Source organism: Pelodiscus sinensis, chromosome 16 (assembly GCF_049634645.1).
Source record: "Pelodiscus sinensis isolate JC-2024 chromosome 16, ASM4963464v1, whole genome shotgun sequence".
Classification (NCBI taxonomy): Eukaryota; Metazoa; Chordata; order Testudines; family Trionychidae; genus Pelodiscus; species Pelodiscus sinensis.
The window spans coordinates 37,255,362-37,539,271 of record NC_134726.1 but is presented as its reverse complement, the minus strand read 5'-3'; the positions used below and the strand labels follow the sequence as shown (position 1 = coordinate 37,539,271).

At 50.5% G+C, this 283,910-nt stretch overlaps 1 protein-coding gene across 1 annotated transcript; it reads left to right on the top strand.

Annotated features, from left to right (window-relative positions):
• Positions 1-88,349: 88,349 nt before the first annotated feature.
• HS3ST6 (heparan sulfate-glucosamine 3-sulfotransferase 6) lies at positions 88,350-217,619 on the top strand. Its single transcript, XM_075899829.1, has 2 exons — positions 88,350-89,241; positions 214,791-217,619. The coding sequence occupies exons 1-2, from the start codon at positions 88,886-88,888 to the stop codon at positions 215,407-215,409; spliced, it is 975 nt and encodes a 324-aa protein (XP_075755944.1). The 5' UTR covers positions 88,350-88,885; the 3' UTR covers positions 215,410-217,619.
• Positions 217,620-283,910: the final 66,291 nt, after the last annotated feature.

The window sequence follows — 283,910 nt, the reverse complement described above, 5'->3', positions numbered from 1 at the left end:
AGATGCTTGCTGCTGGAATACAAAGGGCCAGATCCTGTCCTGGTGCAAACCAGCAAAGCTCCCTTAGAGCTGAGACGTGCCAGTTTGCACCCGCTGAAAAGCTGAGAGACTCCACGCGGGGCTTCTGTCCGGTCAGAGAACGGGCCTTGTTCCTGATCCAGTCTGGCGATGCGAAGGTTCCTCTTTCCCTAGCAGGGCTTACGGGGAGGGGAACCTACGGCCTGAGGGCTAGATGCAGTCCCCAGCTTGCCTGGATCTGGCCCCTTGCGGCTCAGGGCTCCCCCCCAGCATTGGGGAGTCCACACGAGCACTTCAGTCCCCCCCCACAACCTCCCATGGGGTGGGATCACTCTCTACTAGCCTAGCCCCCCCCAGGCTCTGGTGTGTGAGGAGAATGTGGGGAGTGTCTTTCTGCGTCTCCGTCGGGGCCCACGGCAGCGGGGGCTTGTTTTCATTTTGCTTCTCACGTGTGTGCGGCTCCCGACTGGTTTTTCTGTGGGTCAGCGGCCCCCGACCCAGAAAAGGTTCCCCGGCCCCGACGGTGCCTGAAAAATGTATGTGCAGGGGTGGCGGGCGTCTGTCATGCTCTGGGAGCGGCAGCTTTGAGGAGACGGCTTCCAGCGTGCTCCTCCGCGACCCAGCTTGAGTTGTTTCTGGGGCTGGATCCACGGCCCCTGCAATCTCTGCCCTCGAAGCGCTGACCCCCTGCTTCATGCCTGCCCTTCGGTCAAATGTTTTTTCTGACATCCCTCCCCTCCCCCTTCCTCAACTGAGATTTGGGAGGAAGATCTTCATGGCTGGGCCTTATGTGTGTGACCAGATAGGAGATAGACAGCGCTGAAATCTCCCCTGGTGGCTTTCCCCCTCCGCGGCTGTCTGAACGGGAGATGCCACCTGCGGTGGGGTGGGCCAGGAGTTTTTGAAGAGCTCATGAGGCAGATAGAAACCATCTGGCTGGCAAGCAGCTGAGCTGCCCTAAGGATTCCCCAGCAGCTGATGTGTGGCGAGTGGGTTGGTATCGTTCACCCCTTCTGGGGGCTCAAACTGGGATGCTCCAGGTCTTGAAGTCCCCCGACAGCTGCTACACCTCGGTCAGAGTTACTGACACTGGGCTCAGCAGCTACTACAGCAGCGATGGGCAAGCTAGGCGAGGGAGTTCCTCACTTCCCGCGCCCTCGCTTCCCGCGCCCTCGCTCTCCGTGTGTGTCACTGACCCACTCCGGCAGAAACCCTGCACGCAGGCAACAGTAAACCAAATATCTCGCAGGCCTCCCGTCGAACCCCCATGGCCTTCATGTGGCTTGAGGGCTGCGTGTTTTCCATCACTGTACTAGAGCTATAGACTCAGTCAAGGTACCACGTGTGGAAGCTCGGCTTGGAGGCTCGCCTAGCTTCTCCTGTTATCCCCACAGATTTCTCTGTCCCTTCTGCACTCTAGGGGCACCCCTGTTACCCAATTCCTAGGGCTTAGGGTGTGTGTGTGTAACTTCCCATGGAGTTGCAGAATCTTTTACTACTGAAGAAGCCTTACACTCTAAGGGTACCTCCTACACTTGCTCCCTAGTTCAAGCTAAGGATGCAAATGTAGCCCATCAAAATTGCTAATGAAGCAGGGATTTAAATATCCCGCCCTTCATTAGCATAATCTCGCCCGCGCATTACTCCACTCAACAGCTGATTCGAACCAGGAAGTGCGCTCCGGGATGCATTCGTTCGAATCCAACCCCTTGGTTCGAGCGAATGTGACTCCTCAAAAAAACCACTTCCGGGTTCGAATCCGCAGTTGAGCGGAGTAACGCGCGGGCAATATTATGCTAATGAAGGGCGGGATATTTAAATCCCCGCTTCACTAGAAATTTCGGTCAGCTACATTTGCATCCCTAGCTCGGACTAGGGAGCAAGTGTAGATGTACCCTCATGTCCTTTCTCGTTCTCTGTTAGCAATTCCCAAGCAAGCAAATCACGCACGCTAAGCACACCGGGCCCTGCTCCCCAAGCCTGATCAAGGCAGGTGGACTTCCCCTGTTGGCCAGGCAAGACCCGTCTCGTCTGGATCCTGGTTGCTGTGCCGAGGTGTCTTGGCAGCTCTGATCTTAGGCTGGGTCTTGGAGGTGAATTCTTCCAGGTCTTTCCTTCTTCTTCCTATTTCTTCTGTTCCTTCCTTCCTTTCCTGCTGGCCTCCTCATTGGACCCCAGTGTATGCAGTGAAACTTGAGTCCCGCTTAGTTGTATCTTATCCAATTCTGTTCCTCCCGTTTTACTAACCAATTGCAGCACACGGTCACAGAGTTACTAAGCGATCCTTTGGAACAGGCTGTCCAAGCTACCACGGACAAGTACTAGGCAGCGTCCTTATGTTTCGCCACTAGGAATGAGTTTGGACCCCAGGTTCAAGCAGCCCCCAAGAGCTGAGAGTGCTGGCCAGAGAGAGTTTCCACGACCACCCCACGTGCATCAAGTCCACTTTCCTGCAGCACCCCGCAAATGCCCCGAGCTCCTCATTTTTGGCCCCACCCCAGAGCCCAGGGGAGCCCACGAAATCCACTAGCAGGCTCTGGTGTGCGCGGGGAATGTGGGAGTGCCTTTCTGCTTTTCAGTTGGGGTCGGGTCTTTTTAGTTAGACGGGTACCTTCCACCGCAGCAGTGGGGCACCTTTTCTGGGGCCAGGGGCCGCTGACCCACAGAGAAATCTGTCGGGGGTCGCACACACGTGATGCTGGGTGGAGAGCCCGACCCCCACCATTTTAGAATCTTCTCTTCCTGTTTGGAAGGAGATTGCTCCAAATGAGAATCTTGCTCCGGTTGCAATAGGCTGTTTTCCTTGAGCAGGGGCCGTGTGGATATAAGTACATAAGAACAGCCAGACTGGGTCAGACCAAAGGTCCATCCAGTCCAGTGTCCTGTCAGCTGACAGTGGCCAATGCCAGGTGCCCCAGAGGGAGTGAACCAAACAGGTACTGATCAAGCGATCTCTCTCCTGCCAGCCATCTCCACCCTCTGACAAACAGAGGCTGGAGACACCATTCCTTACCCATCCTGGCTAATAGCCATTAATGGACCTAACCTCCATGAATGTATCTAGTTCTCTTTTAAACCCTGTTATAGTCCTAGCCTTCACAACCTCCTCAGGCAAGGAGTTCCACAGGTTGACTGTGCGCTGTGTGAAGAAGAACTTCCTTTTATTTGTTTTAAACCTGCTGCCCATTAATTTCATTTGCTGGCCCCTACAACTTCTATTATGGGAACAAGTAAATAACTTTTCCCTATTCACTTTCTCCACAGCACTCGTGATTTTTATATACCTCTCTCTATAAAATATATATGGTCACTAATGCATGGTGAGCTGATGAGAGCGCTGGACGGGGGTAGACGTGTGATTCGTCAGGTCACTCCCAGTGCCGGGGTGCTTTGAGTGCACCTGACCTCTAATTTGGACCTTCTGTGCGAGGCACAAGGTCGAAGGTCACAGCTCAGACTTGTCTAAAGTTTCTTCGGGTTTAACCGTCCTGCTCGGAGCGGCCGCAGGACGGGCTGACTTTGAAAACTAGGGGTGATAGGCCTCCCCCTCCAGCTGTCCACGCTCGGTGCGGCAGTTCCGTCCTCGAGAGATGAGGTCTCACGAGCTAGCTGGCCACGCCGGGGTGAAACCAAGACCCTGGCAGGGATTCTGCAATCTCAGCTCTGCCCCTGTGACCTGACCTGCTCCGAGTGACAGATCCTGAGTCACCCGGATTTACATCAACTAAAAGTCTGGCTCCGAGGGTTTTCTGCCAGTGGTTGTCTAAGGAGAGACCATTTCAGTTAAACTGCTGGGCAGCAACAGTCCCTCTAGCTCAGGGGTCGGCCACAGAGCCGCACGGCATCCCCATTCAGCAGAGAGCTGTATGAGCATGTCCATTGGCATGACTGAAAATATGCAGCTTGATAGTATTGATAATCGGCATGCGGATTACTCAAGCATCAATGCAACTCTGCACTCCCCGATTGGAGTCCGTGGGACTTCTGCTGCTGTGTCTTTTTGCACGTTTTTGTCATTCCTGGTCAAATCCAGCGTCATGCTTGCCTTCAGACTGTCTTCTGTCAATCGTGTGGTGGGGGCTGCGCTGTGGGGGTGCAGGAGTCTGGGTTGGGGTGTGTGTGGGGCTCAGGGCAGGGGGGTCAGGTGTAACGTGGGCACAGGGTTGGAGTGTGTGAAGGTAGGAAGGATAAAGCAACAGCTGGAAGTAGGGAGGTGGGGTGGTTCTTCTAGTGGCCTAACTGATAAGGCATCAGCCTCCAGAGCCTGTGGTTGTGGGTTTGAGTCCCCCTGCCCCGCACCCTGTTGCTAAATCAGGCCTTCACAAGTAGGTCCATCAGTCAGACATGAGGTCCTGCTGTCACCCATTGGTGGGTGTGTCCTGCACACCTCTCCCTGCCTGATGGACAGGGGAGGTGAGTCCATTACAGCCCTTAAGGTGCAGGCCTGCTGACAGAGGTGTGGGGGAGAAAAGGGGCTGTTGCCTCTGGACCCGGTGATTCAAAGGGGTCCAGGGCTCCCTGTTGCACTAGTGCAGCACTGGTGGTGGGCATGGGCCCTTGAAATCACTGCAGGTGTGCTAGAGCCATAGAGCCACACACTGTGCCTCTCTGAGGGACGGGGAGACTGTGGAGCTGGGCCCCCACCCAGGGGTGGCGGGGGAAGGCCCAGCTGGGGAAGGCAAATCCTCAGCTCCGCCCCCTCTGCCTGAGGCCCTGCCCCTGGAGCCAAGCTCTGCCCACCCCAGCCCCAATCCTTCCTGGCCACTGGCCACATGGAGGCCTGGGTCCCATCCTTCCCTGGTGGCTGGGGAAGCCAGGCTGCCACACTATGGCCCCAGGCACTCAGGCGTGTAGGCAGCTTTGGGAAGGCTGTGCTTCCCCTTGCCTACATTACCGACCATCCCTGCCACCACCCCACCTTACCCCACCTTGCCAGGGGCCCCACAGAGGCCATCGGCTCCCTAGATGGCCACCGTCATGATGGCCTAGGGCCGGACACGCCCGTGCAAATCCAGGGAGAAGACACAGAGGGCGGTGGATTTATACCAGAGGGCGGTGGATTTATACCAGGGAAGCTGATTCAAATCCATCCTCACTGCCTCCCCCGTCACCCCCTCAGCCTGCCGGCTCCCCTCCAAAGGGAGCACAATATGGCTGCCCCCCCCACCCCCCTGCAGCCCGAGAGCCTCATCCCACTGCGAGGGGCCTGGCTGCAGTGGGGCGGTGATGTGGGAAGGAGGAGAAGCCAGGGAGAAGCAGGATTCCTCAGCGGCATTCCTGCCCACTCAGCCGGTTCCCCTCCAGGGCAGCCAGCCTGGGCTGGGGAGGGAGCCTCAACGCTCTTCAGCAAGGTGCGGCCTGCACGTGCCGTGAGGCCTGAAAGGCTCCTCTGCCCTTCCCTGCGATGGCGTGCCTAGCCCGGGAGCAGCACACGCCCTGCTCAGGCTCCGGCTGCGTGTGACTTGCTCGTTGACCATGGGCACATAGAAACAGGCGGAGGCTAAAAGGGATCTCCTCAGCTCGCCTGTGTTGGGTTTTCCCGCTCTCTGAGCTCTGTACGAAACGGCCCCGCTAGAACTAAAACTACTCCTGGTGTGGCTAAAATATACCTCCCCCCACCCCGGTTCCTTTCATCGTGGCAGCTCTTTCCTCGGTTTTCTGGGGAGCGGAGTTTCATGCCTCTGCCTTTTCCTGCCATGTATCCTCCCTGCCTGCTCATTTCAGAAAACAGGTTCGCTGCACTTTATGTAATCGAATTCTCGGGCTTTTAGCATCGTCGCTGTGTTTCAAAAGAATTGCTTTAATTACATCATGGGCCGTGACAACTCAGGGAGGGTTGTCGCTGTGTTTTGTTTGGTTTTTTTTTGGGTCAATGGCATAAAATAAGATTAGATTTAGAAAAAAACCTTTTGATTTTACTGACCTGCGGAAAAGAAGCGTAATTAGATGAAAGCCCTCTTCCCATCAGAACCCCTGTGCTCAGTGCTGAGAGCTCACCTGTCAATAAAGCAAACCCAGCCACATCTGCAGCACATTACAGGCGTATTTTGCTGCGGCCGCTGATAACTTCATCTGTCTTTATTCCTGACGGCATCCTTCCCTGCAGAATTCATGCCCCTACTGGGAGTGGGTAGGTGACCCGTTTCATCGAGTGTGCTTCATCCATGCGAATCTCTCCATGCCAGGAGGTGTTGACTTTTGTTTTCAGTGTGTGGCGGGTGTTAATTAGAGAGAGAGAATGACTGGAAACATTCACAGCTAGTCTGAGCTTGCTGGAAAAATGTTTAGCCCAAGGAAAATTTAAAACAGTTGCTGAGATCTGACTTTTTAAGTAATTAGTGGGGGTTGATGTGTTAATCAGTTCTGCTTACACACTCACTTGGGATCTTGTGCTTCCCGGTGTGACTGTCTTCTAGTAATATTCTTCATTTTGTTACAGAAAACATATACTCCCCCCCTTGCTTTCTCCATTTGAAGCAACTGATTTTGTTGTATTACACCAGATTTTATTTTACTTGACTTGAGTGGCTCCAGCATCGGCCGATGAAAATGTTCACACTCCCCTTTCTTTTTTGTGATCTTTCCTCCAGGCTCTTTATTGGCTCACGGGGGTGTGTGTGTGTGTGTGTGTGGGGGGGGGGGGGGATCAGGAATCAGCTCCAGTGGCCTGTAGCCACGTTTACTCTGATTCTAGCTGTTGATGACTTGCTCTTGTACAAAGTTCAACACCCAGCAAGGAATGCTGAGAGTCCCAGTAGGACCTATTTCTCCATCAAGCAGGGATCTGTCTGTCCAGGGCCAATTCCCAGTTTTCTTGCCTGTCCGAGGAGTTTTGCATGGGCTCAGCTGGTCATTGAGTGCTGGAATCAAGGACACATTCCGAAGGCCGCCGTCGATGGGAATACATTGGGGATGGATTGATGATGATTTCAGCCCCCTTTCTGTTTGGGAATTATTCACAAGTGAATCCTGATTTTCTGCCAATGAGGTTGTTAATCTGCTTAGTGTTGGGAATGGGACTAGGGCCAAGAAGGCCTTTTTGCATCCTTTTCTGATAACCCCTGCAATATGGCAGCCCACCTGTCTGTCCTTTTTTCCTTCCCACCATCCATTTCTGCAGAACTAATCACCTGTGCTACTGGAGAGTGTGTAACTGACAGCAGGCAGATTTGAACCTGGGACCTCTGAGTTGAATGTACGAGCCTCTACAGCAGGGCTACTCAACTTTGGAAGCCCTGGGGGCCACAATGATATTCTCAGCACATGCCGAGGACTGCAGTGTAAGTGTGGTTGCATAGACATGCAACTATATATGCAAATAGCTTCTTTCACACGGACGGGCAAGACTACACAACACACAGGCCTGTTTAAGTCAGTTCTGCAGATAGCAATGAAATGCAATATTTACCTGATTTCCACCCATATGACAGCACTTTTAATGAGCAACGACAGTCCAGGAATTGAACTACTAAAACAAATCTCAACAGAAGACCATTATACTGCCTACTTTTTTGTTTTGGCTCCCACCAATGGGCTGTGTGTTGAGCCCCACGTAAACCCAAACCGCACTGCAGGCCACACACACATAGGCTGTGGGTTGCATATAGCCCAAGGGCCGCATTTTGAGTAGCCCTGCTCTATAGCTTGAGCTATAAAGCCGGCTGGCTCTCAGCTTAGCCTGTAGAGCTCCCTTGTTCTTATCTCTCGCTGTAAGTGGTCTATGTGCTGCTCCATGGGACAGTGAACCACACCCACTAGGTGTGTGGGTGACAACTGCCCATATATATAACTAGGCAAAAACCCCCACAGTATTTGAAGAGCAAGTAGCAAAAGACCCCAAAACAGCATCTTTTTTTAAAGTAGAAGAGCAAAGACAGGAAAGGCCGCCAAACAATCTATGGGGCCACTCAACAAGCTGCGGAAGGCCATTGTGCAGAAGCTCAATGAATTCTTCCCATGAGTCTTCACTGAAGCCGATGTGAGGCACATCTGAGCCATTCTTTCTAGGTGACCAATCTGAAGCACTGTCCCCATTGGAGGAGTCTCGAGAGGAAATTTTGGAACAAATCAGTAAATCAAACAGTACTAAGTCACCAGGACCAGGAAGTATCCGTTCAAGAGTTCCAAAGGAAGTAAAAAAGGAAATCACACAACTGCTCGGCACGGTAAATGTAACCTGCAACTTAAATCAGTCTCTGTACCAGGTGAGTGGAGGGTAGCTAATGTAACTGATTGTTTTTAAACAATCCTGACAATTAGAGGTAATGAAGTTTGGCTGACTGGCCTGTAAGTCTGTAAATCAGGACCGGTGTGGAGAAAGTGAATAAGGAAGGATGGTTCAGCCCTGCACCCAACACAAGAACCAGGGATCACCTGATGAAATTAACAGGCAGCAGGTTTACAACAAATACAACAAAGAACTTACATAAGAGCATAAGAACGGCCGTACTGGGTCAGACCAAAGGTCCATCTAGCCCAGTATCCTGTCTGCCGACAGTGGCCAGCACCAGGTGCCCCAGAGAGGGTGGACCGAAGACAATGATCAAGCGATTTGTCTCCTGCCATCCCTCTCCAGCCTCTGACAAACAGAGGCCAAGGACACCATTTTATCCCCTGGCTAATAGCCTTTTATGGACCTAACCTCCATGAAATTATCTAGCTTCTCTTTATCACACTACACACCGTCGGACTGCAGAACTCCTCCCCAGGGGATTTTACAAAGGCTAGAAATAGAAGTGGGTTCAAAAGAAAATTAGATAAGTTCATGGAGGACAGAGCCATCAACAGGGGAGCTAGCTGGAGGAAAGCTTTTACAAGCCAAGATATTCAGCGATACGTCCCCATACTCTAGGGCTACGTCTACACTGGCATCCCTTCCGGAAAAGGGATGCTAATGTAGCACGTTGGAATAGGCAAATCCGCGGGGGATTTAAATATCCCCTGCGGCATTTGCATTAACATGGCTGCCGCTTTTTTCCGGCTTGAGGAAAAGCCGGAGAAAAGCGCCAGTCTAGACGTTATTCTCCGGAAAATAAAGCCTTTTCCGGAGGATTTCTTATTCCTACTTTCAAGTAGGAATAAAAGATCCTCCAGAAAAGGGTTTATTTACCGGAGAATCACGTCTAGACTGGCGCTTTTCTCTGGCTTTTCCCCAAGCCGGAAAAAAGCGGCAGCCATGTTAATGCAAATGCCGCGGGGGATATTTAAATCCCCCGCGGATTTGCCTATTCCAACGTGCTACATTAGCATCCCTTTTCCGAAAGGGGTGCCAGTGTAGACACAGCCTAGGTGTCCGGGAACGTCTGACTACCAGATGCTGGGATTAGATGGTGTGGCACAGTGGGGGGCTGTCTGCTCTGTATCCCGGGGTCCCCCTGCGCTGTGATGTGCGATTCCCACTGACTCACCCACACGTGGTGCTGTAGTGCGGGTACCTTGCTGGTTGCTGTGCTTGGGTTGTGGGCTGTGAATGACCCCTATGGGCCTCTGCTTGTGAGCACTGCCCAGCAGGAGGGCTGCCTAAGTCAGTAGACAAAGACCCAACTCGTCAGGGAACTAGGGAAGTGAGTGTTCAGGGGAAGGGGCAGTCTGGGGCTGAACCATGAGGGAGACAGACTGAGGTTGCTGGGGCTGGGGCGAGGGGTGATGGTCCCCTAACCCAAGGGGTCTGAACCACCCTGGCCCTGAATCCTGTAAACACTCCAGGTCTATGCTGTGCTGAATCCTGGAGGAGCAATAAAACCTCGCTATTCTCCTGCTGGCGGAATCTGTTCTTGCTGCTATGGGGGTGCAGGATTGGGGGAACCTGACTGCGTCGTCACAGATGGCAGGGATGGATCCGTCAACAATTGCCGTCTTCTGTTCATTCCCTGTGAAGCCAATAGCACTGGCTGCCGTGGGAAGTCAGGGGACCACTACTGGGTGAGATGGACCTTTGGCCATTCCTACGTTCTTCTATAAACGGAAGCTTGCGGAGGTCGGAGAACGCCAAATCCGCAGCAGCGCTTCCCTTGCTGCAGTAACAGAGCTGCCAGCTGCGCCTGCACCCCGCCGAAAACAGATACAAATGTCACAAGTTCCCAGGTGACTTCCAGTGAGACCCAGAGGACATCTCCACCGCTGACCTGGGGTCAGGTTGGCACTTGTGGTAGACGTACCTGGGCTAGCTTTGAGCTCCCTAGTGTCTGGTAAAAGAAGAGTCTTCCCTGCAAACCCCGTGAGTCCAGGAAGTCGGGAAGCACCAGTTGCTGCCAAGTCCCTGGGCTTCCTTACGCTCTTAGATGAGGAGGTGTCTTGGGAAAACCCATAAAAGGACTCCCACGCAATTTTCTGGGCTTTTTCCAAAGGAACTAGCTATTTGGATGACAGTACCACAGCATGGTCACCTCCCCCGGTGAACACCCCTGCGGGCGAATTGTCAGGTTGTGACTTATTTATGGCACCCATCGAAATCACACTAAAGCTATTACCAAAAGGCACTTTTGTTGTGTGACCAAGGCTTGGAGGTTGGCTCTACTAGCTACACCACTGAGCCTAACCATCTGGCCTGTGTGGCTTGGATTTGCCTAAGATTCATTGCCATTCAGGGGAGTACTATTTTGCCCAAGACGGAGAGCATCTGCCGTTACTGTCCTTAGGGGCGGGGACTCAGATGGAACATACTCCCTGCTTACCTTACTAAAGCCTGGTGCGCTCTCGCCTCATTGGAGCGGTCTCCTCCAGCAACCTGTCCTGACTTGAAAAGCTCTGTGTCCTTTGTGCGGCCGCGGAGGTACTTTCCTTTGCATTGAACTTCATAGGAGCCCTCTTTTTAAGTCCTACGCTTCACTGTCGGCAAGAATGATTTGTGGCTTGTAAAACCACCCTGATTAACTCTGGTTCAGCCTCCCGGTTTCATGTCTTATCCTGTTTCATCGCCCACAAAAGACGTTGACAGTCTCTCTGCAACTTCAAAGCGAATGCTTTTCGCGTGAGCGCGAAGGGAGGCAAATATTTGCAGAGAACCAGGATGGTATTAGCCTCTTGTGAGGTTCCCTGCCAAGCGAGGATTGATGTCGGCCTCCAAAGGCTGCTTTTCCCTATTGTTTTATCTTCCGTGATTGATACTGTATGCCCCCCGGTGTTCTATCTTTGCCGGCTGGCACAGGGCTAGCCTGGCCCCGCTGGCTTCGTGTCTTACACGTCTAGCCCTTATGCAATCCAGTATAGGAAGTGTGACTCTTGGCAGGGTCCCCTGCTCTTATTGAAGCCACATGCCCATTTTTTTTCTGAATTAAGCTCATCTGGTTGGCATTAGGACCGGTGGCATGTTTTTCTTCTCTGCTAGTATCTATCCACTGTCATTTCTTTTTATGCTTCCTGGCACACACGCTAGGAAGACACAATTCTGCTGTTATCGCACATTTTCATGGAGTTGGGTTTTTCTTGCAGGCCTGGTCTTTTATTGGGATTATGAGCAAGGCTGCTTCATGCTGGCCTAACAAAGTCTCACTCGGATGGAGCATCTTCTGTCCTGAAGGGGTCTTTGCAGATGGAGGGGCCGCGTCTTTCGCCTGGGTGAATCAGTCTGTCTATTGACTCGGGGCCACTGGCTTGAACTGCTCTGAAGGGGGTACTGACAGGGCCCTCTAGCAGTGGGACACCCCTCGAGGGACATGCTCTCTGGAGGGCAAGCCTCTCTGGGCTTCAGCACCTCCTAGATTTGACCTTGGAGCATTCAGCATCCTCCTTTCACAGTGTGAGCTCCCTGCAGTGCACCCTCCTGGTCCTTCAAAGAGGAGACCCTCCAGGTCCTCCAGTGCCCTCCTGGTCCTTCAAAGAGGAGACCCCCCAGGTCCTTCAAAGAGGAGACCCTCCAGGTCCTTCAAAGAGGAGACCCTCCAGGTCCTCCAGTGCCCTCCTGGTCCTTCAAAGAGGAGACCCTCCAGGTCCTCCAGTGCCCTCCTGGTCCTTCAAAGAGGAGACCCTCCAGGTCCTCCAGTGCCCTCCTGGTCCTTCAAAGAGGAGACCCTCCAGGTCCTCCAGTGCCCTCCTGGTCCTTCAAAGAGGAGACCCTCCCGGTCCTCCAGTGCCCTCCTGGTCCTTCAAAGAGGAGACCCTCCCGGTCCTCCAGTGCCCTCCTGGTCCTTCAAAGAGGAGACCCTCCCGGTCCTCCAGTGCCCTCCTGGTCCTTCAAAGAGGAGACCCTCCCGGTCTTACAGTGCCCTCCTGGTCCTTCAAAGAGGAGACCCCCCAGGTCCTTCAAAGAGGAGACCCTCCAGGTCCTCCAGTGCCCTCCTGGTCCTTCAGAGAGGAGACCCTCCAGGTCCTCCAGTGCCCTCCTGGTCCTTCAAAGAGGAGACCCTCCCGGTCCTCCAGTGCCCTCCTGGTCCTTCAAAGAGGAGACCCTCCCGGTCTTACAGTGCCCTCCTGGTCCTTCAAAGAGGAGACCCTCCCGGTCCTCCAGTGCCCTACTGGTCCTTCAAAGAGGAGGCCCTCCCGGTCCTCCAGTGCCCTCCTGGTCCTTCAAAGAGGAGACCCTCCCGGTCCTACAGTGCCCTCCTGGTCCTTCAAAGAGGAGACCCTCCCGGTCCTCCAGTGCCCTACTGGTCCTTCAAAGAGGAGGCCCTCCCAGTCCTCCAGTGCCCTCCTGGTCCTTCAAAGAGGAGACCCTCCAGGTCCTCCAGCGCCCTACTGGTCCTTCAAAGAGGAGACCCTCCCGGTCCTCCAGTGCCCTCCTGGTCCTTCAAAGAGGAGACCCTCCCGGTCCTCCAGTGCCCTCCTGGTCCTTCAAAGAGGAGACCCTCCCGGTCCTCCAGTGCCCTACTGGTCCTTCAAAGAGGAGGCCCTCCAGGTCCTCCAGTGCCCTCCTGGTCCTTCAAAGAGGAGGCCCTGCACACCCAGCTCTGCAGTCCGGTGTGACTCTCGGCAGCGTAAGACAGAAGGGCTCAGTAGCCATCCGGAAAAGAGGGCAGAACCATTCTTGTTAGCACAGCGAGGAGGAAGATTCAGCACAGTCCGTCTTGGGAAGAGGCTCTGGGCTCTGCACCCACACCCCAAACTAGGAGACTGACCCGCTTCCCGCCGCCCACCCTCCGGCGTGCCCAGTGCCCCTCCTCCATCCTTTGTCGCTCTCCCGTGCAAACTGGTCATGTGGCCTCCACCTCTCTCTCTGTTCTCCCGCTCCGTCCAGCTGGCTTTTTGCAAAGGGTGGGCCTCAGCCAGGGCCGGCCCACAACATTTTGGCACCTGAGGCAGGGAGCTCACATGGCGCCCCCATGTCCCCTTTTCTCCTGCCTGCCTGTTATGTCTCTTGTGCCCTCCTTCCTCCAGCACAGCACTCCCCCATCTCTGGGCATCTGGAGCAGAGAGAATACAGATGCACCAGCAGCAGACACAATTTTCTACACTTTGGGTCCTAGTGGCGCCCCTCCCCCGCCACAGTCTGGCACCTGAGGCGGCTGCCTCAGTTTGCCTCATGGTAAGGCCAGCCTTGGCCCCAGCCAGGAGTTACCAGGATACAGGATGTCTGGCTGTTATCTGGGCTCCAGGAGCTAGATGGCATTCAGGCCCACCTTCTAAGGTCCCTGGAATAATCACACACCTAGGTCCTCGTGGAACACCATGGGGAAACTGAGGCACACATGGTGTTCTTATAACTTTAAGAAATTTCCCTCCTCATCGCATCCCCATGCTCCTCAGTGGAGCGATGCCATTTCTTTTACCTGCCAGGGTTCAACACTAGCGTGATCAGGGATTGGGCTCGTCAGCAGGGTCAGTTTTTATAAGCAGAACTAGGATTTTAATAATAAAGGCAGGGGGGTTAATCCTGCTAGCATTTACACCAGCTTTCTGCCCGTGGAATGCTTCTGGCTTATGTGGAGTCACTCCTGATGCGCACCAAATAAGGCCTGGCTGGAAAATTTGGAGGAAATACGTTAGAAAAATCCTTCCTGCGGTTAAGAGCATGAACTGACCCTCTTTGGTGAGACCCAGGCAAGGCCAGCTTTATAACGGTGGGGAGTGAGAACACGAATGGCCCCTGAAGACGTTAAGATGTTCATGGACTCGCAGCCCGGCTACCGATAGAAACAACCTGTGAAGCTGGCAATAGCCTGCAATGGGGGGTATGGACTCTGCACTGGGTCTGAAGGGGTTAACCTGGCCCAGCTGGCTGAGGAGGCCCCGCCCCTACAGCCCTACTGAGCATGCTCCAGCCCGAGGCTGGCTATAAAAGCCTCTGGAGTGGTTCAGTTAGGGCTGACTGCCACAAGGGAAGGAGGTGCTGAGGGAGCGCCAGGGGAGGAAAGTGCAGCCGGACCAAGCAGCAGCAGCTGGACTGAGGAGGGCTGCAGGGGAAGCCCCTGGAGCAGAGGGACAGAGGACTTCCTACGGGATACTGGTAGGAAGTAACCCAGGGTGAAGAATTGCTCCCCGGGGACTTGGCATGTTGCAGTGGGATCCCCTGCTGAGCTAGCAGTGACCCACTCCACTGCTGATTGGGCCATGGGCTGGCACCGGGGGGGCCCTGGTCCCCCTACCTCCTCCTCACCTACCCCATGCGGGGAGCTTTGACCATGGTATTGACTCTGTGGCCGATAGGCCGTACTACTCCGAACACGGGAATTGTATTGACTCTTTGGCCACTAGGCCATGCTACCCCGACCACAGGGGAATTGTAGTGACTCGGTCACTAGGCCATACTACCCTCACCCCAGGGGAAATTGTATATTGACGCTGTGGCCATTAGGACATACTACCTTGAACGCAGGGAGAAGTATATTGTCTCTGTGGCCACTAGGCCTCATTGCTCTGAGGGGGGGGGGCGTTACTGTAGATGTGGGCTGTTAGGCTCCTGAGAGAAAGGAGCAGAGAACTGGACTCTGGCTGTTAGGCCACACTACCCTGGGAGAGAGTTCGAGGGGCTGCAGAGGGCCTGTTGCCAGGGGACGGGCAGGGCACCCCCAACATGGCCTTATTGGCAGCCACAGTTTCCTGCTATGTATGATCCAGTGCTCTGTACGCATTAGTGATAGACTCACCCCCTCTTCCCCTTTTCCTTGGATAGGCCATTCGACAGGATAATGGCGCTCACACTGAGGAGATATTCCCCCTTATCCTTAATTTCCCTCCCTCGGTGTCCTTCTGTTACCCCCAGCCTCCTAGGGACACCCGTCTCAAGCCCCCTAAACACCAGGATTTGATCCTGCACCCCTTGGCGTCGGGGGGAAAAGGCCCATTGGCTGGGGTGAGGTAAGACTGGCTACTAGTCGCCCTGGGCGGGTGTTTTCACCCCGCACGTGCTTCTCTCTCTCTCCCCGTCGGAGGAGCCCTCTTTGATGCCAACGGTTGGAATGAGGCGGAAGGGCTCATGGTTGAGAGCCCCAGTGCGACGCGGTGGGTTTGGATTGCTAACGGAGCCAGCCCGCCCCACGGCATTCTGCTCCAGTGCCCCACCAGGCGCGCAGTTCTTTCCTTCGGGGACAGCTTTAGGTGCGAGGTTAGGACAACTGTGTGAAAGGGGAATGGCAACGGATTACAGGCTTCCCAGGGTGGGAAGGGTTACTGTGGTTTCTGTTGAGTTCTGTAGCTGAGAGAGGACCATTGGGAGCATTTAGTCTGACTTTCTGCGTAAGGAAGTCACTCAGGGCTGGCAGCCTCGCTGAGCCCCTGGGCAAGGTGGGAGGGGTGGGGCGGGGCCTCGGACAGAAGGGGCGGGGCCTCGGACAGAAGGGGAGGGGCCTCGGGCAGCCAGCCTTCAGTGCTGCCAGGACCGCAGTGTGCCCCTGGCCCAGTGCTTAGCCCTGCTCTGTGCCCAGTGACAGGACAACAGAGAGACGGTCTGGGGAGGTAGAGGGGATGACGGGGTGGATAAAAGGGGATAATTCTAGCCCTTGATTCCCGCAGAGACCCAGAGATAGAAGCTATTTATCGTCCAAAGGGGATGCGGCTAAATCAAAAGGCACACGTTCTTCTCCCGGAGTAAGGGTGTCCACCAGGGAACTGTTGTCTGCATCCGCCATCCCTGTCCATTTCCTCGTGTAGACAAGCCCGAACCTGATAAAGAGCCTTCCTTGTGGTCACTTCTCCCGTTCGTAACCAGTTGGCTCCACACCCTCCCTCTCACGACCCCCTGGCTCCACCTCGCAGCCTATTCACAGGCACGTGGTCCGCATCCCCGGGACCCTGCTGACCATTGCCTACAGCCCATGGTCCTTGCTTCTGGGGAACAAATGCTATCCGGAAAGCACCACATACATGTTTAGCTTCTTTCAATGCAAGGTATCAGCTGAAAATGAGGAGGAGGAACCAGTCTGCACTGCTCAGGAATAGTTGCTCGAAAGCATTCTCTTCACCCGCTCTTTCGGCACCCCCTTTGGGACCAGGTGCTGGGCGTGTGAAAGCCAGCGGATTACTGCTCGCGAGGCAGGTGGAGCTAGCTGGCTGGCATTATTACATTTGCCCCAGTGACCACAGCGGGGGGAGGGGAGGGAGTGAATTTGGTTCATAGACGTCTCTTGATATTCCGAAAGACAAGCTCCTGGTTGGCTTTCTTCCTCCCCAGGGAGGGACCAGGCTGAGCTCCGGAAAGAGGATTGGCTGCTGGGGGCATGGTAGAATCACAGCCTTGCTTCCCAGGGAGATCAGAAGGCACCCTCTTGGCCCATGAGGTCACCGTGTCCATTTCCCTCCTCCACTGACCTCACCAGTGCTCTGCCCATCCAAACAAGGGAGATCTGACTCCTTCCATGGGGAGATTATTCCACAGTTGATCCCACTTTTAAGGAGAGTTCCCTCCATTTTTTTCCCCATCGATAGGCGGAATAAATTTGTCATGTGCACCAAGGCACGTGCAGATGTGCACCACTAATAGAAATACATGCTGCTACCTGTGGAAGGCTGCGGGCGCTCTGCTAATCAGCCGGGCAGCATGTGAAAACACTCCTGGATGGCCATCCAAGCATTCAGTTTACAGGGAATGCCGCCTCCAACCCCCTCACTATTGAGTCTACATTTTTCTTCCTCGGTTTCATCCCATTATTCCTTGGATCCCATCCTCGGTGTTCGGCTCCATTAAATACCCACCCCCTTCTAGCTCAGGTGATTGCACTAGAATCACATAGGACTGTCCTGGACTGGTATTTAACAAACCAATTTAAGCCCATCCTTAAATTAAGACCATTCAACCCTATCCATGGCTGGATTCCCTGGAGTGGAAAGAAGGGGAAAAATGGCTTTTTCCCCCATCACATTTGCAAACATTAACATTTACACAGTCGCTCCTCTTTCTTAAAACACAGTCAGGCTGATAGAAAAACCATCCGACGTCAAATTTCGAGATCCAACTTGTCGATGCGGGATGAAAAGAGCCCAGACACAAATCTTTGCTTTGAACATGATGACGTGCTGGTATATATTTGTCTGAATGCAAAACATATTAGACCACAAACGCCAAGGGCTGGCGCTGCTTATCATCTCGTTTAGATTTAATATAATTCGATTAAAAGGAGCAGTAAATATAGCTCGTTTTTAATTTAGACAGAGGAGGTAGCATGGCTCTGGCTTTTCATTTCGGGAGTGGAAAAGCTGCAGGCAACCTGCCAAGAATCCAGGTTCCCCTGATCTTACCCTAGATGTGCTGCTTGCAGGCTATTATGCGTCAAGATGTTCAGTGCATTGAGTCACGATATGCTTGTCTTAAAAATTAAGCAGGTCGTGTGTTAGGGTGGCTTAGTGGAAGGTTCCGCAAACATATTTTTGATCTGAGACCATTGTTAGATTGGAATGTCAAATGGGGCTTGGAATGATCCAGGACTGACTAAATGGATATAGCGGACTAGAAGATTTTCTTGGCGTTGCTTGGGGCCTCCAATACATTTTTGTTTTTCTTCATTTAAATCCTGGCTCTAGGGTGGGGCTGAGGAGGAGGGTTTCGGGACACAGGCTGCTCTAGAGAGGGAGGACAACCCCAGCCCTCTCTCACCGCAGCACTTTGGGGCCGGCTGTGAAACAGCTCTCCATGGTCGCTGCAGCTCTAGTGGGCACGCCAGGGTAGGGGTGCATGTCCCCCAGCTGGGAGGCAGACAAACAGACACACAAGCAGACAGACACACTCTCTGAGACTGTCTAGACTGCAAGCTTCTTTCGGGAGAAGTTTTTTCTGGAAGAGATCTTCCGGAAAAACTTTTGTCGAAAGAGAGCATCCATGCAGCAAAAGGGCAACAAAAAAGCGACGTGCTTTTTCGAAAGATAGCGTCCAATCAATGTGGACGCTATCTTGCATTTCAGTTGTGATTAGTATGGATGGCGTGGCCACCAGGGCACCTGTGTTATTTCCTGGAGGCCTCTTTTGAAAGAACTCCCTCTTCTGCGTCCACACATGCCTTTCTCCGAAAAAGCTTTTTTTGGAAAAAGGCTGCTTCCTCGTAGAAAGAGGTTTGCCACTGTCAGAAAACCCCCTCCATTCTTTCGACTTTCTGTCAAAATTATGCAATAGCAGTGTAGACGTAAGTGTAGTTTTTCCCCCAAAAATGTCCGTTTTTCCGGGAAAAAATGCTGCCGTGTAGACATACCCATAAATGTAGAGTAGACAACTGTCCTTTTCTTCCCACCTCCCCCTGCTGGTCCAATGGAGTTTTAGCTGTCCTGGTCCCCATCTCTGCCCCCTTCCTGCCCCCTATGGTCATTCTACAGTATAACTCCCTCCTGCCAGACCTGGGCCTTTCCATTTTATGAGAAACAATCGCATTCCGAGCACATCCAACTGTCCTGGCACAATCAAACCCTGACCTTGCTTTATGTTTGGAGAAGAGGAAGCTGCCTACTGAACTTGGTGGTTCTAGCTCTTACAGTTTAGGAGGTGTTCTTGAACAAATGGACTCACAGACGGACGGACAGACCGACAGATGCACATTTCTAAAATAAATAGTAAGATTTAAGGAGGAACAGATCAGACGATGAGAGAACCTGGATGTATCTGTAGCTCGAAGACTCTACTACATTATAAAGACATTCAATTTTTTTTAAAGTTGGCATATTTTAGGTATCTGATACAGATCTCTATATTGATACAGCGAGATATATAATTTTCTCTTTGTCATACTGAAGTGGTTTTGGGTTCTTTAAAGGTGTTTAAGCACCTAATTCCCATTGAAACCAAAGGGAATGAGGTGACTTTAGTGTTTTATTGTCTCAGGGTATGTCTACACTTACACCCTCTTTCGATAGAGGGATGCAAATGAAACCAGGATTTAAATATCCTGCGCTTCATTTGCATATACATGTTATGGTGCTATTTTAAAATAATAGATGCTGTTAAGACGCGGTTATTTCAAGAGAAAACCCTTCTCTCGAAAATAACTGGTAAACCTCATTGTATGAGGAATAAGGGTTATTTTGAGAGAAGGGTTTTCTCTCGAAATAACCGCGTCTTAACAGTGTCTGTTATTTTGAAATAGCGCCATAACGCGAATATGCAAATGAAGTGCGGGATATTTAAATCCCGGCTTCATTTGCAATTTCGAATGTCTTCATTTGCATCCCTCTATCGAAAGAGGGTACAAGTGTAGACATATCGTCAGTTGGGTTCACAAGTCATATGGCTACTTATCTAGCCGCTAATTGAAGCCTATCTTTTCTTTATCCTCCACACACACCTAGTGCATAGGGCATCTGTGAGGTCCTGCCATTGATTTTGGTTTTGTGCTAGTCTGTTCAGGCTTCCGAATGTCATGTTGATGGACTTAGCTTCTTTCTCTATGTTCTTCATAAGGCTTTTCTAGGTTGCCCCCTTTTTCTCTTTCCAGGGGGAGTCCATATGGTCATTTGCTGTGGAAGTTGTGTTGGTGACTTTCTGAAAGCATGTCCTAAATATGCCCTTTGTTGTCCTCTTACCATGGTTTGGTTTGCATTACTTAGAATGTCAGATGTTGCCAGAAACTCCTTCTAATGTATTTTGAAGATTTTTCTGCAGGCATTTACTTTGGAATGGGTTGATCTTCTTATCCATTTGTCTTGTAGATGTCTGACTCTGGTATATGAAGGGGGGGGGCATGTTCTAGCATGGTGTCACCATCAGTGCACATAGAATCATAGAACTGGAAGGACCCTCGAGAGGTCAAGTCCAGTCCCCTGCCCTCATGGCAGGACCAAGCACTGTCTAGATCCTCCCTGACAGGTGTCTGTCTAACCTCTTCTTAAATATCTCCAGTGATGGAGATTCCACAACCCCCCTAGTCAATTTATTCCAGTGTTTAACCACCCTGACAGGAAGTTTTTCCTAATGGCCAACCTAAACCTCCCTTGCTGCAGTTGAAGCCCATTGCTTTTTGTCCTATCCTCAGAGGCCAAGGAGAACAATTTTTCTCCCTCCTCCTTGTAACACCCTTTTAGATGCTTGAAAACTGCTACCCTGTTCCCTCTTAGTCCTCTTTTCTAAACTAAACAAGCCCAGTTCTTTCAGTCTAGAAAACATGAGCTATGAGGGAAGACCTTTAATCACTTTTGTTCTTCTTTGGACCTTCTCCAATTTCTCCACATCTTTCTTGAAATGTGGTACCCAGAACTGGACACAATACTCCAAATGAGGCCTAATCAGAGCAGAGTGGAAGAATGACTTCTCATGTCTTGTGCACAACATTCCTGTTAATGCCTCCCAGAATCATGTTTGCTTTAGTGTTTCTCCTTCATCTCACTCCCTCACTAGATGAAATTACTTCTAGTGTTTCTTCGCCATTTTGATAGCCATATATTTTCTCTTCCCCTTATTGATGAACAAGGAAACTTGTTCTTCTGTATCTGCCAAAAGGTCATTCCTTCCTTCCATTACACAATGGCTACATCTAGACTACATCCCTTTTTCGTAAAAGGGATGTAAATTAGACGTATCACAATTGCTAATGAAGCGGGGATTTAAATCTCCCCCGCTTCATTAGCATAAAAATGGCTGCCACTTTTTTTCCCCCCACACGGAGCTTTGTCGGAAAAAAGCTCCAGTCTAGACGCTGATCTTGCGGAAAATAAAGCCTTTTCCGAAAGATCCCTTATCCCTTATTTCATAGAGGGATAAGGGATCTTTTGGAAAAGGCTTTCTTTTCCGCAAGATCAGCGTCTAGACTGGAGCTTTTCTCCGGCAAAGCTCCGTGTTTGTGTGTGTGGGGGGGAAGTGGCAGCCATTTTTATGCTAATGAAGCGGGGGAGATTTAAATCCCCGCTTCATTAGCAATTGTGATACGTCTAATTTACATCCCTTTTATGAAAAAGGATGTAGCCTAGACGTAGCCAATGTGTTGAATGAAGTAGGACAACGCCATTGGCGAAACAAAAGTCATCCAATTGTGCTTCATCACGTATCCAGAAAATGCCTTTGTTGCTGTCTAGTTATTTTCCTCACTACATAGTCAATGACAAGTGCAGACAATAGTGGAGACACATTACACGTTGAACCTCTCTAGTCCGACACTCTTTAGTCTGACAACAGCCATGATCCAGCATGATTTTAGTTAACCTGGGGTCCATTTACCATGGGTGTGACCAAGTTTCTCGCAGTCCCATAAAGTTTGACACCCACCAGCCCTGGTCTCAGTGGGCTGTTCTTTAGCTCTAATTGACCCTGAAATGTCTCCTAAGACCAGCAGGCAGTGGAAGGGTTGGTCTTGCTGCTAGACAATATTGACCTCCCGTGATCCAGCAAATTCTCTGGTTCGGCACCGGTCAGGTCCTGAGGATGACAGAGTGGTTCAACCTGTATGCCATTGCTATCCTCCATTTGTTATTGCAAACCATTGACTGACACCGCCATCTTCTCTGACAGCCCATTCATCATTTCTTGTCGTTCAGGTGGGCTTGATGTCTTTAAAACATCCTGGAAATGTTCTACTAGCTTTCCCTTTGTTCTTCTTTACCAAGCATCTTGCCATTTGCATCTTTAATGGGGCCTCTGGTACAGCTAAAGTTTCCTGTTTCCTTGTCTTACACAAGGTTGTAAGTTCACGTCTTTGGCAAGCATCTTCAGGCTTTGGATATACTCTAGCAACATATGCCCTTTTATCTCTTCTAGCACTCCTTTTTACTGCTGTCTAGAGCTCTGTATTCTGCTCGCCACCGTGCTTATCTCTTCACATGTCGTAGCATTCAGGAGATTTTGCTTTATACTTTTTTCCACTGCTGCCCAAGTAGCATCTCTAAGCCAGTCCTTGCGTTTGGGTATTTTTATTAGGGCTGTCGTTGCACTTTATAAAGAGCTCTCTTTGATGTTTCCCCAAAAAGTATCCATGTCGGTTTTCTTCCGTTAATTTCTTTAGAGCTTGGAACCTGTTCTTCAGTTCAAGCCAAAAAGCGCGTATTGTAGTTGGGTCTTCTAACGGTGTGCTATTGACGTGCAGCCTTCTTTAACCATGTGCATCTTCTTTCACCCGCTCTTCAACCTCATGATACCGAGGTTATGTTGGCTGCTTGCCTTCTGCTTCATTGTACATCTGCTGTTGAGCGGCAAAATAGTCATGAAATGTAGACATGATCTAGCTAGTTCTTTGTAGTACCAGCTGGGGAGTTCTAGGGATTTCTTTGAGGAAACACTGGCTGCCTTGCATGGGGTTGTTCATACAGCCAATTTCTAGTAATGGTTCACCCTTTTAGCTCATGTCCAAACTTCTGCCTTTCCCATGGCTTTATGCAACCCGTCATTGTTACTTACAACCTTTGCATTGCAATCCTGCAGAGTCACTATGATGTCATGGGCCAGGATGATGTGCGTGGGGTGTTAGGGTTTGGACTAACTGATTGGATGGCCATAAGGAACCATTTCAATCTGTGTTCTGTGATTGGGTCCTTTGAACAGGTTCTCACCAGAATAAAAACCAAACTGAAAACAACAATTTCACCTGAGGATTCTTATATTACACCCAGATAAGAACGGCCACACTAGGTCAGACCAAAGGGCCATCCAGCTGAGTGTCCTGTCTGCTGACAGTGGCCAATGCCAGGTGCCCTAGAGGGAATGAACAGAACAGGGATTCATCAAGCGAGCCATCCCTTGTTGCCCATTCCCAGCCTCTGACAGACTGGAGACCCCATTACTGCTCAACCCGGCTAACAGACATTTCCTCCATGAATTTATCTAGTTCTTTTTTGAACCTTGTTAAAGTCCTGGCCTTCACAACATCCTCTGGCGAGGAGTTCCACAGGTCGATTGTGCGTTGTGTGAAAACATGCTCCCTTTTGTTTGTTTTTTAAACTTGCTGCCTATTCATTTCATGTAGTGGCCCCTAGTGCTGGTGGACCTATGGTTGCCATAGACTCCTGGCTCACCATGAAACTTGGCACGTCAGGATGGTTATTGCCATGGGAAGTGCTTCTTCTGTCTTAGAGATGTGGGAAGAACCGGGGCTGCATCAGTGAACTCTGCAGGCCCTGTGTTGGTCCCCTCCCTCCAATCCGACTGCTTCTTTTATAACTTGGGGAGTGATTTTTGGAAAGGAAAGAGGCAGAGCGCCCTGAGTCAGCAGGAGCTGACTCAAACAGATACTGCCATGTGACGGGCCAGGACCACTAACCTCACTTGTTGTCGAGCGCTGCATCTCATAACTCTGCTCTATGGTGGAGAAATTCAATGACCAACTCTTTTTCTGTTAATGTATCTTGAACGTAAGCAATGTGGGTTTTTTTATGCATTCTCCTGTGCGTAAGGCCATTATAGATCATGAAGCCGTAACTCCTGCAAGAAGACAGCCCTGTGGGTAATGAAACGATGAAATACACCCCTCTCTGTGCATTAGGCCGAGTGGAATGTTTTTTATCATCCTCCTGACATTACTGCATAGTTTCGAGGGTACTTAATTAAAACGATCCCCCTTGAACTGGCGGCTATTAAAATGCAATATTGAAGATTGTGCTTTCTTCCTGTCTACCCTCCGCAGCGGGAAAAGCCAGGGATACTCGGGCAGGCCGGCTCCTTGCAGAAACCAGCACACCCAGGGTGTGTTCTAGGCTCGGGCAGTTGGTTGGCTTTGCCTATGGGGCTACACTCGCTGACTTAGTCATTCAGCAGCTGCTGGTCGTAATGCCGGGGACAGGTTGCAACGCAAATTCTAATGTCAACCCCACGGCCGTGGGAACCAGATGGCTCAGGCTGATGACACGGTGCGCTGGTCTGATGCCGCCAGTCAGCGGGCGGCTCCCCTACCTCGCCTTTCGGGATCTAGAAGATGCTCCCTTTCCCCCACCGCTCCCGTTGGAGTTGACCAAAGCTTTCCCCAAGCACCAGGACCCAGCTGGTGAGATGTGGAGCCGTTCTCATGGGGGGGTTTCTGTTCCTGTGATGGTGAGTGGCCCAATGGTGAGGTCTTTACAGTCTTAACTCTCACTGAAGGGTGGTTTGGCCCGTAGAAGGGCTGAGAAAATAACCCAGCATTGGGCTCTATGCCCACCGGTTCAGATTTTTAAAGGTAGGTGGGGTCAGGCCCACCAACGTGGGAGGAGGGGCAGTTGCTCTCAGGCAACCGTAAAGGGATTGCTTCCACAGTGCCCCAGGCCCTTTAAATCGCCGCCGGAGTGCCTCAAGACATGCTCCGGGCAGCTCTGAGGGCTGCCTGGGGAGGGGATTGCTGTGTGCTCCGGGCAGCTCTGAGGGCTGGCTGGGGAGGGGATCGCTGTGTGCTCCGGGCAGCTCTGAGGGCTGGCTGCTCCCAGCCCCTTCCGCCCATGGCTGCCCCCACCTTTCCCGGGGGCCTGGCAAGTTTGTCAGCCCCCCCGGTGGGTGTTGCTCTGCTCAGTTTTGCAAACTCTACGTGACTTAGCCGGCTAAGTTCTATTTTCCAACCCGACATGGCAGCCTGCGCGCCTTTTTGAAAATGGGACTGCTCCTCGCTGGATGAACGCAAGAACAGCCAGACTAGGCCAGAGCAAAGGTCCATCTAGCCCAGTGTCCTGTCTGCCCACGGTGGCCAAGGCCAGGTGCCCCAGAGGGAGTGAACAGAACAGGGAATCATCGGGTGTTCCCTCCCCTGTCGCCCATTCCCAGCATCTGACAGAGGCTAGGGACACCATCCCTGCCCATCCTGGCTAATAGCCATTGATGGACCTAACCTCCATTAATATATCTAGCTCTTTCTTGAACCCTGTTAAAGTCCCAGTCTTCACAACCTCCTCCAGCAAGGAGTTCCACAGGTTGACTGCGCTTCATGAAGGAAAAACTTCCTTTGGTTTGTTTTCAACCTGCTGCCTATTCATTTCATTTAGGGCCTCCATGACTTCATCTGTTGAAGCGGGTGCATCTCATTGCCCTCTATTGTCCCCGTGAGGAAATGGAGGCAGAAGGGAAGGGATTTGTGGCGGCGCGGGGTGCAATACCTCTCCTGACTTCCCCATCCTGTGCTTTTAGCCTCAGACCCAGCGTCCCCCATGTGAAAGCTTTGCCAGGGGGCAGAGCGCAGCTCTTGTTCTGGGTGACTTTGCCGTTTCCCAGGCTGCTCGTGCTGCGTGTGCTTGGAGGCACATAGGGTCTGTGCATGCGCGCGCGTGTGTGTGTGTGAGACCTCGGATCTGTTTTTACAAGTCGCAATCCATTTGCTTGTGCTGGAGCAGTTCCAGAACTGTCAGAAAAACGCTACGGTTGGAATAGCATCTGTGGCTGGCTTGCCTGATGAGACACAGGAACAGCTGAGCGGGTCCCTCTGCCTGCACAGGTGGGTGCTGACTCGCAAGCCTCCAGAAAGCCACACGGACAGGGAGGGGAGGGAAACACCAGGCGCCAGACTAGGGCAGGTGAAACAGCTCAAGAAAAACCAGTTAAGAACATCAGAACGGCCAGACGGGCTCAGACCAAAGGCCCATCTAGCCCAGGGACCTGTCTGCCGACAGTGGCCGATGCCAGGTGCCCCCGAACAGGGAATCCTCCTGTGATCCCTCCCTATCGCCCATTGTGGGCCGGCAGAGTCCAGGCCAGGGGGTCTCCAACCTTTTCAAGCATGAGATCACTTTTTGAATGTAAGTGCAATCCAAGATCCCCCTCAAATATAAACACCTTTGCCCCGCCTCCTTCTCCGAGGCCCCGCCCCTGCTCACTCCATCCTCCCTCTCTTGCCCATCCTCTCTTGCCTTCATCAGGCTGGGGCAGAGGGTTGGGGCGCAGGCTCTGGTCTTGGATTAAGGGATCTGGAGGGTGAGAGGGGCTCTGAGCTGCTCTTGGAGCAGGCAGGTGGGATGTAGGGAGGGGGTTCTAGGTGCAGAGTCTAGGGGTTCATGACTGGGGTAGGAGTTTGGATGTGGGCTCCAGCCAGGCACGGCTGTTGGCTCCTGGGTGGGGGCGCTGTGGGGCTCACCCCTGGCCCTGGCAACTGGTGTGTTCCCTAAAGCAGCCAGCAAACTCCACCTTAAGTCCTCTCTACCCCCTCTCTGCTCTGTGGAGAAAGGACACGGAGTGGGAGGGGGCACCTTGATATCAGCCCCTCTCCTCTCCCCTGCACCCCCCCCCGCACAGAAAGTAGGAGGCTCCCCAGGGAAGGGGCAGCTCCAAGACAAAGACCAGGAGATGAGCAGCAGCTGATGTAACCGCACTTGGTCGCTTCCCAGCCAAACCAGTCAGGACCCCCTGTCAGAGGCTCCAAGATCTACCAGTAGGTCCCAATGCACTGGTTGGTGACCACTGGTCCAGGCAGTGTTAGGAAGGCAATGCTTTCCCTTGCCGATCCTACCCACCACCCATGCTGTGCTGCCTTTCAGACGCCTACCGTCACTTCTTTCCAGGCCGGCTGAGAACTGAGCCAAAGGCACAAGAGAGGCAGGTGCGACAATCTTCTAAGGAACCCTCGTGAGGGCTAAAGCCGCATAGGCTGGTCCTGGCCCGGAGGTGTTGCTGGTGGGAGACTAGGACTTCTTCGGAATGGGCCAAGATGGCAGGAGTCAGGCGACGCTATTGAGACGAAAGGTGACTGTGGTTACTGGATATGTTCCCGAGGAGCCGGGTGGACAAGGCAGCTCCGGCGCTTGGGATTTTTGAAACAAGCCTAGGTGAAATGCCAGGCGATCTATTGGGAGGGGCCGTCCTCCCTTGGACTCGACGGGACTTGCTGGGCCTTCCCAGCTCTCATGCCTCTGATCACTTCCTGCATCTTTCTTTTCCTGCTCCCTTTTGGAATCCGTCAACCCCATTTTCCTCCGTCTCTGCCCTAACGCTGCTGGCGCAGTGTAGTTGTAGCTGATTCCCTCCAGGGTATTCCTTTACCTATGTGGTCTCTCTGCCCGTACCACTTCATCATGGGCAGGTTTTGTAAGAGGCACAGGAACACCTCGCCAGAGTCTTAGGGCCACTCAGTTGAAAGGAGACAGCTGCATAAATCAAAACGATCTGGAGAAATGGTCTGAGGTAAATAGGATGAAGTTTAATAAGGACAAAGGCAAAGTGCTTCACTTAGGAAGCAACAATCCGTGTCTCATATACAGAAATGGGAAGCGACTGTCTAGGAAGGAGTACGGCAGAAAGGGATCTAGGGGTCAGAGTGGACCACAAAGTAAATGAGTCAACAGTGGGACACTGTTGCAAAAAAACCAAACATGATTCTGGGCTGCATTACCGGGAGTGTTGTGAGCAAGACTCGAAGTCATTCTTCTGCTCTACTCTGCGCTGATTAGGCCTCCGTTGGAGTCTTCAGTCCAGTTCAGGGCATCACAGTTCAAGAAAGATGTGGAGAAATTGGAGAAGGTTCAGAGGAGAACGAGAATGATTAAAGGTTTAGAGAACATAAGCTATGAGGGAAGCCTGAAAGAATTGGGCTTGTTTAGTTTGGAAAAGAGCAGACTAAGAGGGGACATGATAGCGGTTTACAGGTATCTAAAAGGGTGTCACAGGGAGGAGGGGGGGAAATTGTTCTCCTTGGCCTCTGAGGACAGACAAGAAGCAATGGGCTTACACTGCAGCAAGGCAGGTTTAGGCTGGACGTTAGAAGGAACTTCCTAGCTGTCAGGATAGTTAAACACTGGAATAAATTGCCTGAGGAGGTTGTGGACATCACTGCAGATATTTAACAGCAGGTTAGACAGACACCTGTCAGGGATGATCTAGGCCAGTGGTTCCCAAATCTTTTGGCATCACGCTCCCTTTTTGATTTTTGAAAAACCCTCACGCCCCCCTCAAAAAAATAGCTGCAAAACTTGTTGAGCAAAAACAACAACAAAAAAGGAACAGAGCAGGGCAGCAAAACTTGATGGGGGGCAAAGCTAGGTCGCCTCACGCCCCCTCCGGAGTTTCTTCATGCCCCCCCATTTTGGGAACCTATGATCTAGATGGTGCTTGGTCCTGCCGTGAGGGCAGGGGCCTGGACTTGATCTCTCAAGGTCCCTTCCAGTTCTAGTATTCTTGGATTCTGTAAACATCCGAGGTGTGTGTGTTTTTCATGTGTGTGTGTGTGTGTGTGTGTGTGTGTGTGTGTGGTTTTTTTTTTTTGGGGGGGGGGGAGCTTTGAAGTAAATAAAAGCTCCATGGCCAAAGAAGGGAGAATGGTTTATCTTAATTAAAAAACCAAACCACGATTCCACCTTAAGTGTCCAGCCCTGAGCGGCATCATTCCATACATTTACCTGTGTCTCTAAAACAGGGGTGGAGGTAGTTTGGGTCAGGGGCCGCTGACCCACAGAAAAATCTGTTGGGGGGGGGGGGCCGCACACGCAACCCAAAACAAACCCTGCATTGACTTGGCCTCGGACTGAACAGGAGACAGACCCTCCTTACATTCCCCTTGCACACCAGAGCCCCGTGGGGCCTCGGCTAGTAGATTTTGAGTGCTCCTGCCTCATGGGGACATGGCGGGGTGCTGGAGTTCCTGCATGAGCTCCCTAATGCTGGGGGAGCCCTGAGCCTTGGGGGCCAGATCCAGGCAAGCTGGGGGCCGCAGGTTCCCCACCCCTGTTCTCAAAGAATGAACGAGAGATGTCCCCTAAATGCTAATACATGTCAATGTGGAATAAAGAGAGTTGCCACGTGTCCAGTATTGACCCGGTATTTTTGCCTCCTGTCTGGTTAAAAAAATATCAGAAAATACCAGATACCTAAAATGTCCAGTATTTTTTTATTTTTCCCCCCTGCCGGGAGACGAAAATACCAACCACCTGGCAACCCTACCACACTCAGCAACTGGGCCCAGGCCCTGGGCCCCTCTGGGGCCTCCCCTCCATCTCCGCTCCCCCCTCCTCCCCACTTACCTGGTTCCACAGGAGACCTCTCTTCCCACACAGAGTAAGAAAACAAGATGGCCACCAGGGAAAAACCCCCCAAAGTCCTTAAAGGGGCCATGCTGGCTTTTTTTTTGTATTTTTTTTGTATTTTTTTGCTCAGCAACTTTCTCCCCATTTTTTCTCAATCGTGGTGTTTGGTTTTTTTCCGCAGCGGGGCGGGGTGTTCAGTATTTTTGATTAAACCATCTGGCTACCCTAGGAATAACCGCTACAGGGGTGGCAGTTGTAGAGCACAGCCCCTAGGCCGGGCCGTAAAGCCTGGGGAATAATGCCCAGTCAGTCTGACCCCAAAGGGTAGAGAGGCGTTCTTAAAACCTTACTAAATTCTCCATCGCGTGGGAGTGCTGATTCCTCCCCAGAGCTACAATTCCAAACAGGTCTCTGCAGGCAAACCTTGTTCTGTCAACCAGCTCTCACCTGCTCATAACGAGACGGGCAGTCACGGAGGATGCCACGCCTTGGGGTGACAGAGGGTGGGTTCTGTATAGTGGGTCTTTTGATCAAAAATAAGGCTTGTTGTGGAATGTGGAATGAGGGTGTGAGGGTGCGTGGGCAATGTTCCCTCTCATCCTTTCCAGCCGGCTGCAGATTTTTTTCCCCCCATTCATGTGCGGAATAAATGTTTACGCGCACTGAGGCATGCGCACCGCCAGTGGAAACAAAACACCTTCCTGGGGATGCTCCGCTAATCAGCTGGGCAGAATCTGCGTCTCTCCTGCGTGGCCGCCCAAGTGGCCCCCGGAGTGCTGGGGGGAGCCGCTCAGTACCCCGAGGCCTGAATGCGTCAGCTCTCTGCCTTCTGCATTAGTTGTTTCTTGGCCAGGGGCAGAGCCGTCCCGCCCATAGGATGAAGGGGGGGGGGCGCCCCAAACGCTCTGCTTTTGGGAGCCCTGGAGCGGCTGCCCTACGGGCGGGAGGGACTGCATGATGACGGGGGGTTGGCCTGGCAGTGGCAGCAGGGGGCGCGTCCCACCCCACGCCCTCCCCTCACCACATGAACCGTGGGAGCTGGAGCAGCCGGGCAGCGGCCCCCAGTGTGAAGCCCTCGCCTGGCCCGGCTGCTCAGTGGTGGTGGGAAGCAGAGCGCCCACCGCAGGAGTCTGGGAGGGCAGCACAGCCAGACGGCGTGCAGCTCCCACTACCCACATGGTGAGTGGGGGGAGGGGGGAATCCCTACTATGGCCGTGCCAGGCCCTTGTAATCCCCCAGGCCACGTTGCTTGGGAGAGGGAGCAAGGGTGGGGCCTGTGGTGGGGGGAGGGGTTGCCGTGGGCCTCACGCCAGGGTCACAGGCGGGGTTGCCGTGCCCCCTATGGAACAGCCCCGACCACTGGTGGGCTGCAGCGCATGGGCGAATGGCCTATGAAGGGCTCCCGTGGGGGGGCTGCTCTTTCCCACCCCTCAGTTGCATTCCGGAAGTAGCCCGAGGTCCCACCAGAAATCCCGGCAGTGCTAGGCCCACATCAAGGGGCAGCTCCTCCCCTGGAGGGTGTACGGCTCACGGGACCAGGCATAGGGTGCGGGAGAGGTAGTGTTGCTTTCCCTACCTTACAGACAGACACAGAGCCCAGACAGTAAGTGACTTGCTCCGAGCCAGGCAGGGAGCCGCCGGCAGGCCTGGGAGCGGAACCAAGACTCTGTTCCAGTCCAGGGCACTAACCACTAGGCCACTCTGCTTCGCCAGGTTGGCACATGAGGCCACGGATTTGTCAGAGGCGGAGCAGGGTGACCTTTAACTAGAATCAGCAGCCGCCGCCAAAGAAAAGGCTCTGTGAAACTGGCAGAGTACGTCTAAATTACATGGCTCCGTCGACGGAGCCATGTAGATTTGTTTGTTCGGCAAAGGGAAACGAAGCCGTGATTTAAATGATCGCGGCTTCGTTTAAATTTAATTGGCTGCCGCGCTGAGTCAACAAACAGCTGATCAGCTGTTTGTCGGCTCAGCACGCTAGTCTGGATGCTCCCCGGCCGACATGAAAGCCCTTTATCGCCCTCCCCGGTAAACCTCATCCTATGAGGCGTAACGGGGAGGTCGACAAAGGCTTTCAGGTCGGCGCGGGAGTGTCCAGACTGGTGCGCTGAGCCGACAAACAGCTGATCAACTGTTTGTTGGTTCAGCGCGGCGGCCATTTAAATTTAAACGAAGCCGCGATTATTTAAATCACGGCTTCGTTTCCCTTTGCCGATCAGCCTAATCTACATGGCTCCGTCGATGGAGCCATGTGGTTTAGACACACCCTAGACGTTGAATCTCACAGTGTGGCGCTAGCTAACTAACTCATGGCTCGAGAGCAAAGAAGGCTGCAAGGTTCAGTCATTCACGGGGGTTGCATGCGCCACGTTCCGCTCTGCATTGCTCCGTGGCGTGGAAGACGTGGCTCCATTTGAAACTGACCTCTGGCCGTTCCCCTGCCCTGACTGCACATTTTGCTGAGATCTGGCTGGATTTGAACCCGTGCACACATGCTGCAATCGCACCGCGAGATCAAAGTCACGTGGAAATCACACGTGTCGCTCAAAACAGCCCAGGCTGCGTCTCCCTGGGCTGCTCCTGATTCCTGCATCGACACACCCTGGTCCATGTGCGGACTGACCACAGTGAATTGAGCCCGTTTGGAAACTGAGCAGGGCTGCTCTCGGGGGGCCCAATTGTGAGTGGGTGCGCACAGTTGCGGGAGTTAGACAGGCCTTTGCAAGCCTTGTGTGGCTGGCAAACGGGCCCCGTCGTTGTGATTCTTGCTGCAGCTCCAGTGGGCAAAGCCGGGGGACCTGTTTGAGGCAGGTCCAGGTTCATCTGCCCCCTGCACTCCCAAGCCGGAGTGAGGAGTGCAGCAAACTGGGCAATTTCCTCGTGCTCCCTGATGAAGGGGAACAGCCAGCAATGCTCCTGTACAAATCAGGCAGGGAGAAGCTTCAGTTCCTCTCGCCCTCTCTATAGGCTCCTGCTGGGGTGTGGTACTCAGGGTTGGGGGCAGTTTTGGATAGGCAGACATGCCCGCAGCCAGCCTTTTTCACCTGCCCGGTGATTCTGTCTCTTTTCTGTATATAGTTTTAATGAGACACAATCCCATTCCAGGCACATCCTATTGTCCTGGCACAACCAAACCCTGACTTGGCATTGGGTGGTCCTAGCTCTTCCCATTGAGGAGGAGTTCACAGACAGACAGACATACCAACTCTCAAATACATAGTAGATTTCTCGGAAATATTTGGATAACCCCGCAGACTCATTTTTATTCGAATCGTAAGTAAAGCAGCGGCAGCACCGTGCAAGCTTCCCCCTCGTGCCATCCCTCCAGCAACGGTCTTCAACCTTAACCCGCCGGAGGACGCAACCTCCAGCCGAGGGAAAGGGGAAACTGAGTCTCCACAGAGCATTCACCATGGGCCTGTTTGAAACTGCCACCAAGTACCAGTTGTAGGCTCCACCCAAAGACCAGTGAAGTGACTGGAAAGGCTTTGCAGTATACTATGTGTGAAAGCTACACGTTGAGAAGTTTGGGGTGGCTTGGGGCTACTTTAATGTAGTATTTCCTCCATGGCTTATGCTCTGGGGAAAAGCCCTTTTGCTATGTAGCTGGGCAAGGATCATCTCTATGGAGGGAGATGTTTACAGGATTGGAGGTCAAGTTGAATGTTTCGTGGTTTTGTGGCGTATGTTTGTAGACGGACTTCCCAGGAGAGACTCAAATTTTTTCTATTAACATTTTTTGGCAGACGTAGATTTGACAGAGGAGACCATAACAAAAATGCTATAACTCACAGATACGTGCTGAAGGGAAGGGTTGAGTGTGGCTTCGGTTACTACTGCTTGGAGGAATGAATTACCAAAAATATCTGAAGTATTCATTCTATGTCTCCATCCAGGGCCAGTACAGCTAGGAGGACTTAGCTAAAGAGTGGTTTTGGTGTAGCTGATACTCGTTCCATTGCAGAAGACTGTTGCAAAGCCTTGGCCCTCCTAGGGGTGTCACATAAGCCCTCCAAACCAAACTTAAATCGAGCTCCTGTGTCCTTCTGTCGGCCCTCTGCACAGGGATGAATTTCACCCTAGCTGAAAAAGGATTTGAGCTTTCCCCAGACTCTGTGATAGGCGTTTGACAGAGATTCCTCCACTCCTGGATTTATGCACAATCCAAGTAAGCTACAGTGTAGGACCTATGATTATGAGAGGCTTCTAAATAGAAAAAAATTACAGGTTGAACCTCTCTATTCCGGCACCCTCAGGACCTGATCGATTCTGAATGAGAGAATTTTCTGGACCATGGGAGGTCAATATTGTCTAGTAGCATTACCAACCCTTCCACTGCTTCCTGGGCTGTTAAGAGGAAAGTTAGGGGTCCATTAGAGCTAAAGAACAGCACAGAACAAGGAGAGCCAGGACTGGTGTCTGTAAACTAATGTTACGGGACTATAGGAAACTTGGCCACATCCATGAAAAGTGGACATCTGGCTAACTTAAAACATGCCGGACCGTGGATCTTTCTGCACGAGAGAGTTCTGGATTAGAGAGGTTCAGCCTGTACTAGTTTTTAGGTGCATCGTCCCTTATGAATTAGAAATTGACAACTTTATTTTGCCTATTTTCATTGTCCTTTCTGTTAGAATAATATACATTTTGGGGGTAATGCTATGGGGCCGCTGAACCTTGACCTAGATCAGGGCCAAATCATGTCTTAATCTAGCCCCAGATTCCTCCTTTTTCTTGCCACATAAAAACCACAAGAGGCCAAAGCCATTTGCTAGCCAACATCCCTCCAGCAAGCTAGGCCCAACTCATGGTTAGGTCTTGTCCATGCCACAGAGGAGGCTCTCGCTTTTCATTCTTGTCTCCCACCAAGGCTGCTTGGGAAGCACCCGGAGCTTAGCTGGACTTGTGCTAACACCAAGTTGAACTGTGCTTGACTTGAAGCGACGTTGCGGGGGAATTAAACAGAACAGCAACCAGGTGCAACTGCTCCTCACAACCTTCCTTTAGTAAGAGTCTAGTGCATAACTAGTGGATAAAGCAAGGGCCCATCTACACTAGGAAACTATTTCAAAATAACTCAATTTGAAATGACTCCAGATGTAACAACATTGAACTAGCATGTCCCTGCTATGGAGAAGCCTTGAAATGAGTCCCAGGCAGGCTCCGTTAGTGTGGATACGCCTCCTCAACATAGAGGCACAGGAAGCACTGGGGTGTAATTACTTTGAATGACTCTGGGGAGGAGCTCTTTCAAAATAGCAACGGAGCATCCCCACTGCCTCTATTTTGAAATACAGGCGACCCGGCGCTTGTGACTTAATTGGTTGCTGGAGAACCGTTGTAAGTCGAACCCTTATTTCCCATAGGTGCAGTGTTATAAATGGTGGTTCCGTTCCTGGAAATCCATTTCATACCCTAAAAATACCAAAATTGACTTCGGAAATGGAGGAAACCTAAATAAAACACTAATATATGCCTTTACAAACGTATTGACTTAAAAATAGTCCAAATAATGCACAAAAATAGCTAAAAAGTAAAGACCGATGTGGCGGAGATGTGCGCAGGTCAAGCAACAGTTGCAGACTGGCGAGTCTGACCGACCTTGTGTGTTTCCTGTTTTGGGATGACGTGTGGAGTCTGCATTGTATGCCGTTGTAAATGCGAGCTGCGGACGTGAATGGGGGGGGGGAGTTTAGGAGCTATCTCACATGGAAAAAAATGGTTGTAAATGCGGGGGGTCATAAGTCGGGTGGACGTAAGTCAGAGGTTGCCTGTAACTATTTTGAAATAAATGTTGTTCCCTTATGAAAGCTGGGGTACAGATTTTGAAATCACCAGCCTGTTATTTCGAAATAATGGGCTTGGTCATGTGGACGCCCCGCTCATTATTTCGAAGCAAGGTGGGGGGGTTATTTTGAAATAACTCCCTAGTGTAGACCAGGGCTGAGGGTCCCATCAGAGAAGCAGACTGTGAGTAGCCAGAGCAAAGGGAAGAAATTGGAGTTGCTTCCATGGGTTCCGGCAAGGATGGGAAGACTCTGGCATGAATTTTCTTCCTCTTAAACCCTTTGCTTTGATAGTGCCCTTCAGATCTGTCTTTCAGAGCCAAGAGATCTGATAAACAAAGCGACTCTCTGCGTTTGGATATGCATGTGACAGTCATTAGCGTATTTTGCTGTATGTTCTGATCAATGTCCTCAGCATGACTCCCAACATTAACATAATCCATGTGTTTCCAAAGCAGCCTCTTCTGACTGCTAGAACTGTGATATTTGTTTGATCTTGTGTGGACTGTCATTAAGCTTCTGCAGGCCGAATCTCTCTAGTCCGGCACGGTGGAGACCTGACCAGTGCCAAACCAGAGAATTTGCTGGACCATGGGAGGTCAATATTGTCTAGCAGCATGACCACCACTTCCACTGCTTGCTGGGCTCTTAGAAGACATTTCGGGGTCAATTAGAGTAAAGAACAGCACAGAACACTGGTGGCTGTGAACAAAATTTATGGGACTGCGGGAAACTTGGGCATACCCATGATAAGTGGCCATCCGGCGAACTCAAATCATGCCAGACCATGGATGTTGCCAGATCAGAGAGGCTCAACCTGTACTCGCTTCCAAAGGGGCTGGAAACTGTTCCACAGAACTATTTCTAAATCTATTCCTTGATTTCCCCATAGTCAAATCTTCCCGGCTTTCCCACCCCAGAGACATATGAGTGCAGAGCTCCAGATGACAGGAAAGATTTAATGGCTGCAACCTATAAAAATGTCTGTAAAATTAGCAGTTAATTAACGGTAACCAGTCACTATAATGGATGTCAGTTCCTACTCATGCAAGCAAAAGGAAAGATGCTGTCAATGGAAAAGTGGGAACCAAATATGCTGTCACATTTGTATTTGCTTTCAGCCAGAAAGTGTCTGTCTTGCAATAACAAACTTTGTGCTAAGCTCATAAAAGCCTTTATAGAAGAAAGGTTGCCATGGGGGAGGAATAGTGATCCTTTGTATAACACCTTCCTCCTGAGGATCTCAGAGCACTGTACAAACACTTGAATTAAGCCCCATGGCTATCTCTTACTTACACCTCTTCATTTTTCAGACAGAAGCAACTTGCTCAAGGTAGCACAGTGAGTCAGTGGCGGAGCTGGGAATAGATGCTGGTTTTCCTGACATTAATTCTGTGTTCTTGCCACAGTCTCAGCCCTCTCCCTTTCCCATGGGCTAGATGGCAAGTTTTTGCTCAGTGTGCAGCTACATTGCTCCCAGAGGTACCCTGGATGCGCATTGTGATTCAAAGACCATTGATGCTAACCGGGGTGAAAGTAACTTAAATTTCTTACAGGTAACGTTGTATTGCCCCTCTCTGGGGGAGGGGCTGGGATCAGGGCAGGGGACTGGGTGAATGGGTGTGATATGACTTGTAAAAAATACTTGTAAAAAATGCAAGTGTGAGATGGAGTGCAGGGGGCTCAGAGCAGGGGGGTGGGGTGCAGGAGTGGGGATGTGAGGAAGGGCTCAGGGCAGAGGTTTTGGAAGGTGCAGGAATCAGGGCAGGGGGCGACGGTGTGGGGTGGGGCTCATGGCAAGTGTTTGGGGGATGGGGAGGGAGTGTGGGGGGTCAAGCGCATCCTTTAGGGAGAGCAGGGGGTGGAAGAAGCCCCACCCATTCCTACCGACGCTGCTTGTTGCTTGCTCTCCCCCTTCCTTCTCTGTGAGGGAGTCGCTCAGGGCCGTGTCCCCTCCTCACATCAGCGGGGGGGAGAGGGGTGCCAGGACGCTGCAAGCTTTCCTCCCTGACCGCGACAGAAGGGGAACAGCAAGCCCCAAGCAATAGGAATGGGGGAGGCTTCAGCTCCTCCACCTATCCTAACGGGAGCCCTGGGGAGGGGCCAGGTCTGGGGCAGTCCCAAGCTGGGGTGGGGTCATGCCCCAGTCAGCCCCTTCCACCTGCTTTCCGCTTAGCGGGGCAGCCTACAGGAGAAGCTGGGAGCTCACCGCCCATCATCCTGTAGCTGAGCGCCCCGGCCAGCTCTTCCTGGCTTGCACCTCTGGCGCATCCTCCTTTCCACATGGACGCAGCACTGGGGCACTGCACCGGCGCAGATCCATATAGCAAGCTGGTATAACCCTCCTCCACACGCACAGGCTCTCATGTAGCCCAGGAGGGCCAGGACTAACTTGGGTAAAGTTAACGGGAGTTTCATTCCATTCCACCGGCTCTGGCTTGGCCTCGCTCACAATCTCGGCCTGTCCCGCTGCCCAGATGCCCGTTATTTGCTGATAATTTGCAAGGCTCCTCTTTTGCGTCGGGCCTGTCCTTCTCCTCTTGTTACAGACGCGCCCTTGAGCGACTCCCATAAAAACTGGAAGCTGAACAAGGGGACCTGACTGGAGTGCGGCAAAAGCATTGGCCTTGGAATCCGAGGAATTTAGAGCGAAAACCCCGGACAAATTAAGGACAGATGGATCGCAGAAACCCTAAACCAAAACAATCCAATTCCTCCTCCCCTTGGGTGCCCTCCTCTGAAATGGGACCCCTTTCCAGATGGTTGTGCCCACTCAAAAAATTCTGTGCCTGCCCCATCCAAAAGCAGCTCTTCCCTTGGAAACAGCGGGTGCTCGAAAGCCAGAAGGAATGATTTTACAGCAGGCCTCCATTTTCCAGAGGTAGAGAGGTCACTTGACTTCTGGATTTGGCAGGGGGGCAGCTGCGGCTGGAAGCCCCTCTCTCCTTCTGGGACCAACAATTCCAGGTTTTCCACATCCTCCTTGAAAGGGTTCCCAGAAGAGCCACAGGAATGGCGAACAGATTAGGAAACCTGCCTGACTGTGACAGACAGCGGTTCCTGGAGTCTGTGTAGCTTAGCAACCGGAATTGGACGGCCCAGTATAGCGCGAGCTCTCCTTATGTTCACCACCTCATTGACACCAAAAGCGAAGTGTGGGACTGGGAGGGAGGGAAGAGCGGAGGGCCTGGCACTGCAGGGGTTAAACAAAGCCTTTTGGCCCAACTAGCCCCGCCCTATTTTACCTGCAGCCAATGGCAGGCTTGGAGGGAGGATAAAAGGAAGGAGCCAGGCTCAGTTAGGGGATGACCAGCAAGGAGACAGGAATGCGGTTCTGCTGCCTGCAGGACCGGAACTAAATCCCATCCACTTGGCCAGCCCCAGGAGCACGTACGCCTCCAGCCCCACCCCCTGGGGCTCCAGACTTAGAGGTCGACGGTTCAAGCCCTGCCCCCCTGGGACAGCCACCACCAGCTTGGTGATGGATGGACCAGGAACCTGTGGAACAAAGGAAGGATAAGGGGGGCCCAGAATGTGGGGAGGTTGGGGGGCTCGCACAGTGGTGCAGAACCAAAGCCCGTCCACTTGGCCAGCTCCTGGAGCCCGTACGTCTCCAGCGCCACCCCCTGGGAAACCCTGACCATGGGGGGAATCTGGCCTCTTGGGGCCACGCCCTAAACTCAAGGACTGTACTAATGCCGTGGGCCGCAATTCTAGACCAGGGACACCAGGCCGCCCCTGTTCTGCCGGCTAAGTGGGGAAGATCCGACAAGAATTCACCCACCTCATCGCCCCTCCTTCAAAACGACAGGAAATGACCTACGCAGTGGGACCGGAGCCATGGATTGCACCAGCCCTGGAAACGTGATTCCGTTAGTCACCTGAGGAATGGGAAGTTTCCTTCCCCCAGGCATAGCCCGGAATGAACGGGAGCTGACCTCAGGAGTCATTGAGTCCAGCCCTCGGCCCAAAGCAGGACCAACCCAACTCAATCAGCCCAGCCAGGGCTCCGTCACACCGGGACTTAAAAACCTCTAGGGATGGAGATTCCACCCCCTCCCTTGGGAACCCAGCCCAGCGCTTCCCCACCCGCCTACGGAAATCACTGTATATCCAACCTAGACCTTCCCCACTGCAACTTGAGCCCATTGCTCCTCGTTCTGCCATCTGCCCCCACTGAGAACAGCCTCTCGACATCTTCTATGGACCACCCCCTGCAGGGAGTTGCAGGCTGCTCTCAAATCCCCCCTCGCTTTTCTCTTCTGCAGACTAAACAAGCCCAAATCCCTCAGCCTCTCTTCCCAAGTCACGTGCTCCAGCCCCCTCAGCATTTTGGTTGCCCTCCGCTGGATGTTCTCCATTGTGTCCACATCCTTTCTGTAACGGGAGCCCAGAACTGGACGCCATACTGCAGAGGTGGCCTCCTCAGAGCCGAATAAAGGGAATAATCACTTCTCTGGATCTGCTGGCAACGCTCCTCCTAATGCTGTTTAAAAAGGAACGCCCTGCTCCCGGGGTCAAAGCTCGTCGTGTGCTAACAAATCTGCCACCCTATAAGGGCTTTGCAGGAGCTGTGTTCGAGGGCTCTCGGTGCTCAGCTCCAATATTATTGTGTGTGTGTGTGGCGATAGCGTTTAGCATCCCCCCGGAGCTCCGAGCCTCCTTGCAGAAGGGGCTGGTCAAAACCATGGTACGAGACAGCCCTAGAGACACCTCCAAGGGACAGCAGCCTCCCCAGGATACCTTATGGGCTGTAGCACCACCCAGAATCACCACAACAGTGTGCTGGGTTCCTCTTCCCAGTGCTATCCCTGGGCTGGTGTTCTCAGACGGCAGCTCTTGGCTGTCTCCCACCCGGAGTGTGTTGGCAGAATTCTGCGCCCGCGCGATAGGGGGTTGTAGGGCCCCTTAAGGTGGCGTAGAAGGTGTGAAGAGCTGGGAATTTTAATCACCTTGTTATGCGTGCGAGTTCGTCAGTCCCGTAGTAACTTTGTGCGTGTGCCTCAGTTTCCCTTGAGGGGGATGGAAACGTTGGCTGTGCTAGCTCTTCCCCCGTGCACAATGGCCGATGCCCTTTGTAACCAGAGCTGGGGAACGGGTGTGACCAGGGGCCACCTTTTGGCAAGGAGGCAGGAGAAAGGCAGGCTCTGTCTCTGGCCTGGGGGGGTGGGACCGGGCTGCTGGGTGTGGGGCAGTGTGAACTGGCTTGGAGTGCAGGACAAGAGCCAGGCCCTCGCTTGGGGGACCCTCTCCTAGAGATGGATTGTACCGACCGCTCCTGGTTCCTGTGCCTAAGTCTGTGCTACGCTGTGTCCCTGTGGACTAATAAACCTTCTGTCCTACCTGCTGCCTGTGAGTCACGTCTGACTGTGTAGGGGTGGGGATGTGCCCAGGGCCCAAAGGCTCCCCCACTCTTTGGTGATGGAGCAAAGACAAGGGGGAGACCAGAAGAAATTAAATGCCTTGCATGAGATAGCACAGGGAGTCTGTAGCTGATCCCAGAAATGAACCCTGATCTCTTGACCCCCTTAGCCATATGCTCATCCCCTCTCTCCAACCACTGCCATTGGCTGCAAGGGGCGAGCCGGGGTCTTCATGCACGTGAACCTGGTCAACTCGGAATTGTTCTTTGGAGCGGAAAGAACAGCCCTGAAAGTGTTTTCACGGGTCAGCTCTCCTCGTCACCATATTCCTTCACTTCCAGAGCTTGCCTCAACTCACTGCTCAGCCTTCCTGGGAACCCATTTCCTTCCGGTTAGCATGCAGTTCTCCAAAGGAGTCCCTGGAACCAGGATCGGGGTTTGGTCCAGACCATGAATTTGTGTTCCCTGTAGCTTCATTAAAGAGCCCAGGAGACGTCTTCATTTCCCAAGATCCTTCTCTCTGTAAAGCTGACAGACCCTGGGTGTCGGCTGGAGGGATTGAACATGCGACCCGGGGGGCTAACGCCGCATGCTTCTACAACATGAGCTAAAAGTCAGCCGGCTCTTAACCAAAGCTGCAGAGTCGCCTTTACTTTCCTCTGTCAGTGGTCTCAGTGCCTCGTGGTCCATATCCACCAACTCTTATCTACTTGTCCCCCTCTCGTGGTCTTTGAGTGGCCACATCCAGAAGCCAAGGAAAATTACAATAGCTAGGCAAGTTCTGAACGCTCCTCATAAGAACGGCCATACTGGGTCAGACCAAAGGTCCATGCAGCCCAGTACCCTGTCTGCCAACAGTGGCCAATACCAGGTGCCTCAGAGGGAGTGAATCGAACAGGTAATGATCAAGTGATCTCTCTCCTGCATCCATCTCCACCCTCTGACAAACAGAGGCTAGAGACCCCATTCCTTACCCATCCTGGCTAATAGCCATTTATGGACTTAACCTCCATGAATTTATCTAGTTCTCTTGTAAACCCTGGTATAGTCCTAGCCTTCACAACCTCCTCAGGCAAGGAGTTCCACAGATTGACTATGCGCTGTGTGAAGAAGAACTTCCTTTTATTTGTTTTAAACCTGCTGCCCATTAATTTCATTTGGTGGCCCCTAGTTCTTATATTATGGGAACAAGTAAATAACTTTTCCTTATTCACTTTCTCCACACCAGTCATGATTTTATAGACCTCTATCCTATCCCCCCTTAATCTCCTCTTTTCCAAGCTGAAAAGTCCCAGTCTCTTTAATCTCTCCTCATATGGGTCCAGTTCCAAACCGCTCATCATTTTAGTTGCCCTTCTCTGAACCTTTTCTAATGCCAGTATATCTTTTTTGAGATGAGGAGACCACATCTGTACGCAGTATTCCAGAAGTGGGCATACCGTGGATTTATATAAGGGCAATAAGATATTCTCCATCTTCTTCTCTATCCCTTTTTGAATGATTCCTAACATCCTGTTTGCTTTTTTGACTGCCGCTCAGGACTGGCCAGGAATTCTGACTCACTTATATCGACTATTGGACTTTGATGTAGTCACAATTACATCTACGTTGGGACAGATCCTCAACTGGTGTAAATTGGCATCACTTCATTGGCACCACAACTGGTTACTCTAGCAGAGGATCTAATTCACAGTGGGTTTGTCTCCACAGCAGAGTTATTTCGGAATATCTAACATTATTCTGAAATAACATAGTCCGCGTCTACACAGTTATGTAGTCAGAGTTAAGTCCGAGTAAGCAGTCTGACTCCTGTAACCCTAATTTTATGAGGATTAAGGGAGGTTGGAGGAGGAGTGCTCTTCTCAGACTTCCTGCTGTGTAGACAGCAATGAAAGCCGAAATAAGCGATGCAATTGACATAGCTCAAGTTGCGTCAGTTATTTCAGCTTTGGCCCTGCTGTGTAGACGTGCCCATAGTCTGTGATTCGGATCAAACTGAAATCTGTTCAGACTGTGCATGGCTCTGAGCCTTCCACCTCAAACTTCTTTCAGGCCCCCTGTTACCGTTTTTCCTTAACCCACCCCGAGTTTGGGTGGGGAGCCGTCCCATGATTGCGGTTTTCCCCCAACTAAAGGGGCTATTTCCAACTTCCGTATATATAAATTGCATTTGAACTCGTTTACCTCCTCTGTCCCGGGAAGGGGACTTGGGATCTCCCTCGCTCCGAGTCCCGACCCAGAGCCCTAAGACAGGGACACTTGTCCCTGCTCCAGTGAAGGGGGTCAGAACCCCTAAACCTTCCACTCACGGGGTCCATGATCCTGCCCTGGGCCACTTCTTCCCGGGTGTTATCATACTCCCCAGTGTGGGGATAGACTTACGGTCTGCCGACTCCTCCGGGGTGCTGAGGGCCACTCGCACTCACCACTGGCTGCCCCCCTTTGCTCCAGCCCTTGGCCCTTTTGAAAGGGCCGCGGTTCGGCGTCCCTCGTTGGCCCTGCCTCCCCGCGCGCCCTCCCGCCCTTCCGTGATTCCTGAGTGACGTCACTCGTGACGTCCTCCCTGTGCGCTGACCCGGCCTGACGCCCTGATGCAGCGGCGGCCCCGGACGCAAACGGCGCGGCTTCGGACTCCTCGGGGGCCGGTCTGTCGCTGCCCGCCTGCCCGGCGTCCGCCTTAGTGTGGGGCGGCATGGCAGAGCCGGCTGCCCCATCACACCCCCATGCCTTAGTGCTGGTTCCGGCATCTAAACTATTCCTGATGCAAAGTGTTGGGGCGATGTGGACCAAGGAACTGTTGTTGCTCCTAATGGGTAACCCAAGGCACAATTGTTCCTCTGGGTAAAATCAACCAGCAAGAAGGCAGCGGCTCGGCTGGAGAAACTAAAATCCACACAGGCCACTTTCGGATCTGCGTTGGCTTTGGTCGGCGCTGGCTGACAGAAGAAATCCTTTCAAGTCACAAATTATTACAGGAAGGAAAACAACGGGCTGCTCTCCCGAAAAATGGGTGTCTGAAGAAGAAGCAGGAAATATGATATTTTCTCTGAAGGTGCTGTGGATAATTGATGTTGTGTAGGGCTAATTGTATTATGGTATGCTTGATACATTTCCATATGCCGCACAACGCTCAATGGCATCCAGATGAAGGGAGCAGCCATCCGGCCTGCGAACGAGGACGCGGATTAGCGGTGCGCAGGGAAGCGTGTGTGTGTGTGTAGCTCTGCGGCAGATGCAAACAATAAGACCAACGGATCTTGATTTCATCTGTCAAGTAATTGGACTGGAAGTCTGTGCATGCTAATGATTCCACATCAAGCAGCGTGGCGTTCAGATGTGACCCATTTCATTTTGTGCGGGGAGGAGGGGGGTATGAAATCTGCAGTGGCCATGATGAATATCCCCCAGATGTTATCCCACAGGGTACGAAAGACCCACATGGATGGGATTAATAACTCTGGAGAGATCTGAGGTTAAACATGACCAAGAGGCATTCACGTGAGTCCTGTTACGGTTTGATTCCACGGGGCGAGGTGCTGAGCTTGCATTGTTCGCCTCGCACAGACCCCAAATGTCAAATCAAGGGAGACAACTTCAAGGGTATAGAGCCAAACCAAAAGGTGGCCGGGGAGAGCAGAGGACGCATGTTCTGCTCTGTATTTACACAGGATCTGGGGAGGGCTTGCAGGCTAAATTTCCACGCAGAATTGAACAAGGCTGCTTTTCAGCAACCCACTCCGCGCTGAGTGACGTTTGTCAACCACTTCCTGGGCAGCAGGAGAGGCTGTGTCATGAAGAGGCAGGGAGTTTTGATCATCTGTGAGGAAGGGGGAGTGGAGAGGAGTGTCTCATATTTAAGGCACCACACTTGGATTTACAAATCCTGGGTTCTTCTCCCAGTTCCGTCTCTGACTTCCTGGCTCACCCTGAACAATTCCCTGCCTGGGCTTCAGTATTCACTCAGGATACTCTCCTCGCTTTCTTCTCATCCTTCGCCTTGTCTCTTTAGACAGGCAGCGTGTGCCGAAGGCACAGGCTGGGGATGCGGGAGAGCTGGGTTCTAGTCCCAGCTGAGTCACTGGCTCCCTGCGTGACCTTGGGCAAGTCACTTCCTCACTCTGTGCCTGTGTTTCCCAGCCTATATAACAGGAAAAGTGCGTAGCCATCTACTGATGACACTACAGGTTGAACTCTCTAGTCTGGCACCCTTGGGACCTGACCGGTGGTGGGCCATGGGAAGTCAATATTGTCTAGCAGCAAGACCAACACTTCCCCTGCTTGCTGGGCTGTTAGAAGACATTTCGGGGTCAATTAGAGCTAAAGAACAGCCCAGAACACAGAGAGCCAGGACTGGTGGCTGGAAACAAACTTTATGGGACCATGGGAAACATGGCCACACCCATGATACCCGGACATCCAGCCAACTCAAATCATGCCGGACCACGGATGTTGCTGGACCAGAGAGTGCCTGACTAGAGCGGTTCAACCTGTAGTATGGTTCTTGTTATTTGCCCGTGAGCCCGTGGGAGCAGGATCTGTCTCTCACTCTGCATTTGTACAGTGCCTAACACCATGGGGCCGTAATCCCTAAACACGGCTTTTCGGTGCCGCTGTCATACAAATAATGATCACGTGTTCCAACTCTCCCAATCCACGACTGACGATTGGGAGGCCCCGTGTAAGGACCAGCATGGAGCAGCGGGAGGTCTGACTGCCCAGCGACAAGGTGGATGCAGCTTCTTTTCCCTGCTGGCGGAGTGACTGAATGGCGTCCGGCCAGGAACCATCCTGAATGCTTTTCAGGTTTGATTTCACTGCTCTGGAATGTCTCTGAACTGGCTGGAAAGTGAAGAGTCCGTTAATCTCCTGGAATGGTGTTTACCTACCCCCGCCTCGCAGGGCTCGTTATCGGAACGGTGCCCAAATGTTCCCCCCGATCCATCATTTCCACAGACACCGCTTGCTAGAGAAACCAGGCTGACCCGGTGCACCCCCTGCCTGCAAACGCAGACGGAGACGCTCTAGCTGGTAACGGATGGGGCCAAATTCCAAGCGGGCGGATCTAGGTCAGGAGCGGGGAACCTGGTTTGGGCTGGGGGCCGCTGACCCCCAGGAAAATCCGTTGGGGGCCGCACACAAGTGAAAAAGCAGCCAAACCCTCCCTAACGTGGCCCTCGGGGGGGAGGGGGGGAACCCGAGTCTCAGGCCCAGGTAAGCTGGGGGCTGCATCTGGCCCCCTGGCCTTAGGTGCCCCATTCCTGCTCTAGGCAGCGGTTGTAGCCCTCTCTGAATACCGCAGCAAAGAGAAGCATTGCTCGTCCCGAGAGAAGGTTCCAAACAGGAGAAAAATGGCCACGCAGACCCGCCTAATTGACCCAAACCAGGGGGAGGTGTGATATGGCGTCGGAGGGGCCCAAGCGAGCTGAAAAGAAGAGGGACGTCATTCCAGGGGGTAGTGGAGCCAAGGGCTCCACCGGCGTTTCGTTTGCTTCAGAGGAAAGTCTGCTCACAACAGCCAGAGGACAGCAGAAAAAGTTGCCCGCTGAGCAAAGTTGGTATTTACCAGCTCAGGTTTGTCTGTCTCCCTGGAGCTTGGCTTTCCTTTGGGGACTCTCAGTGGCCACGTTTTTTGCACGGCCCCCAACTCATTTTTCTGTGGGTCAGTGGTCCCGGATCCAAAAAGGTTCCTCGTCCCCACTTGAAGTTTTACCACTGGGTATCTGAGAGGAATGGTGCAGGTTTTGTAGCCATCACTGCACCATTAACATTTGGCTCCCATTTTCCAAGCTCGTTGCAACCACAGCAGCTTAAAAAAACAAACAAATAAACAAAAAAACCCTTATATTCTGGAGAACACCGCCCTGTGGGTGTTGGTACAAAATTCAGGATCAATGTTCATATGTTGCAACTGCTTTTCCCTATGTGAGTCCATGTCTACACTAAACAGAAGATTGCTGCTGCTGCAATCAGTCTTCCGGAGTTTGATTTAGTGAGTCTAGTTAAGACTTGCTAAATCAAACTCAGAGGGCACCCCTGCTGGTGGCTGGTACTCCTGCTTCTGTGAGGAGTAAGGGAAGCCAACGGGAGTGTTGGCTCCCATTGGCCTTCTGCTGTGGGGACGGTATGGAAATGCGAAACAAGGTACATCAACTCCAGCTACATAATTAACATAGCTGGAGTCGTGTATCTTGCTTCACCATTCCCTATGGGTGTGTCTAGACTACAGGGCTCTGTTGATGGAGCCATGTAGATGAGGCAGGACGACAAAGGAAAATGAAGCGGTGATTTAAATAATCGCTGCTTCATTTAAATCAAAATGGCTGCCACGCTGTGCCGATCAGCTGTTTGTCGGCACAGCATGGCAGTCTAGATGGGGATCTGCCAACCCCAGAACTGTTTGTCGGCAGATCCTATGCCTCGTGAAACGAGGTTTACAGAATCAGTCGGCAAAGGCTTCCCCAGCCAACAGATCCGCATCTAGACTGCTGCGCTGTGCCGGATCAGCTGGTCATCGGCACAGTGTGGCGGCCATGTTTATTTTAATGAAGCAGGGATTATTTAAATCCCCGCTTCATTGACTATGCCAGGTAAACTGGTTTACATGGCTCTGTTGACGGAGCCATGTAGTCTAGACATACCCTTAAAGACAAACCAAAATATATAGGATCATGAGCTTTCGCGAGTCAAAACCCCCCACTTCATCAGATAAATTGGAGTGGAAATAACAGAAACCAAGGGAGAGATATAATAGCAGAAGTAGTACCTATCAATTGTAGGACCCGGGTTAGTAAGGCTAATTAAGTGGGCTGGATGTGTCCCATTCATAGCTTTTGTTGCGAAAACACGGCTATTAAAGGCAGGAGAAATTGGCTCTGTAATGCGCCAACCAGTTAATGTCTTTTTTTCAAGCCCAGGGTAACGGTGTCACACTTACAGATGAATTTCAGCTCTGTAGACTCTCTCTACTGTAATTTGGTGTGGCTTTGCCAGCCTAAAATCAGTGGTGGTTTGGAGGTAGGATCCTTTTGAACGGATGAGGGTTCGGAGAGGTTTGCAGGACAGAATCTGACGTGGGCCCGTTTCTAAAACAAGGCGTTGGCTTTTTCCGCTAGACCAGGTTATGAAAAGTGCAACGTATTAACCTCGCTTCTTCGGAAGGGGTTGGGGCCATGTGGCACACTAAGACTACATACTGTGTAAAATATCTTTTTGATAGGAACCAGATGCCTGTTGTTGCTCCGTGAGCAGCTCTTCGCCTCTGAGAAGGTTTTGTCTCTACGCTGGAGAGATTGGGATTGGGTTGCACGTGGTAATGAGGCACAATGCTAATGCTGAAGAAGGGAGAACCGAGCAAGTGCCTACAATCACCCGAGCACCTGCACTTTATGGGTGTGAAAGGTATTGCAGCCTCGAGGCTACCGGAACTAAAATATACTCAGCACCCTCTTTTGTTTGAAACCCTTCCAGACCTCCCTCTTGATGAGTTCCGCATGTGCGGCACATACAATGAGAGATTAGCAACATCTTTCCTAGCTTTTCTGGCCTCGTCATAATAACCTGCAGAGTATAAGTGAGAAGACTTCACCGATGTACAGCATGAGTGTTTCAAAGAACAGCTTTCCAGCCTCCCTCCAGCCAAGTAGGGGGGGCAGTGCTTTTATTCTCCTACAATGTGACATATGGCCTACAACAGCCTTCAGTTCTAGCGATTGTAGTCTACGGTGTCCATTTAACTCTCGGGATTAAACCTGTGTCACCCATGAGGTTTTTTTCATATGCATATGGCTTGTAGGAGCAGGTCCGCACTTCACTAAAGCCATTTGAGCTCACATCCTGTCAGGCGGACCAATATTGCCTCACTGTTTCTTTGTACTCGCCTGTCGGTCTGACTGTAGCCCTCTGTCTCCTCTTTGGGGCAGAGACTGTCTTTCTCCATGAGTTTTTAAGAGTGCTTCTGGGCTGCTATCACATATATAGTAGCCCAGTGTCTGAGAGTCTGTAACACCGAAATGCTGGCTGTTCCCTCTGGGGGGCGCTGTTGCCTGAAATGCTGGCTGTTCCCTCTGGAGGGCGCTGTTGCCTGAAATGCTGGCTGTTCCCTCTGGGTGGCGCTGTTGCCTGAAATGCTGGCTGTTCCCTCTGGGGGGCGCTGTTGCCTGAAACGCTGGCGGTTCCCTCTGGGTGGCGCTGTTGCCTGAAATGCTGGCTGTTCCCTCTGGGGGACGCTGTTGCCTGAAATGCTGGCTGTTCCCTCTGGGCGGCCTGTGCTACATGGGGAGTGCGGGGCCCAAACGGCTACTCGCTCCCCCGTGGCGGCCCGGCTGAGCAGTGCAGAAGTCAGCCGAGTGCCATTGCGGGAGGGGAAGGGGGGCAGGGTGGTGACATGCGGCATGACAGCGGCTCCAGGCCCCACCCCCTGGCTGTGAACGTCACCGCCCCGCCCCCCTTCGCCTCCTGCCGTGGTGCTCGGCTGACTTCTGCGCTACTCAGCCGGGCCGCCGTGTGGGAGCAAGTGGTGCAAGCGACCATTTGGACTCTACGCTCCCCATGCAGCACGGTGACGCTGCTAGACATTACTGACCTCCCGTCGTTTGGCAAATTCTCTGGTTCAGCACCGGTCAGGAATCCGAACTAGCGAGGTTCAACTTGTGGTGCTGTTGAGTTTGCCCTTTGTTAGTATTTGTCGACAAGTAATTTGGCAGTAAGGATCAGGTTGAGTTTAATTCACTTTTGGTGTTCATTGATGTTTGCAAAGGTAGCAAAGAATTTCACACATTCCTTAGAGCCCCTACGCTATGGATAAACATTGTTACTGTTCATGGGGAATTCTATTTACAGTAGAACCAGTTATAGCTGACTGATTAGCCATGGCATTAAAATGACCAGTCAAATTTGCTTTCTCCTTGTAAGATGGAGATTTTGCTTCTCTGCATGTGGAAAGTTCATGGTGTTGTGGATCCAAATGCAGCAACTGTGCCAAAACACAAGGGGTGTGTATATAGGTATAAGGATTTAAGAGTTAATCCTTATAAAAGGATTTCATTGTATACAGGGCCTTATAACAGGGTCAGCCCTCTGCCAAATGGTAGGAGATTTGCAAATCGCTTTCCCACTTGAGTTAAAATCAGTGGCATAGCACCAGGATGCTTTCAAACTGTAGCTTATTTGTTTATATGATACATCCCGGTCCTGGAAGTGAGGTGGTCACCAATGGCATGCTCTCAATTTACAGGAAACTTTTTAGGCTTTGGATACTTGATTTTTGGCTGGAAATCCAATATTTTCTGCAGAAAGCAGACACGTTCCCGGGAAAATGCCATGTACTGAAAAGCCCAATTTTCCATTGAAAAAGCAGTTTCGACAGAACATTTTGTAGCAGGCCCAGTTCGAACATATACCGAGAGAGAGCCCCCGCCCCAGAGAGCTTACACGTGAGAGATACAAGACAAACATAGGATGCTGGGGAAGCAGAAGCAGAAAGAGGTGAAATGACTTACCCAAGGAGCAAAGCCAGGAAAGAATCCAGCTCAACCAAGTCTACGTTTAGTGCCTGATACTCTAATGCCACCCTTCATGGTACAGGGAATCCACGCCTTATGATGGCCTGAGTTGCGACCCCCGCACTTATGACCATTTTCGTAAGCATGGAAAGGGCCAGCCCCCCCGATTTACGTCTTCAGTCTGCATTTACAACAGTGCACGGTGCCTATTGTAAATGTGGGTTCAAGTTATGATGCCCCCGACTTGCGACGCTTCCCCAGGAACCGATTGCGTCACAAGTCAGGGGCCGTCTGTAACTACAGATCTTTTTCCTTTTGAGTAAATGACATAATATTGATCTTGACAATAGGACCCACCAGAGCTAATTATCCAAAGGAAGCTGTAAGAGAAGACAGTTTCCCACTTGTTAAATAATCCGGCTTTTCCAGAACTTCCTCCCTGTCTGCACCAAATGTGTTAAACCCGAGAATTTGCTGTTAAATAACAACGGTGCAGATTACATCCCCAGATGCCCACTAGCTGAATGCAGCGCTGTGTTTCCCCAAAATCACACCGAGGGGACAGAAGAAGACTCAGGTTCTTTCTTTCTATGCCTCCCACAGATTTTCATTCCTGTCAGATTTTATTAGTTGCAATAGCTCTGGGCATTCAACTCTCCTAAGTCTAATTCTAGACTACCTGTGAAATTGCTTTACCATTAATTTCAACAGCTGTAATTTGAGAGGTCACATGAAGCATTTGACTGTTCAGGAGGATTAGGGTATTATCTCATTATGTTCATTATATGTTCATTAGCTGTTCTTAATGACTGAACTTTTTGCACGCTGTAGGTTTTCACAGAATTCAGATTGGACTAGACAAGAGGAACAGATTTCTCTCTCCTCCCCCACTAATATGGCGTAAAATTTCTCAGCCGTACTTATTCTATCCTCACAACTAAAGGGTGTCACGAGGAGGAGGGAGAAAAATGGTTCTCCTTGGTCTCAGGGCTTAAATTGCAGCAAGGGAGGTTTAGGTTGGACGTTAGGAAAAACTTCCTGCCTGTCGGGGTGGTTAAACACTGGAATAAATTGCCCAGGGAAGTTGTGGAATCTCCATCGCTGGAGAGATTTAAGAGCAGGTTAGACAGACATCTATCAGGGATGATGTAGACCAGGGCTACTCAACACACAGCCTGCGGGCCACATGCAAGCCATGGCCTGTTTGTTTGTGACCTGCGGTGTGGTTTGGGTTTACACAGGGCTTAACACGCGGCCCACAGGTGGGATCCGATGAACATGGCCTCCACTGGAAACACGCTCCACAACAGAGTCAATATAATGCTCTTCTGTTGACATGCATTTTAGTAGTTAAATTCCTGGACTGTCATTGCTCATTAAAAGTGCTGTCATATGGGTAGAAATCGGGTAAATATTGCATTTGATTAATATTAGCAGAACTGACTTAAAGGGGGCCTGAGTGTTGTGTAGTCTTGCCTTAATCTTTGTATTCATGCTCGTCAAGGTGAAAGAAGCTATTTGCATATATTTGAATATAAATTTGCATGGATAAGCAACCACACTTAAGTTACAGCCCTCGGCATGTGCTGTGAGTATCATGGTGGCTTTTGGGGCTTCCAAAGTTGAGTAGGCCTGATCCAGATGGTGCTTGGTCCTGCCGTGAAGGCAGGGTACTCTTGAGGGCCCTTCCGGGTCTAGGGTTCTAGGATTACTGACCCCATTGTGATGGAGAGATTTACCGATTTGTCCAACTTCACGGAAGGTTCAGGTTCGGTTTAGGTCATCACAAAACCACCCTCCTCCTCCTCACAGCAGGAGGCGCTCACTCATTTACGCCTCCTTTCTCATAAAAACGGGACGTATTATTGGTACATGGCCCAAAAGTGTGTTAGCTCTGCCTGTAAGCAGCACCCTGGCAAGCAGAGGCCTCCTGTTCGGGGCGTGGTGCGGCACCTCGGAAAAAGATTTGCAATTCCCTTTGGAAATAGCGAGGAAACGAATGGCGGTTTGATCCTCACAGCCTGGTTCCCAGCTGACAAACTGGGCAATCCCGTCTGCTCATGGAACGGGTCTCTGAGCCCCACATGCATGGGCACAACCTCACGAGGTGGCTCTTCCTTCCCACGGAAGGCACATTGCGGGAAGTGTTCCCCCTCCACTCAGTGCATGCCCAGAAGGGATGACTATGAAGGTCCTGATCAGCTGGGTCCTTGGTTGGGCGGTCTTTTGCCATATTTTCTATTTTTCCTACACAGCGGAATAGCTTGCTTTTGGGCCCTTAACAACGTCCCTTTGAAAAAATGCTAACTCTCTTCAGTTGTTCTTCCCCTCAATCTTGCTTCCCATGGGACCTTACTACCAGCTCTCTGAGCTTACCAAAATCTGCCTTCCTGAAATCCATTGTCTCTAATTTGCTGTTCTCCCTTCTACCATATGTTAGAATCATGAACTCTATGATTTCATGATCACTTTCACCCAAGCTGCCTTCCACTTTCAAATTCTCAACCAGTTCCTCCCTATTTGTTAAAATCAAATCTAGAACAGCTTCCCCCCGGTAGCTTTTTCAACCTTCTGAACTAAAAAGTTGTCTTCAATGCAGTCCAAGAACTTATTGGATAATCTGTGCCCCTGTTCCTCTGTCATACCCCATGTACCGTGCTGGGTGGTACAGAACTCCCCAGGTCCCTCTTAGGACATTCCAGGTGATTAATCAAATTGCTGCTGTTGTGTGATGGCCTTTCACCCCTTTAGGTTGCACCTCTATAAACTAGGACTCTGGTCCAGCAACATCTGTGGGCCAGCAGGACCATGGATGTTCCAGGATCAGAGTGTCCTGGAACACTGCAGGGGAAGGGTGGGCAGGAAGCTGGCCTGATACGGGGGTAGGAGGGGAGCTGGGCTGCCCAGGGGGCTGAGAAGCTGCCATGCTGCCAGGGAGAGGGAGGAAGCCGGGAAGCTCAGGGCTCGGCTCAGCTCAGCTGGGCAGGGGGTGAGAGACGGCGCATCGCTCAGCTGGGTTGTGGGTGGGTGGGGGGACGGTGCTGGGAAGGCTGGCCCATCTGGGCTGCCCGGGGGAGCCGATGGGGTGGCAGGGCGGGGGGGGGGGGGGCCCAGCAGCAGTAGTGACCTCCCCAGGTCCAGCAAATTCCCTCATTGGGGACCAATCAGATCCCGAGGATGCCGGACTAGGGAGGTCCAACCTGTATTTGGTATCGACAGTTTCATTTCTCCCATTGCCAGGAACGAAACCCACCAGGCAGCTCCTTCTAACACAACCACTGATGGCGTCGGCCCTGGAGTTTTGGAGCTATTCTGACTTTGGCGATTCAGAGCCAGGTGCCTTCCTTGTTTGAATTGCACGTCATGGGCCAGGTCCTCTGTGGGTACAAAGCTGTAATGCACCGGCCGGTCCACTTACAACAGCTCAGAACCTGGGTGTTCATGAAACCCTTTCCTAGTTGGAACCTGATTCGAAATTTGCAGAGCTCAGCCCCCCCGCCCACGTTCACCTATTTTGTACCACTGCCGCTCCCCGGCTGCTTTGGATTTCCTCTCTCGCAAGAGAGGCGAAGCCAGGACTGTTCTCTCTCTATTTTCGTCAGCCTCCGAGTTTACGGCCTTTTGTCAGAATGATTAACCAAAGAGGTAAGCCGAGAGCAAAGTCAGTAACCTACGCTCTAAAATGCTCCGTGCTGCAGTTGATTTATTGGGAGCCCCTGGCCATGAAGTATTCGTTAAAATAATGTACTGCCATTCCAGGCTGTTTAGAAAGCCATTATTTTTGGGTACATGAATGGCTTACAGACACATAGGACTTTTTAAAGTCACCTCCTGAACCTGGATGTCATTCTGATTCAGAACGGGTTTCCGCTTTCAGATTGGGTGTTTCAAACTCCGGAGCTTTTCCCTGTGCGGATGCGTCAAGCAGATTGCATCCTCCAAGGAGGTAAATCCTATTGAGTTTAAGGCCTCTGCCCTGAGTTACACCAGCTAGAGATCTGGCTCTGGGCCATCTATTGTGTTTTGGTGAATCTTGGATACCTGAGGACAGACCTGTGGTCCTGGGAGGTCTTCTGCTTATATTTGTTTTATCTGGGGTAGCTTTTTCTCTGGATTCCTTCTGGGTGACCTCATGTCTGATAGGTGATAGGTGGCAGCAGAAAAGCCGAAAATAGATAAATATTCCACAGGATAGAGTCCAAGATGGGCCTGGCACTGACAGTGAAGGGAGGTATCTGTTTCCCCCGTCCCCCGTTTGAAGGTAGCTAGACAGTGGATCAGACATAACGTCACAGGGCAGCCGACATACTCCGAGGGCCCCTGGGTAAGGTGAGGGGAGCTCTGTGTTTCCAGAAGGGGTAGGACTAGGGTAGCCAGTCCTCCTGACCACCCAGAGCACAGCACCTCTCCCTAGCCCTCAGAGCTGCGTGGAGTGTGCAGTAGGATGCTCCGGTAGCCATGTAAAAGGCCCGAAGCTCTGGCCACCACCACTGCTGCTGTAGCACTGGCAGCTGGTAGCCCTGTGCCCTTTTGAATCACCGTGCTCTGCCCTCCCCCATTAGTGGACCTGAAACGTCAGTCATGTCAGAACCACTTGTGGAGATGGCTCTAAGCATAAGGAGACATACGGCCACGTCTTCACTTGCCATGCCGGAGATCGATCTTCTGGCACTTGATTTAGCGGGTCTAGTTAAGACTCGCTAAATCAAATGCCGAGGGCAGCTCTGGTTGGCATCAGTACTCCTCAGGAAGCTGATGGGAATGTTTGCTCCCGTTGGCCTCCCTCTGTGAAGATGGCACCAAGCCTGGCTTAAGGTAAGTCGACTCCAGCTACGTATTTACCTAGCTGGAGTTGTGTCCCTTAACCCGACCTTCCAAGCCTAGTGTAGATCTGGTCTAAGCAATTGCTTAAGGCCCCAAGCAGTCCAAGGGGTCACCTAATAATTATTAGTATGTGTTGAGCGGCGGAATATTCCTGCTTTGAGTCCACAATGGGCTTACACGGGCACCGACCACTTGATTGTCTTTGTCTCAGATTGAATAAGCACGGGCCGCTGCTCAGCCGGTGCTCTCCATGGAAGGGTATCCTGCCCATTGAGTCCAATCTGGAGCCAGAAAAAACAGAGCATTCCAACACCACCGAACTTCTGGGAGCTGGCTATCAAGAGTGCTTTGTGGGCCTTCTTCTAACCTGAACTGGTTCACAGACCCACCAGAAGATGAGGGCTTGGCTGCACCCTGGTCTTAAATGGCTGAGTAGGTAGACAAGGCCTTCTCTCTGTACTGCTTAGTCTCTCTGGATTTTGGGTCTGGCACTAGAGCAGAGTTCAGACTAAGAGCCTGTCTGCACTATGGTTTGGATCAGTGAGTAAAGATCAATCCAGCGGGGATCGATTTATCGTGTCTAGTATAGACACGATAAATCGATTGCCGAACTCTCTCCCGTTGACTCCAGTACCTCACCAAAATGCGAAGAGTTACTGGAGTCATCAGCTGTCTACTTACCATGGTAAGCAGACCTAAATCCATCGACTTCAGCTATAGCGTTCATGTATCTGACGTTGCTCAATTTAGGTCAATGGCCCACGGTAATGCTGACAAGACCTAAGGGGTGGAGGAGATGGAGAAGGGACAGAACTGTGGTTCCACTCCTGGGTACTCTTGCCAGATTACACTGGAAGGGGAAGCAAACGGCTTTGCATGGGATAGAAGCTCTGTTTCAGGAAGGATTTTGAGATTTCAAAATTTGGCTTCATTCTGAGTTGGGGCAAAGCCTGAAAATTCGGAGATTCTCCTCAATGGAAATTTAAAAAAAAAATTTGAGATTGTTTGAAACATTTCATCTTCATTTTGACTTTAAAAAAAATCTCAATATGACATTATAATGTAAAATAATCCACAAGACCTGAAAAAATCAAAATGTGTGATTCCAACAACATCGAGATGGGATGGTTTGACAGTATTGGAACTTCAAAAAAGGTGAAATTCCCAGTAAAACTGACAGTTTCTCAAAGCATGCGGATTTCAATGGAACTGGATATTTTGACCAAATGGGATTCCATTAAAGTTTCTTTGACCAGCTCTAAAAGTAACTTCCCCTTATTTCAAGGCTGCTGTGTACATAAGTGAACAGACAGGGTGCTATCAGGTGATGCTCAAGAATGTGTGGTGTAGTTCCTGGGTTTTGTAGCAGCTCTTAACAAAACCCTTTTAAGAATGGCAGTAACTCATAGCAAAAGCAAGAACTTTATTACCTCTGTCAGGTTACACGTATGTAACTCATGCAGAAGTTCTCTGTAGGTGGACCAGTCAATACAGTTTGGCTCTGTCCCATTGCAGTGAAAAGTCAAAACCAAATCAAAACAAAAATATGAGAGAGAGAGAGAGAGAGAGAGAGAGAGAGAGGGGGGGGGGGGTTTGCTGTATAGCTGGAAAATATTAATACTGCACAAAGTTAGCAAAAAACCCATACAAACAAAGCCCCCCCCACAAAAATAATGTCTTTTTCTATGTAAATAACATCCCAATATTTTTTTAAAAAACCTAAAGCATGAGTAAAAAAGGTCACAAAAGTTTTTTAGCTCTCATTTTAAAAATAAAATTCAAAATAAGCCTAAAGCAAGCACAGCTGGTACAGCCTCAAGTGACATAAACCCATAATTAATTCAAAAACCATAACCTATATAACAAAATATATCAGTTGATTATTTTTTATATAATTGGTATAACAGCATGTGTGTGTGTGTGTGTGTGTGTGTCTGTGTCTGTGTCTGTCTGTCTATGTAAGCATATGCTGACTGCTTTGCTGTTGCATTCTCAATAAATGTGACATATTGCCTTTTCCCCCATGTGCAATACACATATATAGAGGTGTATGGATCTGTTACAGCCTTTGATTTATGAGGCCTAATTTTTTAGCCCAGGTACTGGATCCAGAGTTCCTGGGTTCACTCCCTGTAGAATATGACTCTCCCAGGGGCATCATTACTTGTATATGATAAACCACAGTGCAGGTTTAAAAGGAAGTTTTTCTTCATGCAGTGCACAGTCAACCTGTGGAACTCCTTGCCAGAGGATGTGGTGAAGACTAGGGCTTTAACAGGATTCAAAAAAGAGCTAGAGAGATTCATGGAGGTGAGGTCCATCAATGGCGATTAGCCAGGATGGGTAGGAACAGTGTCTCTAGTCTCTGTGTGTCTGGAAATGGATAATAGGAGAGGGATCATGTGATGTTTACTTGTTGTGTTCACTCCCTCTGAGGCATCTGGTATGGGCCACTGTGGGCAGACAGGATACTGGGCTAGATGGACTTTTTGTCTGACCCAGTATTGCTGTTCTGATGTTCTTATGTAACTGGATTACAGAGACCCTGATCCTGTTGGCCCAACACTCCTGGTCGTTCTGTACATATATGAGATTTTTCAAGTGAGCAACAGCTGCAGGACTTAGCACATGGCCTGCTTGTAGCAAAAAAACACACGAAACCTTTATGCAAGAAGATTGGCCAACTAGCAGTCAAAGGCTCCTGACGTGCCCGCACTTAAAGACTGAGATTTAAAAAAAATATGATAATTGATCATCCTCCCCTCACCCCACACCGCAGCTCTGGAGCAGACTTTCAAAACCCAAACCCAAATGAATCACAAGTTACCAGTTTGTTAAACCACGTCTCTGCCCAGTCATCTGCTGCTGTTTTCTTGTAACTCAACCCTGGCCAAACCCTCTGGCAGGTTTTGAGTTCTATAATTGCAAAGGGTTTTCCCCCCTCCTTTCAATGTTGTCAATAAAAACCCAAACAACATTTGAAATCTGCCCACAGGCTTCAAACAGCTCTCTCGTGCCCTGTTTTAGTGGGGAGCGAACATTGCAAGCCAGCGAGCTCTCTTGGAATAACGGAGTGAATGCTGGAATTACTGCCGCAAGATGAATTTATTGTGACGTTGACACTGTCCTTATATGAGTGTCGTAAAGCATGTACAACCCCTAATTAAGGGCTGGTCCAACACTTGACTTTCTCAGCTAATTTTATTTTAAAGGAAGGCTTCTACGTATCTCCCTCTTGCCTTGTCATCTTCACTATTATCTCTGCAAGCTGGAATGGACGATGGCTTTGACCATCCATGTTTTTTTTACTGCACATGTTCTTCGAATAATCGGTCTGATCTTGCACGAGATCAGGCAAGTGCAATGGCAATGAATGCAGGGTTGGGTACTGACAGAGCCCCTGGTCAGCCTGCAAGGCAATGCAACTCCAAAGCTGTGTTCCTAACCTAAGCTACACAATGCCAGCTCTCTGAATAGCATCGCGGGAATCAACATACCTTAGACCGCATTTCTGCGGCATCCCCACCCCCAAGCAGTCCCATCTTGTGCTGGTCCGGGATGCTGTGCCTCTATAGAGCCGCAGCATGGGTGGCTCGTGCCAACTCTGGACTGCCACAGCTCTGCATTTAAATGTAATAAAACCCCGGCGGCTCTTACTACATTTAAAAAGCAGAGGCACAGCGATCCAGTGAGCCAAGACTGCTCAGTTCTGGCGGCTCTGTGGAGTGGCCCTTATCAACTCATTGTGTAGTCGATACAAGTTGTATCGACTACACAATTAGCCAAATAACCGCCCTTTAACATCCCAAGTCCTTACTAGACCTCCTCAGCCGAACTCTGGGAGATCAACCCCCGGAGCGTTGATCTTGGAAGACAAGCCGGTGAATCCAAACTCCCCCAGCTTCAGGGACACCGTGCTTTTGGGCGCCGGTTGAGTTCATTTCTGGATCTCTGCCTGTAAAGAGGGATCTGCTTGTGACCTGGCCATGAACTAAGCCAGAAGTCGAAGCTAGTAAGTCCAAGGGCTGGACCGATGCCTCAGTGTCTATCCAACACAAAACTGGACGGTGCTGTCTCCAACCTGAAGAGTGGTACGGGGAAGGGAGGGAAGCATTGGAGAGAAGTAGGGAAGATTCACCTGCATTAAATAGTGCCAGGCTGTTAAAAGCCTTTGTTGAGATGCTCCCAAGCTCATTAGAGATACATCTATTTGGCATGTAATTAACTCTAAATGAGATCCACAATGAACGTGTAATTATGGCCCCACTGAGTTATTACGCTTGTAAATGGGAGTGAAGCAGTTGACAAGATACCCACAGCCAATCAATCGGCTACTCGCCATACACAGCGGCCTAACCAGCATGTCAGTGGTGTGAAATAATTACAGGCAATCCCAGGATGCCGGAAGGGCTGATAACCTGAAGTGGATGGAAGGGTAGATAGCTCATATGAGGAAGCTTAAATTCTGTGAAGAGCAGGGAGTAGAATGGCCTCTTAGGCAGCCCATCCAAACTTATGTCGTTATTGCAGGGTGTTACGAGGAGGAGGGGAAATTGTTCTCCTTGGCCTCTGAGGATAGGACAAGAAGCAATGGGCTTCAACTGCAGCAAGGGGGGTTAGGTTGGACATTAGGAAAAACTTCCTACCTGTCAGGGTGGTGAAACACTGGAATAAGTTGCCTAGGGAGGTTGTGGAATCCCCATCTCTGGAGATATCTAAGAGCAGGTTGGACAGACATCTATCAGGGATGGTCTAGATGGCGCTAGGTCCTGCTGTGAGGGCAGGGGACTGGAGTCGATGATCTCTCGAGGTCCCTTCCAGTCCTAGTGTTCTAGGATTCTATGATTCTAAGACTTGGAGGAAATCAAAGGGGGTGGGATGGTTTAGTGCCTATCACCCAGATTTAGTGCCATCATCTGACCAGCCATCCAATCTGCTCCTCACGCCGGCTCAAGCAAAACTTCTTTAGCTGCCCTTCCAAGAGGAGGAGGCGCGTATCAGACTAGACCCCTCTGTGCTGAGCTAACGAGACGCTGCCCGGAGCAATGGCAGAGAAGAAAGAGGATGTGCTTAGTAATGGGATTAATGAACACCTCGGACCCCTGCCAGTTCTATGAGTATTGGTGTGATGGTAGAACCTGTGGGCCACAACCAACAGCAAAGCCCCATTGAGTTGTGTGCCGGAGCTACACCTTGTAGGGGACAGTCTCTGTTCTAACGCGTGTAGGACGTCGGTGGGAAGTACACACCCAGGGTACGTCTAGACTACAGGCTTCTGTCGACAGAAGTTTTGTCGACAGATACTGTCGACAAAACTTCTGTCGACAAAGCGCGTCCAGACTACATTGAGTTCTGTCGACAAAGCAAGCTGCTTTTGTCGACATGGTAGTCTGGACGCAAAGGACAGTTTCCATTCAATAACACCTTCTGTCGACAGAAACTCTGTCGACAGAAGGCGTTATTCCTCGTAAAATGAGGTTTACATACGTCGACAAAACTGCTGAGTTCTGTCGACGTTATGTCGACAGAACTCAGTGGTAGTGTGGACACAGGTATAGTTTTGTTGACAAAAGTCCACTTTTGTCGACAAAACTCTGTAGTCTAGACACACCCCCAGAGACATTGACAGATCTTGGCCTTACAAACCAAACAGGTAAGTAAGGAGGTAGGGGGAGGGGGAACAATGTTACAATCCCTCCTTGAGGCACAGAGAGGTCAAGTGAGCCACCCAAGAGGTCCGTGGCAGAACCCGCCTTTGAACCCCCATCTCCTGACTGCTCAGCCAGCGCATTAAGCAAAGAGACCATCCTTGCTGCTGAGAGATCCCTTTCTCGGGGCTGCAGTACAGTGAAATGGAAACAGCCCCAAGATGGGGAAACAATTTTCAAATCGTCTTGTCCAACTCAACTGGTTTCCCGGCATTATGTCAGACGGGAAAGGCCCGCTCCCCACCTGCCAAGGGATGGCAAAGCGCAGCGCTCCAGCGAGAAACACACAGCACTGGGCCTCTAAACCTAACCTGGTATTTTCAAGTTTCTAGATCAACCGTTCTTCATGTCTGCTGAAGATTGGCCAAGCTGCAAATAGCTTCCTCTCCAGCCAGGGAGATTTAGGGTATGTTAGGAAAAACGTTCCTACAATGTTGGGATTGGTCCTGCCTTGGGCAGGGGGCTGGACCTGATGACCTCAGTTCTCTTCCAACCCTAGGATTCTATGATACTCAAGGTTAGTTAAGCCCCGGAAAAAGCATCAAAAAGAGGCGGGTGCTCCCTGTCAGTAGGGGTGCTGGGTGCGCTGCTGCTACCCCTGGCTCGGAGTAGTAATCACCCCCTAAAGACATGGTTCCTGCCATCAGCCTCTTTCCCAACGGTAAAGATTGCTCCAGCGGCACCGCCCATTGCCGGAGGTGTTTCACAACAAGATGGACAAACATCTCTGAGGGACGGTCTAGGTTGACTTGGTCCTGCCTCAGCACAGGGAGCTGGATAGATGACTTCTCGAGGTCCCTTCCAGTCCGACATCTCTATGATGCTGATGATCAACTTAGGCTTGAAGAAGGATCTTAACTGGTTAACGCATTACAAAGGCAATTTCCCCTCTCTTAATAGCCACATTTCCACATCAACTGCTGTGAACGAGGCACTTCCACTCTGACTTGATTAGCCTCATTTACATAAGTACCTGCTTTCTTTTGTTGTCCTCAGACAGGTTGAACCACTCTAGCCCAGCACCTTCGGGGCCAACCCAGTGCCCAACCAGAGAATTTGCCGGATCATGAGAGGTCAATAGTGTCTAGCAGCATGACCCACACTTCCACTGCTTGATGGGTTCTTAGAAGAAATTCAGAGGTCAATTAGAGCTAAAGAACAGCCCAGAACACTGAGAGCCAGGACTGGTGGCTGTAAACACATTTTATGGGCTTGGCCACACCCATGAGAAGTGGACATCGAGCTAATTAAAATCATGCCAGACCACGGATGTTGCCAGACCAGAGAGGTTCAACCTGTATATAGACCCCCTGCCTCTGTAAACTCCACTCTAATTCATCTGAGGAAGTGGTTTTTACCCACGAAAGCTGGTGCCCTAATAAATCGGTTAGTCTCTAAGGTACCACAGGACTCCTCGTTGTTTTTACACCTATCTTGTGCTCATTTCACATTTTTTAAGTTATCTCCCTCCCCTGCATGCTACATCCAATGAGACATGATCTCGGCTGCCTCTTTTTAGCCTAACGCAGTAGCTCAGGGCACGGGCCGATTGTGGGATCGTAGAAATGTTGGGCTGGAAAGGGCCTCAAGAAATCAAGTCCAGACCCCGGGGCTCAGGCAGGACCAAGTAAACTGAGCCCATCCCCGACAGGTGTTTGCCATTAACCTCCTTGTCCTATTCTACTCTCACATGCAACTTCTTGTCAAGCGCTGGCCCCATCCACCCGCCCACTGCGGGAGCTTTCCAGAGACATCAGCCAAAAAATCCCATTCCGCTCTCTGTCAGTAGGCAGACTCGCTCCTGGTCTATTAGTTTTGCGGTACAGTAATATTTCACCCAGCAAGACAGTCTGGCTGCCGCTTATTAGACAGGCTTCTTCAGGAAAGGGCTTTTTCTCGGCTCAAAACCAACTCGCGTCCCCTCTGGGATCAGCTTGTGGGGAGCTGAGCCTTTCTGTGGCTTGCTGGAAGCGTACGTCCCCGAGTCTTGTGGATCTGATTCCGTTCCGGTGTTAAAAAGGCATCGCCCCATTCCGGCCAGTGGGCCCCACTTCCTTGCCGCCTGCCTCAGTTAGTGGAAAACGCTGCGGCTCTGCTTTTGTGGAATTTAACCCCCCTGGTGAAAATGGCCACATGTGAGGTAGAGGAACAGTGGAACCCAGCGCCGCAGGGGGGTGAGTTTAGAATCAGGCCCACACTGCACTGCCTGTCAGATGTGAAATAGCAGGATTTCCTTGAGCTGTACCATCCACTCCCCCTTTCATCCTTGAGCTAGACAGGGTACATTCTGGCTGCGTCTAGGTCAGCATGATTTTCCGGAAATGCTTTTAACGGAAAACTTTTCCGTTAAAAGCATTTTTGGAACAGAGCGTCTAGATTGGCACAGAAGCTTTTCCACAAAAGCACTTTTTGCAGAAAAGCGTCCGTGCCAATCTAGACGCGCTTTTCCACAAAAAAGCCCCGATCGCCATTTTCGCCATCGGGGCTTTTTTTGCGGAAAACAAATCTCAGCTGTCTACACTGGCCCTTTTGCGCCAAAGCTTTGCGCAAAAGGGACTTTTGCCCGAACGGGAGCAGAATAGTATTTCCGCAAGAAGCACTGATTTCAGACAGTAGGAAGTCAGTGCTTTTGAGGAAATTCAAGCGGCCGGCGTGGACAGCTGGCAAGTTTTTCCGGAAAAGCGGCTGATTTTCCAGAAAAACTGGCCAGTCTAGACACAGCCTCTGTGTCTGGGGGTCTCGTGTCCCCCCCTTCGCTCAACCTGTGCACAACCCCCAGTGCGATGGTTGCTGCTCTCCAACCCAAGCACAGCTGCATTGTGGTGGGACTTTATGAGGACTTCAGAGGACAAGCCCTCCCCAATTACAAAACATGCTCCTTTCTTCTGGGCGGATGGGTTGTCTTGCCCACGTCCGGCGTAAGTTTTGTTGCACCACGACACACGTCTTCCCAGAATAAGCACACCTCTCCGTTCCAGGAAGGCCTCTTTGAACAGGGCGACAGAGGAGAAGAGGGAGGGGGGATTTGAGAGCAGTCTGCAACTCAGGGCCACATTATGACTTGTGTGGGCCCCGGGCACTTTTGCCTTCCTCCATAAAAAAAATAGTAAAAATTATTTTTGATATAACTTTAAATACTTCAACATTTTTTTTCTGTTTTAGGGAAAATTGAATAGATTTTCGTGGGCCCTAAAAGTTTCATTTTTTTCTGATGTGAGAAGAAAATGTAAACATTTTCTTCGACCCTAAAAGTTCATTTTTTTCCTTCCAATTTTAAAAGACATTAAAACATTTTGGTGGGCCCCTAAAAGTATCGTGGGCCCTAGGCACTGTGCCTACTGGATAAGTCAGCCCTGCTTCAGCTCCCTGAAGGGGGGTTCCAGAGAGGATGGAGAGAGGCTGTTCTCAGTGGGAGCAGAATGAGGAGCAATGGTCCCAGATTGCAGTGGGGGAGGTCTAGGTTGGATATTAGGACAAACGATTTCCCGAGGAGGGTGGGGAAGCACTGGGATGGTTCCCTAGGGAGGGGGTGGAATCTCCATCCCTAGAGGTTTTGAAGTCCTGGCTTGACAAAGCCCTGGCTGGGATGATTGAGTTGGGGTTGGTCCTGCCTTGGACAGGGGGCCGGACTCGATGACCTTCTGAAAGTCTCTTCCAACCCTACGATTCTATGATTCTACGGCTGGGCATGAGGGCAAATTCCAAGTACCGCTCTTTTGGGCTGGTGCTTGCCGCAGCCGACACGCTGCCGGTTGTGGGCTCCCCTGACGGCTCCATCCTGCTTATGTTTTCCTAGGGGAGGAAAATCCGCTGGCTCAGCAATGACCCCGTTTTAGTGGGGGGAAAACTAGGCCTGGAACGGAGCCAAGTGAGGTTCCCCAAGGGCAGTAGGGAATGTTCAAACACTTCGGAAGCTGGTGCTGACGTTCCAGGCAACTCAGTGCTGAGGAGGGAGTTTCTGGGGCCAAACAGCTCTGCATCTTTGAATCAGAGGCGGATTTCCGACTGACAATACACTGGACACTTTGAAAATCCATTGTGTCCTGGCGGTTTGGTCCCGGTATGGGGATTATTCCTCTAAAAGGCAGCATGCCAGGGCTGGCTCTTTCTGCAGCTCCTCTGGGACCGGAGCCAGACAAGCCTGGGGTTCCTACAAGCTGATGATAGTTTTAAGCAGGGTGGAGTAGAGAGGGTGGGGAAATAAGTCTGGTGAGTGCCCCCCTCTTTCCCCTCTGGGCTGTGGCCCCAGTTAGAGGAGAGTTTCCAGCCCAGGCAGCCATAAGAAGAGAAGTGGGGACAAGAGCATCTTTGGTTTGTGCAGCTGTCTCTTGGGATTGGTTTGGGGCTATCCCGGTTTGGTCCCAGTATGTCCTGGATGGTCCCAGTCCACCCCGCGGCATGTGACTCGGCCGGAGGGCCAAGTTTGCCGAAGGGGCTTTTGGAATTGAGAGAGAGCAGGCACATGCACTCGACCAAAAGGGGACACTCATGGGAGGTGAGTGCTACGCCGTTACAGGGAGTTCACACAAACACATACACACACAGCCAATTCCTAGCCAGTCAAATTTCAGTGGCTCCGTTTAACCACTAGGGTGCTTCTATACTGCACCTGCAGCTCGAAATAAGCTATGCCATTTGAGCTACGCAAATGGCGTAGCTTATTTTGAGTTAATTTCAAAATGGAGTGCTCTTCCAAAACGTCCCTGACTCCGCGTGGAACGAGGTTTACAGGGACATCAGAATAGCGAGCCCATCGCATTTCGAAATAATGGGCTTGCTCAAAAGACGCAGAATAGCGATCTCAGGATCCCAGAAGTATTCTGAACTAGTGCCGCAGTGTAGACCAGTGTTTCTTAAACTTTTTAAGACTGAGGAACACCAACAATATTTTTTTTTTATGTGAAACACAAAGGTAGGGGGAAAGTTATTGAGAAAAAAAAAGGAGTTGGGGGAACTTGTTGAGGAAAAAAAAGGTCGCCTGCCCCTTTAAGGGTGGCCATTTTGAACTCTGTTCTCCATGGCACACCTCCAACTGCCTCTCACAGTTTAAGAAACACTGGTGTCGACATATCGCTAGAGAAGAGCCACATGAGCTGCTTGCTATGGAGTTCTCTTCTGAATGGTTGGACTTGTAGTTCATATTCCCTGTGCTCTCATGAATTGAGAGAGACAGAGCCTCAGCCACGCCCCACGGCTAGCGCTGGTAACCCAGCCTGTCCTGTCTTGGAAAATGGATTCCATGCAACGAGCCAGTCACTGATCTCAGGCACCCCAGTGAAAGTCTGGATTTTCCCATCAGAGCCACTCTGAATAATATAATATGGAAATATACCCTCTCATAGAACTGGAAGGGACCTTGAGAGGTCATCAAGTCCAGTCCCCTACCCTCACAGCAGGACCAAGTACCATCCCTGACAGATAGCAGATCCCTAAATGGCCCCTTCAACGATTGAACTCACATCCCTGGGTTTAGCAGGCCAATGCTTAAACCACTGAGTTATCCCACTCCACTCTGGATTACACTGGTGAGCAGGATTTGGCTCCAAGCAACCTCACTCTGAGCACCCAAGTGCCTCCATTTCAATCCTTACTTTCCCCTCCGGTGACATGAGCGTGGTGCTCCCTTGCCGGTCCTGTTGACATTGATTTCCTTCCAAACTAAAGACATTGAAATGCTAGGGAGAGTTGGCGTGCTGAAAGAAGAGATTGCACAGCATGATCAGTCTTCAGCAAAGTTAGTATTTATGTACCCAGCGTTTTGGGTCTTTGGCCCACGTTGCATGGTTCTTTCGGGCCTTCGTACATCAAGACACACAGCTGGTCTTGAGCAGGACTCCTTTGCTGTTTAGCTCATGGCTGCAAAGGCCAAAGCTGGCGTGAGGAAGCACTCGTGTCAGCCGATAGAAATCAGCAGCGTGGCACTAAAACGAGGGAAATTAACACTGCGCGGTTCACCTGGTTTCATAGTGGCTCAGTATTTTCTTTGGAGACGGTAATCGCTATGTTTATTTGCAATATGTTAGTGAGCCACCAGATGTTGCTGCGTGGCATTCCAGATGAAGAGTGATCCCTGGTAAACAGACAAAGTTGGGATTCAAGCTCTGTGGAAGTGCGTTTGGTTGGTAGCTGTTTTGTTGAACAAATGCTGTCTGTTGAAGATGGACTGTGAGTCCATATCTCACGACAGAGACATGTCATAATTTCTAGCACATACCAAATAGCGCAGCAGTAAAATACAACAGCACAGACTGTGGCACTTATGTCCTGCAATCCACACGTACTGAGAATTACACACTTATTTACATTTCTGAGGTTTTAAATCTTGTCTGGGTTTCAGTTCTGTGCACAACAGGACTGTCTGAAGAGCAGTGGCATCACTGTTGTTACAGGCAATTTGCTGCATTCCGGTTTTGTGAGAGGCATAAAGAAAAACCTCATTGGGGTGATGTTGGCTTTGTGTCATTTTAAGAAATTATATTCTCCTGGCTTAACATTCCTCCTGTCGTTTCAGATGGATAACGTACAGGTTCTCTGGTGGGCCTGAACACTGCTGGAAATCCTTTGGGAGTTTAGGAGGAAGTACATGTTGAACCTCTCTAGTCTGGCACCCTTGGGACCTGACCGGTCTCAAACTAGAGACCACAGGAGGTCAATATTGTCTAGCAGCATGACCGACACGTCCACTGCTTGCTGGGCTTTTAGAAGATATTTCGGGGTCAATTAGAGCTAAAGAACAGCCCAGAACACTGAGAGCCAGGACTGGGGGCTATAAACAAACTTTAGAGGACCACAGGAAACTTGGCCACATTTGTGAAAAGTGGCCATCCAGCTCACTCAAATCATTCTGGACATCGGCTGTTTCTGGACCAGAGAGTTCCAGACTAGAGAGGTTCATCTCCCCACATGTTTATTCTAGTCAAACCCGTCCCCCTGGGAACAGGAGGACACAGACGGAACAGGAGGACACGGACACCGCAGCCAGCGGGAGGCCAATAACAAGCTGATTCTCATTAACGTGGTAGCCGCGCCTGTCCATAAAACTCTTTGGAACTTTCCATCCATCCTAAATGGTCCTTTCCACTCGCTGTTGCCCCGGCAGCCAGCGGTCACCCAATTAGAAAGACAGACAGTTCAGTCTTCCGGCTCTGTCCTCATAAAACCCCCCGTGTTTGTGTAGATCAAAGGCAGAAAGGCCCCTGCCATAAACAAGCTGAGCTCAGACAAAAAGCTACAGTTTCCCGATGATATTTTCCCCCTCTCGAGCTATAAAAAAAAAAAAAAAAAAAAGCCTCTTCTGGTCTGAGTGCAGCAGGGAGATCATTAAGTACCAGTTCCTCTGCTGCAGCAGAGAATGCGCATGCCCACAAGGTTGCAAACTCTTGTCATTGGTATCTCCGGTTTGCACGCGCTCGTAACTTCTCCGGAGGGCTGTGCTTTTCCAGGCATGGCCTTTGCCTCCAGGCACTTTGCTTTTTCAAAGTTTGAGCCAATTCCCTTAATCCTTTTTTTTTTAATTCCAGGAGACTCAACAGCAAAGTGAACTGAGTATTGTAAAAAACCCAAGAACCCCTTCTAGCCACAGGGTCCTGGCCTACATAGCTGACACCGGAGAGCTGAAATGTGGGCTGGACCGTAGCCCTCGGCGGGGAAGGGAGGTTCTCCACAATGCTTTGGGTGACCGGGGCTGTGATGTGTTCCAGGCCTGAAAGTTCTCACCCCCAAGCTATCTGCAGGAGGGGAAAGGAGGAGTGTAGCCGTTACATAGACAACCTGCAAACATCTCAGCCCAGATCCGCAAAGGGTGTAAGTGGGATATTAATGGGCTAGATCGGGGGTGGGGCGGGAAGAGGTTAGACTCAAAACACCTTTCAGGATCTGGTCCCTCCTGCTTCTGTGCAGCTGTGGACTTTAGCTCTTCCCTGGGGATCAGCAAGTAACTTTTTTTCCCTCTCTACTACGGTGGACGATGCTCCTTTTATACCTTGCATGTGGCTTAAATCCCTCCACTTCATTCGGTCTAATAAGAGACCAGTGACCTTGGCTTCTGAGGTTAGCTCTTTCACTTTCATCTGCAGCGGTTGCGCTGGCGTCATTCGTCACGGCAAAGAATGTAGACGGTTATTTGATATGTAACGAGGTGCAGCCGAGACTTGGGAAAGTCAAGCAAGGACATGGGGCAAGTGGACCGGTTGTTTCTAGAAGTATAAATGCAAGAGCATATTTTTCATGAGTCATGAGGGAGGGAGGGAGAGAGGGAGTGTGTGTGTGTGTGTGTGTGTGTGTGTGTAAACACTCCCTTTTCCCTCCACCCAAAAGGGGAGGCTTTAAATAAGTCTCTGACAATAATTGGCCCAAGGTAGCCCCGTCTCAGCTGATCACAATCTGTCTGAGATAACCCCTTGCCAGCTGATCCCAATTGACTTGCAATAGCCCACTTCTGTTTAACAGGGGAGTGGGCCTTTCCCCCTTCTAGGGCTGCCTTTTTCCACTCTCGTACAGCCCTCCGGTGCCCTTAAACATTTGGTGGAGGAAGCAATAAATCCCTGATCCTAAAGGTTAGCGAAGGAGGCCAAACCATTAGCAAACTGAAACCCAGAGATTGTGGGATAATTCTCCGTGTCGAGTATAACTAGCAGTCCTGGGGCACCTTAAAGGCAAACAGATTTATTTGGGCATCAGCTTTTGTGGGCAAAGACCCACATCACTATGTCAAGTATATCTACAGGTTGAACTTCTCTAGTTCAGCACTCTCTGGTCCCGAAACATCCGTGGTCCGGCATGATATGATATAGCCGGATTTCCGCTTCTCCTGAGTGTGGCCAAGTTTCCCGCAGTCCTATAAAGTTTGTTTCCAGCCACCAGTCCTGGCTCTCAGTTTCGGGCTGTTCTTTAGCTTTAATTGGCCCCAAAATGTCTTCTAAGAGCCCAGGAAGCAGGGGAAGGGTTGGTGATGCTGCCAGACAATATTGACCTCCTGTGGTGTGGCAAATTCTCTGGTTCAGAACCAGTCAGGTCCGGGTGCCGGACTAGAGAGGTTCAGCCTGTATTTTGTCTCTAGCAGCTGCATTTGGCCAGGCGTGATTAAGGAGAAGGCCTGCGATAGCTACTAGTCAATGGAGTCAGAGATGGGCCAAATGCCACCTGAATTTTTCTGCTCTTCAGGGACCTTGTGGAGGCTGAAAGTCGAATGCCCGGCTCAGCGGCAGCGAGAAGCCGTTGTCAGTCACTTGCTTGGCCCTCTGGCACTTCTCCTCTCGGGATCAGGTTGCCCGGCACTGCTGGGTGAGAGAGGTTTTTCCTACCACCTATGTTGCTGGGGTTACTCCGAGGGCAAGCTGAGCCGAGAGGCAAGTTTCTCGTTGTGGCTGTCAAGGGAGTTGCTCCTGGGCTCCTGACCCTGGCTCCGATTCCTGGCTCCGCACTGCTCTGACCTCTCACGGCCCAGTCATGACAGCTCACTCCCTGGAACTCCTCCTGGGCTTCACTAGGGCGCCTGGACTGAGGAGGACCCAGAAGGGAAGCCGGGGGACCGGCCTTGTGAAGTCTTTGCTGTGGTGTTTCTCCCTACACTGCCCATATGATAACATGCACCGTCCTACCATGGCTGCCGGGCAATATGTGGAATTGCTGGCTACTATACGCCCTGTGGTCCTGGGTTTTGTCCCTTCACCGCTTCCCAGGCAGGAGCCCTTCCCCATCTCTAGTGTCTGGTGGTGCAGGGCGGATAGAACATGGGACCCTTCTCTTTGCATCCCGACCCGTAGAATCCTAGCACTGGAAGGAACCTCAAGAAGTCATTGAGTCCAGTCCCCTGCCCCCACGGCAGGACCCAGCACTGTCTAGACCATCCCTGCCAGGTGTTTGTCCAACCTGCTCTTCCATATCTCCAGTGACGGAGATTCCACAACCTCCCTAGGTAATTTATTCCAGTGTTTAACCACCCTGACAGGTAAAGTTTTTCCTAATGGCCAACCTAAACCTCTCTGGCTGCAGTGTAAGCCCATGGCTTCTTGTCCTGTCCTCAGAGGCCAAGGAGAACAATTTTTCTCCCTCTCTCCATGCGTGGTCCACCCTGTACCTTGGCCACCTCCATTTCCCCATTGCACCAGCAGCGACTGGTGTTGGTAACACCTCAGCATAGGTTGGAATAATGACAGTCATGCCCAGGGGCAATTAGTACATCCAGCTGCCCCTCGGCTCTGTGGTGGGGATGCCAGGACCTCTGCCTCGAGGATTGGGGGACTGGCCACAGCAAGCCAGAGTTTCATCTTGCTTACATCAGTTTAAGTCCACTCTCTGGCTTCAGGAGTGTGTTTCCTGATTTGCACCAGCGTAGCTGGGATCAGAGTTGGGCCCTGTAATAGGGCTAGGCCCTAAGACCAAAAGGGCCATAGAGAAGTCCTCCAGGTGGCTAGAGTGGCTGGGGAGGAACCAGCCAATCAGGAGCCAGGAGGGACTACAAGAGGCGCAGCAGGACTAGCAGCAGCTCAGTTGTAGCCCAGACCTGGAAGGGAGAAGGTCTGGGTTGGCTGGCAGAACCAGGGACAGCGTCCAGCGGAGAGCTATTGAGAGACTGATGGGTTTGAAGGTAAAGCCCTTAGCTAAGGGCCAAGGAGTTGTCTCCAGGAGGGGACGCCCTGGAGGCACCGCTCTCGTTCAGAGCGAGGCAACAGACCGAGGGAACCGCATCGAACTGAGACGCTCTACAGAGGGCACCAGGATGGGCCTAAAGAAAATCCTGCCTCACACCTCCCCCATTTGCTCACGCCCCCCCAGAGCCTCATCCCCAGATCGCCTTGGGCAGAACCATTTTAGTCACAGGCCCTGGAGTACCTATAGGAAAAAAATAATGGGTGTGTGCTCCCCCCCCCGCCCCCGCCAGAGCTGTTTGGAAGCTCTGAGGAGGGGTAGGGAGGAAGGTGGAGAGCAGCTGGCAGGAGGAGAGTGGGGGTGGTAAGAGGCCCAGAAGCTCAGGGAAGGGCAGAGTGGGGGCGGGAAGAGGCCGAGCGAGGATGGGAGCTGGGGGGGAGGGGCAGAGGGTTGGGGGTAAGAGGCCGAGCGAGGATGGGAGCTTGAGGGGAGGGGCAGAGTGGGGGCAGGGCCCGCTTCTCCCCCTTCCCACCTCTTAATGCCCCACCCCTCCTCCATCTCTCCCCCTAAGAATCTGCCCCTGCTCCATCTCTTTCCCCAGGCCTGCCCCCTGCTCCACCTCTTCCTCAAATCCCCCACCCCTACTGTGACAACAGTGGGACACTTGCAAAAAAAAGCAAACGTGACTCCGGGCTGTATTCGCAGGAGTGCTTGAGCAAGACACGAGAAGTGATTCTTCCGCTCTGCTCTGTGCTGGTTGCGCCTCAGTTGGAGTCTTGTGTCCAGTTCTGGGCACCACATTTCAAGAACGATGTGGAGAAATGGGAGAAGGTGCAGAGAAGAGCAGCAAGTATGATGAAAGGTCTAGAGAACAGGAGCCAGGAGGGAAAACTGAAGGAATTGGGCTTGTTTAGTTTAGAAAAGAGAAGATGGAGAGCGGTTTTCAAATATCTAAAAGGGTGTTACAAAGAGAAGGGAGAAAAATTGTTCCCCTTGGCCTCTGAGGACAGGACAAGAAGCAATGGGCTGAAATTGCAGCAAGGGAGGTTTAGGTTGGACATTAGGAAAAACTTCCTACCTGTCAGGGTGGTAAAACACTGGGATACATTGCCCAGGGAGGTTGTGGAATCTCCACCACTGGAGATATTTAAGAGCAGGTTGGACATCTATCAGGGATGGCTGGATGGTGCTTGGTCCTGCCGTGCGGGCAGGGGACTGGACTTGATGACCTCTCAAGGTCCCTTCCACTTCTAGGGTTCTCTATTACTCCCCCCCCCTCCAGAATCTGCCCCTTCTCCATATCTTCCCCCCGCACCTGCCCCTGTTCCATCTCTTCCCCCAGACATCAAGGCTTGTCAAATGCACCCATGAAGCCCGGACCGCCCGGGTAAAAACCAGATGGGTGGGAACCCTGATTTCATGACTCAGTATGGGCTATAGTGAGCTCTGGACGGCTGTTCGTTCAGCACCAGTTTGCCCGTGGCTGTGAATGGGACTATCAAAGTCCAAAGCAAAACCCACTGTTGGCTGCGGTGGGGCCAGGAATTTGCCCCAGGATTGGTAGGGATGGGGACACTGCAAAGCTGGGCTGTAGGTCTGAGCTTCCCCGCTCTCTAGGAAGATTGGGATCCACATATTTTCCCCTCCAGAGCCACATCTAGCATGCGGGTAGTCCAATATATTCCAGGTTTTAGATTTTGAGGGGAAATTTTCTTGGTTAGTCACTTCCTTGGGTTTAAAACATCCGTTCAAAATGGAATCAAAGGAGCTCAAGCCGCTAATAATATAAGTGAAACAAACAGCATTTGCATCTCATCAGTTGGGGACAGAGAACCTGGATTGTTTTACCATTGGCAGCGCCTGCATGTGATTTCTGTCAACCGCTTGCCACTTATCCGGACACGTGCACACGCTGAAATGCTTTCAGATGCGTGGTCCGGAGCAGGCAATGTGCTCAAGGGGCGAGTGAGTCATTGAGAAAGCGGAGTCCGGACTGGCCTGCCTCAGAGCTGCCCCGTTTGAGATTCCAGCTGTGGAATTCCGAACGCCAGCTGGGATTCCAGATGTTTTCCCCACCACTTCCCCCACATGCCTTGTCTCTGCCAATGCACCTCGCTTTGGACCTGTGCCAGCCCTAGGCCTTGTCCCAAAAGCCCTTCCAGTCTGTTCCTGGCTTGCAACACCCCTACCGGTCCAGTCCCAGTGCCCCCTGCCCAGCCAAGCCTGCGTCTTTTCTGGGCTTCCCCGGCCTGCAGATTTCCAGCTGGGCTGGATTGTTTGATTATTGCAATCAATAGATCCGCTATGGGACTGGGGCCGAGAATTCACTAAACTGGCACATCACTGTTTGAACCCGGCTTTCCTGCCATCAGGTCCTGGGTCCCTGGTGCGTTCTTTCCTATTTCTGGTGACCAGCAGCGAAATCCACGCTCACATTTTCAATTGGCCAAGAAAGCGATCGGCCCCACATGAAAAGACGTATTGAAAAGGCCCGGCTCATATCCAGGAAGCACGGCTCAAAGTCCCCGGGGCTGCTGATAGGCGAACAGGCATCTGTCGATAGACGGTGGCCGTAACCAGCAGTCTGTTGAGTGACTGTGGCAAGGGGCCTTTCAACGCTGGTAAGAAACTCACTAAAACCATCACTCCCCGACCGACTGTGTTAGTAGGGCAGGAGATGAAGAAGTGCTAACAGAAGGGAGAGACGGCAGTCGGCCCTGGAAAGAATATTGTCTCAATGGTGGATGGCCCGGGTTTGAGCAAGAGCAGGTAAGCAATGCCCAGGAGCCATCCACGCAATGACCTCCCGCCTGTCACTTCACCACTTCCTCCGTGCCTCGGTTTCCCCCATGTCTAGCTTGTCTTTAGCCTGCAACTCTTCAGAACAAGGACTCTCCCTTATTCCGATTTTTGTAAGCCTCATTCTACGAGGAATAACGCCTATTCCAAAATAGCTATTTCAGAATAGGGGCTGTGTAGATGCTCCACAGCTGCTACTTCGAAATAGCCCCTCACCAGGGCCATTCTAAATTATTCCTTCTGGGGCTCTAAATCGAGATAGCACGTCTACATTAGGGAAGCCTGCCTTGGACTCATTCTGAGGCTTCCCTGCAGTGTAGATGTGCTATTTTGAAATAAGCTATTTCGGGATAACTATTCCAGAATAGCTTATTCCAAAATAACTGTGCAGTGTAGACATAACCAAAGAAAGCATAAGATGGGCTATTAGTTGGTGTCTATTACCCCCAACTAAATCACAATAGGGAACAAGATGTTAGTTCTTTATGTGCCTTCTACAATGTGTAGGAGAAAAACGCCACACTCACAAGGGACTTCAGGTTAAGTAATATGAGCTGGAGGTCCTATCCTGCTGGTATTACAACAGCCTTTGGATTTCTAAACATTTGAGAGGACAGTTTCCTAACTCAAAAGGCATAGCAGCCAACACGGAGGAATTCTTTATTAGGCCTTTTCCTAGCACAGAAAGAGGAACTGATCACAGAACTAAAAATAACGATCGTTTAGGGACTAATAATCATGACTTGATCATGTTTATAATGTGTGAGCAGAATAATGTCCAGACCAGTAAATAAATATATACTTAGTTCCTTAATAAGGCCATTTCCACAAAGCTTCAAATTATTATGAGCTAAGTCAGTGAGGAGGAAGAATTTAATCAGAAAAAATGTGAATGATCATTGGGAATCCTTTCAGAACACTTTACTAGATGCCCCAAAAGTTCAAAAAAGGAGGTGAAGGCAGTGCCGTGTGGTGTATGTTTAAAAAAACAAATAGAAGAAAGGAGAAATGGAGGGTAAGGCCTTTACGTCTGTGAATCTATGAAATCAGAAGTTGGGAATTGCAGAAAACTGATAAGGGAAGCCAAGAGACACTAGAAGTCAATGGCCAGCAGAGCTAAGAACAATAGTTTACTTTAACTGTACTAGCAACAAAAAGAATCCTTGCCCTGTTACTACATGGAAATTGAAGAATTATCAATAACAATGCAGAAAAGGCAGACCAGTTCAATCGTATTGCTGTCCTCTGTGTCAATATTAGGGCCCCAAAGCAAAATCGCCAGTGCCATGCTCTGGGACAAGGATAGAGAAGTCAAAAATACCAGACATTGTTCCTCAGCTGAAAGGGAGACATGCAACACATTGTGAGACAAGCACGTGCTGTGGAAGACAGGTTGTGCCTGGCATGATGAGCTGGACCAAAGTACTGCCCGCCTCAAATGTTCATGCCCTGTGGGCATCCAAAATCAGGAGACTGGCCTAAAAATCATGAGCTGTTTTTAAAATGAGACCGCGCATGCGGGCGTTGTGTTCTGCCTGGTTTCTGAGCCGGCAAAGTCCGTGCCCTGGTCACGTGGTCAAGCTTTTCTCTGCGACGTTGAGGGTTACACGCTTCCTTCCTTTTGGAGAGGCATGCTGGGATCCTCCCCCGATGAGTGCCTTCGGCGGGTCTTATGTGAAAACTCAACTAACCTGAGCCCCATGGTACAACTCAGATCTGGCCACGCTGGACCAGGCCCCATCGCCGGAGCTCCGTGCCGACGCCCATTTAGAGCATCTTTGATTGAAAGGAGCAGATAAAGGAATCGGACACTCTGCATCCGGGGGTCTCCGGAGGGAATCTCTTTCCCACACTGTGCCAATGCTTCACACCTATTTTACTGCTCACCTAAGTGGATGGTTTTTAAAGCTGTTTGGCAGAGAGCAGCGGGGAGGAACGGCTTTGATCCTAGGGGGCTGCTGTCCCATGGGGCTGTGCCTGCCTGCTCCGTGAAGAAGTGATGACAGTTTTACCAGGGAGGTGAATGCTGATTACTCCCGTGCGTCACCTCGTCAAATCTCCCCGTGGGAAGGTCGGGTGTGAGTGCGGCTGAGAGGATCCAGTGGGCGTCCATCTCCTCTCAAGACGGAGGCTTCAGTGTGTGGTTTTAAGTAAAGCAGAATTTGGACCCAGCATTTTGGCATCCGCTGGGCATTTATCATGGAGCGCGGCATAAGCCAGGCAGGAAAGATGCCGGCTTTGACTAGCATTTCAGTGTTTGTTCTAATAGGTACAATCAGCCCTGGTCGTCAGAGTCTGCAAGAGTTACGTGTGACATTCAGGGATTTCCCTACACCCCCCCATGAGGGTGTACACTCCCCCTGAATTTCGCCAACACTCCCCCAGTTTTGTGAACGATGGTGCCATACAGCCCTCTGTCACCCTCACGGTGTCACCCCTCGTTGGCCCTAACATCCCCCCTTGTAAATTCGAACCCCCCCCCATTTCAATTCCTGGGGAGGCTACATGCCCTGTCGGTTTCAAGGTGAATCTGTCAAAGTGCTCCAAATCTGCATGCTGATGCCGCTTGTCTCGCCGTTTCCTTGTATGGATGCAGCGCAGCATTCGCGATTCACGTTTGGGATCACAGCGCTCACCGCCGGGTTGTTTGTTTCTCCTGGTGGTGCACTGTGACAGGGCGAGGCAGCCCCGCACTGAACCTACAGGGCCTAGCCAGGGTTACCTGGCTGCAGAGGCCCCTCCCCCACAGCCCTACCGAGCATGCCCGGGCTGCAGCGGGGCTATAAAAGCCTGGGGAAGGACTCAGTCTGGAGAAACGGCCGGAGGAGAAGGACCGGGGCAGGGAGCTCCCACTCAGCCGGGGACGCCAGGAGAGGTCGAAAGGGACGCGGAGGCGAGTTGGGGTAACCCCGGGACTACCTACTGAGGGGACGCTGGCACGGAGCTCGCAGCAAGCTGGGCAAGTATAGGGGAAGGCACCCCCAGGGACTGGGTAGGAAGTGGCCCAGGGCAGGAGCGGGAGCCGCCTCTCCCGCCCAGAGAACCTCGGTGCATTTCGGCCGGACTGCCCCGCCAAGGGAGTGACCCGTTACCTGGGCGCTCACAGGGCCCTGGGCTGGGACCCGGTGGAGTAGGGTGGGCCCGGGTCCCCCTACCCGGGGGTGTGCCCCGCTACAACCCTGGACTGCGTTGTGGACTGCGTTGTGGACTCAGGCCGGAGGGCCTTGGCCTTGTTTAAAGGGCCAGCTATAAACTGCATCGGGCCAGGGGCCTTGGACTTATGAGGGCAGGCGGGTGCGGCCCGCCACATGCACCTTTGCACATGCCTGGGTGCACGTCAAATGTTATTCCGCACATGGATGGGAAGGATTAGAGGGAACATTGGCCCCACCCCTATCACACACCTTCCCTGAGTTCCCACCCCCTGCTCGTTCCTCTCTGCCCCCTCCCCCACTGGTAAACACCCCTTATGGCTGCTTTCAGAAGTGCTTCTATCGCGTCAATGGTTGGTCTGCGCACACGGCTCTAAACCCGATGCCAGTGCCAGCTAATTGAAAACTCCTCTCTCTGAGGGCAGAGGGTTTTGTTTTGGGAACGAGAAAGTTCTTGGTTCCACGTCTCTTGTTTTACCATGGCTGTTCGCCTCCAGGGGAGAGTTTCCAATCGAACAATGGGCATGAAGATTGATCTCCTAAGCCCGTACAGGTGTGCACCGTTACGCTCATCTGGCCACGTTTGCTGGGCGTTGCTCCCAGCCACCTGCCTGCAGCGGGGCAAAGCAGAGGTTGAATGGAGCCACACTCAGGAGGGAGAATGTAATCCGGGCAAGCGAGCAAACTTTGAGAGTGGGGAAGGCTGACAAGGGAGGGAGGAATCCCCGTGGAGCCTGCAAGTGGAAGACACCAAATTTGCCACCCCTCTAGCTCAGTAAATCCAAGGCCATCTGAGGAAACCATTTGGGTTGTAGGGGCATCGCTGTGTGGATGTCGACCTCCTCTCCTCCTTTCTGAGGACGTCGATGGCAGCTTTTACTTGCTTTCTGAGGGCCTGGTCAAAGCAGGGACCTGGAATGGAGAACAGCTGGTTGAAGCTCCGTCTGGAAAATGAGGAGGCAACGTGAAGGACTAATATTTATGGCTACTCCCTCTATTGACTGGACTACACCCACTCCTTGGGAGAGGGGCTCGGTCTTGGGGTACTTTGGGGCATCAGATTGCTCTTGGATTCTCAGGTCACGGTGACCTCTGGTAGCAGGGTTTCCAGACAGTGTTCCCAGTCAGCTGAGTGCTTGTGTGCCCCCCCAGGAGAAATTCCAATGCTACCCAGTGCTTTTTTTGTAAGAAAAAAGGTGTCGGTACTCCAGGCTCAGATTTGTTGAGCAAAACAAAAAACGCCGCAAAAAGTTGTTGAGAAGAAAAAAAAAAGAAAACTTTTTGAACAAAAAAAAAGGGGGGGGAGAGGAGGAACAAAATGCGGTTGCGGCCCCTTTTAAGAGCCGAAACACCACGCTGGGAGTTGGGAATAAACCACGTCGTGTCCAGAGCAGGCTTCCATCAGGAGGCGAGTGGTGCCAGGAAAACAGGTGCCGGTACACGTGGCGGGAAATGCTATTCCTTTGCTGGGTGCTGGAAAAATAGGTGACGGGTTGTACCATCACAAAAAAAGCACTGATGCTTCCCATCTGATTAGCAGAGCACCCACAGCTAGGTTTACTGTCTATTGATGGTGCACATTTGCACCTCCCTTGGTGCACATCAAATTATTCCGCACTTGGATGAAAAAGAGTAGAGGGAACATTAGTCTGCAGTCACTCTTGTGAGAGGTTCCCAGGCTGATTCCCTATGTACTGGGAGCTGGGCTGACACAAGCAGTGTTTCACACTCACTAGTGTTCAGTGATAAATGTACACTGTTAATCATCTGGTTGGCATTCGAACCATGTGACCTAGAGGCAAAAGGCTCCAACCACTAAGCCCTACTGCCTGGAGTTTTCCAGTCCCCTTGGCCAGCTTGACTTGGGTGACAATTCTGCAGTCACCTTGCTTGACCTGGAACATAAAAAAGAAATCTGCTCCAGCGCTTCCAAAAGACACCAGTCCCTTTGCTTCCTGCAGCTCCTGTCTCGTGTTTGCTAGCAAGGGCATCGAGCGCTGGTGGCAGGCGGAGGTTAGGGCACTTTCTAAGGCCACGGATCCTCTAAGAGATGCCCTGTCATGGCCAGCTCTCCCCAGCCCCTGGAAGTCTGGAGTGAAGTTGTTCTTTCCGGGAATCTGTGTGTGAGCCTGGCAAGTGCTGTCTTAATTGTTACGTCCTGTTTCCCTGCCTGGAGTCGTTAGCATCATGAATTGGGAGCTTGATCCGCTCTCCCTGTAGCTTCTAAGTGCTCTTGTTAAAAACCTACCCCCTCATTTCATAAGGAATCGCAGCTGATTGTCTTGAGCCTCCAACTCCCACGAGGGGGTGCTATTTCCCCCTCTTGTCCAGCCGTGGGAGGCCATCAGCGTTGCAAAGGCTGGCTGCATTCGAGTGCTCTGGTGTGGCCAGAGGGTCTGGCGTGGAAAATCCAGCTCTCCGGGCAGTGTTCCCTGCAGTTCTCACTCCCAGAGAGTGGTACGCACCCACCCTGCTTTGTCAACCATTTGAAAGAGCAGGTCCCTGCCCGGAATGGCTTGCAGAGTCGTACAGCAAAGCCCCAACCAGGGAGCCACCAGGTTAAGTTTGGAGACGCCAGGACGTTTTTTAAACTCAGATGGGGGCAACTTCTGGGACCATGGGAATGAAGGATAGAAAAGGACACATGGACCAAATTCAACCTGTGAGCAGATATGACGCCGTTCAGTCCCTGGTCCAAAGTAGCATAAATTCATGCAACTGCCAGTGAAATCCTCGTTGTATGCCCTAGGCTCTCACCGATACGCCTTCTGATGCCACTGCCGTCCCCTTATAACAAGACTCTGTTTGGCCTATTAGGTCACACAGGGCATGTCGACACTACAGAGAAGATCGACCCTCTGGAGGTTGATTTTCGTACGTTCGATTTTGTGCGTCTAATGTAGACCCCTCAATCCCACACTGAAGGCAGCTCCTGCTGGCATCTGGTACTCCTCCTTCTGCGAGGGGTAAGGGTACGTCCACACAAACATTCTTTCAAAATAACTAGAGTTATCTACACAGCTGGTAGTGATTTCGAAATAATGTTGAAATACTGTAAAAGCTGGAGGACTTCTTACTCTGATTCCTGTAACCCTCATTGTAGGAGGAGCAAGGGAGATTGGAGGAAGGGGGCTCTGCTTTGAAAGAAGTGCTATGTAGACACGCCCAATTTTGAAATAAGCGACGCAATTGACGTAGCTCAATTTGCGTAGTTTATTTTCCATGGACGTAGCTCAATGTGCATCGCTTATTTCGAGTTACGCCCCGCTGTGTAGACACACCCTAGGGGAAGCCGCCGAAAGCTTGTGCGCCCGTTGGCCTCCCGCTGTGTGGACAGCGTTTTAAGATGTGTCAACTCCAGCTACGCAATTAACATAGCTGTAGTGGCGTATCTTAGGTTGACTTTCCACTCTAGTGTAAACCAGGGCCAAAGAGTCTGTCTTCCACCGCTGGTTCATTAAAGCGCGTGCAATGCACTGAGATCCAAAGCGCTGAACAAGTGCAATGTCGTCTTCTTGGTTCTGATGAGGAGGCTGTGAAAGGTCACCTCTGTGCGACTCTGTTTCTTCTCAAGCCCCTCAAACCATCCCCTCCAGTTCTGCTTAGAACAGTGTTTCTTAAACTGTGTTCCGAAGAATACCGGTGTGCCGCAAGGCAGTTAGAGGTGTGCTGTGGAGAGCAACAGAGTTCACCCTTAAAGGCGCAGGTGACCTTTTCCCTTTCTTTTTTTTTTTTGCTCAACAAAAAATTCCTTGGTGTTCCTCATAAAAAAAAATAAATTATTGTTTGGTGTTCCTTGGTCTTAAAAAGTTTAACAAACTCTGGTTTGTAAGTTGCAGCATCTGGTAATGGCCCATGGACTCCCCTAGCTTTGACTTGGCTTTCAGAGCTGACTTTTCCAGTGCGGGTTTTGGGTGCTTCAGGGGACAGAATCCACTGAGCATGAATAAGGTGGGTTCCACCGGAACAAACTATCGTCTTACCCCTTCTTTGCCTGAGTGCGATTCCTTATCAGCTCCATCTTGTGCTGGCCTGTCAGTCCCTGCGTTTTGCTGGCACTCCGGAGATGGCTAATTTTAGCTTAAAAAGGCCTTTTTCCCCCAACTGGAAACAACTGACGAGTCAGCGTTTCAGAGACGGACGGATAGAAAGACCTGGGCGATTTTTCAATTAAGTAGCTGGGTTGTTCCATAAAGCAAGACCAGACTCTGTATTCTGCTGCAGAGGGAACAGGGTGGGAAGATGTACTTAATATCGGTCTGTGGCATGTTTTTATTTCAATGCCAGTGATAAAATGTTCCCGTGCGAAGAAAGGAAAAAATGCTTAATGCACTGGGATATTTCCCCATTCTAAAGAAAAACTGGGGCCCGTACTAACCCTAAAACTCCCAGATAGCAGTCCAAATTAGAATGAGAATTTTTGAAAGAGCCTACGTCCCATTTTAGGAGCTAGATTTTTTTTAAGGTATTTGGATCGCACGAGGAGAAGGTCAATCACATGGCAGCAGCTCTGTGGTTATCTGTGCACTTACGGTTGTCCCTATGCTACCCGTGTTGGTCATTTGGAACTCAGCAGCTGCAGTGAGGATGTAACTTGGATTTTCTTACTGTACAAGCCAAAGCCTCCACCACCAGTGCTAAAGGAAAATCTCCATGAGCTGCTAGGAGTATAGGACCTATGACACACAGGCCAGCAGAGGGCAGTAATACTGAAACTAGTCACTGGATGCCTAGTCCTATTCTAGCCGTAAGTTAAAACTCCTTCTCCGGTGTGTATTGATTCCGTCTCACTGGCAAGTCACATAAATAAATTGTTGGCGTGTTTCCATTGGGATATATTTTCCTTCCCGTTGTCACTGCCCTATGAAGGCTTGAGTAACTGTACATGCAAGAGAGGAGAGCTATGCAGAAATGTATGTGTGTGGGGAGGGCTTTCTGCGCCACTATCAATGCAGAGACGTTCCCCGTCTTGATGGGACTGAGATCCCACTGAAAAAGAATGAGCAGGAGCATAAAACTCCTTATACCAGGAACATTTTTGACATGACATGACTTGACAAAAATACCACTGCACATTATACATTCCAGGCTGATCCATCCAGGTGTTCAGTGGCCCGTGACTCAGCGGGAGTTAAAGGTACCAAGCAATGCAGAGGATCAGGTCCATGGAAGAGGGAAAACTTTAAGCAGCTTCTGCGAGGCTCAAATAATGTCTCTATGTGGGGGTCTTTCTCGCTGCATGATAGCTGCCATGGCAGACAAGAGAGGGTTCTGGTGGAGGGGACAGTGGCATGGAGATCAGGAGTCCTAGAGGTGGGGGGGTGTCTTTTCTTGCTCTGCCACTGATCTCCAGCGTGGCCTTGGGCAAGTCACTCGGCCTCACCATGTGACTCAGTTTCCCCATCTGGAAAACAGGGATGTTTGATACATGGATTGTAAAGCACATTATGACCATCTCATCCTAAGGGCTAAGTCTTGCTATTTGTGGTTTCCGTCAAGACACAGGCTCCTACTCTGCTGTTTCAGGAGGCATCTTTCAAAAGATGCAGTCCCAGAACAATTTGGGTCAAATCCTGTCTGCCTTACTCTCAAGAGTAGTTCCAGTAACCTCAGCATAGCATATCCACTGAGTACCAGTCAACTCAAACCAAGCAAAGAAGAGCAGGATGGATACGTAGAGCCCTGCAGAGCTGGGGATATATGGTTTTATATCAACGCAGCATGTTTGCAGATCCTGGATCAGATGTGGATACAAATTTTGTATCCACGCAGGGCTCTGTGAATAGGACCTAATCTTCTCGAAATGCGTAGTCTGTAGATATTGTGCTAAAACCACTATTATAGGACTGGGGCAATCTATGCTCTGACACAGACTTCCTGTGTGACCCTGGACAAATCACTTAACCTCCCTGATCCTTAGTTTCCCTATCGGTAGATGGGATGATAATATTGCTTCGTCTGTTTTGTCTATTTAGATTGTAAATTTTTAAAGGCAGGACTGTCTCTGGGTATTTGTAAAGCGTTTAGCACAAATGCTCCCTTCCCCCGTTGCCGACAGACTGCTGAAATAGAAATAATAATATAATACAGGTATGGTAATACGAATGCAGTGAATTTCCCATGAGAAAACAGCAGACAGGTTGTTTTGGTTTCCTCTGAGGTTTGCAAAGATGTATTTTTAGTATGACCCATTTGAAGTATGCATTTGATTTTGAAAAAAGGTCCAAAATTGTAAATAGCTTCCTTTTAACTTGTTTTGCAAACCCAAAGGTAAGAGAACACATCTTTGAATTGTTTCACCCAATTGAATATAGACATCGTCAATTTTTAATTATATTGTATTTTCTCAGTGTTGATTGCTAACTGCATGGCGTTTGGCTATCATCACAGTCATGATTGTTTATTTACAGCATATTTTCCTCTGTGATTAAAAACTCTGCAGTAAAGCTTTGTTGCAAATCCCTTTGTGTGATATAGGCGATTTAAAACAATAATTAGAGTGCCATCAAATGAAAACATATTTAGTTACTCTGTTATAGGCTGTCAAACATTTTATACCTTCCAGCTTTATTTGTTTTCAATCTCTGTTTGATCTTTATTTTCATTTCTGTCGGGTGGGGGAACAAGTCAGACACAAACTTGTCAATGTCTTCTTTTTATTGCTGGGTGGGGGTGGGGGGTTCAATGGAAATGAGGAAGTTTACTGCACAATTAGCAGAATGATTTTTGGGGTAACCTCCCTCCCGAGTTGGAAACATATCCGTGGCACCCACAGGGGCTGCTGGTCTTTAAGGCTGATGTGGTATTTTCATCATAAGGTTGCACTTTGGTGCTTGGCACAAGCCAGGGGCGTGGTATGTCCGTGTCGCACACCTCGATGGCTTACGTACAGACCCTATGGTCATCACTGGGAGCTGAACCAGATTTTTTCAGCACCAAAATCACAAACTGTTACTGGAGTCGGCCGAATTCTCATCCGGTCCAACGCAGCTTCGTTGCTTTGACTTTAATGGAGCAATGTTGATTTATACCAGCTGAGGCAAGGTCTGCACCTAACACTGTACGTAAATAGAATCATATAATTCTAGGGCTGGAAGAGACCTCAGGAGGTCACCGAGTCCAGGCCCCTGCCCAAAGCAGGACCAACCCCAACTCAATCATCCTTTGTCACGCCAGGACTTAAACATCTGTAGGGGTGGAGATTCCATCCCCTCCCTCGGGAACCCAGCCCAGCGCTTCCCCACCCGCCTAGGGAAATGGTTTGTCCTAATCTCCAACCTAGACCTCCCCCACTGCAACTTGAGCCCATTGCTCCTTGTTCTCTCATCTACCACCACTGAGAACAGCCTCTCGCCAGCCTCTTAGCACCCCCCTGCAGGAAGCTGAAGGCTGCTCTCAAATCCCCCTTCGCTCTTCTCTTCTGCAGACTAAATAAGCCCAAATCCCTCAGCCTCTCCTCAAAGTGCTCCAGCCCCCGAGTCATTTTGGTTGCCCTCCGCTGGACTCTCTCCAATGTGTCCACAGCCTTTCTGTGATGGGGGCTCCAGAATTTGATGCCATACTCCAGAGGTGGCCTCACCAGTGCCAAATAAAGGGGAAGAATCACTTGCCTAGCTCTATTGGCAATGCTCCTCCTAATGCAAACAGTAGATGCCACTAAAGAGAGAGGTGATCAGAACAGTGGTTCCCAAACTTTTGGGCATCACGCCCCCTTTTTGATTTCTGAGAAACCCTCACGCCCCCCCCCCCCGTCAAAAAAATAGCAGAAAAATGTGGGGTGGGATTGATGGGGGGGGGAGTGTGGGGCTGGGTCACCTCGCACCCCCCCCCCTGGAATTTCTTCACGCCCCCAGTTTGGGAAGTCATAAGCCAATGCAAGACTGGCTGTAGGACTGACTTCCTGTAGGACTGGCCAGACACGTTCCCCTCTGGGTGAACTGGGAGTGGCCATGCCGTGCAAAAGGAACCGCAGTCGGCTCTCCGGGCCATCGCGTGGCCTTATCCAGATTTGAGAGGGGCTGTGCCATCCCCCACCATGTAAACCAATGTCTTGCTGCTGAGAGCCATCCAGGTTGGGTGCTGCATATAGCCACCGGCATGCTGGGCATCCTCTGGTCACACTGGGGTTCTCACCAGCCTTGGTTACTATGGCAGGGTAACCCAACACACTCCCCGTCCAAAAATCCGTGTCCAATAGTGTCCAGCCACTCGTGAACAGTCCAGAGATATTAGGCCCATTGTCTCCTGATGGGAACAATACACAGCTGGCCACCTTTAATGGAGTTCCCATGACAATTTAACGTAAACACACTGGATTGAATTAAAACAATGAAATAAGTAAGGAAGAGAGGCTTATAAGTGACTACAAGTAAAGTAATAAGGCATAAAAGTCCAAACACTGTTTCTTTCTTAGGATATGTCTACACTGCAAGGCTATTTCGGGTTACTGGAGGTATCCCAAAATAGCTATCCTGTGTCTACACAAGCCGCCTGTTATTTTTAAATATTTTTCGAAATAACGGGCATGCTATTTTGCCATCCCGGTAAACCTCGTTGCCCGAGGAATAAGAGATGGCTGGAAATAGCACTGCATTTTGACATTTGGCGCCATGTAGACATGCCACATTTCAAAATAAGCTATTTCGAAATAAGATACGTAATTTGCATAGCGCAACTTGTGCATCTCATTTCAAGTTTAGGGTGCAGTTTGGACGCACCCTTAGGTGCCAGGAAGGAGATGACCAGGGAGAAAGAGCCCTTGGGGTGTTTGCCCCTCACTTTTACAGTTCCGCCTCCACCCCTAGCACGTCCTATCCAGCTGAGAAGGAGATAAGGAGTGCGGAGGGGAAAGATGCTTCATGTGTTTTTCTTTCCCCTGTGTGTGCTGAGATGCAAATTTCCTTTGTCTCCTTTCTTTTCTCTCTTGCTGAGGACTCTGTTTACAGCTTCCATGCAGCTGAAATAACCCTGCACGCCTTGCATTAAGACACGCGTCACCAGTGGGGCCTTCATTTGTGCGACACGAGTCGGAACTGATGTCTTTAACATTAGCTGGGGGTGGTGGTTTCATAACTTGACACTCCATGTCCATGCGTCTATTTCACCACGTCATTGACCAGCAAGTTATTAGTTTGCAGATGATATCGCACCAGGTCTATTTTGTAGAAAGATTATTTTACTAGTCTGTGGGGTGTGAATACAGGGGTGACTATAGGAGGTGTGAAAGAATGTGGCATAGCTAGAGATTTCCATAACTCTTCGAGCATCTCTTGTGCCACGCTGCTTCTGATCTGCCTCCTTTTAATTTAATCCCTGTGTTGCTTGGAAAGTATGAATGGACAATATGCTATATTTTGGCTCTGTTATCCTACTAGGGATTTTTACTGAGAACTCACCACTGAATTCAGTGGAGGGTTTCACATACCGATCAATAGCAGGAGACAGGTCTGAGCATTCATCCTGGCAGCTAATTTCCAGTCTTAAAGAAGCTGCTTGGTTTAATTATTCATTTACTATAACTAATGTTGCATCTCTTGGAGGGTTCAATAATAATTTAGTAAGACTTTGCAGCATATTTATGTATTATTGGCGGAGTGGGTAGCTCCACTTCTAGTTAAGATTCCATTAGAGAGACCATTTTTCAGTGGCATATAACTTTGCAGAAGTTGAACCATTCAGGTCAAAATTTTCCATGCTGGGGGTCTGCCCCAGGCTGAAATTTTGGGAGAACATTTGAGCAAAGGTGGTTTTGCCTTTTCCAAGAACTAGGCTCAGGAAAATAAGCTGTTTTGCTCACGATAGCTACTCTTAGGCCTTGTCTACACTAAAAGGAAGATCGCTGCTGCTGCAATCGATCTTCTGGAGTTTGATTTAGAGAGTCTAGTTAAGTCTCGCCAAATGGAACACAGAGGGTGCCCCTGGCCAGCATTTGGCACTCCTGCTTTTGCTAGGAGTAAGGGAAACTGACGGGAGCATTTGCTCCCATCAGCCTCCTGCTGTAGGGACGCCGCCAAGCTTGGTTTAAGGTAAGCCGACTCCAGCTACGTATTTTACACAGCTGGAGTTTCGTACCTTAAGCTGAACTGCTAAGTCGAGTGGAGAACTGGCCTTATAACTGTTTCCTTAAGAAACTCTAGCACCTCCTTACTTTGGAGCAGGGATGGGGAATTTGGCAGAGGATCACCATGGGGAAGACCCTATCAAATTCACAACCCTGCAAAATACGTCATGGCCTGTGAAATCTGGTGTCCTCCCATGAAATCAGGCCTTTTGGGGGCTTTGACCCTCTGTTGTACTGATTTCACCGTGGAGATCAGTGTTTCTCAAAGTGGGGATGCTGACCCAAAAGGAAGTGGCGGGTTATTTTAGGAGGCTCGTGGTACTGCCACCCTGACTTCTGCGATGCCTTCAGAGCTGGAGAGCAGTTGTTATAATGTTGGCTGGGTGCCCAGCTCTGAAGGCAGCCCCCTGCCAGCAGCAGCATAGAAATAAGGGTGGTGATGCCATACCCAGCCATCCTGGCTTCTGCTCTGCTGCTGGCGGTAGCTCTGCCTTCCGCACGGGATTCCTGGCCAGCAGCTGCTGCTCTCCAGTTGCCCAGCTCTGAAAGCAACACAGCTGCCAGCAGCTGCCTAGAAGTAAAAGCCGCAATCCCGCCCCCCTTGCAATGTCCTTGTGCCCTGACTCCTTTGTGGGTCTCCCTTTCAGTTACAACACTACGACATTTGAGAAGGAAGTGTCTGGAATCAGGGCTTTTACCCTTTTAAAAAATCCTAGAAATTGACCACAGTGGTCCCTGAATTTGGTAAGGCCCTAGCACCGGGAGGTGCTTCTTGCCAGCTCTCCGAAAGGCCACCCAGGCTGTCTGGCCCTGCGCAGGCTCCCTCCCAGGCTTGCCAGGGGCTGAGCCTCACTTTACCTGCATTTGCTCCTCCTGGCTGCTGCTGCCAGGCCCGGCACGAAGACCAATCTGGGACAGAAAACCAGTGGTTGGTGTGTTCTCAGTGTTCCCCCTCCTGCTGCTGCCCAGGGGAAGGGGATGTGAGTTGAATGCAGAGGGGTGAGGAGCAGAGAGGGGACAGGGCAGGCTGGGAGTAATAGGAGCTCAGGGGACTAGGCTGGTGGGGGGGGGGGGGAGGCAGCAGGCTGGGGGGTAAGAAAGGGCACAGCAGGCACTGCTAGATCCCACTCCGCTGCAGCCCCGGAACCGACCCCAGCCCCGCACTACTCCTCCGCTATCTAGCACACCGCGCCCCTCACCCCCGCGCCCAGCTGTTTTAATACAAACTATTAACTCCGGATCAAATGCGGTCTAGTGTAGACAAGGCAGGTTGTAGCTTGAGCGGCTGCTAAACTCCAAGGTAACCCCCGGGCCCCTCCCCTCACTGTCACTCCACCAGTGTAACCCTGCCCTGGGCACCGAGGCTTGGCCGCTGGCAGCATCTGCGGGTGAAAGCCTGGCTCAGCCCCCGCGCGCGGCAGAGTCCGGCTGCGGTTCGCCGGCTCCGTCTACCCCGCGCGGCGCTCTCTGGGGCTGCGGGGCGGAGAAGGAGGAGGCGGGGGGGGGGGAGCCCCGGCCCGTCAGCCCGCGGGGAGCCGGGCGCCCGGCTGGTCCCTGCCTCTCGCCCCGCCGCTGCCTGCGGAGCAGCTGCGCGGTCTCCAAAAGGGGAGGGACTTTGCCAACTCTCCGGCCCCGCCGCGCCGGCGGCTCTGCCCAGGTCAGGCACCGGCGGGACCGCCCTGCCCCGCTCGGACCGGAGCAGCAGCAGCGGCGGGTGCCGGCGTCCCGTCCTGTCCCGTCCCGTCCCGGCAGCGCGGCGCAGCAGAAGGGCGCAGAGGGGGCCGCGCCAGGGCGCAGCGCTGGCCCCGGGGCAGGGCGCTGCGTCCCCGCTGGGCCGGGCTCGCCGGCGGCCGGGCGAGCCGCGGGGAGCATGTGCCGGCGGCCCCCGCTCCGCCCGCCAGCGGCGCCCCATGGGATGTAGCCGCGGCGGGCTGGCGGGGCAGCTGGGCGGGCTGGTGCGGGCGCAGCCCCGCGCCTCGCTCGGCCTCTCCATGCTGCTGCTCTGCACCTACTTCTTCTACTGCCTGACGGGCTCCTGCGAGCCGCTGCGCCCGCCGCCCGCCGGCCCGGGGCCCTCGGAGGAGGCGGCGGAGGCCGGGGGCCGGGCGGGCAGCCGGCGCTTCCCGCAGGCCATCATCGTGGGGGTGAAGAAGGGCGGCACCCGGGCGCTGCTGGAGTTCCTGCGGGCGCACCCCGCCGTGCGCGCCCTGGGCGCCGAGCCCCACTTCTTCGACCGCGGCTACGAGAAGGGGCTGCGCTGGTACAGGTGAGCGAGCGGTGGGGAGGGGGATCCCGGGGCACCCTGCTCCTGCTCGGTAATCCGGATTCGCACCACTCCCATGGCCCCACCCCGTTCACACCGGCCCGGTGGCTCTCTGTCTGGGCTATAATCCGGTTGAGTCCCCCGCTCTCCGGGCTCATCTGGGTTGGTTCCTGCTGCCCCACTCAACCCAGGTCACTCTAGTGTCTTTCGGATTCACTTTTGCTCCCCCCACTCAACCCGGGCTCTGCAGGGTAATCTGGGTTTGCGCCGCTCCTCGCCCACTTCAGCAAGGCGATTTCTCTGGGATGTAATCGGGGAGAGCCCCTTTCCCCGCACTCAGACCGGGACAGTGTAATCCGGATTCGCTCCTGCTCTCTCTGATCCCTCCCTGCTGTGTCCAAGTGACTCTGCTGTAATATACACCAGATTAGCCCCCTTTCCATGTACTGGATCCAGGTCTCTGTAATCTGTGTTCACTCCTGCTCCCACTCCACTCAGTCCAGGTGACTCTGTCCTAATCTGGATTAGCCCCTGGACCAGACACGCAGTGCAGCTTACTCTTTTGAATGTAATCTGGTTCACTCCTGGTTTCAGTCCAGGTACTCCAGTATAATCTGTGTTCACGTCTGCATTACTCTAACATAATCTGGGTTTGCTTCTGCTCTCTCCACTCAATCCAGGTTCCTCCTCTTTCATATAATCCAGGTCAGCCCCTGCACTCCCTAATCCTCTTCTCCCATTCAGCTTGGTGTAGGTTACCCCTCTAAAACAAGCTACCCACACTTTTTGATGGGTTTACTCTGTAAAGAAGGTGACCGGGGTTGCAAGTTTTTTTCCCTTCCACCCCCCCCCCCCGTTAGAAAAAGGGGATAAAAAACTTTCAAGGAATAAATAGGATGTTTGTTTAAAACAATGTGTCTGTGGGAACCCTTTGCCTAATTAGCAGTAGGACCTAAAAAGCCATGGATCAATCTACCGGTGGGGTGGGGACTGACAGAGCCCGGCCTTTAGAGAAGTGTGTTCCGCCGCTCCCAATCGCTCCATCCTTTGGAAATCTGTCACCTCTCTGGGTGTCTGCGGATGCTGCTTTTCAGAGCCCGGCACGACCGAACGCCCCATGTGCATAATCAATCGCAAGCCACTTATCTGCGGCATCGTACGGTTTAAAGTAGCCAGCGTGTGTCAGCTCAGTGGTGCGGGGTCTGCTCTCCGCAGCTGCGTTACAGGGTGTAACCACAGTCCTGTGTGGGCCCGTGTGCTTGGGAAGTTCTTAGCAGGTGCTGGGAGCTCTCTGTGTAAGCACCGACTATTAATCAGTCTATTGTGCTTCTTCGTAACACTTAAAAGCAACTTTTCTTTTTAAAAGGGAGGCTGCCAGAAGTTCCAGGACTGAATATTTATCACGACCTTGCAGGCCTGCTGGCTTTCTCGGCAAAACCTTGATCCAAACGAAACCTGTCTATGTTGCCAGTCTGATGCCTTCTTATGTCTCCAGACTGTGGGGTATTTCAGGGATTTGAAGGTCAGCCAGCCGCACCTCCGGGTTTTTATCGACTGCCCAGGTGAAGTGGCAGGCCTTGATGGGAACAGAGCTGCCTCACACCTTTGTGGGTCCCTGGCAGCACTGAGTCGGGCAGGGTAGGAAGCCGTGGGTTTGTGTTTCACAGGAGCCGATCGCCGGCTGTTCTCAGTGAGTTCTGCTGGAGTTGTGAACGCTCCGCTAATTGGGAAAATTAGGCCTTCTGCTCTTAAATTGCAGCAAGGGAGGTTGAGGTTGGACATGAGGAAAAACTTCCTGCCTGTCAGGGTGGTGAAACTCTGGAATAAATTGCCCAGGGAGGTTGTGGAATCTCCCACACTGGAGATATGGAAGAGCAGGTTGGACAGAATCAATCAGGGATGATCTAGACGGCGCTGGGTCCTGCCGTGAAGGCGGGGGGCTGGCCTTGATGACCTCTCGAGGTCCCGTCCAGTTCTACTGTTCTAGGATTCTACTGTTCTTGATGCACTCTACGGCACTTGTACGCATCAGGCTTAGTTGGACGCGTGACGTTGTTTAAGGAAAGACGGATGAATCTAGGATGAAGTCGAAGAGTTGGTTTCTGAATGACCTCAAATTTCTGGTTTTAACCCTTAATATTATTCCTTGATACACTTGCAATCCCCCCCACCCCCATTTCCTTTTACTGTGTTTCCCGTAGGGAGTTGAAAAAAGAACATTAGCATTGCATGCCATGCTTGATTCTACCAAAGGAATCGCTTATTTTCAGTGGGTGGAAAATACTGTCACAGAGACGAGCGGGAGGGAAAAAGCCCCCCTATTGTCTGAATTCCTTGATACGTTACGGTCGGCCCGCCGTGTCAAAGGGCAGAACCGTATTGATTCAAGGGAGTTGTTTAGTTTCAAGGGTTTCAATGGAGTTGAACTCTCTGCGCGAGGAAACATTTGGAAGAGCAGCTACTGTGCATGTGTTGTCTATTAAAACGTCCCTATCTGGGCCAATTGCAAGCGGCCGGGCCCAGCTCACCCCTGGCGCAAGTCCCCTGAAGTCAGTGAATGAATCGAGCCTGTGAGTTTGAAGCCAGCCAACATACGCAGATTGAGAAAACGTCACTCTGTGTTAGTCAAACATCTGAAAGTAATAACACGGGGAGCCCGTCTGTCTTTCTGTCAGTCTGTCTGGCCTGCTATTGTGTTCCGTTTTAAACCAAAACGAGAGATTTTTTTTTCCTTTTTAATTACTTCATCTGTCTTCCCGTTGCTTTCCGTCGCGGGGAAGGTTTAGTATCATAATTCTCACTGAAACACCATCCCTGGAAAACCAGAGCTTTCAACGCAGAACGAGGTAACCGTAGCCTCACAGTTGCAGCTCTGAAATTTCACATCTGGCCGGTAAAGTTGTTGACCTTCAAGTACAATGAGCAGCCCCATTATTTCTGTGATTGTATTAATGCTACGATGATTTATGAGTTTGTTTCTAAGTTCCATCTTTTCCTATGGTGTTGACAATAGTAAGTCTCTTTTTTTGGCTGAAAATGTATGATTGGACCTAACTAGCCAGAAGAACATGTTAATGGCATTTATACACATTATTAAACCCAGTTCAGAAGTTAGAATACTCTGATATTACTAGTAGTGGAGACAATTGCAGTGTATATCAATAAATGGGAATAATATGAATACATAGTGCTGCATTAGTTGTGAATGTTGAGGGATGTAGTTGTTTGCAAGGAGTTTTGGTGACGCCAGCGAAATATTTTAAAATGATTCTGAGCATTATGGAATGGTGACCAGTTTAATATCATTAACTGAGTAATAGAAATGAGTGCAGCATTCTATGAGATGTGACCCTTTTCTCTCTGCTGAGGAAGAATTCTTAAAAACTGCATGGCTACAGTAAGAAGATTTCTTCTATTACACTTTGCTCTTTCAGTTTTATTTTCTTATGAAAATGTGTTTCCCTCTCACGAAGTTTATGCCCGGATACTCTAATAACTGTGTTAGTCTTAACAGTGCCACTAGACAACTTATTTTTGCTGAAACAGAATAAATCCTGCATTTCCCTTGTTAGTACCTCTTTTAAAGTCAGACTGAGCTGTCAGTCAAGGTGTACTTGTGTGGTAAGAAAAGGTGGATACAAGTGTCAGTTTTTCCTAGGACTATCTCAAAGTGGGGTAAACATTTCTTGGATCATTCAAATATTTAAAAAACTAAAAATATCTCAAAACTTTTAATGACAAAATTTTGAGTCCCGGGGCATCTGTATAGTTGTTGTTTGTCTTAAGGAAACTAAAACGAAAAAAAAAATCCTCTAGAATAAGTACAACCTCAAATTCCCCTTTCTTTATAATCCTCGTTCAGTCTTGTGGGCTTGGAACAATTGCTGTACTGAAATGAGGAGTGTTTATTTGTGGAGTAGTTGATATTATATTACCCACTTAAAGCATTGCTTCGTTAACTGATTACAAACATTCATCTTAGATTAGTCTTTCACTGTGTGTTTAACTTCAGTATCTATGCTCTGCCTTTTTGAAAAGGGTAGGGTGGGGTGAGGGGTGTTTCTTAGTGACTCAAAAGCCTTCAGCATACACCGACCAAATACCTAATGTGACATTTTTCTGGTTACTATAGGTTTAACTCATAATGTGAGGATAAACAGCTTTCCTTTTTGGATTATAACATAAATAACCTAATGGACAATCCAAGCATGAAGAGAATTTTTATCCTAAAGCAAAACCACTTTTTTTTTTTTTGCACTTAACAGTGTGCAAATTAAACTGATGTTTGTAGTGAGTTTGCTACAGGGCTAACAATGCACTAAAGTAAAGGGGTTCTTTTAGAGGGGATAGTCTAGACCATTGGTTCCCAAACTACGGGGTTTGAAGAAATCCCAGAGGGGGTGTGAGGCGACCCAGCCTCCCCCCCCATATCAAGTTTTGCTGCCCTGTTCAGTTCCTTTTTTCCTTTTTTTTTTGTTTTGTTTTGCTCAACAAGTTTGCTGCTATTTGGAGTGTGTGTGTGAGGGTTTTTCAAAAATCAAAAAGGGGGCGTGATGCCAAAAAGTTTGGGAACCACTGGTCTAGACGGTGCTTGGTCCTGCCATGAGGGAAGAGGACTGGACCCGATGACCTCTCAAGATCCTTTCCAGTTCTAGTTTTCTATGATTTTAAAAAGCTTAGTACTTTGTTATCTCTGTGTAGTTATTTCTCTGCTTTCTGGAAATAAAGAAAAGGGGAAGTATAAATCACAGATGTAAGTTGACAAGTGATGTTTAGAATTCTAGCAGGAATATTTTTAGGGATGCTAACTTACCAGGAAGGAGTGGGGGCAGTTCTGCCCTCAGTTGGATTGGTGAATACATCCACAAAGTACTGAAATAAAGGGCCAGATTCTGTACTACTGTAACAAACCGACATAACTCCTGCCTTTTGCTGGAGTTGTTCTGATTTACACCAGCAGAATCTCTGGCCCACCAGCTTAAAATCAGGACCACAACCTTTATTGAAAAGGGCCGGACAGAAATAACTGCAGAATATTTCAGCTCCAGAAATAACTGTGGTTCACTCAAACTTTCATGGGAAGAGTTTCTAGTTTTAGAAGGCGATGGCTGATTTGACATGCAGCAAAAATGTGCTCATCTTTGATTGTATAATGGGAGGGGAATCTGTTTCAAATGTTGCTGCTTTTTTTTTTTTTTTTTGGTTACTGGTGCTGGGATTTTTCTTTTGGATGGTTAGATCTTACTTTGCCCTCCTTGCAGCTATAATTGAAACGGAGTCTCTAAAACCTCCCAGTTCCTTGCTTTGCAACCCAGCCCGATCTCAGTGATTCTAGGTTTTCAACGGTGATTTTCAACATTGGAAAAGTTTGGATGGTGGGGGTTTGGGATCATGGAGGGAGCTTTTAGTGGCATGGCTAGCTCATTAGGCACCGTGTGTTCGCTGCCTGGGAGTTCTGGGAAAGTTAAGGGTTTTAAAATCAGCTGATGCAGAAAAACTGGTGCCCTGCACAGACCCCCAGAGGATGCCACAAGGCAGTCAAGCCAGAGTTCAGTTTCTCATGCCTCGTGTTATTTATGATCTTCGTCCTGCAGCCTGTAGTGTGACACCTCAAGCAACACAGTTTTAGAGGGGCAAGATAAGTGTGATGCTGTTCCCGAAGCACCAAATAGCTGATCACATCTTTGTGGCCCCAGACAGCACTAAAAGGGCAGCTGCTGAAAGGTTCACTTGTGGTACCACAAAATTTCACACGGTGGCTATTGGCCCATCTTGGATTTTTCTAGGAATTAAAAAAAAAAAAAACATACTTCCTTTTTGTTTTGTTTTGTTTTTGTTTTTTGCATGAATCACAAAGCTACACGCTGACGGCTTCATGCAAGCAATGGTAACAGCTGGCAGGCCCTTGTGTCTGAATATCAATGCTTGAGCTGTGGACCGTGCTAGAGCCCGGATAAGTTATGCATCGTAGCGGCACCCTTAGGCCTCCATCAATTTAAGAAAACAATTTCAACCTGCTGAATTTCTTTGAGCCTCTCGTCCCTCCCCCCACAACCTGTTTCTTTCCCAATTTTCCTTTGTGCGAGAATAGTTCCTCCTTTCGGCCTGCGTGAACCCATTATTCATATTTGGGCACACACCTGGTTATGTTGCATGGTCCTATAGAAAGAGAGAAAACGTGTCCTCTGCCGGCACGTCTTTCTCGTTGGTGGGGGCAAGCGGTGATCTTACAAGGGAGCTGGGAGAGGATTTCTCGGGGCTGACTTCCTCATCGGTAAGCCTCGTTATCCTTAAGTCCTGGCGCGGCGCAGAGAAGAGGCACAAAAAAGACACCGCCATTCCCGCCTTGCTCTTTTGACTTGAGTTAAAGAACGTTATTGGCAGTTAAAAGGCAGAGTTAAGTGGCTGTCTCCAGGGTTTTTCTGTGTGCGTGTCGTGATTGCCCAGACAGATCAAGATTTCCTATAGCATGAGCCGCTCAATAAACGGACATTTTAGCTTCCGCATGAGCGCCAGGATGCATTTTTGGCACGAAATTCACGTCCTGGCTCGAGGAAAGCATTTCGTAGAAACGTTTAAGGAGGACATACGTAGGGCGAGACAAAGGAATCTTGCAAAATAAACAAGGAATCCGAAGACAAAACATGGAAGGAGCTTGCGTCTAAGGCATTATCTTTATTCGTTGATGAGGGTTACTCAGCTTTCCTAATGAACTTAACTTCCAGATCTTCAAAGTTTGAGAGCAGCTTGCCTCTTGCCGCATCTCCCTACAGATTGAGTTCTGGAGCACACTTCTCACTTACCATTTTATAATCTCTCTCTCTCTCTCTCTCTTTTTTTTTTTTTAACATTGCAGAAGTAGCGACTGTCATCACCCCCTCCAGATCCCTGCCATCAGGTCACCGCACTAAAACAAAATATAAAATCCAAACAGAAGAGACAGAAAAACAGGTCAGACGAGCCACTTCTTAAGAAATTTGCACCTTGGATTATCCGGGTCTGTAGAACAACGATTTAACTTTCAGCTGAAATTAGGGCTGCCAGATGGTTTAACCAAAAATACCAAACACGCTCCACCCCAAAAAACAAAAAAACAACTGGGGAGAAAATTCTGTTGAGGAGAAAAAAAAAGGGGGAGACCAAAGTTGTTGAGGAAAAAAAAGGACCCCGAGAGTTAAGCAAAAAAACTCAACAAAACCTCTCCAAACCCCCCCCCCCCAAACTAACACTTTTGAGGCTTTTTGGCTCTAACGGGCTGCTGGCAGCTGCCCACCATCTTGCTTCTCTGTGCCGGGCTGGAGAGCTCCCCTGCGGAACCCGGGAAGCACCTGGAATTTTCGCCTCCCGGCCGGGAACAATCAGAAAGTACCGGACACTTTTTCTGAATTTTTTTACCGGACAGGAGGCAAAAATTCCGGACTGTCCGGGTCAATACGGGACACCTGGCAACCCTAGCTGAAACAGTAGAATCCAGCTCACTTGAATAGACCCGTTTGTGTTCTTAGCATGCTGTTGGTTACGTAACATTCTGCCCTCAAATGACCCTTCCATACATAAGGGTCTGCAGGTTTCAGCCTACTTGTCTTGCCCATGTTTTGCCGCTTAAGGGTCTAGATGAAGCAATCCGTCGGGATGCAGCACATGCAAATGTTGGTATTTTTTTCCCCAACTGCTTTCACGTGGGATTAACAAAAAACGTTTTATTGCTGGGGAAGAAACATTTGAAAATGTTTAAGATGATCACAGGCAGGCATTACTCCCCATGCCCGAGACCGGTTCTTCTGTTGCTGTCTAGAAAACTCTTTGAAACGAAAACAGACTCAGCCCAGTTGGCAAAGGGCTTGATTCTAACTTAAGTACATCAATTTCACCCGGGTGTGACGCTGTTGACTTTAATGGGGTGGGTTCTGGTTTTGGCCCTAATCCAAACCCCGTAGAAGTCAATGAAATTCTCTTCACTCATTTTAACAGACTTTAGATCAAACCCTTTAGTGTAACGGCAAAGGACTTGGGCCCATTTATTCTCTGTGTTGTTAAATGGACACCATGAGGTTGAAATTGATTAAGGCCGGGTGTTGGCAGTTAGTTGTAATCATCCTGATAAAAGCTCTTACTCCTAGGGGGTAACAAATGACGTTCTTTGTAATCAGTCGTGCAACTGTTTTGCTTTATTTTTAAAAAACTTTGCAATGTAGCGACGCTTTGTGGGAGTGACTGGGGGTTTTAAATCGTTTAAAACAGCACTGTCAACCCTCGGTGTTTGCAAGTCACGAGACAGACCCCATGTAATCATGTGATTGTCTTTCAAAATCATGCGATTTAACACACAACATTTTTTATGTTTGCTTTCTGGCTGTTGGCCCTTTGAAATGCAGGGGGTTGAGAGTGTCTCAGCCACCACGAGGATGTAAAACTTAATCTTTTTTTTGACTACGAAAGCTCAACTTCTTGTGTCGTCACCTGACTCCAGGGGCTGGAGTTTTAAGAAAACTCTGAAACTCTAGTTTAAAAAAGTAGCAAACACTGCAGCGCTGCTGTTCGCTGAATCCTTATCGGGCGGGTTTAAATAATTTCTGCTGCACACTAAAGTGAGAGTCAACGCCAGCTAGTGCGCAACTGCGACACTTGTTTGTGTTTTCCATGCATTTGTGTGAATTTTGTGGGGTGTCACGAGTTGCGTCATGATTTTTCTGCTCTGACAATGAAAGCAGTGTTAGTTAATCTCTCTCTTTCTCTCAAATTTCCTGCGGGACGACAGAGTAATGTCATCCCGTCATCTGCGTCCTCATGCCGCTGCTGAGGTCAACTTTGGCGCCATCCCTTCTGGGCATGGGGTGCCCCAACTCCCGCCTCACACCTGGGGGCCTGCGCCACTGGGGAGGAACTGTTGGGTCTGGGTCTAGGGGTGTAAGCGACTAGCCACTCCCTACCCATCCCCCGCCTTGCTGCCTCTATCAGAGAGGGAAGAGGGGGGGGAAGCAGGAGCCGGTGCTGGGGGGAGCTGGCTTAAAAGCTGGTTCCCCCCAGTACTGTCCCCACAGGGGAGCAGGGGAGGCAGAACTGCCGTGGGGAAACGGCACGCGTGGGGACTGCTCTTCTGCCTTTTAAATACAGTGAGAGCCGCGGGCAGCTTTTACTACGTTTAAAAGGCAGCGGCACAGCCGGGATAGCGAGCGCCCCACCTCCCTCTTATGGACGAATCGAGACTTCGCTGGAAATTCCATCGACTAATCGATTAGCTAATTGATTGAAATGTAACATCCCTAGCTGGGTCCCCTCTGCCATCCAAGCCTGACGCCCCAGGCTGCCCCGGATCCCCCTGCCAGCTGAGCCCCCCTCCCCCCAGGCTGTGCCGGGTGCCCTCCATGCCTGAGCTGTGCCAGGTCCCCTCTGCCATCCGAGCTCCCCACCTCGGGTTCTCCTCCATACCCCCTCCGCCATCTGAGCACCACCCAGCCTCCTCACCCCTTCCGCTGAGACCCTGCACCCCCAGCCAGACGCCTACCCCCAACCCGCTCCTGCCCCCTTCCCCCTAGCCAGACACCTGCCCCCAGAGAGAGGGGTTTGGCGAGTGTAGCGAGCAGAGGGTGCAACCTCCTAGAAGTTATTTAAAATATTACCTACTCAGAGATTCATCCTCAACTCATGAGTTTTGTTTTTCTTCATTGTTCTGGGGTGGGGTGGGAGATGGGGGAGGGGCAGTTCAGTATGCAGTCTGGTCCGGGGAGAGAGGACAACCCCAACCCTCTCTCGTCGCAGCGGCTTCGGGCCAGGTAAGAAGCGCCCTGGCTGAGGGATGGACACACAGATACACTCTCTGAAATCTATAGTAGAGAGCTGGCCTGTTCTCCACCTCTGCCCCCTGCTGGCCCAATGCGGGTATAGCTGTTCTCGTCCTCATCTCTGGCCCCTTGCTGCCCCCCTGTGGTCATTTTCCACTGTAAGTATCCCTCCTACAAGACCCCTGCCTTTCCATGTTACGAGGAAACAATCCCATTCCAGGCACATCCCATTGTTCTGGCACAACCACACCCTGACCTGGCTTTAAGTTGTGATATGAGGAAGCGGCCTACCGCATCTGGTGATCCCGGCGCTTACTGTTAAGGAAGAATTCTTGAGCCCATGGTTGCACAGAGACATGGGCGGACAGACAAGAGGCATGGTCAGGGCCGGCCCACAATATTTTGGCACTTGAGGCAGGAAGCTCAAATGACGCTGCCATGCCCCCTCGCTTGGGCCAAAACTCTGAAAGGTCTTTAATTCTCTGGGTCCTAGTGGCACCCCCGCCACAGTCTGGCACCTGAGACGGCCGCCTCAGTTCGCCTCATGGTAAGGCCAGCCCTGGGCACGTTTCTAAAATATATAGCAAGATGTTACAGATAAGTTCCTAGATTATTAAAACCGAAAGAATTAAAACAATTCTCATGGACTCTTTGCACTTTATGCTGTTGCTGATGTTCTGCATTTCTCTGTTGGGAAAACAAATATGTACTAGCCAGTGTCACTTTGGCTTCTAGTCACTTGCTTTTCCAAATGTGCATGCTTTAGTCCAGCGCTTCCTCTCTGAATTGCAAACACTGACTTTATCAACTGCCCTTTTCTACCTCAAGACCATCCCAGAAATATTGGTCTTAAACGTTCTGAAAGCTTTTTCTTCTACAAAATATTAATTCTGGATCACATTTGTCCTGTGTCCCTGTACGAAAAGGACAATTGAAAAAGCAGTATTGAAAGAAAAGTTGGAACTGATTGTATGAAGTTCCGAATATTTGTCGTTCCCGTTTAACATGTGTATGAGTTTCGGGAACTCAACTGTTCCAGAAATCCAGTTTCTTAATTGTACCATGGATAGATGCAATACAACATTACTGTTTTAAACAGAGAGATAATATTGCAAACTATTCTTTTTGTCGTGATGACTTTGCGTTGATATATCCAAGCATACGTTCCCACCCATTGTATCTGATAACCTGAAGTAGTTATAATGATCCTTAAAGACAATAATGCCTTTATTAGCAGCAACACAATTTATTCTTGGAAAATACTGTGTGTGTGTGGGGGGGGGGGGGGGGGAGTTTCTCTAGACAGCTTTTACAAGTAAATAATGACAGGAAAGTGGAAAAGGCTAATGGATTTAGATGAAGCCTAAATGCAAATGGAATCTGTTACTTAAGACCGTTCAAAAGAGTTTTGAAATAGTAATTATAGGCACTCGGAGAAGGAAGTGGGCTGCACAGAGGAAGTTGGGGAGGAAAAGCACAAAAGTTAATTGGAGAACACGCTTAAAAGCTTATTTCTGACCCTTTCAGAAACTCTTCCCTGTACTAAGCTTGGGTGGGGATTGAAAACTTGGCTAATGAAAGGCCTGGTTTAATACCAGGATTTAGCACTAAATGGCTTTTCAAAGAGCTTTCAAAATCCGTCTGCTTACAAAGCTCATCAGCAACAGACTGAATCCCAGCTACAGAGACTGGGACTTTCCAGTTTAGAAAAGAGGAGACTGAGGGGGGATAGGATAGAGGTCTATAAAATCATGAGTGGGGTGGAGAGGGTGAATAAAGAAAAGTTATTTACTTGTTCCCATAATATAAGAACTAGAGGACACCAAATGAAATTAATGGGTAGCAGGTTTAAAACGAATAAAAGAAAGTTCTTCTTCACACAGTGCACAGTCAACCTGTGGAACTCCTTGCCAGAGGAGGCTGTGAAGGCTAGGACTATAAGAGAGTTTAAAAAAGAGCTAGATAAATTCATGGAGGTTAGGTCTATAAAAGGCTATTAGCCAGGGGATAGAAATGGTGTCCCTGGCCTCTGTTTGTCAAAGGCTGGAGACGGATGGCAGGACACAAATCGCTTGATCATGGTTTTTGGTCCACCCTCTCTGGGGCACCTGGTGCTGGCCACTGTCGGCAGACAGGATACTGGGCTAGATGGACCTTTGATCTGACTCAGTATAGCTATTCTTATGTTCATTCCCCATGCCCTAAAATGAAACAAAACAAAATACCAACCCCCCTTTTTTTCCGGCAGAAGATATGCAAATCACACTCCCATTTGCATATCTTCTGCTGATACTTCTTGTAGAAGAGGTTTTGCTGATAAAAAGCCCCGTGTAGACGGGGCCACTTGTCGGAAACCTCCCTTTTTCGCAAGATCCCTTATTCCTCAAAAAATGAGGTTTACAGGATCTTGTGAAAAAGGGATTTTTCCCCGACAAATGGCCCCGTGTACACGGGGCTTTTTATCGGCAAAACCTCTTCCACAAAATGGGAGGGGGAGGCAGAGTGCCAGCACCGGATCCCCAATGCTGAGAGCTCTTAGCCTTGGGCACTGGATCTAGGCAAGCCAGGGACTGCATCCGGCCCCCGGGCCTTATGTTCCCTGCCTCTGATTTAGAATAGTCTGGTCTAGAGTTACCAGATGTCTGGTACTGACCCGGACAGTCCAGTATTTTTGCCTCCTGTCCAGTAAAAAAATGCAGAAAATACCGGACACCTAAAATGTCTGGTATTTTCTGATTTCTTTTTCCCGGCCAGGAGGCGAAAATCCTGGGTGCTTATCTGGTTCCGCAGGGGAGCTGTCTGGCCCGGAGCAGGAAGACAAGATGGTGGTTTTTTGGGGCGGGGGGGGGGAGGGGGGAGGCGGTGTTCGGTATTTTTGGTTAAACCATCTGGCAACCCTAGTCTGGTCAAATACACAAAACTTGGTTCCTGCAAATATTTTCCTTGAACATTTGTTGTTTGGGAGTCACTGGCCCAGGAAAGCTGCCATGCGCAAATGTTCCTGGAAAGCAAAGGCGAAAGGGGACGCAGATGTCTTGTCATCGCAACACGCTGTCAAATTGGATGAAATATTCAGGGAAAATATTTGCCTCTCTTTGCCAAGCAGTGGGACGGACGCGGTTCCAAAGCGCAGAAATCCCAGCACCGTCATGAGTGTAAAATTTTTATTTGCAACACAGAGCAGGATGGGAGGGGGAGAGGAGCTTTATTCCTCCGTCAAAAAGAGCTGTGAATTTTAACACGGAGAATTGATTACAAGCAGGAGAGAATTACATTAATGTAGTCACTTGTCACTGGGGTCTTATTAGTAATCGTCACTCATTAGCCGGGCGAGAATAAGTGTGTGACCTTGCTAAGCAGCCTGCCTGTTGGAAGGACCGACCATTCTGGGATTGATTTACTCCGCAGAGCCGACCATACGCCGCGTGGTGTGTTCGTGTCCTGACATGCATATGCAGCAGGTGTATTTGCCGCTCTAATGAAGAATTAGCAATCTCTTAACCTGTCACCGTTTGTACTCGCGTCGGTCGCTCAGCTGGGGGAGGGAGCAGGTGGCTTGGACGTGCACCATATTGCGCAGAAAGGAGGCGCGGGTGAGTGATGGGAAGGCAGAAGAAATCTGACAGATACGGTCCCCGTAGGGCAAATCATGTTTCCTTCTCGTCTCCGTGTCTTGGGGGCGGTGTAGGGACCTGGCTGCGGCAGGCTGATGGTGCATGGGGGGGAGGGGAGGCAGCATTTTGGGAGCCTGTCTGGTGTGTCCGTCCTCTGCCCGTGCGGCTGAGCTGTGAGAGTTCTCTGAACCCCAGGATTGCTGAGGATGGGGGGAATCACGGAGGCTGGGACAGTGGTCCATTCTACATCCCAATTTCCGCCGGAGCTTGGTGGCTCTCACCATTGTGCAACCTGTTCCCTTGGGCTCAGGGCAGAATTGACCCTGGTGTGACTTTCCCCTTGAGCCTTCTCTGGCCCCTTTCGCCCAAAGTGGGCCTCGCCTCAGCACTCACCACCGAACATGCCCCCTCCCCCTCCCACACTGTCTCCCTGGGAGGCCGGTGACTAGTCTCCCCTTTCACAGACCAACACATCGAGGCACGAATGTCACTTGCCCAAGATCCCTTGCAAGGCCTGAGACAGATCTGGGACTTGCCAGCCAAGGATTCTTGTTTGCCAAGCTCGAGTTGAGCCACTAGGCAATGCTGCCCCAATAGTGGGTTTACAGGGGTGAGGAACCTTTTTTGAGTCAGGGGCCTCTGACCCACAGAAAAATCAGCGCAAAAAAAGTCATTGACGCGGCTCCCGACTGAGGAGGAGAAAGACTGGCGCCTGGGCAGGGAGGCCTTACCATGACTGTGCCCGACTGTGGAGGGGCGCCATTAGGACCCAGAGTGTAGAAAGTTTTGGCCCAAGCGAGGGGGCAGGGGGGCATCATTTGAGCTCCCCGCCTCAGGTGCCCAAATGTTGTGGGCCGGCCCTGAACCTGGGAGAAGGGGGCCCAGCATACTGCATTTGGTGTGGGGGGCTGGAGCGCCAGCATGGGCTTCCCAATGCTGGGGGGGCTTTGAGCCTGGGGGGCCGGATCCAGGCAAGCCAGGGGCCACATCCGGCCCCCCTCGGCCGGAGATTCCCCGCCCCGGTTTACAGCTTTGGATTTGCGATGATCCTTTCTTGCCTTGCCTCTGCCCTCACCCCGGCTGGCGGGGTTACCTGGAACTAAACCGACTCTGAGCTGGGCCTGCGTCCCGTGGTGGGCAATATTTAACGTCCTCGCGGCACGACGACGGAGAGACGCGTTTTGTTTCCTTCTGGCTCTTAGCAACATGCTGCCTTGTCCAACGGGCATCGTGCGTCTCTCTCTAAGTGCATCCGCTGGGGAGGGTGCCGGGGTGCCGTCCTCGGCCCGTTGCCCGTCGGTCCGGTTGTAGAAATGTGCGTGTTTCAAATGCCCGATGGCACGCCGATGCAGCGTTGTTGTTTCTAATCTCCCCCCGGGGCCTTCCAGACGCCCTGTAATTCCCAGTGATGAGTTATCGGTGTCAGCGCCCCATGGAGGACTTGTCAGTATTGATGGGCCTGGGAGCCAGCCCTCCCGTCACCGGGGGCTGCGAAAGCCGTCGGAAGAAAGCTCAATACGTGTAATTGATCAGGCGCTGGACTCTGAGCTCTCCAGCACGTCAGCGCCCGGCCCCTCATGACTTACACTTGTCGATTGATGCTCGGGGTTTGGGAGGGAGCCGTTGGCAGCCGATTCGGTCCCTGGCCAATAAACCGCTGTCCATTTGCGCCGCCTGCTCACCGAAAGTGGCAGGCGAGGGTCTCCCGGGTTATTGATGGCCACGCCGCCCTTTTCATGGACTGTCCTGACCTTGCTCGCGTTCGCCTGCCAATTCCCTTCCCCGGCGTGACACCTCAGTGGGGGGCGTGTGGGGACTGTGTCGGAGCAGATTGTTTTCCCCGGTGAGAACCGACGCTGCTTTCTCTGGCTGCTTTTCTGTTTCAGCAAGTCCTGTTCCAAAGCCGCACAAACGGCGGGGAAGCATTCGAGGGCCACTGCCAAGTCTCGTAGGCTTGGTGGAAGGAAAGAAACGTTCGTTTCAATGAAAACCCTTTTTTGGGGAGGGAGGAGATTTAAACATTCCCCTGCCGTGTTGGGAACCTTAACATGAAAACAGCTTGCATCCGCTCGGGCTGATATTTGGAAGTGAAATTGACTATCCAGGCAAAGTGAAGCCAATTGATTTTACTTTGAGTCGAAGGTGAATGAAGTGCAGAAAGCGAGCAAGCAGCTTGCAGACCGGTTCTGAGTTACTAAGCAGGAAATGAAAGTTGGTCACAGGAGGCCTGGTTCTCCCCTGACATGCACCCGATTCTGTCACTTGCTTCTGGGCAACAGGGTGTAAAATGTTACCAGATCAGAATGCACGCGTGTTGCAGAAAATGTTATTCATTTCCGTTATGGACGTATCTTGGTAAAGTGGAACCTCAGAGTTACCAACACGTCAGGAATGGAGGTTGTTCGCAACTCTGAAATGTTCGTAACTCTGAACAAAAAGTTTTAAAAGTTTAAAGCGGAACAAAGCAGCTTGAGACAGCTTTGAAATTTTACTATGCAGATGAAAAATGCTGTCCCCCCCCCTTTTTTAGGAGTTTACGTTGAACACAGTACTGTATTTGTGTGTTTTTGTTTTTGGGTTTTTTGGTTTTTTTTTTTTTGCTGCCTCCTGATTACGTCTTTCCGGTTCCGAATGAGATTTTGGGTGGATCGGTCAGTTTGTAACTCTGGGGTTCATAACTTGGAGGTTCTGCTGTACCATAATCTGGGATTAGGGCCCCGTGGTTGAGGCAGACAAGTAACAAAGAAGAGGGTGTCTGCCTGGCGAGTGTATGTGACGGCTACAGTTGCAGGTGAGAATCCTACTCAACTCTCTAGCACTGTATGATGTTGACTAGAATGGACCGTAGTTGGATTTTAGCTACATGGATGTCGGTTCTCTCGGGAAGTTGTGCTATTTATTTACAGTGGCGTGTCACTGACAGGTTCTGACTTGTTGGTCAGGATTTACTGTGAACCTCCTGGGACTTTAGTCTCAAGTTATTACTTATTTAATATTTACCAAGCATCATTAATGCGCACGGGGCTCTGCAGAGATCAGAAAGACTCTTGTTAGGGTTGGTCCTGCCTTGGGCAGGGGGCTGGACTCGATGACTTCCTGAGGTCTCTTCCAGCCCTAGGATTCTAGGATTGTTATCCAGTGTGGCCTTGCGTGTTTTTACACATTCTGATCTGCCTTAGCCTTCTGCAGGATGGCCTGGACTGAAGGCGGGTTGATTTTATTGGCTGTCAGACAGGTTTTGTTTCAGAGCGAGATGTCATTTGAGTTGATTGCATGGCTCGCCGCCTTTCCCCGGCTCTTCCTTCATTACACCATCCACACACATCTCGAGTAGACCGGTGGGGAACGCAGATGGCGATCCAAGCTGCCTGCAACCCCGCAGCCGAATGGGGCCAGGAAATGTTCTGCCAGCGTAGACGTTGTCAGCTGTATTAAGCCCCATTTGAAAGGACGGAGCTCAATCCTGCAGTTTAAACAGGGGCTCATCAGATTTTTCTACCTGGATGGTAAATACAGATGCGACCTCCATAGTCCGGATTTCCATAGTCCAGCAACCTCTGTGGTCCGGCATCCCTGGGGTGCTCCCGGGCTGCAGCAGTCACAGGGAAAAGTCAGGCCTGTGCTTAGCAGCTCCCCCCCAACCCTCCCAGAGCAGAGAGGCCGGCCTTAGTCTGGCAGATTCTCTGATCTGGGACCAGTCAGGTCCAGAAGTAGGCACGACCTGTCGTTTATTCCCAACGTATACCAGCACCTGATCCAATTCGACTTGCTAAGGGTTCTGTGCTGCTCATAGCTCCTTGCTGCGATTTCAGGTTCCAACCAGGTCACCTCTGTTTTGTGTTACTACCAGAAGTGCATGAAAGGCACACGCAGTCTAAAGTCAGGTGGCCATGCTTATTCATTTGCATGTTGCTACCCACAATGCCTTGCAAACTCCCACTTAATCTCGGAGCAGGTGCCTTGTGGTAGATCTCTACTATCCTTTGTATAGTACATTTCACCCCCCCCCCCCCTCCGAATTTTCTTAATTTCAATCAGCTCAATGGAGAGCATCTCAGGTCTCTGATTTTATTTCTTGTGCGTTATTAATTAAAAGTGACTCTTGCACTCTGTGAAAAGTCGTCGTTGGCTGACTCAGCACTTCCTGTTTTCTAATTAATTGGCAGGTCTTTTTTAAACGCCCATTTCCTTTCAGCCCGTGTTCTCTATTTGGTCTCAACCATCTCAGCTCCTGCCCAGACTTCTTTAAATCAAGTTATGGGAGAACCTACAGAGACTTCTGTTTGGACGATCAGCCAAAATTTACTTGTGCAAGAACGCACGTGTAGTGTAGACGCGCTGCAAGTTTTTGCACAAGAACAGCCGTTCTTGCGCAAAAAGCCTGTAGTGTAGACGTAGCCACTGATTTTTTTTCCTATCACAATCCACTGACACAGAGAGAACAGATTTCTTTCTTTTGTCACCAAAAATAAACTAATATCTTGGGCATAGGCAACCAAAACAGAAGAAACAACATTCACTGACATGGATTCATTAAGTTTCTGTAGTTAAAATTCATTTTCTTTATTTAGCTACTATTTTATCTCTTTTCTTTGTTCCGAAAAAGAAGCTGCTCTCTACTAAGACATGCTTAGTAAGGTAACTGCATCTGATTACCTCCTGGTCTGATCATCGAAAAAGGTGATCTCCTGAGAGAAGAACGTAAGGACAGCCAGACTGGGTCAGACCAAAAGTCCCTTTAGCCTAGTAGCCTGTCGGCTGACAGTGGCCAATACCAGATGCCCCCGAAGGAGGGAGCAGAACAGGAAAGTATCAAGTGATCCCTCCTCTGTCATCCATTCCCATCCTCTGACAGAGGCCAGGGACACCATTCCTATCTGTCCTGGCTAATAGCCTTTGATGACCCTAACCTCCATGAATTTATCTAGTTCAGATTAATCAGCGACCTGAGATGCTTTGCATTGAGCTTATTGAAATTAAGAAAATGAGGAGGGGGGTGAAATGTACCAGAGATCTACCACTAGCACCCGATCCGAGATTAAGTGGGAGTTTGCAAGGCATTGTGGGTAACAACCTGCAAACGAATACGCATGGCCACTTGACCGCAGAATGTGTGCGCCTTTTAGGCAGTTCTGGTAGCAACAAAAAATGGATGTGACCTGCTGGAACCCAGAGTTTTCTGGGGAGATTTTTGGTGTTTCCAGCTTCTGATCTCCCCTGAAAATACCAAACAATTGTGCTTTGATTTGTTTGTCCAAAGAGCGTCAAACCTCAAAACGGAAGACGGCTGTTGAGATTGGTTTGGGCCAGGTCCAGTGTCTTCCTTCCATCCTGCTTTCAGAGTCCAAACTCTTCCAAGACCATCCCTATGTTGACGGCATCCTATTAGTTCCTAAGCCCTGGACGTTGCTGAATTCTCACTGAGAAGCCAACATTGCTCACCACAGATTATAAGGTCCAATCCAAGCCCAGTAGAGCCAGTTGGAGTCTTTCCAATGACTCTGGTGGAGGCAGAATCCAGGTCTGGTTCTCAGCTGTCACCGGGCAGTCTTTCCACTGGGGTCCGTACGGCTGCTGCTTTACACCAGTTGAAGATCAGGTGCGTTGGATTTCCAGGCACGGCAGCTGGGAGGTGTAATTCCCAGCTCGGATAGGCATTCGCACGCTTGCTCTGCTTCATCTAGTGTCTGAAATTAGCAACATGGCCGAGGGAGCAGCTAATGCCGGCCACCCAAGTAGAGTCCTGATTGACACGCTCCCCACCCCATGTATGTACCGGCAGCAAACCCAAGCCCCCTCCTTTGCTGCCGATGCCACATTTGAGCAGAGCGAGTGTGTAAGTCTGTCCCTGCTGGGAATTACACCTCCCCTCTGCTGTGTAGACAGACCTTAAGGGAGCTGATTCTGCTCTGATTTACACTGGAGTGTGAATCTGGAGTGACACCATTGATTTACACTGGAGTGTGAATCTGGAGTGACACCATTGATTTACACTGGAGTGTGTATCTGGAGTGACACCATTGATTTACACTGGAGTGTGTATCTGGAGTGACACCATTGATTCACACTGGAGTGTGTATCTGGAGTGACACCATTGATTCACACTGGAGTGTGAATCTGGGGTGACACCATTGATTCACACTGGAGTGTGAATCTGGGGTGACACCATTGATTCACACTGGAGTGTGAATCTGGGGTGACACCATTGATTCACACTGGAGTGTGAATCTGGGGTGACACCATTGATTTACACTGGAGTGTGTATCTGGGGTGACACTATTGATTTACACTGGAGTGTGTATCTGGAGTGACACTATTGATTTACACTGGAGTGTGTATCTGGAGTGACACCATTGATTTCCAGGTGGTTGTTCTGGATTAACAGTGGAACAACTGGAATCAGTCCATGGTACAAAGTTGTTAATAATTGTGAACAATTAACAGTTAATAAATAAAAAATAATAAACAACAAATAAAGAACATCAGAATTTGGCAAAGCAACGCAGCAGCTGCTGAAGTTGTTTCAAACTACAGAGTCCCAACGGTTGTCACAATCGGTCTGGACAGAGTCTTGGAGTTTGGTGTTCTGGTTAATTTCCCAACATACAAATGAAAGGGAAGGCTGGTGGTCCATTGTAATGTGTCCCTCGCCTCATCTCTGGGTATGTTTGGCTTGATTCTGATCTGGTTCTAAGGCAGGTGCAAGAGCCAGGTGTTAAAAAACTTCACTCCGAACCAAACCAAACCAAACCAAACCAAACCAAACCAAACCAAGAGGAACTCTGGAACTGATTAAGGGGGGGGATTCTGTAGCCTTTGATTATGTGATATAACAGAGTAAGGACTCATCGCAGGCGGACCAGGGCCCTGTGCTTTCAGAAATAGTTTGCAGAGGGTGAGTTACTGAAGAGCTAACGTGATCAAGTATTTCAGTGCGTCAACACCACATTTAGCATTAACTGTCTCCCCTCCCCCGATGCCTACTTTTCCCCTCGTGGCACGTGAACGGAATAGAAATCTGCTGGGTTAGGGGGCTGGACTGTTGGGAAATGGGGATGGGCCGATGGGCAGTTTCCATCCCAAATGCAGGTTTTTCTTGTGGCAGGGATGACTTGGTCCTGTCCTTGTCAGCCATGTACAGGTTGGACCTTCCTGGTCTGACACCCTTGGGATCTGACCGGTGCTGGTTGAGGAATTTTGCTGGACCAGGAGAGATCATATCTGGACCCCCTGCTCCCAGCCCTGGACCAGTGCCAGCTGGATCCCTTCCTGCTCCCAGCCCTGCTGTCCGGTCAGTCCCTGCCCCACCTTCCGTGCCACACCAGACAGCCCAGCTCCAACCCAGTGCGCCAGGCTCTTACGCTGCTGGACAGCTCCACTAGGATGTCCTGGGCTCCTGCAGCCCAGCTGGGTCGTGCCAGGCAGCCCAGCTCTGAGGGCTTCTGGCCTTGCTGCTGGCAGCTTGCTGCTCTGCCAACCTCCTGGGCTCTTAGCCACTGGTCCTTTACTGGGACTCTCTGGTCCTGGAACATCCATGGTGCTGCTGGATCAGCGAGTCCTGGTTTACAGAGGTTCAACCTGTAGATCCTTGGTTACATGCAGGAATTCTTCAGGCGTCAGAACCCGCCTTGGAGCCAGCGCCAGGACGCCGGACACGTGATGTCACTTGTTCTCTTTGAACTGGTTGCTTTGCCGCTATTTGAGCATGCTGTTAAATTCCCAGTTGCAGTCCAAATGCTGCCTGCAGCAAGGATCCCGTAGAAATAGGCTGCTCCGGCCTTCTTTCACCTCCCCGTATCAGTCACTTGGGTTTCTCCTGCCCTGCCACAGCGGGTCTGTCTCCCACTTGTGTCACATGGCACTCGGAGGGCTTTTTCATATGATGTACGGGGCTTGCAAAGTCCTCCACTCTGAGTTCTCGGCAGGCAGGTCTGTCGTCCCGACAGCGCCGTAGAAAGAGGCCCCCCATTCAGCCAGCTGAAATACACGACCGAGCAGTTTCCACAGCCACCTGAGAAGTGTCGGATGATTTATGCTGTTATTAAAAGGCTATCGGAAGAGGAGAGAAGATTTGTCCCGTCTGCCTATGCAATCCAGGCCTGACCCTAACACCCCAGATCCTGACCTGTGAAATACCCAGGCAGGCCGTCAGGCGTACAGCTCGCTTGGAGAGACCCCCACACATCTGGTAGCACTTGGCCTGATACTTAAGCCGGCGCACAGTGTGTAATTAAGTGTAATATACTCCCGGCCCCCAGATCTTTTTGAAGGAAGGATCCAGGGGCCTCATGAAAACTGAACGAGTGGCCAAGTCAATCCGAGTTAAATGTCCAGCTGGGCATTTGACGCGAGCACGCTGCCAGGACTGGCTGGGAGGAGAGAGTTGCTTTGCGGGGCAGCTGCGATTGCTCAGCTGGGAGAGGATTCGATACCAGCGTCTTCAAACCGGGATGCCTGTATTTGGGGACCTCAATTTCGTTCTATAGCGGAAGTTCAGAAAAGGGCAACAAAAATGATGAGGGGTTTGGAACGGGTCCCATATGAAGAGAGATTAAAAAGGCTGGGACTTTTCAGCTTAGAAAAGAGACTAAGGGGGGATAGGTTAGAGGTCTATAAAATCATGCCTGGTGCGGAAAAAGTGAATAAGGCAAAGTGATTTACTTGTTCCCATAATATAAGAACTGGGGGTCACCAAATGAAATGAATAGGCAGCAAAAGGACTTTTTCTTCACACAGTGCAGAGTCAACCTGTGGAACTCCTTGCCAGGGGATGTCGTGAAGACTGGGACTTTAACAGGGTTCAAAAAAGAGCTAGATAGATTCACGGAGGTGAGGTCCATCAATGGCTATTAGCCAGGATGGGTAGGAATGGTGTCTCTGGCCTCTGTCTGGAAATGGATGACAAGGGAGGGATCACGTGAGGATTCCCTGTTCTGTTCACTCCCTCTGGGGCACCTGGTATTGGCCACTGTCAGCTGGGCTGGATGGACCTTTGGTCTGACCCAGTCTGGCCGTTCTTATGTCCTTATGCTTTTCCAGAGGGGCTCAGCCCCTGTCTCTTCCTGTTGGCCGGGTGCATTTGGAGCAAACATAGATGGGAAGCAAAATCCTCAGCTCTTAACTCTCTTCTGCTGAGGCCTTGGCCTGGTTCAGGGTAACGGGTAGGTGTCCGTACGTATCGCTGCTCGCTGTTCGCTTTTGTCAGCCTGGAGAGGCCTGTATAGAAGATCTGAGCAATAGGTTGTTAGCACTTAATGGCGATTTTTGATGGTACAGGTTGGACCTCCCTGGTCCAGCCGCCTCGGCTCCTGACTGGTCCCGGAAGAGGGATTTTACCAGAGTAGGTCGAGGTTAGCTGGTCACCTGCGCGTGCGCTGGTTTGCTGCCGTGTCAACATCAAATGAGCGGCGTTAGTCTGGAGAAAAAAATCCATTGCAGGAAACAAGAGCAGTGAGGAAAGGAGGCAAGAGACGATCAGCGTGGTGGAATGGAGCTCACACAAGGTACACAGCCTTATTGCTGTTAGATAAGGTGCTGGGGAGGCCTCAGCTAGACCAGCGGTCTTCAGACTAGGGGGCACGACCCAGCCCTGGGTTGCACCATGTCAAGCCCTGGCTCACCTTGCTGTAGGGGGCCCCAGTGGCTAGTGGAGGCGCTAAGGCAGGTTTCCTGCCTGTCCTGGCACCACGGACCACACTGCATCCTGGAAGAGACTAGCAGCAAGTCTGGCTCCTAGGCGGGGGGAGGAGGGGCTTATGGGGCTCTGTGCGTTACCCCCCACCCCGAGCTCTGGCTCCACACTCCCATTGGCTAATTCCTGGCCAATGGGAGCTGGGGGCGGGTCTGTGCCTGCGTGCCTCCACCTCGGAGCCAGACCTGCTGCTGCCTGTCTCCGGGATACAGTGTGGTCCGCGGTGCCAGGACAGGCAGGAAACCCACCTTAGCACCTCCACTAGTCACTGGGTCCCCCTACAGCAAGGTGACCCAGGGCCTGCCATGGTGTGACCCATGTCCCCTAGTTTGAAAACTGCTGCTCTCCGGTATAAATTAGCAGGTTCCATTGGCTTCGATGGTATTTTGCTGATTTACACCAACGGAGCATCTGGGCCTCCGTGGGTCTGACTCGGGGAGGGAGACAGACTTTCCAGGCCCCTGGGCCAGGAGGGGAGGGGCCCGGCGTGACAGTCTCAGAAGGGGCGGGGCCTCGAGCAGAAGGGGCGGGGTTGGGAGCAGCCAGCCCTTAGCGCTACCCAGACCACGCCTCCTGGCACTCAGGCTGTTTAAAGGGAAGAGGTGGCGGCTGGAGTTGAACTGCCCTGGGGCAATTGCCCTTTTGCCCCCCACCAGCAGGTCTGGTTTGACTCAAATGGCCCACGAGGCTTTGTAGCAAAGACCCCTTTCCGCTGTGTCCGCATTGTCCTTGTTGGTGAAACCAGCTGCAGCCAGCCCCAGGCCTGAGAATTAGCATGGAGCCGGGCTTGGAGGGAGAGGGGCAGGACGGAGGGGCACGTGTTCAGAGAACAGAGGGGAAGCCGGGGGCGGTGGGAGAGGATAAAAGCGACATATGTTGAATCCGAGGGATGGCGAAATGCAGGCCAGATGGCTACGGATCCAGAGAATTTGTTGAACAATTTGTAAGATTTTCGCTCTGCGGAGCAAGATCACAGGGACCCGTCCTCTGCTTCTCTGCCCTTGGGACTGGCTCCCGGGCTACCAGCTTTCATCCTGCGGCTGCTCGGCAGTGGGGATTTTTTCACCGGCTTCAGAAACGGGAGGCACTGTCAATATTGGCTGTCTCTTTGGGAGAGTGTGCCTGCCTGCCTGCGTGTTCGTCTGTCTGTCTGTTCAAAAACTCCTCCTACACGGTCAGAGCGAGGATCATCCACAGGGTAGGCAGCTGCCTCTGATCATCCCGTAAAAGCGAGGTCAGGGTAGGGTTGTGCCAGGCTGGTGGGATGTGCCTGGAATGGGATTGCTTCTCAGAGAGAAAAGAAAGAGAATCGCCAGGAAGGTGAAAGAGGCTGGCTGGGGCAGCCCTGCCCCCCATCCAGGACTGCCCAAGCCTCCTGCCCCCCAGGGGTCCTTTAGTGAGGGTGGGGCAGTTGAAGCATTGGTGGCCGTTCCCCTTCATCAGGGAGCGAGGGGAAAGTGCACAGTTTGCTGCCTCGCTCACTCTGCCTGGGAAGTGCCGGGGGCAGATGAACCTGGGCCTGCCCCAGCCAGGGCACATGCACCCCTGCCCCGGATGTGTCCACGGAGAGGCGCTTCTCACCTGCTCCCAAGCTGCTGCGGTGAGATAGGGCTGGGGTTGTCCTCTCTCCCTGGGGACGGTCTACATATGAAACCCCTCCTCCCCACCCCAGAGCAATCATAGACTCCTAGAACGGGAAGGGACCTCGAGCGGTCATCGAGTCCAGCCCCCCGCCCTCACCGCAGGACCCAGCACCATCTAGATCGGGGTGGTCAACCCGTTAGAGACAAAAAGAGCCAAAATCGTGGTGGACACGGCACAAAGTTGTTGAGCAAAAAAAAAAGAAAAAGGGGGGGGGGGGCCCAGCCACTGCCCTTTCAAATACTGTCTAGACCATCCCTGCCAGGTGTCTGTCCAACCTGCTCTTCAATCTCTCCAGTGATGGAGATTCCACAACCTCCCTGGGCAACTTATTCCAGCGTTTCACCCCCCTGGCAGGAAGTTTTTCCTAATGTCCAACCTCAACCTCCCTGGCTGCAGTTTAAACCCCTTGCTTCTTGTCCTGTCCTCAGAGGCCAAGGAGAACAACCTTCCCCCTCCTCCTTGTGACACCCCTTTAGATACCAAACTAAACAAGCCCAGTTCCTCCAGTCTTGCCTCCTAGCTCATGGTCTCTAGACCTTTAATCATTTTTGTTGCTCTTCTCTGGACTTTCTCCAATTTCTTCATGTCTTTCTTGAAATGCGGAGCACAGCAGGGCCGTCCTTAGCCATAGGCAGAATAGGCAATTGCCTAGGGCACCCGTATTTCTGGGGCACCACTCTGCCGGGACCAACGGGAAGCAGTGGGGCATGTGTAAGCCGGGGCTAAACTGCTGCTTGCTATCAGCCAGCTAAAAGGAGAGAGCTGCCCTGTGGGTGGGTGTGCTCACTCCAAGGGTGCGTCTAGACTGGCAAGATTTTGTGCAAAAGCAATTGCTTTTGCGCAAAAACTTGCCAGCTGTCTACACTGGCCGCTTGAATTTGCACAAGAGCACTGACTTTATGTACAAAATCAGTGCTTCTTGCGCAAATACTTTCATGCTCCCGCTCGGGAAAAAGCCCTCTTGCGCAAGAGGGCCAGTGTAGACAGGGAAAAACTGTTTTGCGCAAAAAAGCCCCGCTGGCTAAAATGGCGATCGGGGCTTTCTTGTGCAAAATCGCGTCTAGACTGGCCACGGATGCTTTTGCATAAAAGCACTTCGGGTACGTCTACACTGCATCCCTAGTTCGGACTAGGGATGCAAATGGAGACAACCGAAGTAGTTAATGAAGCGGGGATTTAAATATCCCGCGCTCCATTAACATAATCTCACCGGCGCGCTAGTTCGAATCACAGCTGATTCGAACCAGGAAGTGCGCGCCGGGACGCGTTAGTTTGGACTAAAGCCCTTAGTCCGAATTAATGTTACTCCTCATTTTTAGTCCGAACTAACGCGTCCCGGCGCGTACTTCCTGGTTCGAATCAGCTGTGATTCGAACTAGCGCGCTGGCAAGATCATGTTAATGGAGCGCGGGATATTTAAATCCCTGCTTCATTAACTACTTCGGTTGTCTCCATTTGCATCCCTAGTTCGAACTAGGGATGCAGTGTAGACGTACCCTTCTTGTGCAAAAGCATCCGTGCTAATTTAGACGCGCTTTTGCGGAAATACTTTTAACGGAAAAACGTTTCCGTTAAAAGTATTTCCGCAAAATCATGCCAGTCTAGACGCAGCCCCATTGTTTAGCCCTGTAAGATAATTAACTGTTGACTGTTGATACGTAAATACGGCTCATGCCAGGAGGGGGAAAGAATCCGAGGTGTGGTTATGTAAATCCAATTCAGCCAGAGCTGATGGAGGATCAGTGTTGGAATGGAATGTGGTGTATTGTAACTAATTTGGGGCTGTAGTGGGGGTCCCTAATCATGCTACCCCTAAATGTGGGAACTGTAAAATATGACACCAGTGCTTGCAGGAGAGACACCATCACTGTAAGACGTCTCAGAGGAACAAGCCTCCCCCCCCCCCGCCAGAGTTGAGTGAACTGAGGGGGGGAGCGCTTGAAGGCTGAGTCAGCCTGCTTCATGCCTACCAGGTGTGAGCTGTAAGACTGGCCCAACCTGCCTCTTTCCCCCGGACAGACCTAAAGCAGACTCCATGGCTATGTCTACACTCGTGGCTTCTTGCACAAGTATGGCAGTTCTTGAGCAAGAATCCGCAGAGCATCCACACTGCCCACCTGCTCTTGTGCAAGAAGATTTACATTCCGGCGTGGTAAGAGAGGGCTTCTTGCACAAAGGGCTATGCTCTTTTTTAACAGGTGTAAGCCCTCTTGCGCAGGAGCTCTTGCACAAGAGGGCAGTGTGGATGCTCGGCAGGGATTTCTTACGCAAGAAACCCCTATGGCTAAAATGGCCATCAGAGCTTTCTTGCGCAAGAGAGCTTCCACACGGCCATGGATGCTCTTGTGCAAAAGCACAGCTTGCACATGGCAATGTGGACATGTTCTCGTGCAAGACTTTTTGCACAAGAACCCTTGCACAAGATGTTCTTGTGCAAAAAGCCGCTAGTATAGACATAGCCCATGAGGAGTCTTTTTGCTAGTCCAGTGGAAGCTGGAATCTTTTGCCAGCCTAGGTGGTGGCTAAAGAGTTGAAATCACTGGTTTGGCCGGGAGCCAGACCCATTGCAGCCAGTGGAGCGGCCGGTGGGAATGACTGGCAGGCGGCCGGCGGAGCGGCCAGTGGATTACAGGAGCAGCACAAAGGTGGTCTAGTCTCAGGTTCAAGGAGGGGAGTCATCTGGATGATGTGTCCGGATTTGCACTGACTGGACTGAGCTGTAAGTGGGGTGTCTGAAGTGGGGTACGGAGAAAGTTTGGGTAAGTGAACTCTGCTGTGGTATTTTCCCATGTCATTAAAAGTTTCTTTTCTACTCAGACTCTGTGTTTGCGAGTGAGGAAGCATTGCCTCTCAGAAGTGCCCAGGGCTGCGTGAATTTCTCAGGCTACTGGGTGGGCGCTCATTTTGAATTATGGCCCCATCCTCCAAAGCACATGCAACCCTTCCCAGCTTGGTATCAACTGCAGACTTAATAATCATCCTCTCTATGCCATCTTCTTAATCGTTGATGAAGATATTGAACAGAATCGGTCCCAAAACAGACCCCTGCGGAACTCCACTTGTTATGCCCTTCCAGCATGACTCTGAACCGTTAACCGTTCTCAGAGAGGAGTTATTATCCAGCCAGTTATACACCCACCTTATAGTAGCCACATCTACGTTGTATTTGCCTAATTTATTAATAAGAAGATCACATGAGACCGTATCAAATGCCTTACTAAAGTCTAGGCATGCCACCTCCACCGCTTCTCCATTATCCATAAGGCTTGGTATCCTATCAAAGAAAGCTGTCAGATTGGTTTGACGTGATTTGTTCTTTACAAATCCATGCTGGCTGTTCCCTATCACCTTATTTTCTTCCGGATGTTTGCAGACAAATTCCTTAATTACCTGCTCCATTATCTTTCCTGGCACAGAAGTTAAACTGACTTGTCTGTAGTTTCCTGGGTTGTTCTTATTTCCCTTTTATAGATGAGCCCTAGATTTGCCCTTTTCCAGTCTTCTGGAATCTCTCCCGCTGTCCATGATTTTTCAAAGATGATCGCTAAAGGCTCAGTCTAGTCTATATATAAAGCCCAGCCTCTTCTGGGACGCAGGAGACAGGGTTGAAGAAGAACGACCCCTGCACGCGAGGCTGAAGGGTGCTGTAGAGGCACCGGGGATAAACTGGCATCTTCTATGAAGTGAATATTCCCATGCGGCCGGCCCTGATCCTAGCCAGGAGCAACACTCTGCCGGGTCGCCCTGAGCATCACGGCTGCGAGGCCTCTGGGCTGGGTTCTGAGCTCACTTGGCCTGCTCCACCTGACTGACCCTGGTGAACGTGCAATTGGAACCAGGAGAAATGGAGCCGTGCTGGTGAATCCGTGCAGGCTCGCCAGTGTAAAACCGGAATAAGGGTGATCGGACTCTGGCCGCTTGACGTTAGTGCAGAGAGTCCCAATTCTCACTGCCCTGAGATCAGGATCTGGCTCCGCAGGGGGGAGAGGTTAAAATCTCCTCAGGGTCCTTGCCAATCTGCATTCTTTCAGTCTCCAATAGCTACTGTCCCACTTCTGGGGGTTGGGGGGAGCCAGCTGTAGCAGCCAAGGCCGGGTTCAGTATCAAGGGGTTCTTCTCCCTCCCTCCATCACAGAACTGGCTCAAGCCCCCTTCCCGCACCACCCTGGGTGCCTCTGCCAGTCGATGCTTCCCCACTTGCCAGCACAGTCTGGCTGTGTCTAGACTGGCCAGTTTTTCTGGAAAATCAGCCGCTTTTCTGGAAAAACTTGCCAGCTGTCTACACTGGCCGCTTGAATTTCCGCAAAAGCACTGACTTCCTACTGTAAGAAATCAGTGCTTTTTGCGGAAATACTATGCTGCTCCCATTCAGGCAAAAGTCCCTTTTGCGCAAAACTTTTGTGCAAAAGGGCCAGTGTAGACAGCTGAGATTTGTTTTGCGCAAAAAAGCCCTGATTGCAAAAATGGCGATCGAGGCTTTTTTGCGCAAAAGTGCATATAGATTGGCCATGGATGCCTTTCTGCAAAAAGTGCTTTTGCGGAAAAGCATCCGTGCCAATCTAGACGCGCTTTTCCGAAAATGCTTTTAATGGAAAACTTTTCTGTTAAAAGCATTTGCGGAAAATCATGCCAGTCTAGACGTAGCCTCTGAGCGCAGAACAGCCCCTTTTAATAAGAGAGGCAAGTAACATGGAACTAATTTGGGGACACCCCACAAACAGGGTTCACACACACAAACCACGAGTAAACGTCCCAGTTCAAGTAGGTCACTCAGCGTCCCTTTCCTCTCGGGATCTTCAGTCAGGCAATCTAAGGCTTCCTCTAGACGTAGCCGGTTAAAGTGTGGCTGCAGCAGCGCTGTACACTGAAAGCATGGCCACAGCAGGAGTGTGTAAACCCCCGCCGCTTCTCAGCGAGGGGGAGTTGCCTTAACCAGCGGAGATCCTCATTCAGTCAGAAGTGGAGAGTGTTGAATTTGCAAATGGACTCTAGTTCCGCTGTCTCCTTTTATAGCCGGGTTTTGAAATTCTTTTGTAGAAGGATGGCGACTTTCAAATCCATTCCTGAATGTCCAGGCAGGTTAAAATGTTCCCTACAGGTTTGTGTGTGTTGCCACTCCTGATGTCGGACTTGTGTCCATTTATCCTTTGGCGCCAAGACTGCCCGGTTTGCTATGGATATTAACGCATTACAAAGGCAATTTCCCCTCTCTGCATATTCACATCTCCAGACCAAATACACTTGCACCCTGACTTAACTAGCTTCATTACCACAAGCAGCTTCTTTCTCATATAGATTCCTCCTTCTGTAACTTCCACTCCGATTCATCTGATGAAGGGGGTTTTACCCACGAAAGCTCATGCCCTAATACATGTGTTCGTTTCCGAGGGCATGTCTGCATGAGAAAATTATTTTGAAATATCTTATTTCAAAATAATAACTCCCGAAATAACTAATGAAATAGCATATCCATATGCTACAGGGAAGCCTTGAAATAAGTCCAAGGCAGGCTCCTTTAATGTGGACGAGTTACCTTGACTCAGAGCCCCAAGAAGCACTGGGGAGTCATTACTTTGAATGACTCTTCCAGGCTGGTGCATTCACTGAGACTGCCCAAGAAGGCTAATTACGGAGCTGGCTGTTGTGATATGGACACATGTCCGGTCTGCCGGGAAGTGTTTTTCCTTTTTTTTCCCCACTTGGATTAGTTGAATGTGTGTGTTGTTAAAAAAAAAAAAATCATAAGGGAGCACTACAGCCTAAGCTGAGCATAGCTTTATAGCTTAAGCTGTAGAGGCTCCTATACAGAGGTCCCAGGTTCAAATCCACCCCATGGCAGTTATGTTCTCCAAACCACAGTGAGATGCTAGTCAACACCAGGTCTGGCAAAACATGTTCAGCTGTGTAGTACCTCAGGATGCAGCTTTGTCGGTTGTCTCAGCTAGACTGGTTTCCACGTTGTCTGAAATGGGACTGGGCAACTTGGTTCAGACTGAAAGAAAAATAGCCTCCCCCCCTGAATTTGCACGTGTGTGTGTGTGTGTGTTTTTAAGAATCAACCCTGAATAAAGTATTTAGGAGATTCTGAAATGTTTGCAGAAGCCAGTTTTCTCTTTCAGTGTCCAAGGCAATCAGGAAGGGCCAGAATGCCCTGGGATAGGGGGATTAGAAGTGGAGATGTTACAAATCCTGTTCTCATGAGATTTTCAGACTTGGGAGGCGTGGACCCTTCAGATTCATCCTTTGCCCAACTCAACCTGAATTCTGACCCTTCTGAGTCCCCTCAGCCCTATCTTCCAAGGAGCACCCAGTTTGTTGAGAGAAGTAGTGTTGATTACCAGTGTTCCTGTTAACTTTTTTTTCCATCTGTGTGCAGAATAAATTTTATTGCACCAAGGCCTGTGCATATGTGCACCATCAGTAGAATCACATGCTGCTTGCTGTGGGTGCTCTGTTAATCAGATGGGTGGCATTAAATCTCTCCTGGGTTGCTACCCAAAAGCTCAGTGTACAGAGAACATTGTTGACCACCTATTTGGACTCCAGTTCAGGGCAGCATCTCTATTCAGGGCAGCATTTAAACACAATCTAAAGCCATGCTGAAGTCACTGAGATTCAAGCACATGCTTAATGGTACCCATGAGGTTATACACGGTCCTGAACATGGGTGTAGACCAATATTCCCTCTAATCTTCTCTATCCATGAGTGTGCACCGAGGCATGTGTAAATGTGCACCACAAGTAGAAACAAAAAACCTAGTTGTGAGCACTCTGCTAATCAGCTGGGTGGCGTTGGAATCTCTCCTCAGAGGCCGCATAAGCGCCCAGCTTACTGGGAAGCCTGTATAGACCGAAGCGTTTACTTCAGTTCTTCCCTGGACTGGGAATTGGCTTGAGAATGGTCTCCTAAAGGTGGCTAAAGTTCAAGACCAAACAAAATACTTTCTGTATATAATTTTAATAAAAGTCTGTGGCTGCCTTCAAGACAAAAAGCACTATAAAATATAAGTTCTATTCCAGTACACTAGAAATCGCCAGCATGGACAAATATAAACAGATTTTGAAGAATTAGCTTTTTGTTCTCACTCAGTTTAACCCCTCTTCTCGTGTATAATATTTACTCTGTGGGACATGAAATGGTACATAAGAAAAATAAATGTAAACATTCAGATTAATTCTTTTATTGTGAGCACCACTTGATGGAACATTCTAAACATCAAGGGGTTCATGGAACTGGAGACATTGTCAGTGTTTTTTTTGGTAACGAGCATAAAGTGTAGTGGGTTAGAAAACTCAAGAACCTGTTTCTGATTAATTTCTTTTGACAGCTTTGTTTTTTCTTTTCAGAAAAGAGTGGGGAACATTTTTTTGGGGGGGGGGGTAACATTGCTGGGTTAAAGAGGAAAAATCAGTTTAAAATATGCAGGGAACTGAAAAAAAATCTCGAGTGGAAAAAAAATGTAACTGACTTTAAAATAGCCCATTGCCAGCAGGCATTGGAAAGTAATACTTGACACGGATGTGGATGAGGTATTGAAGGCTGTGCGGGAGAGAACAGTTTACTCAAAATATTTTCTGATCTGAATTTTTTTAGGCTAGTTATTAAAAAAAGCCCCCAACACTGACATGCATTAAATGTTATTAAAAGAAATTACTGACAGAAGGAAAAAACAGTTTTCCTTACAGTGATTTATTTTCAGGCTCAATTTTACACTGAAGCACAACACTGTGTGTGTGTGTGTGTGTGTGTGTGTGTGTGTGTGTGTGTATTTTACACTGAAGCACAACACTGTGTGTGTGTGTGTGTGTGTGTGTGTGTGTATATGTGTGTGTGAGAGAGAGAGACCGCTGGCAGTCAACTGTGGGAGCTTCTGCAAAGTCCATGCTGAAGTTTACTGCCACGGGACTTTAATGCATGTTGAGCAGAGCTGTTGTTTACCAATTTGCTCTCGGTACAGTCTCTCCCTTGGCGCGCACATACCTTGCCTGGGCTAGGAGCATAGCTTTGTACTGCAGACCTGTCCTGAGAGCTCACATTCACTGACAGTGCTCCTGCCTGTGATGGAAGTAAGGGGCTGTTCCAATGGAAATCCTGTGAGACCATTGCTTGGAGGGATGGTGGACGATCCAGAGGCTCGCAAATCAGAAGGAGGCAAAGGTCTTGCACATCTCGCAGGATTAAGCACTTAATGGACGAGGCACCAGACTAGAGTGATGGGATCCTGTTTAGTCTTCTTCCTAACTCTGCCACTGACATGCTACAGGACTTGGGCAACTCCCTTCACCATGTCTTTCTAGTGGATAAGCTTTCGGAGCAGGAATTGTCTGTCTCTCTCTGTGTCCATACCAGTGTTTCTCAACCAGTGAGCCGAATACTCTTAGGGGTACTCGAGAGAAGTCTGGGGCGGGGGTACGTCAACACGTCTGAAATTTGGAGAAAACTGAATTTTTGTTTTACATTTTCCAGCACGTTGTTATTTTTGTACTTTTTACACCAAAAATTTCATCTCCCGCCCGGCTACAATTAAGTTGTTTAAATATGTTACAATGGTAGAAAAAAATGTAGTGTGTCTGAAAACTGTAAGTACTGGGGGTACTTTTTTTTTTTTTTTCCAAAAAGGGTACTTTATAAAAAAAAAAAGTTTGAGAAACACTGGTCCATACGGTGCCTAGCACCACAGGGACTCCCACCCATCTGGATGCTCTTGTAAGACAAAGAATGAATAGCAATGGCACGTACACAAGAGGGAGGGAGAGAAGGCCCCTGAAACTGCCGCTGACTTCCTGTGTGGTTTTTGGAAGGTCCTTCAGCCGCTCCGTGCCTCAGTTTCCCCAGCAGTGAACACCCAGGAGTGGTACGACCGTGGTTCAGCAGTTAAGGGTTGATTTGAATTCCCCAGTGCAAGGTGTTCTGGGCAGGAGCAGCATCAGTAACTGTAGTGCAGAGAGAGATACTCTCACCCCTTAACCACTCGTTGTTCCCTGTAAGGGCTTTTTCAGATCATGTTACTTCTCCCACCCCGTCCCCGAGATTCTATATAAAACAAAAAGAAAAATATTTGGCTTCCACAGTGGCCAGCAGAAACCCAGAGAAATCAGTTTCAGTAAGTTTCCAGGCTGGGATTATTTTAATTTTATCCAGCCCACATCACGCTACTACCTTTAAAAAGAAAAAACCCATCAACACAAAACTGTGTGTGTGTGTGTGTGTGCAACACACACACACATCCTCCTCTGATCGCAAGTCTCTTTTGGACCGATCCCCAGATTCTGGAGTGAAACTCTGCTGCTCTGCCAGTGTAAACAGAAATTGGCGTGCGGGGCTCAGTGTGGAGTGCTATTCCATCGCTACACCCATGAATTACGGGCCCATTAGTGCCATAAAACGCCTGGGAAGCTTTCGCAGCATGTGAGTGTCTCTTGCCATTGAAATGTTTCTGACGTGCAGGCTCTGGATTCCAGTTGGCTGCTGTTAAAAATGGGAGCTTGATCGTCTCCTGGCACCCAGTTATACACAAATGCTGCTCCGCTCCCGACTCCGTACAGCGGATGTGGAGGGTTTGGTTTTTTTTTTAACATTGAAATCATTTCCTGATGCTCTGCCTATTGCTTGGCCTGCTGGAAATGCTGAGATTTCAACTCCTGGGTGGAAAACTGATGGCCGAGTCATAGAATACTAGGACTGGAAGGGACCTCGAGAGGTCATTGAGTCCGGTCCCCTGCCCTCATGGCAGGACCAAGTACTGACTAGACCATCCCTGATAGACATTTATGTAACCTAGTGTTAAATATCTCCAGAGATGGGGATTCCACAACCTCCCTGGGCAATTTATTCCAGTGTTTTACCACCCTGACAGTTAGGAACTTTTTCCTAATGTCCAACTTAACCTCCCCTGCTGCAGTTGAAGCCCATTGCTTCTTGTTCTATCCTCAGAGGCCAAGATGAACAAGTTTTCTCCCTCCTCCTTATGACACCCTTTTAGATACCTGAAAATGGCTATCATCTCACCCCTCAATCTTCTCTTTTCTAAACTAAACAAACCCAGTTCTTTCAGCCTTCCTTCATAGGTCATGTTCTCTAGACCTTTCATCATTCTCGTTGCTCTTCTCTGGACCCTCTCCCATTTCTCCACATCTTTCTTGAAACGTGGTGCCCAGAACTGGACACAATACTCCAGCTGAGGCCTAACCAGCGCAGAGTAGAGCAGAAGAATGACTTATCGTGTCTTGCTCACAACACACCTGTTAATGCATCCTAGAATCATGTTTGCTTTTTTTGCAACAGCATCACACTGTTTACTCATATTTAGCTATTGGTCCACTATAACCCCTAGATCCCTTTCTGCCGTACTCCTTCCCAGACAGTCGCTTCCCATTCTGTATGTGTGAAACTGATTGTTCATTCTTAAGTGGAGCACTTTGCATTTGTCTTTATTAAACTTCATGCTGTTTACTTCAGACCATTTCTTCAATTTGTCCAGATCATTTTGAATTATGACCCTATCCTCCAAAGCAGTCGCAACCCTTCCCACCTTGGTATCATCTGCAAACTTAATAAGCGTACTTTCTATGCCAAGATCTAAATTGCTGATGAAGATGAAGATATTGAACAGAGCTGGTCCCAGAACAGACCCCTGCAGAACCCCACTTGTTATAGCTTTCCAGCTGGATTGAGAACCATTAATAACTACTCTCTGAGTATGGTTATCCAGCCAGTTATACACCTACCTTATAGTAGCCCCATCTACGTTGTATTTGCCTAGTTTATTGATAAGAATATCATGCGAGACTGTATCAAATGCCTTACTAAAGTTAAAGCCTAGGTATACCACATCCACCGCGTCTCCCTTATCCACAAGACTCGATATCCTATCAAAGAAAGCGATGAGATTGGTCTGACACGATTTGTTCTTTACAAATCCACGCTGGCTGTTCCCTATCACCTTGCCACCTTCCAAGTGTTTACAGATGATTTCCTTAATTACTTGCTCCATTATCTTCCCTGGCACAGAAGTTAAACTAACTGGTCTGTATTTTCCTAGGTTGTTCTTCTTTCCCTTTTTATAGGTGGGCACTAGATTTGCCCTTTTCCATTCTTCTGGAATCTCTCCTGTCTCCCATGATTTCCCAAAGATGATAGCTAGAGGCTCAGATACCTCCTCTATCAGCTCCTTGAATATTCAGCTCTAACCAACTGGTCTTGGGACGATCTTCTTGGCAAAGTGCTTGACTGGGCTTTGGTGAGAGGAGGAGGCAGTGTCCTGCTCTGAATGCCACCATTCGGAAAACGTGCTCGGTGAACTTCCGTGGCGTCAGCACCCTGCTATTGCCAGGAGATAAAAATGGACCCGTTTAATCCGCTTACGGCCGTCCTGCGGGTTTAAGTGATATCCCTAGGCCTGACAGCAGCCCGGGGGGAGGGGATGACGCTATTTAAAGATGTGATTTTATAATCTTCAGCAACACACTTAAAATATTTTTAAGATACATTTTAAACTCAGGTCCTGACGACGAACACAGTTAATTCAGTACTGGACAGTACAGACCTGGGGTTGGCAATTGGCTTCGTTACCGTTCGAATGGCTCTTTCCCAGGTTCCGTGTGTTGCTAACAGCTCTGGCAGGCTTTGGACGTGTGAGTTAGCCAGCTCTCCTCCGGAGGAAGCAGGGCCACAGAACAGGGATAAGAAAACTTGGGTGGGTGGACATTAGAACCCAGCGGTGCCCCAAATTTTCAGGTGCTCCATGCCAGTATTTCTCAACCAGTGGTACAAGTACTCTTAGGGGTACTCGAGAAAAGTCGGGGGGCGGGTATGTCAACACAACGGAAATTTAGAGAGAACTACATTTTTGTTTTAAGCTTTACAGCATTTTATTATTTTTGTACTTTTTACACCCACAAATATCATCACCTGCCCAGCTACGATTAAGTTGTTTAACCAAATGTGTTGCAACGGTAGAAAAAATAGCGTGTCTGAAAACTGTAGATACTGGGGGTCCGTATAATTTTTTTGGAAAAAAGGGGTACTTTAGAAAACAGCGGTTCAGAAACACTGCCCTACACAGCTGCGTATTCCGTGTACGGGTAAGGATGGGCCTGAGTCTGCTAACAGGAAGTGAGTCGTGGAGTAAAGGAGGGGAACGGATGAGTTCTGCAAACTGAGCAGGGGAGACGCAGGCAGCGTGTGTAAACCACGTGTCATTATTCAAAACTGGGATTTGGCTCCTCTTTTCATCTTCTAGACAACATGAGCTATGAGGGAAGGCTGAAAGATTTGGGTTTGTTTAGTTTAGAAAAGAGAAGATTGAGAGGGGACATGAGAGCGGTTTTCAGGTATCTAAAAGAGTGTCGTAAGGAGGAGGGAGAAAACTTGTTCATCTTGGCCTCTGAGGATAGAACAAGAAACAATAGGCTTAAACTGCAGCAAGGGAGGTTTAGGTTGGACATTAGGAAAAAGTTCCTACCTGTCAGGGTGGTGAAACACTGGAATAAATTGCCCAGGGAGGTTGTGGAAACCCCATCTCTGGAGATATTTAAGAGCAGGTTAGATAAATGTCTATCAGGGATGTTCTAGACAGTATTTGGTCCTGCCATGAGGGCAGGGGACTGGACTCAATGTCCTCTTGAGGTCCCTTGCAGTCCTAGTGTTCTATGATTCTCCGTTAACGGGCAGCCTTCCAGTTGGGTGACGGGAAGGTGGAAGGGAGCAAAAAGTGAACTGCCCAGTGCGAGCCTCATTTCATTCCTTCTCTCCCAATGCCGCCGCGTCCTGCCATGTTTTTATTGTTCGTTTTACAGTTGCCTCGAGGCCCCGCCCGAGATCGGGATTGTGGGGGATGAGGTGCTGTGCTCACGCATAGAGAGACCCTCCCTGCCAGAGAACTTGCAAAACAAGGCAGATGGAGGGCAAGCAAAGCTATGGGGAGGGGGGGGAAACATGCCAAGGGTCAGTGGCCATGCCAGGAATAGGACCCAGTCTCTGATGCCCAGTCCAAGGCCCCGCTGAATCTTTAGTTTCTCCTGCACTGAGCTGCGTCTCTTGGGTTTGGACTCAAGTATGACAGTCCCCCAGAAGACTAGCCTGTAGCAGAAGATGAAAAAATACCAGTCTCTGCCAATCTCATCAGGGAGGAGGGAGCGAGTCCTTCCTGACCTAGAAAATGGTGTTCAGGTTGACGTGAGCATGGGAGCAAGACCCACCTGCCAGGCATCCGAGAGATGTTTCTGTAGCTCTTTTCGAAGCTCCTTGATGTCAGCAAAACACCCAGTATGGAATCTTGGGGCTGGATGCATATCCATGAACTTTTGGAGATGGGCAAAAATTAGTGATGGATTTTGTCTGTCAAAACTAAGGCCAGGTCTACGCTAGACTCGGAAGGTCGTCTTAAGTTACGCAACTCCAGCTAGGTAAGTAACGTAGCTGGAGTCGACATACCTTAAGCTGAGCTTGGTGTCGTCTTCACAGTGGGCGATCCATGGGAGCTCCCATCATCTTCCCTTACTCCTCACGATTGCCAGGAGTACCAGCGTTTACTGGTGGCATCCTCAGCCTTAGGTTACATCTATACTTACTGTGCTGGAGATCGATTTTCTGGCATTTGATTTAGCAGGTCTAATAAAGACCCGCTAAACTGAATGTTGAGGAAGCCCATGGTCAGCACCGGTACTCCTTGCAGTCATGAGGAGTAAGGGAAGTCAATGGGAGCTTTTGCTCCTGTTAACCTCCCATATGAAGATGGCGCCAAGCTCAGCTTAAGGTACGTTGGCTCCATCTATGTTATTTGCCTCGCTGGACTTGCGTATCATAAACCAACCTTCCGGGTGTAGTATAGCCCTGGCTTTACACAGGGCAAGTTCCAGTTCTGGGTTGGAGATCATCTGACCCCATTGTTAAGGAGATGTGGGATTGATTGGCCCATCTCTAAAAAGAGCTAGCAAAAATTTGTGCCTGAAACTCTTTTGGGCAGGGAAAAAAGTGCAAATTTGGCAACACAGAAACATGTGTGTGAATTCATGTTGATTTCTGAGAATTGCTTGTGTGACAGACCTAAGCCAGCAGCCTGCCACACTCTGGCGAAGGCAGATATACAGGGCACTGGATAAGGGGTTTTCTCTTCCCTGCGTAAACTACTAGAGCCTGCGGCAATAAAATAAAGGCAGGAAAACACCTGGGGCTAATTAACTAGATTGCTCCCTCAGGCAAGTCACTCAACACCTACAGCCAACTACAGCCAGTGGAGTTGCTGTAAAAGGCCTCCCCTAGTCAAGGAGAGGGGGAAGACAAAGAGTGATGGATCGGAAGGAGAAAGGGAGGAACAAGAAGAAACTGTGTGTGAGCTGAGAACTGGTTAACAGGTACCAGAGGGAGACATTTGGAGGGGTTGTTTAGAGAAGTGGCTCAGGGAAGAAGCCGCCAATTTGGGAGGAAAAACCACCTTGATTGCTGCCGCTATTTTAGGGGCCCTGGGCCGGAACCTGGAGTAGTGGGCAGTCCTGGGTCCCCCCTAACCCTTCCCCCGTGCCAACACAGAGCCTGTCCCAAGATGGGAGACCAGGACTATTGGGGTTTTCACCCCAAAACCACGGACTACGTTGTGGGAGAGGAGAGAGACAGGGGTTGTGTACAGGACCACAGCGAGTCTCTGAGGTTAATATTAACTGCCAGCAGCACGAGACCCGGAGGGCACGGCCAGAACTGTGCCACGCTTGTTAAACGCACCTCTCCCTCCCAGTTCTGAAAAGATCGACTGTTTCGATTTTTGGATGTGGGGTTTGCTTTCTAAACGTCCTTTAATTGTATTTTAAACAAGTTAAAAATGGTTTAAAAATGGCCGAAATCAAAATGAAATGTTTTGTTCGACCCAAAATCGTTTTTTGCTTTGAAAGAGCAAAAAAACAAAACAAAACAAAAAACCGGTCGATCCTTGGCTCTACTGTGCAATGTTTTACTTGTGTTCCCCTCCAGGGGTTAAGTCTCCTCTTGATACGACAGGTACTCTGTCATCCTGCCTGTGTGTGTCTAACCTCTGCAGTTTAGACCGCTCTGCAGGTTAAGAGCCATTTAAAATGCAATTTGCCAGGCTCCGCATTGCACAAAGGCTGAAATCTAGAATCCTGCCTGTGAGTTCCGATCATAGTTTTTTGCAAACCCTGATGAAAATCCACCCTGGATTGATTTGACATATGCTCTCAATTTCCTCTGTGTGCACTTTGGTGGCGATCCAGAACTGTGCTGGTTTCTTGAACGTAAAAAGCCTCGTTTCCATTATCTGTGGGATTTGCTCACTGTAAACACCTGAGTCTGCAGGCCTGGCTCAGACGTGTGTTAATGTCAGCTGCCGCGTATCCGTTGCTGACTGATTTACCCTCCCTTGAAAGCATGAGGGCAAAACCAAATTCACCTAAGACGCCATGGTTGTCACAGGTGGGGCTGCTCGGAAGCCGGGAGAGAATTCTGACTCGTCCCACAAAAAGTTTGAGCCTCCATCTACTTGGGCTAAAGGAGAATCTTTTTAAATTCCCCTCCAGGTTGCTCCCATAAAAAAGGAGACCTGCTGTTCAAAAGAGAATGATGAGTAGTCCTGTTGCACCTGAGAGACTAACAAAAACAATCTGTGGAATCATGAGCAAAACCCATTTCCTCAGATGAATGTGTAACCGCCACCAGGCGGATTTGAACCTAGGATCTCTGAAGCAGAGTATAGGAGCCTCTACACGCTGAGCTAAAAGCCAGCTAGCGTCCAGCCCATCCTGTAGAGGTCTCTTGATCTTAACTGTTGCTGTGGTCTAGGTACCACTTGCATTGCTCAGTAACCACACTAGAGCTACGGCTACACTGGCATGATTTTCCGGAAATGCTTTTAATGGAAAAGTTTTCCATTAAAAGCATTTTCAGAAAAGCGCGTCTAGATTGGCAGGATGCTTTTCCGCAAAAGCACTTTTTGCGGAAAAGTGTCCGTGGCCAATCTAGGCGCGGTTTTCCGCAAAAAAAGCCCCGATCGCCATTTTCGCCATCGAGGCTTTTTAGCGGAAAACAGTACTAAGCTGTCTACACTGGCCCTTTTGCGCAAAAGTCTTTCGGAAAAAGACTTTTGCCCGAATGGGAGCAGCATAGTATTTCCAGAAAAGCACTGATGATTTTACATGAGATCGTCAGCGCTTTTGCGGAAATTCAAGCGGCCAGTGTAGACAGCTGGCAAGTTTTTCCGCAAAATCATCTGAGCGTAAAAAAAGAGCGTAGCGCTTGCGCCAGAAGCCCTCTTACCACGCCATACTGTAAATGTCCTTGCACAAGAGGGGGTGGGCAGTGTGGATGCTCTGCGGATTCTTGCGCAAGAACGGCCATACTTACGGAAGAAGCCGTGAGTGTAGACATAGCGTGAATATGTGGGTTACAAGTGCACATCCGAGGAAGTGGGTTTTACCCATGAAAACTCATGATTGTATAGTAGTGAGATTGGAGAGACTGGGGCTTTTCAGTTTAGAAGAGAGGAGACTAAGGGGGGATATGATAGAGGTCTGTAAAATCATAATGGGTATGGAGAGAGTGAATAATGAAAAGTGATGTACTTGTTCCCATAACATAAGAACTAGGAGTCACCAAATGAAATGAGTAGGAAGCAGGTTAAAAAAAAAACCCAAAGAAGTTTTTCTTCACGTAGCACACAGTCAACCTGTGGAACTCCTTGCCAGAGGATGGTGTGAAGAGCAGGACTTTAACAGGCTTCAAAAAAGAGCTAGATAGATTCATGGGTGTTAGGTCCATCAATGGCGATTAGCCAGGATGGGCAGGGATGGCGTTTCTAGCTTTTGTTTGTCAGAGGCTGGAAATGGGTGACAGGAGAAGGATCACTGGATGATTCCCTGCTCTGTTCACTCCCTCTGGGGCACCGGGCATTGGCCACTGTTGGAAGGCAGGGTTCTGAGCTAGGTGGACCTTTGGTCTGATCCAGTCTGGCTGTTCTTATGTAATGTTTGTTAGTCTCTAAGATGCCACAGGACTACTTGTTGTTTTGTAAAGTTCCAGACTAAGTCGGCTACCCCTCTGAGACTTGCTGTCCAAAAGGGAGAAGTCCCCCACCTTTCTCATGGGGACTGTAAGGAGATCCCACAAGCCAAGTAAATGGGGCTCTTGGAAATATTTGTCCTGAGCTTAACTCCTGTTGCTCGGGCGTGCACAGAGCAAGCTCCCTGTATAATTAGCGTTTTTAAACATTCCCAGGCATCCTGGACAGCTGGTAATTAGCTGGGCGTGCAGTGTAAGGCGAGCCGCTTGTGACTAGCCATTTCACACTCTCCAAATGCCCCATGCTGCTGCTTTTACTACCCCCCCCATGCGAAAAGGAAGAACAGATTAGTCCCAAGGCAAACTCTCTGTGCTCTGAGAATTTCCTCGGCTCCTTCCTTAAGCGGCGGGGGCTTGCTAGACCCCTCTAGCCGAGGGCTGATCCTGAAACACTGAACTCGTGTGTGCTGGATAAAACCCCTTCCGTTTCCCATGGTGCTGTTGTTGCGAAAGGGCCCAGGAACAAGCAAATCAGTGTTGTGTGAGTGTCTAAGCAAAGGGGTTTTGTCTGGGCTTGTGCTGCTTAAGAATACAAGGCCACAGACTCAGCTGATATGAAGCTAGGCAGCTTTGTTCATTTCAAGGGGGCCATGCTGGTTTACCCCAGCTGAGGATTTGGCCCATGATGAGGACGTGTCTGTGGAGTTTTTGTGCCGACTGAACTATTTTGGGGAGAGGTGGGACGTTGTAGGGGTTAGGGATGTAAAATCCCGTTTAATTAGTTAAATGTTAGGCGTAACCAGTTAATCAATTAAGTAGGAACCCGGGTGGGCGACTGCTCCAACCTGGCTGGGGCAGCCCCCAGCCTGGGGGGCTGCTGGTCCCATGCAGGGCTTCCTGGCCCCATGTGGGGCTGTGGCTACCAGCTGTGAGTGGTGCTTCTGGCTCTTGCCCCGGCCTATGGTGCAGTGGTTGGGTGGGGCTGCTTGCAGGTGCTGGTTAACCATTCCCCAGTAAGCATCACCAGGTAAGGTGATTCTTACCAGGTGATCAGTTAACCGGTTACCTGTTCACATCCCTAGTATCATAGAATCCTAGAACCATAGAGCTGGAAGAGACCTCAGAAGGTCAAGTCCAGCCCCCTGCTCTAGGCAGGACCAATCCCACTAAATCAACCCGGCCAGGGCTTTGTCAAGCCAAGACTTAAACACCTCTAGGGATGGAGACTCCACTACTTCCCTAGGTAACCCATTCCAGTGCTTCCCCACTCTCCTAGTGAAATAGTTTTTCCTAATATCCAACCTGGACCTCTCCCACCACAACTTGAGACCATTGCTCCTTGTTCTGCCATCTGCCCCCACTGAGAACAGCCTCTCTCCAGCCTCTTTGGAACCCCCCTTCAGGAAGTTGAAGGCTGCTCTCAAATCCCCCCTCACTCTTCTCTTCTGCAGACTAAACAGACCCAAATCCCTCAGCCTCTCCTCATAGGTCATATGCTCCAGTCCCCTCATCATTTTGGTCACCCTCCGCTGGACCCTCTCCAATGCGTCCACATCCTTTTTGTAGTGGGGGGCCCAGAACTGGACACAGTAATCCAGATGTGGCCTCACCAGAGCCCAATAGGGATATGATTAATTCAGTACAACCCCACGCTACACGGATGTAAAAGAGCTTACACTGGGACTGCTCATTTCTGTCCATTTCTAGGAATAATTTAGAAGGGGGATTTACTAGGGGGCCATGCGGCGTTAATTTGACTGGTCTCTGCACGGATTTCAGGAAAGTGAGACGCTTTCAGGGAAAAGCAGTGGCAGTTGTGTTCTTTCCTTCAAAATCTTGAGTCCCCTCTTAGGTCCTGTCTATACTATGCGGTAGATTGACTTGGCCGTGATGGATCCACTGGCTGTCGATTTATCGTGTCTGCTGTAGACCCGATAAATCAATCTCCGAGTGCTCTCCCAGTGATGCCAGCACTCGCCCAGAAGGAGAGAGTAGCTAGCACCGATGGAACAGCAGCCCCCGCTGACCTTCCCTCACGCAAGACACCGTGGCTGAAGTAGGTCGCTGGTTCCAGTCAGAGTAGACAAGGCCCAAGTGTCTAGTTCTGGGCACCAGCCCCTCTGCTGGTGTCAAGCCACGTCGTGGCAGTGACTTTGAAGGAGCAGTGCCCACGGATGCCTGCTGGGAATCTGGTCACGTAGGTGAAACGGCGCCATTGAGTAAAACGGATTCTCCTCAGTGAAATGTTCGAGAGGCTCGGGGCAAAGGCGCAGCCACGTTCGTCTCTCTTCTCTGTCACTTGCTCCTTCTGGGGCATCTGCATTTGAAGCCCGTTTGTCAGCCTCCCCAACCTCGCTCTGGTGGGCAACACCCTTTCTGCGGCGGCCGCAGGTCAGCCGGTGGCTTTTCTCTCTGAGAACCGCGTCCGCTTGCAAGCCGGCAGGAGGCTGGCGCGTGAGTTGCTGGGTGGGGATGCGGGAAGGCAGCACCGGTTGCTGCAGCTGCCAGGGACAACGAGCAGCTTCCAATGCATGGCATCTCCCCGTTGGCTTGGTGCATGGTCGTCTTTCCAGGAACCGGGGGTGTGTGTGTGTGCGTGTGTGTGCACGCATGCCAGGAACAGTGTCCCGGACTTGGGCTGATGTGACCTGACCTGGCCTTCCTTGATAGGACCCAGCAGATTTCCCCCCATGCTGGTGGTGTGCCATGGGCCTGTCCCAAAGTCTCCCCCCTGGCTCTACGTCCTGTTCCCGCTTGGGATGGGTTCAAGTCCCACCCCCCATCCTGCATCCTTCAGGGATGGACCCAAGTGGTCCTGAGCAAGCCTCTTGCGCCTTGTGGGGGGTGTGGTCAGAGTCGGGGTCTCCCGGGGGGCCTGACCTGACCCCTGCTGCAGTGCAAGGAAAGGCTGCCGCTGATGGTGTTGGTGCTGGCCTGGACCCCCCGAGAGGGCCAGCGATCTGCCAGTGCGACCCGCCCCAGCCTGGAGGAGTGTCACCAGTCAAGGCCTTGGTCTGTTGAGATTCCAGCATAGGGGACTGCTGCCCTCTCGCAATGTCTGTAGATTCAAAATAAGAACCTCTCAAGAAACAGCAAGGAGTCCTGGGTCCCCTTAAAGACTAGCATTTCCTGGGGCATCCGCGTTCGTGGGTAAACCCCACTGGGAGGGAGGAAGGAGAGGAGGGCCTGGCATCGCAGGGGTTAAACAAAGCCTTTTGGCCCGTTAGCCCCGCCCCGCTTTCCCTGCAGCCAATGGCAGGCCTGGAGGGAGGATAAAAGGAAGGAGCCAGGCTCAGTTAGCGGCTGACCAGCAAGGCGACAGGAGCGCGGTTCTGCTGCCTGCAGGACACGAACGGAAGCCCGTCCACTTGGCCAGACAAAGGAGCAAGGAAGCCTCCAGCCCCACCCCCTGGGAGAAAGTGGGGAACCTGCTAGAAACCCTGGCCGTGGGGGGAATCTGGACTCTTGGGACCATGCCCCAAACTCAAGGCCTACACTCGTATAGTGGGCTGGAGTTGCTAGGCCGGGGGCACCAGCAGCAGGGTTCTGCACCCCTTTTCTGCCGGCTAATTCTGGGACCTAACCACTAGGCCACCCCGCCGCCAGGGAGACCTGGCCACACCCACTTGGTCAGATGCATGCGGGGCTATTACCCGGTGTCCCAGTGCATCTGACGAAGTGGGGTGTGACCCTCGAAAGCAAAGGCCCAAATCAATCGGTTCCTCTTTAAGGCACCACAGGACTCCCGGTTGTTTTTGCAGACCCAGACTAATCCGGCCACCCCTCTGAGACTTCTCGCCATCTAACGATTGCTAGGCTCCCTAGCGGCAGAGAATTGAAAATTTGATTCAGATCTTCCTGGTATGTATCTAACACACCCGAGGCCAGGCTGTGCTCCTAGCCCCATGGGGAGATGAGGTGCAGAGAGGCTAAGGGACTTGCCCAAGGACACGCAGGAAATCTGTGCCAGACTAAGGCAGTCACTGGGTCTCCTAGGCTAGTGCCCTAACCATTGGGTCACGCTTCCTCTCCTTCTGCCTTGGCAGGCCAAAGCATTGAGCTGTTACCCCAGAGTCTCAGTAACAAGTAGAATCTTTTGAATTAATTTAGAATTTAGGATAAGGATCTTATCGAAGATGTTAAGTGCTCTGGTTACCAGAAGGGAGATCCCCTGACACCGTATCTGTCACCGGTGATTCTTCCTCACAAGAAAACTCAGAGTTCAGATTAAAGTTAAACAACATGTACAGTAATTCCTCATGTAACACTATAGATATGTTTCAGAAAATGTTTGTGTTAAGTGAAAACGTGTTATGCCGGGTTAATTTTCCCATTGAAAATAATGGAAAGTGAGGATTGCGTTTCAAGTGGTGGTGTCTGTTGGGACCGGGGCATAGGTTGGGGGAGAAAGGGGACTGGGTTACAGCAGGGAGGTGAGGTGTTTGGCTCCGGGGAAGGGAAAGGAAGAAGAGGGGAGGGGGATTGGGTTGGGAGTATGCCCCTGTGATTGGTCTGCCGGGACCTGCAGTCCGTCCAGCGAGGGGGGGTAGCCAGGGAACGGCGCGGCAAGCGGCAAACCCTCCGCCGCTTTCCAGGGAGGTGGGGGAATCCATGTGCAGCCACTGGCGATGGGCCGGCTGGGGAAACCCGGCCGCCGGCCTGCAAGCGGGGGCGGAGGAAAGGGGGCGAAGCATCCGACGAGGGTGAGTCAGTGGGGAACGGCGCAGCGTGCGGCACACCCTCCACCGCTTTGCAGGGAGGCGGGGGAAGCCCCACGCAGCTGCCGGCAACGGGCCGGCTGAGGAAATCGTGTTATTCTGGGGACGGTCGTATAATTCAAAAAATGTTCCCTAAAAAAAAAAAAATCGTGCTATCGTGAAAACGTGTTAAGCGGGCTCGTGTTAACTGAGGAATTACTGTATTGTAGACATTTAGGATGACACTTGTATGAAACAAATCCAAAGCAACAGCCAACAATCCCAACCTCCACCCCAAAAACGCAAGAGAAAGAAGATAGATTTCCGGCACAAATAAGGGCAGGTATACGTTACAAAATTCATTCTGATGGTAAAAGTGGTGCTTGCGACCTCGACCCGTAGGCTGCGGTTAGCCCTTGGGGAAGAACAGCGAGTGTTCCCTCGCTGGTTGGCTCGACCCCCGGTGTTCGCCACAGGAACCAAAGCGTGATGATGATGGTAAATGGTGGCACAGGTTACAATCCTTACTGGGTCTTTACCGCAGCAGTGTAATCCTGGTTGGAAGTGACAGGCTGAGGTGACTGGTGCAGAGAGACGTCTCTGGATCCTGACCCTTCGGCACAGGTGATGGACAATGCCCAAGTCCCGAGGCCTTACAGGCGCTGTCCTCACAGACCATCGACAAAAGGCGCACGCCCGCTCACAGGGTGTGGCACTTTTATCTTTTCTTTGGCGGGAAACTGGCATGTGTGGCGGGTGCAAAGATTGAGTGTCGTGGGCACAGTTCTAGCGTGCCAGGTGCATAGTTGTAGCGTGCCAGGTGCACGGTTCTAGTGTGCCATGTGCAATTTTAGTAACAAGTGCAAACATTTCAGGCGGGAAAAGTCCAAAGTTCAACTGTCCACAAACTCCATTTTGTTTTCTAGTCACTGATGGCAATTGCCATTTTAAGTGTGCACCTTACCCAAGTAATTCTTTGCACAAGTGCACTATAAACATTATGAACAGATCAACATTATAACATGAGAGTCCCTCTAACAGCTGTAGAGAAACAATTCTCTGCCCCGTCTCGTGGTCCCTTCAGATCTGTGCAAAGGTCATGGGCAGGGGGGTGGCACTGTTCAAAACACACCCGCTTCGTGCTGCCTTATTAACCCCTCCTCCGCTTTCGCCATGCCGGTCCCGACAGAACGATTGCCGTCTCGCAGCAGTGAGCGCTTGTGTGTGGGTAGCAGATTAGCTCAAATAGCTCATTTAGTGAATTCTGTGCAGCGTGCAGCTGACTTCTAGGCCCCAACTCAGACATACCAACTTAAGGTCAGCAAAGAGCCATCACGCAGAAATGACTTGGGCTCAGCTGAGAAGAAACCTGGGCTGGGTTCATACCAGCAGCCTAGCAATGAAAGACGGTCTCTCCTACAGCTAACTGCCTGAACGATCTACTCTCCTAGCATCGTCTGACTCTGAATCTCCCCCTTAGCATTAGGTATGACGTGGCCGGGTGGAGAGGCTATGTTTTTCTAAGGGAAGACTAACAAATCGATCCAGGAGGGAAGCCGGCTTACAAAGGCCTCTTAATTAAAAACCAATTTGCTGTCTTTAATTGGACTAAGCAAGAGTCCAATTAAAGAGGTTTCCTTTTGAATGAAGGTGAGTCCCTTGTTGTATCCAGCATGACACGGTCCAGCAATCTCTATTCACACAAAAAAACCAATGGGGCTATATACTGAGAATATTCAGTCCTTCAGCTTAACCTCCGTCCTTCAGCTCTCAGACGGTATAGTCCTCTTAGGAGGCTGGGTAAGTCTGTCTGCTGTTTGGAAACACGTTGCAGTAGCGCACCGTGGTTTGAACTCCAGGGTGTCAACCTTTTTGAACGGCTAGTTGCTGGCGGATTTTCCACTTGGCTCTGCCGTAGCTGCAAGCAGGGACGTAGCTGGAGGTGGCCAGCTGTCGGGCGAATAGTGCGCCCCCCATGCATCCGCTTCCCATGCCCGCCACTCCCCTTGTGCCGTGTGGAGCGGCTGCTGGGACTTCTCTCGGTGGCTGATTTCAGCGGCTGGCTATTAGCGGAGAGCTGGCCAAGTCGCACTGTTGTGTATCCAAAACTGTGGTCTCTCAAGTGCTTTTCCGTCTCAACGACCCTTCATTACGCTTGTTCTCAGGGAAACCATCAACCACTGCACGCGCGAGCCAGGAGGGAGGATAAAATCCCCCTGCAGGAGCAAAGTATGTTTGCAAGTTTGCTAACTCTGTTCGGGTTGAGCATTAAAATCTCTCGGGCTGGTAATATCTATGATCTATGCATGAAAACCAAATACTTCCCAGAGGTCGCACTTTTAGGGCTTTACACACGCACGTTTAGGCACATTACAGATAATTATTTGAGTACAACATGTTTTTTTTTTAAACATTGTTTTAAGGAGAATCTTTGGACTGTTCCTCCAATAATGTCAGCCCTGCAAAAATGGGCCAATTTGGGGGAATTTCTTCAGGTTCTAGGGTGGTTTCTATGTTGGCCGACCCACTTTGCCCATCCTCCGTGCGTCCCAGTTACTTCTCGCTCCAGCTGGAAGCCTTCTTCACTGTTTCTTTGCTACTGATCAGAGGCTGCCAGCTGGAACTGACACGTCCTCCTAAAAACCCAACTGGGATTTGGCGCGGCTTCTGTCTGCCATAAAAGAAGGAATGGAACTCCTGGATTAGATGGACCTAGGGGGAGGTTCTCTTTCAGTGGGATGAAAGTCACCAGGAGGGGATGCACGGATAGAGCAGGAAACAGGAATCATTCCGTTGAATTTCCAGCAGGGATTCTTTGCCACGTTGATACGGTGCCAGTGAGTAACCTGATAGTTAAGCAGAAAAATCCACCTGCTGGGTTGCTTTCCAGAGTGGGGGCATGTATATAAAGTGTCTTCTGTGCGGTTGTTTGGCCTGAGTTCTGGGGCTCGGGGTGACAGGGCCGCCTCCCACGTCATCTGCATTTGGATGAGGTAACAATGAAAGAGAACGGGTTTCTCGGCCACGTTGGAGTGGATCTTGAGGCTTGACCTGTTGGAGCGTGTCAGTGGAATCGAAGCCGCAGTCTGTCTGCCGTGGCTTGCGTGTGGCTCTGCAGATTCGTGGCTGCTTGTGGTTTCTTGCCACCCAGCTCCGTTTCTTCATGCTGTGCCGTTTTGACTGTCCCCTGAGCTGGCCAGGGAGGGCGTTACACAATGGAGGCTTCCTGCGGTGTCCCCCCTCCTCGGCATTCTCCTTTCTTGTTTGCACCCAGGATTGGGTGTGAGCTTGGGTCCTTGTGTCCTCAACATGCCTCTGGGTCCCTCACGCTCGAAATGAGCTGGCCGGCTTTTAGCCACTTCCAGAGCATCTTCTCTGATCTTACATAGAATCATAGACTTATAGAACTAGAAGGAACCTGGAGAGGTCATCGAGTCCAGCCACCTGCCCACATGGCAGGACCGAGCTCCATCTGGAGCATCCCTGACAGGTCTCTGTCTGACCTGCTCTTCAATATCTCCAGAGATGGAGATTCCACAACCTCCGTAGGCAACTTATTCCAGTGTTTAACCACCCTGACAGGTAGGAAGTTTTTCCTAATGTCCAACCTAACCCTCCCTTGCTGCAGTTTAAGTCCATTGCTTCTTGTCCTGTTCTCAGAGGCCAAGGAGAACAATTTTTCTCCTTCTTCCTTGTGACACCCTTTTAGGTACCTGAAAACTGCTCTCATGTCCCCCCTCGGTCTTCTCGCATTTGCATATTGGATAGTCGATTAGTCGCTTACATCCCTAACACCCTCCACACACACCAGGCCGTGTGGGATTAATGAGCTAACACACTCTGGTGGCCCCGCCCCATCACACCTGTGCGCGAGGGCCGAACTGTAGGCAGGAGCTCAAAATGGAGAAGAGCCGCTAAGCTGCTTGCAGGCCGGGAAGCAGAGCAGGTCCCCTGTACTCCGCTCCTGGCCGGGGGCGGGCTGAAGGCAGGCGCTCCATCACACGCCCTTGCCCGAGGCCAGAAGGTAGAGAAGGCCCAATGGGAACTCAGCTTGAGAGGGGAATCCTAGAACCATAGACCACTAGAACTGGAAGGGCCCCACAGAGGTCATCGAGTCCAGTCCCCTGCCCTCACGGCAGGACCAAGCACCATCTAGCTCCTCCCTGACTATTCCTCTCTACTGATTTGTGCCTGCCCTTTAGTCCCCTAGCCTGATGGATGCTCTCTGAAGGCACAGAGTCTTCCCCCAGCTTTGGGATGGGCTCTCCATCCCTTGACAGCGGTCTGACTGGGACCCAGCCAAAGGGTGAGAGTGGGAGAGGGGAAACCCACCTGGCCACTGCACAACAGGGCCTGGGGGGAGGAGCCTTGGGTGCCCTGGGGGGAGGAGCCTTGGGAAACCCACCTGGCCACTGCACAACAGGGCCTGGGGGGAGGAGCCTTGGGTGCCCTGGGGGGAGGAGCCTTGGGAAACCCACCTGGCCACTGCACAACAGGGCCTGCGGGGAGGAGCCTTGGGTGCCCTGCGGGGAGGAGCCTTGGGTGCCCTGGGGGGAGGAGCCTTGGGTGCCCTGGGGGGAGGAGCCTTAGAGACATTTTCGTCTTCCGTCAGCTGAGGCAGCTGTTAAATAAAACAGGACACGGCCCCGCCTGCTGGAGTGGCCGGCCGGGTGATTATCCACCAAAGAGCCGCATTCCACTTCCCTCGCTGGAGTTGTTTTTAGCAGGGAGCCGCTTCGAGCCCTAACCTCAACCATGCCCACTGTCCTTGGCCAGCCAAAGCCGGCCGCTCGCTTCTGGGCAGCCCCAGGACCCGCCCTGGCTCACAAGCCCTTGTGCTCTGCCCACAAGCGTGCCGCTGCTGGGTGAGGGAGCCCGCGAGTCTCCCCGCCCCCTGGGGATCCAGGAATGCACCGACTCAGCCCTTTGTGCTGTCGTGCCAGGCACCACCCCGCAGATGGTTCCTGGTTTAATGCCGTGATTGTAAATCTGAAGGGCAGTTGCAATGTTTGGGTTATTTTTCCCCTTGGAAAAGGCCGATTCATTGCAACTCTACAGCTTCAGCAGCTTTATGGATGGAGCCCAAACTTTTGTCAGGAAGGTTTCCTGGGTCCATGGGATTTCTGGTCAAAACTAGGGATGTAATAGGGTAGCCAATTAACCAATAAGCAAAAGCTTATCGGTTAATGCTACAGAGTACATGCATTCCCCCCCGTATATATTTTTTAGCAGGCTGGCCAGCAGCCTGGCTCCGTCCCGGCTTGCACTGAGTCCGTGACCTACCCCTGCTGCGGTGCTGCATTTCAAGTGTGTTAGGAGTCAGGTGGGCAAGTGGCATGGCTCAGTTTCAGTTCACGCCGGGTCCGGGAGCTCAGACCCGCCCCCGGAAAGGGGCTGCTGCCTCCCCGCGCTGCTGCCTCTGTATCAGCGCGAGGCGGCAGGCAGCCAGTTCACAAGGGGAGCTGGTTTTTAAACTGGTTCCCCTTGCAGCCCAGCTCCTGCCTGGCACCCTGCGCTGCTGCCTCAGCCCCCCACTATACATACCCAAATCCTCTGCCCCCCTCCTGTACTCAGATCTCCTTCCAGATCCGGCATCCCAATCCCCTGCCCCAGATCACAGTCCCCTCCTGTCCTAGCTCACGACCCAAATCCTTGCACCCCAATTCCTTGCCCTAGGTCACAATCCAACCCCTTGCGCCCCAGTCCAGTGCCCTAGGTCACAACTGCCTCCTTCACCCAAACTCCCTCCGTTGCCCCAAGCTCCCTTCTGCACCCCACCTCCACCCCAGACCCCGTACCTCCTCCATTCATATCATGGAAGAGTGCAGGTCTCGACCACTTTCCAAATTCTTGGAGTGGCCCCCCCATCCAAAAATTATTGCCCGCCCCCGCTGTAAGAGATTTAAGGACAGTTCCCAGCTGTATAATCTTGGGCCAATCACTGAGTCTCTCCTTGCCTCCGTTCCCCTTCATCTGCCGTGTCTTAGACAGCGAATTCAGGCGTCAGCCTTAATCCCACTCCAGCACACTTGTGGGCATCCTGGGGTGGTTCCTTGTCTGGATTCTTGCACCGCAAGTTACAAATGGTTCACATGAATTCTGGCGCCTCTTCCGGCTGCTGCAGTCAGGATCCCGGACTCCTCCGGGGAGCAAATGAGCTGGGGTGGGGTTTATTTGAATGGCCCAGTCATTTGTCTGGAGCTATTAGTATTTCTCCTGGCATACGTCTGTCTCCCAAGCCCATCCCGGAGCCTATAACCGAAAGCAGAGACCAAACCACAAACATCATCCAAATCGCCAGCTGTAATTTACTCTGTGTTTTCCGAGTCGGCGTGGACGAACACATGGAAACGTTTTACTGCTGATAAATTTAGGAGAGAAAACTACAAGGTCCTTGGGAATGGCTCAGGGCAGAGGCGGGGGAGATGGAAAAAGGGGGACCCGTTCATCTCACAGGAGAGAGAGGGGATGATGTTTCTTTTTCCAGGCTTGTAGCTCCGGGCATTGGTGCGGTGGCGGCGCTTCAGTGCATATAGATCCACGGTGACGTGGTGGCCATGAAGCATTTCTTGTGCGTGCCTACCTGGGAAAGGAGCAGTGGCAGGATGAAGTTGAAATTCTTGTCCCTGTTGGATGCTTAGAGACAGCCCCGTGTGCGTCTAATTCCAGCGTGAAGTGCGGGGAGGGAGCTGTTCTTGGAATGTATTGGAGACCGTTTTGCACTCGAGAAAGTGGAGAAAGCTACTGAGGGAAGGCTGGTCTAGCTTTGATTGTAATAAATCGGGAGGAACTGGTTGAGAATTTGGAAGCAGAAGGCAGCTTGGGTGGGAGTGACCATGAAAGGACAGAGTTCATGATGCTAAGGAATGATAAAAGAGTGATCAGCAAAATAAAGACAATGGATTTCAGGAAGACTGATATTAACAAACTCAGGGGCTACGTCTACACTGGCACCCTTTTCCGGAAATGCTTAAAACGGAAACGTTTTTCCGTTATAAGTATTTCCGGAAAAGCGCATCTACATTGGCAGGATGCTTTTCCGGAAAAGCACTTTTTCCAGAAAAGCGTCCATGCCAATGTAGACACACTTTTCTGCAAAAAAGCCCCAATCGTCATTTTCGCGATCGGGGCTTTTTTGCGGAAAAGACTGGCCCTTTTCCGGAACAGTTTTTCCGGAAAGGACTTTTGCCTGAATGGGAGCAGCATAGTTTTTCCGGAAAAACAATGACGATTTTACATTAGATCATCATTGCTTTTCCGGAAAAGCAAGCGGCCAGTGTAGACAGCTGGCAAGTTATTCCGGAAAAGCCACTGCTTTTCCGGAATAAGTGGCCAGTGTAGACACAGCCAGGGAGCTTGTAGGTAAGGCCCCATGGGAAGCAAGATTAAGAGGAAAAAGAATTGAAGACAGTTGGTAGTTTCTCAAAGAGACGTTATTAAGAGCACAAGCATGCACCATTTGACGGTGTAGAAAAGATTTTGAAGTACGGCAAGAGACCATCCTGGCTTAAACGGGAAATTGTGAATGATCTAAAAATCAAGAGTCCTATAAAAAGTGGACACTAGGTCAAAGTATGAGTAATGAATATAAACAACACAAGTATGTAGGGGCAAAATTAGAAAGGCAAAGGCACAAAACGAGCTCAGTCTTGCTAGAGATATAAAGGATAACAAGAAAACGTTCTACAGATATAATAGAAGCATGAGGAACCCCAAGGATAGAGTAGGCCCATTGCTCAATTAAGACGGAAAAACAATAACAGAAAATGTGGAAATGGCAGAGGTGCTTAATGACTTCGTGTCGGTTTTCCCCAAGAAGGTTGGTAGTGGTTGAATGCCTAACATAGTGAATGCCAGTGAAAATCGGGTAGGCTCACAAGTTAAAATAGGAAAAGAACCAGTTAAAAATTATTTAAAAAAGCTAGATGTCTTCAGGTCACCAGGGCCTGATGAAATGCATCCTAAAATACTCAAAAAGCTGATAGAGGAGGTATCTGAGCCTTTAGCTATCATCTTTGAAAAGCCGTGGAAGTTGGGAGAGATTCCAGAAGACTGGAAAAGGACAAATATAATGCCCATCTATAAAAAGGGAAATAAGGACAACCCAGGAAACCAGTCTGTAGCTTCCATGCCAGGGAAGTAATTAAGGAATCCATCTGCAAAGGTCTGGAAGATAATAAGATGACAGGTAACAGCCAACATGGATGTCAAGAACAAATCATGTCCAACCAATCTGATAGCTTTCTTTATAGGATAACAAGCCTTGTGGATAAAGGGGAAGTGGTAGACGTGGTATACTTGGACTTTAGTAAAGTATTTGATACAGTCTCGCATGACCACCTTATCAATAAACTACGGAAATACTACATAGTTGGGGCTACTATAAGGTGGGTGCATAACCGGTTGGATAACTGTTCTCAGAGAGTAGTTACCAATGGTTCACAGTCATGCTGGAAGGGCATAACAAGTGGGGTTCTGCAAGGATCAGTTTTGGGACTGGTTCTGTTCAATATTTTTATCAACAACTTAGATAATGGCATCGAGAGTACATTTATAAAATTTGCAGATGATACCAAGATGGGAGAGGTGGCAAGTGCTTTGGAGGATAAGGTCATAATTCAAAATGATCTGGAGAAATGGTCTGAGGTAAATAGGGTAAAGTTCAATGAGGACAAATGCAAAGACCTCCACTTAGGAAGGAACAATCTGTTTCACACACACAGATGGGAAGTGATTGTCTAGGAAGAAGTCCTGCAGAAAGGGATCTAGGGGTCATAGAGGACCAAGCTAAATATGAGTCAACAGTGTGACACTGTTGAGGGGCGGGGGGGAAGCAAACACGATTCTGGGCTGCATGAACGGGAGTGTTGTGAGCAAGACACGAGAAGTCATTCTTCCGCTCTACTCTGCACTGATCAGCCCCCAATTGCAGTATTGTGTCCGGTTCTGGACAGCACATTTCAGGACGGGAGGAGACATCACACGCGAAACTTCCTTCACCCTGTTCCCACCCTGCAAGAAGCACACGGCAAGGTGCGGCATGGGTGCCTAGTGGGAAGGGCGGCAAAGGGTTCTGTGAGTGGGGTAGCCCAGAAGAGTACTTGCCCCGCCCCTTCTGGTTTAGGTCCCGCCCCTTCCGGTTTAGGTCCCGCCCCTTCCAGACAGCCCAGGGGCACTTCAGAACTTTTTGAAGTGGCCCCTGGCCAAAAATTATTGCCCAGCCCGATCTAGATGGTGCTTGGTCCTGCTGTGAGGACAGGAGACTGGACTCGATGACCTTGATGACTTCGGTTGTAGTGTTCTGTGATTCTATGAACTGGTTGTAGTTTTGGGGAGGAAGAGTGGTCTTATGGGTACCAGGCTGGACCATAAGAGATGTCAACTTAATTCCCAACTCTGATGTTCTTGCTGTATAATCTTGGGGAAGTTATTTAATCTCTGTGTGTGTCAGTTCTCTTCACATGTAACATGGGGATAATAATTCTTCCTTGTCTGCTCTACATCACAGATTTGTTTGGGGCAAGAACCGTTCCTTACTATGTGTCTGTAGTGCTTAGAAAAATGGGTCCCTGATCCCACCTGGGGTTTGAGAGGGACCATCTTTCTGTTTCGTGTTTGCGTACAGCCCTTACCATCCAAGGCGCTAGTCCATGACTCAGGTTCCTAGTTGTTATCACAGTGCAAATATATAATAATTAATCCTATCAAATAGAAATGATGTCAATAAGTATACGCAATAAATGACTACAATACGATTTTGTATAGTGCATCTTACACAGAAATGCTACTCCAAACTAGATCAGTGTTTCTACTGCAAGAGATGTTGCAGGTTTGTGGTGGCTTACAAGACTTAACTGTAGAAAATGTGGTCTGACCATTAGGGTTGGATTATTTAATGTGTAAAATGCGTGCCTAATCTGCGAACCCGATGACTGCGATTGCTTGCACGTGAGTGGGTTTCTTGCGCAGATGACTGATAATGGGCAGAGCACGAATCCGGTTTTCAGGCACATGGTAGGTGCACAATTGCAACCTCATGTTAGGCACGCAGTTGCCAAACGTTCATCTCCGTCCCACCCCCACTAAGAAAACCCATCCGCTATTGTGCACCTTTCAGTGCGTTGTACTTCTATACTTGCTCAAGGTTCACTTTCCTTTGCCTTTTTATTATCTGTTGAAAAATGAGTGTAGTACTAATGAAACACGCCTCCCTGAATGTGTGTAAGCTCTCTGTACACACAGTGATGAAAGACAACATGTAGGGTGACGATTTTATAGGAGCAGCCTGGATATTCGGGGCTTTGTGTAATAGAGGCATCTATTACCCTTCCCCCACCTCTTGATTTTTCACACTTGCTGCCTGGTCACCCTACTTCCAGGTGAGAGGCTCGTTCATCGTCCATCACCCTTGTGAAGTCTTCACTTGCTGTGCCGGAGATCGGTCTACTGGTGTTTGATTGAGTGGGTCTAGTTAAGACCCTCTAAATCAAACACTGAGGATGACTCCAGTTGGCACCAATACTCTTCGCAGTTGGGAGCATTTACTCACGTGGGTCTCCCTCTGTGAAGATGGCGCCAAGCACGGTTTAAGGTAAGCCGACTCTAGCTATGTATTTTACATACTTGGAGTTGTGTACCTTAACTCGACCTTCCAGGTCTAGTGTAGACCTGCCTTGAGGTGTAGGGAGGTGGGGTCAGTGCCAGAGGTGTTCCTTGTGAAATGGATCAATCTCCTCTAAACTCTAGACTGGAGCTCCCTCGACCTATTCAGAAAGACACTTCTCTGAATCTAATTCTCTTGCTGTTCTTCAGCTGAGCTGTCAAACAAACCAAGTCATCATCTCTTCTGGGGGCACATTTTCCAAAGTGCCTAAGTGATTTAGGAACCTAAATCCACATGGCCATTTAAGGCACTTGGGCTTTTAGGTCCAAGAGGCACTTTTGAAACTATGATCTTATCATTTTTTTAATACCAGAGCTAGAAGCGCCAGTCCAGCCTAAGCAGATTCTAACTCTGGTCCCCGTATCATGTTCCCCAATAGTTTCAGTTTTACAAAGTGTTCAGGTTTTATTCTTCTTGACCTACATCGAGATGTACTATGACAAAGCTGCCACATTCCCCTCCAAAGCGGGTTGCTTTTCAGCAATGGGTGGCGTGGGTTGTGTACAGTCTGCACAGGCTTGGCAGAATTCGATTGTCAGTTTTTTATCATTTTGATGGACAACAGAGATGTTTGTTTTAAAGGGTTTTAAAAAAAATATTCACTGCTGTGGGAAGTTACGGGGGAACAGACAATAATGAATGAAAAGTTAAAGCTTTATAACCGCTAAATTGCCAATTGTCAACATCACGTCAAAACAGACAAAGTAAATGCTTTTGACTCAAACACTATTAAGTTCTCATGCAGCATTGTTCATACTTTGGCTCTCTGTACATTTTTATTATTATCGATGGAAATATTTTTTTCAATCCGCTTGTGTGGGGACGGTGAAATCAGTGTTTACCGATAAATGGAATCCTTCCAAGCCGAAGTTGTCCCTGGCGTGGGGGGTTATTTGCTTTTGTATTAAATACTCCATGCTGATCCCAGCGTTTATGGAGTGAGTCTCCCACTTAAAAGAGTAAGTGATTCTTGAGGGCAAACGTTTCCTTCCAGTTCCTTGGTGGTCTCAGGACTACCATGGGCGTCTCTGACGTCTGAGGAACCACCTCCCTAATTAAAGCAGAGTAGGTCTCCATCCTGATATTGAAGTGGAAACAGTTAATGGACCTTGAGAATGTTTTTACATCAGGGCCACATTCAACAGTGGTGTAATTTCGTTGGCTCTGGGGAAGTTGCACAGGAGATGTTCCTGTCCCATGAGGCTTAGGGGAGGGAGGGTGGTGGAATCATCTGGTTAAAATTCTATGAAATCAGGAATTAAAGCAAAAAAAAAAAGTCTTATTTGTGTGCCTGGGCTTTTCATAGCAACGGAGGAACCTCAAGATTTTCAGGCTTGTGGTTTGGAAGTTTAGTTGCTTTTCTGACCACCTCTCCCCCCCTCTTCCCCTGGCAGTGCTACTGCCTTGAGTTTGCAGAATTGTGCTCAAAACTTTATGCCATCAGACTCCTTCACAAAGTTCCTTGCTTCTGGGGGGAACAGCAAATAGCACCCAAACAGCCAGGGAGCTCTCCTGGATGGAATCCGGTGGAGCAGGAGCTGCAGCAGATAAGAAAAAGTTTAACCAAACTATTTGAACCCGAAGAAAAGGCTGGCATGTTTCTTTTCCTGCCTGTTCATTAGATCCGGAAGGGGCCTTTTCAGAGACAACGGAGACTTGCACAGAGATTCTGGGAGATGCTGCCCAGAGAGCCGAGTTTTAGAGACTGCTCACCCCTGCAGAATTCAAACCCTGCTCTGCATTTGGAACAACCGCAAAGTCGGAATGTGCTTTGGATCCAGGATTGTGGTCTGGCCCGTTACCAAGACAGGAGCCATGTGGAAAATTCATTTCCAGGTCCCAATTTCATACTTCCAGAACATGGGGCAGCTAGGATCTGATATTCTGGTGTAGGTCTGTGTCTGACGAATCTGCCTATTTAATTTTAGGCCAAACTGCCGCCTTTTCTCTCAGAAATAGTCCTGTAGACTTCAGGGTCTTGCAAATAGAGGCTTGCAAATCTGGCCTTTTGTTTCCATCTTCTATCGTAAACTCTCTGAGGACAGGACTGTCCCTTCATCTAGTCCAGTGTGGTTATATATTGGCATTGGAAAAGGTTCAGAGAAGGGCAACAGAAATGGTGAGCGCTTTGGAATGGATCCCATATGAAGAGAGATTAAAAAGACTTCGACTTTTCATCTTAGAAAAAAGGAGACTAGGGGTCTGTCTAGATGCATTCCTCTGTCAGCAGAGGGATGCAGATTAGGCAGGTAGACATTGCAAATGAAGTGGGGACTAAATATCCCTCACTTAATTTGCATAAGATGGCTACCGTTTTTGCTGACTCCGAATTTTGTCGACGAAAAGAGGCAGTCTAGAGGGGGATCTGTCGAGAAAGAAAGCCATTTTCGACAGACCCCTTATGCCTCCTGCAAGGAGATTTACAGGGTCTGTCGAAAAAGGCTTTCTTTCTCGACAGATCCCCCTCTAGACTGCTGCTTTTTGCCGACAAAGTGCTGAGTTGGCAAAAACAATGGCCATTTTTATGCAAATTAAGTGCAGGATATTTAAATCCCCGCTTCATTTGCAATGTTGACCTGCCTAATCTGCATCCCTCTGCCGACAGAGGGATGCAGTCTAGACATACCCTAGATGGGGATCTGAGAGAGGTCTATAAAATCATGACTGGTGTGGAAAAAGTGAATAGGAAAAGTTATTTACTTGTTCCTATAACATAAGAACTAGGGGTCACCAAATGAAATGAATAGGCAGCAGGTTTAAAACAAACAAACAAACAAACAAACAAATAAAAGTTTTTCTTCATGCAGCGCACAGTCAAACAGTGGAACTCCTTGCCAGAGGATGTTGTGGAGACTTAGAACTTTATCCAGGGTTCAAAAAAGAGCTAGATAAATTCACGGAGGTTAGGTCCATCAATGGCTATTAGCCAGGATGGGGAGGAATGGTGTCCCTGGCCTCTGTTTATCTGGAAATAGGTGACAGGGGAGGGATCACGTGAGGATTACCTGTTGTGTTCACTCTCTCTAGGGCATTTGGCATTGGCCACTGTTGGCAGACAGGATACTGGGCTGGATGGATCTTTGGTCTGACCCAGTCTGGCCGTTCTTATGTTCTTACGAGGTTGTGCTGCAATACATGAAAATAATAATACATCAGATAGAAAACACCTTTGTGAGGTGCTCTTCTGTCTGGACATTTCATAAGACTAAGCCTCTGGCTAGTGAATTTCCCCCTTATCTTTCATCTTTGCAGAAAACTCGGAGTGATCCCAAAATAAAAAAAAAATGGGACAGTTGATTAGCGATGCAAGGAAAGTTAAAAGCTGTCCTGATGTGGATGGCCTTCATAGAGTGTTTCAAACAGAGAAAGGAAAGTAAACCTGTTTTCCTCTAAGCCGAGTCTAAAAGCTGCTGCCTGTAAACGGCACAAATTAAATTAAATATGTTAAATTTCGTTGCCGCATTGGTGGAAAATACCATGCCAGTTTTACTTCCCTCCTGGGTGCGGACAAAATGAATAGCAGCTTTTGACTGTGGACAGCACTCAGTGCTTTAACCAAAGCCGCTGTGCTGGCTTCCGACGTCTGAAGGCTGAAGACCCTGCTTGGAAAATGCAGGGTGAGTCACAAGAGCTTGGGAGTAAAAACTGCAGGCTTTGGATTCCTGTTTCACGGACGTTGGCATTTTCTGTGTAGCCCCCAGAGTGGGACTCTGAAATGGTGCCTTGTCCAGATTTCCAGGGAAATGAGTTGGCGGGTTTTTTGTTATTCCAAACCAGGAACAGAGAGTCCTGAATGGAAAACTTTCACCCCAGGACAGCTGCCCCACCAGCCTGGGAAAGAGAAGGGGACACTCAGCCTTTTTTATGCCTCTGCTTTGCTTCTCTGGAATGGCCCATCCTGAGGTAAGTTGAGGTACTGGGCCTTTCGGGAGGCGGAGCTCTGTTGCTGCCCCCTAGTGGGAGGAGCGAGTTTGGAGCAACAATCGAACTGGTGAGGTGGGAGGAGCAATCGTGTGGCACCCTGTGCTTTGTGTCCCGACACGTCTGCTCACACTCAGCATCAAACACACTGAGTTGTCCACTGAGGACGGTTGTTCTAGCCGGAGTGACCAGAGTGGATGGTGTCTCACCAGGCATTGTACAGTGAAGTCCCCAGATCTGGCTCAGGCCTGCGAATCCGCAGATCTCTGGGGTGACTCCACAGGGAGAGCCAGGTAGGGTCAGGGCATGCATCCCTTCATGTAGTGACTGGAGAGCTTGCGTGTTGGGCTGTTTCTGTCCACCTTGACGACGTGACTGAAGAGCATGTGTATAGTAAGTGAATGCAATAAGCCAGGCTTCTGGGAGAACATGATATTTTGCACAAAGTTAAAACACATTTACACTCAGGATTCGATGCCAACAGCATATCTGGAATCCTAGAATCCTAGAACTAGAAGAGACCTCGAGAGGTCATTGAGTCCAGTCCCCTGCCCTCACGGCAGGACCCAGCACCATATTCTAGACCATCCCTGACAGGTGTCTGTCCAACCTACTATTCAATATCTCCAGCGATGGAGATTCCACAACTTCCCTGGGCAATTTATACCAGTGTTTGACCCCCCTGACAGTCAGGAAATTTTTCCTAATGTCCAATTTTGCCGCCTACGTGGGTGAACGTGTCAGCCGTCTTCATGGTTCCTGCAGCCAGGGTTCTGGTGGAGGTTGTGGGTGAGGGTCTGGTGGCAGACATTCAATCCCATAGTATGGGCCGCGTCTCCGAGAGCTGGGGGGCAGTTCTGAAATCCCGTTACTTCCCTGCAAGCGAGACAGTGTTGCCAGCTTAAATGCTTCTCGACCAGCCTTAATTCTCACCTGTGGAGGGCAAGTCCTGATATCCTGTCCGGGGCTCACCAGAGCAGCAGTGGGGTGGAACTAGATCTCTGCTGCACACCTGAGGTTGTGTAGCAATGGGGGAAAGGTGTGAATCGACAGGCCGCCTCGCACGGGTTCCGAGGTGTAGGTCCCGCAGCGGCTTCACCAGGAACGTGGAACTCTGACCCCTATCCGTGCGAGCTGGAGGGCAGCCCCTTAGCAGCCTCACAACCTGCTGTGATATTGATATTTGCCCCATGAGACGGGCAGTTGCGTTCCCCGTGCAGCTCCGCCAGAAACCATGGGCTGAGGACTGCGTCCATCGTTGGTTGCCCAACGGTGGAACCTGACGGCTGTAGACGCGAGTGTCTTTAACGGGTGGCTGCGTCCCACCGTGCGGAACAAAGACCTCGCTGGCGACTGACTGCAACAAGAGTGGCCTGTAGGGTCCACACACAGTTTGGGATCCTTTGCCCTTGTTCAGGGACGCTGTGCTACCACCTGTCCATTCTGCTGGTGCTTTGCCTGAGGCCCATGCTCCAAAGAGCAGCGGATGCAGGCCGGGAAACCAGCCGGTCCAGCCGCATGTCCATTCCGGATCTTGGGGGTGGCTTTTCGTCCTTCCTCTGATCTCGCTGGAGGTGGAACTACGTAGGGCGACCAAGCAAACACGGTTCAGGCAGGATCTCAGGGAGGCAGAGTGGAATTAGGCGGAGGTGACTTGAGAAGACCATGGAACCCAGTCACACGAATGTGTCACAGGGATGAGTCAATAAGATGGGGATGTGTCTGCACCTCCCTGCTGACGGCTTGTGAATTTGCTTCTGCACAGCATCAGAACAGCCAGATGGGGTCAGACCAAAGGTCCATCCAGCCCCGTATCCTGCCTGCCCACAGTGGCCAGTGCCAGACGCCCCAGCAGAAGAGAATGGAGCAGGGAATCAAGTGATCCCTCCCCTGTTACTCCTTCCCAGCTTCTAACAAACAGACTAGAGACACCTGGCTAAGAGCCATCGAGAGATTCGTGGAGGTTGGGTCCATCTCGCTCTTTTTAGTCCTGGTCTTCGCAACATCACAAAGTGGAGCGCAGCGCGTTCTGCTGTTCGTTGGGGATCAGCGGAGGAGATGAAGCTGCTAGCAAGAGGGCTTGAGTCGGGCCGTTGCTCTGAGGGGCTCCTTGCAGGAGGAATTTGCTGCAAGACGGCGAAGGGGCACGGCCCACCAGGTCTTGCTGTGCGGCCCATTTCTCTTTCCAAGCTTAGCCTGCCAGGGATGCTGGGAGGAAGCCGGGGACCGGCTGGCGTGTTGGACGTTGGTCCCAGGTGCCTTGTCCCACGTACCCACGTGCGCAGAGCCCTGGATGGGAATGGCTCGCTGCTGTCCCTCCGTTCCCTTTTCCCAGCCCTGGTTCCAGGTGCCAGGCAGATGGGTTGAGAACTGTTTGTTTCAAGCCCCACTAAAGCCATGTGTCTGGGACGTGCTTTGATACTGGCGGGCGGGGGATGATTTCTTCCTGAAGAAGGCGGTTTGGGGGAAGCCCGCTGCCTGAGTTTCCTCAAAGGCTAATGTTACAGGGAGAGGCTCTGCTTGGAGTTCACAGGGAGGAGAACTGGAGCACCAGGGTTGTGGGGCCCTTTTACATCCTTGATGTGTCTGGCCGGGCTGTCATTACTTATTGGTGCTTAAGATCCGGGCAGGGGGAAGGACAAATTGCACCGCATCCTCCAGAAAGCAGGTGCTTCTCCTCCCTTTGTCTCCCCCCCACCTCCCTTTTTCTAGCGGGAGGGCCAGAGGGTTGTGGAATGTCCAGTGACTGTTTTCTATTGTAACCAGCTGCCAAAGGAAATAAACCAGAGGAGAGCACATGGGAAGTTTCCTGGAATTCTTCCTGACATGCCAGGGGGCTGCTCACCAAACCCCAGAAGGAGCCGGGTGGTCCTGGCTGGAATGGTCAGCATTTTCCATCCTGACGTCGCAAGTTCAGGGCAGCTGTAAAGAAGCAAAGAGACGTGGTTGTAATTATAATGGTACCTTGTGTTTTCCACAGTTTGCTCACCCCGAAGGGCTTCAGAGCCATGGGGAGCTGATCAAAAGCCCATTGAAGTAAATAAAAACTATTCGAAAGCCCTGAAACAACAGAAATTCCTTGTTGGCTACTAAAATGCGGCCACCTCTGGGGCGCAGCATGGCTGTGATTTAAAGGGCTGTGGCCAGGTGGATTTGAGTTCTGTAAAATGGAAGTTCAGCTCAATAAGAAGGGGTTTGGTTTATCATTTCAGTGAATTATATTTTAATTAGAACTGGACCAGTCCCCATTCCGCAGGCCAAACCTTACAGCATCGGGCTGGTGTCGGAGAGCTTGAAAGTGAACCAGACAAGAAAGAAAACTTGATTCCAACCTCTGAGCAGAGTGAAATGCCACAAGTTTAAACAAGTGATGAAAAGAAAATGATTTAGGGGCAGATTTTCCCAAAGTGCCTAGTGCGTTCAGGAGCATGTGTTCCATTGACATGTGCACCTAAATCTCTTGTAGACACATTAGAAAAACTTAACCCAACATGTTTATACTATAGATTTTTTTTAATGCACCAGTGTAGCTGCTTGGTGTCAGTGCTTAGTGTGAATGTGTTGTACAGAGTCATAGTTAGACTGATGCAGCATATGTAGAACGTGTGGCTTGATGACAAAATCCCCACCACCATCACTAATAATGTAGGGAAGTTTAAAGTGCTTTTAATAAGCCTAGGAAGAAACAATTTCCTGCCGCCACCAGACTCTGTAAATATGTTTATAAAAGTAACTCAGGGCAACTCAGCACAAGTTTAGGACAGGGAGTGAAGACCAATGTTCCATCTAATTATTTCCAGCTAAGTGTGGAATACATTTTATTGCACAAAGGCATGTGCAGATGTGCACCACCAATAGAAACAGACAGTGCTGGCTGTAGGCGCTCTGGTAAGAGCTCAGCTCACAGGAAACACTGGTGAAGACTCTTGTATAAGGGTGGATGAGTGGCAGGGGACACACATGTCTGAGAGTGGGGGATGTGAGGTGGGCAGAGGAGTACACATTATTTTCCTGCACGGAATCCATAAGAACAGACATGGGGAGCCAGGGCCTTTGAGAAAGGCTGGTCTAGTCGAAACGTTGGGAGCCGTTAGCTGCAAACGACTCAAACTTAGCTGGGTCTGCAGTTGCCAGAATGGTGCCAGATACGGAAACGTGCCCCAGGCCTGAAAGAATCTTGCTGGGGTCTCTGCTCTCTGCGTGCGGGAATCAGCGGAATGGCTGTGTGAACAGAGGGGATGTGTCAACTCAGCTCCCTTCTGGGGTCCGACTCGAGGGCTTCAGGGGCATTGAGTGATAGGACCTCTTACATTCCCGAAAGAGACGTGTGCTCTGAGGCATCCAAAAAGTCCTGATCATGTTATGTGGAGAAATTGGAGAAGGTCCAGAGAAGAGCAACAAGAATGATTAAAGGTCTAGAGAACATGAGTTATTAGGGAAGACTGAAAGAATTGGGCTTGTTTAGCTTGGAAAGGAGAAGACTGAGAGGGGACATGACAGCAACTTTCAATTACCTAAAAGGGTGTTACAAGGAGGAGGGAGAAAAATTGTTCTCCTTGGCCTCTGAGAATAGGAGAAGAAGCAAGGGGCTTAAACTGCAGCAAGGGAGGTTTAGGTCGGACATTAGGAAAAAGTTCCTACCTGTCAGGCTGGTGAAACACTGGAATAAATTGCCTGGGGGGGGGGGGTGGAATCTCCATCCCTGGAGATATTCAAGAGCAGATTAGACAAACACCTGCAAGGGATGCCCCAGATGGTGCTTGGTCCTGCCATGAGGGCAGGGGACTGGACTCGATGACCTCTCGAGGTCCCTTCCTGTTCTACTGTTCCATGATTCTATACAGGAAGTTGTATTAAGTTCATGAGCTCGATCTGGATAGATTTCTGATCATGTAGCATTATCTGTCGGTGGGGAAACCTTTACCAGATCATACTGAAGTGCACCAGGTGCCTACAGGAGACAGGTGTGGGAATGGCCAGACAGAGCGTCAAGAAAAATAACCATGTGGCCACCACACTTCCACAAGGATCTGCCTTTGGAATTTGTGGTGCTGCTCTTTGGCTTTTTTTCGTCTCCCTGTACAGCCATTCCCATGTGGCCCCCCCTTGTTGTAGAGTTGTGGGCTGGCATTTTTTGTAGGCAGGGGGGAGGGCAAGCCAGCCATTTATCTGCCCATGTGTCTGCGTCACTGCTGTGGCCCAAGGTGGAATGTTATTGTGCTTTCTGCCTGCAAATGGTTTTCTTTTTAATGGTACTAAGAGTGAAATTTGTTCCTTATCTTCCCCCGGGCAGAACTGCAAATGTGACACAGATGAGAATTTTTCCATTTTTGTGGGAACTGTTATGCCATTTCCATCTCCTGCAGAGCCTTTCCAGGGGGGAGGTGACAGCTTTTTGCCTGCAACCCGCTCCCCCCCTCGCCCCACCTTCCACAGCCAAGTGGGAGAGGAAAGCAAGGGTGAGCCAGAAAATTCAGTGTGCTTTAGAACATAGATACACCCACATGTTCCTGGTGTTAACTCTGGAGATGATGGTACGAGGCAAACTGTTGTTTCTGAGCGGTTAGGAGGAGGTGTCGAAAGGACGCTAGACCAAGGGTTAAAGAGGGTAGCAGTGAAAAGAGACTTTTTAAATCCCAAACTGCTCTTCAGTCTGAGACAATCAAACCCAAAGGCGTTGTGGGCTGGAAAACCTGAAACTGACTAAAATCCAAAGGCCGGATTCTCCTCTCTCAAGAGGGTACATCTAAACAGCTGACTTGATGTGTGTCCGGAGCATGACAGAGCCCAGCACTTCTGTTGGCCATACACAAACCACCAAATCCGAAGCACACATCTCAGGATAATGAAGGACCAAGCTAGCTAGCTTGCCTGAGGTTGTGGGTATGCACGTGGGTGAGCTGCCACCCCATCCCCTCGGCAGCGTGGCTGGTGTGGCAAAGTGCTGCTGTCAATCGGGAGTTGCACCAGGATGAGTGAAATAGAAAGGGAAGCTAAGCCGTCTGGCTTCACTGTTCACACCCAATAAAGTGAAGAACATAAACAATGCAAAGTGAACCAAGTTTCCTGGGGGGTTAATCCCAAGCATGCTTAATCCAGGGCTATACTAGACCTGGAAGGTCGGCTTACGATACATAACCTCAGCCACGTAAATAACGTTGCGGGAGTAGATGTACTTTAAGCCAAGCTTGGTGTCGTCTCCATAGCGGGAGGATGACAGGAGCAAACGCTCCCATCAACTTCCCTTTTCTCCTTGTGAGAAGTAGGAGTACTGACGCCAACTGGAGGCACTCTCAGCATTTGATTTAGCGGGTCCTTACTAGACCCACTAAATCAAACACCAGAAGATTGATCTCCTATCTCGTTAGCAACTTAATTCTGCCTCAGTTACCAGGGGTGTTCTTGTCATTTTGGAGAGTTTGCAAAATAGGATATGGGCCCGATTTGGTCCTTCCAGTTCATTTGGTGCTTCAGCTGCTGCAAGCATCTGCCGTTTATTCATATCATCCGCAGTCTTATCTTCATGTACAGTGAGGTAGGTTCCTTCAGGTGTAAGACTCGAGTCCTTGAGGTTCCTTCACGCTTAATAAGAATACAAGAATGGCCAAACTGGGTCAGACCAAAGGTCCATCTAGCCCAGTATCCTGTCTGCTGATGGTGGCCAATACCAGATGCACCCAAGGGAGGGAACACAAATAGGTAATCCTCACGTGATCCCTCCCTATCACCCATTTCCAGACAAACAAAGGCTGGGGATACCATCCCTACCCATCCTGGCTAATCGCCATTGATGGACCTAACCTCCATGAACAGGGGCAGATGACCATTTCGCGGGGCCCAGGGCAGCACAATTTGGCGGGGCCCGTCTTTGCCACGGCGCATGCGTGGGGCTTCTTGAAGCGCGGGGCCCGGGACGGCCGCCCTGCTTGCCCTGCCCTATATCTGCCCTATATCTGCCCCTGTGCATGAATCTATCTAGCTCTTTTTTTAACCCTGTTAAAGCCACATCCTCTGGCAAGAGTTAATCTAGCTCTAGCTGGTGATTGGAGGCCTTAGCGGTCAGGCATGTCAGTTGGCGCCCCGTGGCATGCTGGGACACTGAGAATTTTGAATTCCCCAGGGGTTAGAGATGGAAATTCTGCCTCTTCTATGGGAGAATTCTGAAAACGCAAGTCGACCCCACCCCTCCCATTCCGCGTGAGCGCGGGGAGCGTGGTGAAGCCCCGCTTTGCAAATGGGGAAATGGAGACCGAAGGAGGCATCCTCCGGTCGCAGAGCCGGGACATGACTGAGCTGGGACCTGGAGCGGCAGTGCTACTGTGAGGCAAAACGTCCCCTTTGAAAGCAGTGTTCCCGCTTCCCTGGGAGCCCAGGCCTTGGGGTCCTCCAGCCAAGGGAGCGGAATGAGGGTTTTCAGCCGCCTTTGCCCAGCGCCTCAGTCGGTCTGGAGAACCCTGCCGCCCAGGAGGCTGGTGCCTCAGGAGAGGGCAGACTTGGTCACACCTGGTTCCTTTTCATGCTGACTCCCTGGCCGTGGCTCCTCGGGCACGCCCAGAGCCAGGCGGCCGTGGGTTGCCTAGCGCAGGCAGAGCCCAATCCCCTTCCTCCCCGTTTGGGTACAGGGCAAAGCAGGCTCTCTGGGAGCCCGTTTTGTGCTGTCCTGTGTGTCCCGGGCTGGCCGACACAGCGTGTGTGGCCAAGAGAGCCCCGGGGAGAGACCCCAGCATGCGGCGCATCCTGCTCAGGCCCAGGCAGCATCCTGGAATCAGTGACCCGAGTCCTGTCCCAAGAAATAGCAGGGAAAAGGGAAGATGGGGTCACTTCGTTCCCACCCCCGGCAAGGCTCTGGGAGGTCGGTGGACACAGAGGAGGTGCCGCCTCCCTCTCCATGCACCAGTCAGATTCTCCTCCGAGCCTCGTGGGCTTTGCACAGCTGAGACCATGACCGTGGGGCTCCCGGCCCCCTCCTCGATGGGATGGAACAGCCGAACTGCCGCATCCTCCGGCCACACCTGCCCCCGCAGGGCACCTTGCCCTTCTGTTCCACAGGCTGTTCACAAGCAAGACATCTGCTCCTCGCTCAGAACCAGGCAGGGGCTCGGTGTCCGGCCCCCGGCCTCCCCCAAGCCAAGAGCTAATGATGCAGGGGCTGCCTTCACCTGCCGGCTATGAAATCTAGCCCGGGGGTTGTCAGGTCGGTGGCCATCAAAGTTCTGCCGCGCGCCGATCATGCTGCCAAATCTGCACGCAGGGCCAGTCGGAGGCGGGGAAGATAGGCAGGGGGGGCCATTTGGCCTGGGCCTCGAGCTCAAAGGGGGGCTCAAATTTCAACCCTTGTTAATTTTTTTGGCAAGTTTCGCAACTTGTTTTTATGCGCATCCCCCTAGGATTGAACTGTCACCTCCTGTCTTGGCACGGTGCTGCACATTCAAGCAAAGTAGAGAGGCTAGGAAAGCATTTGTTAAATAAGAAAAATACATCCTAATGACGGCTCGCTCTTTTTTGAGAGCCTTACTTTGTTTTTGTGTGTCATTTTTTAGTGTTATTCCGGCAGGGATATAGTGTTATTCGAAGGCCGGCAGTGGCCCAGGTGTCTCCGAACCTCGGAGAGGGTGTGTCAGCCCCCCAATCTGTGGGCCAAATCCTGCCTCTTTTACCCAGCTTTCATGCTCCTTTCCAATGGCAAACTCCCCCTTCCTTCAGGGCTGTGGAACTGGTGGGTTTGGTCCGTTTTGCTGGTGCAACCTCATTGTTCAGTGCAAAGCCACCCAAACCCCGCGGCACTGAAATATGAACTAACATAGTCTCTTTTAAACGATCTTCAAGAGACCTCCCTGTTGGCTCTGATCGGCACGGTCTGTGTGTCAGGCTCACTTAGCCTGGCTGTTAACACGCTGAACAACTGAACACTCACATGCAGCCGCTTGCTTTTTTTGGAGGGCAGGGAGCAGACCTGCTCTAACGAGGGATTCAAATAGGCTGAGAAATGTCAAGTGACCTGTGATCTGTGACACAGATTTCTACCGGAATCCCCCTCTTCTTCTTCCTTATTTAAGCAAGACACGAGAAGTCATTCTTCCGCTCTATTCTGTGCTGATTAGGCCTCAGCTGGAATATTGTGTCCAGTTCTGGGCACCATGTTCCAAGAAAGATGTGGAGAAATTGGAGAAGGTCCAGAGAAGAGCAACAAAATGATGAAAGGTCTAGAGAACATGAGCGACGAGAGAAGACTGAAAGAACTACGTTTGTTTAGAAATAAGAACCCCGAGAGGGGACATGGCCGCAGTTTTCAAGTACCTAAAAGGGTGTCACAAGGAGGAGAGAGAAAATTTGTTCTCCCTGATTTCTGATAAATTGCCTAGGGAAGTTGTGGAATCTCCATTACTGGCGATATTTAAGAGTAGGTTGGGGGCAAATATCATTAGCCCCACTTTTGTAGGCGGGGAAACTTGCTGTCTCTTTTAAGTGTTAGGCTTAAGGTCACACAATGTCTCACTGGGTGAACTAAGCACTCAACCCAGCTGCTAGATCCCATGTTTTCCCCTGGAAATACATTGTACCGAGTGTGAAAATCAGCCCTCCCCACTCAGTGGGTACTGAATAACCAGAGTCTTACATCTGTTTATACCAGACTGCAATCATGCTGCTCTGATCACTGCACTCTAAGATCATGCCTACACTAAACAGAAGATCAGTTTTGCCACGGTCGATCTGCCGGCGTTCGATTTAGCGGGTCTAGTGAAGACCCACTAAATCAAACTCAGAGGAAGCTCCCATTGGCTGAATGGAAAAGCCGCGGTGAACTCCACGGCTCCTCTCCAGCTCAGCGCTGGAGCAGGTCCCCTCCGCCTCCTCCTGTCAGGGTTTATGACGAGCGATGGATCCCGTTTGCCTCGGGCCACGTTCCACAGTCACACGCCATGATGCAATCTGAAGGGGGACGTGCCACTCTCCGCCTGGGAGCAAGTTCCCAGGAATCCTGAACTGGCCTGTGGAAATCTCTGTAGCCAGGTCAGGCAGGCCGCCCTCTTGGGAGTTTACAGCTTCACGTCAACGCTGGCCTGGCTCAGGCTTTCACCTCGTGCTGCTGACGAAAGGCAGACGGCAGCTCCCGGCTCTGGTTTCAATTACGGGGGCTGTGATTCAAAGGCCCGGCTTCCCTCCGCTTTCCGGGCCGCTGGGCGCCAACACGGAGCAGGCGTACGAGGTGGCCCAACATGCTGTGTTCTCTGGGGCTGGGCCTACTCTGACAGTGCCTTCAGCCTTCGGGGGGGGGGGGGAAGTCCCCCCCTTCCTACCCAGAGGTTCCCGAATTCAGCTCCTGGCACGGATGAGAGCAACTCTTAGGGCTGCTCTAAATTGCACCCGGCTGGCAGCCACACTGGGTGGCTTTTGCCACCGGGAAACAACCGGGGCCTAGGGACACACCTAGGTGCTCCTGCAAAGGGCCGCTCCCTGGAAGTCGTGCCCCCAAAGCCAGCACCGTCGGCAAGTGGGGGGAGGGGACCCAAAGAAGGCAAGGGCCCGGGGCCCGGCGAAGCACTACGTTGTGCGCTTCATGCCTCTAGAGGCTGGGGAAGGGGGCGCATAGCGCTCTCTGCGTGGTGCTGAGGGCTGGCTGCCCTGGCCCCGCCCCCTTCCAGCCTAAGCCCCGCCTCTTCCAGCCTAAGCCCCGCCCCTTCTGGGCAGGCAGAGCCATACCACGCCCCCACCGTGCCCAAGGGCCTGGCATGGCTGTCAGCTCCCCTGACAATCAGTGTTGTAGGGATGTCACCATCCCCCATCCCAAATTTCTGCTGGCTGTTCAGGCCCCACCCCTCCATCCCTAAGTCCCGCCCCTTTTGGGCACATGGAGCTGACCCCCTCCCCCCACACACCTTATCCAGGAGCCCGACATGGCTGTCAGCTCCCCTAACAGTTGGTGTTGTGAGACGTCACCCTCCTCCCCCCCCCCAAATTCCTGCTGTCTCCCCACCCCTCTATCTCCAAAGGACCCCGGATGCGGTAGGAACCCCGGAGGCCGTTGGTAGCCTAAGCTGGGCGCAATGCTTGGGGACACTCCGTCTGTGTTGTCCCTTTCCCAAGCGGCACTTCTGCCCCCCAGCAGAGGGGCCGGGGCTCTGGCCCCACTCCGCTTTCCCTCCCCCTCCATTCAGAGGAGCTCTGGGCGGGCGAGAAGCGTGTTCCCCTGCAAGACGCCGCGGGCGGATCATGCTCCGGGCGAGGCCGCTTGAGTTCTGCCTGGGTGAGGCCTATTGAGCCATTAAAAGGAGCTCAAGGGAGCCACAAACATGCCTTTCCCTTTGTGCCCCCAGGCCTGCGAGCCAGGGAATTCCTCCACCCGCACTGCACACGCCGCAACTGCAGCCTAGCATGTGCTCAGCCCAGCAGCAGGAAAAATGATCAGGAGGCAGAATATTCCTTCCGTTAGTCCTTCTCCCTTCTCTCCCCGTATTCCCACCGATGCCAGAGACATGCCAGCCCAAACATGGGTCTGATTAATGAGCCAGCAGCTGCCACGCTGGGCCGCACAGGGCTCCCGGATGGATCCAGGAGAAACTGCGGACGGGGCCAACCCCAGCCCAGCCTCCAGCTGAACGGAGCTGGTTAAGGGCAGAACTTGGCTCTCGTGGTTTCATGATGTCTGCTGTCCGTTGGGGTCTGTCTACACTAGCCCCCAGTTCGAACTAGGGAGGCTAATGTAGGCATTCGAAGTTGCAAATGAAGCCCGGGATTTAAATACCCCCGGGCTTTATTTGCATCTTCCTGTCCAGGTGCTATTTTGAAATCTGAACTACACGCGGCAGTCAAACGTTAACTCAAACTAAGTCCTTAGTTTGAGTTAACTGTTACACCTCATTCCACGAGGTATTTAAATCCTGGGCTTCATCTGCAACTTCGAATGCCTACATTAGCCTGCCTAGTTCGAACTAGGGGGCTAGTGTAGACACACCCTTGGGGACTAACGTAACCTGGGACCTGCATTTTCCGTGGCTCAGCTCCCGCGTTAGATCAGTGGTGGGCAACCCACAGCCCGTCGGGGTTTTGCGTGTGGCCCGCAAGTATTTTGTTCACTGTTGCTGCTGCCACGGGGTTGCCAGATCCTGCAGGTTTGTGTCTGCGTAGTTTTTGTTTTCCTACTGGTGTCACTAAAGTGACATGCACTTAAAGCTCGGGCATGGGGAAGCGAGATGCGGGCTGATTGCGCCCAGTGCTGACTGCGAGAGTTGGGCGCTCCATCTGCATCCAATCCCAGCGCACCTCCGGTTCAATCGGCTCCTCCCACAAATTCTAGGGACGCAGGCACAGTGAGCAACACTCCCCTAACCCTGGAGACCAGCTTGGTTAGGACAATCTTTCAGCCCATTGAGATGGAAGAGGTCCACTCATGCAGTTCCCTGTGGAACTCCTTGCCAGAGGATGTTGTGAAGAGCAGGACTTTAACACAGTTCAAGAAAGAACATGTTGCCTATCGCTGGCCTAGATCAATGCAGTTAGCTGTTCCGAGTTTTACACTCCCTGGGATTTTTAAGGAGCCCCTCGAGGGCAGAGGAGTAAAGAAGAGAAAGTCGTAGGTAGCGCTTCAGCTGTGAGAGGCAGCAGCTTGACAAATAGTTACATTGTTACATGCAAGACCCATTACATTATTTTGTGACCCTAAAGCAAATAATGATGGCAGTTGGAAACAGGGTGGGAAAATTCTGCTCTGATGGGCTCTTGAAACCTTTTCAAATATTGTAATATATGTTCCACCTCTTTGTGAGGCTGCATTTTGGTTTCAGTGCTTAGAGCTAACCATCCGGAGACACAGCAGGGGCAGGATCCAAACATGTATGAGAAATATTAATAGACTTGTTTTCCTCTCTTATTAAAATTCCCTGAGCCACATATGCGGAGAGCTTTCTTATAGCCAGACCCCCAGCGGTTGTGACTCACTGTAGCTCCCATATAAAGCTGATGAATAGAGGCTGTGGCTTTGGCCCATGGAATAGTCGCCGTGCACTGTTTGCACAGTGCATAGAAATTCACCAATCTCAGCATTATCAATAAATCGGAGAGTTTTGCCGTCTGCTCATGAGCATAAAAAGAGGTGGGAACTCGGTGATTAAATTGGGTTACAAATTAATCTGCTTGGCTTTAGTGTGAGGACTAGGGATTTGGAATGGGTGCCATAGGAAGCGAGATTAAAAAGACTAGGACTTTTCAGCTTAGAAAAGAGGAGACTAAAGCGGGATATAATCAAGGTCTATAAAATCATGACGGGTCTGGAGAAAGTGAATAAGGAAAAGTTATTTACTTGTTCCCATAACGTAAGAACTAGGGGTCACCAAATGAAATGTAGAGGTAGCAGGTTTAAAACAAACAAAAGAAAGTTTTTTTTTCCGTACGCAGTGCATAACCTGTGGAACTCCTTGCCAGAGGATGTTGTGAAGAGCAGGACTTTAACACGGTTCAAGAAAGAACTAGATAAATTCATGGAGGTCAGGTTCATCAATGGCTATTAGCCAGGATGCGTAGGAATGATGTCCCTAACCTCTGTTTGGATCACTTGAGGATTCCCTGTTCTGTTCATTCCCTCTGGGGGCACCTGGCATTGGCCACTGTTGGAAGACAGACACTGGGCTAGATGGACTTTTGGTCTGACCGAGTATGGCCATACTTAGGGTCTAGTAATTACCCAGCTTGGATGGCCAATTCCCTAGTTGGGCCCAACATCCCTAGTATGGGGAACGGAATTGACCGCAATTCATCAGCAGCTTTGTTTCCTGTTTCATCAGCCTGCACTCACACTGTTCCTTTCCCCCGCACACACTGTTAGCCATTTGTGCAAAGAGTTATTACTGCGGGTAGGAATTATTTCGTCGGGTTCCCTGATAATCGCCCGGACTCATAGCCCGATACTATAATATTTCATCCGCTGGAGGTAAAACTCTCAACTCCTGTGCACCGTCCGTGAACTTGTGTTTGCCTCCGAGTGTTTGAAAAGAAACGCTCCAGTTCGAAGCAAACGCTAAACTCTCCCTCTGTATGAGAGACCTGATCCAGCTCAGGGAAATTCCTTGCACGGGAAACATCTCGTGCAATAAAAAAAGAAAATCCTATAACGTTCGCTAAAACTGGGGGGAGGAGACATTGCCTCAGATGAAATACTGCGCTGGGAAAACCAGCTAGTAAATAACCACTTAAAAGGAGGAAGGAAAGTAGAGCTGGAATCTAAGCCAGAGCTATGCAAACCAGTTAATCACAGCAGTAATAAAATAACAACTGGAATTTTCTGCAGGAGGCTTGTTTGGGCAGCTAACAAGTCCCGTTCCCGTGAACGGCTGAAAGCTCCGCCATGCACCGGGTGGGGATAACATTTAGCACAGTGGTTAGCAGGCAGTCATCCAGAGCGCTTTGGGCATTCCCCCTGCAGATATAGAAGCAAAGCGAGGCAAGGAGAGTGGACGTGAGAGGTAGAGGACAGAGCTAGGAGTAGACGCCTGGTCCGCTGGTTCCAGCTCTGTTTAGTCTGCGGAAGAGAAGAGCGAGGGGGGATTTGATCGCAGCCTTCAACTCCCTGAAGGGGGGGTCCAAAGAGGATGGAACGAGGCTGTTCTCAGTGGGGAAAGATGACAGAACCAGGAGCAATGGTCTCAAGTTTCCATGGGGGAGGTCTAGGTTGGAGAGTAGGAAAAACGATTTCCCTAGGCGGGTGGGGAAGCGCTGGGATGGGTTCCCTAGGGAATCTCCATCCCTAGAGGTGTTTAAGTCCCGGCTTGACCAAGCCCTGGTTGGGATGATTGAGTTGGGGTTGGTCCTGCTTTGGGCAGGGGGTTGGATTTAATGCCTCCTGAAGGCTCTTCCAGCCCTCGGAGTCTTGGATTGTGTTGACCTATCTCTTAGAACCCGCTGCTTTTCTTATCAACCATCTGCAGGTGGCCACCTTCCCATGGCCAAAGAAGGTGGTCTGTTCCCCGCCTACCTCCACTGATGCCCCATCTGGTTTAGGGTATGTCTACGCTGCAACATTATTTCGAAATAACTAGCGCTATTCTGAAATAACTACATCCACGTCAATACAGCAGGCAGTTATTTCGAAATAGTGTCAAAATACTGTCAAGCTGGAGGACTTCTTACTGAGATTCCTGTAACCCTCATGGTACAAGGAGTAAGGGAGATCAGAGGGAGAGGGCTCTGTTTTGAAATAAGTGCCGTGTAGACACGCCCTATTTCGAAATAAGCTACGCAATTGACGTAGCTCAATTTACTTAGCCTACGTTGAGTTAAGCCTAACAGCCTGAGATCCAGTTCAAAATCGACCTTTTGTGGCTGAACTCCCCAGTCCCAGGAGGTGTTTGTGAGGCGGGAGCAGGTGGGTATCTGGGGAGGGTGGAATTCTCCCCGGCACCCAACCTAAAGGTGAGACTGTGAGAAGAACCCTTCTTCCTCTTCTTTGCGGATGGCAGCCCAGTAGATCCGCACCATTCTCAGGCCTAGCTTTGGGACAGCCAGTTGCCTGACTGCATTTGATAGCACGTAGTTTCTGCCCCCTTTGTTATCCACTGTCCATCCCATTCCACATCTGAGCTGAAAACGGCCTGTCCCTTTTGGTTTTCACCTCGTCCGTCCCCCTCCGTTTAACTTTGCACAGTCGTTCGGGCCACAGGTCTGATGCTGTGACATATTGTCGCAAACAAGGCTCCTTTCTTCCCCTCAGAAGCTTGGTCCATTTCAATTGGCTGAGGAGAACTGGGGTGGTTTTGGTGCTGTGTGGCAGGGCGGCCATCACAGATAGAGGCCTACGCCTCGCCACAAAGCCCTCCTGGATTTCTGCTCCTTTTAAACCATCCTCGCTGTTCTCTCACACATGGTGGTGATTTGCTCTGAGGTTTTTTTACCTCCCCAGACCATCAGCCTCGGAGCTGAAATTCCTCTCAGCTCCTTCATGCAATTAAAAAAAAAACTGCTGAGGGAAGAGGCTTTTAACCCTTAATTCAATCAAGCATCCAATTGCTTGCCCCCCAAAAATAGGCTGATGAGGTTGACCGAAGCTGACAGCTTTTTCCACACCAGATTCATTATCCCATCTCTGGAGCTGGCTCTTATTTCATGGAGCAGATTCATCCCGGAGAGCAAAATATCCCAGTCAGATGCTCCTCTGCCATTGTGTCTCAAGAGATAAGAGGAATTTCCAACAGCTGCTTCTGTTTTGTGCCACTGGAGGGAATCGGAATACCAGCCACGCGAGGGCTGCGTCACAGCACGGGGGGACCTGTGAACGAGGCCCAATCTTAGAATTTGTTGCCGCTGCCGGCTAGTCTATCTTTTGCTGACACAATCTGGCTGTGGGAGCCCTCACTTTGTTCCCTCTTTGCTGCAAAGTGGCTGGTCGCGAAGAGCTCTCTGCATTTTGTCTGTTGCTGGTTGAGTCAAGTTAAATTCCTGCTGGCATTGGAGCTGTAGGAATCGGAGGAGGGCTGAGCAGGAAGTGGCTGTCCTGGCCGGCTTGAATTTTGAAACGTTTTCAACTGGGACAAAAAAGTGAGAAAAGTTGTAACCTGTTTGTGAATTGACCCCCCTGAAATGTTATTTGATTGGGGTCACTCAAAGCATTTCGTTTCGGACCATTTCAAATGCTAGTTCCAGTGTCACCCGCTGTCAGACCCTTATTTCAATATAAATTAAGGACAGTTTCTAAACCATGAGACGGTTAGGCAGGAAAAGCCGAGCTGGTGTGTTCGGACAGTGTTGGGACAGGCTGGGCGATGAATTCGGAGCTTTTCCTCAACTTCTTTGTTGGGAAATGAGTCCACAGCTACCCAGGCCTGCCAGCCGTTCCGCTTTCGACCTAGTGGTGTTTTTCAACAGAAAGAAATAGCTTGTAGTTAAAATATTCCCAACCCGCTCTCAGTCTGGGACTCCTTGTTCCCTGCCCGGGTTTGATACCCCACCCTGGGAGATAAACGACGTGGCCGGGGAGAAGGTGAGCCTGCTTCATGACATCCTTTCCTCCCCCTCCAGAGAACCCTCCCGTGAGGAGCTATCTGCGTGGAAAAGGGGCAAGGGGAGGGAGGACGATGAGGGCTCCTCCAGACTGTCCTCACAAGCCCACTAGTACCACCTGAGCCCTGGGTCCTCTTGACAAGCGACGCAGCCGCCTCCTCACAGCCCCGAGGGGCAGGCGAGTCTGTGGAGGGGGAGTTTCCCGCTTACATGAGCTTGCTGCAGTTGGCGATCCTCAGCTGAGGTGAAACGAAGGGCGAGAGCGTCGCAAGTCAGAAGGGCATCCGCCGAGCTGGGGCCACGAGCCCAGGCCTGGAGTACCAGCGGGAGGGTGGATGCTGCAAGTCAAGACTCAGGTGCATGGCCGCGCTGTGGAGAGGGCACCCCGAACCGGACTAGAGGGGGAGAGGGTCAGGACGGCAGGAGCGAGGCGTCTTACAGCGGGGGGCTGCGGGCCGCATTGCAGAAGAGCGGGAGAGTTAGACCTGGTTCTCCCCTGTCTGGGTGAGGGCTTCTGGCCAGCGTGGTTGCAGGCTGCCATGTGGGGGAGACCAGAAAATAACCTCCCCAAGCCCATGGCTTCTACTGGCTGCAGAGTCAGGACTGATCAAAAGAGAAGCAGGGGTAGCCCCTCCCGCGATCAAAGGAAGTAAAAAGATTTGTGATGCCCGATGCTCCTCCAGAGGCTTCAGCCGCATCTGCTACTTGCAGAATGAGCAGAAATCAAGGGGTCTGTTGATTCCTAGACATGTAGGAAAGGTCTCGAGATAAGAATGAACCCATCCTCCCTTCCTTTCCTCCCTTCCCTCCTCCCTCCCTTCCTTTCCTCCCTTCCCTCTTTCCTCCCTTCCCTCCTCCCTCCCTCCCTTCTTTTCCTCCCTTCCCTCTTTCCTCCCTTCCCTCCTCCCTCCCTCCCTTCCTTTCCTCTCTTCCCTCCTCCCTTCCTTCCTTCCTTTCCATATATCTAATGGGGACTGCAGCTTGTGATGCCTGCACCGGATTGGGCATGTCATCAGCACGTCTTGCCAGGGGGGCGGGTTCAAACTTCTCCAGCGTGCCAGAGTGAGCCCTTTGGTCCAAACTGCATCTCTAGAGGATCATCCGTTCGCCTGGCTTAATTGTTCCGCTGTCTGTTTTCCCTCTGGCAAGATGAACGTGGGCATCCAACCCAACAAGTCTTGGCAGGAACACCCCAACTCTCTAAGCTCCCCTGTTTCCCTAAGGGGGTTACCTTGGCCTGTGCGGTTGCTAATGTGCTCGTTAGAAAGCTGCACACAGAGAACATAAAGCAATGATTTACCTCAGATGTTGGTAGTTACTTCTGTACAGTGTATCAGGTGGAACCTCTCTAGTCCAGCGCCTTGGGGACCTGACCCGTGCCAAACCAGAGAATTTGCCTCTCCTCAAGAGGTCAATATTGTCTAGCATCATGACCAACCCTTCCACTGCTTCCTGGGCTCTTAGAAGACATTTTGGGGTAAATTAGAGCTAAAGAACAGCCCAGAACACTGAGAGCCAGGACTGGTGGCTGGAAACAAACTTTATGGAACCACGAGAAACTTGGCCACACTCATAATAAGTGGACATCTGGCTATGTAAAATCATGCTGGACCACGGACGTTGCCTGACCTGAGAGGTTTAACCTGTCCTGCATTTGTCATATTCAGTAGTTTAGCCCTTTTATATACAAATAAGTCAGAGCCTTGCAATTTCCGAATGCTCCAGATCCAAGCTTTTTATTTACCCGCTGTGATTTTTCTCTTCATGGCGGAAAGGGTTTGTGGGGGGGTCGATCTGATGCTTTCCTGTTGCACTAAAAAGGAAAATGAGTGTGTTCTCTCTGTGGCTTTCCAAAATCTATATGCCAGTGATTTTGTCCGGGGGCACACATCTATGTAAATTAGGCTTCCTTAGTGAGGAAAAGAGGATGTGGTCCATGCCGAATCTTGTCTCTTTCACAGTAGCACTGAGAACTCAACAGGCCAAACGGCTGAACTGTTGAATTCCCTCCCCTCCAAAATGTAACAGATACAGTAACGTCATGCATGATGTATCCCCGTGGAAGTGAAAACTATTGCTTCCCTAGAGGAGTGGTCTTCCCATACGATATTGGCTCATGTGATTACTATGGACAGGGCACCTGTGCTTTTTCCTCTTTCCTCTTCTTTCAAAAGTACTCCCTCTTCCCCATCCACACACGCCTTTTTCTGGAAGAGCTCTTTCGCAAAAAGGCTTCTTCCTCATAGAAAGAGGTTTACCAATGTCCGAAAAAACCCTCTGTTTTTTCGTTTTTTTCTTGTTGAAAGAACGCAATTGCAGTGTGGATCTAAGAGAACAGCGGTTTTTCCAAAAAAACTCTGCAATGTAGACATACCCAGAGACTGTCCAGTGTGGCCAATATTCCTGGCAGAGGGGCATTGTTGGCACGTGATGGCATGTATCACATTGGAGGACGGGCAGTTATATGAACCCCTGATGTGGTGCCATATGTGACTAGATCCTGTGATGATGTTGCTTGATTAGATGTGTAGGCAGAGTTGGCAACGGGGTTTGTTGCAGGGGGAGGTTCCTGGGTGAGTGTGAGTGTGGCTGCTGGAAGGGATTTGCTTCAGGCTGGGGGTGAGGATTGACTTGTCCCCCAAGGCTTGCGAGAGTGAGGGATCGTTTTCCAGAGGAGATGATGTTCTGAGTGACGTGGGATTGGTTGGTGACTCTGTATGTTATAGGTGTGTAACATCCGTGTTCCTTCTGCGATAACAGACCTAGAATCTGCTCCCGTCACTTGCTGACTACATTACTTCCCACTCTGGGCTCACAGATTACAAAATACAAATGAAACCCCAAACTCTCCCAGTGTTAAGCTACAGAGGGGGAGCCGAGTTAGTCAGCACCTGGAAAAACTTAAAAAGCAACCAATAGTCTAGCAGCACCTCAAACGCTAACAAAACATGGAGATGGTGTCATTCGTCTGAAGAAGTGGGTTGTGCCCACAAAAGCGCATGTTACCATCTACATGATTTGTTAGTCTTTAAAGTGCTGCTAGACTATTGGTTGTTTTTTTAAGTTTTTCCAGTGTTAAGTTAATCGCTTTAGATTAACATCCCCCTTCCTTTCATTCATCATTTACGCTGTTTGTTTACAGCTTTTATTCCTCTCAGCATAGGTCATAAAACAAAGGGGGTGTCTACATTGCGCCCTTAGCTCGAAATTAGATACGCAATTTGCGCTATGCGAATTGCGTATCTTATTTCGATTCTATTTCGAAATAGGCTGTTTTGAAATTTGGCGCATCTACACAGCGCCACATTTTGAAATAACACGCTATTTTGAGACATCTCTTATCCGGTGTAGAATGAGGATTACAGGGATGCTGAAATAGCAGGTCCACTGTATTTTGCAATAGCGGATGCATTCAGAAGATATGGGGTAGCTATTTCAGGATACCTCTGGGTTGGGTTGGTGTTTGGTCCTGCCATGACGGCAGGGGACTGGACTTGATCACCTCTGGAGATCCCTTCCAGTTTTAGTCTTCTATGATTCTAGCATTTGATGATTCTATGAAATGTTTATGCTGATCTGAGGGGTTTGTTTTTAGCCGAATGTAAGTTTTGGGCCTCAAGTGCCTTGATTGAAAATAGACTGCCTTTGCGCTCTATGTGAAATATTCAAACTGAGGACATTTTTTTAAGTAGCCAGTTGTTAACTACATTAAGCTTTTATGTCTGCTGTTAGGTGTAAGGTCATACTTAGACAGTACCCCATTTTCCTAGTCCGGTTTGGTGGCCGCCTGCAATAACAGACCTAGATTCTGCTCCTTTACCCACACTTGTCTTGCTACAATAATTCAAAGCCCCAAACTTGGCAACCCTATAGGTTTTTTTAAAAGCAAATTTTCCTTATTCATTGGCATGCTCCAGAAATCCCAGTGACCAGAGGTATAAAATTCATCACTGGTGCCGCCTCTGTGTTTGCAGAAGGGCATAACTCTGTTTTACCGCTTGCAGACAGTGAGTGGAGTATCGTCAGCTGGTCGTAAACCATAAGATGCCTGGCTTAGGACGTATCTATTCAAACAGCTGATCCCTCTGAAAGATGTAATGATCTGCTGGATTACTAGGTGGGTAGCTGCAGGCAAAGTTACTGCTCTGGGAATAGGTAATTAGCGGCCGCTGGAGCCAGCAGATTTCTGTGCATGTTAGAAAAGAAAAGGAACCGTTGGATTGAGTTTGGGAAGTTTATTGTGTTTCATGTCAGCGATGAAACTGTTCATCTCGGCTTTCAGAGAAAAGGAGCGACGAGCCCCAGTGTTGCGGTGATCTGCTCAAAGGCCCTGATTTGACTCCGTGCGTACGCGCGGGCTCAGCTATGTGTTCCACTAAGCATGTGATCGCACGCAAGGCTGAGACGGAAGCACCGATCCTGCAGTTGGTTCTCTGTGAGCACTGCAAGGTCAGGCCCACTGGATCGGGAAGTAGCAGGTGCCGAGTGCTTCCTGATTGACGCTGAGCACCCTCATCTCCCCTTGGCTTCGTGTGGGGATAAGGTACTCAGCAACTCACAGGATTAGGCGCCTAACTCTCTCCCTCGGCATTTCCCTTGCTGTGCCTAGTGCAGGGGTGGGCAATACCTTTTTTTTGGCAGGGGGGCACTCCAAGGCTGTGTCTACAAGTAGGAATAAGAGATCCTCCGGAATAGGGCTTTATTCTGGAGGATCGCGCCAGTCTGGACGCTTTTCTCCGGCTTATCTCCAAGCCGGAAAAAAGCGGCGGCCATGAAAAGTTCTACATTAGCATGCCTATTACGGAATAGGGGCCAGTGTAGACGTAGTCCAAGATTTTGGAAAGTGGTCAAGAGCCGCACTTTTCTGTGGAGGGGGTGTGCGGGGTCTAGGATGGAGTTTGGGTGCAGAAGGGCGCACGGGGCAAGGGACTGGGGTGCAGGAAATGGTATGGGGTTTGAGAGGGTGTTTGGGTGAAGGAGGGGGTTGAGACTTTGGTCAGGGGATTGAAGTGTAGGGTATGAGCACAGGAGAGGATTCGGGCCTGGGGGAGGGCTGTGAGAGGGGGCACAGAGTGTAGGAGGGAGCTGTGACCTGGGGCAAGGGGGTGCAGAGGGTTTGGATGATGACCTGGGGGAGGGAGTTGGGGTGCAGAAAGAGCAGGGGTGCCAGAGGCAGGCTGTAGCTGGGAGGTGTCTCCCGGCCAGCAGCCCTCCCAAGGCAGGCCGGGCTCCCTGCCCACTGCAGCCCCAGACGCCTTGACAATACAGGCTGCTCCCTTCATGTGGCTCTCAGCTCCAGGACGGGGGAGAGACTTGTGCAGCCCCTATCCCCCAGGCCAATCTCTCAGCTCCTATTGGCTGGTTGTTTCCGGCCAATGCGAACTGAGAGATTGGTTGGGGTCAGCTCCTATTGGTCAGTTTCCTGCCAATAGGAGCGGAGGATTGGGCTGGGGGCAGGGAGCTCACCCAAAGCCCTGCAGAGCAGAGAGTCACATGGACTGCGCTTAAAACAGCGGCTGCTGCGTCCCTGCGGGTCCTGACGGGGGGGGGGGGCCCGCGGGCTGGATCCGGTGGCTTGGCGGGATCGAGAGGTATCTTGCCCACCCCTGTCCTAGAGGCTCAAGCTGATCTCCATGTCAATGCCAGTCACATGTAACTCTTGCCCCTAATGGACATTGGCTCAGGCCCTTCTGTTGGGACAAGAGACCGAGAATTAACGCTGGGGCAGAGTGATATGACAGGCTCAAGAACAGTGACTGAGAAGGAACAAAGCCCCTTATGTTTGGAGATCTTAGAGCTCACTCAGAGATTTTTAACGGGGCGCTGTCAGCTTAAAAATCGAGTCGTTTTTTACAAGTCCCGGCTTGTCTTGCTAAGCAGCCTCTTTGCGTAGTGAAAGGAAAGTTTGTAAAGAAATGAAATTGTACAGGGGCGTGTATGTGTGCGCAGATGGGTTCTGTGTGCTGGGGAGGGGACGAGGGTTCCCCCTCTGCATTTCACGGGCTAAGGTGGTAGCAGCAGACTGGTCAGCCCCCTTTCTCTCCTAGTCCGTTTGACTCCGGTTCTTGCAGCGGCTTGTGAGCTCTTGTTTAAATCTAGACAACGGCTGGTTTCCACCGCATGTTGCCTTTCCAGGCACGATTGAATCAGACAAAACAACCCTGGGGTTTTCAAACCTAACTCTCCCCTCCCGCTGCCCGGCAGATTTTGGACCTACCCTCCCCACCAGTGTCCCTTTCAAAAAAGGATCCGGATGCCGGCCCTACAGGGTTTTTTGGTCTGACGGTGGAGCGGGGGAGGATGTCTTCACCGTGGTCTAGGGGAAGTGCTTCCTTGAACAGACTCCAGACCCAGGCCGTCCACTTCTGCTGACAAAACCCACAAGAAGGGAGAAAATCTCCCCAGAGATGCTCTTCCGGAGGTCAGCCCTGCGTAGCCCCATGGCTAGGGACCCCAGGAGGAACACTCCCACGGGAGCCCTAAAACTGAGCCCAGGTCAGGCTGCTGTTCTGAGCAGTTCCGATGAGAGGAGCCCCTCTTTTAGGGCCGCGCGTTGGAGGACTTGGGGTGTGTTTTTGTTCTGATGGAAGGGAGCGGTGGCAGGCGTGGGTAGCTAACCCCTTTAATTGTGCGCGGTGAAGGCTGACGGGGCAGCGGCTCAGTCTGTAAGACGGGGTAGTGAACCTTTCATTCCTGCATAAATCATCTCCAGCCAGTTGCCCCCTTCATCTGCAAGCTGTTGGCGCGCTGGACGTATTCACTGGTAGAAAGGGTCATTCAGAGACCTGAGCCCTCAATTGACCCTGGGCACAGGCAAGACACCTGTCACAGTCTCTCCTCCTCGCCCCCGAATGGCAGCCAGGCCCGGTGAAGCAGAGAGACACCAAGAAAGGGTTTCTAATTGCTGCTTTGCAGACACGTTTCATTACAGGGGGTAGGTTTGTCCCATTCTCGTCTCACCCCAACTCCCAAGTCCCTCCCCCCGTCTCTCCCTCTCGTCAACATCATTCTTCTATAGCTTGGTAAGTCCTTCGAAATCTCCCTTTGTGAACATGACAGAGAGAAGAAACAGGAGTCCCTGGCTTTGTATCCCTCCTCCGAGCGCTGAGCTTGCATGCAGTATTAATCGCAAGCTAACGATGAATTAACGGGTGTCATTGAAACATCTCTGAGCGCTAGGAAGGTCGGTTTTGCTTGCTGCTTCTAACCCTGCGCGGGTAGAGTGAATGTTATAGCAAGGTGCATCTGTCGTGTTTTTTCTCGTCAGAGAACATCTCCAACGTCCAACTCCCTAAGCTGCGCACTTTATAATGGACAACTGGTGGTCTCCCACCTCCTATCAGCAAAGGGTTAATATTACAGCTGAGGTGAGGCCTCTTTGTATCTCTCTGTCTTTAATTCGAAGGCTTTGCCCTGCGCTTTCACTAGGATTGGGTGTTTTCCTTTAAAAAAATCAAACTCAACTGCAGTTTGCAAATCCAATGACTAAAGTGCACTGTGGAGATACATCAGCCTTGCTGGTTTAGGGTACATCTAGACTGCTTTCCTCTTTCAAAAGAGGAAATGCAAATGAAGCGCTGATTAGCATATTCTCACACTTCATTTGCATATCCTCTTCCGACCCTGTTTGCGGAAGAAGTTTTTCGCCAAACAATGCAGTCTAGATGCAGCTTTTTCACACAAAAAAACCTTTTTCGAAAGAACCCGTATTCCTCAAAAATGAGATTTACAGGTTCTTTTGAAAAAGGGGTTTTTTTTCGCAAAAAATCCGCATCTAGACTGCATTTTTTGCTGACAAACTTCTTCCGCAAAAAGGTTCGGAAGAGGATATGCAAATGAAGTGAGAATATGCTAATCAGTGCTTCATTTGCATTTCCTCTTTCAGAAGAGGAAAGCAGTCTATGTACCCTTAGGGCTAACCATTCCCCAAATCCAGCAAAAGGTTTATATATGTGCTTAAAATGAAGCATGTGCTTAATTGTAGATCTGGTTCAAATGGTAAGTCTTCAGTTAAACAACACCATATCTTTTTCCATCGGTCAGTTTTTTTTGTTTTTAACTCTTTTCCTCCCCTGCTTTTTCTCTCACCCTCCACACTACCTCTTTCAATGGGGGGAAAAAAATCAGAAAAAAAGGGAGAGAGGGAAAATCTGAAAATGGAAAATGTTTGATTTGTCTTTTACTGGAAAATTCAGGAAAAAAATTATCTAAAGGACACTTTTTAATGTTAAAAAAAGTTTCAGGTGGAAAAAAGATGACCAACTCTAGTTAAGTAGGTTCATCCATTCTGGGCTAAACTTATTAAACCTTTACAGTCATTCCTGACGGTTCCTCTCAGTCTTCAGCATGAATTAATGATGTTAATTACTTCCAAAGTTAGGATATATTGGCACCAAAATATCAGAATGAACAATTTTCCATTATGTCTTCACTGCTTTTTTTGTTTGTTTCTCCTTGTACAGAAAGGCACAGGACGGAAGTTTTACTGTTTTGCAAACCATTTGTTTGTTATTACACAAAACAGCTCAATTAATTCTTGTATCACACGAGTTTTCCCAGAAAAATTGGATTTGGCGGCTTTTTCACTAATGCAACTTTTAAAGTAGCTTTATGTGGACAAAATGAAATGCTGCGGTCTACATTTTAGGCTGATTTTCCTAATGATCTTGCTAGTGACGTCGCATTTTTCTCATTGTATTGATTTCTTGTCTTACCATAGTTCTAGATGGAAATGAAACAGTTCCGCAGGCATGGGGTTTTTCTTTGTTGCATAGACGTATCCTGTGATCCTTAAAAATATTTAGACACCCAGAATTAGTCACTTAAATATTTTTGGGGATCTTTGGAGGGGCTTTTATGTCTCCTGGGCTTCAGTGTTTGTTGGGGGCGTGCAGTGCAGGATCACAAGTCCCCTGTGGAAAGGTGGATGTGTCTAGCTATGAATCAGATTCTTCTATCCTACCTACGATACGAACTAGCGCCAGGCTGAGGATGTGGCAGGGTTTGATGCTCTGCAAGTTGGAACAGGCATCTATCTCCAGAGGGGTTTGAGGGGAGAGGTAATGTGCCAGGCCAACAACCAGTGTGGGGTTGAAGGAGGTCCTACCTGATGGCTGGAGAGAGTTCAGCAAAGAGTCAGGAAAATGCCTGATGGATGAGAGAACCTGCCTGATTCGGCTAGGAGCTCAATCTATGTAGCTGATCACAAAGCAGGTTATGGAGTGACAGGACCATATGGTATAAGTCCCTCCCTAGGGAACCAATATTTTATACTGGGCTCCTCAGCTTAGCGGAGAGAGGATAACGCAAACCAACGGCGGAGCATTGAACCCCAACAAATTCGGACTGAAATAAGGCCCCTTTTTTACCTGTGGGAGTAACTAACCACAGGAGCAACTTACCAAGGGGTGCGGGGGAGTCTGTCACGGGCACTGTTTAAACCAACATCGATCTGCTCGAGGGGTTATTGCGGGGCGGGAGGTCAGACTAGGTGATCACCAGGACTCGCCAAGCGGCGGTGAGCCCTGCTCGCCAGCCACGCAGAACCACACGCTGCGCATGAGCAGACTGCGCTGCGCAGCCACGCCGGGCTAAAATCGACTCGCCACGGGCAAGTAGATTGCCTTAAATGTCGAGCCCTGGTGATCACAGTGGTCCCTTCTGGCCTTGGGTTCTAAGAATTGTGAGGGGCCGGTGTGAAAGGAGCTGGGGGTTGCAGTCCGAGACCCCTTCTGGAATTTGGGGTCTCGGTCATAGAAAACCATCACCAAACAGAGGCAAATTGACACCCTTGTTTGGCACATCGCGTGCTATGCATGGGACACATCCCGTCCACTTAATTAGCCTCGTTAACACGGGTCCTACAGTTGACAGGTATGCTGCTGCTAAGTATATCCGTTGGTTCTGTTATTTCCACTCCAACTCACCTGATGAGGTGGGCTTTGCCCACAAAAGCTCGTGGTTCTATATGTGTTGGTTAGTCTCTGCCACAAGACTACTGCTTATTGGCAAGGTCAGCAAAGAGCCCAAGGAATGGCTGGAATATGCCCCCTACTGCCCCATGGGAGGTCTCTCCAACCGGAAATGAAGCATGTGGTCAGGATGGATAAACAGAGGACTCCCGTCTCTAGGGCAACTGCCTTTCTGCTAACTTTGGGTATGTCTCGACTACATGCCTCTGCCGACAGAGGCATGTAAAATAGGCTACCCGACATAGTCAATGAAGCGGGGATTTAAATATCCCCCACTTCATTACAATAAAAATGGCCGCTGCACTGTGCCGTTGGCTGATCGTCGGCACAGCGCGGCAGTCAAGACACGGATCGGTCGACAGGGAAAGTCTTTCTCGACCGCTCCCTTATGCCTCGTGAAACAAGGTTTACAGGAGCAGTCAACAAATGCGTTCCCTGTTGACTGATCCGCATCTTGACTGCCACGCTGTGCCAACGATCAGCTGATCTGGCACAGCGCAGTGGCCATTTTTGTTTTAATGAAGTGGGGGATATTTAAATCCCCGCTTCATTGTCTATGTCCGGTAACCTATTTTACATGCCTCTGACGGCAGAGGCTTGTAGTCTTGACACACCCTTAATGTCTTTCAAGAAGAAAAGAAGCCGCTCCTTTAACTGCTGAACTGGAGTCCGTTTGCATGTTTGGCACTGTTTCCCTGGGCTGGAATAAAGATCTTAACTGGTTAACGCACTACAAAGCCAGTTTCCCCTGCCTTTGACATTCCCCTTTCCACATCAATAGCTATGAATGGAACACATCCAGCCTACTTAATTAGCTTCATTAACCGGGGCTTTACAATTGATGGGTAACTGCTTTTGCTGTTGTATATCTCTTGGAGTTTGGATTTCCACTCCCACTCATCTGAGGAAGTGGGTTTTACCCATGAAAAACCCATGATCCTACATCTTTCTTAGTCTCTAAGGTGCCACAAGACCACTTGTTTTTAACATTACAGACTCACAGTGACCCCACTGAGACTTCTGCCCCTTTAACTGTCTCTTATATCCCACGAGGCATAATCATATGCTGTTATGTTTCATCACCGGTAAGCCTCTGGCCTTAACGAGACTATGGAAACGAGCGCGACAGCCAGCCTTGGAAAGAAAACTCCTTAATCCTCCCAAAGGAGTGAAATGTTATTACTATCGACTCTCCCCGTCCTCTCCAGAGACGAGGCACTGAACTCATGCAGCCGTCTGGGAATAAAGCCTTCCTTGTCTCCACAACCTACAATTAAAAGGCAGCCCTTGGGGGCTTGGCAGGGACGCCCGTGGCTTTGGGAGGCTGAGGAATCAGCCAGCTGTACTGGTGCTTCCAAAGCATTTGGTTCAGAAGGAAAACTCTTGTGTTAGTCACTTAGGGCATGTCTACACAGCAAGCCGTTATTTTGAAAGAATGTCGAGCTGGAGGACTTCTTACTCCGACTCCTGTGACCCTCATTTCACTAGGGGCTCGTCTACACTGGCCCCTTTTCCGGAAGGGGCATGTAAATTTCATGAGTCGTCGTAGGGAAATCCGCGGGGGATTTAAATATCCCCTGCGGCATTTAAATAAATATGTCCGCCGCTTTTTTCCGGCTTTTAAAAAAGCCGGAAAAGAGAGTCTAGACTGGCCCCGATCCTCCGGAAAAAGCGCCCTTTGAAGTAGGAATAAGAGCCTCCGGAAAAGGGCGCTTTTTCCGGAGGATCGGGGCCAGTGTAGACGCTCTTTTCCGGCTTTTTTAAAAGCCGGAAAAAAGCGGCGGACATTTTTATTTAAATGCCGCGGGGGATATTTAAATCCCCCGCGGATTTCCCTACGACGACTCATGAAATTTACATGCCCCTTCCGGAAAAGGGGCCAGTGTAGACGTAGCCTAGGAGTGAGGGAAGTCAAAGGAAGATCACGCTTCCTTCAACTTCCTGCTGTGTAGACGGCGCCAAAAGCCAAGCTAAGCTATTTCGACTGCAGCTGCGCAATTGACGTTGCTGAAGTGGTGTCGCTTAACTCGACTTTGGCCCTGCTGTGGACACGTGCCCTTATAAACCTGCAGGGCATTGAGCTGCCCATAATTCCTCAACCTGGGTCATAAAAATGAGCATGAACTTAATGTAAATCAAATGCTGAGTGAAGGGGATGGGTTATATCTCAGAGGAGATGAGGGCCACTTAAAAAGGGGGGAGTAGCCAACTACATGGAGTGGGGGTGTCCTGTTTACCTCTCCTTCCAGTGACTGTTTCAAGGTTCACTCTCTGGCGTGTTAACTCGGGGACCCCTTCTGATCCCATTCAGATGGGTGAAAATCCGAACTAACTCCATTGACGGGGATCCGTTTTGGGACCGGTTCTGTTCAATAGCTTCATCAATGCTTTAGATATCGGCACAGAGTATGCTTATGAAGTGTGCAGATGATACCAAGCTAGGAGGGGTTGAAAGTGCCTTGGAGGATAGGGCCATAATTCAAAATGATGTGGACAAACTGGAGAAATGGGTGGAGGTAAATACAGCCAGTCCCCGACTTATGAACACACCGACTTACAACCATCCGTACTTACGACCAGCCTCCCATTATAATATTTTCGAGTTGAGAACCACGTATGTCAATTTTTCAAACAGCGCGGGCAGCGCATTCAAAGGTATTTCCGACTTACGACCAAATCGAGTTACGACCATGTGTTCGGAATGTAACCCGTTCGTAAGTCGGGGACTGCCTGTAGGATGAAGTTTAATATGGGCAAATGCAAAGTGCTCCACTTAGGAAGGAACAATCCATTTCACACACACAGAATGGGAAGCGACTGTCTACGAAGGAGTACGGCAGAAAGGGATCTAGGGGTCACAGTGGACCACAAGCTAAATATGAGTCAACAGTGGGACACTGATGTTGTAGAAGGCAGGGGACTGGACTTGATGACCTCGCGAGGTCCCTTCCAGTTGTAGGAATCTATGGGTTTACACACCTGCAGAAATGAGATTGGGAGCGAGTCCTCCATTAGCTCCCATTCTACAAATGTTTTCAGCCCTTCGGTGTTTACTGAATGGCAGGGTTAACTCCCGAGCTGGGCAGAGCACGTACGAGGTTGTTCCACGCAGCTGTGCCAGCGTGTCCCGTTTTCTGGCTACGAACCCTTTGTGCTCCATTCTCGTCGGGTTTCCACTTCTTGGAATCCACCCGCTTCCTCCAGTTCTGGTCTGGGCTCTCACTCCGCCAATGCCAATGCACCTTCTGCCTGACTGCCCTATTTCAGTCCTTGGCTGAGTGCTCCCTGCGACCTACAACTCCCCCAGGGCCCCCAAACCTGAACTGCATTACTGCTCTTCCCGCCTCCCCCAGCCCTGACCTGCTTCCTTCCTAGTGCTCCCAGGCCTGGGCGTGTCTGTCATTGAAGCCAAACGGCCTTTGCTGTGTGCACACAAGGGATTTGCACCATGCGGACCCTTCTGAACCCAGGCCTGCTGGAGCTGCTGGCCCCTGTGATCCCCGCTCCTCTCCCCCAGCGGGCTCATCGCTCAGAGCTGGTTTCACAGATGACATCAGCTGACTTTTTGAAACGCTGACGCGGCTGCGGCGGAGTCAGAAATGGGCCTGGCTCTTCCCAAAGGTTAATCACGGGGCGTCGGAGACTGGAGTCAAGTGAGAAAATGACTCGAACTGGAAACGTTAATAGTGGCGGGGAGTCGGGGTTCTGTCCTCCCGTCGCTCCAAATCCCTCCAGGACTTGCAGGTAAATAGGTGGCAAAGGAACACTCAGCTTTCTGGCTCTCAGCCCCGGCCTGAGCGCTGAACAGCCCCAGAGGCTAGAGCATCTCCCGGGTCACGAGCCCCACTTGAACCGTTGCCTTGTGGACCCTGGAGGCCAAACTCGCTTACAGCCACATCCAGGAGGGATTTGTCTGCGGGGGGCTACATCCCTCTGTCTGCCAGCCCAAAGCGAGCCCGGGAAATGTACTGGCTCTCTGGGCCATGCAGCAGAACCAGGGTTTATAGAGTAAGAATCATAGATTCCTAGGAAGGGACCTCGAAAGGGCATCAAGTCCAGCCCCCTGCCCTCATGGCAGGACCCAGCACCATCTAGATCAGTGGTTCACAAACTTTTTGGCATCACGCCCCCTTCCCCCAATAGCAGCAAAACTTGTTGAGCGAAAAAAGGAACTGAAAAGGGCAGCCTCACGCCCCCCTGGAATTTCTTCATGCCCCCCCAGAGGGGCACGCCCCCTAGTTTGGGAATCCAGGATCTAGATCATCCCTGATAGCTGTCTGACCTGCTTTTAAATCTCTCCAGTGGTGGATATTTCACAACCTCCCTCGGCAACTTATTCCAGTGTTTCACCACCCTGATAGGAAGCTTTTTCTAATGTCCAACCTAACCCCCCTTGCTGCAGTTTAAGCCCCTTGCTTCTTGTCCTATCCTCAGAGGCCAAAGAGAACAATTTTTCTCCCTCCTCCTCTTAACTCTGTTTTAGGGTCTGTCTACACTAGCCTCCAGTTCGAACTAGGGAGGCTAATGTAGGCATTCGAAGTTGCAAATGAAGCCCGGGATTTAAATATCCCGGGCTTTATTTGCACGTTCCCGTCCGGTTGCCATTTTGAAATTCCACTAGTCCGAAGTAACTGCCCGCGGCTACATGCAGCAGTGAACCGGCAATTCGAACTAAGTCCTTAGTTCGAATTAACTGTTACACCTCTTGGAATGAGTTCCAACTAGGGCTTTAATTCGAACTACTGGGTCCCTGCTGCGTGTAGACATGGGCACTTAGCCCGGACTTGTAAATTTAAAAAATGGCGACCGGACGGGAAGATGCAATTCAAGCCTGAGATATTTAAATCCCGGGCTTCATTTGCAACTTTGAATGCCTACATTAGCCTCCTTAGTTCGAACTAGGGGGCTAGTGTAGACAGACCCTCAGGTTCTTGAAAACCGCTCACATGTCCCCTCTCAGTCCTCTCTTTAGAAACTAAACCAGCTCAATTCTTTCCGTCTTCCCTCACAGGTAACCGGGGACCCTCTTACCCTCGCCCACCAGTCCCTCTTCATGGGCCTCGGTCCACCGCTGGATGGACAACCTCGGTCTCCATGGCTCTTCCTTTTCTGTTGCTTGTGGGGCGGGGCAGGGGTGTGAGACAGACACTTGCCCACGAGTAGCTCACCTCAGACCCGGCGGCTCCGTTTTGCTCCCCCCTCTCACTCACGTGGTTCGACTGCTGCTCACAGAGATTCCCGCCGGACTCCAGCCGGGCCCTGCTCTGCAGACGACAAGTTGCAGCCGTCAAAGCTCTGGAGCACGGCCCCTGCTCCTTCAAGCAGTAAATACATTAGAAGGGACCCTCCCCCAGCCTTGGGTAGCTTTGTCTCACGCGTGTGAGGAAGGAGCCTGAATACATCCCTCGGCCAAGGTGTTAATTGACAGGTCTCAGAGTCAGCGGATTGTGGAGCCGGGGGCTGGCTTTCATTCCCGGGGCGTCAGCGCCTCGGCACGGCCTCCATTAGCATATCCAGGTTGCCCTACGTCAAGGCAATTAGCTCCTGGCCTGGCCTGATTGGAACCCCCCTCCCCCCGCCTCATTTGCACTGGTTTTGAATGGAAAATAATGGCTGGAGGACGCCCGTTGCAGTGCCCAGAGGGCCCAGGGGCTGTCTTTGTGAGTCCCTTGAAGTGAAATCTGCATTCTCTGAAGGGGGGGGGGGGGCGAGAAGGCTGAAGATTAAAGTAATTAGACAGAAAAAGGTTTCCTGTTGCCAGAAGGAACTTGGCCTGCTTTGCTCCCGGGCCGCTTGCTCTGATGTACCCCCCCGCCTTGCGTGAGGGGAGGCAAGGAAGGAGAGGGTTAGGGATTCAGCAGAAGCGTCTCTCTGTAGACGCAGGGGGAGTAGGAAGAGCGGGGGGCCTGGTGCAACCACTGAGCAGTTGGGAATGGCTCCCGCACGCAGCAGGGACTTGGTGGGAAGGGGGCGGGGGAGGAGATGGAGATGGCAGTTCCGCTTCTGCCTGCGTTTCTTCGGAGACCAGCCACGTCCCCATGAGCCAGGAATTTCGCGTGCCTCTTCCCACGCCGGGAACCGAAATGCCCCACGCGGACTGAGCTCATCCTCCACGTAGCTCCATCGGCACAAGTGAGGGCTACCCAGCGCTGGCTTGGGCCCCTTCTGTACAGCCCCAGTGCTGCTAGTTCAGGGCCCCCACCAAAAAAGGCCGGTAAATTTTCCGTGTCATAACATTGCAGCCAGGGCTTTCTGCTCTCCTCGTTTCCATGTGGCTGCCGATAAGCCTGTGATTGGGATTCAGATGCACAGGGGTGGCGCTGTATGTTTGGTGGGAGTGGAGAAATCAGTACCCACCCTGGCTCCCTTTTCCTGGTTCCAAACTCATTTACTCTCACTCAGAAAGAGATCTGTCCCCTTTAAGCCACGGGAAACGTAGGGTACAGGCGGGTTTGCTGGCGGGAACAGCCACGGGAAACGTCAGGTGCAGAGGGGCTTGCTGGTGGGAACGGCCACGGGAAACGTCACACGTGCATTGGCCTACTGGTGGGAATGGCTGCGGGAATCATCAAGTGCAGTGGGGCTTGCTGGCAGGAACGGCTGCGAGAAATGTTGGGCGTGAGGGGGCTTGCTGGCAGGAACGGCTGCGGGAAATGTTGGGCGTGAGGGGGCTTGCTGGTGGGAATGGCTGCGAGAAATGTCAGGTGCGAGGGGGCTTGCTGGCGGGAACAGCTGCGAGAAATGTCGGGCGCGAGGGGGCTTGCTGGTAGGAACGGCTGCGAGAAATGTTGGGCGTGAGGGGGCTTGCTGGCAGGAACGGCTGCGAGAAATGTTGGGCGTGAGGGGGCTTGCTGGCAGGAACGGCTGCGGGAAACGTCGGGCATGAGGGGGCTTGCTGGTGGGAATGGCTGCGAGAAATGTTGGGCGTGAGGGGGCTTGCTGGCAGGAACGGCTGCGAGAAATGTTGGGCGTGAGGGGGCTTGCTGGCAGGAACGGCTGCGGGAAACGTCGGGTGTGAGGGGGCTTGCTGGCGGGAACGGCTGCGGGAAACGTCGGGTGTGAGGGGGCTTGCTGGCAGGAATGGTCGCGGGAAACGTTGGGCGCGAGGGGGCTTGCTGGCGGGAACGGCCGCGGGAAACGTCGGGCGCGAGGGGGCTTGCTGGTGGTAATGGCTGTTGGAAACAGATTTCAATGGGGACAGTGGCCCACAAAGCACATTTTGAATTTCTAGCCGTGTGGTCGCCCCTTTGTGTGGTGTTCGTGTTTGGGTGGCAGGGGTGGACTGTAATGCGCTGGGAGCTGCACACGCAGGGGAGGTCTGCACTGCAGTGAGACACCCGCAGCTGGCCAGGGCCTGCTGGCTCAGGCGGTTGAGCTGTTTAATTGCAGTGTAGACTTCCAGGCTCAGCTGGGGGCAGACTTTAAGATCCTGTGAGCTGGGAGGGACCCAGAGCTGCTGTCTGAGGTTGAATGTCTACCCTGCAGTTAAACAGCCTGGCAGGCTGAGCCGGTGGGCGTGGGACAGCCGGGGGTGGGGGGGGGTCTCATCGCATTGTACACATAATTGGAGAATGAGAGGCAGCTTCTGCTCTAAGTAGCTTTCATCCGAAACAGAGAGAGGGGAAGGACGGGCAGGAAGGGACTTGCCCAGGGACATGCAGTAGTTCAGTGTCAGGCCTGGAACCCCAGTCTCTTTAATTGGAGTCTAGTGGCTAACAGCTGCACCTATGCAAGGAGGGAAGGGAAACCAGCCGTGTGACTTACAGGTGGTACCCCACCCATGCACTATCAGCATGTCCTAGGGGGCTGTCTGGGGGCCATGTGAAGGTTCCCACATGGATAAAGGGGAATAATGACATCTCTGGATCTGCTGGCAATGCTCCTCTTAATGTAACCTAATATACCATTCGCCTGCTTGGCTACAAGGACGCCCTGTTGGCCAGGGTTTGGGAACAACCAGGAAGCTGCTCACCCCTGGTTTTACACCCCAGGGGGACTTTGGCAGCTGAGCCAGGGTGTGGAGATGCCCTTTCAGGGCAGACGTGATCAATGAAGCGGATCAGTCATGTATTTCACCCCTCCCTAGGGAACCCAGCCCAGCGCTTCCCCACCCGCCTAGGGAAATCGTTTTTCCTAATCTCCAACCTAGACCTCCCCCACTGCAGCTTGAGCCCATTGCTCCTCGTTCTGCCCCACTGAGAACAGCCTCTCTCCATTCTCTTGGGAACCCCCTTGCAGGAAGTTGCAGGCTGCTCTCAAATCCCCCCTCACTCTTCTCTTCTGTCGACTAAATAAAGCCAAATCCCTCAGTCTCTCCTCAGGGGTCATGCGCTCCAGACCCCTCAGCATTTTGGTCGCTCTCCACTGGACTCTTCTATCCTTTCTATAGTGGGGGGCCCAGAACTGGACACAATACTCCAGATGTGGCCTCCACAGAGCCGAATAAAGGGGAATAGTCACTTCTCTAGCTCTGCTGCAATGCTCCTCCCAATGCAGCCCAACATGCCATCAGGGCACACTGTTGACTCAAGGGCACTCCGGTGATTGAACATTTAGGAGCCTCGCTACCTTCGCACGGCACCTTCACATGAGGGATAGACTTTATGGAACTGCCTGCCCATACCTCTTCGGAGGAGATCAAGAAGATCTCCATATTATATCCATATAGTACCAGTAATGGCTGCCCATTTCTCCTGCCCCTTCCATCCAGCAGGACTTCAAGGAAGTAGATTTACAAATGTCTTAAAATACAGATAGATGTCTAGTAGATTAGGCACCTAACTCCCTAGGGTATCAGTGGCAGTTAAGCACCAAGTGGGTTAGGCTCCTGTCTGTCTCTTTAGGTGCCTAAATCCCTTTGGCTGGCTCTGAGTCTTGGAGAATAGTGCAGGACAGGTACATATACCTCCAGACAAGTTAACTTGGAAAGCAGCCTTCTCTTCCTCTGTTTCTCTGGCTCTCAAATCGGCACTTTCCCTCCCTCTTGCAGATTCTGTGGGGGGTTGCTTAACTTGCTCCGAGAGCCTCCGAAGAAGCGGGATTGAGGTGGTGTATCTATAACAATTTCGCGTACACATGTAGAAACATTTTTAAGATGAGACGATGATGCCTTTGGCGCTTCCAATACAACCGCTGTGCCCTCCACCAGCAAACCAACACCTCGCAGATGCTGTTGGAAACGGCCTCGCTCTTCATGAAAACCTCCCGACGCAGAGATGCTTGTGAATGCTCTTGTAGAGTTAGCCCCACTTTGCCTGGTATCGGCAGTGTGATTCTTGGAAGAGGCTACATCTCAAATCCCAACCCGATTGTTCTGCTCCCAGCTTTATAAAGCAGTGTGGGAGAGGCAGGGCAGATTTCCCCAGGAGACAGACAAGGTTTCCTCTAAGCTGTGTGGCAGCACAACCCCGCAGCTGCTTAACAAGCCCCAGCCAGGAGCTCCTGACTCCTTGGTGACACCTTGGATTGGTGTTGTCCCTCATCTCCAGTATCTGGTGGGAAGACAAATCCCAGGTCACTTACAGCTGTCAGATGGGCAGAGGAAGGGATGCGGCGAAGGGAGAATGTCTCTAGCACACAAATTAATGGTTGTGCTCCATAGCGAGGAAAAAAAAAATTCTTTAGCAGCTGCTGGGGATATAATATTTCTTCTGTGGCGAAAGAACAACGGGGGCAGCATCTATCATGGCACTTTCTTGACACATCGTTTATTGAATGACTGAGTGTGGTCGTGGGGCTTTCCAGGGATGGCGTGGCCTCTGAGGATCATGGGAGCTGCCTCCATGCCTGTCAGACATGCCCTGTGATGGGGGGGAGGGGAGTTCTGGGTAAACATTCTGTGTAGACAAACATCTATCAGGGTGCTGGGTCCTGCCGTGCAGGCAGGGGACTGGACTCAATGACCTCTCAAGGTCCCTTCCAGTCCTAGTGTTCCATGAGTCGATGATCTGGGGCTGAGCTAAATGCCACTTGCGATGCTTAGGGCGATGTTTATCAAGAGGCAGCCCCACTGGGGACATTGTCTGCGATCCACGTGCCGTTTGGGTTCCTGTCCTGAACCGTTTGCAGGGTGACGGCCGAAAAGGATTTCAGGCAAGAGACCGATTTATGAGGACGGAGAGCTATTCAGAGCTAACTGCGTCCAGCGTGGCTAAGCTCTGCTTAAGCAGGGGCTGGAGAAGGAGCAAGACTGGATAATAATCTATTTGCAAATATTGGAAGGGTATGAACCCCCCACGGACGGAGAGGAATTATGGGCTATGTCTAGACTGGCATGATTTTCCGGAAATGCTTTTAACGGAAAAGTTTTCCATTAAAAGCATTTTCGGAAAAGCGCGTCTAGATTGGCAGGACGCTTTTCCACAAAAGCACTTTTTGCGGAAAAGCGTCCATGCCAATCTAGATGCGCTTTTGAACAAAAAAGCCCCGATCGCCATTTTTGCAATCGGGGCTTTTTTGCGGAAAACAAATCTGAGCTGTCTACACTGGCCCTTTTGCGCAAAAGTTTTGTGCAAAAGGGACTTTTGCCCGAACGGGAGCAGCATAGTATTTTCGCAAAAAGCTCTGATTTCAGACAGTAGGAAGTCAGTGCTTTTGCGGAAATTCAAGCGGCCAGTGTAGACAGCTGGCAAGTTTTTCCAGAAAAGCGGCTGATTTTCCGGAAAAACTGGCCAGTCTAGACACAGCCAGGGAGTTTAACTGAGAGAAGGGGGAAATCTAGTCAGAATATTCTGGAAAACGTCCTAACAGCGAGGCCTGCTCATCTTCCCCACAAAGTGGTGGATGAGACGTTGAGTGGCGCCTTTAAAATTAGTCTGGGCTATTCGCTAACACGCAGAATTCTCATCGCCTGCCTGAGGGCTGCACAGTAGGAGGTTTATATTGGGAAGGATAGTGAGTCATCTCCTCCACTCTCCTCGTTTCCCTGTAAAATGCAGGCCGCTCCTGGAACGCCAGCCAGCTCGGTAATGTGCCCCCACACAGCTACCCAGCTCCGGCAAAGGAGAGAACTAGCCGGCTGTCTCCCTCCGCGAGGTGAAGTGCAGCGTTAAATGCTGGGTTTTTGCCGGGCAGTATGTTGTGCCTAGGTCCTGCTATGGCGCCTGCCTTGCCAAGGTGGGTCAAGATGGCAGCCAGCTTCACCGAGCTCAGGCCTGCCCCCTGGCAGTTCGGCAAATGAGGGCTGAGGGGACGGGAAGAACTAGTGAGCTGCCTGTCCTCGTGTTCCCCTCCTGCATCCACCAAGGCATGGAGGGTGAGAAGGGGTCTGAGCAGGAGAAGGCTCATCCCGTTTGACCTTCCATGAGAACCTACAGGAGCCAGAGGTCGAGGGTTTGAGCCCTGCCCTCAACCAACGTGGACCTGGCACCCTTGGAACTAAGGAAGGAGAAGGGGGCCCAGACTGTAGGGAGGTTGGGGGTCTCCTGTGGCCCAGTGGAGAAGGTACCTGCCTTCAGAGCCAGAGGTCAAGGGCTTGAGACAGCCAGAAGAGGAGCAAAGGACAGGCAGGGGGTGACTGGAATGGGTCAGTGAACCCCCCAAGGAGCCAGCAAACAGAACCTGGCAGACTTGGAAGGTCAAATTAGATGAACCATCATCTCCTCTGACCCACCAAGACCCAGGGCCCATTCTTCTTGGCGCTGTCTTCGCAGAAGGGGAAAGGTGATCCTGGCGGGTGGAGGGGAAGGAGAATGGGAGGGACGGTTACGAGCTCTGCCAACTGCCTCAGCCCTTGCTAGTCAAACGGCGCCGAGACTGGCTGACCCGTCTTGATCTGTGATTGATTTATTCTGGGTGTACGTTACAGTAGTGCCTTGGAGCCTCAGTCAGGGACAAGACGCCCATGGCACTAAGTGCTCTACCACGTCAACCCAAAGGTGACCAGTACTCCAAAGAGCTTACAGTCCGGGCATGTTAGCGGTACATACGCCTCCTTAGCTTGTGTGCATCCAACTAGAAGCATTACCCGGCATTGCTGGGGTTCTTAACTCAAGTGTTTAGTTTTTCTTCACTGCAGCGGCCATGGAGCCGGGAGAGGTACGCATGCCACCGGCTGGGGGACAGACAGACACACAAACAGACACACAGACAGACAAACTCTGAAATATATAGTAAATAGCTTTTCCATTATAGCTGTCCTGCTCCCTACCTCTGGCCGCTTATTCTCCCTCTGAGGTCATTCTGCAGCACTACTATCCCTCCTACCAGCCCCCTCCCTTTCCGTGTTCTGAGAAACAATCCAATTCCAGGCACATCCCATTGTTCTGGCACAATCCAACCCTGACCTTGCTTTAAGTCATGATAAGAGGAAGCGGCATACCACATTGGGTGGTCCAAGCGCTTACCGTCTAGGATGAGTTATTCAACAAACGCACAGATGGACAGACAGACAGACAGACTCACATTGCTGAAATACATAGTAAGATATATCCATGTGGTGCCTATGACTTCTGTGAGCTGACACCACTTGGGACCAGATGAGGGTCTGGCCTTGCAGGAAAATGTCTCAGAACTCTGGGGAGGAGGTCCGTTTGTGCTGGGGGGAGGACGGGGGATGACAACACAGGGGAGGCTCCTTGTCTAATACCTAGTGCACTCTTGTTGGAAACTGGTCCATCCCCTTATTACGCCGTGTGGGTGTTTTAGTGCCCCAGGCGGGCTGGGCGCTCTCCAGGCAAATGACATTTCCACTGTGAGGGGGAAGGCGGGAAATCCATGTTTGCGCTCTGTGATTGAGCATGCTCCCGGACAGCCGTCAGAGCCGGCAACATGCATTCTGGCCGTAATGAGGCTTGGGGATGTGAAATCAATCCTGCCTCATAATGAAGCGAGACCTCTGGCCTCGCGAAAGCGATTTCCTGACATTTTTACAGAATAAATTGTGCTCCCCCCCTGCCCCCGCATATTAAATATTCAGTCGGCTCACAGGGCCCTGCCACAGAGACAAACAAGCAAAGAGCGTGAGACTCATTGCAGATGGATATTCCTCCCAGGGCCTGGGCTGAGGGGAATTTCGGATGAGGTGGGGCCAGCTCTGACAGGCAAACCTCATTTAACCCCCTGTAGATTGGGCCTCAAAGGTCTGTTCAATTCTTATACCAGGCTGTGGCCTAGTAGGGCATGGGGTGGGGGAGTGTTCCACCCCCTCTGGGTCGGTGGGCAGCCACTCCGCCCCACTACATAGACCCAACACCATGCTATCAGGGTGCGTACAGCTCCTGACACTACCAAATGTCCAGTAGAGGAAAAAGAGAGAGAACGGTACATCAGATGGGCGCCCTTTACCCCCCAGGGTAGGGACCTCAGATCATGGGGCGGCAGGGAAACATAGGGGGAGAAAAACAGGGTCTGGAATTGTTGCTCAAAGTCTGTGTGACTGGGAGGCAGGGTTTTCCCCAGCGTTATATCCAATCATAATTCTAGTTTGCTCCTCTACTAGATGTTTCCAAGCCCTATGCAAAGATTAGACACTCAAATCCCCGTTGGGGTGGCGAAGAACAGCCCCGGAAACCACAGGCAGCAAACCCACCTTGCAGACTAGGATGGGAGCAGAGGAAGCCGATTCGCTGCCGTTTGAAATGCACTTTGAAACGCTTAGACCCCGGGACATTTCTAGTTTGGGTCTTTGTTGTTCTCGCTGCGTGTGGCAGGGGGAGGGGACAAGGTACGGTGCACAGGCCGAATCTGGCCCGCCAAGACGTTTGATCCGGCCTGCAGCCTGCCCTGCCGTGCTCCTGCCCCCAGGCCAATCGAGACCCAGGGGCAGAGGAGTGTGCGAAGTCTCCTCCCCTCGCCAGGGGCACGGGGCTCCAGAGGGAAACGCCAGATGTTCAAAATGGCTGGTGGTTCCCTCTAGGCGCCGCATGCCCCTGGCAGAGGTGGGACAGGTGTGAGAGACCTCGCGTGCTCCCCTGCCTCCCACCAGGGGCACATGGTGCCTAGAGAGAACTGCCCCTTCTGCCCAAGACCCCGCCCCTTCTGCCCAAGACCCCGCCTCTTCCAGGGCCAGCATACCACCACTCCCAAAACTGGTGAAGTGGCCCCCCTACGAAAATGATTGCCCACCCCTGGCTTATGGGATGCTGAAAGTCCAAGTCGGCAACTCTGTCTGAGCCGTGCTGCATTTGCTTATTTAGGTCCTATCACAGGGGTGGGCGATAACACGGTGATGGTTAGCCCCTGGCAGGCCACTGCTGCTATATTTCCTTGCAGTTCCCATTGGCTGCTGATCGCCATTCCCAGCCAATGGGAGCGGCGGGCAGCAGCAGAGACTGGGACATGCTTCCCGCAGCTCCCATTGGCTGGGAACGGCAATCTGCGACCAATGGGAGCTGCGATCACCAGTACCTGCGGCTGTGTAGGTAAATATAGAAGCTAACCCTGACGGACCTGATCCGGGTGTGACGTAGTGGGGGTGCTGTCTACTTTGTTCCCACCCGACTGTGTTGCTATGTGTGATTCCCAATGACTCACTCCACATGTGTATTGGCCATAGAGGGTTAAGTCTCAGCCTCAGCAGATAACAAGGCTGTTCCCAGAGGGCGAGACAAAAGAAGAGAGGCGGGGACGGCCACAGGGCTGGGGGGTAGAGCTTGGGAGCTGGGTGAGTCTCGGCTGGGCTAAGAGGAGTGAGGATGTTTTAGCCAAGGAAGTGGGTGAAACCCCTTTTCCCCCCAAGAGGAACAAGGCTGTCTGCCCCGGCTCCTGTGTTAACATCGATCCTATGCTACACGGTGTCTCTGTAAAACAATAAAACCTTCTACTCTACTGGCCGGCTGACACACCCATCTGGCTGTGGACGGGGGTGCAGGGTCGGGGGCTCCCTGATGCGCCATCACGCCGTGGGCTGGTATTTGCCCATCGTTCCCCTCTCAAGTAGCCATTTCTGCAGTCTTATTCGTCAGCGATTTCTCCCTCCCTTCAACGACTGTTTCCATTCCGGGCCCGTCTCCGTGTGTTATCAGGGAAACTTTCTCTGCCAGAAGTCATCCCAGATTCCAGGAATCATGAACCAATTAACACTGGCCGGTTAGCCCTGTCCAGGCTTTTTGAGTTCTGCCGTGGTGAGTCACCAGCCCTAGCGGGGGATCTGTACTGAACGCAGCTCTGCTTGCATTTTTAGCAGGGGGAGAGTTGTTATACTTCACTACCTCAGTGCAGGAGGGAGTGACTCCTGCAAGGCATGTGAAGAGTACGGATTTAATGGGAAATTTCCATCGGAGTCCAGTATCTGTGCCTCTGAAATGACGAGCAAGGTGAACCCTTGCCGGGGCTCTGAAACACTTCTTGACCGATAGCAATTAGAGACGTGAATTTTGAACTCCACTTCTCAGTGACTGATCATTGAAGTCCATGTTTTGTTTCATATGCAGCTCTGACATAGCACGAGAGCCACTACGGAGCCTCAGAATAAATGGACAACAGCGTTTACATGGAGATGGCCCTGCCTTTCTTTTGTCTACATTTATGTTCCTGCTTCAGGACCATTCCTGGCTCCTTTTTAACACTTTCGCTGTGTCTACATTGGCAAGATTTTGAGCAAAAACTTGCTGCCTATCTACACTGGCGGGGAGTTCTTGCGCAAGAACACTGACGTTCTAATGTGTGAAATCAGGGCTTCTTGCGCAAGAACTATGATGCTCCCACTCAGGAATAAGCCCTCTTGTGTAACTGTTCTTGCGCAAGAGGCCAGTGTAGACAGGCAACATGAATTTCTTGCGCAAGATAGCCCAATGGCTAAAATGGCCATCAGAGCTTTCTTGCGCAAGAGAGCGTCTACACTGGCACGGATGCTTTTGCACAAAAGCACATCTCTTGCGCAAAAGCATGCCAGTGTAGATGCTCTCTTGTGCAAATACTTTAACGCAAAAACTCTTGCGTTAAAAGTATTTGCGCAAAATCTTGCGAATGTAGACGTAGCCTTAGACTCCTGGTGGAACTCCTGAATGCTTTCCCTCTATCCCAATAGCCTGGCATGGTTTGGGTTAGGATGTTTGGGTTGTTGGAGAGATGAAGAGCTTCTTATATCATGGTAGCTCATAGACGGCACTAGACAAGAGCTTCATTTGGCTGGGTGCTGGAAGTGGGTTAGCTTAGTAGGTTAGATCACACTGGACACTGAAATGGTAGAAGCTGATTGTCATTTAGATCTACTGGAAGCAAAGCTTCTTTCGCTAAGTCACAGGTGACCCTCGGAAGGTTTGACATACTGGTTCAGACACTTATACCAACTCATGTCTTCGCTACGGGAAAGATCGAGTCTGCCACGATTGATCTTCCGGAGTTTGATTTAGTGGGTCTAATAAAGACCTGCTAAATCAAACTCAGAGGGCGCCCCCATAAGTACTGGTACTCCTGCTCCTGTGAGGAGAAAGGGAAGTGAGGGGAGCATTTGCTTCTGTTGGCCTCCCACTGTGAGGATGGTGGGGAAACTCGAAACAAGGTACGTCACCTCCAGCTATGTCATTAATGTAGCAGGAATTGCGTATCTTAAATCGACCTTCCCCTTTAGTGTAGACCTGGCCAAAGTCTGCAGAATCTAATCTCCTAAAGACTAGAGATTTCTCACAGGGCTTTTGTGCGTCCAGATTCAGGACCAACTAAATGGGGGTGCTGCTGCCATTCAAAGGTGCCTGGTTGTATCAAACGCTGGAGGAAGGAGACAGTGGAATTTTTCCTCCAGCACAGACTTGGTTTCATGCTAACTTGGTGGCCACGCTCTGAGCAGCCTTTCGTTTGAGTCTCCCCAATTTGCCTGTTCCCCCGTCTTGCCAGGAGACACAGGCACGGCCCTGGTTGGTGCCTGTCTGGCACCTGCTCCCGGGCTCCCACAGGGGAGGGAAAACACGAGGCGTGAGTTGAAGGAATCAAAGGCAGATTTTGAGAAGCAGTCGCTGAAACGCCTCTCCTGGGCTGGGACCAATTAGGCCGACGCCCATTGAAAGACCGTTTGTTCGCATGTTGCTGCAAAGAACGCAGACGGGCCAGATTTCCATTGCTCGCCTCAGGAGCGGTCACACCTGGAGGGCGCGGAGGCCTGTAGCATTACGCTTCCAGAGTGCAATGTTTAAGGCTCCGGGGCGGGTGTTTTACTGTTGGGGGAGGGAGGGGGAAGGAGCAGAGATGGAGAGCGGCTGAAATCTGGATTCTTCCAATTAGTCTTTCATTGAATGAAGCCCAAAGAAGAAGCTGGGGGAGTGGGGTTGGGCCACAAAACTTAAGGATCCCTCCCCTCCCCCCCAAGATCTGATCTGATCATAGATCAGATATGGAGCCTCTCTCCCGCTTCCTGGGACCCACTGTTGGGGGGCTGTTTTCCCCGTGGTGTGGTGTGCATTCTACTCCCCCTGCTTCTGAGGCCTCCTTGCCACCTCCCAGCTCAGCTCCACTGGCCCATCTGGAGAGCCCTCTGCCTGGGCAGGAACAGAGTGGAGGGGCTGGAGATCCATGCACAGAGGTTCCTCTCCATACGCAGATCCCGGAAGAGGAGTGAGGATCTCTGGCTGTGCTCCCTCGGAAGCTCGCCTGGCAGCTCAGGCTGGCTGCAGGATTGAGATGACTGGGATAAGCCGTTTGTTGCTCTGAGCCGGGTCGTGAGGGAAGGGAGGAAGCAGCAAAGAGTGCTGCCCACCAGTGTTCCCTGCAAGCTGAGCACTTGGGCAGCCACCCAAGAGAGATTCAAAGGCAGCCCACAGCCGGCAGCATGTGTTTCTATGGGTGGTGCACATCTGCACATGCCTTGGTGCGTGTAACAAAATTTATTCCACACACATAATGGGAAAAAATAGAGGCAGCCCTGCTCCCTGAATTGCCACTCACCAGGCACAGAAAACATGAAGCCAGGGCACTAGAGGCCTGAATTCCTACACTGAGCCAATGGCCGAGCCCCATGGGAGAGCCGCTAAGTAGCTGCCATGAGTAGCCGTGCTAACGGGAGATGAGGGAAGCAAGTTGGGTTACCAGCAGTGCATGGACAGGAAAACTTCAGTGAATGGAAAGAAAAACCAATCCTGGGAGACCACCTTGTTTACTGGTGAGCGTCTGAACCTACGATCTTCCATTTCTGATACCCGACAAATGCCAGTCACGTTCATATTTAATATCCGCTTCATAGAGAGTTTTATCCTCCCTCCCAGGCATTAGCTCTCCACTTGAAACAGAAATCCTTTGGAAGCCTGCCGGAGTGCTCTGTCGTTTCAATCTCTCACCTTGTACCTGTAGGCGATGCTTAGCATTCCAAAGATAGCCTCGTAGGGTCAATACGAATTAACTGTACGTTTAATTAAAGATTCCAGAGCTTTCGCGGAAGTGGAGCGGAGTAAAAGCCTGGCCTTTCATTTACCAGCTTAGTCTCGATGCGGAGGGAGAGGGCGGGTGGGTTGTCGATACTTAACGGATGTAATTTAGGAGAACGTACGAGCAAGTTAATGAAAGTGTGAAATAGTGTCACGGACTCACGGTCATAGGGAATTGGTGTGCGGGAGCTGATACGTCTCACAATTAAGTAGGGAGGCGACAGATGGCGTTTCCAACGCGAGAGAGCGGCCAGACATGGAAAATAATGTCAAGAATATATTCATCCTTCTTTGACCTGGTCCATGCCAGTGGTTGCTCTAGATTAACTAAAGAGGTGACTTTAAATTGAAGTTAAATCGGTTCATCATTGTATGTTGTTTGCTTCAGTTTAAACCTGGCTGATGGTGATTTGGCCTGGTCCGAGCTATCATCACGTGTACACGGGTTTGAGCATCAGGGGTTTGCACCGGTTTCACTCGCTTGCTTTTGGAACCAGCGCAGCGGGTGTACATGGTTAAGCCATCGGATGCAAACGGTTGGAAGACGGTCCAGTGCCTTCGGCACATGAAAGACTTTGATTTCCGCAAGGAGTGTGCTTTGTGGGATGGTCAATGAGAGATGGACTCCAGGTGGCCGTGGGTCCCTGCCTTGTGGCCAGGCCTTTGCAGGGGTGCCGAATGATTGAGAAGTTGGTTCACTTTGGCCTTGCTTCCAATATGTATCCAACCTGCCTCTGAGCCCAGAGTAACTAGCTCTGTGGCACTGAGCAAAGAACCAAAGAGCGGGGGGGGGGGAGGGGGAAGGGGGAGGTAGCCAAGTTAGGGTATGTCTACACTGCAAGTCTATTTCGGGATCCAGAAATAACTACCCCGCGTCTTTTGAACGTGTTGCAAACGCTATTGCGTAATATAGCAGACCTGCTATTTCAGCATCCCTGAAACCTCATTCCATGGGGGATAAGGGATGTCTTGTAATCATATAATCATAGAACACTAGAACTGGAAGGGACCTTGAGAGGTCATCGAGTCCAGTCCCCTGCCCTCATGGCAGGACCCAGCACTGTCTAGACCATCCCTGACAGGTGTCTGTCTAACCTGCTCTTCAATATCTCCAGAGATGGAGATTCCACAACCTCCCCAGGCAACTTATTCAAGTGTTTAACCACCCTGACAGGTAGGAAGTTTTTTCTAATGTTCAACCTAAACCTCCCTTGCTGCAGTTTAAGCCCATTGCTTCTTGTCAAAATAGTGTGTTATTTTGAAATTTGGCACTGTGTAGATGGGCCAATTTTCAAAATAGCCTATTTTGAAATAGAATTGAAACAAGAGACGCAATTTGCGTAGTGCAAATTGTGTCTCTTATTTTGAGCTAAGGGTCCAGTGTAGATGTAACTTTAAAAACAACTTGTAAAAAAACCACCAACAAGCAGTCCTGTGGCAACTTTAGGCTACGTCCAGACGGCATCCCTCTGTCGGCAGAGAGATGCAAATAAAGCACTTTGAAAGTGCAAATGAGCCCGGGATTTAAATATCCCGGGCTTCATTTGCATACTCACGTCCCGGCGCTGTGCCGATCACGCGCCATTTCGAAAGTGAAAGTGCAGTCTAGCTGCGGTTCTGCTGACAGTGGGGAGCTTTTTCGACATCCTATACTCTTCAAAAAATGGATTTTTTCTGAAGGAATGCTTTACATTTCTGTACTGTGCTGAAAATTCTTTCCCCCCGGGTTTATAGAACATTAATTTGTATTTTTTATTTTTCGATTTTTTATTTTTTGTTTTAAATGAGGAGTATAGGATCTGTTGAAAACCCTCCCCACTGTGGGCAGAACCGCGGCTAGACTGCACTTTCATTTTCGAAATGGTGCATGACTGGCACTGCGCTGGGATGTGAGTATGCAAATGAAGCCCGGGATATTTAAATCCCGGGCTCATTTGCACTTTCGAAGTGCTTTATTTGCATCTCTCTGCCGACAGAGGGATGCCGTCTGGACGTAGCCTTAGAGACTAACAAAAATATAGAGAGAATCATGAGCTTTCTTGGGCAAAACCCACTTCTTCAGATGAAACGATCTTGAGTGGGAAAAGGTGTGGGGGAGAGAGGGCTCAGAATAAGAATGGAGAAAGGAAAGAAAAAAATCCCTGTCAATTGTAGTCCCAGTGCTAATGAGGCTAATTGAGTGAGCTGGAAACGGCCTATCCTTAGCTTTTGCTGTCAATGGGATGTTGAATGTAAAGAAAGCTGGTGTCACCCAGTTCTCAAACCAAGTGAAAAGGTGTCAACTTTTCATATGAAAGTCAATTCTGCACACACGCTGTCTGTAGTTGGCTGGTGAAATTCCTTTGTAGAAGGATGGCTACGTTTGAGTCCATGATTGAGTGCCCAGGCAGGTTACAATGTTCCCCTCCAGGTTTGTGTGTTCCCATTTCTGATGGCTGATTTGTGTCCATTTATCCATTGGTGCAGAGACTGTCCGGTGTCCAGTATCCCTGGCATTGCTGGCACGTGATGGCATGTATCACATTGGAGGATGTGCAGTTGGATGAGCCCATGGTGGGGTCCTATGATGGTGTTGCTTGGGTAGATGTGTGGACAGAGTTGGCAACGGGTTTTATTGTGGGGTAGGTTCCTGGGTGTGTCTGCGGTGTGATGTGGGTACTATCTGTGACTCTCTGCGGCGGCTTTGGGGTCTCTTATTCCTGGCTTATAGCCCTTTACTCTGCTGTCATTCCCACCCATGCAAAAGGGGTGTAAAGTGCATTGAAAGTCAAAACACATCACTCAAAAATACGTCCTGCAAGGCAGCATTTTAGACCCCTCGGGCGCTGGTGGAAGTGGCTCTGAGCAAGAAACTCCAGTAGGGCAGGGGCTCTTTCTGTTGACTTGCCTGGGATTTGGGTCCATATTAGGCCCTTTTGTAGACGTTCTGTCCCTGGCTACAAAGGAAAAAGCGCTTGTTTTGCAAAGTGAATTTTGAAATGCTCCAGTTCGTAAACCTGTCCGGCCACCCACATGCAGTAGGCTGTAAAAGGTGGCAAATTCTGATCTGTTTTACAGGGTTTGGTTTCCAGCCTCTTTGGGGCCGAGGTATTTTTTTATGTGCATTTCACCTGCTATAAGAAGTTTCTAAAATAAGATTTTTACAGCTCCAGGTGGTAACCCCATTCCTGCAATCCAGCTCTAAAGAAAAGGCTGCTAATCACGGTTATTACCCACCCCTCTGCCTGTTACCAACTCTTAGGGGATTCCTCTGGAGTTTATTTTTAAGGCGCACAGCTAGGGCACATAAAATAAATCTGAACCACTCTGGTTTATGAAAATTGAACAGAACCTTGAGTTTCTTTGCTCCGGTCCTGTAAATGCCATTCTGTGATTCAGGGCTTAGCAAAACAACGTTTTGGTTTAACATCCCTTCCGAGATGATAGAATCGCATACTTTTTCTGCTTTATAATCAACATTTTATTGCACGTTAAGCAGAGTGATTCATTTAGCTCTTAAGGCTGTTTCTGCTGAGTGATATTTTTATGTCTGTTAGCAGCACATGGAAAGGATCATTTTCCTGTACCAAAATATCCACGGCCTCCCAGGAAAGCACGGGTGAATGGCATAAATTCTTCATCAAGTCAACACAGTGCAGCTTTGAAAGCAGCTTGGCAAATCTTGTGACGGATTTCAGAGTGTAATTAAATGTCTATTGCTTGCTTATCTTGTTGAGCAAAAAATAGCAGCCGCGTTCAGGTGTGCTAATCGACTCTTTGCTAGAGGTGCGGCACTTCAAAAGACCCATCTGGCTTCCTTCTGCAACTGCGGACCATCCCTAACCCAGCAGTCTGCTGCCAGCAGGCATCAAGGGCCTTTTCCTCATCTTATTAACATTGATGGAAGCGTTCCCCAGACCTCATGCCCTGGGTGCATATTCCAAATATAAACGTCCAAGGCCTGTCATGTGCATGAGGTTGGTGTGGCAGGATCGGGCTTGTTGCTTTTGCCCAAGTCGGTCTCCAGAGCAAAGTGGAATGGAATGAAGGCTGCAGCCCGTGACGGAAAGCACCCAGGAAAGAACCCAGGTCGGATTTTGCTTCGTGCAACGCCCTGAACACACAGGGGAAGGATGAAATTCAGCCCTCTGCCAATGAACCCTCCAGCGAGCATGTGTCAGGTTTCTCTTGGGGCCCAGAGGGCAGAGGATGTGAGTTCTGGCCCCAGCGAGGGAGTTCCTCGTGGTTTGAGTTCTGGAGGTTCCTCCTAGGGTTGCCATATGGTTTCAGAAAAAATACCGAACAAAAAACAAAACAAAACAAAACAAAACAAAAAGGACCCCGAGAGTTGTTAAGCAAAAAAAAACCCCAAAACAAAACAACCCACTGTGGCCCCTTTAAAAACTATGTGTGAGGCTTTTTGGCACTGACAGGCTGCCAGCGGCCGCCCGCCACCTTGCCTCCCTGAGCCGGGCCAGACAGCTCCCCCGTGGAACTGGTAAGCACTAGGGTTGCCAGGCTGCCTCCATATTGAGCTGAACAGACCGGGATTTTCGCCTCCTGGCCGGGAAAAAATCAGAAAGTACTGGACATTTTGGGTGTTGAGTATTTTCTGAATTTTTTTACTGGGCAGGAGGCAAAAATAACGGACTGTCTGGGTCAATGTCGGACACCTGGCAACCCTAGTTCCTCCATGGATCCCGGAGGCCAAGATGGCTGCCGGCTAGGATTGCCAAATGGTTGAACAAACATACCGAAAATATCCCCCCCCCCAAAAAAAAAACCACCGGGAAAAAAAAAGGGGGGGGGGGGAAGAGACCAAAGTTGTTGAGCAAAAAAATTAAAATAAAATAAAAAGATCTCCAAGACTTATTAAGGAAAAATCAAAACAAAAAACAAAAAAAACCAGCATTAAAACGGCATGTCCCCTTTAAGAGTGAGTGCAGGGATAGGAACAGGGGAGCGGTTGAGCACTAAGACCCAGGGGAAGCATTGCTTCCTCTTGGTTGGTAGCCATTTTGTGCTGGCAGCCTTGCGGAACCAGGTAAGCATGGGGACTGGGATTGGAGGGCTGGGGGTGTTGGGAGCCGGGGATGGGTTCGGGGGAGGGGGAGGCTGGGTGCTGAGTGTTTGTAGGGTTGCCAGATGCCGCGAAGGCAGGGGACTGGACTCGGTGATTCCTCGAGGTTCCTTCCAGTCCTAGTATCCTACGAATGCACTTTTGTCTCCCAAGTCCAGGGAGTGGGTCCACAGATTCCTCACAGGCCAGAGCTTCCTGCCAGGTGTCATCTGAGTCAATGAGCAATCACGTGTCGTTCGTTTACATCGCAAAGGGCGGGACCAACTCCATTTGCATCTGAGTAAAGGCCAGCCGCGGAACTTCCTTCCCACACATTCCATGTCTCCTTCCGCATGACTTGAAGGAACTTTATTTGTGGGATGGGGGAAGGGGGTAACCTCCGGAGGAATCCATTTTGGAGGTTCACTGGACTATGAAAGAACCAGGCAAAGACTCCCGAGTTATCTGCCCCCTAGGGTTCGTGTGGCGTGTGGTCTAAGTGTGTCCAGGGTGGTTTCTTCAACAGGCACTTCCTCCTTTCTCCACATTCGCATTGGGCAGTTTGGCGTTTAAACTGCCGTACTGAGTAACTCGCCAAATATTTGTTGGTGGGGACGGGTGGAGGAACCAATCCGGCTGCCCTTCTGTGGGGAGTGGGAATGAAAAAATAAACTAACAAGGCCCATGCCGACCCTCACACTAAACTCTGCTTTGGTGTGTTGTGTCTTGCCTCTCCCGCCGTTCCTCTCTTGTTTAAATGGCAAACCTCAAGAGTTGGCCACTGCCAATTCCTAGGTCAGTGTGTGGCATGGAACCCTTTTGCGTTGCCACTGCAATATCCAAAAAAATGACCTGAACACACTTTGACTTGAGTTCTTCATGATCGGTGACTTCATTGGCTGGAGTCATCTTTACTTGATAGGAGTCTAACGTTAGTCTGGACTCGTTAATTTCTCACGTCCCTGCAGTTATCAAGCATAAAAAAGAGCAAAGCTCTGAGTTAGGAAACTCAGCAAAGAGAAGCTTAATAAGCAATTGGTTTAGAAAAAATTCCCCAGGGTAGGGCATGTGGCTGAGCTTTTTTTCAGTCATGCAGTGTAAAAATTGCTGCCATAAACTGAATCTAAAAAGCATAAAAGTGCACTTCTGGTGGTGCAGGGTTGGTCTACTCCTTCCTAAATATGCCCACTGAGCATTCCGTCAGGGCCGGCCCGAGGTATTCTGCCGCCCCGGGCACGGGCGCGCAGCCCGGGGCTCACCCCTGGGGCGCACAGCGCATGCGCAGCCCGGCTACAGACACTGGTGCGCAGTCTGGGGCCCGCCCCTAGAGTGCACGGTGCAAGCACAGCCCAGTCCGGCCCGGGTGTCGCTGCTGGTGCACGCGCCGGGCCGTGTAGGGCCCTGCGGCCGTGGGTGGGGGAGGGCGTTGCTGGCCAGCACCGCGGGGATGTGGCTGGGCCAGTGCTGCAGGAGCCGGGCGCGCGGCGCCTGATGGTAGCTGTAAGGGACGCCGTGCGCCCCTTACAGCTGCCATCAGGCGCCCCCCATCGGTTGGCACCCTGGGCAGCTGCCCAGCTTGCCCATGCCTCCGTCCGGCCCTGCTCCTGGCGCCACCCTCTGGAAATCCAGGAAGAAATTTGTGGCATGGATCTGACTGAAAATTGACATTTTCATTCCAACGGAAATTTCGACATTTCCAATGTTTTATTCTGAATTGGAACGAAAAGTCAAAATTCCCTGCTTCACAAAAATGCCTGAAAGAAAAACCATGCTGGATCCCTAAGGACATTTCATTTTCATTTAGACTTGTAATTGTTTTTTTTCCGATGATTGTTTTTTGTGTTTGGAAATGAGGGTTTAAGCCTTTAAAAGTAGATTGGGTAAGGTTGAACGATGTAATCGATGTCTAGATGCAAAGTCAGTTCGGACAAAAAAAAACAACTGTCCCGTTCTCAGAAGGCCCTAAGAAAATGTTCTGAGCCTGTTTTAAAAACAAATGTTTATTGAAATTGACGTGTGATGTTCTGGGGATGTGTGCTGCTGCAGGAGACGTCTTTCCAGGGCTGTACAACTATGGCCATGAACGCTTATAATCCGTGGAAATTCCTGGCAATTATGAGGCATTAAGGAGAAAGCATGTTCCTGTGGTGAGAGAGCTCACTTGGGGTGCAGTTTCAAGGTCAGTTCCCTGCTCTGTCACAAGCTTCTTATGTGGCCTTGAGAAAGTCATTTAACTTCTTTATACCTCTGTTCCCCGTCTGTATAATGGGGATAATAGCACTGGTCTTCCTTCCAGGGATGTGGCGGGGATCAATACAATTGAGAGGTGCCCAGATACGGCAATGACGGGGAGCACAGAAGTAGTCAAAATTTGCATCCTAGCCAAATTTCAACTTCTTTCACCTGTCTTTGCCGTTTCTTTCTCTTACAGGTTTGTAAATACTTTTGACAACTTTCAGCCCCAGCATTGACTGGTCCAAAAAATGTGTTCAAAAAAGTGCAGCATTGAGCATTCCTTAGACACCCTTCTCCTCAAAATAACGTTTACCTGATCGGGAAGAGGGAAACAATATCATGTGACTTTAGGGGACCAATCACCTACCTTGAACAGCAAATAGTTGAGGTGCTTGGCTACTGAACATCCTCATAGGCTGAAATTTGTTTGCACGGGGGCTGGGGTGTAAATATTTGTGAATAACAAATACTTCCTTAGAATGCGGGAGGATGGCAGTTTTGTAATGAGTAATAATTTCCTGCAGAGACTCCTCCATCTGCAGATCCTGTAATGTGATTTGTGCCAGCCATGCCCCCCTGCCACGGACGCTGGCCAAACTGGACAGTCTCTGGCTGTGTCTACACTGGCATGAATTTCCGGAACTGCTTAAAACGGAATACTATTCCGTTTTCAGTTTTTCCGGAAAAGGAGCGTCTACATTGGCAGGCTGCTTTTCCGGAAAAGCCCCTTTTCCGGAAAAGCGTCTGTGGCCAATGTAGACGCGCTTTTCCGGAAAAGAGCCCCGATCGCTATTTTCCCGATCGGGGCTTTTTTCCGGAAAAGACTACTGGGCTGTCTACACTGGCCCTTTTCCGGAACAGTGTTCCGGAATAAGGACTTATGCCCGAGCGGGAGCAGAATAGTTTTTCCAGAATAGCGGCTGATTTTGTACAGTAGAGCATCGTTGCTTTTCCGGAAATTCAAGGGCCAGTGTAGACAGCTCGCAGCTTATTCCGGAAAAGCAGCTGATTTTCCGGAATAAGTGGCCCAGTGTAGACACGGCCTCTGTGACAAAGGATTAATGAACACAAACCAGATATCCAAAATGGTAACACACAGAAAGCTGTGAGGGAATCTTTGAACCTGCCTGGGCACTCATGAATGGACCTGACAGTGACTATATTATTACAAAGCAGTTTTTAAAACCAGCTGGAAAGAGAAGCTGCAGAAATCGCCTTTGCCTGCAAATCTGGCAGCTTTAATCAAACAAAGCCCTTACTTGGATTGGCTGCTACATTCAACGCACTAATGACATAAGTTAAGTATCAGGCTTTTTCAGTCCACTCTAGTAGCCACATTTAGCACAGACACTCTCATTGATACATTTTTTTTCCCTTCCCATCCCCTCTAATTGACATTCCCCTCTCCCTTCTCTTTCCCTCCCCAGCCCCTCTTTTTCTGCTATTTATTTCCAACTCTGGACCCCTGCTCCGTTCATCTGAAGAAGTGGGCTGTGTCCATGAAAGCTCATGATACCATCTAACCACTAAGCTCATGAGTCTGCTCTACTCTGCGCTGGTCAGGCCTCAGTTGGAGTATTGTGTCCAGTTCTGGGCACCACATTTCAAGAAAGATGTGGAGAGATTGGAGAAGGTCCAGAGAAGAGCAGCAAGAATGATGAAAGGTCTAGAGAACATGAGCTATGAAGGAAGGCTGAAAGAATTGGGTTTGTTTAGTTTGGAAAAGAGAAGACTGAGAGGAGACATGAGAGCGGTTTTCAGGTATTTAAAAGGGTGTCACAAGGAGGAGGGAGAAAATTGTTCTCCTTGGCCTCTGAGGACAGGACAAGAAGCAATGGGCTTAAGGTGCAGCGAGGAAGGTTTAGGTTGGACATCAGGAAAAACTTCCTAACTGTCAGGGTGGTCAAACAGTGGAATAAATTGCCCAGGGAGGTTGTGGAATCCCCATCACTGGAGATATTTAAGAGCAGGTTAGACAGACATCTATTAGCGATGGTCTGGACGGTGCTTGGTCCTGCCGTGAGGGCAGGGGACTGGACTCGATGACCTCTCGAGGTCCCTTCCAGTTCTAATGTTCTAGGATTCTATGACTGATCTGCTTTTTTGTTATTCTCTAAAGTGCTGCTGGTCCCTTCATTGTTTTTAAATTTCCTACAGAGCTTACATAGGCTCCGTTTTCTTTCTATTATTATTTAAGGGCAACGTTATTAGGTTTGTTTTTTTTCCCTTGAGGCAACTCTAAGCCAAAACGTTGTGCTTGCTTATGGAAATAAGCAGGGTAGAAAAGAAATTCCAAAGTGAACTTTTTTCCTATTTTGCTAACGCATCAGGGAACCCTAGTGCGAGAGATTGGTTTTCAAAATGTTACATTTGGCTGCAAAAGTGCCCACTTATTTCTCGGCTGGCTTATGCATTATTAAAATCCATGCCTGGTGGCAATTTTCAAAACCAAAGGACGGGGCTGTGTGTTTTTTTTTAATTTAAACAAAATGGATCTTATCTTGGAAATTAAAAAATCTGTTTCAAAGCGCAGTGCTGAATGAGCTAATGGCGCAGGGTGCATAGCCAGCTCGCCGGCCAAGGATGAGTTGAGCCATCTGCATGAGTGCTAATGTAATGTTGCTGTTTGATCTAACCACTAGGCTGCATAGTTTCCATAGTGTTGGGAGGGAGGGGGGAGTAATTCAGACCAAGCCACTGAATTGCTCTGGGGCCTGGGGAAAGTCACTTAATTTCCTCGTGGCATGGTCAGACGCGCTATAAGAGTAGAGCAGATCTCTGCAGCACATTTCCCTACATATAGGGTTTCCATTCCTGTTGTTGGCAGCTTCCCAACGTGCAGACGGCCCAGGAGCCAAATGGGCCGTCAGGAATTGGGATCCATTTCTGCTGTAGCAGGGAGAGGAAACGTCTCCCCTAATTCTGGAACAGACCAAGCATCAAGGGGTGCTGCTTTCTACTTGGGTTAATATTGAAATTATTTTGCAGTCCTGCCGTGTTTGCCATTGGAAGAAATCAAAGTGCTTTCAAAGGTGTAATTAGTCCAACTCCACTGTGAGGGAAAGGATTTATTACAGGCTGAACCTCTCTGGTCCGGCATTCTCTGGTCCAGCAACATCCATGGTCCGCCATGAGTTTAGTGAGCCAGGCGTCCGCTCATCATGGGGGTGGCCAAGTGTCCTGGCTGTCCCATAAAGTTTGTTTCCAGCCACCCGTCCTGGCTCAATGTTCTGGGCTGTTCTTTCATTGACTCCAAATGGTCTCCTAAGAAACCAGCAGGCAGTGGACGGGTTGGTCATGCTGCTAGACGATATTAGCCTCCCGTGGTCTGGCAAAGTCGGCATCCTTCAAGTCCCGAGGATGCCGGAGGAGAGGTTCAACCTGTAAAACCATTTCACCGACAGGGACGCTGAAGCACAGACAGAGCAGTGATTAACCAGGGAGGCGAGGAAAAGAACCCAAGGGCTCCGAATTAGGGATGTAATAGTGTAGTTGATTAACCGATTAACTGCTAAACAAAAGCGTATAGGTTCATGCTATAGACTACATGCATCCCCTCCCCCCCAATAAATTTTTTAGCAGCCCGGCTCAGTCCTGGGACCTTCCCCTGCTGCGGCTCTGCATTGAAAGTGCATTAGGAGCTAAGCGGGCAGCCAGCCTAGCTCAGTTCTGACTCACGCCGGGTCTGGGAGCTCTCCCTCCCCCTCCCCTAGGACAGGGGCTGCTGCCACCCCACACTGCTGCCTCTCTGTGTGTGTGTGTGTGTGGGGGGGGGTCCCTTGGTTACATCTTCCATGCTCCGTACAGACTATTTCATGCCGGACAAATAGGTTCCTCCCGGTAACCAGTCTCCACAACAATCCCTCCCAGCCCATCCACCCCATCAGATGAACAACGTTCCCTACCTTTGAACCCACAGACTGTCTCCACCGTGGCAAAACGTGCGAACCTGGCCCAAAAAAGGGGGGGTTAGTGAGCTTCCTTAGTGGTAATGTGCCTAGTGGAGAGACCGTTGCACTAGTGTCTGGGTTCTAGGCTGTAAACGCCGCACGCTCCCCCGGCCTTTGCCCTGGTTGGCCTGCTGGCAGGGGAGCGGCAGGGACTCTGCGGGCCGGATCAGCCCTCCTGGAGGGCCCGATCGGGTCTGCAAAGGCCCTTTTCATAGAATCCTAGAACACTAGGACTGGAAGGGCCCTCGAGAGGTCATCGAGTCCAGTCCCCGGCCCTCACGGCAGGACCCAGCACTGTCTAGAGTCGACCACCCCTGAGAGACATTTATCTGACCTGCTCTGAAATCTCTCCAGAGATGGAGACTCCACAACCTCCCTGGGCAATTTATTCCAGTGTTTCACCACCCTGACAGGTAGGGAGTTTTTCCTAATGTCCAACCTAAACCTCCCTTGCTGCAGTTTAAGCCCCTTGCTTCTTGAGGCCAGGAAGAACAAGTTTTCTCCCTCCTCCTTGTGACACCCTTTTAGATCCCTGAAAACCCCTATCATGTCCCCTCTCAGTCTTCTCTTTTCTAAACTAAACAAGCCCAGTTCTTTCAGCCTCCCTTCATGGCTCCTGTTCTCTAGACCTTTAATCATTCTCGTTGCTCTTCTCTGGACCTTCTCCAATTTCTCCACCTCTTTCTTGAAATGTGGTGCCCAGAACTGGACACATTTTTGCCCACCGTTGAGCTAGACGGTGGGTAAAATCACACCCGGGGGCCGGATTCGGCCCACCAAGCATTTCTCTCTGGTCCGCCCAGCTGATTAGCAGAGGTGCAGACTTCCAGCCGTCCGCCTGTGTTCAGCTGCCCCTCCCCACACTTTGCTTCACCCTGCAGCTGAACTGCTTGCAGGTTTCTCCTGCTAGCTGTGCAGAGTGGGGGCTGTGCGGGGTCGGGGGAACCAGCTTGTCCCCTTGCCCCTGTCTCTGCAGAGCAGGGATCAGCGAGAGGGAGACACAGCAGGGCTGTTCAGGCCTGAGGTATGGACGGGGAGCGACTCGGAGGAGCGCCTGTCTTAGGGGGCAGGGCCCTGTTTGTAAGATTTCAGTGCTCGGGCGCTCGCTCGCTCTCTTACACACAGCGCCCCCCTCCCCACTCACTTCTGCAGAACAGGGGCAGGCAGTTAGCCACGTCTTAAAGAGACAGTGCGTGGCTGCTCTCAGAAACTCAGCAGCAGCCACACACACACTCTGTGTCAGTGTCACACACGCACCCACTCTACGCCACGCAGTCGCTGTGCTTTGCGCGCACAGGCGCTGTCCCACACCCAGTCTGTATCACAAAGTCTGCCTCTCAAACACTCTCTCTGCAGCCCCCCAATCCACCCCGTCCAACCGCGGTCCTGCCTCTTCCACCAGGCCTCGAGTCGGCCCCTGGCCACATACCAAAATTCACAGAGTGTCCCCCCTGCAAAAGTTATTGCCCACCTCTACCTGTGGGCCGACATGTTTCCAAGGGCCAGGCTTGTTCGTCCGATTCAGCAAAACCAACGAGTCCAACAGCACCTCACAGGCTAACCGATTTAGGCCCAAGTACACATGTTAGTCCTTAGGTACCACAGGCCTGCTCGTTATTAATTAGTGTGTGTGTTTCAGTGAAAAAGTGCCCAGCTGAGATGCGGAAGGATAGGACATTTTCAAAAGTATTTAGCAAATACTCGTAGGGTTGCCAGATGGTTTAAAAAAAAATACCGGACGAAAATTTGATACAAATTTGTCAAGCAAAACCAAAAACTGACGGAAAATTTGTCAAGCAAAAAAAAACCCCCAAAAGCTCCAGGAAATAACCAAGGAGACCGGCGACAAAATGCGGCCGTGGCCCCTTTAATTGCTGCACGTCCCAAGCAGGCTTCCATCGGGCGCCGAGCCAGGCCCAGGAAAAGCAGAAAAACGTCCTTGATTAGAAAATACCAGACATGGATATGGTTGGTATTTTCTCAATTTGTTTACCGGACACAAAGTCCGAATACCGGACTGTCCGGTTCAATACAGGACACCTGGCAACCCTACTAACAGTGGCTTTCCCAGAGGGATGGGCCCCTGTCTGTTCTCGGATTGCTGCTCGTGGGTGGGGTAGCAGGGAGCCACAGAGGGCAGGAAAGTGCCCGGCTCTGTAAGGGCCACGTCAGGGGTTGCAAAGAGGAGACAAGCGAGGAGCACTTTTGACTTGCTGAATCAGCCTTTTGATTACGGCAGTGAATGCCTAAAGCCCAGAGCTGTTAGCCATATTTTGGCCAACATCAGGGTTTGAACCGGAGCTGATGTCTACAGCTTAGACGGAAGAGACAGGCTCTGGAGCAGGCTCACATCCTCTCCAGCAGGGTTGGGTACTCCAGATTTTGGCCGCGTTTTTCTCTGGAGGGTCTGGGTGTGGAAGGGAGCTCAGGATGGGGGGCAGGAAGGGGCGTGGGAGCTGAGAGGGAGTTTGGGTGAAGGAGGGGGTTGTAACCTGAGGCAGGGGGTTGGGGTGCAGGGTCTGGGATGCAGGAGAGGATTCTGGTCTGCGGGAGGGATATAGGAGGAGGTGCAAGGTCTGGGAGGGAGTTGTGTCCTTGGGCAGAAGGGGTGCAGATGGTTTGGGTGGTGACTTGGGCCAGGGAATTGGGGTGCAACAGGGTGCAGGATCAGGGTTCAAATGGGTGTTTGTTTCCAAATTCCCTTTGAGGTTATTAACTCCCCCTCCCCGCAGGAAATGTTTGAAAACGGATAAAACCCAAAAGAAACATTTTTGATTTTTTTCACAACAAATCATTTCATTGGACATTCCCCCGCCTCCCCCGCTGTGTTGGTTTTTGGAGGCGTTTCAGCAATGACAGCCCAGTGAAAAGAGCTTGATTTTCACAGCTCTCCTGGGCCCGGCACATTCATGGTGCTATATAAAGTGACCACAGGCCCTGGGAATTCTCCCGCGAATAGCAAACGCTTCCATTCCAGTGTACTTCCGAAGCGTGCCTCCAAAGCAGCCAGCATCAAAGCGGCGCACGTATTGTATTTAGCAGATGTAACACAATGTGCTGGATCGAAACCAAACTGCCGTCATAAAGTCATTCAACGTATTTGGATTATTCCTGGAAAGCCATAACTTACGACGAGCAAACACCCCTGCACCTTCTGCTGCCACTTCCGCTTCCGTTGCCTGGCGGCAGCCCAACAACACAACACATCAGGAGTTTGTAGAAGCGGGTGGCAATGAACTTTCCTTCGAGCCAATTCGATGGAGGCTACTGCAAAAGAGGGTCGGGTTAAATGATTTGTCCAAGCGAAAGCAAATCCATTCCCAGTGGCAATCCCCCATGCAGCAGGGAGCGCATGTGACGGAAGGCATGGAATTTTAAATTCAAGCGAGAGAGGAATGTAAGGAATTGCGTTACAGAGCTGCTCAAACAGGGAAGGAATTGTGATAAAGTGCAATCTAGTGTGTTAGGCGCTGGACACGGAATCAGCTGATGTGCATTTGATTTTGACTTTGCTACTGACTTGCTGGGCAACCTTGGTCCACTTTCTTCATCTTTCTGCACTTGGTTGCCTTCCCACTGTCTGTACTGATGTAGGCTGTAAACTTTGCAGGGTGTGTGGACTGTCTCACACTAGGTATGGCACAGTGGGACTCAGCCCTTGGTCAGGGCAGGTAATAAAGGTACGTGCATGTACACGCATGTCCAATTTGGACATTTTTCTGTTCAGGAATCATCTTTGATGAGAGATGGATATTCACGGCTCTGTTGCTGTCTATTGTTCATGAATAGGCTCTCCTAACATAGTTGGATTTATCTTGCAAACAGTTGAAATTGATAACTCTGGTATTTTAATGTTTGGAAACCAGGGTTCCTAGGTGCATGATTAGCCACTTGGCAATTCCCTGTTCTGTTCATTCCCAGTGAAACACCTGGCATTGGCCGCTGTCCAAAGACAGGACGCTGGAGTGGATGGACCTTTGGTCTGACCCAGTCTGGCCGTTCTTATGTTCGCAGTATCAAAGTTTATTTTAAGCATTTTTTATTTTTATCTAAATTGATAACATTTAAAATAATTTTCACAGTTGTGAGAAATAGGAGGGTTAACCTCAAAGGAGGGAGGGTGTCCGACAATCATTTAATGAGAGTAGATGTGGAGATTCAAAAAACCTTATAGCTGTTAAGCCACCTAGTAACCATTGTCAGTATCACACGTCACAACAATCAAAGTAAATATTTTTAACTCAAACCCTATACGGTCTCATACAGCACTTTTCTTAGTTTGCGTATGTGTGTACATTTTTATCATTATCGATGGAAATATCTTTCTGTCGGTTCTGTCGGTGAAATCGACGTTTGCCGACATTTGCCACATAAAAGTCTCATCTTTCCACACCTATATATAAAGGGATCCTGCAGAATAACTGGCCACAGCGCTGACACAAACAGCAATTCCTCAAAAGAACGATAGCTAGGAGCAGCCGCTCGTAAATGCACTGCTCACGGTCCCAATTCAGCGGCAAATCATTTCGGCTCCCTGCTATAGACGGAGCAGTCAGAGTCAGATTTTAAAAAGCACACAATATGTTCTAATTGCTCAGGCTCTCTCATTCCGTAGCTTCTTTCCTTTATTTGATTCCCCGCTTTGTAATCGTCCCGGTGTGTTCGCTTGAGCGGCGGAGACATTTTGGAGGTTGTTCTGCTGACCATGTATGTCTTACAGAACAGCTGTTGGCAAAGGGGTGCCTTTTGGATACTGGCGGCTAACGCACCATAGACATTGAACCATTTCTCTTTTTTTCATGTTGCTTTTAAAGCTGTTTAGAAGATTCCATTTGCATTAGATCCTTTTAATTTGGGGAGGAGACCAAACCACCACTTCTAATAACGCTAATTGGGGAGGTCTGTGGTTTGACCCCATTGCACGAGGTGTAACAGTTAGTTCAAGGGAAGGGTTTTGGATCGGACTACCACGTCTACACACGGCGAGTTAATTTGGGCTACCGGCATTTTAAAATGGCGACCGGCTGCGAATATGCTAATCAAGATATTTAAATCCCATGCTTCATTAGTAACTTTGGTATGCTTCATTTGCCTCCCTAGTTTGAAGTAGGGGCAAGTGTAGACATACCCAAAGTCTGGCCGCCATTTCAACCCTTCCTCGACGGCTCTGCTGCGCATGCCCATGCTGGCACACTTAGTATCCCCAGCAATGATGACTTCGGTGTTGTGGGTATGAACTGGAGGTAGCTCCTGTCACATGAAAGTCATATGTGGGTCCTGCAGCTTAGCAGGCGTAGAATGGAAGTTTCCATCCCTGTTGTACCCAGCTTAGCAGAGTGTGGGACTCTGCAAGCCCAAAAAGTAACTGGGCTTTATCAGCTTTAAGCCATGCCTCGAGCTGGGAAACTACGGAGCAGTAAACAAGTTTGACCTTGGTCTCAGCTCATGAAAGTGATAAGAATGGCGTTGAGCCAGGTACGTGCACACCCGGTAAACAACTGTAGTATAACTAGTGTAGGGCCTCTCATGTCCAGTGAGTCTCAACAGGGAACTAGACCTCGAAGGGTGTCCTGAGTTCCTCTAGCTGGAGCCACGTCCACTGCGGCCAAGTGCGAGGTAACCGGAATGGGACTTCCCACAGATTAAACAGGCGTAAGCATTTTCAAGTGCTTGTTACTCTTCTATGCATTGCTTTGCGTATGCTGATTGTTGTATTCCTTTGCAGTAGCTGTGTAACCATCTGGCAGTATTAAGCATGTAATAGTAGTGAGGTAGTGAGATTAATAAAAGCAACTATCTATCCCTAATCGACTCTGTCTTGAAGCGAATCCACAACTCTGTTGGGCCCTGACCCTGAGACTTGACAGCTCCCACTACTCAAGAGAGGGCACATCCAGCCATGAGCTGGCAACATCGTTGGTTGTGATTGTTATTGATTTCTGGCAGAGCCCACAATACGCCACGTACTGTACAAAAAGACGGGCAGGCCTGCTCATTGCTGACCCATTTTGGAATCTCACCTCGCTAACTAGAAGACAGTCTCGATGTCGTATACTCATCGTCCTTTGTCATGTTGGTCACTCTACTGTCAGTCTGGAGTCGCTCCTCAAAACAGCTCCAGAACTTATACCCAGGTTGTTGACATGATTCTGGGCTGCATTAACAGGTGTGTTCTGAGTAAGACACGAGACGTCATTCTTCCGCTCTGCTCTGCGCTGGTTAGGCCCCCGTTGGAGTCTTGTGTTCAGTTCAGGGCACCGCATTTCAAGAAGGATGTTGAGAAATTGGAGAGGGTCCAGAGAAGAGCAACAAGAATGATGAAAGGTCTAGAGAACATGACCTATGAGGGAAGGCTGAAAGAACTGGGCTTGTTTAGTTTGGAAAAGAGAAGATTGAAGGGGGACATGATAGCAGTTATCTAAAAGGGTGTCATAGGGAATGTCCACACTACCCCCCTAGTTCGAATTAGGGAGGCTAATGTAGGCATTCGAAGTTGGACTTCATTCAAAGGACTTAGTTCGAATTAACGTTTAACTGCCGCGTGTTAGTTAGTTTGGACTAAGGAGATTTAAAAATGGTGCCCGGACGGGAAGATGCAAATGAAGCCTGAGATATTTAAATCCTAGGCTACATTTGCAACTTCGAATGCCTACTTTAGCCTCCGTAGTTCGAACTAGGGGGCTAGTGTAGACATACCCATAAGGAGGAGGGAGAAAATTTGTTCATCTTGGCCTCTGAGGATAGAACAAGAAGCAATGGGCTTAAACCGCAGCACGGGAGGTTTAGGTTGGACATTAGGAAAAACTTCCTACCTGTCAGGGTGGTCAAACACTGGAATAAATTGCCTAGGGAGGTTGTGGAATCTCCATTTCTGGAGATACTTAAGAGTAGGTTAGATAAATGTCTATCAGGGATGGTCTAGACAGTATTTGGTCCTGCCATGAGGGCAGGGGACTAGACTCGATGACCTCTCAAGGTCCCTTCCAGTCCTAGTATTCTATGATTCTATGATAAGGACTTTGTTAAGTTCAGGAGAACACAAGTAATGAGATTGTCCTACTGCACTTTGCATCTTGTCCACACTAGTACAGAGGAAAGCCAGTTCCTGCTCTGGCTTGCACCCCATGTCACCCCATCGTTGTCAATAGGGTTGCCCTCGGTCAGCCTGTCTGTACTGCAGTAGCCTCTAGGAGCCCACCACAAGGACTCCATTGGGCTAGGCACCATATAGGACAAAAAGTCCTTGTCCAAGTCTAGACATGCCACAGGTGGACAAAACATGACAATGGGAACAAATCAGGGGTGTCTGTTGGAGAAAGAGGTAACAAAAGAAAGAGGGTACGTCTACACTAGCCCCCTAGTTCGAACTAGGGAAGCTAATGAGGGCGACTGAACTTGCTAATGAAGCAAGGGATTTAAATATCCCGTGCTTGATTAGCATATTCCCAGCCGGTCACCATTTTTGGAAACTGACTAGCCCAAAGTAATCGCCCGCGTCTACATGCGGCAGAGAAGCGGGATTCCGAGATAAACCCCTTAGTTCGAATGAACTGTTAAACCTCATTCCACGAGGAGTAACAGTCAATTCGAACTAAGGGGTTTATCTTGGGATCGTGCTTCTCTGCTGCATGTAGACGCGAGCAGTTACTTTGGGCTAGTCAGTTTCCAAAATGGTGACTGGCCGGGAATATGCTAATCGAGTGCGGGATATTTAAATCCCGCGCTTCATTAGCAATTTTGGTCGCCCTCATTAGCCTCCCTAGCTCGAACTAGGGGGCTAGTGTAGACGGACCCAGAGAGTTCAGCAGAAAACCAGAAGCCATAACTCTCGTGAGGGCCTGACGGGAGTGGCTCGTCGGCCTGACAACACAATAGGGCTTGGGAAGGGATTGAAAAGAGTTTTGATGAGGGATTTTCCTAGCCATTGGGCCTGGCGCATGCAGGTTGGCGACTTGATATTATCAGTTTGTATTTCCAGTGGTGCCCGTCCTGGTAGCCGTTACTTGGTCAAAAGCTAGACGGAGGCACTTGAGTCGTAACCATTCTCCTTTCCTTTCTGCAGGAACCTGATGCCGCGGACCCTGGAGGGCCAAATCACAATGGAAAAGACCCCGAGTTACTTTGTGACCAAGGAGGCCCCGAAGCGTATTTACAACATGTCCAGGGACACCAAGCTGATCGTGGTGGTGAGGAACCCGGTCACCAGGGCCATCTCGGACTACACACAGACACTGTCCAAAAACCCCACCCTGCCCAGCTTCCAGGCCCTGGCCTTCAAGAACGTCAGCACGGGTCTCATTGACACCAGCTGGAGCGCGGTGCGGATCGGCATCTACGCCAAGCATTTGGACAACTGGCTGCAGTATTTCCCCCTCTCGAGATTCCTCTTTGTCAGCGGGGAGAGACTGGTGAGCGACCCGGCGGGGGAGATGGGCCGGGTGCAAGACTTTCTGGGTCTCCAGAGACTTGTGACGGAGACGCACTTCTATTTCAACGAGACCAAGGGCTTTCCCTGCCTGAAGAAGCCGGAAGGCAGCGGCCGGCCTCGCTGCTTGGGGAAGTCCAAAGGGCGGCCTCATCCAAAAATCCACCCACAGGTGATCCAGCGCTTGCAGGAGTTTTACAGACCCTTCAACATGAAGTTCTATCAGATGACCGGGCAGGATTTTGGGTGGGACTGAAATCTCCCCGGGCCGTTGGCTTTCTACGCGACGGTGGGGAGAGAGGGCAGCTAATCCCCTGGGCGGTCCGGCGGGGCCTTTTGCACGTTGGGTGCCAAGTTACCCAGGGACGCTAGCATAGGAGTATCCCAGGCAAACTTCTGAAAGACTTTCCCTGTGTTCTAATTTATATCGGACCCGTTCCTGGCGAGAAACGTACAGTTCCTGAGCAGGGAGAAATATTTAAGAAAGAAAAACCAAGCCAAACAAACAAACAAAAACCCGACCCCAGAGCATATGAAATATTCTTCCATATCAGTTTTGCTGGTCTATATTAACCAGGACGGTTTTCCCATGGGGAGGGGGAGAGTGTGTGTGCGCCTGGGTGGGTGTGTGTAGTGACAAAGAGTCACAATAAAGCTTTGCAAACCCGAACTGGCCTCCGAATGCTGCTCCTTCGCTGACCCTGCGGAGAAGGCTGGAACATTCACGACCAGCCTCCCCGGGCCTTTTCACTAGCAGAGGAATGGGACCCAGTCACCCAGCTGTGTGTGGTTACTGGAGGCCTTTCTTACAAGGAGAAGCCAGGAAAATAACAACGGCAGCCGGGTTCGAAGCTGCGTTTCAGCGATGTAGCTTCCAAGGGGCTAGACTGATTTTAACCCAGCTCGGCATCTCTCACCAGATATTCAAACCCAAGTGACATAGGGTAATAACGTGCTGTCATCGAATCATAGAATCCCAGGCTGGAAGAGACCTCAAGAGGTCATCAAGTCCTGCCCCCTGCCCAAAGCAGGACCAATCTTATGGGCCTGATGTTACTCCTGCCTTGGGAGCCGATGGGATTTTGGCCATTGACTGTATTGCAGGCAATAGCACGCCCCAGATTTAAAAAAAAAATGTATTTCCCTATTACTTTTTATGCTGTTTGTTTTTCCTTTTGTGCATCACTCAGTTGGGGCCGTGCACTGTGGCCTAGCTCAGCGGTGGACAATAGCTGGCCCATGGGCCGGATGTGGTTCGCCAGGGTTAGCCCGTGGCAGGCTACTGACGCTTGATTTCCCTGCGCCTCCGCAGCTACAGCCTCTTGCAGCTCCCAGTCGCTGTGGATCGCTGTTCCCGGCCAATGGGAGTGGGGGAAAGTGGTGTCCCGGACTGGGCCGTATCCCACAGCTCCTGTTAGCCAGGAACGACGAATTCTGTGGCTATACCTGCTGAGAGGCAGGTAAATAAAGCGCCGGTGCCCTGCCAGGGGCGGCCTGAGAGCCTAGGCAGTTGCCTAGGGTGCCAGCAGCCCGGGCACCCGATGATGACGTCACAGGGCGCCCGATGATGACGTCACGGCCCTTGATGGCCATGCAGGCGGGGGCGTTGATCGTGCCTTCCGCCTGGGGCACCAGCTGCCGCAGCCGGCCTCGGGCTGCTCCTGCCAGGAGCTAACTCTGGTGAACTGCATCTGACTTATTGCCCAACTCTGCCCTCGATCCTCAAAAGTATTTAGTCACCTGACTCCCCTCCACATGCCTTTGAGGCGCCAGGCCTTTGTTTCTAGTCGGTTTCACTTTCCAATTTTTTGTGCCTACTCCCAGCAAGTTTGTTTTTTAGTTTTCCAAGCTTCAAGCTGCTGTGGGCGTTGTCCTCTTCCCAAAGCTCTTTTTTTTTTTAATGAAATTGGCCAATAAATAAAATAAAACATTGTGTGTGTAAGAATTTTGTAAAAGCCCTTTTTAAAAAGACGATCTGAATCTCAGACGTAAGTTACATTTGGTGTCCTTAGAAACTGTTCCTCAGTTTGATCGTTTCTGCCAGATCTTCAGAAAACAGGGCACAATGAATTTCAAAAATAATACCAATGGTCTGTGGATGATTTGTTATTTAAAGGCTTGGTTCTGCCTCCGAGAAGTTGGTGGGAGCTTTGTCGTTGATTTCCGTGAGGGCAGACTTGTGGCTTATATATGCACAGAGTGAGATCTTGGGCCTTTTGGAACTCAACTGGTCAGGATTTTATCCACAGTTCTTTTCTGGGTTAACTGTTTGCATTAGAAATTCTATTCTGCTGCAGTTCCAGGGACATACAATATTGACAACTCTGGGCAAACATTTCCCATTCTTAATTGTAACAAAAGTTGCAGGTTTACAAATGGTTATAAAAACTTACAAGGCCAGGTGATAAATTCTGCTTGTCGGCTCTTTTCCCTGCGATAATTCATGAGAATAAAAAGTGACCGATACTTTGTCAGTCCAAATATCATTTGTCTTAGTGAGTGGTCAAGTAGCATACAATGAAGTTAGACAAAAGAAGTCTACATTGGCAAAGTTTGAACTAAAAGGAAATATTAATTCTGCCCCTAAAAAGCAAAGCACTTAACCATACAGTCAGCTTTAAAGTGGTCCTTATATCTAATTGACCTCAATGGAAGTTAAGCACCTGCTTAAAGCTAAGAAGGTACTTAAATGCTTTGTTGAATTGGGGGCATTAACAGCTGAGTCAAAACACTCATTGAATAGAGTGGGACCATTCATGGCTTAAACCTTACATGTGCAAGTCCCTTGAAGGATTGGAGTCCTTCATGTCACTTGGATTCCCGTTTTGCAGCTGGCTCTGCATTTCACAGGTTGATTTTTATTGCCGTGAGTTTCCTTTCTGAGACTGGGCAGCCACTGGCATTTCATGATGCCTCTGATCGGACAGCGAGTCCTGAGAATGGTATAGTGTTCCAGATTTAAAATGGTCTGAAAGAATAAAAACAATTGGTGGTAGTTGTCGTGGTTGCATTGTATAGCACATGTAACACAAAGTTGGAGGCCTCCGAAAGTAAGGACAAAAATTCCGCCTCCCTCGACACAATTATGCCCAAGAACATGTAGCAAAAAAAGCCAGACCCTTAGCCCAATGGCTATCACTAGGTGTTCAGGATTGCAGCCAAAAAGGGCAGTCACAGGAGGCTGGTGGAATGTGTTTCAAGTTTTTTGATCATTAAAGAGGGTCAAAACCCCGCATTTTGTTAGCCTTTCATAATCTTGTTAGTGCCTTGTGTTTGTCGTTTTAATTAGCTCATTACCCGTTTTTGGAGGGCCCCCAGGCCCTGCACGGTTTTGTACGGTGTGCTAGATCCATTTCATTTCAGTAAAAAGGTACTCTCAGTGCTGGCTGTCCTGTATGCCGTAGAATTGACCTCCGTTTCGGTGGTCACAAACCATTGGTCGCAGACCATCCCGGCTGCATTGTTAAACAGAACTTAAACTCTTTTAGAGAGCCAGTGTTTTCCTAGATAAATATAAGGTAAGCAAAAAGACTTTGCCCTGTCCAGCATTTGGGATTGATTTTACAGCTGATGTTTTCCCTGGGGTGTTTCTAGTCAGTTTGCAATACAAGTCTGTTAACATTTCCCCAATTTCTTTGCATTTTCTACAACAAGAGGCTTCCTCTTTATTCTTCGTCCTCTTCATCGTGGCATTTATTTTGGATGGGTGGAGCTTAAAGCATATTCGTCTGTTTCAGAGAGGAGGCGGATCTGTTTACTGCTGCAACAAACGATGCACAAAATGAAGGGACTGAGTCAGACCTGAGCCGAACGCAAACAGCTCAGCTGTTTATATAGTGAGCGAGAAACCTGAATGCGTTTTGGCGTACCTTAGAAACAGACAGGCTTTCTAATTTGCATCGGCTTTGCCCTGCCTCAATGCCTCGGTTTCTAAAACCAGCAGAGCTGTGTTGTACCTAGGTGAAGCAAAATGCAGGACTATGTAGCACTTTAAAGACTAACAAGATGGTTTAATAGGTGATGAGCTTTCGTGGGCCAGACCCACTTCCTCAGAGCAAATAGTGGAAGAAAATAGTCACAACCATATATACCAAAGGATACAATTAAAAAAAAATGAACACATATGAAAAGGACAAATCACATTTCAGAACAGAAGGGGGATGCGGGGGGGGGGGGGGAGGGAAAGGAAGGTAAATGTCTGTGAGTTAATGATATTAGAGGTGGGGAAAGGTAGATGTCTGTGAGCTAATGGTATTAGAGGTGATAATTGGGGAAGCTATCTTTGTAATGGGTAAGGTAGTTGGTGTCTTTGTTCAACTTCCCCAATTATCACCTCTAATACCATTAGCTCACAGACATCTACCTTTCCCCACCTCTAATATCATTAACTCACAGACATGTACCTTCTTTCCTCCCGCATTCCCCTTCTGTTCTGAAATGTGATTTGTCCTTTTCATATGTGTTCATTTTTTTAAATTGTATCCTTTGGTATATATGGTTGTGACTATTTTCTTCCACTATTTGATCTGAGGAAGTGGGTCTGGCCCACGAAAGCTCATCATCTAATAAACCATCTTGTTAGTTTTTAAAGTGCTACATAGTCCTGCATTTTGCTTCAGCTACACCAGACTAACACGGCTACATTCCTATTACTATTCTAAGTATCTAGGTGAGACACAGTGAGAGGTAAACACAGTCAATAAAATCTGAAGCCATGTTGTGCGGCGCTCGAAAGGCCAGGTCGACACCTGGCATGAATCAGAGCAGCTCCATTGATTTCTGAGGAGCCACAGCGGTCTTGCGACATGGTCCCGGAGAGGCCATTGAACCAGAAATAGGTCCAGGTGACACCTACATGGCATCTTCCCCCATTTCCATCACTCCCGAGAAATAATTCTCCAGCTTCGTATGGCTGGTTTTGTCCAGCTTTGCACAAACCATCTCGGAATCTGTCTCCTCCCCTCTGACACGACCCCGCCCCCTTGGAGATAAAATGAGGCCCGATCCCAAGTGCTGTTGAGTGCCCCCTAGCCTTGGTACTCAGCAGGCTCCCGGCACCTTGTAAAATCACAGACGTGCCCTCCTAACCAGCCTGCTGAGGGTTGGATGTCGGAGCCGCTGGAGTCTGTTGTGGCTTTGCTTGGCAGCGCCCCATGATGGACTGCACGTTGCTTGTCTAGGTTTTGTTTCCAGCCGCGACATTCGACCAAATGGTTCTCCACGAAGGGCTTTCAAGTTTCCCAAGTGCCTGTGAAAGCCTGGAAACGCGGCTCATGATCCTATTTCTCAGCTGAGTGGCTACATTCACCCCGAGCCACATTGATATGCAAACCGGGAAGGGCCCCGGGTCTAAAGAGGGTTTCTGTCTGCCTTGTGAAAGGGGGCCTGGCTTTCTTAAAGCCGAAGCCTGTCAAAAGCTGCACAATGCCATATAGACTGTGCCTTTTAAAGCATCTGAAGCAACCCAAATGCACGGAAAGCTTGCTTTGCAGACTCATTAAGACTCCTCAATAGGTCCTGGCAAACACCGGGCCGGGGCTGACCGCACGGATTAAGAGTTTGGAAGAGAGACACAAACCCCCGGCTTAAACTAATTGCTGCCCCCTGGCTCATGGGGTCAAGTGCTTGTATTCATTGCACTGGAAGGGAGCCACTTGTGGGACTGCCCAGGTGAAGTCTGCAGTTCATTAGACCGGGACAATGCACTGGAAGTTTCCCGCAGGATGGGGAAAGGTAACCAAGGCGGAAATCAAATGGATTTTGCCAAGGAGACTTCTAGCATACCAACAACCCCACGCCCGCTGCGGCAGGGCTTTTCCGAAGCCTTCCAAACTGGAATAGCCGCTTTGCAAGCTAATACGCTCGAGCCTTGCCAAATGCTTCATTCAGATCCTTGCTGTGCTACCCCAAAATGGCCAGTTCAGTTCAAAGGGAATGTAACGTTAATTACATGTATCAGTCAAGTGTGTACGAGTCTCCGTCATTGTTCAGATGCTAGGCTGCAGGGGTTGATTTTTGTTTTGTTATTCTCACCCCCTGGGAGTTACTTTGAAACCCATTACTTGAATTCTATTAATTTTGTTCCGGGTATAATGAAAGAACAATTGCAAAAGGTGACTGAGATCAGGGGAAATCCACTGACATTTCATTTTCTTTGCCTTTGGCCCTTTAGAGGTGCTGGCTGGGTAGCAGCATTTCATTTTTCCTTACCCGCCCCCCGTGTTCCATAGGCTGCTTGTAAACTTTCACAACACGTTGAACGTGACTATACAGGGCTTGCTGGTCCTCCTGTGTTTCTTTTCCTGTTTGGGTTAGGGGGACTCATCAGTAAGGAAAGAAAAGCAGCAGCAAAAGAGGCTCTGAAGCAAAACTTGGCACCCGAGTGCATTTCCGGTTTGAAAACCGAGCTGGTGAATTAGGGAAGAGATTGGACGGTGAATGCTCTACTTCAGTGCTTCTCAACCTTTTTTTTATAAAGTATCCATTTAAAAAAAAAAAATTGCAAGCACCCCCCCAGTACCTACAGTTTTCACCCACACACAATTTTTTTCTACCATTGCAACACATTTGTTTAAACAATTTACTCGTAGCCAGGTAGGCGATGTCATTTTCGGGTGTAAAAAGTACAAAAATAATAAAACACTGTAAAACGTAAAACAAAAATTCAGCTTTCTCCAAATTGCAGTTGTGCTGACGTACCCCCCAGACGTCTCTCGAGTCCCCCTAAAGGTACCCATACCACTGGTTGAGAAACACCGATCTACGTGATGTCGTGGTGGTGGCTTGAAATTCAGCTTGGTCTGAGAGTTCTCCATTGTACAGGTTGAACCTGTAAAATCCAGGACTCTCTGGTCCAGCAGCTTCCTTGTGGACCATGGATATTGTTGGACCAGAGAGCCCCGACTAGCCAGGTTTAGTGACCAGGGCCAAGCTGGAGGCAGTGGGGCAGGACCCTGGCCAGGACTCGCGTGGTAGGGCTGGAGGCAGCAGGATAGTAGGAGTGAGCACAGCCCCATCTGGGACCAGAGCCTACAGCTGGGTGGGGTATCTTGACCTCCCCTGGTCCGGCAAACTCCGTGGTTCAGGACCACTCAGCTCCTGATTGTGCTGGACCAGGGAGGTCCCACCTGTATCACACTGAAAACCACCCCTGCACTCTTAGCAAATGTCTGCCTTCAATTAAACTGCTCAAAAGGCAATGTTATCCTGGTTCAACTCGAAATCATTGCGCCCAGCATGAGAAATACAACATGCTTCAAATAGCCACCACCAACTTGTATTGCTAGAGTTTCAATTTATGCAGAATCAGTAGCCTGTGATAACCCCTAAAGCCAGAGGACTCCCAAAATTGTCGCTTCTGTTTGCCATCAGCGACAGTTAATCATTGCTGGTGTAAACCAAAGCACAGAGTCTACATTGGGCGGGTAGAATCACATCCAGTGACCTCACATCCAGTGGTCGCTTTTGTGGTGCATTGTTCCCCCGCGACACGTGGGTTCCTTTCAGCGACAGAATGGGAACCCGGCATTTGTTAACACGTGCGCCTCGTGTGTATCCCAGAGGAAATGCCCTTTGTTGTCACCGGCTAATGGGCCTAATTAAAAAAGCAAATTTAGAAAAACGAGGGGCCAGGTTTTCTAAAGATCACAATCAGCTGTTTTCATTTAGGCATAACATAGACCTCACTCCCACAATGGGATCTGATGAGTATTGAGAGCTTTTGAAAAAAAAAAAAAGACTTTTTCATTTTGGGTGTCTAAGTAGGACACTTAGAAAAATCTATCCCTGATTGTGGGTATTAAGTACTTATGAAATTCTAATCCCGAATGTATGTTCTTTTTCTCCACTAGCCAATTTCACCTAATTTACAGTCCCCGTTTTAAAATTCTTATAAGCATGAGGGCATCGGACTTGCAGTATAAAATACCAAAATGCTGTAGTCTTTACTGAGGTGAAACTCCCTCAGAAGCCACTGGGGCCACCTCTCCACTTACTGGCATATTGATGCTCCGGTGATCGGTTTTCTGGTGTTTGATGTAGCAGGTCTATTAAAGACCTGCTAAATCGAATGCTGATGGGTGCCCCCATCAACCGTTGTACTCCTTGCTGTCCTGAGGAATAAGGGAAGTCGATGGGAGTTTCTTCTGTCAACTTCCGGCTGTGGGGCTGTACCAGAAAATCAACGCAAGGTACATGGACTCCAGCTACACACTTCACGTAACTGGAGTTGCATGTCTTGCATTGATTTTCTCAGCCAGTGTAGATCTGGCCTGAGTAAGCATGCATATTATGGTGTGAAATGTATTTGAACAATGTAAATTATCAACTGGATTGTTTGGCTTGGATTGTGCTATGTATTGACCAGTTATATTTTGATTTTTGTCCCGGTTCCCTATATGGAAGATACATCTTCGTGTTTATATTTTGTTAACAGAAGCTCTGGCCGGATTTCACTCTCCTTTGCTGGCGTTTTCTCACCACCTGTAAAACTTGTACAAACAGCCCTCACTGGGAGAGCGAAACTGGGTGAAACTATGTCAGAATTTGATCCCACACACACACAAAAAAACCCACTATATTTTTCTGCACAAGATCTCTGACAATAAAATTATAAAGAAAATGATGCAGGATGGTTGTTTGTTTTCTTTGGTGTGTTTGCTGTTCTAGAGCAGTCAGAAAAATGGACTTTGGGTCTTTTCACTGGTTTTCTCCCCTTCTGTCCCTGTCTTGAATTTGTAAAAGTCCAGATTTGTCAGGTGACTTGGAAGTTAATATTTATCCCCCAGGATGTCTAGTTATAAAGGAACCTGGCCTCGAAACCTGAGCGAGAGAGAGAGCCTAACATGTAACAAACATTTTCTTCCAGCATGCTACTGGCCGCTGTTATGTTAAGACTTTTCCAAATTAGCATGCAAAAGATGGTTAGGATACTGTGTGTAGACTTCAGTTTGCTCCAAGATAGAGACACTGAGGCTTCCTACAGCTAAAAGTGTAAGGCTCACACGGATGTGATGCAGGAATTATACACTCTATACTACACGTTTTTGCGGTAGAGAGAATGCTAATGATGGTCTCATTAGCATGAGTCGCGATGTCATTAGCATATTTTCTGCCTATGTTTTTTGCGCAAGGGGTTTTTGTGCAAAAAGAAGCAATGTAGCCACTTCCGTTTTGCGCAAAAAAAACTTTTTGCAAAAGATCTTTATTCTTCTCCCGGAGGCTGTGTCTACACTACAAGGTTTTTGCACAAAAACCAGCAGAACGTCCACACCTCAAGTGCGTTTTTGCGCAAAAAAAAAGTACAATAAATTGACAGGACAGAGGGCTTTTGCCGGTAGAGTTATTCCTCTCCCCACGAGGAATAACTCCTTTTTGCGCTACAGCTCTTGCGCAAAAAAGCATGTGTGGACGCTCCGCAGGGGTTTCTTGCGCATAAAGAGCCTATTCGAAAAAGCACAGGTGCTCTGATGGCCATTCTGCGAAAGGCCATCAGAGCTTTCTTGCAGAAGACCGTCCACACATGGGCTTTTGCAACGTGCATTTGAGGTATAGACGCACTTTTGTGCAGGTAGTTTTTGCGGAAGATCTCTTCCGCTAAAAACTTCTTGCGCAAAAACCCTGCAGTGTAGACAAAGCCGGAGAGGCATAAGGATCTTGTGCAAAGGATCTATGCTGCTTCTTTTTGTGCAAAAACCCCCTGTGCAAAAAGCATCCGCAGAAAATATGCTAATGACATCGCGACTCATGCTAATGAGTCCGTCATTTGCCTACTGTCTGCCGCAAAAACTTTATAGTGTAGACAAAACCTCGGTGTCTTTAACTAAGCATAATCTGAGTGCATTCCTTCCATTACATTAAACTGTGATAGCAGCATGCCTTGCTTTATCCTTGGGTGAGCTGAAATTGATCAGAGAGGGAAGGAAGGCAAAAGGGAAGGTGTTACAGTGTCAAAGGTGCTTTATTACCAATGAATTCTGGTGATGTGACTACAGTGAACTGGGACCAGTATTTCTGTTCCATTTTAATGCACTTAGTAAGTTTGTTTACATAGAGGAGAATAATGGTGAACATTTTCCCGTCACCTCCCAGGACGTGGGAAATAGCACCTCGGCAGGATTATTCTGTTCGGCGAGCTCTGAGAAAAATGCATCAGCGGTTCCTCTGACATGTAAAGAAGACATTATCGTATCCCACATGCATTTCCCTCGCCTCTCTTCGCTTCCCCTCTTCCCCCGACTTTTCTACAGGGATTCTGGCTATTTAAACAGTTTTGGTAAAGTGTCAGTTATAGTCAGACTTTCTGGCAGGGTCAGCCAGTGATCATGTGACCTTGTCAGTCACTGCTCTCCCTGGCTTTCTTGTCATGTGACCCTGTCAAGTGTTTGGACAGAGGGCAGCGTTCACTGTCAACTGAGATTAACTTGCGCCGAGAAAGTTACATATATTGATAAAAATGTTTGCATCCAGAGACAATCACAATCTATATCAGGGGTTCTCTGGTGCAGCTGAATCCATTAGTCCAGAGGTTTGTTCTGGAGTCTGCGGATGAAAATGACCCTATTTGTGAGCTGGCTACACTTTAGTGGGGTGACCATTGAATAATTGTAAGCCAGGTCCATTTGCCATGGAGAACACTTGGCTAGAAATAAAGAGTTTTATGCACAAAGGGAACCCTCTCCGTAAAACTCACATGTTACTGTGCAAGCTGGCTCTGCTCAGTGCCACAACTGCACACGTCAAATGCCAGAAGGAGGCCTTGATTGTCTTTGAAATGGTGTTGACTCACAGAGCCACCCCAGTGAGGAGGGAGTGGCAAAGGTGCAGGGGGAGATGGGCCATGTGGCTGGTGTAGAAGACAACGTGGACGTATAATTTAGCTGTCATCACAAACAGGAAAGCAGTTTATCACCACATTTAGCAGCTTGCCTCTGATTGGCCGTGCTACATTCACACCCAGTAAATGGTGAGTCCTCCATTAAATCAGGCACTGTTTGTACAGTGACCCAAACATGAAGCATTCGTATTACGTACGCATGCACTGAGTCAGAAAAACCATTTTCCCTGCAGGGAAAAAATTCAGTTGGAAAATGTCGATTTGAAAATTGAAAAATTTTGAAAGGAAATTTCCTTAGGATTTTGATTTAAATTAAAATGTTCATTTCGGGCTGTGATTTTTTTCCCCGTTTGTGGGTAAGATTTTAAAAACTGATTAAAAAAATTGGATTCTTGCCGCCCCAATTTTTTTTTAGCCACTGAACATGCTAGACAGAATGATTTGTTGATTTTTCTTTACACTTGTTTCAGGCTGTAACTATTCAAAACTTCTCCAGCTTTGGAAAAGTTTCAGAGTTTCTATTGCATTTGGAAAGAAAGAAAGAAAGAAAGAAAGAAAGAAAGAAAGAAAGAAAGAAAGAAAGAAAGAAAGAAAGAAAGAAAGAAAGAAAGAAAGAAAGAAAGTGCTGAAATTTTGAACATTTTCAAATGTCAATTGAAATGTCAGTATGAAATGAGACTGTGTAATTTCCTGTGCAAGAACATCAAAAATAACTTTTTTTTTATCAAAATGCTATTTTGCCACGAAAAATAGTTTCAAAGAAAATCCAGTTTGGTAGTAAACATTCTCAGTGAAAGCGACGAGGAGTCCTGTGGCACCTTATAGACTAACAGATGTATTGGAGCATAAGCTTTCGTGGGCAAAGACCCACTTCGTCAGATGCATGTAGTGGAAATTCCAGAGGCAGGTATCAATATACAGGCATAAGAAAAGAGAACCAATCAAGAGTAAGGTTAGAGATAACGAGGTCAATTCGGTCAAGGAGGATGAGGCCCGCTTCTAGCAGCTGATGTGGAGGTGTGAACACCAAAATCTTGTAGCCAGCTATCTCTGTATCACAAAGCTCCTTACCAAGAGTGGTGACTGTAACCATCCACCTTTCATAGCTAAGACAAGTGATTTGCACAGGGTCACAAGGGAGACAGTGGCAGAGTGGCGCTTAGAACCCAGCTTTCTCTACAGAGCTGCCTGATGTGGAGGTAGGACACCGAAGCGCAGCTACACTAAGTGGTCAGTGCTGTTGTTCGGAGAACATCTATAAAACCCACTGCATCCAAGAGACACAAAGGGCCATAGCTGTTGCAAAACTACCAGGCTCCAGCCCAGGAGGTCTTCCACCCACAATCCTAGCCCTTTAAAACAATGGGATTTCAGCCCATTGCGCGGAACTGTTTCCTCGATGGCCCTTTGGTTTCCAGTGTGGGCTCGCTCGCTTTTCCCAGCATGCTCTTCTGGTCACTGGCTCTTTAAATGTGAGAGCGTCAACAGCTGCAGCCCTCAGATGGCCACTGTGTTTCTCCCTGCTGCAGGCTGCTCATTTCTCCATCCCTCCCTGCTGGTAAGTCGTCTGAGCTCCTCTGCTTTCCACGTGTCCCAGAGCCTCTGAGCAGCTGGAATATCCTTGCCGGTGCCACCTCCTGGGCGTGGTTCACAGTCCCTTGCAGTGGCACTTAGACCACTTAACAGAGAGAGGGAAGGTTTGTTTGGGGGTTTTTTGCTTCTCGCTTGGGTGCAGCGCCTGACTGATTTTTCTGGGGGCAGCAGCCCCCAACTTAAAAAAGTTCCCCGCCCCCGCTCTGCAGCCTCAGCTGACATCTGGCTGGCTTTCTAGCGCAACTGGTCGTGGCTCGTGCGCTAATCTCCAGAGGTCGCAGGTTCTTATTCAGGCACGTCTGAAGCATACGATCGGTCGGGGCTGAGGCCCAGGCTGGGAGGGAGAAGTCACCAGGGCCCCGTCCCCGAAGGCACTCAAGAAATGAGCGATTTTTTTTTTAAATGCAAGGGAGTGATGTCAAGATGGGAGCTAGAAATACACAGAGGGCCAGGGCACGTGGCCCTGGAAAATTCTGGAAGATTCCAGCCCTGCCGATGTTTGTGGACTAGTTCGTACGGTCGTGGGGAAGAGCGGGGTGTTACAGCAGGGCGACAGTCACCCCTGGGCAGGGCGACAGCGGCACAAAAGCTTCCACTGCATCTTAAAAGCAGGCCCTCGGGGAGACTCCAGAGGTGCGGAGCCCGTGGTGGGTCATCAGATGCGGGATCTGAGCCTGGGGCCTCTGGCGCTAATGCACGAGCCGCCAGTGCGGTGGTTCGCCACGTATTTATCGTTGTATGTGGCTCACACGGTGTTACGTGGGCTCCAGGCTGAGAACCAAAGTGCCCCCCTTTACACACCCCTGTGCCCTCCCCCCCCAGAGATCCCTCCACCAAGCAGGGCCAGCAGCGGGACCCCAGACCTGGTGCCGGACATCTGGGACCCAGACCCCAATGTGCATGGCCCAGGCAACCGAGACCTGGATATTTCTGAGCACACAACTGGGCCACGGCTGGGGGCTAATAGGGCCACATGCAGCCCGTGGGCTGAGACTCACTGCCCTATTGCCTTGGCTACAAAAACCAATGGGGGTTGCCAGCTGTCCAGTATTGAACCGGACAGTCCGGTATTTTCGCCTCCTGTCTGGTAAAAAAATTCCGGACACCTAAAATGTCCAGGACTTTCTGATTTTTTCCCGTCCAGGAGGTGAAAATCCCAGGCTGTTTGGCTCAATATGGAGGCAGCCTGGCAACCCTAGAGCTTACTGGTTCCACAGGGGAGCTGTCCGGAGGCAAGCCTGTTCGGGCCAACAAGCCTCACCACGTGTTTCTTAAAGGGGCCACGCTGTCACACTGTTTTTTTGGGTTTTTTTTGGTTCGGTATTTTTTCTGAATCCATCTGGCAACCCTAGTCACAACTCCCTCCCAGACCCTGAACCCCCTCCTACATCCTTCCCCCAGGCCAGAATCCTCTTCTGTACCCATACCCCCTCCCTGACCCTGTACCCCATTCCCCTGCCTCAAGTCATCCCCCAAACCCTCTGCACCCCCTTCACCCAGGTCACAACTCCCTCCCAGGCACTGCACCCTCTCTTAGAGCCCCTCCCTCTGGCCAGAATCCCCTCCTGCACCCTTACTCCCTCCTGCACTCCAAGCCTGTGCCCAGCTCACAACCCCCTCCTCCACCCAACTTCCCTCTCAGACTTCACGCCCCCGCATGCCCCCCGTCTCCTACCCTCAGCTCCCTTCTGCGCCCAACCTCTGTCCCAGACCCCAAACGCCCTCGGTAGACACGTGGCCCTTGAACACTTGCCAAAATTTTGGAGTGACCCTCCATTAAAAATGATTGCCCACCCAGCACTAGAGGGGGGCAGGGTGCTACACTGACTGGGGGCCAAGCTACATCTCCACAGGCCCCTTCCATTTGAAAAGAGCAGCAGAGTAGGGTTACCAACGTCCGTGCACGCACAGAACTGGCAGCAGCCGCCCCCGGGTGCACGTGGGTTGGCTGAGTTAGCTGGTTAGCCAGGATTCTGGAGCGAAGTGAGACTAGAAGAGCATCTCTTTGGCCTAGGAGGAGATTAGTAAAGGCTCGTGCTCACTTCGGCCAGTGGAGAATACCTCGTGCCCGGGGTGGCTAAAGTGACTGGTCCTTCGAGCCATGTCTGACAATAATCAGAAGTTCAAGAGCTGGGACTCGCCTCCTTCATCCCCCTTCCCGGAGCTTCCTAACCACCACAATCAGCTGTTCACAGTGCTCCGGAAGCACTGGGCGCATGGGGGCGGAGTTTGTCGGTAGGGCCACCAGCAGGTGAGAGGTGTGGGGGGAGGGAGGCAGAGGGGAGCTTGGCTGCCATTGGGTGCTCTGAGAGACTCGGCGCTTACACACTGCATTGGGACCCGGTAGAATCCTGGCTCTGCCACGGACTCTGCACATAGCCATGGGCAAGTCACTTAATTTCTGTGTGCCGCAGGCTCCCATCTCGATAATGGGGGATCACCATGCTTCCTTTTGCCTGCCCTTTGTGTTGTCTGTTGGATGGGATGCTCCACGAGGCAGGGAGCTATGTGTGTGTATGATGCGGCCCCTGTCCTGGGTGCTGGTCTAGGTGCAGCTGTAGCTGAAGTGAATGGTGCAGGGGGAGCTTAATTTGTAAAGAAAGAGGGATCACGTGGTGATTCCCTGTTGTGTTCCCTCCCTCTGGGGCACCCGGCACTGGCCACAGTCGGAAGACAGGACACTCAGCTAGCTGGACCGTTGGTCTGACCCAGTTGGGCCGTTCTTATGAGGTGCCAGGTTCCCAGCAATAACACAGCACAGCGTAACCGGCAGGATGGGAGATGGCAGCCCGGAGAACCGTTCCATTCCTGGGGAGAGACACGTCCATGCCTTTTGGGGAGTTTTCCCTCTCGCCACGGCCATTCGATGCAACGCATTCACGCGCACTGGTCTTGAGTCGCACATCTCCTCCGTGTGGGGGCTGAATCCTGCAAAGCTGGGCACGAAGTCAGCTCCGGTTTCGTGAATGAAGCACAGGCTGGAGACCGCTGAGGCATCGGGTGAAGGGTTGAGTCGCGGTACCCGGAGCGCTAAGCAGCCCATGGAAATAAAGGAGACTTTGCTTGCTGGCTAAGAGTCTAGACAACCTCAGCCAGGCTCTGAAAACCTCGCTCTGTTTGCAGCTTGTTAACGCATGAAGAGCAGAAAGGGCCCCCCCGACCACGTCGATCGTTCCCCAAGCAATAATTCCATCTGCTGCACTGTCAGCGCGGGAAGACAGAGCCAGATCCACCCTGGATGTGACTCACTTCCCTTCAGGGATGAATGGAACCCAACAGCTTCTTGCAGTGAAGAGCCGGCGCCGATGAAACCGAAGGAAAACTGAGATCAGCTGCAAATCGTTTGCCGCCTACTGTCAGGTGCCTTCCCGGAAGACTCCTTTCAGGGAGAGAGCAGATCCGGGACGTTTCCCTTCAAAAGGAATCACATTCCTGTCAGTGACTGGGCCGGATGCAAGATGACAGCATGGAGAGCCGTACCATTCCTGGAGAGAGCAGTGTCGTTGCCTTTTGGGGTGTTTTCTGTCTTTCCACTGACATGTGATACAACGCATTCAGGGCTTTCAGCAAGGTTCCTGAGTTGAAAAAAGTCAAACTCGCTTTGCAACATTCAGCACCTCTGAGCTCTGTGTGTTATGCTCTGGTTTTAATCTCAGTGTAATCCCAATACATAGACTAAACTCATGCCATATTCCCCAGTTGTCAAGAAAATGCCCACGCCAAAGGAGAGCATGTTGTAATTGTATCCACATGCCAGCAGGCCGGCTCCAAGTCATGTAAAGCGAAGTCTGGCCTGCACATGTGCGTATAAACATTATCAGGCCGCGCCGGCTTATGCGAGTATGTAAACGAGAGCAAAACCAAAGAGACATGGCGTATTTTCTAATTTTCTAATCATTTGAGCTGCTTTGGTGTAATATCGGCCTTAATTATCGTAAAAGGCTATCGGTTACCCGGAACGAGAATGGCACAAATGCCATGTTTGACTAATTTGGGTCAGTTTGCTGCCTGCAAGCGATTTGCTGCTTCCTTGAAGGCTTTTGTTTTGTTTTTTTAAATTGTTTGCCCAAGAATGTCAGCAGACGATTCTTATTCTGTAGTTTGTGTGGGAACAATCAGCTGCGATTGTTTACTGTTTGAAAGCGGATCGGTGTGGGTTCCTATTCATTGGACACCCGGCTTACCAGGTTCCTGTTTCAGGACTGGATGAACATAGCTTCTGAATCACGTTTCTGGAGACATATCAACATTCATTTGCCAAGAGTACACTCCTGCAGCCGTTTCAAATTCTTGGTTTCGGAAGAGTTTTCTCCCAGGCTACGTCTAAACTGCATCCTTCTGTCGACAGAGGAATGCAGGTTAGGCACATCAAGATTGCTAATGAAGCCGGGATCTAAATATCCCACACCTCATTAGCATAAACATGGCTGCCGCTTTTTCCCGACACGGAGCTTTGTCGACAAAACGCAGCAGTCTAGACGCGGAGCTGTCGAAAATAAACCCTTTTTCGACAGATCCTGTAAACCTTTTATTTTCGACAGATCCACGTCTAGACTGTCGCTTTTTGTCTACAAAGCTCTGTGTCGGAAAAAAGCGGCAGCCATGTTTATGTTGATGAGGCGTCGGATATTTAAATCCCGGCTTCATTAGCAATTTTGATGGGCCTAATCTGCATCCCTCTCTCGACAGAGGGATGCAGTCTAGACACCCCCCCAGTGTACTCTGGGATTAAAAGCGAATGCGAAAAAGGGGCGAGGACAGTGAAAGTGCATTCAGGACATTAACAATCCAAACAAACATTCATGCAATTTTTTTTTCGGTGCTACACTGCAATGTCTCTCCAAAACGCTTGTTTCAGCTACCTATGGATTAAAAAGGCACCGCAAACGAGTCTCCATAGAGCAAGCATGAGTTCTTCCAGAGGCAGAAGAGTCCATAAAGGAAGAACGTGTTTTATTTAGAGTCCAGAATTCTGACAGGTGAGCGGCTAAGTCTGAAAGTCGCAGTCAGCTAGGTGGGCGGACAAAAGGATCCGGCTTGTGCAGGCACTCAGAGCCAACAGCAGAGCCAGAGGAAGCCTTCACGCCTGCTGCCCCAGACGTCCATAGCTCTCCCTTCTTAAGGACCGGGTGTGACAGACCGGGCCAGGTCTGAGCACAGCTGAGGGCATCCGCTTAGGGCGAATTGCTCAGACGTGGGGGTCCTTGCAGCCCCAGACTGGGGACCTTCCCAAATAGGCCACACACCAGTCACACCGAGCGCTTCAGCGATCAATCTGGCCAGCCAGAAGCCTCAGGAGCAAAACCCCTCTGACACCCCAGCTCTCTCTGTGCCCCAGTCAGCCCCAGGCCTAACACACAGGTGAGGGGCTATAGAACCCAATCTCACCTTCCCTAAAGGGGTTCTTCCAGTCCCAAGAAACCAGCCACAGATCCCAATCAATTTACACTCTGGATCTTACCCACAAGACCACGCCGAGCCAATCCTTTAGAATCTACAATCTAAAGGTTTATTACTAAAAGAAAGCAAAGCATCAGAGTAAGGTTGTTAAAGGATCATACATTACATGCATCGAATCAGCCAGTTCTCGATACAGGCTCTTAGCAGAGATGTTGTAAACTGCTATCTTAAAAGTCTCTGGTGTACATCCTATGTCAGGATGGGTCCACAGTTCTTCCCGGCTCGTTGTTCCCTGCATCAGGAGCTGAACTCAAGACAAGATGGAGGGTGCCACATGGCACTTGTCTACCTCTCCTGGCATCTTCCTGGCCAGAGAAAGTCACATGGGCCAACAAGCTATCCTTGCATCCCATGCTGGTAGCCCTTAGGCCCTGGCTGGGTTGCAGGTATCAGTCACGTTCCTGAGGTGTGTATTGGCACCCAGAGCTTCATTATCTCCTTACTAATTAGCATAACCATTGGCTGAGCATTCCTGGCCCATGCTCAGTCACAGACAGAGAATTTTCCAGCATCGATACAGAGTCCATGTTTCTAACTCCACATACAGATATCATACAAGTACATGAAAAGCGCACAGAGAATCAGTAGAACATGAGCTTTCATGTGACACCTCACATGGTCCCCTTTGTATACACGCTGGGGCAAATACCACCCCCACCCCTCATGGGTGCAATTGTGATCTTTAGAATCCAATAACATGACACTGGGCTTGGGCTGAACACTGAAAACAAGTAACTCTGTGGCATAAGCTAGTTGAGGGCTTTCAAGATACCCGTTCTCAGAGAGTAGTTATTAACGGTTCAAAGTCATGCTGGATGGGCATAACAAGTGGGGTTCTGCACGGGTCTATTTTGGAACTGGCTCTGTTCAATATCTTCATCAATGATTTAGATATTGGCATAGAGAGGATGATTATTAAGTTTGCAGATGATACGGAGCCGGGAGGGGTTGGAAGGGCTTTGGAGGATAGGGTCATCATTCAAAACGATCTGGACAAACTAGAGAAATGGTCTGAGGTAAACAGGATGAAGTTTAATAAGAACAAATGCAAAGTGCTGCACTTAGGAAGAAACAATCCGTTTCACACATACAGAATGGGAAGCGACTGTCTAGGAAGGAGTACGGCAGAAAGGGCTCTAGGGGTCAGAGTGGACCACAAGCTAAATATGAGTCAACAGTGGGACACTGTTGCAAAAAAAGCAAACATGAGTCTGGGCTGCATTAACAGGAGGGTTGTGAGCAAGACACGAGAAGTCATTCTTCCGCTCTACTCTGTGCTGATTAGGTCTCAGCTGGAGTATTGTGTCCAGTTCTGGGCACCACATTTCAAGGAAGATGTGGAGAGATTGGATAGGTCCAGAGAAGAGCAACACAAATGATGAAAGGTCTAGAACACATGAGCGAGGAGGCAAGACTGGAGGAACTGGGTTTGTTTAGTTTGGAAAAGAGAAGACTGAGAGGGGACAGGGTAGCAGTTTTCAAGTAGCTAAAAGGGCGTCACAGGGAGGAGGGAGACAATTTGCTGTTCCTGGCCTCTGAGGACAGGACAAGAAGCAATGGGCTTAAACTGCAGCCAGGGAGGGTTAGGTTGGCCATTAGGAAAAACTTCCTACCTGTCAGGGTGGTGAAACATTGGAATAAATTGCCTAGGGAGGTTGTGGAATCCATCAGTGGCGATATTGAAGAGCAGGTTAGACATCTGTCAGGGATGGTGTACTCTAGACAGTGCTGGGTGGGATGGTTTAGTGCCTATCACCCAGATTTAGTGCCACCATCTGACCAGCCATCCAATCTGCTCCTCACACCAGCTCAAGCAAAACTTCTTTATCTGCCCTTCCAAGAGGAGGAGGCGCGTATCAGACTAGACCCCTCTGTGCTGAGCTAACGAGACGCTGCCCGGAGGAATGACAGAGATGAAAGAGGATGTGCTTAATAATGGGATTAATGAGCGCCTCGGACGACATGGCCATCAAGGTGTCTGACTTTTGCCTCCGGAAGCTAAGGAAGTTCATCAAAAGGAATCCGGGTGGGGGCAGGGGACAACCGCCCCATAATCAAACAATGCAGAACAGCCGTCGAAAGCAAGTCTGTTTCATCTGCACAGAGGGGGTTAAAAACCGCCTCTGTCATCCATGCTGCCGTCTCCCCACCACAACGTGAAATGGACCCCTCCACCCCCATCCGTCTCATTAAGGACCCTCAGAAAGGGGGCAGTGAATGAATGCGTCCTCTGCACACGTATGTGAATCCCAGCAGATCTGGGAAGCATGTGGAGAGGAGAGACCTAATGAATAGGAATGCGACGAGGATCCCTGGAGACCGCACAAATCAATAAGGACAGGGCTAGGGCAGAGAAGCAGCAACTCAGTACAACTCAATCCAGTGTTACTGACAGAGTGGGGAGGCCAGGGGAGAGCAGGAAACCAGGGAGGTGCTAAGGTCTGTTTGCTGCTAGAACAACCCCCCAGCATTTCATTGCATTGAAATGAATCCGGCTTTTCGTTGGGCTCAGAGGGTCAGATCTCCAGGGCTGTAAATTGGTAGCAACAGAAAAGGCAGTGGAGCGATGCTAGTTTACACCAGCTAAGGATCTGGCCGTGTGATCCTGTCTACACTAGTTTCCCCCCATCCCTTACCCCATCTTCTCAAATGCTAAGGGCAGGGCTCCGGAACCTGGATATAAATCATTTGTGCAACCATTGGTTCCATCTCAGGATAACCTGAAACCCTAACTCTCTGCTCACTTAGAAGGCATCATCCACATCTCACCTTCATCACTGTCTTTTCTGATCACTTGGCTGTAAACAAACCTTATGGGACCGCGGGAAACTTGGCTACACCCATGATAAGTGGACATTCAACTAACTAACATCATGCTGGACCATGGAGGTTGCCGGACCAACGCATGCCGGACTAGAGAAGTTCATCCTGTAGCAAGCTCCTTACCACATACAAGCTATAGAAACGCAGTGCACCCTGTACAGCCAGTCCATCGGCATTGGTAGTTGTTTAGAGGCAGTCGGGGAGGTATGTCGCGGAGAACAACAGAATTTAAAATGGCCACCCTTAAAGGGGCAGGTGACCTTTTTTTTCTTTTGCTCAATAACTTTCCCCCTGACCCTTTTCCCTCCTGACTTTTTTTTTTTTGCTCAACAAAAAATCCTTGGTGTTCCCCATAAAAAATATTAGTGTTTGGTGTTCCTGGAGCTTAAAAAGTTTAAGAAACACTGGTTTAGGAGGTTTCTTCTTGGTTTACTGCAGTTCTGTGATGTCCTGTGTGGTTGTAGAGCTAACCTGGGATCGCCTGGGAGTAAAGGCTCAATGAGTTCTCCTCAAGGGCTGTAGAGTTGTGGAGTGAACAGACCACAGCACCCACCACTCCCTTTTGCCATGCTTTGTGAGAGGGAACTCGAAGGGTGTTTGTGCAGCTGGCTCTGCTTCCCAGCATAGTAAGACTGGAGCACAGCCTCCAGGCCTTGTCTTTTCACACTATGCACAGCCAACCTGTGGAACTCCTTGCCAGAGGATGTTCAGAAAAAAAACTAGATAAGTCCATGGAGGCTAGGTCTATCAGGATGTTCAGGGATGGTTCTCTAGGCGATGTTTGCCAGAAGCTAGGAATGGGTGAGAGGGGATGGATCACTTGTTGATTACCTGTTTTGTTCGTTTTCGCTGGGGCTCCTGGCAGTGGCCGCTGTTGGAAGACAGGATTCTGGGCTAGAAGGACCTTTGGTCTGACCCACTGTGGTTGTTCTTATGTGCTTATGTCTCCACCACTAACAAAGGTGTACACTTGGGGGTAACTAACACGTGAGCTATCCTGAAGTATGACCCCCATGCCAACAAGCCAGAACGTTATCATTCCGCTTTGACACCCCCACTGTTCACAGGGATAGCTGGCGACTCGCGGCACACGGCAATGCAGAACCAGGCCTAACAGCGTCACAGCAGTGAGCCTCCCACCTCCCCGGGAAGTCAGGCAGTAACTCCGAGCATCCCAGCTTGCCACATGGGGAGGCTGGTGTTAGGGAAGACTTCTAAGCCCATATACAGCGGTCAAGACAGAGCCACAATTAAAACCCAGGAGTTCCTCTCCGCTAGTCCCATTCTTGGTCTGCCTGGCCTGACTACTGGTTTATGGGTCTAGCTACAACTCCAGAGCTTGTTTGCTTTCTCCATCACCCATCCCTGCTTTCCATCCCAGTTACTCAGCTCTAAGTCAGGAGTCACCCCCTCCGTGGTGTGATCCTTCTCTCGTTTTTACCTGGGCTCAGCAGGTATCATGCGACTGAAGCCAGCGGTGTCCATCCGGCGTTCAGCTGGTGTAAAGCTGAACCCCCATGTTTGCTAATTAGGATCAATGTTGGAAAGTTTTCCAAGCCATTACTGCATTGGGAGTCAGATGCCTCGCGCAGAATAAACTGTTGCCACTATGTCAATGAGCTACAATTGCCCATTAGCTGGGGGTGGGGGTGGGGGGGGGGGGGAATAAAAGAATGCAAAGGAAGTTAGTGCATTCCCGGACAAAGTTGTAATATTTTTACTGTGAACTTCTGCATGTATTGAGCACTTATGTTACAGTCACCAAAGAGGGCTCGTGTTTTCTTTGACTAGAATCAGCATTCTGTGGCCTCGCAAAATGCTCCAATTTATAGCAATCAAATAAAAAAATTGGTGCCTTTCATGACTACTTTATACAGGAGATGCAAATAATTCTGACCTCCTCCCCTCGAAATACCTTCTCGCTCCTGCTCTGTACTGCAATGCAGGCGCACGCAACAGCCTATCTGGGTGCATTTACACTGCAGCATTTTGCCAGAAAAACGGCCATTTTCCCGGACAAACAATACTTACGTCCAAACTGCTATTGCGTTCTTTCGACAGAAAGTCGAAAGAACGGAGGGGTTTTTATGACAGTGGTAAACCTCATTCTACGAAGAGGAAGCCTTTTTCCAAAAAAGCTTTTTCGGAAAAAGGCATGTGTGGGCATGGAAGAGAGTGTTTTTTCGAAAAAAGAGGCGTTCATTTCGAAAAAAGGCGTTCATTTTCAAAAAAAGAGGTGCCTTGGTGGCCACTCCGTCCACAGCAATCAGAACTGAAATGCGAGATAGCATCCAATGAATGTGGACGCTCTCTTTCGAAAGCACATCGCTTTTTCGTTACGCTTTTGCTGTGTAGACTCTTTCTTTGCTCTCTTTCAGAAGACGCTTTTCCGGAAGATCTCTTCTGGAAAAACTTATTCCGAAAGAAGCCTGAAGTCTAGACATAGCCTCTGTCACCACGACTTTCTTTTCTCGCCATTATCCTTTTTGTCAGTGATCTCAGCGGAGACAGGCTTAGCAAAGGCTGAGTTCCCAAAAACCCATCCCTGAGATTTAAGGGGGTTCCTGGCTCCCCGAAACAAAATTCTCCCCGTTCTGGACCATAAATGGAAGCACCAGTTATAAGACTAAAAGAACAGTGGGCTGGATTCGGATCATTGTTCTATAGATGAGAATCCAGCTTGCCTCCCTTTGTTTCAGGGAAGTCACTCTGGATTCACTCACTCAGGGATAGATGAGCTCAGAATCTGTCCCAGGGATGCCTGATCTGTGCCTTTCTGGCAGGGTTTCAATCCATTTTCAGTGGTGGCCGTTTCAGAGAACAACAAAATGAAGGGACTGCATTTAACGGCTGGGCCCTTGCGGCCTGGTGCAGGAGTGTCCGGAGAGAGAAGATGGCTATCAGCAGAAAGATGGGTGACTCCAGGAACTAGTAACCAGACCTAGTGTTTTTCACCTTGGCTACGTCTAGACTGGCATGATTCTCTGCAAATGCTTTTCATGGAAAAGTTTTCCGTGAAAAGCATTTGCGGAAAAGAGCGTCTAGATTGGCACGGACGCTTTTCCACCAAAAAGCCCCGATCGCCGTTTTCACGATCGGGGCTTTTTTACGCAAAACAAATCTGAGCTGTTGACACTGGCCCTTTTGCGCAAAAGGACTTTTGCCCGAACGGGAGCAGCATAGCATTTCCGCAAGAAGCACTGATTTCAGACAGTAGGAAGTCAGTGTTCTTGCAGAAATTCAAGCGGCCAGTGTAGACAGCTGGCAAGCTTTTCCGCAAAAGCAGCTGCTTTTGCGGAAAATCTTGCCAGTCTAGACACAGCCCTTTAGTTCACCACATGCAGCCCCGTCTAACAGTGAGAGGTAAGTGCTGCCAGCTAGTGGCTGCTCAGGGGTCTGTGTGAACGTAAGGACATGAGAACAGCCATCCTGGCATGTAAGCATTGATGGACCTATCCTCCTTGAACGTATCTAGTTCTTTTTTTACCCCTGGTGGAGCTGGTGCTGGGGGAAACCGACTTAAAAGCTGGCTCCCCAGAGTACCGGCTCCTTCCTACCCCGTCCCCCGCCTCTGTCGCAGGCAGCAGGGGGAGGGGCAGGAGAGACTGTGGAGCAGATACGCGCGGGGTGCTGGCTTGAGCGCCGGCTCCCTGCACTTATTGGCTCCAGCCTGCGCCCCTCACTCTCCACACTGCTGCCTCTCTATCAGAGGCAGCAGTGTGGGGGTGGAGGGGCAGGCGGATCCAGTGCTCATGGGGAACCGGCTTTTAAGTCAGCTCCCCACTGGCACCGGCTCCCACTCCCCCCCCCCCGCTGCCTCTGACACAGAGGCAGCCAGGGGTGAAGGTGGGGAATGCGTGTAGTCAACAAGACTAACTGGTAAGCCCAGGCATATCCGTTAATCGGATAGCCGACTGCACATTAACAGCCCCATTACGCACGCCACCCCCAGCCGTGCTGCCGTTCCTCGGTGGGTGGATGGACGGGTTCTGTTAGCAGGGTGTCAGCCCGGCTGCGTTCCCTCAACACCGGCCATGCGTGTGCACACAGAGCTTGATGCTGCCTGAGGAACCCACCCACGAGCGAGTAGAGGGCAAGAACGCATTTCTCTCTCCCGGCGACGTGCCTCCGGACACTCTGAGGACAGAGAGAAAAAAAGGGCACGGAACAGGGGTTAGGGTTAGGGTTAGCCAGGGGTTAGGGTTAGCCAGGGGGCTGGATGAGTGTGCTGGTTATGATGGAAAAGGGGTTTCCAGAGCAGTCAGCCTACCACTAAGTGTCTGTAAAGTGAGTTCCCAGCTGGTTCCCATTGCTTTGCCATATTGGAACGGGTTAGACACAACGCTTTTCTGAAACGATTCTTTTCCTGTTTAGTCACAGGCTTAAAGACAGCGACCCACCCACCCACCTCTCGGCCCCCCTATGCTACCTGCCTGGGAAAGAAGAGGTAGGAACATTGAGCCATTTCAAGGTGGAGGGGAGAGGGGGAAACAGCCAAGCAGAAAAACACTTGGGAAAATAGCTGCGATCTGGTTTTTCTGGCCGGGAGATACACCCCCCAGATATTCTCCTTTCGAATGCACCGCCTCAATACCGTTTCTGACCGTAATGGAATCTACAAACCGGCATGTTGTCTTAATTTGCTGATCAATAGCTCCAAAGGCCAGGACGTGTGGGCGGATGGAAAAAATGATCTGGACGAGCATTTGTCTCAGATTGGATGAAGAGACGACTTCCTGTTTTAGGAGCTCGTGCAGAGAGGATGGGGGAGAAGGTGTCCAGAGCATGTCGCGTAGCGTCTGAGAAATAGTCTTTTGGAGCCCAAACGTTTCTCCTCCACACACACACGCATCCTCCAAGGTGGGGCTGAAGGTGGCTGGAAAGGCCAAATCACCAATGGTCTGACTCCACGCTAGGCTGGCATGCCTGCTTCAAGAGCCACCAGGGCGTGGCAGGAAGCTGTGAATAGCCTGAGTGCTGAAAGGACCTTCGAGCAGGCGTGGAATGATGGACAGAAAAGGGAGGCTGAGATCCGGGAACAGCAAACCTGAGCTGAGACTGAAGCCAGCCTGGCCCTGAGGCACACTTAGCCTCATTTGCATATTTCTGGCTCAACAACCCGCCAGTGTAGACATAGCCCTAGTGTCTATCTCTCTACCACGAGAGATGCCACGGACTTCTCACTGGCAGCTGGGCCAGGGCTGTGCTCAGGAAAGTCACAGATTCTGTTTTCTGGAGGCTAACCGAGATGGCAGATTCCACGTTAATATAAGAGACAGCAATGTGCTCCCTGCCACACCCGTTAGCTGCGTCTAGGAAAAGATTTTTCTTGCCCCTAACTTTTACGTGGTGCATTGCTTTGCGCCAGTGCACAGATGTGGAACGACTCGGTCTTGCTGGGCCTGACTTAGAAGCATATATATATGGTCAGGGTTTGGCTGTGCCAGGAAAATGGGAAGTCTCTGGAATGGGACTGTTTTCCGTAACATGGAAGAGAGGCACAGTACTCACCGTGGCCACTGGGGGCAGCACATGCAGGGGAGAGCTATCCTGCAGAGTGACAGTGGGGGGAACCGCACCACCAAGAAGTGGCCAGGCAGGGTTGGGGGCTTGCCACCTTGTCTGCCAACAGACTGGGGAAGTAGCCTTCCTGCCCCAAACCCTTCCCCCCACCAGCCCTTGGCCACAGTGCTGGGGGGAGGGAGAAAGCCCTGCTAGATGAGAGGGAAAAGCCCCTGTTGGTGAGGGGGGTTGTGGGGAGAGAAAAGGCCCCTACTGGGTAGAGGGGCTGGGAGGAAAGAGACCCCCCCAGCTAACAGAGGCCTTCTCTCTCCCCGCAGCCCTCCCGGCCAGCAAGGGCCGTCTCTGCTCCCCCAGTCTGGGAGGGGCCGTCTCTCTTCCGCCAGCCCTTGCCAGCTGGGAGGGCTGTGTGGAGAGAGAAGGCACCTGCCTCTGTGTGTGTGTAAAGCCCTGCCAGTTGGGACCCCCACCATGAGCCCCTCCTCCCGCAACCCTGACACCCCCAGCTTCCTGTCCTGCCCCCCACATCCCCAAGTCCCTGCCTTGACTCCTGCACCTCCCCCCTCCCCCTCCACTGCCAGCCCCAGCCCTAAGCCAGTTTTCTAGGGTGTGTATCTATACCTATATAGCATGTGGGCTGCCCACCGTCACACTGTGACTGCAAGATGTATGACCCAGATTGTCAGTGCGGTTCATAAGGACCTGTGTGGGTTCCCCTAGCTCACTGGGAGGTATCCTGCTTTGCTGACAGCTTGCATTTTCTTTAGGTAGCTCAGCATATTTTTTAACACAGTGCAAATCTGCTGTGCTAAGGAGTAGATGGCTGAGGTACAAAAAAAAACCCTGCTGTTTTGTGGCAGCGGAGAAGAGCGTGGGCTGAGGTCTTTCTGCTTCTGACAAAGAAATGGTTATAAATGAAATATGCCAGGGTGCCAGTAATGTAACGCAGGAACTCCTGACTGTGCTGCAGAGGCAGCTAGGAAGAGAGTTTGATGCTCGGAGTTGATAAGAGATAGTGCTGCATCTTTCTTGAGGAAGCAAGCCGGAGGCGGGGTGGGGGTGGGGGCGGGGGCGGGGCCGGTCCAAGAGTTTTTGGCACCCTAGGTGATCTATGACTTTGGTACCCCCCCAATATAGGGAAAATGACAGGCGTAGGATGAATTTTTACCTTGATGTACTGGGCATTCGAAATGAATAAAGATAAATATTGTGTTGATTTTTTTCTACTTTTCATTAATCCAAACACAATTATACTGTATAGGGTACACCGCCCAGTAGCTGACACTTCACAGTTTTCGCTGTTTTGAGTGGTACACGGTGTTTCTGGTCAGTGCTATCAACATAGTTGTGGTATGACAAGCTTTCGTGGGCACAACCCACTTCTTCAGATGAATGGAATAAACAATCCGGGGGTACAAACACATAGGAGAGAAAGAGAGGGGATGGGGAGGGAAAGAGAAGGAGAAAAAGGGGGGGGGGGAATCTTGTCAATTAAAGTGTCCATGCAAATGAGGCTAATAGTGTGGGCTGCAAGGGTACGTCTAGACTACATGCCTCCGTCGACGGAGGCATGTAGATTAGACAGATCGGCAGAGGGAAATGAAGCCGCGATTAAAATAATCGCGGCTTCATTTAAATTTAAATGGCTGCCCCGCTCTGCCAATCAGCTGTTTGTCGGCAGATCGGGGCAGTCTGGACGCGCCGCGTCGACAAAGAAGCCTTTCTTGATCGGCACAGGTAAACCTGGTTTCACGAGGCATTTTAATCGCGGCTTCATTTCCCTCTGCCGATCTGTCTAATCTACATGCCTCCGTCGACGGAGGCATGTAGTCTAGACACACCCCAAGTGCCTGCGGCTTAGTTTTTGATGTGATTAGGATGTGGAATGTAGCGGCCCATCCAGTTCAGGTCTTTGTTCAAACCTTGATTCTCTCTGCCCACAGCATCAACAACACCTGACGGACAAGGAATGCAATTCTGACCTGAGAGAAGGGTCCTGGCTGAAAAGGGCTCCAGCCGTAAGACTGCTGAAGCCTGCGGTAAGATACACCCATGGGTTGAATTCATTTCGCTTAAGTTCAGTCTTTGTTGCATTTTACTTTTTATTTTCTTGCAGTCAGTTCTGACTTTTATGCCTCCTTGTTTGCAATCCTGGAACCGCTATCTTTTTGTAGCTCATAGACTGGGTTTATTGTTTTAGCTAAAGCAGTGGGCTTGGATGGAAGTGTTTGGCAAACACCTTTTCAGATGAGATCTGTGCATATCATTTTCTGTTTGTAAAGTGGCGGACTTTCCCCCTGAGTTGTATTATGCTAAAGGAGAGAGCCGGGCAGTGCAAGATACACATTTCTGAGGGGAATCTGTGATGGCAATTTGCTGGGGTTGCTCTGTATTGTAATTAAAGAGTGGCTTGCCCTAGCACACATGGGCTGCGTCTAGACAGGCATGATTTTCCGCAAATGCTTTTAACGGAAAAGTTTTTCCGTTAAAAGCATTTGTGCAAAGAGCGTCTAGATTGGCACGGACGCTTTTGCACAAAAGCAGTTTTTGTGGAAAAGTGTCCGTGCCAATCTAGATGCAGTTTTGCACAAGAAACCCCCGATCGCCATTTTCAGGGCTTTTTTGCGCAAAACAGTTTTTAGCCATCTACACTGGCCCTCTTGCGCAAATACATTTGCGCCAAAGGGCCTTTTCCCGAACGGGAGCAGCATAGTATTTGCGCAAGAACACTGACAATCTTACATGAGATCGTCAGTGTTCCTGCGGAAATTCAAGTGGCCAGTGTAGACAGCTGGCAAGCTTTTCCGCAAAAGCAGCTGCTTTTGCGGAAAAACTTGCCAGTCTAGACGTAGCCATGTGGGATAGCTGGGAGTAATTTCCATGCTGGAGGCCATGTGAGAGCAGACCAGGAGTGGCAGTCTAACAGTCTAGATTGGGGTGGGCAATCATTTTTGCAGGAGGACCACTTAATCAATTGTGCTATGTGGTCATGGGCTGGCTGCAGCTCCTGGAAGGGGCGGGGTTGGGGACTATCCTCCCCCCAGAGTTATCTGGGGCTGGAGGCTTTGAATTAAAAACACAGCAAAGAGCTCTCGGCTTCCGGCCCCGCTACTGCCGCATTGCCTGGCAGCTGCCCCGGGATGCTGTGGATATTTAAAAGGCTCATGGCTCCGGCCCCTGCCAAGGTAGCTCCACAACCATGAGCTGTGAGCTATTTAAGTAGGATCCTGCTGTCTGAGCCACCACCTGGAAATTCGGTGGCACGGGCAGCAGGATATAAATAGAAAGCGGCCAGGTGCCTTCCGTGGGCCGGATCAAAGTGTCAGGTGGGACGGATCTGGCCCCAGGGCCGCATCTTGATTATACCCTGAGTCCTGGTCTACATTATACCCTGAGTCGTGTCATGCACAATACTCGTTGAGCATCAATCACCTGGTTTAAAAGTTCCGACCAGCCAATCGGCAGCCCGAAACAATCCTGTCACACTAGTGGCACTCCGCAAATAGTGCATCACCAGGGGAGGGAGAGTTCAATGGTTTGAGCATTGGCCTGGTAAACTGAGGGTTGTGAGTTCAATTCTTGAGGGGGCCAGTTAGGGATCTGGGGTGAATCTGTCAGGGAAGGTACTTGGTCCTGCTGGGAGAGCAGCAGACTGGACTTGAGGACCTCTCAAGGTTCCTTCCAATTCTAGGAGATGGTATATCTCCATATAAATAATCAAAGTTCACAGACTAAGCCCTGGCTGAAAATGATGTGCCCTTCTTTGGTGAATGCTCTTGAGCAATGAACGAACCCGCCTGAAGAAGGTGAGAGATGCTCTCACACACACAGCGAGCGAGAAGGGTTAGGTTCACCGGGAGCAAATCATTCTACCAAACAGACTTGTCTTGTCTTTGCTCCCCCAGTCCTCAGTAAAACCTCTGCGGTGTTGTCCCTCCCCTTGTAAAAGCAGTACATGCTGCATCACACAAGATCAATAGATACATTTGCCCTAAGGGATTGGCAATTCAAAGGGGCTTGGGGTTCTGAATCAGTCACTGTGGCAGCAGCTGCTGCTGGAGTCTTGGGCCCTTTAAATCGCCACCAGAGTGCTGCATGCTGCATGGAGGGCTGTCTGCTCGCAGCCCCGCCTCTTCTGCCCTGATGCCCTGCCCCTTCCAGGAGCACAGAGACAGCTTTCTCCTCCCACCGTGCCCCAGGGCCTGCACAGTCTGTCAGCTCCCCTGGGCAGGGTGGGTATCAGAGCCCAAATCATTGGACCTGGACTCTGGGACTCAACGCCGTGGGTTTCCTGTTGCAGTGTGGACGCACCCCGACCACACATCTTGTGTTATTTCCCCCTGGATTAGGAGACCCAGGATTGCCAGAAGTTGGAAGCTTTCCCCTCTGTTCTACACAACTTCCCTGGCATTAGCCTATCTCCAGCTGAACATCTGACCACCCTGTTCTCTTGTCTGTCATCGGGGATTTGCATCCACACAATGCATCATTGGGCTGTTTGCAGCTCCTTAAAGAAGAGCCTATTCCGCATGCATAGAGCAATGGGCTTATATATCTCCGCAGAGAAGCGGGGGGTGGTTAATCACCTGCAGTCTCGTTTTCTGCCGTGCATTAGAATAGCTGTCGAAGTCTGTTGCACAACGGCCCCTGGAAGATGATACAGCCCCTGATGGGGGCCGGGGAAAAGTTCCCGAGCATTTGGAGGCGGACTAAACAGTGACCGAGTGAGTTCTTTATTAACATTGCCAGGGACGGTAAGGCTTTGTCTACACCGCAGGGTTTTTGTGACAGAAGCTTGCGCAAAAGCGCGTCCAGACCTCAAAAGCGCATCGCAAAAGCCACGTGCCTTTGCGCAAGAGAGCGTCCGCACTGCTGGCCCCATGCAGCTGAGCAAGGCCCGAGTCCACATGCCGGCTGCGACGCACCTGCTTGGATTGCTGGCTCGGAAGCCGAAGCTGTGGATCCTAACCCCCTGTACTGGGCGGGGAAGCAGGGCTACCATGGCTAGTCCTCCCCCTCTACATGCCAGCCAGCACTGGAGGTACAGCCTGCCGCACACTGAGACGGGAACACCAAGCTCCTCTGACCCCACCCCTGAGGCAAAGGGCAAGTAAGGAAAAAAGGAGGATTCTCCAAAGCACAATTCCTTCCTGGGGGCAGGGTTGTAGCACCAGGCTGCTCCTCATTCAGGGTGTGCACCAAGAACGTAAGAACATCAAAACGGCCACACGGGGTCAGACCAAAGGCCCATCTAGCCCAGTATCCCGTCTGCCGACAGTGGCCAATGCCAGATGCCCCAGACGGAGGGAACACAACAGGGAATCCTCACGTGATCCCTCTCCTGTCACCCATTTCCAGACACACAGAGGCTAGGGACACCATTCCTACCCATCCTGGCGAATAGCCATTGATGGACCTAACCTCCATGAACCTATCTAGCTCTTTTTTGAACCCTATTGAAGTCCTGGCCTTCTCAACATCCTCTGGCAAGGAGTTCCACAGGTTGTACAGTGCGCGAAGAAATACCTCCTTTTGTTTGTTTTAATCCTATTCCTTTCATTTGGTGACCCTTAGTTCTTGCGTCATGGGAGCAAGTAAATATTTTTCCTTATCTAGTCTCTCCATACCAGTCATGATTTTATAAACTTCGATCATATCCCCCCTTAGTCTCCTCTTTTCTAAGCTGAAAAGTCCCCGTTTTACTAATCTCTCCTCATATGGCAGCAAAGACACCATTTAGCCCCAATGGAAAGTGAATAACAATTTACTGTTTCTTCAGCTCCTTTGCCACCTTGATTTGCTCCCACTCCTGGGGAGAAGGGACAGGACAGGGTGTTGGCAGTGTAAATGGAGGGTTTGGGTTTTCCTGGAAGAACAGCTTTCTCTGACTTTTTGCATCATCCTATGAACTTAGGGCGAACGGACTCCACTTTTGAAATTCAACATTTTGAAGTTTTGGGGCAAACTTAGGGCTGGTGTAGAGTGAAAATGAGCTGATTTAAAAAAAAAAAATTTCCTCTGACGGGTCTTACTTGCTTGCAAAAGTTCCTGGAAAGTTCTTGATGGTTTTCAGAGGCCAAGACGGATGATGCAAACTGGGAAACTGGGTCAAAGATTGCAACCCTTGACGTTTCACGGAAAAGTGCCATAGAATTTAGGGCCTGAGCAAACTCCCCTTAGTGCCACTAGTGTATCCACTGACTTGTTCAGTGGAAGTTGAATGGCTCCGTGATAGAGAGGGAGTGTACCGGGGCTTCCTGCTACGGTCTTCCAGCCATTAGAGCTTCCATGGGCCTCCCCCGACCTAGAAAATAGGGTCGATAGCAGTTCCAGAAGCCACAGGCTACAGCAGGGCTACAGGAGAGCAGTGTTGTCGTGCAGTCAATCGGTTACGTTCTCATGCCATTCCACCCAGCAGCGCCTTCCAATTTCTCCACCCAGGCTTTCATCCAGTTAGCGGCGACGGGCCAAATTTCCCACTGGCGGATTTGACCCAGTGCATGTGCCCAGCTGGGGTGCGGATGAAGGTCAGCAAGCAACTGGGGGCGGGGAAGAGAAATGAATCAATGAACTGCCTCACCTAACTGTGTTTTAATCTTGCTCCTGACCGCCCCGCATGGCTTGACATGATGACATTTGGCGCAGAGGCATAACTCCTAATGCGTAACGTGACCAAGTGTCGCGGAACAAGGCGCGAGGGGAGGGGTGAAAATCAATGGCAAACTCTTCAGCGCCCGTAATATAATATTGATGAGCCTGCTTCTTTGAAAAACACCCAGACGCTTGCTGAGAAATTTAACACATTTATTAAAGTTGTTCCGTTTGCCAGATCCATTCAACTCAAGTGTGGGGCTTGGGCGTTGCAGGCTTGACGGATCTTTGAGGGAAATCAAACCAACTTAGGATCTCATTTGGGCATGTTGAGTCTATTTGCAACTTCAGCTCAATGCTAGACAGTCCAGTCGCCAATGCAATTCTGTTCTCATCAAAGGTCTGGGCAAAACGTTATCGTTCCGTGACGTAGAGGCAGATGTGTCATTTGTATATGAACCCAGATGTGAATAAGCAGCTTAGAGGTGGGTGTGTGATCAATGCAGCTTTCTAATCGTCATTAACTATAAACCGAAAGGACCGTGTGCTCATGTGCTTTTCCATTTCAAAAGCCTCTTTTCCCCCCGGGTTTCTGCTGCCCAGATTCCTTGCTCTTCTCATTACACGTTCATTTTCCCCCTTCTCCACTTCCCTTTCATTCCATTTTCATTGACAGCCACGCTTACCAGGAGACAGGACATCTGTTTGCGCTGATGATGAGGCTTTGAATTGGTCCCTATATTTCATTGCACCATGAGCCTGTATGTGACACAGTAATGAGTTGGCTTTAGAGCTTGGTCTCCGCAGCCACGGTTACATATGGAAATATGGCCATATGTGCCCGGGGAGATGTCCCCCTCCTGTTATCTAGTCGGGGTCTTGCTAAGCTTGTAAAGCTCTGGTAAGCTACATCCCCCATCACATGTGTCTCACCATTTCTTAAAAGATCTAATGGCCTGGCTTTCAGAATAACAGCAACCTTGAACCCTTAGCACGGACGTGACTATATAGCAGTGTCTATGCAAGCGCGGTTCAGCTGTAACAGGGGTGGGGAATATAAGGCCTGGGGGCTGGATGCAGACCCCCTCCCCGGCTTTCCTGGATCCAGCCCTGAGGCTTGGGGCTCCCCGCCCCACAGCACTGGGGAGCTGGTGTTGGCACTTCTGCCCTGCCCCCCATCCCACCAGACCCCTCCACTTTGCTCGTGCACCCTACTTCCTGGGCAGACCCCGAGCCCCGAGCCCACTCCTGCACCCACCTTCCCACCCAAACCCCTCACCTACAGCTCTGCTTCAGCCCCCTCCCACCCTCACCAGCCCACTCCTGCATCCTCCCTCCCACCTGGCCCTGCACCCCAAGCCTGCTTTCCAGCAGCCTCCTCCCAGACTGAGCCCCTCAATTTTGGCCCCACCCCAGAATCTGGGGGGCACAAAATCTATTAGGCTCCCTCCTCCCTCCCCCCCCGGCTCTGGTTTGCGAGGGGAGTGTGGGGCGTGACGTTCTGCGTCTCAACTGAGGGCCACATCAGTGAGGGTTGGTTTAGTTCAATTTCTTTTTTGCTTCTCACCTTTGTGCGGCCCTGGACTGATTTTTCTGTGGGCCAATGGCCCCTGGCTCAAAAAGGTTCCCCACCCCTGAGCTCAGCAGTGTGGAGGGGGAGGCGTTTCCACTCCATTTTCGCCCGGGAAGTGGGTTAGGTGACCCTTTCGGATCGCAAGTCCTTCTTCTAAATCAGTGGTCACCATCCAGTCGATCGGGATCGACGGGTCGATCTTGGAGCCTCTGACAGGGGATCCTGACTGGCTTGGCCAAGAGGCTACCAAGTGCTGGCACATCAGCTGCCCCTCCCCCTGCTGCTGCACATTTCCTGCCCTTTGCCTTGGAACCGCCTCCCCCATCCCCAGGAGCAGAGGGAGAGGAGGGGGCTGATGTCAAGATGCCCCTTCTCCCACCTTGTATCCCATCTTCACAGAGCAGAGAGGGGGCACAACAGGACTTGGGATGGAGTTTGCTGCCTGCTTTTGGGAGTGGTCCAGGGCCAGGGTAGGGGTGAGCCTGCCTTAGCCTCACTGCACCCCCACCCAGGAGCCACCTGAGGTCAGCAGTGCCCAGTCAGAGCCCACGTCCTGAAACCCTACCCCTGTCATGAACCCGCTCCTGCACCCCAAGCCTCTGCCCCAGCCCCCCTGCATCCAAAAACCCTCCCAGAGCCTGCACCTAGAATCCCCTCCAGCATCCCAACTGCCTGCCCCCCGCTCAGCTCAGAGCCCCACTCGCACTCTACATCCCTTAAGCCAAGACCAGAGCCTGCACCCCAACCTTCTGCCTCTGCCTGGTGAAAGGGAGGCAGGATGGGGGAGGGAGGGAGAACGGAGTGAGCAGGCGTGGGCCTCAGAGAAGGGGCACGAAGGAGGCGGGGGGCAAGGGTATTTAGGTTTGAGGTAGATCTTGGATTGCACTTACATTCAAAAAGTGATCTCGTGCTTCAAAAGGTTGGGACCCCTGTTCTAAACGCTGTTATCTCCTAAGGGGAAAAATGCCTCCTCTGTCTATGGAGCACGCTAGGAGCTTGAACTTGGTGAACTCAAAGCCTTCACTACCCGGGATCCAAGCCCAGGAGGAACTGAGCATCACTGAGAAATGAGAACAGAGGGGGGCCAGCTATCTCGCTCTATCTCTCTCTGATCCCCTTCCTCCTCTCCGAATTAGTAAAAGCCTCTTGGTTTTCATGTCCCTGGTGAGTCATGGTTTAGGTGCAACCTCTGCATTTCAAAACTCTTCGAAGAATTGCGTTGCCGCTGGATGGGGCTTAGGAGGTGGAATCCTGCTGGCTGGCGTAAATCCAGAGCAACGCCTTCGGGCCTGCTTCTGATCTCACACTGGTGGCAAGATTGTGACTCCCTCGTGTGCAGGTGCACGTGGGGCAAGAAGCCTTGTCGCACGTGCACAAGGGCTAACCGCAGCCACCATCCCTAAGACGATGGCGTGCTTGGTCCTTACTCTTTCCTAGGTGCATGTCGCCCATAAAGGGGCAGGCTGGGGGCTCTGATTTAAGAAAATATCCAGATTCAGGGAAGCACTGATCACATGATTTCCAGGAGTAGGTTCTGAATCAGGAGCCAATAGTGTGTCTAGTGGTTAGTGGTGAGGAAATGGGAAAGTCAGGGCTCCTGGGTTCTTTGCCAGTTCTGCCACTAATGCCCTTGGGCAAGTCACTTAACCTCTCTGCCACTAATGCCCTTGGGCAAGTCACTTAACCTCTGGAGTCATCCCACCAACTGCATCTGTGTCCCAGTTGATCGGTCTGTTAAGTGATGTTTATTATCGGGTATGAAAACATTTGCCTGGCACTAAGGAGTAGGGAGCATTTTTTATTTATTCGGAATATAAATCCCTCTGAAAACAAGTGTTTGTGCACGAGGCCTGTTTCCACCAAGTGCTGTGGTTCCCTTGGCACATTTCCCCCCCTCAATGTGACACCAAAATTGCTTCATCTCAGATCGACTTTATCCTTATTAAAGCACAAACCCCAGTGGTCCTGAGGAGCAAGAAAGCTGTGGGATGTGATACACGGTGCCTCCTTTGCTGGCAAGATTTATTATCCAAATGAAAGAACTGAAAGTGCCCCATGAATCAAAGTCAAGCTGGCCTGCAGCAAAGCCCTGTAAATAATACAGGGGCTTTGTTGGAACAGAGTAGAACAAGTCAGCTTGCTGCGAGGCCCTGTTGAGAACGGCCGCTCATGAGCGAAACTGCAGATTCCCGGCCCGGAGACAGTTCAGCACCCCAAGCCTCCCCCTGTTTGCAGCCTTTTCCTTCCTGATTTCTCACCATCTGGCCATAGCCTGGGCCGTGTTCCGTGTTGTTTCTGCATGAGGGAGAAGTGTCATTGCATGTCAACGCTGATCACGGTGCCTAAAGGACACCTGGTTTTGTCAAACAGCCTGACGGCGAAGCTGTTCCAAACAAAGCCCCCCCAAGGGGAAGACGCTCCCTTCCCCCCCACACTTTTGTCAGCATTTTTTTCCATCCACATTTGTAATTTTGACCTCCGTTTTCTGGGACAGCTTGGAAGTGGGAAAATATCTTAGAATCATTGAACACTAGAACCGGAAGGGCCCCACAGAGGTCATCGAGTCCAGTCCCCTGCCCTCACGGCAGGACCAAGCACCATCTAGATCAGTGGTTCCCAAACTTTTCAGCATCACGCCCTCTTTTTGATTTTTGAAAAACCCTCACCCCCCCTGCCACCCCCCAATAGCAGCAAAACTTGTTGAGCAAAAAAAACAAAAACAAAAATAGCAGCACAACTTGGGGGGGGGGGGGAGATTGATGGGTGGGGGCTTGGGTTGCTTTACGCCCCCCCCCCAGGGGAGCATGCCCCCCAGTTTGGGAACCCATCATCTAGATCATCCCTGATAGATGCCTATCTAACCTGCTCTTAAATATCTCCTGTGATGGAGATTCCACCACCTCTCTAGGCAACTTATTCCAGTGTTTTTCCACCCTGACAGGTAGGAAGTTTTTCCTAATGTTCGACCTAAAACTCCCGTGCTGCAATTTAAGCCCATTGCTTCTTGTCCTGTCCTCAGAGGCCAAGGAGAACAATATTTCTCCCTCCTCCTTGTGGCACCCTTTTAGATACTTGAAAGCTGCTATCCTGTCCCCTCTCAGTCTTCTCTTTTCCAGACTCAACCACCAGCTTCAAATACATTGCAAAGGTCCAGTGAGTATGAGTGAGCGTTGCACCCCCTGCTGGAGGGACTTAGCTTGCTGCACAGCAGAGCACAGGGCATTGGAAATATCAGCAGGTGGTAAAGTTAGCCAGTTCCTCCCTTTGACCCGGGAAGCCAGAAGGCCAACGCAGCTGCACAGTCGATTGACTCTATGTATCTCAGCTCCAGCCTTGCCTAGGGAGTCCCCAGAGAGCCCCTCTCCGGCCCCCAGGATTGTTAACTTAAAAATAAAAAGCCTTCCAGCTTTCGAGGCCTATTAGCATAACACTGGACGTGTGAAAGAGCCATTAAGTAGCAATGAAACCATTTCACAGGCATGGGCAGATCCCGAACAGCCCTGCATTCCATGTCCACTGGACTTTCCTTGACTTTTGATTGCAATATTTCATTAGTTCGTGGCTGAAGATCATAAAGTCGCAGTTCTAAAGCAATCCTTGCAGAGCTATTTAGATGCCCAAGCTGCGTATTCAGCGTTAGCCTTAAATGCTTGGCTCTTCAGACATACAGGCTATGTCTAGACTGGCATGATTTTCCGCAAATGCTTTTAATGGAAAAGTTTTTCTGTTAAAAGCATTTGCGGAAAAGAGCGTCTAGATTGGCACGGACGCTTTTACGCAAAAGCACTTTTTGCAGAAAAGCGTCTGTGCCAATCTAGACGCGGTTTTGCGCAAGAAAGCCCCGATCGCCATTTTCGCCATCGGGGCTTTTTTGGGCAAAACAGTTTTTAGCTGTCTACACTGGCCCTCTTGCGCAAATACATTTGCGCCAGAGGGCTTTTTCCTGAACGGGAGCAGCATAGTATTTGTACAAGAACACTGACAATCTTACATGAGATCGTCAGTGTTCTTGCGCAAATTCAAGCGGCCAGTGTAGACAGCTGGCAAGTTTTTCCGCAATTTGCGGAAAAACTTGACAGTCTAGACGCAGCCACAGACTTTCAATAACTTCTTCAAAAGAGCAAAAGAAAATACTTGTCCATTAAAAGCATTTGCGGAAAATCATAGCAGTCTAGACGCAGCCTTTAACTTTAATTATTCTATGTGGTGGCGTGACTGCCCCACACTGGCCGGAAGGGGTTAGTGCAGGTTGCAGGGAGCCTGCATGGAGCCCTGGCCAATGAGGGAGAAGCTTTCAATGAGCCAATCAGGGTGTAGCTTGCTGGGGCAGCCCTTTATATAAGGAGCTGCCCAGCCCCACATAGGCAATGAGGCCCTGACCAGGGATGGTGCAGGATGTGGGTCTCAGAGAAGCACCTTTGTGAAAGCAGTACTGGGCTCCTGCCTGAAACCTGCCAGGCTGTGGCTTTGCTGCAAGGGCCAAGAGGGTGCTAAGGGGAACTGGAGGCAATAAAGGGGAATACAGGAAGGCAGGTCAAGGCTGCTTCTGGAGAGTCCCTGGGTTGGACCCAGAGTAGTGGGCAGGCCTGGGTCCCCCCTTGCACAACATTTAGCCACCATTGCTTTGTGGCCTGGAAGGACTGTGGCTTGCCCCTGAAGTGAGGGGCTAGGTTTGGAGGCCACCGTCAGCCACCGTGGTCTGGAAGCGACGCGGGTCCAGCGTCCGACCGTGGACGGAGTGGAGTGACAGAGGAGACCCCAGCCAGAGGAAGGTGCCCTGCTCACGAGACCCAATTCCCAGAGCTGCCAGCAGGAGGCGCTGCAGCGGTGAGGCCACCTTGTGGCACTGTCGTACCAAACCTTGCTTCCACCGTCCTCCCATCCGTGCCTCTCCTTACACCCCCACAGTGGAAGGGAGTCCGTAAAGGGATGACGTCGTGTGTTGCGGGCTGTTTAACCGGCAGCAGCACAACGGGCTTGCCCTTACAACCAAGGCTTTTCACGTAAATCTCAGCCACTGACGGACTTCGGGGTATGTCAGAAAACCTGGGGCTATTTTATTCCCAAATGGAGTGCTCCAGGGCCGAGGAGGCTGGGGCCACATGCCCTCTGCCCTCCCCATGGTGCTGGGGGGGCCAACAGGCTTGCTTCCCCCAGTCTTACCCTCTCCCACTACCCATGTTCCTCTTCCACTTTCTCCTCACCTGAGTTGGCTCCTTTAAGAGGAGGAGAGCTGCTGTTGTTATTTACAATGCTTAAAATGTGTTCTGCATGGAGATTTTTGCTCCAATCCCCTCTAAAGCGCCCCCTGCCGTGTCAGATCCCAGGTCTCTTAAAAAGGAGCTGACCCCCCCCCCCACACACACACACATACCTGCACTTTCTGCATATGAATGTGCGGGAGAATATTAGGTTCCTAAGCTACCTGTATAAAGACTGGGTGGTGCCTTTTATTGTGTGTTAATATTCTCGGGGGGCTGTTTTAAACGTAACTGCTTCGTTATTTTTCCTTTTGCACCCCGCGCCCTTCACCAAGGGCAACGGTCCACGTGCTGCCTGGTCTCGACAGGAGTCGGTCTCTTTACAGATTGGCTCCACCGGGGGTGCGTGTGGGTGGTCAGGCGTGGGTGGCCTTGTGCGCGCCGCGGTCGAGCCCACTGTGACCGCACACCCAGGTGGAGGGATAGGAACAACATCCGGCTCTTGCACCCGCCTTATTCCGGTTCCAAGCCGCATGAATGTTCGCAGGATATAAAGCGACGTTAAAACTTTAATGGTCCTGCTGTAACGAGAGCCTATAAACGGTACATTAAACATTGGCCAGCACCCCAGCCTCACTTAGCCCTCCCCTAACTCAGCCCCCCCCAGTGCCGGGCAAGGAAAGCCCCTTTTATTTGTAAACATCCGCTGCATTAAACCCAAGGAGCCCCCCCTGGCAGATGTACAGACCTACGGGGATGCTCAACCCTTCCTCCCAGACCACTGTGACATCAGCGCGAGAAGAGCCCGGCCTTATAAAGAATCACAGCCGCGGCCTAACCCCCTCCTGCCCCCCCGTAGCGCTGAGGGGAATAACCTGGGGGCATGGAGAGCCGACTGGGACACCGCATAGAGGCTGACGAGCCAAACACCCGGCCTGTGGGACAGAGAGGGGCTGCCATTTCGGCATCCCTGCCTATCTGCCTCGGCCAGTCGCCCCTTCCCAGCGTGCAAGGGACTCTGGCCCCTCCTGAACAGACCCCGGAGGTAGGAGAATCCCTCACAATTCCAATCTCCATTATCCCCATTCCTTTCCCAGCCACCAGGGAGGACTGAGGGTCAGTGTTTCCCATAGGCCAGGTTTCCTTTTCTGGGGTGCTGGAGTTAGTGGATTTTATGGACCCCCCCTTAGGCTTTGGGGTAGGGACAAAATGAGGGGTTCAGTGTGGGGGACAGGGCTGCCAGTGAGCGGGATAGGGATGAGGTGCAGGACCTGGGAGGGAGGTGGGGTGCAGAAGGAGGAGAGGTTGCGAGGCCAGGGTGGGAGGTAGGGTGCAGAAGCAGGCTGGGAGTAGGGTGTCTGGCCGGGTGGAGGGTGCAGGAGCAAGGGAGGGTGCAGGAGCAGGATGGGGGTTGGTGTGTGGCCGGGTGGAGGGTGCAGGAGCAAGGGAGGGTGCAGGAGCAGGATGGGGGTTGGTGTCTGGTCAGGTGGAGGGTGCAGGAGCAGGATGGGGGTTGGTGTGTGGCCGGGTGGAGGGTGCAGGAGCAAGGGAGGGTGCAGGAACAGGATGGGGGTTGGTGTCTGGCCAGTGGGGAAAGTGTCTGGCTAGGAGGGAGGGGGCAGGAACGAGGGAGGGTGTCGGAGCAAGCTGGAGGTGTCTTGGCAGGGGGAAGGGAGTGAGGAAGGGGCATTGGAGTGTGGGGATCTGGGCACGAGGGGGGGCTTACCTGTCTTCGTGCCCCCTTGCAGCCACTGCCGCTGCCACGTGGTCTCGAGCCAGCCCCGCAGGCTGGAGGTGCTGCTATGGGGCCTCCTCCCACAACAGCCTAACCTGCTGCCGGGGATGAGGGAGGGCTCCAGGGCTGCGTGGGGAGGAGAGGTGGGGCTGAGCGTGCCACTTATGGGTTGCCGACCCCGGGTGTAGATAATACATAGCCCTGCCCTGAGCACTGTGGCGTGGATTCGATGGCCTCTCGAGGTCCCGTCCAGTCCTGTGATTCTAATGTGCCTGAGCCAGACCGTGGAGACGGGGAGGGGCGGGGTTAGTTCCTCGCTGGATAAGATCGGCAGGTTCCTATTGCTAAATCGAGCCAGTCCAAAGCCCTGTGTCGGAAGGCTCCAGAACGTTGGGGAACAGCCGTCCCATGTTGGATCCATGTTTTGGGATCACACCAAGAAGGCTAAAGATAGGAGGGGGGGAGGGGGCGGAGAGAAATATTGTATGATTTGACTTTTTCTCCTTCGTTTGCAAATATTCCTCTTTGCCCCAAATACTTACAGCCAGTTTGCACCTGCCTATCGGCACAGAGGGGCTGTAACGTTAGCCAGCCTCCCCAGCTGAGTATGGAGGAGTTCCCAGCTGCATTAGGTGCCTCCACTGTCGCCCATGTTCAGCCTCCAGCGTAGGGGTCATGCCGCGTGTGTCAGTGCTCTCGGGTGATCCCTCGCTGGCAGAACAGCCTCGAGTCCCAGAGGCCAGCCTGTGGAGTTCAGAGCAGCCCCGAGGCTGCGATAATCTATGTTGTAGACAGAGCCAGCAGAAAAGCAGCCTGGGATTAGGCTCTTCTGAACGGCACCACATTGGGTGCAGATGGGAATCTGAGTTTTGTTCCTCCTGGGAACATTTTACACAAGGCCCTTTTGACAGCGGAACGTAGGTCCTAAGTCAATGAGGCATTGAAAGATCAGCGCCTACACCCCACTGGAAATCAGGCTGGCTAGCATGTTGGTTTAAATCGAAACACCAATATTGCGTATTTTATTTACATCCTCAAACTTCTCCCCGGTCATATTAGTTCCCTCTTGTAACGAAAACAAACTCATTCGAAGACTTTTTTTTCCCTTCGGAGTCCCAATTATTTCTGTTCCAAACTGTATTTGCAAGGGGAGGGATTGCAACCGACCCCTCATTGTTTTTCTCTCCTGGGACGTGGCGTGTCCCCCGGTGGGTTGTGCGGAACAGAAACCGTTTCACTCGGAACGATGAAATTTCTGACTTAAAAAAAAACCCTACCCCAGGCCAGCACCAAAACATTCAGACATGAAATGTGCTTTCCCACCCCTAAATGGTCCCTTGATCAAAGCTGCTGAATGACTGGCAGAGCTGATGAATACCCGTCCTTTCCCTCCTGAATGAGGCCCGCAGCAGAGCACAGTCCTGTCCTCAACAGCGTTCCCAGCTTGAAACTCCCGAATCTGTCAACTCCAATGATATGGTTGGCTCCGGGGCACTTTCCACTTTCATTCCATTCTTTTATCTGCTGGAAATCAGAATAGAGACTAAAATGAAACTTTAATACTATAAAGTTACAGAAGACTAACAAAAAACAAAACAAAAAAAGGAGCGAGAGAAAAGAACTCATGAATGGGGCTAAAGAAACACATCGCCGGGACGCTCCCAACCATGGTTGAAAGAGTTTTGCTCATAAACGCAGACATTTAAAAACCAGTTTATATCACGGCAGCGCCATCAGAGCGTGGATTTATGGGGGGGTGCACAAGGAGCGCAGTGTGTGTATGTAAATCTTTGATTCGTTTGATTTCAGAGAGTTAGATTTTATATTTCCAGACCTGCCAGAAAACACAGGCTTGCGCTCAATGCATTGCCCAACAATTGGCTTTACTGCGATTGCTTTCCAACTCTTCCCCCCGCCCCAACCCAGGGGCTGTAGTTTGGGCTGGAAAGAGCTGAATACAATATTTTGAAGAATCAGAGACCAAAAAGAAAGAAAGAAAAGTTACGCCATTAAACCAAATGAACCTTCGTGTTCCCAGAACTGCGCAATAGGTTCCAGATTTAACTGCTAATCCCGAGCGATATTTCCGTAGCCTGGATTTCAGAATGACCAAAGCCTCTGGGTGCTGGCAGGCGAAGGACTTAGATAGGAGGCACTAGGTGCTGGTGTCAGTGGGAGGTTTGTCACTGACTTCAGTGGGAGTGGGATCGGGCCCATGTTGTTCTTGAACAGCCGTGTGTTCCCGAAGGCTCAGGCCCAATTGAGCCTCTGTGACAGGGCGCCTGCCCTGCACTGGCCCTTTAAGACCAGGACTCAGGCCCTGAGCCGGGGCTGGGAACAGAGAGCCCAGCTGGCAGCTATGTAGGGCAGCACAGTTTGCTTAGAGAGGGGACCAGTGAAGGGCTGACTGCAGAGGAAGCAGGAGCTCCCAGGAGGGAGACCAGCTGGGGATAGCCAGCTAGGGCTGGGAGAGGGCCAGCTAAGACTCCCTGGGCTAGGGGCCGGAGGCAAGGCCCAAGGTTCGGAGACGAATTACAATGCAGCCTAGGTAAGCAGGGCAGTAGAGATAACCCCAATGCCAATGATGAGCAACCTGTACAGACTGTAACTTGCCCTGAGAGGAGCTAGATGAGGACAGTCAGGGGGCACTGAGGCACGGTGGGGAGTGCACCGAGACAGCCTCCCATTGGAATTCTGTCCTTGAACTTGGTAGGAAGATGATCAAGCCCTTGGGATGCCGGTTTTGGTTTGGAGCGTGGGAAAATGAAGCTTAACGGATCTGGTTATTTATTTTGTAAGGGTGCAATGGGACTCGATTCTTCTGGCACAGGGGTAGGCAAGATAGGGTCCGTGCCGCTCCCACGCCCCCAGGCCACTCGAGACCTGGGAACGGGAGCAAGTGAAGTCTCCTCCCCCTGAAAGGGGTTGGCCACACCTAGAGGGAACCGCCCTCTTCTGCCTTAGGCCTCGCCCCTTCCTCCTGAAGCCCCGCCCCTTTGGGGGCAGCAGCGACCACTGCCGAAATTTGAACTGCTCCCCCCCCGAAAAAAATTATTGCCCACCCCTGTTCTGTCAGGTTTAGTCCTAGATCAGCGGCTCATCTGAGAAGTATTCGTGTGACTATCTGGATAGTCCCCCGGAGAGCGAGGCTTTGGGAAGAGCCTCTGTGCATGGATGTCTGACCTCTTTTAACACACGAGGAGGGTGTCAGCTCCCGCCCGCCAGCGCCCGCATCCCCGATCCTGCAGAACATCTTCCCTGGGAGGATGGGACCGGAATCACAAACCCCCTCGACAATCAGCTCGGAAGGAAATTCCACCTCAGGCTGTGGGTGACACCTCGGCAGAACCCCCCAAGTTCAGCAAGCCTTAAAGGGGTGCCTCCCTGAGATGCCGCAGACAGGGGTCTGTGACCTGTGCTGGCCACAGGTTCAAATCCAGCAGGGCGCAAATGTCATGAGCAGCTGATTTATGTGAAATGAGTTGGTTAGGTCTCAGGCCAGTCCTAGAGCACAAAACCAGCACCTGAGTTAACATCCCTGTGTGCAGTCAGAGCAAGGCAGCTCCTAAGTGTGTGGAGTTTTGCTCCTGGTCTGTTCTGGTTTTGTGTCTAAACAGAGGGATTCCTCGGGTGAGGAACAGCAGGATTGGCTGCCATTAGCCCATTGAAAACTCTAAACAGCCTCCTCCTTCATCTTTCTAACTTTACAGAGAAGAAAGACACATGTGCCAGAACAGGCTACGCAGCTCCCTCAGCCTGTAACACGAAAACGGACCGGCCGTGTGAGGCATGTTGTTGAAAATATCTGTGAGTTGGGCATAGTTGCGTTCATAAACCAAACGTCATAAAGCAGGGGGAGGCTGTCACAGCGCCGAATAAAACCCCACGGCCAGGGGCGTCGCCCCTGCGGAGCAATTCGCTGGAGCGGTGCTCCAAAATATCGTTAGCTGCTGCGCAGAGGTGCTGAAGGAAACCTCGTGGGCTCGATCCTCCGCTGATGTAAGACGTGACTGCGCTGCTGGCTTCCGTCAGAAAATCCTGTGCTGTCGCATCGCGGAATAATCCGGAAAGTGGCGACGTAAGCGTGCTGGAAACCGCTGTAATGTTTCAACCCAGCAGGGTCTGGTGTGGCCCTACCTGCCTCCTGGGCCCATTTGCTCCTGTAAAGAGGGAGAGTAAAATGCTACCACTCTAGTGGTGTTTTACACTCTCTTTGCACCCGCTTGGTCCACCACTTAATGATCAAGTAAAGGGCTAGGCCTTAGGGAAAAGGCCCAGAAACAATCCGAACCCAACATAGTTCACTTTTCTCCAGCAGCCTTTCCGGTGCCAGAGGTTACACAAAGCAACGGGATACGATGTCAGCCCGACAGCAGGCAGCGCACGGGACTTGCATGCGAGAAGCTACGTACGAACCTGTAAATTGAAGTACAACCCCCAGCGGGACCCGATAACCGATGGAATAAGTTGCAAATCTTACGAGACTTCACAGTTATTTCCATCGTCTGCCCCTTATCTCCAGGGGAGGAAGCAAGGCAAGCCTGAAATAACGACACACGCGAGCAGCAATCAGCGTGTTGTGGACAATAAGCACAGATCATTGACTCTATCTAGCTCAACAGTCTTGGGGTTTAATGAGAAAACAACGACTCGAGGCTTTCAGTTGCGGAATCGTTTCACTCACGTGCGCTGTAATGGTCGCAACTATGACCCACGCAGAACTTTGCTGCTCCCGTAATGTCCCGGAGAACAGAACGTAGCCCCATCTGTCTTAATCAGAGACTAGTGTAAACCCAGCACATGGATTGAAACCCAGGCAGGGATTTTCCTCCCTGCTGTGGCCAGTTCATGCTGCCCTGGGTTCGGCTGGGGAAGAATTCCTCTGTTATGGGAGAGGCTACAAACTCTCCTCCATGATCTCCAGAGGTTGTTAAGGACCCAGCTGGTAGCTGGCACTGCGGCAGTGATTTTGTGTGGTGATACTAACTTACAGCAACCAAACAACAAGTGGAAAAAAAACAGAACAGGAGGTTGCAGGGGCGGGGAAGGTGATAGGTGTCTATATAAGAAAAAGTCCCAAATATCAAGATTGTTCCTATATCATCAGGACGTCAGATTGCCCTATGCTAACTGGCAGAGCCGGCCCAAGCTATGGGCTGACTGGGCTACCGCCCGGGGCGCCCCATTATAGGGGGCGCTGTGCAGGGCTGCTGGATCGTGTGTGCGCCAGGCGCCCAGGGGGCGGGGCCACGCATGCGCCTGACTAGGCGAGGGCGGGGCCACGCATGCGATGCACTCCTGGGGGCAGCGCCACGCTCCCGGGGTGCACGAATGACTCAGGCCGGCCCTGCTAACTGGGGCTGTTCCAACGTAGATAGCCCCTGCAGCATCCCAGAACTGGTTTAACGCCTTTTCCTGTGCCTCCTAGAGGCACGTCACGAAACTGCACCCTGGGAGCCATCCCTGAACTTTGCACACGGCTCCTGGTGATAACCGGCTGCACCAAAACTCCTTCTCTGAAGTGTGAGTCCCGCGTCAGTCTCTTTCTAACGCCGCTGGGCCTGGGCCTGAGACGGGCTTCTGTGAACTGTGCGCCTGCATGCTTCCGGCCGCAAATAATTCCAGGGGCGGCTTTGCAGGTGCAGTTAAGTAGGTGGATGCCTCAATGTTATCAAATGCACCATCGTTCTTTAAACCCACAATGGTTTGGCTCATGCAAAAAATGTAAGGCCGCTCCAGAAGACCGGGGCTGGCGACGGTTTGTATCGGTGTGGCTCTCTGTCATGGCAGAGTAAGAAAGATAACTTTGAGTTACCGTTTCATACAGGACATCTGATTCGGATATCACGCTGGCACAAATCCAGAGTAGGGCTACAGAAGTCAATTATGCCAGAACAGCATAAAAACAGTGATGGTGGCATGAGGACAGGGTGTACCGGACACCGAGAGGTCGCGTTTCAAGGACTCCAAACATACTGGGATGAATAAGGGAGCAACCCTCACAAGCTGATCTACGAAGGCTCCTCCTAGGAAGCATACTCCTGATTTGGGCAAGTAGGGATGCTGGCTGTTCGAGGTTCCCGTGATCAGAGTGGTTTTGTATTCTCACTGGCAGAGGGCTGACTGTGAAAGCTAGCTAAGGAGTCTCATTGCCAGCAATGCGCTTGTATCAAACACATTGGCTGTGTCTATACTGGCGCGATCTTGCGCCAAAGCAGCCGCTCTTGCACAAAAACTTGTTGCCTGTCTACACTGGCCGTGTGTTCTTGCGCAAGAACACTGACGTTCTACTGTATGAAATCAGGGCTTCTTGCGCAAGAACTATGATGCTCCCGCTCAGGAAGAAGCCCTTTTGCGCAACTGTTCTTGCACAAGAGGCCAGTGTAGACAGGCAACATGAATTTCTTGCGCAAGATAGCCCAATGGCTAAAATGGCCATCAGAGCTTTCTTGTGCAAGAGAGCGTCTACACTGGCACGGATGCTCTTGCGCAAAATCACAGCTCTTGCGCAAAAGCACATGCCAATGTAGACACTCTCTTCTGGAAGAGTTTTTGCACAAGATCATGCCAGTGTAGATGTAGCCATTGTGTGTGATCACTGTCATGCATGTTCCATTCATCCTTTTGCCCAGCACCATTTATTCCTGTTGACACAAGGGTGGAGGATCCTTTATCAAACCTTGAGGGGTTCTGGTGTGGCCATCCACTTTTGGGATGGTGACCAGGTGAACTGGAAGGAGACCTCTCTACTCTTAGACACCCAGATGCCATCTTCACAACATACCTCAAAACCACCAGATGCCCCGGAAATGAGTCTTGGTTTCATGTTGCAATGCATAGCCCGCAGATAACGTGCCTCTCTCAGACTGTCGTTTAGATTCAGCCCAACCCAAAATCGCAGCTTCACCTGCTAGGTCGCTACCATGCTGTAGAGCAGTTTCAATTCCTGCTGGCTTCAGAGGGACTGGAGGATGCTCAATACATTGCAGGATCGGGCCTGTGTTTTGCAGCCTCCGGCTCTGCTCCTGCAAACAGTAACGCAGGGTGCTGAACGTGATCCATATCTAAGATCCTGCTGAAATCGGTGAACTAAGTCACCTGTATAAAGTCACGTGCATGCTTTAATTGTTTGCAGGATGAGCACCTGCAATACAAAACTCAGAGCTCTATATCCCCATGGTGTCAACATTATTCCATAAACTCTGCTCTCGCACTGGCTGGATTACCCACCTTCCTAAATTCACATGCTTTGATCCTCGATGCAGTCACTCGACACAGGACCACCTTGGCCAGGAAGGAATGCTCAATGCAGTAAGCTAGGCGGGAGCCAACCACTGAAAAATGCCTTTTGAAAGCATAACTCGGAGACAGAGACAATAGATCTCTGCTCCCTGGTTTGAAGGAGAAGCATTCTTTTCATACCCTTTAATTTGATCCACATTTTCCATGTCCTGTGCTGAGAGCACCCCGAGCAAAGACAACGAAAAGCAGATGATACAAACGCTCATAGCCGGAAGAATTTCATACACATGCAATAAATGAAAAAAAAAACCCCACCCAACCGAGCAGGCAATGGAGAACAATCAGGGATTTTGTTTCTCTTCTCTTCAGGTGCAGCAGAGTGTATAGAAAAGTTTTGCCCCGACTTGATGGTTTTCTGTAGGTCAGATGTGATCTTCCCCTCTTCCATTCTTTAGAAAGAAGGCTGCGTCCTCGGGCTGTTATCGGATTGGAAAACAAATCTAATGCAAATAATTTTGTTCTGCATAAAGAAAAAACTATATAGATTATAAATATATAGATACAGATTTTAGGGCCAGAAGGGGAAATATTGCGCTCATTTAATCTGTCCTCCTTCACAACATGGGCCAGAGAACTCCACTCCAGAATTTCTCTGGTCTAGTCTATCCTTTATACGTTCTGACAGCCCCCCGGCCTCTGTGGTATTTGGGTGACTTGCGGTAGTGCAGAGGTCTCCAACCTCTTTAAGCATGAGATCACTATTTGAATTTGTCAAGCCAGGATCTACTCAGACCCAAATACCCTTGTCCTCCCTCCTTCCCCACCCCTTCTTCAAGGCCCGGCCCCACCCTGCCCCTTCTCCAAGGCTCTGCCCTGCTACAGTTACCAGATGGATTAAAAAAAATTACCAGACACACTTGATCTCAGATGGGGCGGGGGACCGGCTGGGAGGGAAACGGGGCTGGCTGGGAGGATGGTGGGAGAACCGGCTGGCCAGGGGAGATGGGGGGAGGAGGGGAGAGACCAGCCGGCAGGAAACAGGGCTGGCCGGGAGGGGAGTCAGGGGAGATCAGGGCGGGGGGGGAACTGATCCAGGCGCACACAGATCCCGGGGTTCTGCCTGTCCCGTGCACGGTCCCAGCAAAGCACGAATGAGTCCGGCCCCGGGGATTCCATCCCGTCCCTGTCCCCGTCCCTCCTTGCGTAGTTGCGTACTGCCTGGCTGGTAGACACACTGACACAGCGTGAGCGTGTCTACCAGCCAGGAAGTTCGCAACTACGTACTGATACTCCTAATAATAATAAAACTTACCGAATTAGAAAATACCCGACATTTTATATGTCCGGTATTTTCTCAATTTCTTTCCCAGGCAGAACCCTCAAATACTGAACTGTCCAGTTCAAAACTGGACACCTGGCAACCCTATGCCCTGCTTACTCTGTGGAGCTGTGCTACAGGGATGGGGGACACCCTGACATTAGTGGCCCTTCTTTTCTACCTCCCTACCCTGCACAGCAAGCAGGAGACACCTGGGGGCAGTTCCAAGGCAGAGGGCAGGAGCAGCACGGCAGTGGGGGGCGGGGAGGGGCAGCTGAAGTGCTGGTATTGATACCCTCCCAGCCAAACCAGTCAGGATCCCCTGATAGAGGCTCCAATATCTCTCAGTAGATCCCGATCGACTGGTTGGTGACCATTGCAGTAGTGCATTAAGCGACGAGGCTAACAACAGGTTTGTTCTCTCATCCTTTCTCCTGCGGGAGACGTGTGTGCAGTGCAGGGGGGATGTCTTGGGAGATCGTGTAGGGATGTTTCATAGATACGTTTGTTAGGCAAGGCCCAAGCAATGCACCTGGCCCTTGCAGCGGAAAGCAAGACGGTTTGGGCTGGGAGAGTTGATTCCAGAGTCTGGCGCTACCCCCCAAGGAAGTGTTGTCCTCCCACCCCAATAAGCTTTATTGTAGAGGGTTCTGCTGTGGCGGAGGAATGGGAGTGTCCACTAGACTCTCATCCCTTAGCCTTGAGGAAGCCATAACTTCTGTAGCAATCGGTACGATCCTCAGCGCGCGTCAGCCGTAGCAGCACTGACTTCCGTGGAGTCGTGCTCGTTTACACCCCCTGAGAATCTGAGCCAAGCTGCTACTTTGCTTCTGGCAATGAAACCTTCTGACCAGCTGGCCCTGTTCCTTTAGGAAAACCTCTCGGGCTATGTGACAGGGCAAGAGTCCGTCATGGGGTAAGGAGCGTGAAAGGCCAGTAAGTCACTTGTACTACATCTGGGCTGTTATTAATGAGTTGCTCCTCAGCCAGAGGGGGCGGGGTCTAAGTGACACCAAGGCAGCCATCCCGGGCACCGAAACGTGCGGTGGCACCCAAGATGAGATGGCACTGCCCCTGGATGGTTTGGAGGCTCTGAGGGTGAGGTGGTAGGATGCTGGGGAGGGACCAGGTGCAGTACCGCACGGGCTGGGGTTCTGATCCCGGAAGCAGCGCAATGAAGTCACACTTGTGCAGTGTGGCTCTGCACGTGCTGGGAGTGGGTGGAATTGTGAGTCGGGACTGGGGAACACAACCCCTCCCCCAGCCCTGCTCCCCAGCAAGAGCTCACGGACTGGATAAAAAAGTCTGCTAGGACAGATACGGCCCACAGACCGCAGTACGTCCACCCCTGCTCCGAAGCACCGGAACGTCCAGTTCCAGAGACAGGATACCAGACCGGACACACTAAGGGCTTCACTGTTGCACCTGATTTTACCCGGAACGTGATCAGATACAATGATGATGGGCAGCAGGATCAAAGACTTCGCTAGATAGCGCCAATCTGGTGTACACTGAGTTATTGTGAATACAAATCTCTTCTCTTCTCTTCTCTTCTCTTCTCTTCTCTTCTCTTCTCTTCTCTTCTCAGACACCGTGAAAGCGATTCACACAGCACAATGCCAAAACGTATCGCCTGGAATCCTGAGGCGAAAGTAGTTTGAATTCTGCACTCCCTGGAGCAACGGTCAATCTCCCACTTGGCCTGTCTACCCCGAGGAATCTTCTCATGGATTATTGGCAGTCACTTGATGGCACTCCGTCCTAGAACCTGCTGCAGAACTGGAGCAGAACAATGGATCCCTCTGAGTCTGGGTCTAAACAGAGGCAGATTCAGCAAATCAGGAGGTCAGAGCTCCAGCTGGTCTCCATCAAGTCAATAGAGCGACATGGATTTACACCCGCTGATGAGTTGGCTCAGCTATTCCTCCTTGTTTGTTGCATCCCCCCCGCCTTCGCCCAAAGATAATTACATACAGATCTATCAGCTTGAAACCTAGGATGCTCTGCTTTCCCCGTCTCCATTCTTTACTGCAGCGGGGCGGGAGCTGATGAAATATTTGGGACAGTTGAGCGAGATGGTTCTGCACAGCCAGCATTATGTAGATTTTCCCGTTGATCTTACTCCTGGAAAAAGCCTTAAGAACCCATCGACACTGAATCATTTCCACAGACGTTAAAGATGCTAATTGAGTAACTATTTATACGCAGATGGTTAATGCACTATTTTTCACCCCCGAATGTGCACACATCAACCCAAAGCATCTCTACGCAGGGCTTTTCTTTTTAATAACGGCCTATTTTTTATGCCAGATCTACATTAACTACTGATTACATCACAGCCATGGTCATTTTTTTTCGTCAGTGCCATGTCATTGCTCTAATAACTTCCTGATAAATGCTCTGGACACCTGGGGTGTGTATAGACTACACCTCTCTGCCGACAGAGAGATGTAGATTAGGCACATCAAAATTGCTAATGAAGCAGGGATTTAAATATCCTGCTCTTCATTAGTATAAAAATAGCCGCCGCTTTTTTTCGGCACAGAACTTTGTCGGAGAAAAGCGGCAGTCTAGAGGCAGATCTTTCGAAAAATAAAGCCTTTTTCGAAAGATCCCTTATTCCTCGTGAAATGAGGTTTACAGGATCTTTCGAAAAAGGCTTTATTTTTCGAAAGATCTGCCTCTCGACTGCCAGGTTTTTTTCCCAAAAAGCTCCGTTTAAGAAAAAAAGTGGCGGCCATGTTTATGCTAATGAAGCGCAGGATATTTAAATCTCCGCTTCATTAGCAATTTCGACATGCCTAATCTACATCTCTCTGTCGACGGAGAGGTGTAGTCTAGATGTTAGACTAGACTGCAGAACAATTTGAATTGCACCAGGCAATTTACAGCTGCCTCCTGGTCACCACTGTCCTGTTAAAGTCAACTGCAAATTCCTCTCTGACCGCTTCTGATGATGGCAGTGATTCCCCAATATCTGTGTATTGTGATTCTGGGAGGAAGTGTTTTGTAACCAGTGTCTATAGAGGCAAAGGTGGGTTTTGTTTTGTTTTGTTTTTGAGCTTTCTGGGCCCCCATCTGGGCTGGTAAAAGGGACTTGTCATCGAGTGGAAATGTTCGTCCTTTCCCCAGCCCCTGGCTGGAGACAGCAATACATGAAACCAAAGCATACATGAGTCTGAATTAACACCTATATCATGAAGGGCCGTGAGGCGGGTAGCTATCTACATGGCTCCGCAGGCCCTATTCCGAGTCTGCTCCTATGCCATTCAGCAATGGCTTGCTCCTGGCTTGCCTTGAATAGACCCAGCCCTGGGTAACATTAGCACAAAGGGCAGCATTCTGGAATATGACAAGGTCAGCCTAGTAGTGCAGGTTGGAAGAAAGGAGAGAGGTAGCATCACAGTACCTTGCAGCCTGCTGCCAGGTCAGGAACAGACAGAAACATTGAAAGGGTATATGATCAAACCCTGAACAGGACATGTAATCCCCTGAGCTCAGGTCTACGTAAGGGGAAGGTCAAATAAAGATACGCAGCTTCAGCTACATTAATTACATAGCTGGAGTCGACGTACCTTATTTCGAGTTATTTCACCATCCCCGCAGCAGGAGGCCAACAGGAGCAAACGCTACCATTGGCTTCCCTACCTCTTCGCAGGAGCAGGAACACCAGCACCGATGGAGGTGCCCTCTGAGCTCAATTTGGTGAGTCTTAACTAGACCCTCTAAATCAAACTTCGGAAGATTGATCGCAGCAGCGTTGATCTTCCGTTTAGCGAAGACATGAGTGGAACCCAGCCTGACACACAGCTGAGGGGGTTCTGTCTTTTTCTTACACTTTGGCCACCCATGCATATCTTGTCAGGCCAATGCAGTCACATTGAAATGACACGACTTGAAAAACTGAAAGCTGGGAGCAGTCTCCGTGGACTGCCCTGCCGCGGTAAGGATGGAGAGCAGTTGCAATCTGTTCCATTGGTGTGCAGTTTACGAGACCCTGCGCTGGGCAAGATGTGAATGCCCCTGCCCTGTGACCTGGACGTGAGATATAGATCATCTGTAGAAGTCAATGAAAAGAGAAGCCGGCACCTCCCGGCTTCAGATCTTCAATGTGTAATTTGGCTCCCTGCTGAAATCCGTATTCACGTCTGTGGTCAACGTCCCACTAAGCCCCCGCCCTGCACGTCCTGTCCCTATGTTCATTTCAATGACATCTCTTTCCTTTATGCCAATTTCCTCCTCCTGGCGTTTATTCTGGTGGAGGGTTTGTAATCCAGCGGGGTGTGCTGCTGTCTCAGAGCTATTTATTTTCCTTGAAAATGTAATATAGATCGAGTTATACGAAAACTTAGTACAATAAGTAGGCCAATTATTTAGCCCCACCAGCCTTGGGGGATTTGCCTCTTTCACCCAGATAGTCTACGCAAGGAGCTCTCGGCTCCCCTTCCTTCTGTTAGCATTTAACCGTTTCCCTCACCCCAGTGATGCAGAAGCCAGGCCTAAATCAATGCAGGTAGCAGTGCATCCGCTCTGGCTTGGAAGAGGCATTAGATCTTTGCACAGAGGGCTTCTTGCTGGGTGATCCAGCATTTCTGGTTCTCATTTTCTTAGGGGAGGTGGGTCTGGAGCTCATGTTGCGTATGGGAGAAGGCTCCGTGGGGGGAAGGGAGCTAAAAACGAATGGCCCGGCTTTGTTGACTAAAATCGTCTTGACGCCAGGCACCCTGTGAGCCATTCAATTCCCCACCCCTCCCCGACATGCTTGAAGACATACATATTGATTTAGCAGTAATCAGAATGAAATGCAGAAAGGCCCGGGCCTGCGGGGATTCAGAAAGGCTCTGCAAATGCAACCTGTGCTCGCCAGAATCCCCCAATGTAAGGCTTGATCTGGCCTGGTGCTGAAGGGGAGGTTGCTCAGTCCATTGCAGAGTGAGAAGTGAGCCAACGACTGGACACACGTCCGGCATCTTTCACCTTCACCTCCAGGGCGCCATCGTCTGCATGGCTGATTTCATTTTTGCACATTGCAGTTTTCTTGCCTAACGAGAAAGCCGTGTTAAATTAAAGGAGGGAGGCAGAGCCAGCGGGGACAGAACATCAGTGATATGATGAATACATCCGCGATCAGCACAGAGCAAACACCATTTCCCCATCGATTGGTGCCAATCATTTTTGGAATTCACACCTCCAGATCAGCTGCTAGAAGTGGGCCTCATCCTCCTTGATTGGATCATCTCATCATCTCCAGCCTGATCCTGGCCTGCATATTTATTCCTGCCTCTGGAAATTTCCACTACATGCATCTGACGAAGTGGGTCTTTGCCCACGAAAGCTTATGCTCCTACACTTCAGTTAGTCTATAAGGTGCCACAGGACTCCTCGTCATTTTTGGCATGTACATCTCTTCACCGCTAGCATCGGAGACCTTTGCAAAATGCTAGTTTGCCAGCAGTTAGGCCCGCTGGCCGTTGAGAAATGAGTGTATGTGGCAAGTGTCATGAGGCAGTTCCTCTAAACGTGACACTGCGGCCCTCTTCTGGGTGGAGTTAGCAGCATTGAATGTTGTGTCATAGTCCCTATACTGCTAATGGAGATTCGCTATGAGCTCAAAAGGAATTGATACGAGAAGGAGAATCTGTTTTCCAGCCCTACTGATGCAGAGGATAAACTCATTAAGGTATTCAAGCCACTCACATACTACAGTGCTAGAAAAGCTTAGTGTATACATACATTTTGGTTATCATTGTACTCAGGCAGTAGGATTTGACAGGTGTAGCTGAAGGTATGATTTGGCCCACCCTGTTTTGCTTTTGTGCTTGTTCCCCGTGTCGGTAAGCTGGCACCGAGGTGGCAGTGGCTTGGTTTCTCTTGGCTTAGCAGTGTTTTGTGTTAGTGAAAAGCCTGGCATTTCCCCAGCTTTGGAAGAGGTCATGCTGTGTGCCCAGATGAGCTCTTTGGAAAGGGAAGCCCTTTGAACGTGCGTGCGTTCGTCCCTTACCGACCGCAAAGGGAGCAGAAAGTCATCGCAGACACTATCTGTTATTGGAGTGAATGTCCTAGCCAAGGTTCCCTCTCATTTTTTCCATCCATGTGCAGAATAAATTTGATGTGCACTGAGGCACATGTGGATGTGCACCACCAATAGAACCCCATGCTGATGGCTGTGGGCATTGTGGGTGCTCTGCTCATCAGCTGGACGGCATTTGAATCTCTCCTGGGTGGCTGCCCAAGTGCTCAGCTTCCAGGAAACACTGGTCCCAACCTGTGTGCAGCTACTTTTTCAGACCAGTGTTAAAGCTCATGCTAAATTATACCAGGGCAGGAGCCTTAGATGAACAAGATGCAGTTTTACTTCTCTAAACTCTGTTAAAACAAAAATTTAAAGAGCTAAGAGGGAGGCTCTGCACCAACGTTCCCTCGAATTTTTCCCTCCATGTGCAGAATAAATTTTGTGTGCTGATAAATGTGCAGATGTGCACCACCAGTGCTAATCAGCTAGGCAGTATGGGAAGCTCTCCTGGGTGACCGCCCAGGCATGCAGCTTACCATGAACACTGGTCTGCACACAAAGGGAAGTCACTAATCTCAGTCCTACTGCATGGTGTATCTGACCCAGCTGTGTTCATATTCATTATTTATTACTCTGTCCATTGCATCTAACAGACCAACTGAGGGACATATCCCTGGCTTGAGTCAATTACCCTCAGGGCCAGGTAGTCTAAGGGAGAGCTATTCCCTTGCTCCCCAGAGTGTAAGGAGCTAGTCACAATCTATTGTGTTCTGTGCAGATTCTTATACAATGCTCATCACTGTAGTACCCAAGAGCCTTCCAGTAGTGCACTTTTGTGCGCTGTGTGCTTTTGTGTGACCACACACCTGTCACATATTGTGACAACGCATTGGGGAGCCCCCGACCCTGCACCCCCATCTGCAGCCCGATATGACTTTTAGCCGGCCAGTAGAGTAGAAAGTTTATTGGTTCCCAGAGACATGACTTAGCTTAGGTTCAATGTTAACACCGGAGCCAGGTAGGCAGCCTTATTCCTCTTGGGGGGAAAGGGCCCATGGGCCCTGAACCCCCTTCCTTAGTCTAAAACATCCTCACTCCTCCTAGCCCAGCCGAGACTAGCTCACCCTCCCAGCAACAGGTCACTCCAGCCCCAGGCAGCCCTGCCTCCTGCTCCCAGACCCAAGGCGTACCTCCTGTTACCTGGTCCACAGGAGGTTGGACACTGACATATTTCCACAATGAGTCATGCGTGGCCTCTTCCCTGCTCATGCAGACAGAGCTGCGGGGGTGGCCCTGAGGGACACACAGACACACACACACACACGCACGTTATTAATATCAGCAGAACTGACTTAAATGGAGCCTGTGTGTTGTCGTGTCTTGCCTTAATCGTTGTATTCATGCCTATCAGTGTGAAAGAAGCTATTTGCACATATTTGCATATATATTTGCATGCCTGTGTAACCACACTTAAGTTGCGGCCCTCGGCATGTGCCGTGAGTATCATTGTGGCCCCCAAAGTTGAGTAGCCCTGGTTTAGCTTACGAGCCGGCTCAGGAATGGATTTGCCAGGGGGTGCGAGTTGGCTAGAACCGGTGTGCTTAGGGAAGCTTTCTCCAGAGTTGGTTGGATTGTGGCACGTTTGAAGGGAAACAGGGAGACTCCTCTGGCTGATGTGTTGGCTCTTTTGGTCGGGAGTGGCACCTCCTTCCCAGACCAGGAAGGGCACGGGTTGGCTTCCCACATCTGGGCACGAGACTCCTTTAAGGTGTCCTGAACTGCCTGATGAACGTACCGAACTCCAGGAAAGCTGGCAGGCTGCTGGTTGGTGGGGGCAGAGGGAATGGCTCCCAGGCACTATGAGAAGTCGTCCTGAATGTGTGTGATAGCTCTTCACGGCACTTGGTGCTCAGTTCAGATTGGGTTTTAAGCATTCACACGTGATGGGAGCCATTTACCGGACCGGCTAGGTCCTGCAGGCAGAAGTTGATGATGGGGGTCATTGTGTACTGGCTAATTCACAACAATCAGGATTCACCGGGGCTGCCACTCCTCATCCTGCTGGCGGAGCGCAGTTGTCCTGTAGCGTCTTCTGTTATATGTCCATGCGTCTTTGTGGATGAATCAAGGTCATTGGTCTGTCTTGATGTTTCAATGTCTGTGCAGAATAAATTTTGTTGCATGCACTGAGGCAGGCACTAATGTGCACCAATACAAACACATGTTGCCGGCTGTGAGCGCTCTGTTAATCAGCTGGGCTGCATTTGACTCTCTCCTGGGTGGCTTCCCAAGCAGTCACCTTACAGCAGTGGTTCTCAAACTGTGGTCCACAGACCACTAGTGGTCCGCAGCCACCTTCCAGGTGGTCCACACCGCGAGCTCAGCCCCCCCACCCTTCTGCCCTCTGCCCACAACAAGGAGCCTGCGCTGGCGCTCCAGCTTTGTGCCCCCTGGGGGGCTAAAACACCAGCACTGGCTTCTCACTGACAGGGTGGGAGGGGGAGCCCCGAGCCTCCCCACCAGACCCAGCTCATGGGGAAGAAGTGGAGCCAGAAGCGGCTCTGCACACTGCCGCTCACCCTCCCTGGGGCTGGAGAAACAGCAGCGCACAGACGCTGCCTGGAGGGTTTCTCCGCTGCTCCCATTGGCTGGGAGGAGTCAGGTGTGTCAGGCATTTTTGGAGGAGATTTTTTGTGTGGTCCCCACTGATTTTTCTGTCAGCCAGTGCCCCTGATCCAAAAAAGGCTCCTTGCCCCTGCCATAAATAAAGAAAAAGTTGAAACCTTTTGTGCTGGACATAAATTAACATTTTACTTCATTTAAAATGAAGTTTGATAAACTCACACGAGAGAGTTAAAACACGTAATCTGTTTAATAACTGAATATTCCCTTTCTTACTGGTTAAACCCTTCTCCTTAGCTGCAGGACTGGCAAAATGGCTTGGGCATAATTAGCATTAGCACCTGGTGGTCCACGGAAAGATTTGCATTAAGCCAGGTGGCCACAGGCCAAAAAGTTTGAAAACCAGGGAACCCATGTGTGCCCTAAGGTCTGCAGTAGCTGCTTCCTTGAGTGAAACAGTTCAGGCTTTCTCTGATACGCATACGCTACCTGTGCAAACACCTGAGAACTGTTCTGATCCTCTAAGAAGCAGCTAATGTTAATCGCGGTGCATTAACATTAATGAGGGTCCAACTTTGTAGCATTCCAGGATGCTGCGCAGTTATAGTGCCGGGAATGGCGTTGATTGCAACATAGGCCTCCCCAGTTGTTACAAAGAGAGGGGTAGTAGGTGGCGCTCTCTGGAATATTTTGAAGGAGTCCATTTGGCAGATCTTTAGTGGCAATTTCAACATGAAGCATTGAGTAGCAGCCTGTTAGCTTCTCTGTCTTGCTGGGCCATTTGCATGAAAGCGCTGGTGAAAGCCAAGCTGTCGAGTGAATATTCTGGATGGCCATATGGAGTGCGCTTGGGGCTGATTTCTTGCAGAAAGTTATTCAGGGCCAAAATTCACAGCCCTTCTCCACGGGGATTGCTTGTGTGAATAAAGGCTACTCCGCTTACAGAAGGGTTACAAAATCTGATTCACAGGAAGCACTTATCTACACATGAAAGTTAGTATGGAATAAAGTAGGGCATGAATTTAAAGGGGGGGTCCACTTTGAAAGTGGAGTAAGCTATTTTGGAATCAGGCACTCTGCTGCCAGAATAAGAGCATCCCTATATGGAGTTAATCTGGAACAGCTATTCTCAGTGGTTCCCAAACTTTTCGGCATCACGCCCCCTTTTTGATTTTTGAGAAACCCTCATGCCTCCCTGCCCCCAATAGCAGCAAAACTTGTTGCGAGAAAAAAAAAACGGAACTGACCGAAAAACAAAAATAGCAGCAAAACTTGGGGGGGACCCGCGGGTTGCCTTGTGCCCCCCCTGAAATTTCTTCACGCCCCTCCAGGGGGGCACACCCCCAAGTTTGGGAACCCCTGCTCTATGTAGACAAGCCCTCAGAAAGACGAGTTCTGTTTTCGCTTTAACTCGGCAAAGCACTTACTCGTATGTTTAACTTTAATCACATGAGCAGTCCTGGTGATTTCAGTGAGTCTGCTTCTGTGCTTAGAGTTAAGCACGTGCTTTGTTGGATCAGCGTCCTTAATTTTTTGCTTCGACTTCCCTGGAATCGCCTCTTGTTGCGCTAGCGTCTCACCTGCTGAGACATTCTCACAGCTTGAGAAGCCTGAATTTTCCTTCAGCATTTATTTCTAGCATTATCTGTCTTACAGGCCACAGAAGACAGGAGATTGTTAGGCCAGCAATGGTTAGATCGGGGCAAATACTAGACCCAGTTCCTCAAGATGAGCCCCGGGCAGGCTGCCGCTGCTATATTTACCTCTGCCACTGCAGGAACAGGCAATTGCAGCTCCTGTTGGCTGCCGAATGCCGTTCCTGGCCAATAGGAGCTGTCGGAAGGTGCCTCCCAGTCTCCATCGCATCCTACGGCTCCTATTGGCCGGGGACGGTGATCCAGCCCCACAAGGAGGCAGCGGGGGGCTGGAGCACCACCACGGGCTCCCCAGTGTTGGGGGGGGGAGCCCTGAGCCTCGGATCCAGGCTAGCTGGGGGCTGAATGCAGCCCCCGAGCCTTAGATTTCCCACCCCTGGTTTAGGCATAGAAACCCTAATGCTTCAGGTCATAGGCCAAACACTGAGACTAGTCTATAACGCTGCACTGACAGAATACTTGCATCTTCCTCTGAAACAATTGGTTCTGGCGGCCAGAGACAGGATCCCCGATTAGATGGACCATTAGTCTAATCTGTTCCTTTGTTCCTACATTCATTTGTAATCTGACTCCAACCATCTACTTCAGTGGAATTACATCAAAGAGACATTTGGCCCCACGTAGCTGTATACTCAAGCTTTACTTTTCCTCTTCACTTCATAAACTGGTAGTTAAATACATGAGCAAATTATGTGACTACGGATAATAATCATACAAGCAGACACTAGCAAAGAAATACTACTTTATGGTAAGACAAGAACAAATTTAAAAACATAGACGTATGTTGCCAATTCGGTAAATGTGGTTGTAGTTAGAGGTGTACAATATACAGAAAACAGTCCACAGTGTGTTGTTCGAGGGATATACATTTCCGGTACAAGTTGTTAGATTGACCTCTAGTGTTCATTTTTCTTAAAATCCAATTTGTAGGGAAAGTCCACTTTTGATCAGCTCTTACATTTGTTGCTTTCTCAATAGATACTTTAGATTTAAAAATGTGGGTGACCACTTTACATGTCAGTATCAATCAAAGAATTTTCTCAGCAGCTGACTGAACACAATACAGACAGTAAAAGAAACATTGACACAATGTCACTTAAAGAAAAAGATTGGGTGAAATACTGACTGTTGAAGTCAATGGGAATTTTGCCATTGACTTCAAGGGAGGCTGGGTTTTATTCATTATATTAAAATATATTTATGCTGAAAAGTTTAACTTGGATGTATCATTTGATTTTCATTGAAGCCCTGTTTCTTTGTGTTGGAAAGAAAACAGCCAATCGTTTTCAAATATTTGCTCCTCCCAGATCATTCTTGGCCAGGTTCCCTTTGTATGTCTCGTTTGTTTAATATTTACAATGCTTTGTTGTAAAATGTTGGTTTGACCAGGGTGGGTCAAATTCTGCTCTCAATGACATGTGTGTAAAACTGGGCTAAGTCCTTTGACTTTAGTGGAGTCATTTTGGATTTATATTGAGAAGAATTGGATTCTCACAAGCTGCTGCATCTGGTAAAGCACACAAGGAAGTCCTTGTGGGCAAAAAGGGCTGTAAATACAGTCAGTGGAAATTCACCGCTTTTATGAAGAACTGTAAATTCTTTTAGGAAGTATTTGTGCAGCTCTAATGGATAGACGGGTGGTGAACTCAATGTGGCCTGCCAAGTAGCCCCATTTACAGCGTGACTCTCATATGGCCTACCGCACCTCTTTAGATTGAAGTGACCATATCTGGGTCACCCTCATGGGAAGAGAGTTCCTGAGCTGTAGGTCCCATGTCTGAAGATCCTATCCTAGGACACACTGCATTTCCAGCACTAAGGATCGCGCTTGGAAGGGCTTAAATTCCAATTTAAGCCACATTCCCCTCGCACACATTCCCCTCCTCAATGATGGGGAATTGTTTTGAGGACCCTCAATGCTGTTGGCTTCCCTGCATCCTGTCCCTTTCAAATTCTTTCTGCCCTCTGGGAAGGTGTGACAGGGCGACTGGCCTGCACTGAAGGGCTGGGGGTAGCCCAGGCCCAGCTGGCTGAAAAAGCCCCGCCCTTCCACCCCTGCTGGGCCTGCTCCCAGCAGAGCCAGAGTATAAATGCAGAGGGAGCCCTGCAGAGGGGGAGGCAGCTGGAGGGCAGAAGGGCACAGGCAGCATCCCCGGTGTTCCTGCAGCAGCTGGGGCCAGCATCAGACGCCGGGAGAAAAGCCAGCAGCCAACCCTGCCGGGGGGACCGGACCACTAACGACCCCAGCACCAGCCCCGGTAAGGACCGACGCCGACTATAGGGGTGCCTGGGCGGTGGGAAGCAGCCCAGGGCAAGGGATTGCTATCACAGCTCGGTGTGTATCGGCCAGATTCCCTGCCGAGTAGGTAGGAGCAAGAGTCCCTACCTACAGAGCCCTGGGCTGGGACCTGGTAGAGAGGGAGGGCCCGGGTCCCCCTACCATCCCTTTCCGCACCCTGGGCAATCACCCCCAGCCGAGTTAGGGTTAGGGAGAGGCTTTTCACGGGGCTAGGCCTCTGGTACCGTATCTGCCCTGATAGGGGGTCTGAACTTTATATTGGACCTGTTAGCACCATATCTGCCCTGATAGGAGGGCCCAAACTGTGACTGTTAATACTGTGTATGCCCTGATCTAGGGCCCAAACGGGGGCAACGAGACCTTAGAAGGGGAGGGTGCACCCCACGCCATGGGTGTATCCTGCAACAGAAGGGTAAATCTGTTCTAAAACAGGGACTGTATGTTATCACCCAGGAACCTACCCCTGCAACTCTGCCCTCACATCTATACCAGCGATTTCATCACTGGACCCAATGACATCAGCTACCAAATTAGAGGCTCGTTTAACTGCACATCCACTAATGTGATCTATGCCATCAAATGCCAGCAATGCCCCACGGCCATGTATGTTAGCCAAACTGGACAATTGCCACAGGAAAGAATGAATGGACACAAATCAGATACCCCAAAAGGCAATACACAAAAACCTGTTGGAGAACACGGTAAACTTCCTGGAGCTTCAGGGGGTAGCCGAGTTAGTCACAGAAAAAAATAACCAATGATCTGATGATAGCACTTACTAGACTGTGCCCACGAAAGCTCATGATACTGTCTACATGTTTCTTTAGTTTATAAAGTGCTACCAGACCATTTGTTGTTTTGATCTTCCTGGACACTCATTAATGGAGCTCCAAGTTGCCGTTTTGTTTCAGGCCAATTCCACAAGCCAAATACACAGAGAAGGGTTGGAACTTTACTTCATTCACAAGTTTAATTCTTACGCAAATGGTCTGAAGGAGGAGGCTGTAGGGTGGCTTGCACACTACCTTCCACCTTTTACTGATTTAACCAACCAACCAACCAACCAAACAATGGAGGTGCTAATGGTTCTTAACAGCCTCTTGTAACTCTTTGAACTATCTACTCACTGTTTTTTTTTCTTCCTCTCCTCCCCTTTGCCCCCCCTCCCACTTTTTCAGATGACCGGAGTCTAAGTCCAGATCCAAGAATAAATAAGGGAAGAGGGAGGGGTTTTGCCCACGAAAGATCATGAGACCATCTACATGTTTTGTTAATCTTTAAGGTGCTGCTAGACTATTTGTTGTTTTTTAAGGTTTTCCTGTATTTTATGAAATAGACTTGTACTGTCTGGCAGCAGGGATTTTAAAGGACAATAGTGACTTCATGATGGGAGACATTTTTACAAAGCACTGTGTTTTCACATATGTCAAGTGGGGTAAAGTTTACCATGCACTGATGCTCTGTGGTTCTCTCAAGCGGCATCATACCAACCCAAGGGTGGCATGCTAATTGTATGCCTGTGTCCATTTAAGATTGCCCCAGTGCAATCCAAAACCCCCAGCACTACTCAAAGCTGCTTGAGTGCACAATTTTTAGAGTATGGAATAGACTGCCACAGCTCTGCTAATAAGCATATTTGCCTTGTACGCGCATGTCTGCATGGAGCAACTTACAAGAAACTTTACAATGCTCACACGCACCATATCAAGTACGTTTATGCCTCAAAGCTTGTCCTTTTCCATCTGTGTTAGCATACAGGCCTCACCCCAGTCAGGCAGCAAGAATGAATCATCCTTCTCTCTAACTCATACCCATCCGAGCCAGAAATTCTTCCTCCTGCTTGGGCACATCTATACATCCATAGCATTCTGTCTGCTAGGACCCTCATGTCTTAGCACAGTGGTCCCCAACCTTTTGGGGCTGTCAGGCGCCCAGGGGCGGGGCCACTCATGCACCACGCACCCAGGGGCGGGGCCGCATACGTGCCCGGGGGTGGGGCTGCGCACGCGCCTGGGGGTGGAGCCATCCATACGCTGTGTGCCCGGTGCTGGCGCCACCCATGCGCCACACTCCTGGGGCCGGCGCCGCAACCACTGAGGGTATGTCTACACTACCGCCCTAGTTCGAACTAGGGTGGTAATGTAGTCAACCGGAGTTGCAAATGAAGCCCGGGATTTGAATTTCCCGGGCTTCATTTGTATGTTGCTGGGTGCCGCCATTTTTAAATGTCCGCTAGTTCAGACTCCGTGCCCTCGGCTGCACACGGCACAAACTAGGTGTAACGGGGTGTAACGGTAGTTCGGAATAGGAAGCCTAATCCGAACGACCTAGTTTGTGCCGCGTGTAGCCGCGGGCACGGAATCCGAACTAGCGGACATTTAAAAATGGCGGCGCCCGGCAACATGCAAATGAAGCCCGGGAAATTCAAATCCCGGGCTTCATTTGCAACTCCGGTTGACTACATTACCACCCGAGTTCGAACTAGGGTGGTAGTGTAGACATACCCTGTCTTAGCAACTCAAGAAGGCTTTGTGCTGGAGCATAGTAGTCAAAGGTAGGTGCCATAGTCACATAAATGACTTTTTGACCAAAGACCACCATGGTTCAATTTCATTTTACGGTGGCAAATGAGCATGCATACACGCATTCTTCATGGGCTTCAGGAAATTGTAAAGCTACTCAGAGTAATGTTACGAGCTGGACGACACCTTGTTATGGGGTGAGATCAAGTGATGGCAATTCATCCGTCAGTCAACATAACTGTGAGCATAAACCCGCACCGAAGACAAAAGGTGTGTGTGAATCTGCACAGGATCCTTAGGCCAAGCGTTGTGTTGTGTGTGTAGAGAAAAACACAGAGAAGCTGAGAACTAGCAAGAAGAGAGAGAGAGGGAGATGCAAGAAAGCCAAGTAGTGAGCGTGTGAGTACAGGGCAGCTCAGGAGACACTGGGAGAGAAAGAAATGTAGCCGTGTTAGTCTGGGGTAGTTGAAGCAAAATGCAGGACAATGTAGCACTTTAAAGACTAACAAGATGGTTTATTAGATGATGAGCTTTCGTGGGCCAGGTTTTGATTTTGGTGTTGGCAAAAGATTTGATTGTGGTGAGGCTGGAGAGCTGTAACAGGCTCGTATGCAAGAATTTCTGTGGGGGGTGCTTTTTTTGTAAATGTAGACCACAAGGGTGCGAATGTACCCCCGCCCCAATGGTCCTCCAAGTAAGTGTGCTCTCCTGGCCGGGGGAAGGCTAGGGCTGATTTCCTCAGAAACGAGGTTCAGCCCTGCGCCTGGCTCGCTCCTTGGGGGGGCAGGGAATCAGCCCCAGCCAACTGGAGCATACTACTTGGGGAACAGTTGGGGGCAGGGTGTTTTCACCCCTCGCACCACCCTGTGCATGGGCCTGCGTAAGCTGGGCTTGGTTTCTTCTGGCGAGAGCCAGGATTCGATGCAGTCCTTGTAAATAAACAAGGCTGCATCAAAGAAGACACCAGACGCGTACCAATTTCTGCTTCCAGCTGGAACGTTCCTCGGTTCCGACTCCCAACACGTCCACTAGGAAAGGAGCAGCAGTCCCCGCCTGATGCTACGAGCCCTCCCGCACGCAGGCAGCCCCACTGAAATCAATGCCAGGGCTACTTCCGTGAGTAGGGCTGTGGGGGATGGGGCGTCCTGCGGTGATGGCGAGCGGGTTTTGAGCAAATATCCTTTCAGGCCCCAACCAGCTGTTTTGCTGCATCAGCACCTGTATTGCTTCTATAAAAAATGTCATCAGCATGCAGTCAGCGCTCCTGGTTCCCAGCCAGTGCAGGTATCCACCGAAGGCAAAGAACAGGGAATACCTTTAATAACCTGCTGCGTATAGGGCATTCCATCAGGTCAATTACAGGGCTGCCCTTTTCATTTGACACATTCTTATGGGCTGCAGCATGTACACACAGTAGATGAGTCCACTCAATAAACGCAGCGGGCGGCAGACAGTTTATGGCGCAGATATTGTGGTGCACGATGGCTCTGAGCCTTTTAAAGCTAAAAATACATGCCTTACATGTCCACAGAAGGGAGGCGTTCCAGATTCACGCTCCCCGCAGGCATGCAACGTTAACTGTGATAGAACCGATTGCTCAGTGAATCGATGCGATGGTCTGTGGAGTGCGTGACCAGACCGATGCATTTATCAAGGTAGAGCGGGGCCCATGGCCTGCTCTGTCATAGGTAGAAAGTCTCTTTCCTAATTAACGGCTCAGTCCTGAGCGCCGAAGAAGTCAATAAAGGGTGCAGTTGCTCAATCCCGTGCAAGAACTGGGCCCTAAAACTGAAAAGTGCAGATCCCAGGATGCACCCTGATTCAAAGGGGCAGTATGGTCTGAAGTGTAGCCCTCTGGCCTAGGCGACCTGGGTTCTGTTCCTACCTCTGCCAGGTGATCTTAGCCAAGCTCCTTCCCCTTAGTTCTGTGTCACTGTTTCATCGTCGATCGACTACAGACCTCCTTTGTAAAGTGCTCTGAGGTACCCTGATGGGAAGAGCTAGGAGGTATTGTCCTTGAGAGAGCTACATCTTTTTGCAGGTTCTGACAACTGGTATAAAAATCCTTGAGAATCTTTTGAGAATCTGTTTGAGCCCCTGTGAACGGGCCGAATATTTTCAAGTTGGAGTGCTCATTTTTATGATGATTACTAGGAGGCTGTGCCCCCTGCTTGCTGCGCTCGCCAACCCCTCTTTCAAGGGGGCTGGTAACCCTGGCTCTCCCCTTGTCCTGGCTACTGGGGAGCGCTGGGCTGCAGCCATACCAGCCGGAGCCCCTTCTCCCCTCTCCCACCAGCTGGAGCCCCTTCTCCCCTCTCCCACCAGCTGGAGCCCCTTCTCCCCTCTCCCACCAGCTGGGGCCCCTTCTCCCTTCCCCATTGTGCCAGCCTAGGCCCCTTCTCTCTCTCTCCGAACCAACCCTAAACCCCCCACCCCAGCTGCGGCATGCACCAGGCCTGGCTCGAACCCTGGCAGCTGGGGAGGTGCAGGGGTGCCTGCTCGCCCCACGTGGGGTGCAGGTAGTGCCATGTGCACTAAGGATGCTACGTTTAGTTTAATCAACTAATAGACTCGTCAATGGATTTTCCATCGACTAGTCGATTCATCAATAAGCGGGGGAGCTGCAGCAGGGTTAGCTCCCAGCTCCAGGAGCTAACCCCACTGTCGCTCTGCCTTTTAAATGCATTAAGAGCTGGCAGAACCCAGCACAAGCTGGGAATCAGCTGATGCTCGGCTTGTGCCCAGTCCTTGCTACCCCCCTGTGCCCTTGTACAGACAGTGCTGGGAGGAACCGGCTTTTAAGCCAGCTCCCCCCAGCACCAGCTCCTGCTCCCCTCCACTCTGCTGCCTCTCATAGAGGCAGCAAGCAGGACAGAAAGCGACTAGTCGAGGGACTAGTCCGATCAGCTTTTGCTTTTGCTTATCGGCTAGTCGACTAGTTCCTTACATCCCTACTGTGCACGCGGTGCTCTGGGGCACTGCAGCCTGCTGAGGCGGGGAAAGCAGCAGCATGGGGGACCGCTGACCCGCCCTCTCCCCCGTGCGCTGCTCACCGCTCTAGCCCTGCTCACAGAGCCCAGGGCTGCCCGCTGGTGCGGCAGCTCCCCGGGTGGTTCGGAGGTAAGTGCAGCTACTGGGGAAGGTAGAGTCTCCATGGGGGCAGCTGGAGTCCGGGCAGTCGGGCACTGCGTTCCAGCTCCCCAAGAGCCTCGCGGTGAGGAGCCCCAAGAGCCTGCTGCTGGCGCACAAGCCCGGCTGGGCGCCCCTCCTAGCGCCTGTCCCCGGGCTGCTGTCCTGAGCACTGTACCCTCCCCCACCGCCCCTGGGCTGTCACAGCTGCCATGTGGGGTCTGCTGGTGCCTGTGCCATGCTTCCTGGCGTAGAAAGCCCTGTGGGGTGGGGGTGGAGGATGGGGAGCAGAGGCTTGGTTTAAAATAACAATTCCAAGTGGCGAGGGGAAGCCGCGAGGTCGGGCGCGAGCTGGGGGAGAGGGGATGGGAGAGAGAGAGGAGGCTGGCGGGACACAGTGGCGTGATGACGTCACTCTGTCGTGCCGCAGGGAAAACTTTTTTTAACGCATAGAGAGACGATTCCTGTCGCACCTCGGCTCCCCAGTCGCGGAGCGGGACTCAGTTGTGCTCGGCAGAGATAGCGAACGTGATCTTGGCACTGACGTGCAGGCCCGGTGATGGGGGGGAAAGGGGGCCCAGTGACTTAAGAGGGTCTGGGGCTCCCGGCCACTGCCACTACAGCGGC

Bases quoted from the DNA above. Each gene is read 5' to 3' on its own strand.
- HS3ST6 (XM_075899829.1), top strand. From the start codon at position 88,886: ATGGGATGTAGCCGCGGCGGGCTGGCGGGGCAGCTGGGCGGGCTGGTG. The intron at 89,242-214,790 runs GTGAGCGAGCGG...TCCTTTCTGCAG, and splicing joins AAGGGGCTGCGCTGGTACAG to GAACCTGATGCCGCGGACCC.